At 40.3% G+C, this 256134-nt stretch overlaps 4 protein-coding genes and 3 long non-coding RNA genes across 10 annotated transcripts; 4 read left to right on the top strand and 3 right to left on the bottom strand.

Moving 5' to 3' along the window:
• Window positions 1-41689: 41689 nt before the first annotated feature.
• klf15 (Kruppel like factor 15) lies at window positions 41690-55882 on the bottom strand. Its single transcript, XM_086050716.1, has 3 exons — window positions 55537-55882; window positions 52887-54365; window positions 41690-41922 (listed from the first exon to the last, which is right to left on the bottom strand). Exons 2-3 carry the CDS (start codon window positions 54269-54271, stop codon window positions 41754-41756), a joined length of 1554 nt encoding a protein of 517 aa, XP_085906842.1. The 5' UTR covers window positions 54272-54365; window positions 55537-55882; the 3' UTR covers window positions 41690-41753.
• A 19714-nt stretch (window positions 55883-75596) lies between these two features.
• cpne9 (copine family member IX) lies at window positions 75597-184451 on the bottom strand. Of its 3 annotated transcripts, XM_086050673.1 has the most exons (20): window positions 184195-184451; window positions 181286-181326; window positions 165443-165489; window positions 157642-157745; window positions 150091-150130; window positions 143020-143096; window positions 112862-112925; window positions 110974-111077; window positions 109957-110061; window positions 103661-103702; window positions 101820-101895; window positions 101303-101356; window positions 99729-99790; window positions 98930-98976; window positions 97600-97781; window positions 91939-92066; window positions 91523-91625; window positions 89537-89594; window positions 83632-83705; window positions 75597-77937 (listed from the first exon to the last, which is right to left on the bottom strand). In XM_086050673.1, exons 1-20 carry the CDS (start codon window positions 184269-184271, stop codon window positions 77773-77775), a joined length of 1650 nt encoding a protein of 549 aa, XP_085906799.1. In that variant the 5' UTR covers window positions 184272-184451; the 3' UTR covers window positions 75597-77772. The 3 variants fall into 3 exon arrangements, with proteins under 3 accessions (XP_085906799.1, XP_085906811.1, XP_085906802.1); XM_086050685.1 differs by lacking the exons at window positions 150091-150130; window positions 157642-157745; window positions 165443-165489; window positions 181286-181326; window positions 184195-184451 and adding an exon at window positions 149607-149627; XM_086050676.1 differs by lacking the exons at window positions 150091-150130; window positions 157642-157745; window positions 165443-165489; window positions 181286-181326; window positions 184195-184451 and adding an exon at window positions 146733-146751.
• On the top strand, window positions 83656-84583 carry LOC147152682 (uncharacterized). The gene is made up of 3 exons (XR_015089449.1): window positions 83656-83814; window positions 83898-83979; window positions 84070-84583. It is a non-coding gene; the product is annotated as an uncharacterized LOC147152682 (long non-coding RNA).
• Window positions 88371-104566, top strand: LOC147152681 (uncharacterized). The gene is made up of 4 exons (XR_015089448.1): window positions 88371-88812; window positions 89161-89280; window positions 92690-92900; window positions 104457-104566. It is a non-coding gene; the product is annotated as an uncharacterized LOC147152681 (long non-coding RNA).
• Window positions 184452-201967: 17516 nt separating the features above from the next.
• Window positions 201968-209687, bottom strand: LOC147152679 (uncharacterized). Its single transcript, XR_015089435.1, has 3 exons — window positions 209649-209687; window positions 203804-203972; window positions 201968-202219 (listed from the first exon to the last, which is right to left on the bottom strand). It is a non-coding gene; the product is annotated as an uncharacterized LOC147152679 (long non-coding RNA).
• On the top strand, window positions 202705-250957 carry LOC147152677 (LHFPL tetraspan subfamily member 4 protein-like). Of its 2 annotated transcripts, none has more exons than XM_086050646.1 (5): window positions 202705-203042; window positions 203555-203982; window positions 241387-241623; window positions 244186-244202; window positions 245995-250957. In XM_086050646.1, the coding sequence occupies exons 1-5, from the start codon at window positions 203035-203037 to the stop codon at window positions 246046-246048; spliced, it is 744 nt and encodes a 247-aa protein (XP_085906772.1). In that variant the 5' UTR covers window positions 202705-203034; the 3' UTR covers window positions 246049-250957. The 2 variants fall into 2 exon arrangements, with proteins under 2 accessions (XP_085906772.1, XP_085906782.1); XM_086050656.1 differs by having other exon boundaries at window positions 203492-203982.
• On the top strand, window positions 218028-220841 carry LOC147152678 (uncharacterized). Its single transcript, XM_086043161.1, has 5 exons — window positions 218028-218063; window positions 218592-218728; window positions 219150-219237; window positions 220130-220522; window positions 220653-220841. Exons 1-5 carry the CDS (start codon window positions 218028-218030, stop codon window positions 220785-220787), a joined length of 789 nt encoding a protein of 262 aa, XP_085899287.1. The 3' UTR covers window positions 220788-220841.
• Window positions 250958-256134: the final 5177 nt, after the last annotated feature.

Raw genomic sequence — 256134 nt, 5'->3', positions numbered from 1 at the left:
AAATGCCCCTTGAGACATGATCGTCGACAGGGTGCGGGGTGCAAATAGGAGATAAGTGAATGATACACACTTATGTATGGGTGGGCATTTACTTAAATTTTTTTTTTATCTGTAGGGCTGGTTGGGGGGGAGTCCTCTCAGGTAGATGCCTGAGGCTACAGTAACCCCCCACCCCCCCCCCTTCCCTGCACATGCATACAGTCATGCCCCTGTCCAAATAAAATACAGTGGACCTTTGGAACTCAAACACGTACGTTTGTACGTATGTACGGTCAAACAACTCAGAAGCTTTGGCTTATTTTTTGTTTGTGTACCAGAGATGGGAAATCCAGGTCCAGAAAGTAAAAACCCTGAAACTTTTTGGTTTTAGGCACAGGTGATTCTAATCAACCAGCTGCTAAACGAGCTCAGTTGAGTAGAAGCACCTGTGGCTCAAGACAAACTCTGGCGTAACAGAGTTGTTACTTTCTGGACCTGAATTTCCCATCTCTGTTGTGTACCCATTCAGAATTGTATAAATTATGATATGACACAAAGGATTATGAAAACAACATCAACATACATTTCTTTAACTTATAATCAAAGGACAAAGGTTCACATAACAGTTTAATGGATTTTAGTGGCATATCACAGTGTCATTTGAAATTGGAACTTGAAATTGGAGCGGGACGGCGCAAAGCGAAGTACCAAAAATCCCAGAAAAATGGGACGGATTGACGGAATGGTCCATTAGACTGACGGAATGCCCACCTCTGGTAATTATACTAACTGACTGACTTCAGTAACTAAGTGCAGTCAGTAAGAGCGGCAACTAACTTTTGTCTCATTAACGTTTACTGTGTGAAATCTATTCATATGCTGCCTGTCCCATAGGTGTCATCTTCTGGGTTTAAAATGAAATGAAAATGTTGGTTACAGGGAGCGGTGCAGTTATATAACAAAGTGAGCAAGAGTCTTTGGTTCCTTGCACTGGGCCAGTGGCCTGCTGTGATTAAAGGGAAGCAGCCAGAATGCAGCAAAGCAAGGTTGTAAAACAGCATAGAGAGAGAAGTAAATGACAAGCACTTTACTGCTGCCACTTCAGCATGACAAAACAGCTCTCAATGTGGTTTTGTCTTGTTGAAATGTCACTACTACAAACTGTTTGTGAAATTGTGTTACTTTTTTTTCTTGCTGTCAGTCTGGTGTATAAGTCTTGGTGTGTTAAGAGCAGCTTTCTCATCTTTGATGTACTGTAAAGGTAAGCAAATCTCAATCTTTAAAATGTGTAGTTGGACATTCAAAGATTGAAAAAATACTTTGTAAAATGATCTCCAATCAAATAAACAGAGCTGGACATCGCCAAACCGCCACCGAGTTCCCGTCTGCATATTTAGCCGACCCGCGTGGTCCCAGTCGGTCCGAGTCAGCCAAACGGCGTCGAGAACGGACTTTACCGATACGGCGTCACATGCAGGTGCCGCACTTCTGGCACACAGTCGAGTATGGAAAAAAAAAATAAATAAAACAGTGCTGTGTATCTTGAGGTCCCACGGACGCAATGACATGTGCCCCATATTTTTTTATTTCATCAATCACCACGCTATGTGCGTGTCAGTTGTATTTGTTTGATTTTTTTTTTTTGGCGGTGTGTCTGCTTGTACGACACCTGCATGTGAAGTGAAGACTTTCTCGACGCCGATTGGCTGTCGGCGAAAAGGGACGGACTGGGAACACGCGGGTCGTTTAAATATACAGACGTGAACTCATGGCGGTTAGGCGACGCCCAGCTCGGCAAATAAATGTGGGTGGAATTAATATGCCCTTTTTACATTGCCTAGGGCTGCACCAATGATTCAATATCAATATGTATTGTGATTGACACGTGATCGATATCAATGGAAAATGCTTTCGATAAAATGTTTAAAAGAAAAGAAATTGAATACAAGCCCGATTGCGGCATGGGGCGTGATGTAGGCAGCGCGCATCCGCCTCCAATCACAAAGAAGAAGTTAAACCAATGAAGAAGACGCATATAAACCAAAAAAGCTAACTCAACGGGGCTTACGTGCGGCCCCGGCTGCCGTGCGCCATACTCGAGTGTGGAGTGAGCTAGCGGCATAACCTAGTTTAAATAAATGACCAGTCGACTCAATACAACTCTTACAATAAAATGATATTATGCAGGATAACCTGATTAAAAACCCCCGGATGGAGACGTGGTGTACAAGTAAAGCAGCCTAATGCTACATGTCTATTATAACGCTTTCCCTGCAGGGTTCAGCAACTACTCACAGTGAGCTCTAAAGGTACTTTGTGAATCAAATGCCAGTTTGTGTGCAACCTTGAATTTGAATTGCGAGAATGTTACAAAACAGCTTTTGTTAATGCTTTCTGCCAGCAGTCTCACATGTTGGAAAGCCATCAAAGTGAATTTGTGATAAGATGAAAGAGAGAAGACACACAGAGGGTTTTTATTGCTTGCATACCAAAATCACATTTCTGCTTCAGTTCAAGAAGCATCGACAGCCACAGCAGAACCCTTAGCTTGGAACGACCTTGCCAAGTTAAAACAGATTCACCACTCAAATCATACTGCTCTGAAGATTGCAAATGCGGACTGCACAAGCATTTTTACCTCCTAACATCTTACGCTTGTGTCATTGTTCAGCTTCGGAATCCACAGAGTGTGATAAGACACCGGGTCAGCAATAAATGAAATCATGGGTGAATAAGGCCAGTACCCATAAAGGCACTGGGGAGAAGGATCTTTCAATTGCAAAAAAAAAAAAAAAAAAAATAGACTAACCCCAGCTTTCAAATCATTTATGTAACTAATGCAGACTTATTTCAGTTAGAATGCGACCCTAGTCAGGATAATTGACAATTACCCTAAGTATTTTACTGGACTGCGGTCATAGATTTTTAGATAGATTTTTACAAATATCTGAATCAGTGCAAACTTTTGATGGGTATCTTTTTTTAGCCTTGGCCCATGCGACCACCTGCGAATCATTTCAAGTAACTAAACAGGCCGCTGAATTGAGTCATGCACTTTAATGGACTACTACTACGACTAATAATAATGTCACACCTCTTTGAAGAAAAGTTAGTTGAAATGTATAATTCGATATTGGAAGAAATGTTTGACAAAACCACATTTATTCTTTCTCACACATATGGGAGTTGACTCACAAAATAAATCTTCCATATATGCCGGTCGTTTCTCCTAACTTTGTGGTTATAGAGCGTGACGTTAGTCGGATGACTTTAGGAGATGAATGTTTCTTTTGGAAATGTCAGGAGTTGCTCCCACATCCTTATAAACGTGTGTGAAACTGCTGTACGGTAAAACACTTAGAAATAAACATTCACATGCCTGTACACAAGCGCAGAAAATAGCGCGACCGCTGAGTAAAACTGCAATACTAACCAGATAGTTTTGAACCACGAGTGCAGTTTCTGGAAAACACATTGTCTGAGTAGCCATGCATCCTCTTACATAATCATTGTGTGCATTCTAATAATGGGCTTGTAACCTCATGGTGAGTGTGTGTGTGTGCTTTACATTGACTTGAAACCCTTGGGAAAAAAAAATCGGTTTCTGCCAAGTAATCAGTCTTATCATCAGTCCGAGCTGTCAGCAGTGGATAATAAAACTTCAGCCCACAGTCTCTTGCATTCCACACAGCCCAACACGCAGATGAAAACATGCAAACATACAGTTTTTTCTGCCTTGCATGAACAACCACGTAAGCATGACTAGAAAAGCACACGCACACACAAACACAAATACAGTGCGTCTTTCATTCACTGCTGGATTTGGAGCATGTGGTAACGTTTAGTCTTGTCTTCAAGACAAAGCTCAGGATCAAGCTGTGTGTGTGTGTGTGTGTGTGTATTTGAGTGTGGTGTGTGTGTGTGTGACAGAGAGAGAGAGAGAGAGGGAGAGAGAAGGAGAGAGATAGAGAGAGCGAGAGAGAGAGCGAGAGAGAGAGAAAGAGAGAGAGAGAGAGAGAAAGAGAGAGAGAGAGAGAAAGAGAGAGAGAGAGAGAAAGAGAGAGAGAGAGAGAGAGAGAGATCCTACCTCTCCTCTCATGGGAGTATAACCCTTGAGTCTTCACAAAATCTTCATGCATGTCATTAAATTCCTGTGTGACACAGAAAAGCAGACGTCCCCAAAAGAAGTGCGGTTTTATAAGACATAAAAATCCCACTCAGTGCCGCAACATTTAAGCACACCACTAACATCTCAAATTTCTCATTATGGTTGTCCAGAAACATTGCTCTCAATCCTGTCAGCTCGCGTTGCAATATTTACAATATTTAGCACATTTGAGATGGCTGGAATGTCAGTCGTTTCCACCTTGGACTTTTCCAGGTTCATCCCTAAATCAGTACACTCAATTGAAAAAACGGAATTATGGCTTTGTTTGTGAATAGGCAGACTGTCAGTAACACTGCCCAACAAACCAACATCTTTTTTTGCAGAATGTATAGATTATAAAAAAAAATACACTAAAAGAAATGGTCTACACACCATTTTTGACACAGAACTTTATAAATGGCAATGTCTAGCATAACAAATACATACAGATAAATATAGTTTCTATATATTTGTAGTTTAGCATTATAGTCTTGTGCAATGTATGATTTATGTGTTGCGGTACACTGATTTTCTCCAAGTATGAATTATAACTTGGAGTAGTGCAGCAGTGCCTTTTTCGGAGTTGGAGATCAGATTTGTTTGACTGTTGGAGTGCAGGAAGAAATGATGAAACGACAACACAGCCAGTGTTGTAGGATGAAGCAATATTTTGTACTGTCAGGATCACTACACCAGCATAAAATATCTACCGTATATTGTAGCTCTCTGAGGAACACCAATTATGCAAATCAACAGTCTTCTCAATGTGCTGTCAACAATGTGCTGCATGCAAAATGTAAAACAGGTTTGATGAACTGTTTTCAGTCCCCTTTCATTGGGGGAACCAAATGGAACGATATACAGTAGTAGTGGTTAGGTATCCTGTTGTGTGTTGATTATCTAAAATGGAGTTGTCACCTGTGTTGACAATGGGAACGGAACATGAAAAACTAAAAAATATTTTTCAGAATGATCGTTACTGTACACTACAAAAAGCGTGACTATTATCTACACAAACACATAGAATTTTAGTTTCTTCAACTATGATTAATAACCACTCATTTAATTAAGTAAATTCAAACAAAACCATTGAATACAAAGTAATGAAATCAATAGCTGGTATTAGGATTAACTAATAATACACAAATGCTGAGTAAATCCAAATCAAGTTAACATGGGAAAACTAACTAAAATGTACGAGGTATCGGAAAGTAATTCAGATATACCAAATATTTGAGCCTTTTAGATTAAGATTTACTAATTAACTTAGTGGAATTAATTTATATGTACAAATTATTACTATGAAATTGATTTCTATTCACCAAATATCTGGATGATATTGATTTAGATTTACTAATTAATTAGGCGAAATTAATTTCTATTATCTAAATATCTGGAATATATTGATTTAGGTTTACACATTTATTAGAGGGAAATTAAAGCCACACCTTTGTTGCAGGTCCACTGATAGTGTAGTGGTACACACGCCTGAGTTGTGTGCGGGCAGCGTGGGATCGATTCCCGCTCAGTGACAGTGTCTATGTGTGCCCTGCGACTGGCTGGCGACCAGTTCGGGGTGTAGTCTGCCTTCGCCCATTGACGGCTGGGATAGGCTCCAGCAACTCCCCGCGACCCTGTATAGGATAAGCGGTTTGGAAGATGACATGACATGACATGACATGACCTTTGTTGCATAGCATCTTTGAGGAGGACGTGCTAACCAGTCGACCACAGTGCCGCCGGTGAATAAGTACATCCCTTAAATTAATTTTATCTTATTTTTTCACAACTCTTGGGGCATATTGTGCTAACCTGGGGCATTGTATTTCATGCCATATCTTGTGGAAATGTTTATTGGTACTACAATTAAATTCATTGAATTCTTGAAATGTCAACTTCAAATATACGTTGAAAGACCAACCCAAAAATGAATTAACAGAGTTAAATAAGAATATATTCAAATAATATCAATAAAAAAACAATACATGAAAAATAAATAACGTCTGTTTCCGCTTGCCTTGGAGGTGCATATGTCTAGCCGGTGGCGTTTAGCTCTTGCGACATCCACCCATCTCAGGGATCGAACCTGCACCGCCACCTCATCTCTGGTTTGGGAGTGCAGAGCGCTGACCACAGTGACCAGTCAACTAAAATTCAAGGCCTTCGGTTCAGCTCAGCACCATATTTGAAGGGACAGGAAGTGAGGTTTTATGTACAAAGGTGTTCTACCTTTTTCTGTTAAAAAAAAAAAAACAAGAACATTTTGGACCACGTTAGACTGATTGGGTGCGCTTAGCGTACACTAACACAAAATATATAACAACAACACACACAATATATAAACAAAAACTTTTTTTTCCCCTCCTCCTATACCCCTCGCGGTTGACTTGGGAGCGGTCCGCGGTCCACCAGTCGACTACGTTGACTGGTGGGGCACTCCTGTATTTGAATGTTTTTAAGATCGTGAAAAGACAAAATAAAAATCACGATTAAATTTGATTAATTGTCCGGCCTTAATCAGCGGTGAGTCGAAATCAACGCAATAGTTGCTTGTAAGGGTACTCATACCATGCAAACAAACATTCTCCAACTATTTACAAGTAAGGTGAAGCTAACATATCCTCTGCAACGACTAAAGTTTAGTCGGACTCGCCCATGGACGGCCATTTATAAAAAATAGAGCCGGACAGGCCTAAAGATGGGTACTATTCTCCCCCACACTTTTGATGAATGACAAACGCACAATTTTTAGTCAAATACCTAGCTCTGAAAATGATTATTTAAGAACCGTTGGCAAGCCATTGCTGCGGCTACCGATTCCAATCGTACCACGATAAACTGTACAGCAACTGTGGGTCTACTGTATTGAGCCATTTGAGATTTGAAAATGTGTTGTACCCTTTTTTATATTGTCATTTAGATTGCAGCAACCCAGCAGGATACTCTACACTTGGAGCGCCATTTTTTTTTTTTTTGACGTCATGGGCAATCACAACAAAATGCGGCCAATTCCATCAAAGAAAGAATACATTCGTTGGTAGAGAATGGTTTTGTTCCTATCATGGCGCTTTTTGGAGGCATATACATTTCACAGTGATGGCCATTGAACAAGGCGCAAGCCCAGGTTTCAACAATCACAATCTAAAAGTGAGACAGTTAAAATATTCTTCATGCCAAATGACTATGAATAAGGCCTGACAAAACTCAATGTTCTTTCAGCATGAATGGAGAGTATATTGTTTGCTTCAACGTTTCTTCCTTTTACGTGCTGTGAATTTTATTACTAATCCCAGCTCTTTTTGATCAATTGTTTTCCAAGGCCTCTAAGTATTTCTTTTTTTTTCCACAACTCATTGTGACTAACACAAAGGGCATTTGACTGAAAATCACAGTTGTTACGACAACTCTAATGCATTGTGTTGACGTGTGCATGCAAAAGCGATGGCAGTGAGCTTGCACACACTTGATCAACTAAAGGAGCACCTGTTTTCACCACAGAGTCAAGTGAAAATGTTTGCCGACTGCCAAACTGACTGGAACATAATATGTAACAAGTGTTAATCCCTAACATGACATACTTGTGGATTGTCAGTGTATTAAGTAACATGCGTAACTTTTATTTTGGAAAGCCAAACTACTGGTATGTAAATCTAATTTCTGATGAGGATCATCCATAAACCTAATACGGTCATATTTGTTGAGAATTTTCTCGTCTTTGTGCAATTATAGTGAAATTATATGCTCTTTAATGGCTTTAAATGGCTCTATAATGTCCTACTGTGTATTCTCAATGGCCACGGCTCTGGTGGGTGCTCTGAACTGTGTTTTGGGTGGAACAAGCAACAGTCAGGTCCCGTCCCTCTAGTCGAAGGCGGAGGGAGGCTACCCTCTTATCCACCGGGGTGAACGCCAACGTTCAGGCACCAAGCCAGGGAAATAAGTATACCCACATCCACTCCGCGTCTCTCACTGCGGGCAACTTCAGAGTGGAAGAAAGTCCAACCCTTCTTGAGAGGACTGGTACCAGAACCCAATTTGTGTCTGGAGGTGAGCCCGACTATTTCTTGTCGGAACTTCTCGACCTAGCGCACCAACAGAGGCTCCTTCCCTGCCAGAGAGGTGACATTCTACTTATCTAGAGACAGCTTCTGTAGCCGTGGATCGGACCGCCTTTGGCCACCGCGAAGCTAACACTGCACCTGACCCCCTTGGCCCCTCCCTGAATTGCAGCACACTCTTCACCTGCTCAAATCAGCCTGTTTTGAGGGGGTGCCCTGTTTCCTGACAATAAGTCCCCGCTCAGCCCGTCCCCTCTACTGCTGGGTGTGCCAGTGGCGAATGGATTTCATTACCATAATGACTAGGAGCAGAGCTACGGGATGGCCATTGGTGCACTGTTTCATTGTTATATTTTATGACTATTCAGAACCCTCTCAAAATTATATAGACACAAAAAGCAAATAAGGATGAATCTACCAAATTTTTCTTGTGGTTTTGGGGACTTTTGGTGAGTCTGAGACTTCCACCCAGCTGCAGAAAATGTCAACCGTCCGCAACCACATTGCAAGTGTATCGCACTTTCTCTAAGCCGCTACCCTCAGACAGCCAGTAAAAGCATCACTTGTATTGTCACTTGTGGAGGCAGCAATTCATTGCCAAGATGCCAAATTACCCTTTGTCATTTATTATTCTTTGTTGTTGTGAGTCTACAATAACACTGTCTGTAAAAATGGAGTACAACGTGTGGGAAAACTGTTTTGTTTTTTTTTTTTTTTTGTGCATTCAAACACAAACACAGAAATTTCATGCTGGCTTGTATTTTGGATAGTTGCGGCGTGTGTGTAATCCATCTTGCTGATTCAAAATATATTCAAACCTAATCTGTAAACGGAAGAGATCTCAATGTCCCTGCCAATACAATTTTGTAGAACAAAAAACTGAGATCATGTTTGTTCTTTGGTTTGTCATTTAGCTGAAACACTGGCATAATATCATAAAACTTTGTGGCTTTATGTATCTAGATTGGATACTTATCTTCAGTACATAAACTATAGAGATGTTGACACACATTATAAATGTAGATATGACAATGCAGTAAGATTATAAAAACCTTTGAGCTCTCAGCCTAATGACTGCTTGTGTTTGCTCATTTCATGACATTCAGCCATTTAATAAAATCACCCATTAATTTGAGAGAACAACTATTATCATCTTTACTCCAAGACACTTTTGAAACTAGTGAACTATGGGTAACTTTCCAAACTTGGCTCAGTGCTTGTTCTGATTTAAAGAATGCAGTGGTTGTTTCAACATTACAATGGCTTGGCAGGGCTCTGCTGTGGTCCCAGCCACCCCCAGACTTTCACCGCAGGATGCCTCCAGCAGCAAGCCATAGAAAGTGGAGGTGTTTAGGAGTACAGAGGATACAAAAGCCAACATTTCCCCTGTAAAAGACTTTTTTAAATGTAAGAACAATTAGACCACCCCAGCCAAGTTTGTGGTAAATCCCAGAGCTGGGCCCTTGACCGTTTTTTGCCAGTCCGAACTCCGTCCGCGACCTGGGTACCCTTCCGGCCTCGTCGCTCAGTCCTTAATTATGAAAATTATCGTTTGTCCTCATCCTTTTAAAGCGTTTCCGTCCTTACGTCCGCCCCCACTCACCCAAAAAAAAAAAAGCGTCTGTGCATGACGCGCCGCGGGAGAGATGTTACTGACAGAGATTTATTTAAAGATCCCAATATAAGTGTAACATATGATTTAGTTCTCAATTGCTATTTTCATTTTGTATATTAATTTGGTAATTACATATAGTATTTTGTATTTATTACTATGCTAACATGTTGCAATATTGTGTTGTGAGTGTATATTTATTTTTATCCTGCTTAAGTATTTGTTCCTTTTTGAGTTGGTTTGCTACGGCGCATTTCCAGAGCATAGAAGAAAAAAAGAGAGAGGTTAATTAGAGTGAGGTTTTCACCTTCAATAAAGACGCAACAAAACACTGTCCTGCCGTGACGGTTGTTTTGGTAGGGAAGACGCCAGAAGAAGTGCATGAACTCGACCTTGAATTGCAACCCGCCATACCACGGCCTCCGGAAAAGGTAGAACAACTTTTGGGGTACAAACAAGTAAGTACGCGCAGTTGGGTAACAAGTGGCATGTTTGAAGCGTTTGGGGTTTTGTTATTTGCCCATTTCAGGCTTTTTATGCTTCCGCGGGCGGCGTCTGCGAGCACGTCACTGTAACAGTGCTGCGCACAGTTTGCTTTTGTACTCGCGCACAACCCACATGCATTGTTTTGAAAATGTGTTACAGTTTCATTCCATGTCGGGGGGCGTCGCTACGGCTACTGGCGAGGACACCACAGGGCGGGATTTCCACTGCCTTTTATGGCCAATTCCGGTCTGCGTTTTAACTGTCGAGCAACGATCAACAAGACAGCGACAACAATGGATCTCGTGCCTGCTACAACAAAGGAACCTAGATGACTAGACGATGCATTTAATTGTATTGCAAAAACGATCTGGAAAGTGGCGGCGGATGTGGTACGTGCGTGTGTAGCTTTTTTACACACACATACGTGACATAAAGCCCATGCCGCTGCCAAACTAGTTTGCTTCGCAGCAAGCTGTGTGGTGGATCCTCTCCTCCACGGCAACAAATAAATTGCTGGGCCGACCCGGGGGAAACTGATGCGCACGGCGTCGTATACACAGCAACAATCTCTGACGTGTGTGCGGGCATTTGTTGCAGACCTGTTGCCAACATGTGTCACGCCACAATGTGTTGGTCACGTGATGCAAGGCGGCAGTTGTTGCCCGCGCCGACGCGGGACTGTAAAAGAAGCATAAAGAGCCTTTCGCCGAGTAGGGCGAAGTGAACTTTGGCCGTCTCGCGACCATACAAATATCGTCCCTCCGTCCTTAGTCATAAAAATTATCGTCCTCCGTCCCGTCCGTCCTCGTCCTTTTACAGTACTTCCGTCCATTCCGTCGGTCTTGCTTGCTTCCAGATCCTCACTTCCAAATCAGGCATGAGTGAGTGACCTCATGACGCTGGTGTGCGTACACTGCTGCATTCAAGTGCGCTATGGAAAACCAGCAACACTTCTACTCCCTCACAGTCACAACTTAGAAAGACAAGCTTCGGAAGTGAAACAGGGCACCATTTGGTTTCACGTGAATTGGTGCTTCGTAGTTTTGAGGCAAATCGGTCCATATCAACAAAAGTACCGTCTTTGGTACCCGTCCATAATGGGATGAGCACTAGCTCATTTGCATGAGACAGGACGGCCCCCTCAAAATGGGCACATTTTCTATAGGGCCTGTGCACGGCGCGTCATCGATGACATCACTACCGGGGTAGCCACCATGTTTGGAAGCAGTCTGGAGCGCACTACTGTTGCTGTTTGCAAAATGTGCTCACTGTGTTTCTCTCTTGATTTAGACGGCTGAAATATCTAAACATGGTGAACCGTTGCCGTGTTAGGGGGTGCAGCAATGACACCCACAATTGCAAAGGTAGAAAACTGTTTTTATAGGTTTCTTGCCTGGTGGAAGACCGTACAAAGCCTCGTTTCGGACATGTCAAAACGACGTTGGATCTTGATCTTTATTATTGTGATGACACCATGTCACAGATATGTTAAGACACCTGGAAACTGTTTTAAATGAATCTTTTTCATTCATTTTTACCCTGTGTAAGACTTTCCTAACATGCAGTTAGAAACATTAACATTGGTAAATGCAATAAAAAACAAATTATGGACCAAGAATATAATAGCTGAAGTAGGACGAACAAAAGATTGCATGTGGGTGCAGAAAATAAATAAATAAATGAGAAGGATTGCAGAATTGAAACAATAAGAGATGTTTGATTCTAGTCTGGAATATTTATTGAGTTTCCTTTGTCCTAGGATCTGGGACATTTTGCATGTGCCATATGCCATCACTACTCAAAGTATTTCCAGCACCTCCCACCCCCCAAAAAAGGATGAAAAATAGACAAACACAAAAACAATGCCAGTCTCCAGCAATCACCATGAATATTTTTTTTCTTCACTGGTTGCAGTCTCTGTAACACATAAAATGGTTCTGAACAGGTTATTAAGTCAATCCAAGTGAGTATGTCTGTATTTCATTCTGTATTGCCCTACTTTTGTTCCCTAGTTTTTCTGTTAATTCATTGTCTTACCTCCAAATGAACCGGTTTTACCAGATTTTTCCCCCTGCACTTTCACAAGCATACAAACACACGCACTTACGCACACGTCAGACAGAAGACAAAAGAAGAAAAAGTCTGGTTGACAAGAGCCTCAATCACCATCTTAACTCAAATTTAAACCAGATGTTTTATGTTATGATGGAGAAAGGACTGAGAAGGAGAAAATATTTGTTTGATTTTAAGCAATGCTGCCTAATTTCATATTCGTTCCGAATAAATGGAGTGTTGGTGATTTAAAGACAAATGGGTTTTGGTGTCTTTTTCTTTACTGCAGATCCATTCAGAGCACCATGGTCTGCCTTCCTAGTTTATGATATATGACCTCATGCAAGTCTTCTTTTAAGCCATGATGACATTTTTACATGACTGTGCTTCTTTACCTACAATAGATGTCCACGGTATGCAAAGGTCTTGAAGTTGCAAGAATGTGGGGTATGATTTGGGGCTGAGAGAAATTTTAAGAGGCACCACTGGGCTGAAGGAAACCACTGAAATCGCGGACAAGTAACTGTGTGGCGCTACAATGGGACCATGGTTAAAGCCACAGCACATTTCATTGGGAGCCGGTTTAGCTGGGGAATTTTGGAAATATCCAATTAGATTTTTAATTGGTCTAAGTGAGAGTGCATTTTTAGGAAATTTGTATGTTTGTGTGTATTGTTGGGTATGGCAAAATTTTCAAACTGTTTGTTTTCAGAGAGGAATGAAAAAGCCCTGTGGGACCTCAGTGGGATACAAAGAGAGGAAAAAAGACTGAGGGCATCTTCGTGCGGCGACAAGTCTTGTTTACTGTGATTAGGAATTAGGAAGAAATCTTCTTGCAATTACTTATAAACGTACTTTGTGTGTCCATCTCCTGCACAGACTCCACGGAGACTGTTATGCTTCCACCTAAACCTGTGATGAATTTAAAATGAGTGAGGGGATTTGCTTCAATTGGCCAGGAGTCAAGTAGGATGTGTTCACTCCCATAACGGTGCAAAGGCCCATATCTAACTGCCTAACCCTTCTATGAAAACACCAGATGAACGAAAGAAAACACCCATGAGCACATTTAGGCTTCACTTTGCGCTAGACTTGAGCTGGGCATAGAAATAGGGTCCTATGTCTGAAATTGCACATTTCTACTAACTGTTGCTAATATGTTTTTGGAATACAACAGATAATTGCTTAAAGATAAGATAAGATAAGATAAGAATGCCTTTATTGATCCCACAGTGGGGAAATTTTCATTGTTACAGTAGCAAAGATATAGGTCACACAGGGGCGGCGGCATAATGTGGCCATTAATGTATAACATTGACGGCAAACATTTAGAATCAAACCTATGTAGATATACGCAGTAACATGTGTATATACACATGTGTATACACACCAACCTACATCTACATAAAAAATATGAGGAACACTCATTTCGGCCTGTACATAGTACAGAGGAAAAAATACTCTAAGTGACAGTGCTGCAGTGCTGTAGTGAAATGTAAGGAACAGCATTGGATAAAAATAAAACTAGACTAACAGTAGTGGGGAATGTTGAGTATTGCACGGTATTACAGTAGTGGGGAATATTGGGTATTGCACGATATGAGCTCAGGTGCAGGACTGCACAATTGCACTAATGACCGCCAGTTTGTAGAGACTACACAATGTTCTTGTTAAAGAGTCTGACAGCAGCAGGCAAGAAGGAACGGCGGAATCTCTCCTTTGCACAGCGAGGGTGTAACAGTCTGTCACTGAAGGTGCTGTGGAGTGCTGTTAGGGTGCCCTGGAGGGGGTGGTCCGGGTTGCCCAGCATTGATGACAGCTTGGCCAACATCCTCCTGTCCCCCACCGAGTCCACAGAGTCCAGGGAGCAGCCCAGGACAGAGCCGGCCCTCTTGACCAGTTTGTCCAGCCGCTTCTTGTCCGAGACGCCGCCTGCCCAGGTGACCACTCCCTGGAAGATGACCGATGCAACCACCGAGTCATAAAAGTTCCTGAGGAGTGTCCCCTGAACCCCAAAAGACCTCAGTCTCCTGAGTAGGAAGAGTCTGCTCTGACTCTTCCTATAGAGGGCGTCTGTGTTGTCGCACCAGTCCAGTTTATTGTTCAGATGAACACCCAGGTACTTGTAAGTTGAGACTCTCTCAACATCTGTTCCCCGGATATTCACTGGTGCAGGTGAAGAGTGCTGGCGCCTACCGAAATCCACCACCATTTCTTTGGATTTCCCCGCATTGATCAGGAGGCGGTTCTGCTGGCACCAGTCCACAAAACCCTGAGTAAGTTCTCTGTACTCCCGATCATCTCCGCCTGTGATGAGGCCGACAATCGCAGAGTCGTCAGAGAACTTCTGCAGGTGACAGGTAGGGGTGTTGTAGTTGAAGTCCGAGGTGGAGAGGGTGAACAGGAAGGGAGCCAAGACAGTTCCCTGTGGGGCCCCCGTGCTGCAGAGGAGCACGTCAGACACACAGTCCTGTGTCCTCACATACTGTGGCCGGTTTGTGAGGTAGTCCTGGATCCATGTGGTGAGGTGGTGCGCCACCCCCGCCCGCTCCAGCTTGTCTCCCAGTAGGGTGGGCTGGATGGTGTTGAAAGCACTGGAGAAATCAAAGAACATGATCCTCACAGTGCTCCCCGCCTTCTCCAGGTGGGAGAGTGAAGTGTGGAGGAGGTAGATGATGGCATCATCCACACTGATGCCAGGCTGGTATGCGAACTGGAGTGGGTCCATTGAGGAGCTCACCAGGGGGCGCAGGTGGACAAGGACCAGTCTCTCCAGGGTCTTCATCAGGTGAGACGTCAGCGCCACTGGTCTGAAGCTGTTGAGCTCCTTCGGGTGGGGGGTCTTTGGCACCGGGACCAGGCAGGATGTTTTCCATAGCTGGGGGACCCTGCCCAGCTTCAGGCTCAGGTTGAACATGTGCTGGACAATTCCACACAGCTGGTCTGCGCAGGATTTGAGGAGCTGGGGGCTGATGCCATCTGGACCCGCTGCCTTCCTCCCCTTCATCTTCTTCAGCTGGTTCCTCACCTGAGATGTTGTGAAGGCCAAGGCTGGACAGGAAGGAGTGGTGGCAGGAAGGAGTGGTGGCTATCTGGTGTAAAGAGAGTGCAAAAAAGTTCTAGCTGTTGTCTAAGCTAGGGTGATCAAATGTCCTCTTCTGCCTGGACATGTCCACTTTTTTACACCCTGTCTGGGCGTCCGGGAGTTTTGTAAAGTCATGAACATTTTCGGCTTTAATTGGTTTTCATGCGGTCAATTAGTCTGCGTTTAATTTGACTGACGTTTTGCGCAACAAATGAGAGGCACAGTGTTTTTAATTGAATTTCATTTCTTATCAGAGGTAGAGTGCACCGCTACCAGCATCGGTGACATGCACACTGACTGGGGAGGGGGGTGGGAAGGCAAATAGCGGCAAGTAGAACGAGCACGTGGAGCAGGTGCGCTCAGCTACAAGCGTGAGTGCCATAGAAAACAGTTTGCTGCTGAATCGGGATGGAATGAAGCCCCAGTTGAATAAGAAAGCAATACCACATCCCGTTCATTGGTCTTTATTTCAACGCTGCGATTGCAGTCACTGGTCCGAGAGAAGCGTTACAATTACGGTTCTTCATTTTCATTTCCCGCTTACCACTGCTTCGTGCTGCTGTTTGTGGCTGACAACCAGTTCAGGGTGTACCCTGCCTACTGCCCGGAGATGGCTGAGATAGGCTCCAGCATACCTGTGGCCCTCGCGAGAATAAGCGCTTCGAATGGTAGATATATATACTGTATATATCATCATCATCATCATCATCATCAGCCATTGTCTATCCACTGCAGGATGAAGGCCTCTTCATAACACACTTCATAACAACTTTCTCTGGCTTTGGCTTTCTGCTGCCAGTTTACTCCAACAAATTTGATGATGTGTTTGATCCATCTTGCGTTAGGTCTTTGACATAAAACATAAATAAATAAATAAAATAAAATCATCATAATAACAATAATAATAATAGTAATAATAATAATAATAATAATGCTTCGTATTTGGGTTTTACTAATGGCAGAGCTGGGCACTTGACCCTTTTTTGCCGGTCCGGCCGTGACCCTCCACACTTGACCTGGGTACCCTTCTGGCCGCGGCCCCCCGCCCTTATTCATAAAAAGTATTACCCCCCGCCCCGTTCCGCGCCCCCCCAGAAAAGCGTCCGTGATTGACGCCGCCGCGGTAGATGGATGTGAACGGCAGAGGCTTTTTAAGGATCATTAGCTGGCTAATTTACTATTCAAACCCGCTGTGGACACGCTTCAAAATGCGGCACTAGTAATTTACTACTTACCCAACTGCGTGTGCTTACTTTCATTGTGAGCCCCGGGGTTGGTTTTGTCGTATTGTATAATTATTTGGGTCCAACAGACGGCCAGAAGTCGCAGTCAAAAAGTTACTTATTTATTTTGGATGCTTCCCCTTCTTGACCGTCTTCAAAATAAAAGCATACCAGCAAACCACTATAGACAGCAGGTTTGCTACGGCATATTTCCGCAAGCAGGGAAGACGCCAGATGAAGTGCATGAACTCCACCTTGATGTGCCAGCGTCATCCTTGAGTCAGTGCTGCGCGCAGCTTGAATATACTCGTGGACACAAGTTGTTTTGAAACAAGTCGGGGGGCGTCGCTTCAAAAAGACAGCGACAACAATGGATATCGTGCCTGCTACAACCATAAAGGGACCGAGATGACTAGACGATGCATTTAATTGTATTGCCAAACTAGTGTGCTTTGCAGCAGCAACGAGCTGCGTGCTGCATCCTCTCCTCCTCTCCATGTGGGAAACTGTATGTCATCGCAACATGTGACATATGGACCGATCAGAGCAGCAACAATTCCTGATGGGTGCGTGGCATGTGTTGCAGACCTGTCGCCAACAGCACAATGCGTCGATCACGTGAATCAATGCGGCAGTTGTCGCTCGCGCCGATGCGGGACTAGAAAGAAGCCTAAAAAGAAGCCTTTCACTGAGTAGGCTGAGATGGAATTTGGCCGCCTCGCGACCACGTCAAACGCATGAGGGCCGATTAGTGGGCAGGACTAAAATCCACTTCTGGCCATGCTTAGTCCAGCCATATTTTAAATTTGTCACCCCCCACCCCTTCGCCCCAAAAATGGGCATCCGGCGGGTCCGGCCCATGGACGGACTGCCCAGCTCTGACTATCCACCCATCCATTATCGATACCGCTTATCCTCACAAGGGTCGCGGGGCGTGCTGGAGCCTATCACAGCTGTCTTCGGGCAGTAGGCGGGGGACACCCTGAATTGGTTGCCAGCCAATCGCAGGGCACACAGAGACAAACATCCGCACTCACAATCACACCTAGGGGCAATTTAGAGAGTCCAATCAACTTACCATGCATGTTTTTGGAATGTGGGAGGAAACCGGAGTACCCGGAGAAAACCCACGCAGGCACGGGGAGAACATGCAAACTCCACACAGGGAGGCCGGAGCCGGGATCGAATCCACGGCCTCTGAACTGTGAGGCGGACGTGCTAACCAGTCGACCACCGTGCCGCCCCAGCTCTGACTAATGGGATGGAAATGAAGGCTGACCACACAGATACAGTATATTAATGAATGTTGTAAAATAATGTAATTGATTTTAATAACATCAAATACATACGTGAGGATTAAAAAAAAAGTTATGTACGAGTTAGTTATTTTGATTTAATATTAAAACAAAACACACATAAGTTACATTCATGCAAGAATACAAATGCAGATAGTGTTGTGAAAAAGTGAGGGAAAATGCTGCATCATTGAATTTCTTGGTGGTTATTGTATAGTATGATTATACTGTTATAAATGTAATGAGGTAGAATAAACAGAGTAAATGGATCTGATAATAGCAAGCTTTTTCTCATAAACGTAGCTGTATTTATTTTTTGCTAGCTGTACCTCCCCAGGCTTGGCCTGGGTCCTGGTCTGCTGCTGGCGGGATGACAATGTCATTGGCAGGGTGGAAATATTGTTGAGCGTGTCAGCATGACCCCACATGCATGCACGTACACACACGCGTGCACAAAACACACACACACATGGTTCATCATGCACACTTTCTTTCCCCCTCTTTCCCTATCACTCTCCGACACTTTAATTTGCATTTGCGAGGACGGCAGGCAGTGTTTGTTTCCCAACCCAGAGGTTGTGGGTTCGATCCCCGGCCATTGTGATCATGTCGAAGTATCCTTGAGCAAGATACTGAACCCCCAGTTCCTCTTGATGCTGCGTAAATGAGGTACACTGTGAAGCGCTTTGAGTACCAAAGGTAGAAAAGCGCTATACAAGTGACAGACCGTGTGTGTTTATGTATTCCGATTCATGTGTGTACTGTGGCCAACATGACAGCTCATCATCACCTAGATTGCACAACTATACTCCCAAAATACGCAAACAGAATGTACTATTTTGTGGTACAATCCAAGACTTTTTTGGGGTTATTTCTTCAACAACTACGCATGTACCCAATAAACACATGAGTAAAACGATTAAATAATTGCCTGATTTATTTGCTGACTGTTTCAAGCGTGTCAACAAAATTGTTCAGATTTACGCATTAAAATTAGAATTAGAATTAGAGTCCATACGGTTAAAGCTAAACATGAAACAAAAAATCAGGGAATGAGTGTTTGTTAGATATTTTTTTCTGTTGTAACAATGCGTCTGCTTCTGCCAATACAGTTTATACTGTTGGAATTCTTATTTACTCAGCAATGATGCCCACTTAGTAAGGAACATGTATTTGTGGGACGGGCAGCATAAAAGACTGTGCTTTGCGCCCGTATCAAATAATGCATATATTCAAAATGTTTTAGTATTCAAAAGCGGGTTTACTTAAAGACTTCTGCAGACCAACTTGTGTTTTATATCCCAGGGTCTGGTCCCAAAGCTTCTGTAGTTTTCACTACATCCACTGTTAGTCCATCTACCCAGTTCGCCTGTGTCTATATTTTCCCTTCTTGTAGTCATTATGTAAAGCTCATAATTGTTGGTAGCCAGGTAGTATATCCCAACACAATCATCTGGTGTGGTCCTCGAAAGGAGATGTGTGCCTGGATCACTCTGGAACAGTTTAGTGTGATTCCTCTGATTCTTTTTTGGCCCTCGCATTATACATTGGGATACAGTCATAATAGAAATATATAAAATAACTTGGTGTAACCATACAACTACTGAGCAGCACTAAGCATAAAAGATGGGCCACCTCTGCAGGTCAAGACTCAGCTGTCAACTTGCACTTCAAAGTGAAGGGGCGCTCTTTTGAGGACAAAAATGTACACATTCTTGACAGAGAAGACAGATGGTTTAAAAGAGGAATGAGAGAGGCCATCTACGGGAAGACGCCAAAGACCATGTCTAAACAGAGGAGTTGGCTACGGTACCACCTATCGCCCACATACAATGCCATCCTTTCATCCATCCCAAAGAGACTCAATGATATTGCCTCCAACAATCTACAAAAACACTGTCCCCAGCAACTGCACAGGTAGCTCCTCTACCCTTTTACAACTGAATGGAATAGTAATGAGGGAATATCCACCCAATGACTTGTTGACAGGCAGAGGCCTCTCTGCAAGCATCTTAACGTTTTGGTCGTTTTGTATACCGAAAGAATGAGATTATTCGTTTTTGGGGCGTACCTCTAATTTAGAGTGTAAATAGTAAAAAAAAAAAAAAATGTTAGTAAATAGTAATAGTTAATTAGGTTTCCCCACACCAACTTAAGCTGGTACAGTCCTAACCAAGCCTTGCTGCATGAACTGATGTACGAAACATCTTCTAAAGGCCTTGATAGACCAATCCGACGTTGGCCAACCGTGACCGACGATTACGCCCTGTGGCGTCGGGCCGACTGTCAGCACATCACGCTGGAAAAATACACCGCAACGACAGAGCATTACCTTACAGTACCTTCTGCGCATTCATAAGATGTAATAACAATTGGCGGCAGGAATCACTATTCACATGGTTAGAAAATTCCAACCGGAAAGATATTGGCTGGGGCGGATTATAAAAATGTAAACAATGCATTCAGCTATATTCTTCGCTCACGATGAACTCTCACGCAAAGTAAACCCTCACGTTCTTGACACAGTATCGTGAAATACTTAAGTTGTCAACCCTCGATCTGTACTTGTAAGATTAAAGCAGCAAAGGCCTGCTCACTGTTTATCCGCGTTCGTGCTCCGTGCGCTGATTCGCTAGCTAACAGCCAATCAGAGTGACCAAATGCCACGACTCACGACGCCGATTCAACATGCTGAAACGCCCGCAGACGCTTCCTGGCGAGGTCCGATGTTACAACGGTGTTCGCTACATCAATCAGACGGCGCAATCAGACACCCCGACGCTTGCCGACGTTGGATTGGTGTATCTAGGCCTTAAGGCAAACAGAGCGATCCAGTTGTGATCGATTCAATGCCCTGAGAATGAAATGACCTGGATGAATGAGAATATCCACAAGTACACAAGAACATCACATTACACAACAGCATTTTTTACTTCATTTTTTTATTTGAAGCACCCTATTTCAAAATCACAGTCATCAGCAGCTGAGGCAGACTTCTGACTTCTCTACTTTGGCTCATTTATTACACCATAAAATACTGAACTCATATTTGTCCTCGTCGTAAACACTTAGAGCAACTGCACAGTTGATTTGACCCACCATTATTATGGGAACATTAGGACACATAGGGTGAAGTTGTTCAGGAAAGTGAATATCAGTGACTGCAGTCACTGCAGTGTTAAAGTCAATGAATCAGGAGGGTAATCTAAGTAGCATGGTAAAGTTCACCAGATGAGAATTATAAGTGAAAACACACCTCGTCTCATACATGTATGTGCTGTCATCTGAGTATTTAATCCAGCATGCACAAACAAAGACAGAGAAAAGTAAACTTCCCAAAGTATTCTACGCATGAAAGAAGTGTGTGTTTTACGTGTATTTTCCACCACACAGGGTCTGGGTAAACACTGAGCCATCTCTCATGGAAACAAGCCCATCAGGTAATTGAAACAGAAAACCCACCCCTAAATTGATTCTTGTTAAAAAATCATCTTTGCTGCTTCCCTGTTCCTTCCAGACAAGGGATCATCACGTTCTGCTAACCAGGAGGTACATATTTTTTTCCGTAGCTACTTTTTTTTTTAACAACTTCTGAGTAAAAATCTAGAATAAAAACCATAATAAATCTTTGTCCAAATGAATTCATGCCAAAAAAAGCCCCACATGGCGTGATAAAGCCCACTTTGTAAACCATTTTTAAAGTTACAATCTAATGTCATCATTATCAGAAAAGTGGAAAAATATTTCTATGGGTTTCTGAGATGCGCCAAAGAATCAGAAATTCACCAACAGTAATATTAAACCATTCAAATTTTTTTTTTTTAAATTTCATTTCTCTATATATATCCAAAAGCAGTCACATTCACACCCAGGACAATTTTGACTCTTTAATTAACCTAACATGTTTTTGGAACGTGGGAGCAAAGCCCATACAAGCATGAGGGGAACAAGCAAACATCCCTCCGAAGGTCGAAAGCCCGGCTTTGAACCCAGGACCTTGGAAGGTTAAAGTGCCTTCCAGAAATGTGCCGATGATTTTGTTGATTGTCAAGTGCCAGAGTGCCATCATAAACCTTACACTGGTTGGTGGTATAACACATTTGTTCAGCAATGTACACTTAAGATGATTACAAAATGCATTTGTACAACAATCATACATCTCTTCTCTTGTATTTGCCATAATTTAAATAAATGCCTGGTATGTATCAGCTGAATAAATAATGTCAGTAAATATTTGTTTGTCGTCACACAGCAATCTATGTTTCTCCTTAAGACTAGAGACTTGTGTGGGATACAAGACAAATGTCAGAACTGGCAGCTGTTAATTGGTGTGACGAACATGCAAGCGAGACCAAAGCATATGACGGACTGTTACGGGCGAACTTAAACGATCTCCTGTTGTGTGAATGCGCGCGCACGTGCGTGTATGTATACACTTGCCTCTGCATACTCACTGTGTTTGTGCAGACATTTATTTCACAACTGTGTATGTGTCTGTGTACACACTTAGTTAAAATGCCCCCTGCTGCATACACGTGCGTTTGCGTGTGTCCGCGGGTGAATTTATATCACACGTGTATGCTACACAACAGCCGATACAGGGCTGGCAAACAGCTCGCTCCCCCACCCCTTGCTGTGAATTCCTTACATTCAAAGCACCCGTGGGCAACTCAGAGCGCTCTTCTCTTTGCAGAGTGTTATGATTCCCTTGCTCTCCTGTTTCTTGTTTTACGGCACCTCTTTCAAGAAACACATGTGCCTATTATTCACGGCTTCTTTTTCTCAATCGGAGTTGAAATGGGTCAAATATAGCTGCAGAGCTCCTATGCGGCTGTAAAATGTACCCAGCGTCAAAAAGGCGGCGAGGGCTGGCTGAATGTCATTTATTACCATTTATATAGCTCCCATGTGTAGGAATATCCACATGCATATGTAAGACATCCACTTAAAGAGCACACAGGATTGAGCAAATGCAATTACACAAGAGTGTGTTTACAGCTTCATGTTTTCACTGTTGTTGGTTTTTTTTTTTTTTTTGCTACCACTATAAAGTCCAGGTATACAAAATGTTGAAGAAAGGGACCTGCTCTGTTTGTCAAATTACCATAGACGAAACCTGGTAGTACAGTGGTAGGTTTTAGAAGAGAGATGAAAGGTTAACATGGTATCAAAACTACGGCCCGGGGGCCATTTGCAACCTGCCCCCCCCGGTTTTTAGCACTTTAGGTGCCCCCCCGCAGGACATACTAAAAATACCATTTGACATGGCCCGCAGTGCTATTTCAAAAAAGGTGTGAACCAGAGCTGGGCATCGCCTAACCGTCACAAAGTTCCCGTCTGCATATTTAGCCGACCCACGTCCCACGTCGGTCCAAGTCAGCCAAACGGCGTCGAGAACGGACTTAACTGCTACCACGTCATATGCCAGTGCTGCACACATAATACGCAGCCCAAAAAATACAAAATCAAAAATCAAACAGTGTTGTATACCTTGCAGTCCCACAAACGCAATATGTGCCCAATATTGTTTTTACTTCACCGATCACCACGCGATGTGTGTGTATGTCTCTGTTGTTTATTTAATTTGTCGGCGTGTCCGCTTGTACAGCGCCTGCGGGTGACGTGTAGATTATGTTCTCGACGCCGATTGGATGTCGCCGACGAGGGACGGACTGGGACCACGTGCGTCAGCTAAATATACAGATGGTAATTTTGTGACGGTTAGGCGATGCCCAGCTCTGGTGTAGGCAATAAAGTTACCTAGGAGTGCGGTTGTTGAAAACGTGATTGGATGTGAGTGATCGGATAATAAAGCGTATGAAAAGACTTAAACAGAACATCCGTGGCGCATAAAGACAATACATTTCCGAAAACAAAAATGTTTTCCTCCACCTTCAGCTTAGTGTCAAAGTCCAATTTGTGAACATATCACGTTAATGATCTTCAAGTATGGTCAACTTGTTACAGATTACCTTTTTGGGGGTTCTGAATGTGGAGATGGGAATCAGGTGCTGCTAAATGGAGATGGGAATCTAATCTAGTGCGATGCAGGGCTGCAGGCCACCCTAGAACAAAACAAAAAAACCCAAACAAATTGTTAACAGAGGATTACAAACAGAAAGCCTTGACGTATACGTTTTTCAAAAATAACAACATTATATAAACAATGTGTAATTGCTTGCTTGATTGCTTGGTTTAGCGTGCTTGGTAAATTAAAAAAAAAAAAAAAAATCCAACTGGCTCCTTCTATTTTTCTGTATGCGGGCCCCAGAGGAAAAGGTTTGGACTCTCCTGGTTACCAAATTCAGAGGGGAAATTGCGTCAGTAGCTTTAGCATAATCCATGTTGCACATAAACATTCACTCTGTTGAAAACACAGCATAAAGGGATTTACAACATATGTTAAGACACAGTTAACAAACTTGAGCAGTGAGAGGTTCATATGGTAGAGAGAATGTGAATTTAATGGCTCTGACACATTCCAAAGAAGGTTGGGGCAGTGGTTCGAAAGGCTTGGGAACATTGAGGAATGCTGCAAAAGCATCTGCTTGGGGTATTAAAATGTTGATGGCTCACAGGTGACAGTATCAAGTTTTGGTCCTATGCAGAGAGTTGAAAGGCTCTCACTTACTCCAATGCAAGAAGTCTGCAGTAGTGATCCCAATTTCTTTCTAGAGCGAGAAACATGACCACATACAGTACTGTGCAAAAGTCTATTTGAATAATATTGTAACTTATTGCATCAGACTGTGAGGCACCTTTTGTCATTCATGTGTGTGAGGTGTGGATCAAAACAAGTTGCCCTCCGTAGATGGTCATGGCAGCCTTATTTTTAAAAATGGTGAATGATTTTTACTCAAGATGTGCAAAAATCTGAGGACAAACAGTGGTCTTGTGCTGGTGTCATGAGATCGAACTGTGGAAATCAGGCTTGACTGTCTAATTGGTTGAAAGTATTGATAGTGTTGCTCTCCTGGAATGAGCTTCTGTGTGAGATGATTCTTTGCCTCACCCCGCCTTGCTGTCCATCCAGTTTCTAGTCTGCTTGCCCTTCGGGGATGAGCTGAAGCCTATTAGCTATCAGCTAAATTGTAAATACTCTAAGTGCAGTTCACACCTCCGCCAATGCAGAACAAACCGTCCTTCCATCCATCCATCCATCCATCCGTCCGTCCGTCCGTCCGTCCGTCCGTCCGTCCGTCCGTCCATCCATCCATCCATCCATCCATCCATCCATCCATCTATTTTCTCATCCGCTTGTCCTCATTAGGGTCAGAGGTGAGTCGGAGCTGATCCCAGCTGACTTTTGGGCAAGACCTGCACTGGTCATCAGTCAATCGCAGGGCACATGCTAAGACCAGTGCTTTTCAACTGTTGCCACCCTGGGACCAGCGATTTCCTGTTGTTGAAAAAAATCACACCCCGCTATGGTACATTTTTAAACGCTGTTTCAAATGACTTTGACATACCACCAAAAGCATATTGCTAGCTCTGCAATGTTTGTTTACAGAGTAGGTTGTGACTATAGCGAAAGTGAGTAACATTTCCTGATGCTTACCCAATATTGTTCTTGTGGGAATTAGGCACGCCTCTGTACTGTTCTGAAAAACAATACAAATAGGGTCCACCTGTCATTTTTTACTGGCTTCTCTCAACCCACCCAAAATGGGTCCCCGACCCACTTTTGTATCCCGACCCACCAACCAGTCACACTCACATTAACACCGAAGGACTTTTTGAACCTACTACAGTATAAGTTGCATGTTTGGGGAATATTTGTATGTACGTGCCCTGCGATTGACTCTTTCTCTCACCCAAGTCAACAGGGATCGTCTCCGACTCACCCATGATCCTAATTAAAAGTGCTATTGAAAATGTACGGCTGGATCTTGCTCTGCCTTGGCCATTCTAGCTTCATATTTTATAGTATTAATGTTTAGCTGTTCCACTTGTGTATTGCCGGTGACACCTGTAATTTCCACAAGAGCTGATACAAATATGTACAGTTGTCAGCATACGAACAGGCCTGTGCTTGTACAACATTCAAAGCAGTACAGTAAATCTTCAAAAATACTTCAAATTATACACACCCTCCCTTATACAAAGGCACATTGCTTAGAGGCATAATGTGAGTCTACTGTATGTATTTGAGGATACATTATAGTGATCATGATCTTCACCTGTGGAAAGTGACTCATTGTACAAACACAAAATGATGACAGCCCCATGTTGACAGGTGTCGCATTCGGCCGTGCACAAAATTGTAACTACTATTCTGTTTAGGATCTCAACTTTGATGTTCCTACATTTTGAAAATACACTCAGAATGGCATTAGCACACTTGTCCTGAAGAAGATGCATGTTATTTTATTTTATTTGAGTTTGAATGCATCGAGCTAATGTTGCCGATATTAGGTGCAATGAAAACAAGCGCAAAATAACTGCTTTATTCTAAACGTTACATATGAATACATTTTTCAGCATGACATTGGTGTCCAATAATGATACATGCCCCAAAAAAGATTTAGAAACATGCTTTTCAACGGACTACAATGGTTAGTGTGAAAGCTTCTCAGCATTCACAGAACAACACTTAAAACCATATTTATCAAGGCTATCTTTTTTTCACAGAGCAATTGTCATTCACATCCATCAGAAGGATTAGTGGAAAGCTCGAGGACATGGCGTGTGAATAAAGCCGTGACACTGAGGAATGATTGAGTGCAATAAAAAGTTGAACTTGTTTATACTGCTCTGATACACTAAACTCACATCTTGATCACTCATGACATGGAAATTATGGCTGGGAATTCAATCTTTAGAAAAATGTTTTTGTAATACATTGCATTGGTCAAGGCGGTGCAGACGTGGATAAATGGTGTGCATTTCATTTATTAAATATGAATTTATAATTTTTTTTATTAAATATGAATTTAATTTAAACTAAGTTATAATGTATTAAAAAAACGTTGTTATGCAGAGAGTGTATAACACATTTCCATCAAAAGTTTTGCAAGGCCAGAATTAAAATGCAAAGTGCACAAATCTGTCCAGTTAAGTTAACAGTTGAAACTTGGCAGAGGTCTGCACTCTACTGAGCGCTACTCCATTTTTTTCCCGTTTATTTAAGTGGACACAAATATCAGCACAGTAAAGTTTTTCTTCTTCCTTTCCGTGCTCCAGGTGACCACCAGGCTGTCTTATATTAGTTGCTGGTTGCAAGACACATATGCCTCACACACGTTACAGTAGGAGGCTACTGTGTCCCCGTGATCAGAACCGGAGACAAGCAGACATAAATCAGACCGAGGGAAAGACTGAGTTCATGGAGAAGACTTGAGTTCCACAAGCAGGGTCTTTGTCCGCTGTGGTGACGCCACCATCCTCAGGAAGGTACTCTTTGTTTCCACCTATTACAAAGAGCCCACTGGGAGTTACGTAACACACTCAAACTCCTTCCTGTTGTGGACTCTATCTTCACATGAACTGGCCTCTGACTTTGCAAATTAGCCTTCCCATTCATGCGTGTGTATGAGAGTGTAAATAGTGTGATGGTGGTGTTAGCAAGATTATATTGAATCATTTTTCATGAAGTACTTTCACAGTTTGTCTAAATAGAGGAGCTTTCGTCTCAGGAAACTGTTTAAATGTTTAACAGCTTTTATAATGGAATGCTTCATACTATGTCTCTTTAAACCCCACTTCAGCTCCACTGAGTGAATAGGCATACTTACATGTCTATCAGTTAGTCACTGTAGTACTTTGAGGGGCTGGATCAGTGACATTACTGTACAGTTGTATGTGTGCTATGCGACATTCATGCCTGTGAGTGTTCACGATAGAATTACATCCAGATGGAACTTAATGGCTGCGTCATTTTTATTTAGAGGGGACATAGTCAGGCTGTACTGACGTCCATGCAGGCAGCATTGGTTCAGTGCCCACTCAGTGATGATGTCAATTTGAGTGTTAGTACGTCTCTTTCAGTTCCCTGTGACTATTGACCAGTCCACAGAACACTGAGTCTAGAGCCCAAAGTCGACTGGGATATACTCCAGCTCACCGTGACCCTGAACATGATAGGAAATGGACGGATCTGCCGTGGTGCAACCCTTTTCTCTTTTACATGTCGGCCACTCCAAATCAATCCTCTTAACATAAAGAATCTATGATCAGATCATTTATTCTTCCATTTGGAGACAAAGCATAAAGGGCCTGATGGAGTATATGCAAAGTGATCATTTGATACGTTTGATATCTTTTCAACTTGTGTAAACCTTTTGGAAATGCTAGGAGCAAAAAGTATACGGGTTAACAGACAATTTTAATCACAGATGGCTTTATGTGTCCCTAAATATAATTTTGATGTTGGTTTAAAAAATGCCTATACTTTTTTTTCGAGCACATCAGGTTTTTGAGAATTTTTTGTATTTAAATTTGACAGATTAAAACTGTAATGTGGATTTTACCATGCGCATAATTCATAGCTATGATGCTTAAAAAAAAAACACCTGTTGCTGAAACTACTTAATTCATAAATATTACTGAATATATTTCTACATTACATATTACATTATTTTTATTGTATTATTATTATGAAAATTTGAGGTGATAGAGGAAGAACGAGGGCAGATTCAGAAAAAAACCCCATCTAGAAACGTTGACTTGCATCTCTGAAAAAAATCTACTAAAAATGTGTTGATCTGTGTTATCGCCACATTATAAGTAATATATTTTATTATTACAACATAGCATTTATTGAGCAATGCAGTTTTGGTGTTTCTGAATGATCAAAGGGTTTGGCTTGTCGCCATTCACAAGTCTGAGTCACGACATATCACATGACCAATTTCCTTTAAACTCTGCATTTCGTCTGGATCATTTCAGTGCCCTGTGACAATTTGTCATTTCCTCCCCGAGAGCAGTTCTCGAGGCGTCCTGTCCCGAGTTTTAAAAGCAATGTCATCCAGCATGGCCAATCAGGATGAGTTCAATCAAACAAAACATCTCCAAAATCATCTCAGCACTACTTTTTGTTTCTGTAACTCAGTAGTATGTTTGTTCATCTTCCACAAACGGTTCCAATTACATCACATCATACTTCATTATTGGTTTGAAGTTCTTCTCCCAAATTTTTCATGGTGAATACCGTCAGTGCTCTAAAGCGCAAATCTCTCTGTCAGTCAAGTCAGTGAACATGCAATGTAATGCCTGTCGCCTATCTATGAGATTTTAGTAAAAGATCTTAGCAGTCTTACTTAATCATGCACAACATACCCACCAACTGAGTGCACATACAAATGGCATATGGATCTGAATAGGGGAAACCGAGAAACACTATATAGAGAGTGACAGCTGTTTGTGCTCTTAACATTGTGTGTCAATGAAGTGAAAGAAGAAACAGACAGCGCACATACTGTAAGTTGTAAGTCAGAGCCGAGTTAGTTTGCAAAAGTCTATGTGCTGCTTCAACATCTGGGATCATATGATAGCTGTTATGTAACTGTTATGACACTCAGCAACTCAACTTCTTTGCGGCTTCCGGGAGGGACAAGAATGCGGCTAGATGTCAATGAAAGGAAACACGCAATATATGTTAGAAGTGTGTTGCAATGGTTGATTCAGGAAGGTTATATGGGTTTATTTGAAACTATTATGCATTTTTTTTGTCTCTTGACATTGATTCAGTGCTGATTAACAGGGATTTGCATGTACAGTCTATACAATCAAATACATACTCAATGAGAACCCCAAAAGAACCCAAAGTAAAGGGTTTTGTTCTCCCATTTAATATTAAGAATAAAAGAAGCCTTGCTTATTGGTGGTTGAGGGAATAGCTCCTGTTCCAGCTCCGCAGCGGCTGCAGGCCTCTGTTCTTATACTGCAACAGGTATCTCCTGCTCTTCCCCCCGCAATACCGCAGGGCCTGGTCTTGGCCGGTTCATGGTCATTTTCGGAGGGGCGCTCGTGGTAGTTTGTCCAAGTTGGTAGTCGTAAACGCTAACGGAAGTCTGTTTAAAAGGATAGTCGGACCGGCCTATAGGCGATTACTATTTATTCCGGCCAGACAAAATGGCGGCTAGACGGACGACAGAAGGATAAGCCAGCTGTATGAGCGGACAGGGTTGCTCCGGCATTTGAATAACCCACTTTGAACTGCGACGCATGGCGTCGTGACTCAAAGGACGTCATTTCCGCTTATTACTTTCAACTTTAAATAAAACCCCTGATATTCATGTCACTCACCACATGAATGAAGAGGCCGGTTTCCTCCTCGCTCCAAAAGTGTGCTTTTGTGCTGTGTCTCTGAGCTCAGAGTTCAGAGGTTGTGGGTTCGATCCCGGCTCCGGCCTCCCTGTGTCGGAGTTTGCATGTTCTCCCCGTGCCTGCGTGGGTTTTCTCCGGGTACTCCGGTTTCCTCCCACATTCCAAAAACTGAATGCATGGTAAGTTGATTGGACTGTCTAAATTGCCCCTAGGTGTGATTGTGAGTGTGGATGTTTGTCTCTGTGTGCGCTGCGATTGGCTGGCAACCAATTCAGGGTGTCCTCCGCCTACTGCCCGAAGACAGCTGGGATAGGCTCCAGCACGCCCCGCGACCCTTGTGAGGATAAGCGGTATCGATAATGGGTGGATGGATGGATTTCGATTTTAACGGTGAAATCCGACATACGCAGAAATTCGGGTTACATCACCAGTGTAGAAACGGAAGTTGTTCGTGAATTGAGGACTTCCTGTATTAACATATTATTGCAAATATTTTTTTGTCGTCGACTTCCCCCTTAAAGTGCTTTGAGCATCTAAGTTAGAAAAGCGCTATATCCAATAAATGCAAGCCCATTTACCATTTACCCTTACACACCCCCATGACCTGAATGAGGCATTGGGCAGAGAGGTAAGTCAGGATGAGATCATTTAAAGATTTGAAAACAAATGGCAGAATAAAATGTGAAAAGTGCACAAGACAGCCAGTGGAGGGAGGCCAGAATATTACAGAGTTGAGACAAGCAGCAGCATTTTCTTTCAACTGGAGGTGTTTCAAGTTAGCATTTTCTGAAGCTTTGTTACTGCATCCTCCAGCTGACTGATGCCTTCTGAGCAGTTCTTTAAAAGCAGAAGTAGCCCTAAATGCAAGCATGCAATTTGTATTGCTGGGTTTGTCATTCTCCCACTTACTTTGTACTGTATTCTCAATCTGCATATATAAGTTGTAGCTGTATATGCACATTAAAGTAAATATATATATATATATATATATATATATATATATATATATATATATATATATATATATATATATATATATATATATTTAGCCTGATTCTTGCAGCTCTTAGGGAGAAACTCGGCTCCAGATGTGTTGAATTAAATCCTCTTGTTGTATCCTTGACTGCACTTTACCATAAATCAACATGAACTATTTGAAGATCAGAGGCGCACACAACTTTCTTTTGCTGCTACATCTGTTTGAGTCCCACGCAGTGACTCAGCAAAACATGCATCACAGCAAACAAACAAACAAACAAACAAAAAAAACTTCTTTCCAACCATTTTTTAATGTTCTGAGGGAGGGGTTCGCTTTGTAGTTAGGGGGCAGAGCAAGGATGAAGGATGAGCAGAAATAGCAAGGGGGTATCATTTCCAGCAAATTTGCCATGTGGTACAAATCTTGCATTGACATTCCTCACATTTCCCAGTTTTATGTTCTTTATGCAACTTATGGGGAACAGTTTGTATGTGCAGCGGCTGACATAAGTATTTAACACATCACCATTTTCTCACTAAATATATTTCCAAATGTGCTATTGAGATGAAATTCTCGCCAAATGTTGAGGACAACCCAAGTAATACATACGTACATACAAATAAAGTGGAACTAATAAGTGTGGAATGACACATGGAAAACATTATGAATACATGGAAAAAGGGAGCTGCAAAAAGGCATGCAAAGCCAAAACAACACCTAAAATCTATCAATAATCAAACAACAATCCTTCCCCTTGTCAGTTCAAATGACTGGTTCCGTCCTAATTGATGGCCTACAAAAAGGTCTCATGATGTGTAGGAGCGAAGAGCTGTCTCATGACCATCGCCAACTAATTGTTGCAAAACATAAATATGGTATTGGTTACGGGTTCATATCTAAGCTTCTGAATGTGTTCCAGTGAGCACGTTTGGGGCCATAATATGTAAGTGAAAAGCCACTCATACCACCATAAATTTGCCTCTTTAGGTGCTCCTCGCAAGATTTCTGACAGTGGAGTGCAAAGAATAATCAGAAGGGTTGTCCAAGAGCCAATGACCACCTGTGGAGAGCTTCACAAAGACCTAGAATTAGCAGGTACTGTTGTCACAAGAAAAACTGAGAAACGCACTCCACCACCATGGCCTGTATGCATGCTCACCACACAAGACACCATTACTGGGAGAAAAAAAAAGCACGTCAAAGCCCGTTTAAAGTTTGCTATGTAACATTTGGACAAGCAGTTAAATACTGGGAGAATATAAAGTGGCCTAATGAGAGCAAAGCTGAACCTCAATTCAATTCACTGGATGAATGTTAACTTTAATTGACTCCACCCCACAGAATGTTGAATTGAATTACAGGATGTGGAAGTGAATTCAATGCAGTTCAAAGAATCTCATTCTCATTACCTATCAGTGAGAATGAGACGGAGTATTTCACTGGTGTGCTCCAAACAAAATGTCCAAAATGTTTGGGCAGCCATTTTTGAAGACCTATCATTGTTACAAGCAACTTAATTTTTGGTCTTGTTTTTTCAGTTTATTTGTATGTATGGATTACTTGGGTTGTTCCCAACATCTGGTGAAAATATTATGTCAATAGCACGTTTGGAAATATATTTAGTGAGGAAAACAGTGACGTGTAGAGTTAGCTGCTATATCTCCACTGGAGCATGACATTGGATGGGGAAAGTCAAATCGTATGGAACTGGAAATGAAAACATTGATTGTTCATTGTTATTCCAGTCTTCTCGATGACAGACAAGACATCAGATTTTACAAATCCAGGAAATTAAGATTATCATTCAATGCCTTGAAAAGTGTTTTCAAAGCATACGGTGATTGCGCTCCCAGAAATGTGCTCTATCATCCCATTTAAAAATAGTGTATTGTAGTAGAATAGTTTGAAGATTGCCTCCTGTTTGATTGAATGTTGTGAGAAAACATTGAAATTATACGGCCCACAAGATTCAAGATGTTCGTCATATGCACAATAAAAACACAACGGTAGCACTGAACAATGAAATTCTTTGCCAGTCTGCCTCCCTTATACAAAGTATGTAAAAGATAAAAAGAGCAATTTTAAATGATGACGGATCAATTCTAAAAGAAAAGGGGAGTAAGCATTGTACAGAATTGAAATAAAATGACAGTTGAAAGAAAGAACAGTGTACTCGACTTGAACAATAGTATAATGAAGTTAGTGAAAAAAGATTGTACAGTATATGATGTGAAAACATGCAGACATTTGACTATTCAAGTATTGCAGGTTGCATAGGTATTGCACAGTGTTAAGTAAGCAAGCAAGATTGACAGAATGCAAGTGTTGTGTTTTATTTTATCTTTTTTTTTTTTTTTATTCTGGCTTTGACACTCCTGTACTGTACAATTTGCCAGGTGAGACAAGTTTGGAAAGTGCGCGCTGTGGATTTGTGCTTTCTCTGATAGTGTTCTGCACAGTCTTTGTGGCATGGCTGTTATTTAGTGGTGTGAAGGCCTCTCCACAGATGTGTGATTCAGTTTTACTGGCACTCTGGAGATCCTTCCTGTCGTATGGTGCACATCCCATACCAGGCTGTGATGGAGTTGTGGAGCAGTGGGGGGGAGGGGGAATTCAAACATTTCTCAGCTGCCCCACAGTCTCCCAAATGATGTGTTGTACGTCCATGTGAGGTCTTCATTGATGTGGGTACCAAGGAGTTTGCAGGCTTTTACTCTCTCCATCTGAGTCCCACTGATGACAAGTAGTGCAAGCTACTATTTTCTGCCTTGGGAAGATAATCAACTCTTGAATCTATACAGCATTTAAAGAGCCACCTCATTTCTGTAGGCTTTCTCTTATAGGCCTATGACTATTGTGTCACAAGTGAACTTGATGAGATTGGTGTTATCAGCACATCCTCTTTTCTTTAGATATAAGGCAAAATGGTCATAACAGTACCCAACATTCACATAATGCATAACATACTAGCATAGTTACATGCATAAACATTTTTTTCCCCATCAGAATAAACATAACATGCATACATTGCATTTTCTTTTGTGCTAAGACCTAGATAGACCAATCCGACGCTGGCCAACTGTGACGGACGCTTTCCCCCCGGACCGGCTGTTGGCATGTCACGCTGGAAAAATACACCGCAATGGCACACAGCGACGCTGACGATTAAAGTACCTTCTGCGCATACGTAAGATGTAATACCCTTTCATACCATCGGCGGCAGTAGTCACTATTTCTCGTTGTTAGAAAAATCCAACCGGAAAGCTGTTGGCCGGGGGCGGATTATAAAAACGTAAACAATGCATTCCGCTATATTCTTCGCTCAACTCCCACGCGAAGTAAACCATCACATTCCTGACACGGTATCGTGAAATACTTACATTGTCAACCCTCGCTCTTGTACTTGTAAGAAGCTTAAGGCAGCGGAGGCGTGCTCGTTGTTTATCCGCATTTTTCACTTCACATTCGTGCTCCGAGCGCTGATTTGCTAGCTAACAGCCAATCTGAGTGACCAAATGTCACGAATCACGACGCTAATTCAACATGCTCAAATAGCCAAAGACGCTTCCTGATGGGTTACGATGCTGGTGGTCACTACACCAATCAGATGGCGCAATCAGACGCCACGACACTTCACGACCTCTGACGTGGGATTGATGTATCTAGGCCTTTTCCAACAAAACAACTTTTTTTTTTTTTTTAAATACATAAATCAACTAAAGGTTCAGTGTGTCTGGTAGTTTAAAAATGCGTGTGGATCTTCTGAGCATAGGTGATTAATCGCCTTGCTCCACACTGTCCTTTACAGGTGAGGTTGGTTCAGGTGTTGTTTTGTTGTTACCAGAGCTGGGCACTTGACAATTTTTTGCCGGTCCGTCCTCTGTCCTCCATGCCCTTCTGGCCTCGTCCCTTCGTTGTTGTCCATAAAAATGATCGCCCTCCAAATCGCACAAGAGCAGTTTCGGTGCTGCTATGTTCAGCTATGTTAAAAAGCCTCTGCCGTTAGCATCTCTCCCGCGGCGACGTCAATCACGGACGCTTTTTTGGTGGGGTGGGGGGGGCGGCAGGGGGGACGGGGCTGTGGCCGATAATGTTTATGAATATGGGTACACAGGTCAAGGGTGGAGGGTTGAGGCCAGACCGGGAAAAAAGGGTCAAGTGCCCAGCTCTGGTATTTTCCAACTAATACTTGGTTCTGATGCACATGTAAGCCTAAATAGTAAAAAAAAAAAGCACTGTGAAGCTGATCGTTTTTCCTTTGTTTCATACAGAGCTGCTGTCAGATTGATTTTATACCCCTCGCTCTTTTCTATTGTGTTGCAGATTGTTCCATAAATAAGGCATGAGACAATGCTGAATACACTTTGTCAAGATTTGTATAGACTTGTCCCCACAAATATAGGCAGGCTTCCCACAGTTAGAGGAAAATGACATGTGTACATTTTACACCACTGCACTGCTCAGTTAACGGCATATGGTCTGAATATATTTGGCACATATATAGTGCAATATTCAGAAGAGAATGAGCACTTGTTTTGTTCATTCTCCTTTTCTATAACATGATGTTTCTCTGTCTTAGCTAAAAACAAAATGAGCTGGACATCACAATTTTTTTTCCAAATCTTTTCACAAATGTAAAACCGACAATGTATCCATTGATCCATACCACCTAAATGCAATTCAGGACCGTTTCCTGGCTGGTTGAATATACAGGATAGTTGTTCATGGGAACAAAATAGCTTCAGTCCGCCATTAGCTTCACTTCTGGCACCAATTTCAAAGTTCCACAGGCAGCTCAAGAATTGCTGCCTGGTGTTTGTAGTCTAGTGAGCTGGTCATAAACGAGATCACCCATCCTTATTTGCTTACCTTCGACAAAATTACTAGGAAGTAACTGCTCAGCTCAAGTCACTCCAAACTTAAAGAAAAAATTCTTTCTTTACATTATCCACTGCTACTTACAGTTGTGAAGTGTAATTTAGTATTCAGAGAACACATTCAATTCGGTTTTTGAGAGAAAACCTATTGTATTGCCTTCAAACTGGGATATTGTTATTTTTTCAAATTGTCAATGCTTTATTCGTTGCAAAATTTGGAGAAACTCTCCCTGGCAATTCATTTGTCTTGAAGGTTAATGGGCAAACGTACGATCAGGACACAGAATCTGTAACAAAGAAGGAAAGTGAAGCAAAAGAGGAAGACCACTGGCTTTGTCCCAAATTGAGACACTGGCAAGTCTTTGTGCCTTTGCCAGCCATGATCTGCTTTTCCTTGTTTTGTTGTTGCAATAATGCTGTCATATGTGCAATAACAGCCTAGTTATATTTCTGTCTAATATAATTTCTTTCATGTAATGTGCAATAACTATTTACTGCTCTCACCCGTTTAGGTTTTTGTGCTTATGTACATAAATGTATACATTTCTGCATTAAACACATCTTATGTCTGTACCTGTATTTTATTGCATAAGCAGTAAATGATTTGTATAAATGCATCATGGAATAGAAACCTCAAATTTTATTCTATTGTATATTCTGTTGTGGCTGTATTAAGAAAATTCCAGCCAGAGTTTGACTCCTTATTGCTGAGTGAAAACTTAGGCACAAAATTAGAAACATTGCTATTGGTTGTGGCTCAAGTAGGGTAGACAATCGTTTTTACCCCGTCCAACTATTTGGGATCCATAAAAAGTTTCGGGATGGGATTTTAAGACTTTGCCCTGGCTCTTTTGCTTGTGCTTACATTAATGAGGTCAGTGGTGAAACCCAGCTGAATGTATTACCTTTTGCAGCAATTTGCATTATCGGAAGGCATTTTGACCTTCCTATTCAATGTTCTCTATTGGGATCCTCATTAGCTTCCACAAAGTAGTCGCTAGTCTAAAATTAATACAACAATAACATAAAAAGGTTAATACGCAATAACTCTATAGAATAAAATATAAAAATCCAAAACAAACCAAACAATAATCAACAGATATTCTAAGTAAAGTCAAGGAAAAATTACAAAAGGATAAAATTACAGGTACATAGAGTTTGTATTTTCTTTGGAGTGCCCTTGTTCTAGTACCAACATACTCAAATTAAAGCCAGCTACTCTATCACTTTAACACTTTTTAATAAGGCAAGAATGACTTCAGACGTCAGATTTTGTCCTACTACCAATTTTTTTTCGATCCTGTCTTTTTTGGATAACAGTTTTGTGATGTGTTTATGCTAACACAGTGTGTTAGTGTTACTAGTTCTTTTTTAAGTACTAGAAGAAAATAAAACAAAATTGGCTTTGTCTTACTTTTACTGTACATGTAATTTTATTGTGAATGCAATTTGGGTCGAGGAATCAAAATATAACATTTTTAGCATCAATAGATCTGTGCCAATGTTCTCTGCAGATCTAAACATGAAATCTTTACAAACCTTTATTAATAAAGCCGTTTTAGACATGAGTCACATGTTATAAATATGTATTTAAATCTACTGTACACTTTCTTTACACAAAATATGTCATAATCATAGAACATTTACTTTACTCCTTTGAAATGTAAATACAACATACATTCATGAGTTTACATTATAAAAACAACTGACAATCCATTTTCTTGTGCTGCACCTCAAACATTGAACGTTAGTTAATAATATGTCAGCAATTATTGTTGTGTTGGCTTAGTATCAAACTTATGATACAATTTCTTATGATACAACCCAGACCCCCCCCCCCCCCCCAAAAAAAAAGAATACATAACGTGATTAGAAGCAAAAGCTGCTGTTCCCTTACAATCCAAGGACAGAGGTGACTTTTGAGGCAAGGAAATGTCATATTTTCAAGTTTTCCAGTTGTCCATTAACCCAAGGATGTGATTTCAGGCCAGGCTGAACCAGGAATATAAATGGGTCCGTGTCATTGCTGATTACCAGACAATAAAGCAAACCGTTTAAAGATAAATAGATTCCGATTTATAGATAAACATGCATTAACTTCAGTAAGCCAGCAAGAATAAGCAAACATTTGTAGAGGGCTTTTTAAAATCATTGCCATAGTGACCCCAAATTCCCTCCCTTATGGGCTATAACGTTGGTGGACCAGCCAGGTCACTTTACATGTTCAGTTTTACAAACATTGTCTGCTCATTTAGCTGTATTTTAGAATATGATGTGGTAATGTAGCAAGGTCAATATATTATTTATGTTTTGTGGCGTATTACCACATTGTATATTATTTATGTTTTGTCGCTTTACATCTTTACCTTTTGTACATATTTTTGTCACTTTAATCGTTGTTTACCACTGTCCATTATTATTTACCACTGTGCTTTAATTACTATTTCATTAGTAGTCCATTAGTATTTACCACTGCCCCCAGTCCTCATAACTGGGGGCAGGTTGCTGAAGCCTCCCAAAAATTCTGTGTTTCTCCTATAAAGCAAAGGAACCATGTTGAATTTTAAAGCTATACATATGATCCCCCTGATGATTTTTTTTCAATTAACCTACAAATTTCCGTACATTATCAAATGCCTCAAATTAGCCGCAACAACAGGACTTTGTGTTGAATGGTCTTTTCTGTCATGGTCTGGAGTTATTTTGGATGATGTAATAGGATGCCAGACTCAACAAAAGCACCACAAAAAATATTAGAAATCATTTATTTCATTTGAAATATAAAATATTAAATCTGTCATGAAATCAAACTGTTATTATGTAGAAAGAATAATATAGATATTTGATTTCGCCAGAGAAGATCCAAGTTGTTTGGCACGCTGGAAGAATCTGTCCACTGGCAAGTTATTTTACGACTTCTTTCACACAGGATGAATTAAACGGACATGAAGTTTTACGAAATGGCTCACTTCTAACAATTACAAAGTGTTTCCTGAAACATAAAAATATAAACCAGCACCCACTTTTGATTTCATTTGCCATAAATGACAACAAGTCAGATAATAGACATTGAGACCAGATGAGGCAAAGAAGGCATTGCTGAGATCTGACTCTGACCACGATACAACAACACGGCAATTCTCAAAATATTCAGGGAGGGCAGACAACCAAAAATGTTTTGCATGCCCTTGCAAATTATACAGTGTCATGATTTTGGCGGAAAGCATTATCCTTTTACAATGTTCTTTTTTTATTCGTATTTTCCTGCCATTCAACAAAGAAACCCATCCAAAGCTCAAAGGAATGTCAATACATCGTGCACTCTTCCATTTATGGAAGAAGAAGCAGAAAAGAAGCAGTGTGTCGCCCCCGCAAAATCTTCACTGATTAGCAAAGAGCTGAACTGCAGCATCTTGGATCTGATGTATGAGGACACTATCAATTTGAAGTTGAACACAGCCACACCTTGGGCAATTGACTGATTAGATGTAATTGAATACCCAAAGAGTTCTTGTTAGTATATTGACCAATTATTTGTTTGAATACTGAAAGCCACTTGAAAGCTATGACTATTACATTGCCAAAAACAAAAACATGCTAGCTACCTCAGACAGTGTTTGGAAGATATCATTCAAAATCAATAGATTTCTTGCTTAGAAATGGACACAGGATTCCAGTCTCAGGATAATACGGCGGAGGGTTTGATTGGTATGCTGCCAAAAATAAGGGCCTATCCCAGCTAACTTTGGGCAAAAGGCAGACTTCACCTCAAACTGGTCGCTAGCCAGTCACAGGGAACACACAGACATCATCGCTGAGTGGGAACCGATCCCACGCTGCCCGTACACAAGTCAGGCGAGTGTACCTTTATACCATCAGCGACCCCTTGAGCAACGACATCATTCAAAATCACCCTAAAAAATCTGAAGACAAGTGGTACGCCTTGTCTACACGTAGCCGGGGGTTTTTAACAACTGTATATCCTCCCCCCGCCTGCGTTGGAACACACATTAAAAAAACGCATCCACACGAAACCGCGGATGTTCAAAGAGAAGCAGTGGTTGGTTGCAGACAAATAAGTAAGCAAAAAACGCCTCGAGAATGGCTATAACCAACGCAGCGCCTTGGGAATCCACGTTGACCCGCATGAAGACACAAGTCGCGCAAGTGGCGTCAGAGCATTTTTGTCGCAGTGACGACGTAAATCTCCGGGTCTGACTGTCCACAGCCGAACACGGATCTGGAGATAACCGCAAATCTCCACTGTGGCCGGAGTTTTGCGTTTTCAATGAAAAAACTCCGGAGACGTGTGGATGATAGGGCTACCGCAGGCTAATATCCGCAGCTTGCGAAAACACCGGCTACGTGTAGACAAGGCAGTAGAAAGTTGTGACTGAAACATTGCTGAAAACAAACACATTTCCACCCCTTGAGAGGCTGTCTGTACAACATCATTGAACATCGTTAGGGTTCTAGCTTTGACATTGACCTAGAATTCCAGTTTGAGGGTGATTGGTTGAGAGTTATGGCTGGTAGAGTGTCGAAATATAGCGTGTTTCTAAACACATGATACATGGTTGAAAATAATAGCTGAAAATGTGCAAAGACTGAGAACTATGAGGTGCTCAATTGTGGAGATATGGCAGGGAAACAGATTTTTACCATTTCAGTTTTCTTGATTATTTGGGGCATGCTAAAGCAGCAACATGCCTCGGATTTTACACTGATCGCTCGACCCCTTAATCTGCTTCAGTGGTCCACAGTGTTCGAGCGGAGATAAGGGCTTGACTTTTTTTAATGATTTTGAAGCCTCATTTTAGATACTTGGCCAATTTTTAAAATCATTTCAATTTGGCAGGGTTGTTAACAACACTGTGGTGTGTGGATTTAGAAGACATTTACTTTCACTTAACAGGGACTTTAAAGTTGACAAGTCAAACGTTCTGGCATGTGTAGGGTTGTAGCTTTGACATAGACCAGCATTTTCCAGCTTGAAGACAATCGGGTCCAAGTAATTGCTTGTAGTAGTAATGTTGCCTCCCTTGAACAATGCCTGGAAAAGATTAATCAAAACCAATTGCGTACTTGTTTTAACTTGAAAGTTAGATGCTCAGTTGTGAAGCACTAGTTAAACGGTTGACTAGGACCAAATCCATAGCAGTCCATTAACTTGGCAAGGGACTAATTAAACCAAGGCCACAATTATTCACATAGCACATCAATAAAATGTCCAGCATATGAAAAGATCATAACAAATGTGTTGCTTGATCATGTGTGGCAACAATTGGCTCCAAAAAGCATAAATGAATCACTTCTTCTTTTTTCTTTTTTTTTTAGTACCATGCAACTTTTGTATAAAGCTCTTTGGACATAAACAATATAAAAATACTCTGAATATCATCACGGTATTCAATTTTGATTAGTTCCAAAACTGAGTGAGACAAAATAAAGTTGTCCTGTACAAGAAGCTTATTCCACTTGTGAGGGTTGTGTGTCAAGTAACATTTGTGTCTACCTTATACAGTCATTTCATTGCCAACCATTAAATGATCACAGTACGTCACATGCGCATTTGAACACGCAAGTCCTGCGCAAACTCCTTTACCCCCCCACACCCCATGTCCTCCTCTGTCCTTCGTCACAAGCGCCCCCCCCTCGCTTAGTGTCAGTCTTTCAGAGCGGGGTCGAAGGGGTCAGTTTGCAGAGCGCCCTGTCCTGTTGCTTCGTGGAAAGCGGTGGACTTTGAGGTGTTTTGACAGGTGATCGCTGCGGGCAAACTTCTTCTCACATATGATGCACTGATATGGTTTTACTCCGGAGTGGGAGCGCCGGTGTCTGGACAGCTCATCGGATCGGGAGAACCTGCCAGAATAGTGATTAGGATATATTAGTGCATTACTCAACATTTTCCATAATATTTCACCAGCATCATTTGGTGCTCAATCATTATAGTCATAGTTAAACCACAAACAGGAGCTGTTGAGAATGACACACAAAAAACAGAACTGGGCATTTTCCTTCCCAGGGACGTAACGTTCCGTCCGTCCGTCCTGAACGGACACCTATTTTGTGGACGGACGCGCGGAGTATGATAAGTCTTTTAAAAAGGGTGGATTAAGGAAGGACAGAAGTGGGTTTTCGTCCGTCCCTTTTTTCGTCCCTAACAGGGTCAAGTACAGACCGAACGTGTTGTGTTGGGTTCTTTTAAAAAGCAAGACCACTGCATGTTCACTTCTACGGAGCCACCTTCATTAATTGTCTGCACAACGCTCTTCATGTGCTTCCCAGTAGTCACACTGCACATGCATATACTCCCCTCTAGTGGTTCAACACATGAAATACCATGGATAATGCCATTTCACTGACTGATCGAAACACGTCCAGCCTGTCTTGTGTGTGAAATCCGGGATAGCTTTTTTCTTTTGTTAACTAACTGAAACATATCCCTCTGCATTTGAAGTATGTCCTTGTGTGGGACATCTTTAGACAGTATAAATCTCTACCAGCGTATACATTTAAACGACCCGGCAGTGGAAATCTTTGTTTCCTCTTAAAATAGCCTTGCGTTATTTTGCATTAATTATTTTATAAAAACTGAAAACATCTTGCATTTAAACGCCAACGTTTTGCAATAAATAAATACATTTAACTAACTCAATGTGAAATGTCGACCTGCTTAATAAAAACCTATTAATCTGCTGGATGAATGGTAACAGATGGATGGACAGGTTAATCGTACCTTCTTTCACCTAGTGGAAGCATATTTCAGTATTCTTGGAGCATTCCGCCTGTCACTATGCATTTCTGTCAGTGATATATGAATAAAGATACACTGTTTGCAGTAACTGAAGAGTTTTCAGTTTTCTAAAAGCTTTTTGTCATAATTGTCATATACGTATTTGTGGGAACAATCATTATGATTTTATGATAGTACTCTATAAATATTACAAAAAAGAAATCAGCCATTTATGGCCACATCTTCAACCATTTTGATTTAAAAAAAAACAAAAAAACACTGCGCCCGAGGAAAACCAACCAACAAGAGACAGAAGACCTGACTTTTGAGGTGTCAACCATTAGTCGCACACTCACTCAATAACTTTTTGTGTTCTAGTAACGCACTCCATTATGAAAAAGGCGCTTTTCTGGGGTAACTAACAGGTCAGTGCAGACTGATTGTTTCTGTTTTTTTAATTGCTAACAACATTTTTATGTGAAATTGGATCCTTTCCTGCAGCACGCCTGATGACCTTTCACAGCACACTAATGTGGTTAAGAATCACTGAAGTATGCTTCAAGGTGCCGAATAACATAAAAGCATTTTTTTTTTTACAACAGCAATCTGAGCGTGATGATGATTCTACACATGTGAACTGCCCTGCATCCTTTCTGCGAAGCTGAGGAGATGGCCCAAATTTAGCTCCAACACATGAGCGCCACAAATCCTCATCTATTCCTGGCCCGCCTGGTCTCTGGTCTCCATGGGCTCGCCACAGCTTGGATCTCATGACAGGGGAGGTTTAAGTAGATGATAGAGTAGCATCCGCACATTTCAGCACACGACTTTTGTGTGCGTCCCTCTATGTATTAGTAAAGCTGTTAAGGTCAGCTTAACGTGTAACATGGGTTCCCCCGCTGATTCTCTATTTTTCTCCATGGGCGATAATTTGGAGTGGTGTGAAGTGGTCACTCGCAGTTATTTAAAGTTATTTCCACCTTAGACATGAATTACATAACCAATGTGTTCATCGTCTTAATGGCCCCGCAATAAAGAGTGGCTAGCTGGCAGAGTTCATAATGCGCAACTACTAAAAACGGAAATGCAAGATCAGAAAGTCAAACAATTTATTGCCGCAATGATTAAGGTCCTCTGGTATCATCTTACTTGTGATACATCCGAGCTGACGTTATAGTTGGTGGCCATACGGGTTCAGTTTACACTTTTAAAGCAAGTGCAGTAGTGTAATTCAGTGGAGTCGAAACACAGTTTGGATTTCGACCAAAATAGGCATGTAAAGTCGCATAAAACCTCAGCTGTCAAGATTTCAGTTTAGCAAGCTTCAAAGGATTAACTCTGGCTACGTTCGGCTTTTTACTGTGTGTTTAGTCAACAAGGGTTGTAAGAAAACAACGCGAGTAGAAGAATATATACCAGTAAACTGACGTCTGACTTATGCGTCACCAAACGTTTTGTCACTTTTCAAAGCTGAAGGCAGACTGTTTATTTATGTTTATATTTACTTTTATGTTTTACAGTGTTTTACTTCATTCTCGTATAAACATTACTAATCACTACTGGATGACTGCCTGTAGAAACGCTAACATTTCTGTTTGCAGCTGTGTAGCGCGCTTGTACGAACTGCACAAACAAAATGGTTAGTTTTCAGCATTGCTCGATTGCTAATTTATCGATCAAGGTTTCAGTGATCAATACTGATGATTGACAATGCAATTTTTATTGATGATGTCACCAGTAAAATTGCCAGGCAGGTTTCACTTTGCATCATTGGATTCAGGTTTTTGTAATAACACTTGGGTTCTCATAATTTAATTTCTATTTTCCAAAGAATCGATTGATATTCATGAGAGAGTTTTCAAGGCACAAAAACTGTTACTGTGATCATTTCAAAGGACTGACAGATGATAATTATTTGACTGTGTTATAAATGCTTTTATTGTCATGTTGTAAAGTTTTTATATGGTGTCACTTGTATTAGTGCCAGTGTTTATTTATCTTGGTGGTGTAATAATATACGGCAAAGGGACAAGTATTTTTCATGAATATTAATGATTGTATAATGTTTTCTGTGATTATGTGCCATAAGATGAGCATTACATTTTTTAAAATAAGTATTAATATGCACTGTACTGTTGTTGTGGTTAATACATACCAAACAATTTAACCAACTTGCTAGCAACCATAACCAATTGTATAAACCGCATAACAACTGAAAAGACATAATTAATTAACTAGAAAAGCTTTCAGAGCGGAACCTAATCAAAAGTCAGGTGATGACAATCTGATTTTGTGACTACCTTTGACATAAAATGACGCGGAAAACCCAGTGATCCTAATTCAGGGAACAAATGGAGAAACCACATGGGAGCTAAATGTCCACTGGATGTGCTTCAAGCTGGGTCATGCTTCAATCATAAGAACATACACCCCACACGACATGACATGCCTATACCAGTAGCTAGCATTATATTCTTAACACTATACAGTATGTGCCCTGCGACTGACTGGCAAGTGCAACCAGTCCGGTTTGCAGTTTGCTTTGCGCTGAAGTCAGATAGGCCCCAGCTCCTTATGACCCTGAACAGGCTAAGTAGCACAGAAAATGGTTGGATGGATATTCTTAACTCACAATTTTGTTTGGACAGATCATGTGGCCATCTGTGTCCAACCCCTTGCTTTTTAACGGCCCCATAACAACTCGTGTGAAGTTTTGCCACCTCTATACTGCATGTTCCAGGTGCAGCATACAAGGTCACATAGTTCAAATTTGAGGGTGCCTGGAGGGCACTTGAGTCCGTACGCCCTTGGACTGGCTTGGAGTGACTGCAGCCTTGCACATAGTATACATATAGTATCAGTTTGTGGGAAACACACATTTTCAGCTTTTGTGCTTTTAGGCATGGATAATAACCTAGAATGGTGGGACCATCTTTGTACACCCCCCCCCCCCACACACACACCCACACACCCCACACACACACACACACACGCCCTAAAAATTATAGTTAGGCAAATACTGGAAATAGGCCATCATGTACAGACGTTCTAACAGTCATCCTTCCATTTACTTCACCTGGCAAAATCGTAACACATTTCAGCACTGCATACTGAGGATACATTCAAAGATGGACCACATTGTTGGATGTACTCTGCTGATTAATTAATCACACAGGCCATCTAAGATGGAATTGTCTCTGTCCTGCCTGTAAGGCTGTAATGCTCCCGAAAAAGAGCATTTCACCACTGCAACTACTGCAGAATTCAGCCGCTCGGGTGCTGACGAGAACCAGAGGGCGGGAGCACATTACGCCAGTTTTGAAATTGCTGCATTGGCTCCCTGTGTGTTTCAGGATCGATTTTAAAGTACTTTTATTAGTTTATAAATGTGTTAATGGTCTTGGGCCATCTTATTTATCTGATTTGCTTTTATCATACCAGCCCTCGCGGATCCTGAGGTCCTCTGGCGCCGGCCTTTTATTTATTCCAAGGGTGAGGACCAAAATGCATGGCGAGGCTGCATTCAGCCATTTTGGTCCTCACCTTTGGAATAGCCTGCCAGAGGATGTCAGGTCTGCAGAGACTGTTGATATTTTTAAGAGGAAGCTCAAGACACACCTTTTTAGTTTGGCTTTCAACAACTTTTAAATAATTTATCTTTTCTTTTGATTGAAGATAATTCTATGTTTTGCTTTGAATGTTTTAAAGCACTTTGAGTTGCATTTTTATGTATGAAAAGTGCTATATAAATAAAATGTGATTGATTGATTGATTGATTGAAGGTACGGATGCAGGATGGTTGAAGCCGGCAAGTGGCCAGCTTCTGACATCGTATCAAAGGTGGAAGAGATGTCACCATCCATGTGGTTTACATAACAAAGCGCTGTAGAGCAAGTTATCGTTAGGGGCTGTATTTTTAAAAATACTATACATAATGTTGCTATTGTGACGTAACTGGGTGCATGTACATGCATTTTCCAGTGTACGGCACAGTAGCATGTCAGTCTCTGCAACTTAATAGCCACTGTTGGATCCCAATCATTTGCAGTACATAAATAAATGGCCGTGTAATTACAAAACAAGTGTGGGAGCCACCACTGTGTCAAAATAACTGAATACGTGGCTCATATTGGGTGAATGAACACTGCTATGATTGATCAGATCACATCATGTACATCCGCAGGTGCCTGCTGCTCCTTGCAGCTCCTCTCCTCAGCGCAATGAATACATATTGAAGTCTATCAACTGCATCATGTGATCCCTTTATTGATGTGATTGAGTGTGAGTATATTTTTGCGCGGGATACGACTGTGCCAGATCCTAGGGAAACGTTGATCTCTATAGGATTAAGTACAAGCACTTAAGGTGGTTTTACAAGTTATATTTTGAATAGAAGAGAATAGCAGCACCCAAAATGGATTTTCATGTATGCGAAATATCACAACATGTAATTGCATTAATTGTAATTAAAATGAATTTGACGGCAGCCATTTGTCAACAGCAACCATGCCTTGTTTGGATGGTGATCACGGAGCGGAATAAAAAAAAATGACGTGTTGCCCCCCAGCCGCTTCTTCAAAGGTTTGCATTTTCTCTTGTAGTGCAAAACCGAAAGACAACTACAACTCTATCTGCTACGCAATGTGAAATCTGGTGAATAACAATAATTCAAATTTGAAACTGTATTTTTAACCATCTGAAATGTTATCAAGTCTTATCTGTAATATTATTTCGTCTAGAACAATGACACTTGGATGAGTGTTCAAATGAGCTTCTCTGATTGAGTTATGATTGTTTTATTATTATTGTGGATTTTACAAATAATTCTATTGAGAGAAAGTCTTGAAGAGAACAGTCAAGTATCTAATTCGGCAAGGACCAGGGGACATTAAATGACTTATTACATACATTAATGAAATGCTCCAACAAGGCAACAAAGACTGAAGCTCTGAGCTGAACCTGTTCACATTCAAATGCGCACTCAAACTGAAAACCAAACTTTAATTGCACTGGACACTTTACAATATTGCTTTGATTTAATTAAGGGCTGGATGTCCTCCAACTTCCTACTAGCTACACTGACCAGAAGAAGGACTGATACTTGCTCAAAAAACTTGAACTTACATTGTCACTCCTCTTGAAAACTGAAAAGGAGTAACCTATTTCCCATCTCAAATTCAGCAAATATTTTGACAGTCAGGTGTACTGTTATTCGATATAATCAATTTTTAACATCCAATCAAGACCAGTCATTTCTCCTGATTATTGTAACTCACCAGTCGCCAGTTTTAACTCGAGTTGCTTGTCGACATGCCAAAAAATTGCATGTCACAATTCTTCTAAAATGGAAAATTGACTGATCATACCCATGCCTGGTTATTAGCCTGCAATCGTACGACACCTCTTGAGAATTTGTCTTTCATCAAGGTTTACAGGTCACAATAACACTCTCACGTGGATCACCGTCATGTCAACAAAGTTGTTCTCGTTCTCCAGTTTGCATTGATCTAAAGGTGTCACAATCTAAAGATAAATCAGACGGTGTGACCGCCTGGCAACAGTGCTGTTCTTTTGCAGTGACAAAGAATGCATCAGCTGACAAGCCCGCTGATCGGGTGACGGCTTGTCAAGTGCATATGCGGACTTGCATGTTATGACAGTAAACTGTTTAGGTTCGAGCAGAGCCATCAAACGCCAACCTCAGAGAGTTGGGATGCAGGTCAGAGCTGAGCACACTTGCAGTTATGTATACTCTGCATGTGTTCAGTGTTTACATGGGACTGGCCCTCGGCTACCACATCTTTGCCAGATTATAACGTACGTAAAGGAAGCACAGGGATACAATGAGTAGAACTATTTGGCAAGGAGAAAATGTGACTCTCCACAAGCTATATGTAGGAGCCCGGCCAATGAAATACGACTCTTCCCTACTCCTCACACATGGCTCTATTCTGAAGTTACTCTTACGAGGACGCCCCAGTTCACCTCTAACTCCTGGCAGGGGGTGAGGAGCAGGAAGGGAGAACTATATATTATGTTGTCTTGCTGATGTCATATCAAGGCTCTAAAAGTGTAGTTGTTGGCAGGACAAGCACATTCAATTTAATGAGAATACTACTAAACCTGGAAAGTTAGTAAAGCTCTTACAGCATGAATGAAGTTGAGCTGATCCTAAATTAAAATACGGTGGAACGGAATTTGGACTATCTACTAACATTACAGTGAAAATTGGACCAAAGCTTATAATGGTTCTTTTGTGGTTTTCATATTTGAAGTTAACTTGTATCTAGATTTTTCAGTGTTTTTTTTTCTATGAAAGTCATCAATGTTGCTCTGCAAAGCCTTTGATGTTGAACGATTTCGGTCTTAATAGTTACAGTGGTTATTTTTCCAGTTGTACGACAGTTGAGAACATAGCAGTTTTACTTAAACATTGCCTGTAAAGTTAAAGCTTTTCTGATTGCTCGACTGTTGTTTATGATTGCTTCTATCACCGTTTTCCCCTGGAAATATGACAGTGACACTTGAACAAGTTGGACCGGTGTCTCGGAACTATTTGTTTCCGACCTTAGACGTCCCACCGTAAAATCGAGAAATAATACAATTATGCAATGACCGCCTGCTTGATATAGAGGATGTCCATGTACTGTACACCCAAATATTGTTCCTATGTGCATGTACCACTCATGTGAATGTTTCCAAATGGAAACGTTTACATTGCATTTATGTGTTCAGGCCCCGTGAGTCCTCGTAAGACCTCATATATTTATTTGCTCCTACCCCGTGTTACATAACGTCTTTCAGAGAAGGCAACTACCACAGTCAACATAGTCATTGGGAAGAAAGCTGAAACTTCTTGATAGTCTGAACTCTGCTTAAATGGGCCAAATTTATTGTATGACACTGCCTGCACTTAAGCAACAAGCGTGTTAAGAGGAGGTGCATACTGATGACCTTTTTTGCTATTTTATTTGTATACCTTGTGCATCCTGGCGCACTGGAGCATTTATGTGTATGTCATGAGCTAAAAACTTTGAACTTGATTCAGTAATAATCGTGCGTCTGTGTGTGTGGAAAGTGTTCACAGACAGTGAGCAAACAATTGCAGTAACTAGCAGGGGCAAAGTCTGCATTCAGTTAACTTCAAAAGAAACTCTAATCTAATCTGAAATTTTACCATGGTACAAAAACACACAGATAGTGGCGACACTGAGCCAGCAGTTGCTCTGCGCAAGCCAACGACGTGCTTTTCCCCACTTTCCACAACATTGAGTCTCCTGAATCGACATAGGTTCCAATGTGAAGCCTTTCTGATGCTTGTCAAGCAATCACATGATTCTTAGTCTTCTAATCTTTCTTATTAAGTGCCATATAAATTGTATTATAAATATGTTATCTGGTGTGAAAACTGTGCCAAACCATATCAAGAGTGACTCACTGTGGTGACGCTTGACAGGGCAAGCCAAAGTAATAACAACAACCAAATTATGATTATTATTATTATGATGATGACTATTGTGTGGCATTGCAGTGATTTTGAAATAGTGATGGACAAAACAACTCAGATAATGGATGGATGAATCACCACAACACCCGGAGTGCTTTGTTATTCTTAAGATGTACAGTGCTTAATTTATTTTTATACATGTAAAACAGAGGGATAGGTCACAAAGTGAGATTTATGAAGAGTCACATCTGAGACACAAATCACATTGTCAATACAGTACTCAACTTCATCATTCTTCTCGTATATAGGAGCGTATATTGGTTTCAAAGTCTTAGGCCCTATTTTCATTGACAGGCGCCCGTGCGCTCTGCGCAACTTAATTTTCATGCCGGGGCAATTCTACTTTAGTGGGTTTGGTAGTCTAGGTGTTTGGTGCACAGAGCTGCCTCGCCCCCGACGCACCTGACAATATGGTCACAGACAGTAGAAAAAAGGGTGCATTTTCGTTCAAGGCAAGTCTAGTTTAGTGTGTTTGGGAATTTGGTAGCCTGCGCTGCGCATCGCTAGGCATTCTTGTGGACCGAATGTGTTTTCTTTTACACTCCCCTGGCACAACTGCTAATTTCATGAGAAAAAGTAGACAGCATTTTAGACTACATAAACCACATCCAGCTTGTGGCACAGGTGGTATTACTCGATTTTAGTTAATTGGGTCTAGGCGCACGTAGACAGATTTGGCGTTCCGCAGAAGTGTGCGTTGTGCGTGGGTGTTATCATAAATTAATCATGAATAGGACAATAGCGAGGGACAATCCCTCTGAATCATTGTAGAAATCAATTCCTTGAATGAATTATTATCACTATCATCATAAAAATATTTTAAGGGTCACATACGGACGCATGGACGTGGGTGCAATTGCCCACGTCACATGCGTTGCTAACTCTATCAACCGCCACGGGAGATAAACACACTTTATGCGCGCCCAGCTCGTCAGTCATCAATTTTGCTCCTTCGCCCATTTCGCTTTGATAGGATTAAGTTAACGGTTGGTAGCGTTGCGTCGGCGACAGCCAATCGGCATCGAGAACGTGCTTACTTTGTCACACGTAGCATACAGCCAGATACAGTTGAAAAATATCTCACACATGCACACAGCATGGTGAAATAAAAACAAATTGGGACAATGTCATTGCGGTCTGTGTGATCGAAAGGTACAACACAGCCAGCTTCCTTTACCGGTCGGAACGACCTAAAAAGGAGCGTGCTTGGTGAATGAGAACTGAGATTTACCAGCCAACACAACCGCAGGTAACCAGATTGACTAGCTATGTTCAAACGTTTTTTTCTGTCAGAGGATGAGGAACCCCTCCTCCGCTTCACTCGAAACAACCCCGGTGTAGTCACCCTCGAGACACGCGGCACATTTTTTCCATCAGTCATCTGTCCACTAGCGAAACGGGAAACAGTTAGTGGACGACTGACTGATCTTCTGTTGGTACAGACTGCCCACCATTGGGGTTAGTGACGGTTCGGGTGACTGAAAAACCAATTCCTTCGGCGCTTAGTCCATCAGTGTTTCAAAGTTTCCATCAGGTTACACTGTATCGAATTGTTGAGCTATAACGTGTTTTATAAACAGTTTTTTACCATTTCATTTTTTAGGGCATGGCTAAAATAGCGCCTAGTGATGCAAGTGGCCATTTGGCATTAGTCCTCCTGGTGCAATTGCAAGTTACTTAGTTACTACTGCTATTCCCATTTCTACCACTATACTGTGCCGTTAGCTAGCTAGTTATGCGTACATGGTGAAAATGCATCTTCCCTGAATGGCAGAATTTACAGGCTAGCTTGGTGTTGTAATAGACAATCCCAAGCAAAGTCGCACCGCAGACTTGCCCGCCGCCCGTACGTTGGCCGAGAGTAGTCCCAGAAGTCTGTTAGCTCGCAAGTTGGTGGCTAGTGGCATGGTGAAATGAACATGGTTTCATACATTCAGCGGACATGCTAACAGCATTTGAGAGCACAAACAACGAAGGTCATGAATTTTAACCATTTTGAAATCCAATTTTATACTTTGCAATTTTTTAGCATTCGCATTTGACAGGTCTTCCCAGCGGTGTTGTAGATTTAGAAGACATTTTTTTCCCACTTAAAACGTATTTTAAGATTGCTGCATATAGATAACCTTTCCTGTACCGCTCACAAACATTTTGTGATGGCCACAGTTTGACCCTGGGGTGAAGGATTTAAAATGTATTTCCTATGGGAAAATACTTATTTTAGGTATGTGATGCTTGAATTGGAGGTAGTTGTAGTATTTAGACATGCAGTAAATGAGCATAGCTAATAAAGATGTTTTTTTAAATACAGCAGATGGACAAATCAATAGACAGAGTGTCCAAGGTGACCATTATATGCCATACTATACTCATTTTCTTCCGTTCTATATCCAAGCGATCCTTGTTCATGTTGTATTATTAAACCAATGTTTTTGTAATGTACTGTAAGCGCCAGTTTGCGATTATGTCTCTAACTCTATTCTTGGACCAATCATTAGCCCTGCAGAGTACCTTGAAGGCCAGAAATGAACATATTGTGCCTGTATTTGTACCCCATGTAAATAATAATGTGATTTTCCTTACCTCCATCCACAACCTTGCCACGTGCACGCAAAGGGCTTTTCTCCAGTGTGCCTCCTCAGATGCGCTTTAAGGTGGCTGCTTTTGGTGTACATCTTATTACAGCCCGGAAAAGAGCACTTGTGCATTTTAATAAGGTCTGCCACCGCACTCTTCTGGTACCTCTGACCTCCAGCGAGAACTCCTGTGGTTGATCCGCTACCTTCTCCAAGCCCGGTGGGTTTGGCAGCAATGGGCACTGGGGCGATCCGTACAAATTTGGAGGAATTTTTGTTTGCAAATGCAATGTTAGCCGGCGAGAGCAGCTGAGGCACTAAGGCAAAAGTTTGGCCCTGGATGTTGACCAGGAGCTGGGCGATCTTGATATCCGATGGTTGAGATTTCGGCGACTGAGTTTCTTGCATTTGAGTGTCTGAGACGGTGCAGGGGTGAGGCTCTTGTTTGATCTGGATGGGCTGGATTTGTAAGATAACCGGCACACTGGAAGCAGCACTGGTGTTTTCTCCTGAGGCTGACGGTGATCCGCAGTCTTCCTGTTTGATGCCATCAACTTCACTGTAAGTGGAACTCAAACTTATACAGCTCCCATCGACTGTTGATGTATTTAGTGTCTGTTTGTTCTCTCTGTGGGAGGACAATGGAGAATGGGCCACAGGTACAGTCTGATCTGAGTTCTGCAAGAACTCTCTGGCTATCGTCTTTGCCCTTTCGGTCTCAGAGAACTCTGGCGTCGGCGACATTGCCTCATCGCTTCCCTCGTCTTCCTTCTCCATCGCTACCACCATGTTCTCTTCCAAGAACTCCTCAATTTCTTCCAGAGTGGGCTGGAAGAGGAGCGCCGCAGGATCCTGTAGCTCATCCAGGAAAACAGGGAACTCACAACAGTCCTCTTTGGCTTGGTGCTGGAGGAGACCCAGCCGCTGGTCCCTCTTGGACTCCCAAGCGAGGCCCATGGGTAAAAGTGGGGTGGTGGAAGATGAAGAAGGTGGTGAAGAGAGCAAGCTGCTGTTGCCGACGTTGGAGCTTGTTGAGGTGGTCAATCCCTGTGTGAGAAGGAAGTCCAGTAGGCTGTCTTGACTCTCACCCCCAGAAGAGCTCCTGCTTTCACAGCTGGAGCCAGAGCTTACGTGGGCGTGGGATTTGGGTGACGAGGATTCTGGGCTGGAGCAGAGTGAAGATCGAGGGCTTGAGGAGATGCTGAGGTCATCCTCGGACAGCCCCGGTGAAGAGGACACCCCTTGGTAGGGGTGGTAGACGCAGGCGTCGCTCACCATGATGCCACGGGACACCCCCTCGCTGGCATCGTAACAGAGGCTACTGTGGTCACACGCCGATATGCTAGTGCAGTACAGGAAGGTCTCCTCACCAAGCGGTAAGTGATCCACCATTCCTGTGAGGATGAATGGCAGCTGGACTCTGCTCTGCACTCAAGATCAAGTTTGGAGACGTGGCTAAATATTAATGAAAACGTATTTCATCCTCCTGTGGAAGACAAAACAATTGGGATCATCAGTTAGAGCAAGGGCATCCTGTTTGGAAACGCATCTTTGTAAGAAAATACATGTTGCCATCTACTGCAAAGTTGAATCATAGTTGCTTTAAATCTTAGATCTTTTGACACAAATTTCTTCCAACAGATTGAATCTAGCATCACTCTTCAACTTTGAGGTTAATGTTCTACAAGGGTCCTGCAAGCTTCACAGAAATGTGGAAGCCAACGGACCGAGAGACTGAACATGACTGTTTGGCCTCTCTGCGCAATGTCTGTATGAAAGAAGTTCAGTGTGCGTATGTATATCGCAGCTGGTGTGGCGTACACTGACCAAGTGGAATCAGAAGTTCCCATTTCCCAGCTGCTATAAGTGAGGGAGCCATATGGCTTGAGGGGGAAAAAAAACAGTGGCTACAGAAGAGATAGCATCAAGTTAATATATCTTTGGCAGCAATCATAAGACCAGTGCAAATAAGCATGATTTTCATTGTGCCTTAACATTCCATTGTCCTTTAAATAGAACCATGACGGTTTTATGGTAGCTAATTTAAAGCAATAAAAAGTTGCAAATATAGGGCAAGTTGAAATAAGGAGGGATGTGCGCCATCTAGTGTTTGGCGAGCAAATCTTGATTTCCAAAGAAAATAATTGCGTGCTCTCAAAGTGCGGGTTTTACGTGTTCAACATTATTATCACGTACAGAATATTATGAATAATAACCACATTTGCCTCACGTGACTGTACACTTCATTAAAGAAGCCCTTATTTAGTTAATAAAAGATGGCAGACTTTCACTTTTTTTTGTTAATAAGAGAAAATTATACTAATGCTTGATCAAGATAGTTCAAGTAAAAAAGACAAAGGACAAATAGTTGATGTACGCATGGGCTGAGCAGAGAGTGGAGTAATTTGCCCTATAGTAACCTCTGCCTTCCCGAAGCTGTACACAAACTGCAGATACGCATGACACACAACGAAAACTGTGAAGACGCGTACGCCTTTGACATTTTACCACAGTGTAGTTAAAGACCCTGCTTGCATTTGTCAAGCTGTGTTTTGTGTACGTGTATTCTTGCAAGTTGCGTGGCACACGCTGCGCCAAATCAGTATCTAATGTACACGATGCATTGCGTGTGTGTAGTTGCGTGTGCATTGTCTCACCCATGCGTGTGAAGAAATAGGTTTTATATTTCTTGAATTCAACGCGCTCCCCTCTTCCAATCTTCCAAGTGTTAGTCCGTGCGTAATGGTGAGATCAATCCGCGGGTGGGTGCATGGCGTATTTCTCTCTCTCTCTCTCTCTCTCTCTCTCTCTCTCTCTCTCTCTCTCTCTCTCTCTCTCTCTCTCTTGCACACACACGCACATACACACACACATACACACACACACGCGCAGGCACGCAAATGTACACGCATGCACACAAATGCTCACACGGCCCCCCTCGCTTTCTCATTGGGCTGTGCAGTTTAGTCACATGATGTCTTCTGGCAGTGTTGTGGGTTCGGCTTGTGAGGGCTCGCCTGCTCCGTGGGCCGTCATTGGTTGTTTGCTTGTAAAAGGAGGCCGGCGTGAGGGGATGGCGTCAATGGAGAGAGTGACAGAGGCTGCTTCATGTGCAGAACACAAACATGAACCCGACTCTTTCTTTTGTTGTTCTGTTCCCATTTGTATTAAAGATAAACAATAACTGTTCCTGTATATGGACTTGACCTCAATTCCTGGACAGATTCAGATGAGATTAACAAGAGGAATTTAAAGTATTTGGCTGAAATACATCTTTTAAGAGATGGATTTGGTAAAGGAGGACTGAAAATGACACTGTAATATTGTACTTACATTCAAGTGACAAGAACTAGTAATGTATTTTGGAATTAGGCTACTGTAACTTGCCCAAAACTAGTTGACATAGAAAATGAGTCCTTTCACAGTCTTTGTTCTGTAACCGGAGAAGCATGAGCTGGTTCACAGCTGTCCATGATACACAGTACATAATTATCCTAACATTTTAGCATGGTTAATTGCCAATGTAAGTGAGAAGTCAAACTTTAAAAATGACAATGTAGCAAACCTTAACTTTGATTAGTACCACTATGCAGAAATCCAAATAGAATTATACAATACTGCAAAAACACTATGCATCAATTTATTATGCATCCATCCATTTTCTGAACCAGTGTTTTTCAAACACTGTGAGATACTGTCAGGTGTGCCGTGGGAAATTATCTAATTTGTGTGCCTGTGCGGTGTAGCGCCTGGCAGCGTAATCATGTAGTTACATTGTAGTACTCTTCCATAGCAGTAGGTAGCAGCAGCAGCAGTTAGCTAATTGTCTTTGTTTGGAGACAAGCGAATTAGTCACGCATGTTTATCCAAACAGGCCCATGTTTCACACTCAGTAAGTATCGGATAAGCGGTATAGATAATGGATGGATGGATGAAACATTACAAAACACGTTTTTCTTTGTGTTTATTTAATTCCTATTCAATAGTATAAGGTCATTCTTCAATGTTAAAAAATGCTTATATAAACAATATAACACTTATATTGTTAAAACAAGCTTTTTTTTCACAATTTCAGCTGGTGGTGTGCGCCGGGATTTTTTCAATGAAAGAAATGTGCCTTGACCCAAGAAATGTTTGAAAAACACTGTTCTATACAACTTGTCCTTATGCCAAAATCCCACAGCTATGGACAATGAGACTTCACTGAACCTGCATGTTTTTGGAATATGGGAGGAAAACCGGAGTAACCACACAAGTAAAGCAGGAGAACTTACAAAAAAACATCCAGAAAAGCCCACATCGAGATTAGATGCGAGAAACTCTTGACCCAGATGTAAACATGCTAACCCATTACTCCATTTTGCTTCTCCATTTTGAGTATTATGAGAAACATCACATTTATGTCCCAGCCCTGCTAATTGTACAAACGTTAATTTCGTCCTGAAGAGTTGCTTGGCTCAGTGTGAACATGTGCAACAAAATCCATAGAGTTGGACACAATTCAATGGCATGCACGGCATCTAAATCTAGATAATTTGAGGTTTTAGAGTGCTCTTCATATACAGTAAGAAACCATAGACTAATGTAATTCCAATAGCGACACCAACATGCTACAATCATCTCACAAATTGAAAATGATGTGAAGATGATGAACATTTTCTATTTACCGGTAGTCATATTGAGACCGAATTGGTCTCTGCCTTGCTTTTCTTTTTTCTCATTTTAAATATACAGTACAGTATAACTATAGATCTTCCTCTGTCCTTAAAAGGTTCTTCTACATGAACAAAAGAATTCACAGTTACAGTTTTGCCAGAAGAGTGGAAGCTGTTGCAGCTGTTGGTAGCAGCAAACTGCCCAAAAAACAACAACAACGTACAGTATATACCTGGCATTAGCAGTGGTATACAGCCGAAGCCCTAAGGTCATCCCATGGTGAACAAGTAGCACAAGAGCGAGTTACCCATTCACCAGGTGAGTGAGTTTGTTTACATGTTGCCTAACGACACCAGTAATAGAATTTTTGCTTCGACTGCAAATAAGCAACCCTCGTCAAAACACCTGAGGTAACTTCACTGGCTTCTAAATTAGTTTGATTTGCTGCCACAATTTACACTATATGAGACCTTTTTCACTGAGCTTGGATTAAAGATGGTCTTTCAGACTGCTTGCAGACTGCTTGCAGTCTGCAAGACATCACAAGTGTTTTTTTTTGGTTTTCTGTGTGCACCAAGTGGAGTCACATGTATGCTCACACTGGCACACTGAGAAGTTCTGTTTGATGAGCAGATGCTGCGGTTTGCAAATATGTCAACCACGACTGTAACCGTGTCCCCTGAAATTATGTTATACTGAGACCCAGGGAAGTGACATCCTAATAATTTGTTGCTGTACTTAAAGGGGGAAGTCAACCCAAACATATTTTTTTCAAGAATATGTTCTATGCAAGCTCACTAGTTGAAACAAGGCATTCTGATAAATATTGCGTTTGTTGCATAAGAGCTAATCCATCAGTTTTTAGCCATCTCTCAGGGCGGCCATTTTGTCGCTTCTGTGGACTGAAAATGACACCACAGTTGCTCAGGGCTCAGGTAACGACCAATCGCGACTGACCTATTTTCTGAAGCTGTACCGTGATTGGTCGTTACCTGAGCCCTGAGCAACTGTGATGTCATTTTCAGCCGACAGAAGTGACAAAATGGCTGCCCCCAGAGATGGCTAAAAACGGGTGGATTTTGTTGCTTAACTCATATTCCACAAACACAATACTAATCAGAATGCTGTGTTTCAACGAGTGGGCCTGCATAAACATATTCTCAAAAAAGAAATGATTGGAGTGACTTTAAGTAATGAGTGTGAGTATTTTGGCACCTCTGGTCACTGTTAGAAACACTGCATTTCGAATTATTCATAGGCGAATGGAGTGCGAATGAATGCGTTCAACAGTTGAACGTTTGCCATCAGCAAATAAAATATGAACAAGTGTTGTTTCCGTCTCAAGATAGACTCCCTCGGCTTTCCCTTCCCTTTACTTTAAGCTAGTTTTGTATCATTCTTTGGAGGGTTGCTCAGTGGCTCCTTTAAACACTGCCATGACTGCACTGCAGTTGATGTAATTGGTAAAACTTGTCCTCTTAATTAAAAAGCGCCAACATGTCTAAGGCAACTCTGCCAATGACAACATTTGAGTTTCAAATGAGTGTTTGTAATTGCTGTTGCAAATCAGACGCTCACGGCTCATTTCTTCTCATACAGATGCTGTACAAAGAGTCTTTTGCCCAAAAACGTCTCCCAAAAAAGCGGGTATTCATTAGACCTGAAGTCAACACTTGGTGATCACTTTGTAAGGTTATGTTGTTCACACTGTTATTAAGACCTGTCAATTGTTTAGAGGCTAACAAAACATTGTATACTTATTCAGATTTATCTATTGGTAATGTTGTTTTTGTGCATCTTTGCAATATTTCCAGTTGTTTAGCAGTGAAGGTTTTCCAGGTCCGTTCACAGCAAAACAATGAAATTGTGGGCAGCTGTTCGCAAATGTGACCATTGCTAACCTCTTCACCACTGCATATTTTCCATATATTCACCGCCCCCAGCAGCTGCATCTTGAACACGAAAAACAGGACACTTTGCATTATGTTGCAAGTGTCTTTTTTTTTCCACATATAATGGCATTCAGCATCCAAGTCAAATAGAACAGCAAACACTTGAGCCTCCACAGATAAGCTGTTGCAATTTGAGGTGGATCTGAATGTAAAACGCGATGAAGTCTGTATTTTTGAAACTTGTCGGACTAAAGTGCTTACATTTTAAAAGTCTGGTTTAGTTCTGCCGTGAAGTGTAGTGTAGTGAACCTCTGCTATTCGCGGGGGATAAGGACAATTGTAATTGCCTATAGATGCCTCAAGCTGGTGGAAAGGATCACGTTTGTCTAAAAGAATCTCCTCATTTCACTTCAAATGTTTGTCTGAGCGATGCCACCACATTTTTAAGTTGTAAGAAGACAATTTTCAACCTAGTTCGCACGTCTGAATCTTACTCTATGAATATATGCTGTCCAATTTGATGCTGTTCATAATTTAGTCCTTCTCGGAGAGTGTTTTCTTTACAGATTACAGATGCTTACAGATTCATAAAGGGAAAGTCACCTCAAAAATATTCTTTGTAAGGATATGTTCTATGCAGCACCACTAGTCGAAACACTTGTTGTTGTCCTTTCTGCTTGTCCCCTCAGGGACTCAGCGAATCAAGTGCACGCACGATTCGCATCATTGATTTGGCAAAGCATTTTACGCCGGATGCCCTTCCTGACGCCACCCTATTAGCAGGGCACACACACAGACGCCATCACTGAGCAGGAATCAATCACACGCTGCCCGCACACAACTCTGCCGCGTGTACCACTACACTATCAGTGACACCATATTAGTCGAAACACTGCATTCCAATTAATATTATGTTTGTGGAATATGAGTTAAGCAGTAAAATCCACCCATTTTGTACATTTCGGTGGGCGGCTATTTGCTCTCGACTGAAAATGACATCACAGTTGGCTCAGGGCTCTGCTAACGACCAATCATGGCTCAGTTTCAGAAAACAGGTGAGCTGAGCAACTGTGATGTCATTTTCAGCTGACAGAAAGTGACAAAATGGCCACCTCCTGAGATTGCTAAAAACGGGTGGATGTTGCATCTTAACGCACATTCCACAAACGCAATATTAATCAGAATGCCCTGTTTAGACTAGTGAAGGTGCATAGAACATATTATTGCATATAATGTTTGGGGGTTGACTTCCACTTTACTACAGCTCCTTTTGTTTTTAATGAACTGTCCAGTGAGTGCATATTACTTGCTCACTCTGTAGTGCCAAGAGGTAAACAGAGGTTCTTGTTCCAGCCCAACAATCGAATTGGTACCAGATGGTGGGTTCACACTTGCAAATACCGAAAAATCGACATATTACGTAAGACCCACATGGACTTAATGAATCAAAGTGATTTATCCCCTATGGCGGTGCTTGCAACCTGCCAAAAGTTAAATGGGGAAAATGTGGGCATCTTTGGTGCATTTTTGTCAAGGCTAATTTGATCATGAACACAAAATAATTCTGACAGAGGAATACTGTGATTCGGGACATTGGTAATGGAAGTATTTGTCCAACTTCTGACCACAAAAATGAAAAGATTTTACAGTAAACAGTTTTATTTTAGCCCTGTTTGGCCTCTTTTATTTAGTCTCTAATACTCTCAAATACAGCGTGTTCCTGAATCATACCATACTAAACCTGTCATGCAAAGACTCCCTCTGACCTGCTGCCAGTACTGTCAGTGCCAGGCATTGCCCAGATAAAAAAAAAGAACAAAAAAAAACTTGTGCACCAACTTACCCAACAAGCTGCATCAGGTGATGTCCATCCCCTAAACCAACTGGTGTTGTCTTGTGGGTCAAAATTGACCCTTTACCATGTTTAGCTGTAGAAAAAGCTGTCTTTGGGCATTAGGCAGGGGACACCCTGAATTGGTTGCCAGCCAATCGCACACAGAGACAAACACCCGCACACCTAGGGGCAATTTAGAGAGTCCAATCAACTTACCATGCATGTTTTTGGAATGTGAGAGGAAACCGGAGTACCTGGAGAAAACCCACGCAGGCACGGGGAGAACATGCAAACTCCACACAGGGAGGCCGGAGCTGGGATCGAACCCACAACCTCTGAACTGTGAGGCTGACGTGCTAACCAGTCGACCACCGCCGCCGTTCGCTTTAGACCCGTGAATTATAAAAGCATATAAAAAAGTTCAAAGGGCACAAACTCAAATACACAACTACACACTCATACAAACCCATGCACACACATACACATAAACTCACACACGCACACAAAAACAAAAAAAACACACAAAGAAACTGGATTGATGTACGAATTGAACTTGCATTTGACCAGCACTTTTGATCTGCAGCTAACCCATTGATTAACACAAGCTCCAAAACAAAGCAAAAAAAACAAAAAACAATCTCAAACATAGTAAAAACAAATTCAGTAAAGAGGGTATAAAGATACCCTGAATCACAGGACCCCTATTTGGCTTCTTGCTGGGGCAATGAGTAGACATTTCATTGTCCAAAAGTTCCGGAATGAGATCTTTTCAGGAGCTCAGGAGGAGCAAGAGGACGAAGATGTATCCGAAGAGCAAGATGGGAAGGAATGAAACGCAGAAGATGATGCATCTTCAGATGAAGAAGAGGAAACCCCTCAAGCTGACGGACATTTTTGCCAAAGAACAGCAAGATTGCGTGGTCCTCATCAATTTCAGACAGCAACAGAGTAAGACCAAATGCACCAAACATCATAAGGATGACTTCAGTGCCAACAAGATATTCAGCTGCTAATGTCCAGGAAATTTCACCAACCTTTCTCCTGTTCATCGCACCAAACATCAAAAAGGTCAGAGGCCTCTGAAGCCATTTCGGAAGATATTCAGGGATCTGAATCTTGTCTTGATCCACCTGAGGCTGCAGTTGGGTCAATCAAAAGAGAAAAGGTGCAAGTTCTGACCGTGGAAGTAAGACTCCAAGACAGCAGCAATGCACCGTACATGCGAGAAATACATCTGCAAAGCCCATTTTCACATTCGCACTTGCTGTCCTACATGTGCTAAATAGAGTTGATGCTGAAAATTATTCAGAAAGTCAAGCAACATTTTGTTGTTTTGTTAAGAGAGAAGTATTTTTATGATTCACTTCATAAAAACATTTGAAAAGAATAAACTGCCGACAAAAGGTTCCAGATTGTTGACTTTTTTCCCTTTCAATACAATTACTTCAGAAGAAATTACTTCACATTTTATATAATAGGAATAATATATATTTGCTGTGTAAAAGAAAAGTGTTATGACAGTTGGTTTGTGTTTAGAAAAAAGCGTAGTAATGGTCATTGAGGATTGTTTGTTTGTGTCACAAATACATGATAAAAATTAATTAAATTGTGTTGAATTGATAAATAACAGGTTGTTTCATCATGCAAAATAGATTTGGGATTTAAAATTCAATTAAGTTGCTTTATTTTGGGGCTTTGGTAGGGTGGGATCTTTTTTGACCCATAGGACAAGTGGAGCAAACAGAATGTTAAGATCGCACAAGGGTTAAAATCCTGCCCCTGGTTCTCCCACCACGCTGCAATTCTCCATGCATGGTCGTAAATTTGATCTCCTTAATGCGTGGAGGGCCGATTGTAAGGGACTGTAAAACCACAACAACTCATAGTACTTTCCAATTGCAAATCCCCACCTAAGGCAAAATTGCCACAAAAGGACTGAGTGAAGCTCAATCCCGTTCACACCGGAGTGGACCATTTTACCACTAATATGTTCAACAGTGGCCTGACTGACTACCATCTTGTGTATGTGGATCGGACCCTCAGACCCCACGACACAACATCTCTTTATGCACTATGCACAAAGAGTATCCCCAGTACTACCAACCTGGAGATGGATGTGTTGACCCAACACTGCTTGATGAAAACACATTCCGGTGGCTGCTGTAACAGCACCTGAATGAAATATTGTGACCTGGTTAACTATTGTAATGTTTGGGCTTTACTTTAAAAGGTATTGTACTATTACCCCCTGCGTGACATGCTGTATGTTGTTCACCTGGCATAAAAAAGACGTTTTTTTGTTTTGTTTTTTTTAATAGTATTGATCAATAGCCTACAGTATATCTGCGACACAAGATAATAAGAACTAGCACAGCACAGCGATAAGCAAAGGAATACATTTGGACAATAATTAACTCCGACAAACATTGGCAGGGCCCACTGCCATAGTCGTAAACAGCCACATTGTATCCTTACGATAGTTTCAGAATTTAATGGATGAAAACACAAAGAGTAGGGGCACTCCCGACAGGGAATGTGGTTGAATCCAATCAGTCTAATCAATCTTTCAAACTGTTGACAAAATGAAATAAAATCATCAAAATTAAAGGATCTATTATACAAGTTTTTAACCCTAATTTGAGTTGCTCGGTATTATTCCTTGCTATATAAATATTTGTTATTAGTTTCTTCTCTTCTCAGGTGCAAGCAAATATTGTAATGTCAATCAATAAATGCAGGCTTATTTCGAACATGCTGGACTAAAAGTAAGAAAATGTACCAAAATATGCAGAACAATTGAAAACAAAAGCAGATCGTCTTAATAATATCACTCTTATCGCAAATGTTTTAATGCTACGACTGTGAAGGTGCAGCATACGTCAGACTCGGTTTGCACATGAGCTGAGGTGGGAATGATTCAGCGTTTTCGACAAACAAGCAAACTTTGTTGTACAAGTGTTGTTGTGACCCTGAGTTGGCAGCAGAAGTCAAAATATGAGCGGGTCAGCCGCAGTCCATGAAGTATCCAGAAGAGAACGGTGGATTTATTGCTCTGGACTTTGCGGGGAAAAATATGTGAAACACGGCATGCCACACAAAACCACCATGTGTGAGATCCAAGCTGTCAAGAGCAGCAGGCACCTACACAGGGCACACCTACAGTACAACATTGTGTAAAGTGAGTGCTCTATGGCTATTACTGCAATACTGAAGAAACCACATCATTTTTCCATGAATATACTGTACATGGCCTCATATAGAAGCAGAGTAGCCAAAAATAATACTCAAGTAACAGTACTGTTACTTTAGATTTAAAAGCTAGTCCTCCAAATAATTTCTTGAGTAAGAATTATTAAGTGAAAAAGGTGAGTGACTTTGTATGTGGAAATGATGTGTTATTATTAGTTTTAATCAAGACATGAACGTCAGATTGACACAAACTAAAATAAAATACAATGCCGTGTTGCACATACCAACAATGGTTTACAATAATAATTGAAAAAATAATACAATTTATTAATTAATGATGTAACAGAAAGCAACTGCAAAAACAGGTCGTATAATTATTAATAATATGAAATACAATTGAAAAACTGATTGCGACTTTTTTTTTTCCCATTCATGGTCATATAAATGATATTGATGATGGAGTAAGGTAAAGTGTAAAAACAGGTTGGGTACACGCTGCAGTTTGTATCTTTATTTTTTATTTTATTGCTTTTCTTCTGCGTATTTAAGCAGAAGGTGATTTTTATAAAGCTTTTTAAATTGCACCAAGTTTCTGGCGGCTTTGATTTCAGACAAGACAATTCCAAAAATTTACACCACATGTTGTAACACAGATACTTTTAAGAGTGGTTCGGGAATAAGTTTTTTTTTTTAATTCATTTTTTCCCTCAGTTTGTAGATTCCTTCTCTTCTGCTGAACATTTTTGGGATATTTACTGGAAGCAAATGTGTATGTATTTTGAACATCAACTGATTTGTTTTAGATTCAACAAGGTCCTTAAATTTTAGAATATTTAGATTTAGAAAAAGAGGATTTGTATGATCCCAATAACCTGCGGAGCTAATAATTTGTATTGCTTTTTTTTTAATTGCATACAACACTACCGCACAGGGATCTGTACTGACCCCACTGGACATACTGTTTTGTATGCGTCAAGTAGGACTCTAACCAGCTAAACGCTGTTCCTCTGATCCCATATTTTTATATATTTTTTGCAAGAGTATGTTATGATCCATTGTGTCAAAGGCCTTCTTTCAGTCAATAAATGTTCCAACAGAGTTTTTTTTTTTTTTTTATCAATACTGTTTGTAAGTTCCTCTATGACTTCTAATAATGCAAGAGCTGGTGATCTATTTTTTTCGAAATCCATATTGACTTTCATTTAGTATGTTATGTTTATCAATAAAAATATCTAATCTTTTGGTAAAAGGTTTTTCCAATATTTTAGATAGTTGAGATAGGATTGATATCGGTCTATAATTTTCAAATAAGTTTCTAGCACCATTTTTGTCGATGGGTATGACTTTTGCCATTTTCATTTGGTCTGGAAACTTGCCCGTTGCAAATGATAAATTAAAAATATGGGATATAGGTTTAGCAATTTCTTTCTTTCTCTCTTTCTTTCTTTCTTTCTTTTTTTCTTTCTTTCTTTCTTTCTTTCTTTCTTTCTTTCTTTCTTTCTTTCTTTCTTTCTTTCTTTCTTTCTTTCTTTCTTTCTTGATAACTTGTTTGACAATGGTTATGTCCAGCACATCGCTGTCAATTGTTTTTTTATTGGTGAATGTGTTCACAGTTTTGATTATTTCCCCTTGATTGGTTGGATCGAGATACATGGAGTTTATGTTTTTTGGAATACCACATTCTCGTTCTGCGACTGATGATGCAATTGTTGAGGCTAATTGTGGACCAATATTTAGAAAGTAGTCATTAAATTCATTCATAATATCATTAATACTTTCTATGCTTTGGCCATTAATTAAGAAATTTTCTGGAATAGCTACGGTTGTAGGTCCTCTTTGCAGGACGGCATTTATGGTATTCCATAAGCCTTTCGTGTTTTTCTTTATTCCTTAATAATAATCCACTATAACATTGTTTTTTACTACATTTTAAGATTTTGGTCGGTTTATTTTTGTATTTTTACTATTTAATCTCTGCCTCTTTCGTTTTATTCTTCAAGAAATATGCATACAACAAAAGTTTCTACACAAGTGTTGGCTGTTTGGCCTTGGAGGAGATCATTCACTTTTTAAATAATGGTCCTTGACATTCATCCTCCAAATTCTAAATAAAAGAGCTCAGCCACAGACAAAAAACACCCTTGCCCTCCTTGTGCCTTTCAGATCTCAGATAATTTAGGCTTTTAGTTGCATACATTCGCACATCTCATGCTATTTGATGGATTAACGTCTGTATGCCAAAATATGCAAGCACCTCACTCTCAAGAGTCCATATAATTTTTAACATTTGATTTTTAACAGTAGGACTACAGAGCAGTCATTCTGACTGTTTTGAAACTTTGATGTGTTATTACTCTGCATATATAGATAAAAGATGCTCCTGGCCTCTTGACTTTTACTAATTCTGTATATATTTCATTACCATGGTGCTATTTTATGGTATTAAACAATATAAAAATAGTTACGAGAGGACAATTATAGGCACTCCACCAATTGTTTCTCATTCATTTATATGACATCATTTGTATTAAATTATACTCACAGCATTATTTTAATGAACAAAATACATTTATTAGACACTCTAGCAGCGATTAATAATAATTTTAGTCAATGACGTTATTGCCAGAGTACAACAAAGCGCAATCCGTCAAAATGACTGCTTTCGTATAGTTCTAATAGTTTGAAAATCCTGGTACTCTTAATGTTAAAATGAACAGATGGGCGTGATCATTTGTAGAACAAATTAAAAAAATCGTTGAAATGTGTTTGTAAAAAGGGTTAAATCTTTTATTTCAATTATGAAAAAAATAATTCCTTCTCATTTTGTAATTTCATCATTCAGAATTTGTTCACTTAAAATTAATTAACCATTTAACAATAGATAAGAAATTGTTAGTGTTTGTGTAAAATTGTTTATTTTCTGGTTTGATTTTAACTTTACAATTTACAATAAATCATTTTTCCATGAGCCAAATGAATGAAAAATAAAATTTGAATGAAGAAGTAATTAATCAATTTTAGGAAAATAACAACAATGATTCAAAATTTATGTTGAATATTGAATATGAACCGAAGAAAACACCGCTCTCACCAAGGATCTGCTGATGCTCAGCAGGGGCTCTGTGGAAAGTATACTGTACTGACATTAAAGTTGGGCATCGAGAATCGAGTAGAACTAGGACTAATATTATAATTTTTCGCGGATTTGTCCCAATTTTAAAATGCCGATGCTAAATTTCGGTGCCTAGTTCTTCGTGCAGAAAGACAAAGTGCAGCTTAGTCCTGCACACAGCAGCAGCTAAGACACAGACATTTGGACCACTTTCTTATATCATAAGTTCCATTTCCAGTTGTCGGGTCTTCATGACTTTTTTCCTCTTTATTTTGCTATTGATTTACAACCAAATTAAGTAAGCACAACACTCTATGAAAAAAAGTTCGTTTGTTTGTACATAGACCAGGATTGTACATCGGATGTCAAAGACAGAGTTGCAAATACTACGAACAAACTCTCACGCAAGAATGGCACTACGCCAGGGCTAAGGGTGCGAGAGCCCCATCCAAAATCCGTGTAGCTCCAGTTAAGCACTGTCAGCATTTGATAAAAGATATACTTTACTGTATTTGATTTATTCCTCAGCCCCCCTATGTATCAAGCAAGCCCCCCTTTAGCACCGGGAGCGGAAAAATTCCTGGAGCCGTGCCTGCTCTCGTATTGACGCAACAGCAGATGGGCCAAGGCCACAACTGAATCAACCACCTTTAGCCCTACTTAACACACTGAACCTAGTTTACTAATGGATAGACCTTGCACTATCATTAGTAGAAAACTGACATGGAAAATATCATGACTCTTAGCATCGATAACAAACAAGTAACCTGCTGTTAATTGATGTAAGCCTCCACGGGCTGTGTTTTGAGCACCATTCTGTTTCTTATTTTCCCAGCCTGGTACTTACTGTGGGCATGTACTGTATGTTGTCATGAGGTTAACAGTAAAAAGAAATGTGTTCCTTGGTCCAAAAGAGCAGTTAAGTCAAAGTGAAGCAACGGTTTTGAAAGTGAATACTGTATAATGAAATGCGGGTGCAGGTTTGTTTCAAGATTAAAGAGTAAGCGGATGACAGGTTAATGACCCCTGACTTCACAACACGATGACGCACATTTTTTATGTAACAAAGTTCAGTTTTTAAAACCTGACTCGCTTTGATTTGAATGGCAGTTTTTGGGGGTTTTGTTATTGTTTTCATTCTAACTGCTTGTGTTTTATTCATCAACATAAAATGAACTAACTCATTTAAATCTTTCCTACATCTTTAGGTTTATTTGCGTAGTCCCTTTTCCATTTGTTTAACCTATTAAAGCACGACAAGGCCAAGGTTCAACAAGTACCTTTCAAAGCTTGTCAACTAATTCTGTCTCTAGCAAATCATGTGGGTAGCGTGCAAATATTTGCCTTGTTCACTTTAGTATACTTGTTTAGTCATCATTAAAATTGCAACGTTTTTTTTATAAAATAATATGTCACGCTTGAAACGTGAAATTAGCTCGCGCAGTGGATCCGGAAGTTATACTGATCGTCCCCCCCAGTCACATGCATGAGGCTCATCGACAGGTTTTTGTATTCACTTTTTAATAAATCCAATACTAGTAATTCAATCAGAGCAACATGCTCATGAGCAAATGTGGTGCAAAGTTGGAAACACGCTCCTTTAAAGCAGTTCCAGACAGACTTCTTTGAAATCTTTTCACTTGCCCGAGGTGGCATGGCTCAGTGGTAGCTTCGTCACCAAGACGAAAGGTTGTGGGTTCGATCCCCAGCCATTGTGATTGTGTCGAGGTATCCTTGAGCAAGATACTGAAGATGCTGTTTCTTCTCCTTAGTTTGTTTCGCGGATTCTTCTTCATTAGTTTAACTGCTTCGTGTTTGTAGACGGATGCACCTACATCCCACACTAAGCCGCAATTGGGTTTGTTTTCAATTTTTTTTCTATCGAACGTTTTATCGAAGGCATTTTCTATTGCTATATAGATCACGTGTCAATTGCGATACATATTGATATTGAATTATCGGTCCAGCACTAAAATACAATATAACATAACAAACACAACTGAAATATGCCACGTTTTCTGAATAATAAAAACAATGGGAGAAGCACAACACATTTCACCAGCTGGCTTCATGTTCACGCCACAAGAATTGGGTATTCTACAGTACAGTTGCTACACACTAAACATTAAGAACTGTTTGGAATAATTAATGAACAGCCAGCTTCACTGTTCCCGATAATAATACATTTGATTAAATGTGACATACGAAAATTCAAGGAGATATATGATATTGCCCTCTTCCAAATACAAATTAGTTATTGGTTAGCTTACTGTGTTTAAATAATTGTACCTCCACTGTTTATGTTCAAACTTACTTGCTTAAAGAAAACACTAATATTTTGCTAAACCTTACCATATCAATGCCATTTTGTATTGTATGTTAGCATTAAGCTAACAGGCCCTTTTTATTTCAGGGCAGTTATTTGGGTTTTTGAATACACAATAAATAATTTTCTTTGTTTTATGTAATCGGGCTGTGCATGTGACGTGGGTAGCTGGAGACCGCCTTGCAGCTGCACGACCGTGCGTCTGTATGTGACCCCCCCACCAATAGTGACAGGTTGCATAAAATGAGTTGATTTATTCAATCATTCAGAGGGATTGTCCCAAGCTGGTGTTATATTTATGAATGAAATCCGGTGACATCCACCACACAGTGCCGAATTTATCTGCCTCCGCCTCGATGAAATACAAGAAAACAAGCGTGTTGCACCACCCGCGCTGTATAATACACCCCTTTTTAGCTAGTTTAAAATGTTATCTATACTTTTAGTCAGCAAATTGCGAGATGCGGGCATGCCTCACTAGTCCAGTGAGGCATAGCGTGGCTACCAAATTCACAAACATGCTGAACTAAAACAATGCACCGGCACAAAAATGACGATGCGACTGTTTTTACACCGAGTGTAGACTACTTTCTGTGACCAAATTGTCGGATGAGCCCAGAGAGGCGAAACACGGCCCCAGAAACGCTAGACTAGGCTTGTAGTGGCACAAAAATGAAATTACGGCTGTTTTTACGCCAAGCACAGGGGTGCCAGTCTCCAAAATAGGGCCCAAACTGTTCAACTGTGGCAGGATGAAGAATGAACTGATTTAATCCATTCTCTTCCTTTGTGCTGTCCGAAAGTAGTTTGATACAATAAACATGCCATTTGGATGATTCATCATTAAAATTGCCTTCTCTTTTCCACAAAGGGACACATTGAGCACACACTCAGTAGGCAGGAGACATATTGCCAAAGCACTTTTGAATTGGGTTGCATCCTCCCCCTGTGATTATCATTTTTTTGAGTGGATTTGAGGGCATTGATGTATATAAGGAAAGTAAGCAACAATCCCATCTAAGTATGCTGTTAAGATGATTGTTTTGACACTGTTGGCAGAACGTAGCAAAACCATCTGGAGGGTAAGTGTATTGGAAAAAAAATACTAACTGTATATAGAGTGCTTACCAAATTATATTAGTACAATTGTGATAAAGACATCATCCAGCATCAGGAAATGCTTCAATGCAGACGCTTTCAGTTTCAGCAAGCTCCCAATGTTTTCATCACTCTTGTACAACATTCAACCACTAAAACCAGATTTTCTGTTCAGAAATGCAAGTATATAGCTATATATATATATATATATATATATATATATATATATATATACTGTATTTTATATAAATATATATTATATCATCTTAATCAGAAATTTCTAGAGTAATGTGCTTTGCTGTACGCTGCATGTGGCAATTCAGGGATAACAATAAGAATGATATTTTAGCATTAAAAATAAAATTTGGGTTCAACCATGACAGAAACCTAGTTGCTCTGACACAAGCGATCTATCACAAAATGTGTCTTTATGAAGATAATAACAATCGGTTTTGAGCAGTACCAATTTAATCTAATAATAATTAATATATAATAGTTTGAGATTGTGGTTGTTTTTGGTGAACTAGAGTAGAACTGTGTCTAATATTTGGATTTTGGCAGGTAACCAGAGCACGTTCCTGACAGAAGAAGCAGCTTGTATTGTAAAATATCAAACGTCTCCTTCATAGAGGTATTCATTCATGACTCACAGGAGAGTCTTTTACACAGTGTGTGTTTGCGGTGTCCTTGGCCCTATAACTCTGTCCACAGTGCCTCTCCGCTTTGACAGCATAACAACAACAAAAAGCTGTTTTATGAAGCAACTCGTGAGGTCAGTGGAAAAACAGAGAGGCCTCATTTTTGTTCTTGCTAATGCTACTGGTGCTTTTCATCGCATGGTTTCGAACATGACGCCAACTCCATTATTTACGCGGTATTAATGAGCAGCATTGAAAATCTATTACTTAAAATCAAACAAAGTCAGTCTTCCGTGGCTTGAACAAATTACTTTAGGAACACTAAGACCTATATTTAAAGCACTTTGCTTGTAAATGCTCGCACACAATGTTTCAGCTGTCTGTCCATGTGCAGTTAAGTTGGTGAAATTTGTTTGCTGCAAACTTCAAGTCAGCCTCTTTTTTCTTCCTCTCCCCAAGCTTGCAAGCTTCATTTATATTTGCCCACACTTTCCCTGAGCCCAGCCTCTGACCCATTACCCAAAGTTCCACAGAACCTGTTTTGTTTCAGTCCCTTTTAAATAACACACGTTTTTGCCAGATGTTGCTCCTCACACCGCTTTCCAAGTGGCTATTAATACAGAGTTATGTTCAGAAAATATGAGTTGTCATGACAGCAGGATTTGCTTGTTGATGTGCTGAGCTGTTGCAGAGTGAGTGAGTGAGTGATTGAGGTGGTAAATAAAAAATGAAGTCACTTTCGGTAAGTACTTAAGAGGCTATCATCAGGCTGAGTGCGTTACAGTGGGCGCCTTCACTTTTTGACTCCTCCTGTCTTTGCCTCACTGCCGCACCATCTCCCTTGAGTAGCATGTTTACGTCCAGCAGCCTCCTTAGAACATTTTGTTTAATAGTCCTGAACTGTGTGCCCGTCGTCCAGATTCACCATGCACATTAGTCATCACTTTTCCACTTGGCTGTTGTGTGAACTGCACTGATATACGGTATTATGATACATACATGTCATGTACATCATAAACTATCGATTCAGCGAGACCCCGTGCAGACTGCTACTGAGGCCTATAGGCCGGTCAGCCCTTGATTTTAAACGGGCTTCCGTCAGCGATTCGTACTGCAAAATAGAGCGCCCCCCCCGCTGGTCGGTATTTGATCAGAAAGAGTGACTCGCAGTGACTCTCCACGCCATGGAAGCCGGTTCACATCCTGGTCCCTCACTCAAATCTGTCCCCCAAGCAACATCAATTCAACAACTACTCACTATAGGCCATCGAAGCCTCGCCGCGAAAAATAGACTAAAGACGGACTACAGACGAAAGATGGATGAAATACATTGGCTTCCGTCTATGCTTTGTCCGGCTATCTAATTTGAATTTTTTTTCATCAACCGTCAGCAAAACGGGCGTCCATCATAGGCGGAAAGACGGACTGGTCCGTCACATGGACGGAATGCCCAGCTCTAGACTATTAAATTTTATTTAGTCACGTGGTTCCTGATTGCTAATGGAAATTCAAAATTAGAGCAAGAATTAGTCCAACCATTTGAAATAACAGAAAAGAATAGCATTTTGGTGGTAAAATATTCGTGGACTGTGCTGTGACATGTTTTTTGCTTTTTCGTTTTGTTTTTGAACAATTCAACAAATAACACACATCTTACATAAGATGCCTAGAGTGGTGTTTTAAACGGTAACCAACAAACTAGGCGCAATACATCACACCCGTCACAATGAGTGAGTCAGATAAGCATTTCGGTCACCAGAGAGATTTCTTGCTGTCATTGTCGAAGGCTTTTTATTTATAAGACGAGAGACAATGCTGGAGTGAACCCTCGGAGAATAATTACTCAAGCCTGCAGTCTTGCCTTGACTTCTCTCATAATTAGCACACTTTCCAGAACTTGGCATCTGTTTCCTATGAGAGAACTCAGATAAATCTGCTGTGCATCAGGAGCGAGAGAGCAGTTAGCGAGTGGCTGGCCAACGTTCATGCAGGAATTAGAATTTCCCCTCAGAAGACACGCAGAGTGAATACTCACATGTCAAAATCTACAGGGTGCAAACAACGATAGCAGAAACACAGATAGGCTGTTCACACTGAACACCAAAAAAACATTCAGCAATTGTTTTTTAAGCATCTTGACAGTGCTGTGGCACAACATTTTTAAGACTCTCGCCAATATGCTCCTCATTATCTTCAACATGCAATGCGTTGTACTGTATAGGGTACAGCGGGTCAGAATTTAGCAGTGTAAGCAACTTTAGATAAAATAGAGTAGATACATAGATAGTTAGATGGCAGAGACCAGAGTCTGACTGGCCCTTGATATTTTTTTTTTCCAGTTTATCATGGAAAATGTATATTGGAGGTCTAACAGCATATTTTGGGGGGTTTACAATCCCCTAACCCCATTCATTTCCATGATGTTTAAGTTATAATATCACCATTCACCACTAGATGGCAGTCATTGATTGGTTGCACTTGCAATGGGTCTTATACGGACGGCCCTATTTCTTAATGTGAGTTGGCCTAAAAATTTTTTTGGCAGATTTGGAATGACATGCAGGGCAAACATAGTACCTCAATAATATAAAAAAATATTGAGCTGATATTTGTGGAAAAAAGTGAGACACAAAATGTGTTCTGGCACTGAATTAATGTTGTTTTGCTGTTTTGTTGTTCCAATATTGTGCCTTGAATGGTAATTTTTATGCATGAGAGCCAGTTGCACTGGATAAGGAAAGGCAAGGCAGCTTTATTTATATTTTGCGCATTTCATACATAGTGTGATACACATACTTACAAAACATTTAAAGGCTTCCAGCAGCATTTGAACAGTCTATCTCTGTTAACCCTTGTCTTGTTTTGAATTCAGATTGACGCTATAATTGACTTGAAAATGGGGTCCTTTTTGACCCTAACACAAGACGAAGGTTAAAGCTGAAGTCAACCCAAACATATTTTTTTCAAGAATATGTTCCCAGCAGGCCCACTAGTTGCAACATGGCATTCTGGTTAATTTTGTGTTGGTGGAATATAAATTAAGCAGCAAAATGCACTCATTTTTAGCCATCTCTAGGGGCGGCCATTTTGTCTTCTGTCGACTGAAAATGACATCACAACTGCTCACAACGACCAATCAAAGCTGACCTGTTCTCTGAATCTGAGCCATGATTGGTCGTTGTGAGCAGTTGTGATGTAATTTCCAGTCGACAGAAGACAAAATGGCCGCCCCCGGAGATGGCTAAAAACAAGTGGATAAACACTTATTCCACAAACGCAATATTTATCAGAATGCCCTGTTTCAACTAATGGGCTTGCATAGAACATATTCTTGTTTGCGTTGACTTCCCCTTCAAGCTCTTCAAATATACAGTAGCTAAAGCTATAACAAATGCCTTTGGTCTTTTTCTTTTATAACAATTTTTTTACACTAATCGAGCTGTTAACTATTGCACTTGTCTGCATCTTCGATTCCCTAAAATGAGGACAAACATCTGATGTTGCACTTTCCTAAAAGAAATAATTCAATGATTTTTGATGTTTCCTTTTAAATGTCATTAATTCTGTTCTTGGTCCTGAAAGATATATTTAGTATCTAATATAGTTTGTTTTGCATTTTGTTTTCTCCTTGCATGCAAAGTGAACCGAAATGTGACCTGAAAACAAAGGTGTGAAATTTTTGGTGTACCGTTGCACGCTCGACGTTTGTACATTCAAATGGCCCCCGAGAGAAACCATAACTACGGAGTAACCACTTGTTTTGAAAACAAGTTTGCTGGTCCCAGCATAAAACCACGAAAGTCATAATTCAGTGCACAGCCCATCTTCAGCATTCATTTGATCAAAAACGTTGACATTTACCACTTTGTGTTTGACCAGCTTAGCAGTTCAAACGTTTATTACACCAAAATACAATATAGACACAGCATTTCACAGAATAAAAAAATTTGCTCTATTGCTACCAAGCGCGTAGTATGAAACCAGTTTTTATTTTATTTTTCAAAGTCACATGATGAATTAAAACCTTATTTTCTGTACAGTAATTCCGAAGGCTGTATATGGACATTTCTATACATGCATAAGCCAATGATGAGATGATCGAGTGTCTTGCTGAGTTTTTAATATATTACAGTATACTGTATGACAAATTATCCGAATAACAGATTTGCTTGGTCTCTGAAAGACAATGCACACAATACGTGATCGACGAGTAAAATCAAATTATTTAGACACACCAAAATCCACAACATTAAAACCCTTTCCGATTGCAACGTGCCAAATTCAGTGCCAGTAGCACTTTAACAGATTCTGACAGTTGAGGAGAAAAATTCAAAGTGTTATATTCAAAAAGAGACCCAGACTATGCTGATACTCCAAAGGGTTCAAGTACAGCTTCAAATTGACTTTGGGTGCACTTTTTTAAGCGTTCAGGTAAAAATGCCAGGTGGAATTGCAAAGGGTTTTAAGTACACTTCCACTGTTTCTAATATTGGGCCCAGCTGGGGTATTGTAACCACTAACCAAAATATTAGCATTCTCTCAGTGCAGTTCTACACTATTGCACCACAATAATAAACATATAGAAAACCGAGCATCATGATAATTGTGTTTTTATTTTATTTTTTTAACAGCCGTTGTACGGGAGCTCTGTAAACGTGTACCTAAAGCTGTGGCCGCTCAGCGTATATAACTAATCTATTGCGTAGCAGTGATCAGACTAATTCGAGCATTTAAACATTTATTCCCCAACATGCAAGGGACTCGAGGACAACATTATTTTTTATATTATCAGAATACAAGGTCAGAAAATTTATCCATATACTTGCACAAATGTTTACAGCAACCTGTTAAGCCACCATCTTCACGCTGAAAAATACATATGAAAAAAATACACTTGGTGGATGAATTAGACGGTATTATTAAGTCATTTCATCATGATTACTATCATACCTATTGTGTATGATGATCATCGTGGTTTTCATGCATAATACAGATAGTTGTCAGTACAAACGATAGTCACTAGAGGGCGACCTTTATTCACAGTTCAGTTTCTAACACCCAGTCAAGTAATGACAGGGGATAAACAGTAGGGGGCGCAGGGAGCATGCATAGGGCAATCCTACACTCGCAGTCAAATCTATTGCTTTTCAAAGAATGTGCATTTGTCCATCAGGGAGTGTCTCCTCCACAATAATGCATACAGTGCCCACCAGAAAGAGAAAGCTGTGTCTTTTGTGAACCTCATTGTCATCTCTTATTTACATCACCCGACATCCCCCATCTACATTTCGGCCATCAAGTTAAAGTCTCTGGATCTTCCTTTTGTCCTTCGCACTTGGCTCCACGCTTCCTTCCTCGCTCTCTTGCACCTGCCTCACTTTTCATTTCTTCACTCCCTCCTCCTCCGCCGCTTCCTCCTCTCTGCAGGGCAGCCAGCGAGGGAGACTGGCATTTCTCTAACAGCGGGAGGGCAAATCTGCACCCAGCATCACTTCACGCAGTGAAAAGATGGGTGGGTGTGGCAAAATGAATTGCGTGTGTGTGTGTGTGTGTGTGTGTTAAAGTCTTTATTGGTAAGAAAGAAGATACAACTGGCTCTTCGTACATGTCAGGCAACAATTTACTAATTCTATTTGAGTCATTAAAGTGGATATTAATAAAAGCGAGTATTCAATATTGTAAAATTAGAATTTACAATCTCTACCCGCCCACAAAAAAAAATCAAGAGATTAAAGAAATGAATCAATTGAGGACCAAACACAGGCAAATGAATATATTGCAACATTATCTTATAGAAAAACCAGAGAAATATGCCCTCTAGTGGACGTAAGCAGAACTAAGTGCTTTTGCCAAGACCATCACCGCAATATCATCGCTTTTATTTTGTCTAGAATCTGATTTATGATGAGGAATCAATACAATGCAAAGTTGTTGTTGATTTTACCTTTGAAGTACACATTTGCAAGCGAAGCGAGGACTTGGTGTGCTCTGTGCTTTGCTGCGATGTAACTTGACTGGTGAGAAGAGATGATGCTTTTGTTGACTTCTGAGAGCCAATGAATTCACTGTTAGATGTGGAGATGAGTCAAAAAGGAGCACAGAATTTGGGGTGGAGGGAGGTGGAGACGAGCAAGATCACTTGGCGCGGTTACGGAAGCGGCGAGGAAGAGATGCCTGGTCGCGGTTCAATTCCTCGACTCTTCATGAAGGACAACAGTTGGTCGGGGATCTCGGCGAGGACGTCCTTAGCCAGCCGCGCCATACTGAGGACTTGGTTTCCAGATCTGTCCACGTAGTCTCGGAATGGCACAAACTGGCGTGGCAGATAACAAAAACATGTTCACCAAGTTCAATTACTCGTTTGGACTAATTATGATGAAACAGTGCTGCTGCATCTGCTTGTCTCTTTGACTAATAGGCCAAATTAAGTGAAAAGAGACGCCAATTCAAGGACATCTCACCTGTGCGTGACATTTCTCCCCAATCTTTAAAGTTTATACAACAAAAATGTAAATATAACATGGAAAAAAGTATATCATTTATCCAAAGCTTATGAATTCTTCATGTACGTTCCCACTGACCTCTGGAGCCTTTTTTATGAAGTCATTGAACTACAGAGCTGGGCATTTTACAAAAAAACGCCTACAGCCGAGGGTTTATCCACCATTTTGTCCGGCCAGACCAAATAGTACTCGTCTATAAGCCGGTCCGACTATCATTTTAAAGAGCTAACCATTTCTGACTACCATCTTTGAGAAAAGCAAAAGAAAAACAAACAAACAACAAAAAAACACCAACAAGGGTTTAAAAGTGCATTCATCCACTTGGATTGTACCTTTGGCTAAAATGCACCGCAAGATTCCAGTTAAGGTAAGACAATTTTAGGATAAAAATTAAAACTTTAATCGCTGGGCGATATTTGAAACGAAAGACTCACAGCCTCACCGCGGCCGGACTAAATGAGTCTCCTTTTAGCACCTTCCAGAGAAAACACACGTTTTTCAAATCACCGTAACTCATGAACCATTTAAGCTAGCAGCGTAATTCAAATGAATTGGAAAATTAGAGAAGTGTAGCTTTCTGTCGATAGCACATACATTATGGTAGCTGACTTTTTTTTTTATGTGGGGAAGCCGTGACGAAGTGACGAAGATGACATGTTTTTCATATCACCGTAACAAATGAACTGTTTGTAGTAACAATGTAATTCCAACGGATTCTGAAAGCAGGCAGACCGGTCCGTCACATAGGCGGAATGCCCAGCTCTGTTGAACCCGATATACTATATTATTTATTAATTATTGATTTTTACTCCTCTGCTCTGAGCCAAAAATAGAACAGCATGGTTGATGGTGGGTAAACGGGGAATCAGTCCCAGGCAAGAATTCTACTACCAATACCTGATTTACAGAGTACAGTGGTGCTTAAAAATCTCATGAAAAACGTAAAGCTGGTTAATTTATGGCTCATTCTTGCCTTTTATGGTTGCACATACTAAATTGCGATTAAGTGACAAACAGTCTATTAAATGAACATGGGAATTCATTACGTTAGTATTGATGAAATTAAGATCTATCCAGAACCTAACAACTGTAAAAAACGATTTTGGAGAGTGGTACATATAACCGATGAAAATCATGTAAGATGTACCTTATTGTTTTAGGCAGTAAAGGAATTATAAAATAATGGGTAACTTATACCTACACTATCAGTAACAAGAGTTAACTAGAAAAAATGAGTGAAATGTACCTACACTACACCTACAAAAAAAAAAATCTTGAATCTACTCTACGAATGTACACTGTAAAATAAAATAAGAAATAAAATTAAATTAAAAAAAAAAAAACAGAATGTACCCCATATTTATTGCAGCCACATTAATTGAGTCAAGGGTACACCTTCATTAAAAAGCTATAAAATACTTACATAGATTGAGTAATGTTTACCTCACTTCTGGTTACATTTACTGCAATATGGACATGCGTTATCATGCAACCTATCAGCGCCACATGGCTCAGGTGGTAGATTGGTCGACTCCCAACCCAAACGTTGTGGGTTGAATCATAAGCCCTTGTGACCATGTGGTTGTGTCCTTAAGCAAGATACTGATACTCCCCCAGTTTCTACTGATGCTGAATGAGAAGTCTGTTAAACAGCTTTCAATGGTGAGTATAAGTCCATTCACCAATTTACCCATATTGTTTAATGTTGAATGATAATTATTACTTGATAGTCATATTAGTGCTCAAAATCACAAGTATGTTTTCCTCAATTTTAATGAGTAATTTAGTTACGGAATGTAATGAAGATGAGGTAAACTACTCAATGTATGTAAGCATTTCATAACTTCTGAATTATGGTACTAGTTTTAAAGGTGTGTTGAGTACTTTGTCGGTAGAAAAGTGCTATACAAGTAAAAGCCCATTTTCCGGTTGATATTCAAAGAACATCTCCAGTTCAAATTGAAGCTGTTTGATAGATCTAGCACAGTCTTTTGTTCATTATGAAAGTGCAAGTAAGAGAAAGTGAAGTGGATGGAACAATGCTGGTGAATTAAGACTCGATGTATGCTGGAACATGGAACGTATGGGTACAACTAAAGCGGTTCCATACTGTATGTAAACACTCACCAACAGATGGTCATGTGTTTTGAAAGTGGATTTAAGGTTACCGGTATATATCCAGTGTAACCAGGTTGGACTGGCTCACTAAAAAGGCACAAGGCAACATCTACTTTCTATCAACCTATTTTCCGACCAAACCTACAATGTTTTCTTGTTCCTGTAAACAAAATACTCCCCGCTGGTGCCATGTAGGAAAACACTGACCACATGACTGTTCTTCTAATGAGAACTATGTGACTTATGGTGCGTGGGAAAGTCCGCGTTGCTGCCATGCAAAATAAACAACAATTTGGAACAAGAACAAGTAGGCTGCAGTGAAAGTGGAATGATCGATTGGTTGGATTGTAGTTGTAAAACATACAGCGAGCATACAGCAGCGTGGAAGGGCGCTAATGCTGAAACATGACGGCAATATCAATACAGCCTGAGAGGAGAAATCAGGCAGTTAATAAGCTGGCATTTAATCAATGTACAGACCCGGTAATTTTATAACCAGAGTTGGGCATTTTAGGCCGCTCCGTCTCTAATTTTAAACGGCCAAACGTCGGCGAGTCCGACTAAACTTTCACTCGGCTGCTTGCTTGCTTTAACAGCCTGGTCCTTCACTCCCCTGTTTTTTTTGAAGCTGAGTCATGGTTGGTCGTTATCTGAGCCCTGAGCAACTTCGATGTCATTTTCAGTCGACAGACGTGACAAAATGGCCGCCCCCTGAGATGGCTAAAAAGGGGCGGATTTTGCTGCTTAACTCATATTCCACAAACAATATTGACCAGAATGCCGTGTTTCAACAACTGGGCCTGCTGGGAACATATTCTTGAAAAAAATATGTTTGGGTTGATTTCCCTTTTGAGTAGATTTTTCATGTATCTGTATCTTGAGCATATTTTTTTCTGATTACTTTTTACTTTTACTTCCTGTCGTCCCCATCAATGGCCTTATTTAAGAGATTTGTTTACACATAATATTAAACAGAATGCCGTGTTTCGACTAGTGGGCCTGCATAGAACATATTCTTGAAAAAATATGTTTGGGTTGAATTTTGCTTTGATGGACTTGTATCAGCAGAGTTTGAGTTTGTTACTGATTACTGATTTTGTTTTATTATTAAAGGGCCCTGACATGAAATTCTCTTTTTATTGAGGTTTTTGATCATAAATATGCATTCCCCCAGCCTGACTAAGTCCCCTTGTATCCCTTGTATTCCCTTTGTATCAACATAGCTCAAACAGCACTATCAAATTGCCTGTTTAAGCAGCTTGCTTTTATACGACAATAACCCCATCGTTTTCGGTTTTATACGTCAATAACTCCGCTCTCATCGACAAACCATGTAGATACAGCAGGACAATATGCTAGCCAGAAAAACTCATAGGAACTGCTCTGTACCAGAGTGTACAAACAAGGACAACAATAACCTTTTCTTCTCCCTACATCTGAGCCACAGTAAGGCTTTTTGTTGGAGTTTATTTATGCATCAAATATGCCCAAACAACTCTGAAAACGTGTGTTACTTTGTGGCAAAAACTTTACTGATGAATTTCAGCAATTTGTGACAATACAGATGTGGATTAGCAAGACATCTATCACTTACCCCGTGATCAATACCAACTCTCTCTAGAACATTAAGTAACCCTGTCCAAGTAAGTCTATTTTTGGAGTAATTTCCTTGTGCGATATGATCCAGTATGTGATATATTGTATATTGTGACCTTCGTGAAGTCGTTAGCTTCGCAGCTAACAGCCTGGTTGATGTAACATCGATGCTAGCTCAAAGCATGTGAGTAAGTAAAACGTGTTGCGCAATTCTTTACACTTATGAACGAATGCTATTTGTAATTCAGCATTATCAATGTCACTTTCCCATCCTTGAAATGAGAGAAATTAGTTGCTTCTTTGCAAATACAAGTACTGACATGAACGACTCAGCGTGTAAGCAAGCGCGTGGAACAGACCAGCCTTGGCCATGACCAACTCATTTTGTAAAAAGAAGAATGTGGAATCAGGCAAGCCTTGGCCGCACCCGCCAAAATCCGCTTTTTTTTTAGCAAGGCTAACAGGAGACCTCACTATTGGAGCCTGTAATTCTACAACAAGGTGGAATTTTGTGACAAAGTGTTTTGATACAGTAATAAGGGTCATGTCAGGGTCCCTTTAAAAAAAACACGGTTTGTGATTTTTTTCCCCCCATTTCAAGAAATGTTATCTTTTAGATTACATTTGCATTGGGCTGTAATGAAATTAGCAGAGCTGGGCATTTTACTCAAATTTTGCAGTCCGTTTATCGCCTTATGTCTGTAGCTGGGGTACCCTTCCGCCGTCCGTCTATCCGCCTTTTTGTCCGGTCCCCCGGGCCCACTGAGCGATTTTTTAAACAAAAGACTCACCGTGGCATGGAAGCCTCACCACGGCCGTACCAAGTTCGTCTCCTTTCAAGACCCAGAAGCTGTCAAAAAGCCTCGGCCGTGGCCGACGGGAACGGAATCCTCATCTCGCCTTGAAAACTCACCACGAAAATAGATGATAGACTAGTACATTGACGGGAAAAAATGGGCTTCCGACTATGCTTTGTCCATGTATTTTTTTTAAGTTTCCCGTCTTTCATTTATCGCCTACAAAATGGGCGTCCGTCATGGGCGGACAGACCGACCGGTCCGTCACATAAGGGGGAATGCCCAGCTTTGGAAATTAGTGTATTTGATTGTCATACAAGGTAGCGGAGCACTAGTCAACTGCATTGGCTCATAACAGTTACGGATATTTTGATTCTTCACATACGATGCCAAGTAATAAAATTGTAGTGAACATTATGTCCACAGCAAATCAGCATATAATTGTCATCAGCCATTAGGCTACTATTATGGCCTAAATTTTTAAATCACAGACAACTTTTTGAAATAAGGGAACCTATATCCGTACCCAGCGCAAGTCTAGCGCAAAGCACAGTCTAATTGTGTGCATGGGTGGAGCTCTCTTTCTTTTGGTATTTTCCTAGACTGCCGCATGTGAAAGGGGGCTTTTGCGCCACTGTATAGAGGGAACACAGCCGGCTTATTTGCCAACTAATTAAAGCTGCGCCCCTCATTTCCTATAATTTCAGGGCAGAGAGAGGCACGTGGTCTACATCGAGATCGACAAGCGCAAAGTACATTTAAAAGGAACTGCAAGAAGCTCACTTCTTGCGGATGATATAAGGTTAGCTGCTGTGGAGTGGGCACTTGGAGACCGCCTTCCACTTCCTTCTGGCGTGTATGAAAGGTTCATCGAATGCAGATGAGTGACGTAAAAGTGGAAGAAGGTAACCTATTTAGAGGCTAATTGAAGCCTTCTTTCACTATTCACTTCTGTGTTACTGTTAAAATCTTCAATGAAAGGGTGATGATTACCTGTACAATGTCTCTCTCAGCGAGGCGCCCTCTGGAGGATACTCTCACCTCATCTCCATCCAGCTCTTCCATTGCTAAAAGCAGCAGAGAGCGAGTGAAAGAAGAACTCAATAACAGAGCCACTGAGAGGGAAAATGAAAATGACAATTGTAATTACTGGAATGGAACGGCATGGGGAGAAAGGTGTTGAGCGCTGCATGACAAGAACATTTTATGCAACAAAAATGTCATAGCTTCAGCAAAGATGGTACAAATTTAAATCACAGGTCAGAAAATTGAGGAGCCCGGTCGTTTGAATGTGAAGCCGCGGGAGAGCTTCAGATTGCTTCGGAAGACATTCTGCTAACAGTAAGTGAGCACTTGTTGGGGAAATGTCTTTAGAAGTCCTCAACTGCAGCACCACTAAAGTCACACATTTAATGCATGATGTATTTATAGCCAAGCCCCATCTGGACATGAAACACTGCAATGGAAAGGCGTCAAAGGTCATCGAGTATATGCTCATTGGTCACAACATTAGGTATGCCCCAAAAAGCCACGTATTGCCCCTCTCTTTTTTCATCTTTTGTGTTACCAGTAAAAGGTCAATATAATATAAGTGTGTTCAGAAGTTTTACTGGTTGCACCCCATTTTCGTGTCCAACGTAAGTCAAGCACAAAGTGCAGTTTTACTGTGCAGATGGGTGGGTTTTTTTTTTTTTTGGTAGTTGGGCGCAGGTAGAAAGGTGCGTTTGCGCTGTTGCGGGATTAAACACCGTTGACTAACGTTTTGGCCAATGAAAGCAGTTCCACTCATTCGCTTTAAATTCAGTGCATGAGAGGCGTTCACACAGTCTGTGTCGCAGTCAGATTGCGGGAGCAGAAATAGACTCACTGAAGTTGAGGGCTGAACGATTTATTATTTTGAGATCGAAATCGCGATCTCAAAAAAACGTAATTTCGACATTGTCAAAGCTGCGTTATTTTTAAAGGGCTATTTACCACGTTAACCAATCAGCAGCATGCTACTGTGGGCAGGTCACACTAACCAGAGCTGAACTGGTTAAAAAAAAAAGTGTTGCGTACTCCTGGAAGTCATTTCTTTCACGGCTGCTTGAATGCTCAGCGCTAAGATAACTTGCGCCGCGGCAGTATGGACTAAGTCCATCCACAGCAGCAACAAGGAGCTGTGTAGTAGAAGTAAAAAGCAGTCAAACAAATAATTACTTGAGTAAAAGTAAGAAAGTACTTGGTGAAAAAACTACTCAAGTACTGAGTAACTGTAGCAACATTTATTTTTATTTTGTTAAAAATCCATTCAATCAGACAAAAATACAAAATAATCATCTTCAGGCAAATTAAAGTCCATCCAATCAATAAAATGAATTACATTTAATTAAAGAATAGCTTAAAATAATCTTAAGGTAAATTGAAGTACTTTAATAAAAAATAAAATAATAATAGTATGAATAAAATAAATAAAGCACAAGTAGCACACAATTTCAGCCCCTGTACTTTTCTTTTTTAACAGGCTCCGCAGGCAGAACAACAAAGTAGCCCATGAACTCTTATAAACTGTGTGTGTGTGCGCCTGCGTGCGTGTGTGTGTGCGTGCGTGTGGGGGTGTGTGTCTGTGTGTGTGTGTTTCAGTCTGTGTGTGTATGTGACAAAACATGCAAAAAAAAAAAAAAAATCCTAAAGAATCTCCTCTTCTGTGTCTGCATAGTCGGCATTGATGCGTGACATTTTCTATCCGTTTCATCCGAAAACAACTCTTTCCCACAGCTGAAGTTGAATATGATCACGTGCCGAGACTGCAGGGCTATACGGCCATACGGCTACGTTTGATTGGTGAAACACAGTCACGCGTCTGTGACAAAATAAGAGAGCGAGAGCGAGAGAGAGAGAGAGAGAGACCTAAGTACGCGGAGGGGATTAAAGTAACGGGTTCAATGTAGCCTAATGTAGCGGAGTAAGAGTACAGTTTCTTCTTCACAAATCTACTCAAATAAAAGTAAAACGTATAGTAATTTAAAACACTCCTAGAAGTACAACATTTCCCAAAACTAACACAAGTAAATGTAACGGAGTAAACAGAACTCGTTACTACCCACCTTTGCAAATAAACTACCCCACTAACAAGTAGCGTTTTCACCATGGAGGCCAATGAGGGGTCGCTAAGCGTGCTAAACGCTAAAGTGAAATGCAAAGTAGGGAAAGGTCCAAAATAACTGCTTGGGCGTTCAGTCGACTTCACAGAAATCTGTCTAGAACCACGTTAGGGCAGAGAGCCAGCAGCTATGAACATACATTTTGTTTCATAATCAATATACATCTACACATGAAGTAAGATGACGGCTATATTAGCAATTTAGCACACGTTCTAACACTGGAACACGCAAACGACTGACGTCAGCCGTGATGAAGAGCTAGATGTCAAACGTATATTAAATATTTATATCAACAATGTTAATTGTAATATTTTGCACCACAGAGTACTGAGTTTTGAGATATACACAATAATAGGTCTCCCAATTACTAATTGCTAAGGGGAAATCTTTTTTATTTATTAAACACATTTTTAAGCTTTAAGATGGCATAATATTGTCATTTTGACATTTTTCCTTGAAACAAAGTTTAATAATGACACAGTTGTTAAATGTGTGTCTTGCGTGCTAAACTAGTTACAAATAGGTGTGTTATACTTTCTGTGTTCAAGTTTAAATGTATGCTGAAGGAAAACATTGATGAAATAAATTATTAATTTAATAATTATAAATAAATAAATTATTAATTTAGGTGACTAAAATTGCTCTATATTTTCGCCGACTAAAATTGGACTAAAAATAGAATACAATCAGATGACTAATTTATGACTAAAACTAAAATTAGTTGAAAGACAAACTAAATCAAATCAAAATATCTTGTCAAAATTAACACTGGTCAGAATGCAGGACAGGACAGGACAAGTTGGCGAGGCGAGGGTACTAAATCCATGTCAAACCCAATTTGGGTAAAAAAGAAAAAAAATAAGAACGCTTGAGAGAGGACCGCAGATGGAGGGATCCCCCTTCCAGAATAACCAGGCTGCATTCATCACACCGTATGGTGCTGTTTACTGTTTACTTTGCAAGCTGTACAGTATGCACACCTACCTTTTCTACTTGTGGCTCTAAAATTGTAGATTAGGGGCCACTATATTACTACTCTTAGTAAGAAAAGTCTGGAGCCCTGAACTTAATGTTGGCAGGACAGTGTGCTTGTCTGTGGCTTAACAATAAAGGTACTCATGTCCATCTATTGCCTTGTTCTTGTCACAGTACACGCTGCTGATTGTAGAAACTGCTGCTCATCACACTGTATTCAGCCAAACAAACACTTCACAGTTGAACCATGACAGAGTGCTAGAGGCAACATTTCTCATACAATTGGAACTCAGTTTACTATAAAAGGGACTTTGAAGTATATGAGTATTGAAATAATGCATGTCGAGACACACACACTCGCACATGCACGCACACACACAGGTAGGACGTGACCTTGAATCATGACCGATTGCATTGACTGTTAACCCTTAGATTGGATTTCTGAATTAAAAGAAAATAAAAGACAATCCAACCCAGGATGAGGTTTAAATTGTCACACATCACTGAGCCACAGCATCAGCTAAAGGTTCACAGCTATTGGCAAGCCCGGGTTTGACATTCAACTATAGCACCTCAAGGCTGCCGGCTGGAATAAATTAAGCATGGGTCAATCATATCAACTGATGGCACACTTGATTACTAATAAATGTATCAGCATTGCCTTATATATAAAAACAAAAACAGAAAAAACTAGGTAAAGCCTGGAAAAGAATGTCTGGAGAAAGCAAACTCACCAGAAAAAAATGATCACTATCCTCCATTTTCTCTCTGACAGAGATTGCCAATTACATTTTAGGAACCATAACTAATCGCTACAGGTCAGTCCAGTTTTGGATTCTTTTCGCCTTATTGGGAATTTTGCATGGATCAAGGGTGTGAAATATTATCGTTTCCATTCCGTCCATCCATTCATTATACCCAGGCACACTTCCAGGATTTTTCTTCTCTCCCCGGGCTAAAGGGGTGCTTGACTGATACATTGGAGGGGCTGAGGAAATAATTTATAAATATATTTTAGAATATCAAATAATGAGGGGCTTAACTGGAGCTTAAAGGGATCAGACAGCTGGTACGGTCTATTTTTCAATAACAAGCTCAATTTATGTATTTTTTTTATCAGGAAAATGACATTAGCTTGCATTCTAACTTTTATTAATTTGTTTTGGAGAAATCAGTACAAAATTAACGTGTTCAAAAACGCCTACCCTTAATGAGCAATTTGACCACACCCCCTGCCCTCCCTCCATGCCTTGTGTGACGTCATGATGGGGAGTGATTACATTTTGCCATTCAAGGTCGTTGTAAATAACATCGCTAATACTGTCAAAATAACGAGGCTCAATCGGCCCCAATACGTGTGGACATCTCTACTTAGGCCCACTTCAACCTCTGAAAACATGACAAAACGATTAGCCTTTCCATGTCTGACCAAAAAGAGCAAGAAATGAGCAGCTTACATGCATCTGTCACATATGTCGTTTCATGTTATAAGTCACCAAGATACTCAAACACATTGCGTTCCGAGAAGCTTTTCGTAAGCTGAATTGCTCACAGGTTGTTATAGATTACATTTAATGTGTTAGCTTGACTTACTTTTTCTCTGAGGTCCACCCCTACGCGGTACTCCCTTCACCGCCTATCTAAAAATGAGGTGCGTTAAATGGCCATACTCGGCTGAAGGGACGGCCTCGATGGAAGTCCGGTGCTATTAATTTTTTTAAGTCCAACTTTGACATTTTGACAAGCCAACCTCCGGGGCTTGTATTTATCAGAAATTCACGCACACAAGCCGGACGGCGACGCCGTTGTATCTCTGGCTGGACAGAATTAAATAAAGCGTTCGCCACAACGAGACCTCCTTTGTAGCAAACACGGTGCTCCTGGCTGGCTGACCGGCCGTGGCACTTTTTAGCGATCACACGCCGCACCGGTGATGCCGAGGGGAATCTCTGGCAGAACACCGGCGACTGGCTGACCAGTGACGGCGTGGAGCTAAATCCTACCTGAGTGCATGAGCGGGAAGCTCGTCCGAGACATGAACCCTCAAGTTTGGACGGTAAGAAGATCTCCTTCTGCTAACTGATTGTTAGCAATCGAAAGCTAATTCTGCCTCGACTAGCCGCGGGAGCTAGCGGGAGCCAACAGCGATGGCTGCTGGCTGCCTATGGGAAAATAACAAAGCGTTTGCATCGCTAAATGTCCAAAAAGTCCTATGTTTGCCTTGTGTTTTTCCCTCATAGGAACTCACATGATGTTTCTGTCACTGATCTGAGGCCCTTTTGCGTTTTTGTTTCATGTTAATAAAAACAAAATATTGTGCCGCCCGCTTTTATATTTTCACAGCTTGAAATGGACGAGAGTACAAATGTGCAAATGAATTTTTGTGGCAATTAATCACTTTCAGATACTAGGTGACAACAGAACGTGACAAACCAAAAAAGGAACAACATGGATCAAGCCTCCCTGCGATGACGTTGACAGCCTGAGGTGGAGAACAAAAAAACCTCCAAAAAAACCAGCAAAAGTGGGTGTGCCAATTTGCGGCTTTAGTCATCACAAAAAAGCCTAGCATTTAGACTAGTGGAGCCGCATAGAACATAATGTAATTTATCAATATATTATTATAATTTATTTAACATTTTCGGGTTGACTTCCCCCTTTAAGCTATATTAAGTTATTTTTTAAATAGTACTAGAAGTAGTACAAGTAGTTGGCTCCATTTTAAATGATTATTATTTTTTTCCCAATCGTATCTTATTCTTCAAAAATGTAATACTCACCATCAAACTCAGCGGGCCCGACACCTACGATGATTATAGACAGCGGGAGTGATGCTGCCTGCACAGGAAACAGCACAAAAGAAAAAAGACATGAACATTCATAGCATTGACAGCAGAGAGATAAATTGTGACATAGGAATCACACTTGCAGGGCAAAATGCAAAAGCAAAATGTATTTTATTTCACTACAAAACGGTAGAGCAATTAACCTGTCACTACACGATTCAGAAATGCAGGGTAAGGTCAACTGAAGGACAGGACATTTATGGTGCCTGTAGCCCAAGCAAAAAATGGACACCACACGTCTCACTATGATGCAGTAGAAACAACGATAAATAAAGCTGAAAGCTGAGATGAGCGGCTCCTCACACCTTTGGCTTGGCAAATCCTCAAAATTATCATCAAACTTTGACAAGGTGCTCTATGCATATTAGAGGGAGTAGGCCTAAAAGATGGCAAAGTTGGCATCGCCCAACTGTCTCGGTAGGAAGGATGGGCATTCCGTCCCGGGGACAAATGGTGCCACCCATTTTGAGGACGGAGGACGAGAAGCTTTTTAAAGAGGACGGACTAAGCAAGGTACGGGAGTGGGTTTTCGTCCATCCGTGTAATCGTCTCCAACCAGGTCAAATACCGACTGACGTATTGTGTTGGGTTCTTTTAAAAAGAAAGACCAATGTTCTCTTCTGCAATGCCACGGAAAACCATATTAGCTGCTGCACAACATTTTTCATGTACGTTCCTTGCAGTAACGTTGAACTCACAGTCATAGTCTGCTCTCTAGTGGTTCAACATGTAATAACTCCCATTTCACTGACGAGGAAAAAGGTGGACAACTTTTTTGATTTGTTAACTAACTTTTAACATTTAGTACATACCTTATCTCTTTGCATGCCAAGTATATCTTTGTCTGAGACATCTCTAGAGCATAAAAATCTCTTCAAATCGTCATACATGCTCATGCAGCGATGCCGTACACTTAAAGCTACGACCTGGAAGTTGAAGTCTTTTGTTCTCCTCCTAAAATAACATTGCATTATTTTGCAATAATTATTTTATTGTGAAATAACAAAATAAAAATATACTCCCAGCCGGTAAGTGGATGTGAATAGGAAATTAGGCATCTAATGAGATTGAAATAATATTTATGAATCATGAAACCTCTGCCTTTAATCATCTCTCCCATGGCATGCATGATGGATGCTTTTTATCATTTATTTATTTATTTTTTGCGGCGGTGGGGAGGGACTGGCAAAATGTAAGGTCGGAAGCATTTTAAAAGGACGAGTACGGATGGGTTCCCAGGTCGTGGACGGTGGACAGACTGTCAAAATAGGGTCAAGTGCCCATCTCTGCTAGGTAGGAAATCTGTTCTCGATTGGTGTTCTTTTGGGTGAATTCTTTGGCAGTGGAAGAGTTGGTCAAAATACAATCCCTGGAAATCGATCAAAATGGCATACTTGCTGATTTGTGCTAATGTTCCAGGGGTGCTACTGAGGGAGTTATTGGGAACTATGTTCAGGACAGCTAAAACACATTCACCAGGATACATGGTCTTGCAAAAATTGATGAGTTTTCAGGCATATTATGGTCCCCTCAAAAACACAGTTACTAATAATAATTACAAGTTACAATTCATTATGATAATGCAAGTATTATATGCTAGTGTATTATTAGACTTATAATCATGACTATAACTATAAGTCCTACAATAATTCATGCTAATGCAAAGCTTGTTCTAGTCACCCCAGATATGTCTTTTACCTACAAAATTATTACTTTTTGTGTACTCAATTCTCATGAGCACAGGATGTTGGGGTCTTTGACTATATGTAAAGCAATTATTGTTACGGGATTGCCAAGTAAAAGATTCCGTATGGGATTGGTATGGGTTGAATGGTTGGTCATGATAAATCAGCTGGAATTTAATGAAAGCCAAAGGAATGTGTTGGAAATGTGCCTGCGCAAACATGTGTGTTTACTCACATTGACCACGGCCTCTTTGGTTTGGACCATGTCTGATATGACTCCATCTGTGATCATCAACAGGACAAAGTACTGCGAGCCATCTGTTATCTCTGATGCACAGCTGGCACGCACACACACACACAAACACACACACGCACCCCCCCACGCACACGCACACACACGAACACATTTGTTTGGCTAAAAGTAGAATACAAAGGAACATTGCACACAAGTCTACAATAATTTGACTGTCTTTGATAGAATGACAACATATGACCTAGGGTTTATGACAGAATCAACAAGCATTCGTCATCTGGATTTTTAATTTGGCCATCTAAATTTAATTGAGCTTAAATGATCAACAAATGCAATTGCAATTGTATTAAAAAATGAATATAAAAGTATAAAAATGCCATTTATTCCCAAACACTCACTTTGCGACTTTGTTTATAACAGGTGCAAAGTTGGTGGGTCCATACAGCTGCACAGTTCTTAAACTCTGGAAGTAGGCTTCCATGACCCCGTCAATGCCCACACAGTTTGGATTCTCACAGTCGCCACCCTGCAAAACAAATATAATAATACAATAACTAATATAATAAAACAAAAACAAAATGCATTATGAATGCATGTATCAGCCAGAATTGATCTCTTGTCTTTTTTTGCTCGAAATTCATCATTCTTTCTGATTTTAAACGGGCTTGCATTGGCGATTCTGACTAAACTTCTGACTCCCCTCGCTGATATTTGAACAGAAAGAGAGAAAGAGTGAGTTACTAAGCCATGGAAGCTTGTTCACAGCCTGGTCCATCACTCCAATCCGTCTCCCAGGCAACTACACCTCACTATTGTTCTTCACCGCGCTTGCCGCAGCCATCGAAGCCCTGCCGCGATAAATAGAGTGATGATGGACTACATACAAATGACGGATTAAATAAAGGGGCTCCCGACTATGCTTGGTCCATCTATTTTAAAATTGTTCCCGACATTCGTCACCAAAAGGGGCGTCCGTCAGTGACGGACAGACGGACCGGTCCGTCACATAGACGGATGCTCAGATCTAGTATGCAGTAAGATAAATATTAGCTTTACCTTTGTGTGTTGACTCATTGTTTAGGTTCAAGTATAACTTGTTAGCATTGGACGTACTTAGCCGATTCTGACTTTGGGTCGGATCTGCACCAGTTCTACGTCTGCTAGGCGCAGTTCGAGGCAGCCCACGGGGCTGGCCCGGACAAGACGGCCGACACGGTGGGGTCTTGGCAGGCACTGCAGCTGAGGAGATCTGCGGGAAGTGCGCAGCACACGTCCAGAGTCGCCACCGTGACCCGCGCGCGCCCGGTGGGGAGATTGACAGAAACACGCCCAGCCTGTCTTGCGTGTAATCCGGGATAAGGTATGTGTGGGGTGTACGAAAAACGTGGGTAGCAATTTGCAGAGCTGGGCACCTTACCCTACTTTGCCCGTCTGTCCACGTCCTTCTAAAGTGCTTCCGTCCTTTCATTCCGTCGATCCGCCCCAACCCCCCCCCCCCCCACCAAAAAACAAAAAACTCCGTACACTCATAAACCTTGTTTAAAGATCATTAGCTGGCTAATTTCCAATTGACATTCACTTACCGGTTGGGAGTATCGTGAGTGGATTGAATTGTTTACAACTGTTTAACCAAGATAGCATTTAACTGCAACACATTGCCATCGTTATGTGATGAAGATGATGATGATGATGATGATGATGATGATGCATCAGGAGAATTCTTAACATTGAGTAATAGCGCAATACTATTGCATTTTATTGAAAAACATTTGAGTTTTAACCAGGGCTGTCAAATGATTAAAAATTTTAATCGAGTTAATCACATCTAGATAATCTCCAAAATATGCCATATTTTTCTGTAAATTGTTGTTACAATGGAAAGATAAAACACACAAGATGGATATATACAGTCAACATACTGTCCATATGTAATGTATTTTTTATTACAATAACAAATCCTCATGAGATGAAAATTAACATTTTTAAATTAAAATTATTAACATTTTTTCTGTAGTAGTCAGTATTCTTTTTCACTACATCAACAAAAACGCAAAAGGGCCTCAGAACAGTGACAGAAATATTTCAAATGTGTGCAAACAAAATGTGCGTGTGTATGTGTGTGTATAATGTACACATTTATATGTGGCCATCATAATATTCTTAGAGTTTATGTTTTCTGAGTGGTCCCTCAAGTGCACACAAATGTGATTGGCTCATATGTTGTTTTGTGCTATGCTGTAGGTGGTATCAGCACGTCGTGTGTTCCCTCTTTAAAGTGACTTTATTAATACAAAACAAGACAGCCCTCTTCTCTACTCATCCTCAGTCACTTAGGCAAACCAATTTATTCACATTTCTGAAATTTAAAGCTGCCCTCTTGTTTCGAAATGCTTCTTTTTACTTCCGCTGGCGGCACGCGTCCGCTCTGCTGCTCACTGTGAACTTCTGAGTGGCATTATGCATCGACGGTCATTCTGCGCATGCGTTATATGTGCAATGTGACTACTGGGAAGCACATGAAAAGCATTGTGCAGGCAATTCATGAAGGCGGCTCCATAGAAGACAACATGCACTGGTTTTGCTTTTTAAAAGAATCCAACACAACACGTTCAGTCTGTACTTGACCCTGTTAGGGGCGAAGAAAGGGACGGACGAAAACCCACTTCTGTCCTTGCTTAATCCGTCCTTTTTAAACAACTTCTCATCCTCCCTCCATCCGGACAGAAAAAGAGGGGATGGGTAATGAAATTTTGTAATTGATCAAAATCTTTGTCGCATTTAAAGCATGCGTAGAATGACCGCCCATGCATAATCCCACTTTGTGCAGTGCAGTGAGCAGCAGAGCGGACGCGTGCGTGTGTAAAGTAGTAAAGCAGGTAGGCCCTCTGGGTGGGGTATTCATATTCTTAAAAAATATAGATGTAACAATAAATAAACAGGCAGGTATTCATTTGCACTCGAAGGCATTTCGAAAGAAGAGAGCATCTTTAAATCTCAGAAATGTGAATAAATTGGTTTGCCTCCGCAACTGAGGATGAGTAGAAACAGGGCTGTTTTGTTTTGTGTGAATAAAGTCAGTTAATCTAACACACAACATGCTGATAACGGTTCTGATTCTCACTCACTCTCATAGTAGAACAGAGCATAACATATGAGTAAATCACATTCGTGTGCACTTCAGGGACCACTCGAAAAACATAAAATCTAAGAATATTACAAGGGGCACATATAAAATGTGTACATTACACACTCACACACATGCGCACACACCCACCCGCACACACGCTTTGTTTGCACACATTTTGAAATATTTCTGTCACTGATCTGAGGCCCTTTTTCGTTTTTGTTTTGTAGTGAATAAGAATACTGTCTACTACAGAAAGAATGTTAATATTTAAATTTTAATTTAAAAAAAGGAATTTTCATCTCATGAGGATTTATTGTTATAATAAAAAATACATTACATATGAACAGTATGTTGAATGTATACAGCCCTCTTAGGTCTTTTATGTTTCCATTCCAACAACAATTTACAGAAAAATATGGCATATTCTGGAGATAGTTCGAATTGCAATTCATCCATCCATCCATTATCTGTACCGCTTCTCCTCACAAGGGTCGCGGGGCGTGCTGGAGCCTATCCCAGCTGTCTTTGGGCAGTAGGCGGGGGACACCCTGAACTGGTTGCCAGCCAATCGCAGGGCACACCGAGACAAACATCCGCACTCACAATCACACCTAGGGGCAATTTAGAGTGTCCAATCAACTTACCATGCATGTTTTTGGAATGTGGGAGGAAACCGGAGTACCCGGAGGAAACCCACGCAGGCACGGGGAGAACATGCAAACTCCACACAGGGAGGCCGGAGCCGGGATCGAACCCACGACCTCTGAACTGTGAGGCGGACGTGCTAACCAGTCGACCACCGTGCCGCCCCGAATTGCAATTAATTACGATTAATTATTTTTTTAAATGTAATTAACTCGATTAAAATTTTTAATCGTTTGACAGCCCTAATATATATACCTTGTCCAGTGTATATACATACATATGTTTGTGTATATATATATAGTTTGTTCTCAAACTGATGGCTGCTAGTGGAAGTTGGTCAAAGTTGGTAGATGGAAACACTAAAGCCCGTTTAAAATGATAGGCGGACCGGCATATAGGCGATTACTATTTGGTGCCGCGGGACAAAAAGGCGGATTAACAGATGGTGGCAGCGTACCCCGGCTGCAGAGGGAAGGAGATACTGTACATTTTTGGTAAAATGCCCAGCTCTGTTTATACATTGTCAGTGGTGCTTCTCTATATGTTGGTATTCATGCCTGTTCATTATTATTTATTATTGTTCTTGATAGTAATTTATGAATCTTTTTTATCTGTTTTTGTTAAAAAAATATATAAATCAAGTATTACTTATCAATCAGACGAATGTATATGAAGAAAATGTAGGACTTGGGGTGGACAATTTTTTGGGAGGGAGGTGAGGTTTACCTGTTAACTGAATAAAAAAATAAACGGAAAAGGATATATATATATATATACATTTTTATTTGTATCAACAATTTCATGGCTAGGTTTGTACAAGCACTGCACACAACTGAAGCAGGGGATTACAAGTGAATTATCCAAATTATCCTGAAACTGTTACCTTATAGTGCATGGCACGAAGGCAGTAGAAGTGTGGATTTGAGTAAGATTTTCAAGAGAGAATACGACGACTTCAGCAAATCACAATTCGGGAGACATCGGCTCAATGAGCATCCAAAGCACAAGTGTAAAACACAAGGCCAAGGGGACCAGTTTCAGTCTGCCACATAATTCCATGTGGCTCACTAAATCAAAAGAGTATGTCTACTTTATTCTTGATGAATGAATTTGTTCTTTTCCGTTTTCCAGAAAATCTGTTTCTAAAGTTGCAATTTTTCTCCACTTAAAGCGGAAGTCAACCCAAGAATATATTTTTTTTCAAGAATATGTTCTCAGCAGGCCCACTGGTTGAAACACAGCATTCTGATTAATTTTGTGTTTGTGGAATATAAATTAAGTAGCAAAATGCACTTGTTTTTAGCCATCTCCGGGGGTGGCCATCTTGTCTTCTGTCGACTGAAAATGACATCACAACTGCTTACAATGACCAATCACAGCTGACCTGTTCTCTGAATCTGAGCCATGATTGGTCGTTGTGAGCAGTTGTGATGTCATTTTCAGTCGACAGCAGACAAAATGGCCGCCCCCGGAGATGGCTAAAACGAGTGGATAAACACTTATTCCACAAACGCAATATTTATCAGAATGCCCTGTTTCAACAAGTGGGCTTGCATAAAATCTATTCTTGAAAAAAATATGTTTGTGTTGACTTCCGCTTTAACTGGTTTTGCAAGCATTTATTTGAATTAAATCCCTTCTCAACATAAATTCAAATTAAATTTGTTGTTAAAAAAGCAAAACAATCAACAATGTTGAAAAAGAAAAACAATCAAAAGTGGGGACAATTGTGTTCGTATATATGTAAGAAACAATGACATGATTAAGGTTTTGTATGCTGTCACGATGGCTCTTTGCAATGTGGCCAAAAATAAGTTTGACATACCTGATTTTTCTAAAAAAATAACTCCATGTGTGATGGGCAACCGGCAACCTGGAATAGACGGCGTTCAAGCTAAGAGGTTCTTTCTACATATTGAACCTTAGCTAGTCTTGCTTCCTGCTCTGTATTATTTCCTGTTTTGTCAAGTATTGTTTACCTGTCCACACCACCTCAAGGGGCTATTCATTTATGCATATATGTGAATCATATACTGTCGGTAAATTGTATTTTGGTGACAAAGTAAGGGCTGTCGGGAGAGCTGAGCGGAAGGACGCAAGTTGCAAGGCAAAGCGATGCTGGGAGGCTCTTGCTGGCATGCAGATGAGCACAACTTCCTAGCCAGCTGTTGTCGCAGCAACAACTCCTGATCCCAACCACATCCTGCTATGGGTGCGCTGTGTGTGTTTGTGTATATGTGTGTGCTTGTCCTCCACAGGTGATATGAAACATTGCTGTGTTTCTTACCAGTGGGAATGCGTGGGAGATTTTGCCATCAGGGGGCAGCTTAGCGCCAAAGCCATAAGCAGGAAAGAGCTTGTCACTGTCATAGTCTTGGATAATCTCACCCACTGCTTTCAGGGCCATGGCATACGCATTCATCTGGTAGGGGCTCATATAGTGGAGTGAGGTGGGCTGGGATGGATTACCTTGCAGGGAGGCAAACAAAAAAAAATAAAGAGAAGGAGAAATGTGCCACCTGCCGTCTTTCTCCAACCGAACAAACGGACGGTTAATGTGATATGATGCTTCTTATGTCTTATTGGGTAATTAATGGAGGTAGAGTATACCAGAACCAGAAACACACAGCCCAAACACACACAGTAGGAGGAATCACAACAGCCCTTACTGCAAAAACATTTATGCATAATAACCAGATGGTATAAAATATTAAAATTGAAAGCATCAGAGGTGGGCATTCCATCAGAGTGACGGACCTGTCTGTCAGCCCGTCACCGACGGATAACCATTATGCTGGCGACACTTTTTAAAAATGACGATCTGAGCACTGACGGAAATGGATTTTCGTCCGTCAAAGTGATTGTCATTAACCGCGTTGGTCACTGATGGACCATTTTTTTTTTTTTTGTAAAGCTTCTTTGTTCTATTACACTGTCATCAAATTGCACAGGGCACAAGACAGCGCAGGGTTGACAGTGGCACAGTGCAAGCGTGCACACATTTGCCGCTGGTTGGGAAGTAGCCCGGTGCCTTCACATCCAAACGAGCGGGAAAGTGGGATGCAGCTTGGCAATATCTCTTTGTCATCATTTCAATGAAAAAAGACCTAGTTTTGCTCAGAATAAGGAGGAGCAGCAAAGGAGGGTATTGGTTCATCCAACTATCATGTCACAGTAGGATCTGGGGGAGTTTAGGCTCGCCCATGAGCTACAGCTCCATAAATGCTGCTTTGAGATGTACTTCAAGCTGAGCAGAGAGCTTTTTTTTTTCTCTACCACATCATGCTACGTCGCCAGTCTTGTGTCCGAAAGCGTGGAACACCGGCACGTCGCAGTGATTAGTAATTCCTCCATGTTCACCATAGTTCTATTTTGACTGTAAACCCCTTACAAAATTTCCTGCTATTTTCACTCACAAATCACGCCACCAGAATCTCTCTAATGGGATGCACCAAGATGTCGTCACATCGCGCTCACACAAATTCAACATTTTCCGATTTCGGGGGCCCACCTCAGCCTCCGCTGCATGGCACTGCGCACTTTCACCGCAGCAGCACACATACATTGAATGAGTTGATTGTAGTAGGTGCAATGTGAAATGGCCTTAAGAATCTTACCATTTGATGCTGTAAAGTCTATGGCAACAGTGAAGTTGAGCTGCGTCCTGGTGCACAAGAAATTCACCCCAAAAGTCAATAAATAACAACTACAACAAAAATCAAGTGAATGTGCATGCAATAGAGTGAAAATTCATGTGAAAATTCAAGAAGGACGATAATAATGACAGTATATTTTAGCATCATAAATATTATTTGGTGAAAGAGCCTCTACCAACTGGGCCATTAACTCATTCACTGCCATTGACGAATTTACTTGTCTTTTCACAGTCCAGCCATTCAGTTCCAGGAACTTATTTATATTTACGATGAAAATGTCTGGCAGTGAATGAGCTAACCATTACAGGTAGCAGTGTTGTTATTTAAGACAGCTTGTGGCCTTACATTGAATTGTGTTCTAATAAAATTGCTCAGTATTGTATACCAAGGCAAATCAAGACAACAGAATGCGATGTTATCAGGTTTTAATTCCTATTTAGTATGCTTTGACAATATTCATGCTCCCACATTCTGGTTGGACGAAAACAAATAAAATACTCAATTATAAGTGAATGAACTGAATATATAAAGGTGTTTACATATGAGATTTAGCAGTGCACAATTCCTCAGGTGCAATTTTGTCAAAGTCAATATGAATTCATTCCGATGCTTACAAAGCCTTTGTAGTGCCAAAGCACACGCATACGACCCCCCCCCCCCCCCCCTCACACACACACACACACAGACTCACATGCATACGTGTGCACAAAACTGGGTGGCATTGACACAGTGAGAGCAGGCTAATCATTATTCCACTCACCCTCCTCGGATGAAATCCACAAAGGTGTACTCAGACTCCACTTTGAAGGACAGCAGAGTTACCTTGTTTTTACACACACACATGTACACAAAACACATACACATGTATAAAAAGAGTGGTAAACAACAAAGTGAAATGGAAACGGAGCCACATACATGACACACTCATATAGGTTGCCAGAAGGCATAGCAGACATTGGGAAAGAAAGCCACGAAAGATAATTGGTGTGGGTAACATAACATAAAATGTCAATGGAAAAAAAAACATTTTAATTTATTATACTCATTATAATGCTTTAACCCATTAAAGTCTGAAGCCTCTCGTGAGACATCTCTCGAAAACCTACGGTTGTCTTTGGAGTCCACCTTGAAAACCTGACATATTCGCCACCTACAAAATAATTAATATCTCAGTCCTTGTAGCAGATAGAAACATAATTCAAAAAAGAATTTGAGATCTTAAATGTGGCTTTTACACAGGCCCAAGTTGATTAATATTTACTGTTTCAATCGAAGATGCAAGTGAAGCATTATTTTAATTAAAAAAAAAATTAGTGGTAATTACCATGCTGTATTCTCTTACAAAGACGTTTAAATCGTCACTGTCTACGAACATATATATTAACCATGGTTTAACCATAACCATGGTTTCACGGCTTTAAAGTCCCCAAGCATGCCGTCTATATCACTGCCGTGACTTATATCAGAGCTCCCGCGATCGACTGTGCGGCCATTACTCCTCGAAAAAATTCCGATTATGCACAGACAACACCATCACATGTATATTCTGATGCATTTCATTGGCTGAGAGACCAAGAATTGGATTAAAAAAAAGAAAATGACGTGTACGCTCTCCAGCTTTAAAGGGAGAAACACACAACAGCGCTCCCGTCTTTAGTGGTACAAAGGCGGTTATGCGCTCCCATCCTTAATGGGTTAAGTAGAAATTGAATTTACACTCTGGTGAGGATCAGCGGATTGGATAATGGATGGATGGATGGATGGATGGATGGATGGATGGATGGAAATGTTTTTTGTTACACCCAGGGGCGGGGTGGCCATCAGGCATTTCGGGAAAGTATGTGAAATTTCCTGAACAGCCGTGTATTTCTGGGCCTGTCCTGGCCATTTCGGCAGCCAGCAGCCGTCCGACCCCGGTAACGATTAAGTTTCAGAGCGTGACGGCCGCACATCACGAATACCCCCACCCCTCCTGTGGATGATTCATTTTCACCGCCTTTAGCGAATATTCTTGGGTCAAATTTTGGTCCCAGTACATCCCTGGTTGCACCCCTCACAGAGAACCAGAACACAAATGCAGGAGCAAGGAGAGATTCAGAGTGAAACAGGTGTGCAAACAGTGCTGTACCACGGCGGAGGTGATGAGGGTGCCTTGCTGAAAGGGACCTCAACAGTAGTCATCAAGCATCCAGCATTTCTACCACAACTAGTTGCCATTATTCTATTTTTGACAACAGCGGAACTGGAACCCGTGGCTTCAAAGCCCAAGTCCTCACAGCTGAGCTGCTGCCACCCCATAAACAAGCAAGTTGCAGAGTAGCTTGAAAGACTCACAGTTCCTGAATTGACATACTTCTTCTTTTTGCCCTTCTTCTTGGGATTTAAAACCTGTCCGGATGAGGAAAAAGGGGTGCATGAGGTTACTGTAGACAATTATCAAAATGCTTTAAAATGAAATGAATGCAACAATCATCATTGTGACTGTCTACAAATTGAAATTGAAATGACAGTATATCAATACAGCTGATGGAGAGGAGCCATTTTTGGCATTCATAGCAAACACTATCCATCATCAGCTACAGTATCCACAAATGATTCAACCAAATGAACATTCTGCACGTTCAATTTTTCCCCGTAAATAAATCCTGCAATTTAAGCTATTTGAGGGTGGACAAAAAAAGTAAGTGAATATTTACAATTAGTTTTTTTTTTGCTTGCTTTTGCTTGCTTACCAGCATTTACCGATTGTGTTGCAGCATGTTACTTCTGCAATAAAATTTCATATGCCTTGCGCTGGAAATGAAATTGTGTTATTACAATAACATTTGAATGACATTCTTTTGGGTTTCACCTCATAGACGTTGAACTGGTTCTGCCCCCGAGACAGCTCTCTGTAGCTGGTGGTGAACTCGCCAATGAAGTCATGGCTGCAGACACACACCCACACGTGGGCGAGCATGAATCCAAATGTCATCATCTGAGACAAAGTGTCAAGCCTATTCACATCTCCTTTTGTGGGTCTGCCTGATTACCCCACATTAGGGCTGCTCGATTAGGAAACAAATATTAATCACAATTATTTTGGTAATAATTGAAATCATGATTATTCAAACGATCATTTATTTTTTGGTGCAAAACAAGAAAATGTTTAAATGCATTCTTTGAAAGACTACGATTATGTAAGTTTCTTTTGGACCAACCAAAATTTATAAAATTAGTTAAAAATTGTTCCTTTTTTTAATTGCGAATGTATGAATTCAAGTACGATTTCTTTGTGTAAACAAATATTTGTAATTGTAATTGAATTTCGATTAATTGCACAGCCCTACCCCACATTGCTGCATTGTCACTGTGTGAGTTTTATGTTCCATTCATAAATATACACAAATACAAGTAAGATAAGTTGGGATGAAAAAAATTGTTATATAGGAATATTCAAATGGTTAAGTGTTTGTGTTAAAGTATAGAAGCTGATATGGGTTGGGGCTGGGTACACTTCCCCAAGTAGTCACTGTATGTGTTGTGTAAATAAACACATCACCTTAAATTAATGCTTCCTTTTCTCTCTCAGAGGGGGCTGTAATTAGCTGCACTTTATCTAATACCAACAAATTTCATTACCACAATAAACACCACCCGCCCAGCAGACACGGCATCTGTAAAGTGGAGTTTAAAGAGAGAGTGCGGCTGTGTGCACTATAAAGCATTTTGGAACAAACACTGTTAAACATTTTAACAGCGATGCAAAAAGAAGAAGGCAATCGAAGGGAAAATCAAGTAGCCTCCGATCAAAACCATATTCTCTACACTTTGCATATAGGAAAGGTGGGAAAACAGCAAAGTCTAGATGCTAATGAATGGCCTATATGCTGTCAGTCAAGAATTGTGTCTGAATAGAAAATTAATGATTATGTTGACCTTTTGAAAAACACTAAATAAACAAAGCTGGCTGAAGGACAAATTTCCAGCAGTGACGATTCAAAATGTCTTTAATCTATGACACAAATGATTCTCATTCAGGACCAGGAAGCAGTGACACACATGCAGTCACAGCAGTAAATTATTGTACATTATTTGAAACATTAAACAACTATCACAATTTAAAACTGTTATAGGCCAGAGAGGTTTTATGTCGGAGATATGTGATAATGTAAATTTATCACATTGTGCAACGAAAAAAAAAAAAAAACAGAGGTGGGCATTCCGTCAGACAGATGAACTGGTCCATCACTGATAGACGCCCGTTTTGCTGATAATTGACTGGAACACCTTTTAAAATTAGACGGACTGACAAATGACGGAAGTGTGGTTTTATCCGTCAATGTAATTTTCACTAACCGCGTCCGTTAGTGAAGGACTGCTCCGTCGGTCTGTCAGTGACCGACCGTTAATCGGCATTGGTGGACGCCCGTTTTTGTGATGTTTTTTTTTGGCGACGGACAGATGGACCAACAGACCTCTGACGGACTAACTGATGGATTTAAATGACGGACTGACTGATGGACTGACAATAACAATTCAGTTCTTCACTGACGAATGAGGGACGGGTACCCCGGCCGCTGACGGATGACGAATGACGGACGAGCAAAATTGAGTAAAATGCCCACCTCTGGAAGAAAGACTTATCAGGAACATATCTTTAAAAATATGTCACATAACTGTAAGGTTCACACTGGGGTAACATGTCTTTACCTTCCATCTCGATCCCAGTCATAGACGTCTATTTTTACAGTCCTGAAATATAGAACATATTATTTATGAGGGCGACAGTGCAATTCAATGATTTAACAGTGTGTTCCACTGCTAGCAGAAATAAGGTTAAATATGAATTGCAACACTGCTGAATTTTAAAAATGCAGCACCTGCTGGCTCTGCACAGCAAACTGAGTGCTTCATTGAAACCTACTACAATACTACTGACAGTGTGGAAAAAATGGCTGTAAGAATCCATTCATAGTTCAACACAGTTGTTATTTTATTTTATTTTCAAACTATTTTATCTTCATATATCTTAGACGTTGAGTCGCCCTTCGAAGAACCTGGTGGACCCAAGTGCAGGAAGATAAAAGGCAGCCTGGCAGGATGGCTATGATTTATAGCAAACTTACGAAAATGGAATGCACTGCACGCACCACCAATAGACAGAAGAAAAACCAAGTGGGACAGAACAGGTTACCACTGGTGATCTTAAAAAGTCTGCCACAGACTACAGGATGGAAAAATAGATGGACCTTATCAAGAACCAGGGTGAGGAAATACATTGGGCCCTATTTTGTGAGGCAGGGGCCCATGCGCGCTGAGTAAAAACAGGCACACCTTCATTTTGGTGCCGGGGCAAGTCTAGTCAACAACATCGTACCGTACTGTAGTTCATCAACAGAAAATGTACAAGTACTTGTGCAACTCAATTCAACTCATTTGTTTCCTAAAATGTGTAAACCATTCAAGTTGAAAAAAAAACATGAATGATGTGCCTCTCTGTCATCAGGAGGATTCCCGCCATTGATGTCCTCAACACCTATGCATTTGGCATTACAACACACCAAAGTTGAAAGACCAAGATTAGAGAATGGTTACGTAAGTATATGTCCATTATAAATTCAGCTTTTCTTACTTCCCAAGCTATAGCAATGCTACTCTATTTGACTAATTGACTTGGTTGGCTTGGCATTTTTGTCTCCTTTTGCGAAAAACCTCTATTTGGCGGTTTTCAGATAAAGGACTGCCACAAAGAATGGACAAATTGAACACATGACATGAATTGCTGTCATTTCATGTCACAAAGGTCATTACAGTTCATACAAATTACTAAAACTAAAAAAAAAATAAAATAAAATAAAACACTCCACCAAAACTAGACAACAAACCTTTGTCGAAAAAAAGAGGACTAAAATGGTAAAGTGTATAACTACATAAAAATATTTAGAACACAAAAACTAGCAGCTGAAACAAACTGAAATTTTGATAAGGTAAACATTAAATGAAAATAAAAAAATGTGAATTATCCTGTACTACTATAACCCTTGGTTCACACACAATTGAACTGAACTGTCCACCAGCCATACGTTGCTCTAAACTGGTCCATACTCTACTCCAAATTGAGTCATTGTACTACCAGAATTTGTTTTTAATCACTAACACAAGTCTTGTGTTGCCCTACATGTTTCAGTTTTAAGGTTCGCTGCACCCCACACTTCACAAGAACTGTGCGTTCTCCAAATAATGTCGCCTATTAACTTTATATATTTACTGTAATCCACAGGAACATTTTTATGATTACCAGAGTGGTTCTGGTTGCCTTGCTTGGAGATTGAAAACTGTTGAGCGCAACTCTCCTCAAGAGGGCAATATAGCTAAACACACTTTTCAAGACTCAACTCATTACAGCCCGTGTGAAATTATGTCAATGTCAATAGTGATGTGCCTGAAGATGAATACACATTTTGTGAAACTTTCACTTCTTGTTATTACTGCGTTTTTGGGGAAGGGCAGTAGCCTTAGCATTATATTTATCCATCCATCCATCCATTATCTCCCGCTTATCCGAAGTCGGGTCGCGGAGGCAGCAGCTTCAGCAGGGAAGCCCAGACTTCCCTCTCCCCAGCAACATCCTCCAGCTCTTCCGGAAGGATCCCAAGGCGTTCCCAGGCAAGCCGGGAGACATAGTCTCTCCAGCGTGTTCTGGGTCGTCCTCGGGGTCTCCTGCCGGTGGGACATGCCCGGAACACCTCACCAGGGAGGCGTCCAGGAGGCATCCTAATCAGATGCCCGAGCCACCTCAACTGGCTCCTCTCGACGCGGAGGAGCAGCGGCTCGACTCTGAGTCCCTCCCGGATGGCCGAACTTCTCACCCTATCTCTAAGGGAGAGCCCAGACACCCTGCGAAGGAAACCCATTTCGGCCGCTTGTATCCGAGATCTTGTTCTTTCGGTCATGACGGTCATTATATTTAAATAAATAAATAAATAGATAAATAAATAATATAGTGCAATAACCCAATTATTTATATTGTTTTGACCCAATTTGTTGTGTTCATTTAACCCTAGAATTTGGTTCAAAACTGAATAACCCAATTATTATTATTGGCCCAAGTCCGGGTTGGTCCTTTTTTAACACAGCAATTGGGTCACATTTAACCCCAAAACTGTTCTTTTTGACCCAATTGTTTTTAGAGTGTAAAACTGCATTGTGTATTGTGTGTGCTTAACTAAAATATATTAACCTCTACGCCTCAAAAACAAACTAAAAACCCTTTTTCTGTATCAGCCTTCTAATAACTGACTTAATATGTTTTTCGTCGGTTTAAACCTTTAAAGTGGCGGTTGAGAGCACTGCAGGCGGTAAACTCCAGTCTGTGTTCATTAATTAAATAAATATTACCCCATTATCGCGACATCATCTTAATAGAAGGTCAGTCGCAAACGGACGCACAGTCGTGGGTGAAATTAAGGCGGTCTTCAATTGCTCACGACTACATCATCCACAAGGGGAGATATTGGACTATACCTGGACCCCACGACGGACCCCAGCAAGCCTATTTCTGTTTCGGCAATGTCAAGTACAACGTGGTGTGCTTCGATTGCCCTGATTTTAATGCAAATGAGGGTTGCCGCGACGTCGCACAACAACATCGCACAACAGCGCAAACGCACTGTTATGCACGATTCTTCCTATGCAAAGTCAAGCACAATAGCAAAAGAAAGAAAACTCCACCGTTGCAACAGTTAGACTGCGTTTTGTGCTAGACTTCCATTGGTAATGAAAATAGGGCACACAGAATCAACAGAATTGAAGAGTCAAAACTACAAAGGGCTCTATCAAATGGTCGGTGTGCTTTGAGGAGCAAAGAGAAAGTGACTGCAAAAGTGACTACGCTATGCAGTCTCCATTTTAATGAACACGCTTCAGTGTCATTGATTCTCTAATTCTTGTGATATATTGGGGTTCTGTCACGATCTAATGACTACCACTCTCTTGTAAGAGGCAGCCGAATGGTACGGCTCTCAGTCATGATGGTGTTTTGAGTTCGGCTGTCAACTTTTTGATACATTCTCTAGCCCAATATATATCCTCTGGTGATATTTAGCTGCCTTGTTGATGTATTGTTTTCATTTTGGGTTATAAATGTTCCAATGCACTCCCTGCAGAAATATAGTCCAAAAATGCCACTGAAGCTCTAAATTTGACAGAGGAAGCTTTTCAAGGTACATATGTTGAAATATTCTTGTACACTGTGATGGCACTTGGGTGAAACACATGAGTACCACCTCAATTGCAAAATGAAAGTATATAATGAAATTCATGGTACTTATACAGTTGGGTTTCACGTTAATGACAGTGTCCCTGTGGTGTTTGACTCTCTCTCCTGTGTGGGGCAGTGGAGAGCTCTGTCCTATGTTGCCTAGCAACAAGTGGTTAGGCAACTTCATGAAAAAAAAAATTGGAGTTATTTTTTGTTGTGGCTGCTAGCTACATGACATTTTATTTCTGCTGTTAAGTTTTATATTGAATCGCGTAGACCATTTGTTGTCCATTTGATTTAGTTGCACATTTTTGACTGTAACATGAGGTATCGCTGAAGTGGAACATATAAGAATAAATAACTGAACACAAAAGTAAATGAAAAACCACAAAAACAAAAAACTAAACAACAGCAAGTCGAAAAACACAAAAATAAAACAACTGAAATTCAAATTACAAAAACAAAAACAACCACAACTCAACAGCAAATTAGAAAACACAAAAACAAACAACTAAACAAAAAAATAAAAAGTAATCGCAGCAGCAAATCCAAAACAACACATGAACAAATGACTAACCACAACGACCTGACATAAGTGGTTGGTACGTGGGGGCGGGGGGGCAGAGGGAATCTGACTCAAGGCTGATTGGACGCGAGGGACAAAAAAAAAAAAACTAATTACAGCAGCAAATTACAAAACACCCCCAAAATCTAATCACAAGAGCAATTCAAAATACAAAAAAGAAAAAACTAATTGCAACAGCATAATCAAAAATCACACACACAGAAAAAAAACAAACAAACAAACACAAGAGTAAAGCAAAAATCAAAAAACAAAACAAAAAGCTAATCGCAGCAGAAAATCCAAAAGAACACATGAACAAATGACTAACCACAATTACATTTTTCTGTCGGATTGGTGGTTGGTATTTGGGTGAAGGGCAGGGCGGGGGGAATCTGACTCATAGCGGACTAGACAGGAGGGGCATTATCTTTCTTTCTTTCTTTCTTTCTTTCTTTCTTCCTTCCTTCCTTTCTTTCTTTCTCTCTTTCTTTCTTTCTTTCTTTCTTTCTTTCTTTCTTTCTTTCTTTCTTTCTTTCTTTCCAGATTTGTCAAGAACCACATAACAAAAACATTACAAACAATCTCGGTATATACACCTATCAATTTTATGAAGGACACATTTAAAAGAGGTTGGGCTGCACAGATGGCGTAACTATCCTTCAGTGGACAAAAGTTGGCCTGATGTTCGATATTCACTTAACATTCTGCTCTTAAACGTCGGTACTCTGCCTCACAGCTACTGTACATTCATTACTATGTCACATGTGTCGTATGTGTAGGACAATTTCAGAAACTGTCAAATGGTCATGGGTGCATTTGTTGTCACTACAGATGTACTGTATATAAAAATAGTGGCGCTAGAATAGGGTGCCCATATTTGGATTTCCAAAAAAGAGGACACTCGGCCCGACCTCAAGCTACTGAAATGATACTCATACATTATAACTCTATTATATATAAAGTAAGGCTGCACGATATTGGAAAAAACAAGCAATATGGGTGTCCAATCAGCCATTCTCCCATGTACAAACCAGTTCCAGTCCAAACATGTCATTGTCGTTAGTCATTTGTTTATGTGTTTTTTTTTTCATTTGCTGTTGAAATTAGCTTTTTTTTTTTGTTTGTTTGGTTATTTGAATTTGTGACTGTTGATTTTTGGGTTTGTTATTTTTGTGTGTGTTTTTTGATTTGCTGTTGCGTTTAGTTTTTTTTCCCTTTGCTATTTTTTACCATTTTGGTGTTTTATAATTTGCTGTTGTTATTAGTTTTTCATTTTTGTGAATTTTCATTTGCTATTGTGATTAGTTTTTGATTGTTTTCGTGTTTTTTGATTTGCTCTTGTGATTAGTTCTTTGTTTTCGTGTTTTTTAATTTGCTGTTGTTTTTAAGGTTATGTTTTCATGTTGTTTTTTCTCCCATTTGCTGTTTAGTTTTTTATTCTTGTGTTTTGCACTTGGGGCCACTGTAGTAACATGATGACAAGGCTTACTCAGCTCACCCATTAACATTTAATTTCATTCCCACATGGAAAGGAGTTGTGTCTCCTGAGGATAGCAAATATGCCGGTAATAGCCCCCAGTAATTCTGCTATTCACTGCTTTTGAGTTATACTGGCTCGGGAAACAAAGGGCAGCATGATAAATGCACCCGGTCTACTATATTACATGTTGAAAGATTTGCATCATAAGAGATTTTGTTGTTTTATTTTACTGGTGCAGAGAAAAATCTCAAATGCCATGCAGCTCAATCCAATGTTCACACTTTTAGGTGTGTAATACTATGATCATATTCCAACAAGGACAAGTGCACACAGGAGCCGTGAAAGGCGTTAAGTACATGCAAAGTGCACCTGGCTGCAAGTGGCTGTCACATCTGCTCGGCACAGTCGGAATGTCAATGTAATGCAGCGTGTGGTGTGAAACCGAAGCAATCTCAATAACACCAGCGCTGGTCCCCGGGACAAAATGACCGACTGCTGGCATTATTCTGACCGCCACGGCAACAGGTGATGTCATCTACTTCCAAAGTCCGCCTCCAATGTATTCAGGGTTCCTACATCAGTTTATATAGTGGAATGATGCGCGCATAAAATACTCTACATGCATGATCAAAACATCCGCCATTCTACTGTGCAATTTATTTGCATTCACGTATGTGTGATTCTGGCAGATGTTTTCTGACCTGTCATAGTCGCCATTGCAGAGAGCTCTAACAGGGATGGTGAAGGGCTGCCACACCGGGTTCAGCGTGTTCTTGATCACCTCTGTTTTATGGCAGATGGTGAATCTGCGAGAAGAGTGGAAAACACTTTGAGAAACAAACAGATGACACGAAACAGAGTTCATTTACTTTCTTGATGATACTCGCACAGCATTTACTTTCTGTGTAGTGTCTACGTCAGTTTGTCTAGGGGACATGAGCAGATGTTTTGCTCGGACAAAGATATTTGAGCTAAGTCTCAATGGATTATTTGAATCAGAATGATAAACAACTGAAACCAGATAGAAGTAATGTGAATATTGTTCATCCACACATAGTTGTTTCATCACCAGAGTGCTCATAGAATTTTCCTAGGCTTTCTTCTGAGAATTTATATTTTACATACGACTGTTTATTGAGATGGCACTGTTTGGTTAGACACAAAAGGCAAACTTTTGAAGCACTTCAACTCCAGAGTTTTAGCTTCTGTAAATGAAAATTTAATCGCTGTGCCTGCTTCCAAAATGTGGTTGTGATAAAGTGTGTGGCTCTCCAACAAAATTCCTGAGAAAATAGACTTGCACCAGTTGCAGAACAACAACAACTGCGGACTACCAAGCAATGGTTTTTTTGGCACTACAGTTGAGGGTCACTCATTATACTGATAAAACGATCTACTTTTAATTATTTATGAGGTGAACAAAACCAAAGAAAAAAAACCAAATACCTTCAATTCTACCTTGTTAGCTTACTGGATGTACAAAGATATTGCATAGTTTTAATGGTATTTGTACACAAATCTTGTGTGAAATTGTTCAAATGCAAAGCTAACAAAATTTCACAAACCTTTACAAATCCCGGACCGAATTAGAAATTGAGTTCATATACACTGTTTAAAAATAAGGAACACTTACACTCACACATCCCAAGAAATAGCATAATAATTAATCATTTCTTTTTCACAAACTAATAGTAGCCCACGAGGCTTCTCAGACTCACGTTCCATCTTCATTGCTGCGATAGAAAACCAGGAAGGGGTCTGACTTGCCAAAAAAGTCTTTCTTATCCAGCTTGTTGGCACACAACTGCATAGTAGCAATATCCTGTGAGAGAAGATACATAAGGCTACATACAAATATCTCTAATCATTTTAAGATGCAAATTGATTTCAAAGGCAGCAACCTGCTGTGTTACGTAATTTATTTTCAGCGACTACAGCTACACAGAAACAGCAATTTCTAACTCAACACCACATCGGAATGCAAAGCAATTGTCAGAGTTAAACTTGTATAATGGAGATGCAAAATCCCATGTCGGCAACCAGTCGAGCCTCATCTTCATAATGAATGCGTATAGCACTCTGAATTCCATTCAGTGTTTCATTTAAAGTGTACATTTTATCAGTGAAAGAAACACATTTTATCACGGATCATCTGTAATATGGTCAGGGAGGAATGGGTAATAGTCTCATACATATTTATGGGTGGTTACACCCATTAATGAGACACTGTTTTTTTAAGGCTGTTGTTTTCAGATGCTTGCTAAGGCTCAGTAGAAGGATCGTTGGAGAGATTGTCCTTGATGAAACCTCATATTCATCACATCCGGTGGTAAGGCATCATTAGAAACCTATCAGTGTGCACATACTACGTGGAATACACCTACAATATTTCTGTTGGCTATTTGGGTCTCTTTGTCTCTGTCTGTGTGTTACATGCACTGACAGGATATTCAGGACCAGCTTGCTTACGCTGCAGTCAAATCGATCAGGTTCTGTTCCAAGCTTCGCAGAAAATTTGTAGTTGAAAAATGCGATTAACCGCTATCAATTATGGAAGATGTTGCAAATTAATTCGTTTAAAAAATGTAATCGCTTGACACCACTAATGTGCATATATATATTGGGGCTTGGAAAAAATATCATATTGTGAAGTATCATGATACTTTCATTACCTTACGTTATATTATGTTTTGCACGTTCCATAACATACTTTTGGAGCAGTTACTGGAACAGTTTATTCCCTTTTCAGTGGAGACACTTGAATAAATGTCAAATAGCACTTAGGTTAAAACTCTGGAAACACATGCCTCCATTTTTTCTAATTCATATTTCTATAATATTTAAGTATCGCAATACGTATCCGATTGCCACCCAAGTATCGGGATCCGGGATTCAAACCCCTTGAAATTTTTCACTTTCTGTCTCATTGCCGCCATTTGCCATTATATATATATATATATATATATATATATATATATATATATATGATAGTGTAGTGGTACACACGCCTGAGTTGTGTGCGGGCAGCGTGGGATCGATTCCCGCTCAGTGACAGTGTCTATGTGTGCCCTGCGACTGGCTGGCGACCAGTTCGGGGTGTAGTCTGCCTTCGCCCATTGACGGCTGGGATAGGCTCCAGCAACTCCCCGCGACCCTGTATAGGATAAGCGGTTTGGAAGATGACATGACATATATATATATATATATATATATATATATATATATATATATATATATATATATATATATATATATATATATATATATATATATATATATATATATATATATGTATATGCCACCACTAAGGAAGAGGTGAAGAGTGGAAGAGTTTATATGTATCAGTTGTTTCCTACTGTGCATGTAATGTATTAATGAACGACATTTATATTACCATCGTAGCCGGAAAAAAATATATTACTTGAGCCCTGAATAAGTGATTCACATGAGGAACTCTAGCTCATTTGTCACATTTCATGCTCACTTATAAAAAGTTGGGACCATCATTAAAACTTTTCTGCAGTTGTGTGTGTACATTCTATTGTTGGGGCACAGCTTAAGTGTGTGCATACGGGTGTGTGAGTGCACGTGTGCTTGGATACTGACCCTGCAGTTGCTGAGCTCCTCAGCAGTTAAGATAATGACCCCACACTTCTTTCCTGGAATTCCACTGCAAAAAAATATGATTGATGCATGAAATAAGTCATATAGTTCCATGGAGAAATGTGGTGCTTTGTTCATAAATACTACTACTTCCTAGAGTCTAGGACCTACTGTAGATGCTACACCATAAAAAGGTTTTGTTCTCCATTTCACCCTTAGGTGATATTGTACTTACTGAATATAGGCAAACATATTTCCCACTTGGTTAATGAAATCTTTTTGTCCACACCAATGGCAAAATGTCTGTCGCCATAAACTTGCAAGGCTATCTTAATCAACCAATATCCAAACGAAAGTAATTCTTCGAAAAGGGGACAAAACAAAAATGGTAAATCAATGGAACATGTGAAGAAAATGTGGACTGATCACAGAATGTGGAGGGTCAATAAATGGCATATACGTTTTAATATTACCAAAACATTAATCCAGCATTTCCCAACCTTTAATGAGCCATTATGAATGGCATGAGTACTGACATCAACCATCAATCATTGATCAATTTACTCAAGATTGAACTTTTTGGCCTTTTTTATTGAACACAAAGCTGATATAGAAAGGCACACAATATTCTATGGTTTCAATGGCAACAGGTGGATACGCAGGTTTATTGGACCATTATCATCTAATAGTAGAGTGTTCAATTATTCTGCCTGTCACCATATGCCGCTGGCAAAAATAGATTAGCAAAGATTGTATCTGAAATTAATAAATGCCAATTTTTGAACAAATTAAGCCAAATTGGGTAATTTGATTATATGCCTGGTCGGGAATTACTGCATCAGTCCTTGTTTTAAATGAATTTCAGGTCAAACCTTACAGTATACGAATCCCCAGTTTGAAATCTCCATTTAGATGTGAACATCTTATAGAGGTCAAGCAACAAACGATTTATCGAACTGTCGCAAGGGAGGGAGAAAAGTCAGAGTGGGAATGGGAGAGTTGATGGGTAAATTAGTGACAGACGGTGCACATAAAGAACTCAGCTTGTTTGCAGTTTGATCGATCATTTTCTAAATGACGGGACATACAGTTGAAACATTAAATGAGGGAGAAGCAGTGTGACAGGCAGATGAGAAAAGCTAATACTTTTTGTCATTTTATCCAAAAGCCAAACTTATCCTAATTCAAGATTTGTCACAGTATTACACCGTACACAATGCATACAGTGTTGTAGTTACTGGGTTTATTCTTTCACCCAGTGTCTATACACATACATCTTTGTGACAATTAATGGAAGTACATGTTCTAGCCTCATATCAGATACAGTATGTGACTTGAGTCACAATAATTTCAATACAGCACTGTGGCAATCCATCTGCTCTGCAATGTGCCATTGCAATATCAATGAGACGGCAATTTCATAAACATATAAATTCAATTTTAGGAGGCAACATGCGTGTAATGAGGACTGAGCTCAAAGTCTAAGCATTTAGACCTTGGAAAAATGGAACAACATAACTGCATACTGTGATGTTCAAAGAAGGGAGCTGGACAGTGGAATTGAACCAGAAGGTCATCCTATCAGCCACCCACCCAATTTCCAAGGACTCAAGCTTTGGAACATTTTCAGCACTGACATGATACTTTCCAAGCCTCAGATATAAGTGATTAAAAATATACCTCCTGGTTATGTAGTATGTTATTGACTGTTAATGTAGCCTAATGTGCAGTTCTGGAGTGCTAAAATACCCTTTATCGACTTGTTCGGCACTACATTAACCGCTTAAAATTTGGTACGCTGCAACAGAATACACAGTATTCAGACCATCAGATTTGGAATATATTCAAAAATACATATACCGTTGACTCTAATACCGATGTAATTCAACTGATGGAGCAATTTATACAATGAGCAAACAATTACTCGATCAATAACTCCAAGAAATGAAGCACATGGTGGCATCAGACAGACCAGAGTAACTCATGAGTCTTTCTGCGTAGCAATGCTAACAAGTACCTTGGTGAACTGTAGCAGATTGATTGGAAGGACAATTCTCTCTGTTTCCGAAGTTTACCTCAAGGTCTTCTACGACTTAGACATGATCAGAAAACCTCGAAAGAAGCATACCAAGAATATCGCCACCCTTAGAGCGTGGCCACACACCAAATGACTCCTCCTCAACCTACTTTGAAAGGTCTCAGCTGAGTATGTCGAAGGTTTGCGGCCAGCTAGCCTGGAACTCATTTCTTGTATCTGTATCTTGTATCTGCTCTTTCTAAGACGAAAAAGAACAATCGTTTTAATTGTGCCTCGAGGGGAAATTCGGTTTCTCAGAAGGTTGCAGGTCATTACCCAAGGTTCATGAACCATAGGTGAGTGTTGGAATATAAATTGACTTCTAAATTGAGAGTTCCTTTTGTATTCCCTGCACATCAAACCTGTCCTGGGAAAAATGCTGTATGATGTAAGTAAAGTGTTTAAAAGTAAAGTGTTTGAAATTATTCTGGAAGTAATCATGCTAATAATATTCTTAATTAATAAATATGTATTTCAGGACAGTGCCAGTAGCTCTGTTTAGCTTGTTGTGTCAGTATCTGCTATCTGCAAAAAAGTTCTACAACTGAATTTGCACTTGATTCTGTAAAAAAAATAAAATAAATAAATGTCGCATAATTAAGAGAGCTGGAGTCCGTTTCACAAATCAGTTTGAGTGAAAACTCAGAGTCTGCTAACCCTGAAATGAGGGAAACTGACTTTTAAGTAAGTAAAATACAACTGCACATAAATGTTAAAAACCTAAAATATATTGCACATTGCCCTATCAGTGTTCCAACTCTTCTTGAAATTGTTTCCTGGGACTTCTCTACAATGTTTTCCGCTGCTACATTATGAGTTAAGTTATCACAACATACGCTATAAATTTCACCCCAAGAGTTGGAGAAATGATATTTTCTACAATTGTACCTTAGAGTTTGTACATTTAACCAGCTTGCTTCGGTGTTTTTTACTGTCCCTCTTTCTCTCATGTACTTTCTTCACAGTTTCTCATATGGAAACAATGGGCAACAGAACTGTCCAACTGGAATGTGCAGTTTGATTGGTTGGTAGCGTCACATGGCTACGAGCAGATATGAAGAAGAAAAGTGCGACAGCTCAATGTTGCTGGAAGGCAGCTGAAAACAGACACATTTGTCTGTTTAACTTGTTTGCAAGGCACAGAGAAGCAGAGGAAGGAAAATCACATTTCCAGGACAACTGAAGATTTCCCAGCTTGTTTTACTTTAGCCGGGTTTACATGAAGCCATGTATTCCGATTGGAAAGGATCACAGGGGTGGTCCTGTAAACAGTTCAATTGGAATGGCCAGGCTGCGTCCGGTCTGCGCATACTCTGTCTTGACGTAAATGCATAGTGACGTCTTCGTACACGCACTTTAAAATGGCAGTGTCTTAGCAGAGCTCGTCTGCGATGTGAGAACGAATTGTAGTATTGCTAGTATTGGAGAAAGTATTGCTAACTTGTTTTTATCAAGATGCTGCTTTAATAAACGTTTTAAAACAATCACAAATACTGTGCTAAATAGATGAATGAACTCCATCTTGATAGATCACGTGATGTTTACATCGTTCTCACATGGCTGTAACACGGCTGATCTGATTGACGGGGCAAGTAAACGGCAAATCGGAATAGATCACGTCACATGTGAACAGGTGACCAGAGAACTTCATTGGCAATGGCAAAAAAGTCTCCATGTAAACCCGGCTTTTGTTTCCCTCACCTTTCATGTGTTTTCCTTGACTGGAAAATTGGTCATTGGTCATCATTCTCATTTTGAATTGTAAATTAATTGTAATGGATGAGGGAGAATGGAAAAAGCTGCTAGTGGTCTTTCAATTGCTTTATTGAAAATATGGAAACAAAATCAACAAAACCAAGTCGGGGGGGTCCCTTCAAAAAATACAGCGACAACAATGGATATCGTGCCTGCTACAACCATAAAGGGACCGAGATGACTAGACGATGCATTTAATTTTAGTGCGAAAACAATCTGGAAGGTGGTGGCTAAGGGGGAGCATGGGTGAGTATTTCTTTTTACACATACGCCGCTGCCAAACTAGTTTGCTTTGCAGCAGCAATGAGCTGCGTGGTGCATCCTCTCCCCCGTGTGGGAAACTGTATGTCATCGCAACATGTGACATAATGGACTTATCAGAGCAGCAACAATTCCTGATGTGTGCGTGGCATGTGTTGCAGACCTGTCGCCAACAGCACAATGCGTCGGTCATGTGAATCAATGCGGCAGTTGTCGCGCTTGCGGTTGCGGGAGTAGAAAGAAGCCTAAAAAGAAGCCTTTCACCGAGTAGGCTGAGATGAAATTTGGGGACCACGTCACACGCATGATTAGTGGGCCGGACTAAAATCCACTTCCGGCCATGTCCAGCCCTTTTTAAAAATTTGTTAGCCCCCAACCCCTGTCCCAAAACCATTTATATAATGTACACATATGAACAAATGAACAAATCTTTGTACCAACAAATATTGCTTTGGATTAGCACCTCATGTAAATAAGCATTTACAATGCACTGGGGGAGGAGAAACTGCACATTACACTACATAGCGATGTACACAAAAACAGTTAACTGTTATTTTTTTTTAAAGAGGTATAAAACAAAATCAATAATTATCAGTATTGGCTGACGTGAAATACTTAGATTGTGACAGTTTTTCAGACATATCGCCCAACCCGACTAAGCACATTATGTTTAAAACAAAGTTTAGTCTTTATATTGGCCAGTTTATTTCATTCTTTCATAGTTAGGTTGACTTCTTATTAAAGGTTAAGTGTTATGTTAAAATAAAATAACCTAAATTAATTTTTCTCTGAGTTATTACTTACAATAGTTAAAAAAAGAAAAAAAAACAATTTAATTTAAAAAATCAATATATATCGATATCGAACAATATCGTCAGCCTCTTAAAATAATGGCATGAGTCATATTTTGAAAACGTCTTTTTTTTTTTGCCTTATACATGGCCACCTTTGGTAAAATCATCCTTAGTTAAACAGATTATTCAAATTTACGCCTGAAATGAAATTATCAATACATATAAAAAATAGCAAAAAATGACTTAAGCGATTATTTGAAGAGGGTGACGCTATGAAACACTCGATATAGTTTTCATTCATATTGCCCAGCCCTAACTGCATTAAATGTAAGTAACTGTCGACCATAAATTGTCTTTGTTATTCCAGTATTCTGCAGCCGATTGTCACTGGCTGGACCAAACCTAAGTTTTAGGAAACAGGGGCCAAGGCTCTGCTCGCAGACAAAGCCACTGTCCATTGACCATAAATGTTTTATAAGAGCTTCAGCTGTTCGATTTCATGATGAAGCAGCTTGCATGATAACAATCTTGTCAGACTTTCCAGGTATATTTTCTTTTTATTTGATGACCAAAAAGGAATAGGAGAGCTGACAGAAGATGAAAATGATTTCAAGTTCACTGTGGGTTGAGCCTGAGGGTAAAGAAAGAATACAAATTGGAATTTGAACATTACGATAGCAGTAGTAGCCCTTCATAAATCCACATAAATCTACGAGCTTACGGCTTTAACGCTGAAACTTCATTTACAATGTGCAGGACCCCACAGCAAGCACTGTTGAAGAATTTTTGCGCTGATCCATTTGCAAAACTGCCAGGTGGGCTTTTTATGTACAGTACTATATGTCCTGATTGTAAATGAAGAATTTCATTCAAAGCTGTGTCTCCTCACTGACTGATGCATAATAATAACAGGCTGTTCTATTGCATTTTTTCTACTTGTCTATGTATTGCATTGCGTCTATTTTCTTTTACAAGATAAACCGTTCATCATGTCAGTCAGATTTATTGTTATACAACACAATATAACTGTATAGACACCCACCCAACTGATGTAGAGTACATTGAAAGCAGTTTTGAAATGGTGCACAACTGCAACAATTCCATCTTACGCGTACACAAAAAATGAACTTCCAGATGTTTTTAAACTCTTCCAATTTCAGAGAGTTTGCATATTCTGCCTGTATTGCATGAGATTTATGCACATTCTTTCTTCTCACATCGCCAAATTAGTCTTGTGCAAAATAACCAGAGAGCAGTGTTGAGTAAAAGGACAAGTATGTTAACAGAAAAAAACTTTGGTAGAAGTTGGTCACCTTACATGACTGGAAAGAAAGTCTTAGAGTGGCAGTCTGACATTTACTGTACTAAAGTATGAAAAGCATTTTTGGTTTTATAATATAAAATGTACTTAAGTAATAATGTACTGTAATTACTTCAGTGGTGTAAAGTTAAAGGTCTGTGTGTTACCTAAGGTAAAGGGGAAGCCCACCCAAGCATTTTCTTTACAATAAAATGTTGTATGCACCTCCACTAGTTTGAAAACGGCATTTTGATTAATACTGCATTTGTGGAATTCTGAGTTAAGCAGGAAAATCCATCCGTTTTTAGCCATCTCATGGGGTGGCCATTTTGTCAGTTGCTGTCAACTGAAAATGACGTTGCAGTTGATCAAGGCTCAGGTAACATCAAATCATCGCTCAACTTCAGAAAACAGGTGAGTCGTGATTGGTCGTTACCTGAGCCCTGCGAGACGTCTTTTGTCTGCAGTGCTTCGTTTGTGTCTTTCATTGACAACTATCTTGACTTGATCTTGTGTATCTTTAGTAAATTTGTTTTTGTTTATCACTAGCAGAGAGTTGGGATTCGTTAGTTGAGGTACAGTATTGTCCTGTGACCTTTGTCCCAGGAATATGGATACTCGTCTTGTGTACCCGAAAGCTTGGGGTAGTAACATGTAAGTTAATTATTATCATTTGAATGGGAAAAGTTGCTTCGATTTACAAATGTTTTGAATTGCAAATGAGGTCACGGAACAAAATTAAGTTCTCAACTTGAGGTATCACTGTAGTTGTATAATCTGTATAATAAACAACAACAAAAACATTACATTACGAGACTGCGAAAAACATGCGTATGAGGTTGATTGAAGTTTGCGCATAGGTGAGAATGTCGGAATGGTTGCATGACGATGATGTTCCCTACGATTGACATTGTTGGTTCAGAAACTCTGTATTAAAAAAATGGCTGATTCTGCTTTTTTTTGTCAAATCAGATTCAGGAAACTGCCTTCGTACAATATGACTAGTGGTGCAACGGATCATCTTTGATCTGTGATCTCATTGGATCAAACATCAATATTCCGAATTGCAAAAATCTCAACCAGCGTATACATGTCAACGACCCGGAAGTATAAGTCTTTGTTTCCTCTTAAAATAACATTGAGTTATTTTGTGATAATTATTTTATAAAAACTGAAAACGTCATGAGTTAAAACGCAAATGTTTTGCAATGAAACGCAATATTATTGCGTTATTTCTCAATCTCAAATATTCTCCTGATGTCCCCTGGCTTGCTCCAGTCGGCGTCATCATCATCATCATCATCATCATCATCATCATCATCATCATCATCATCATCATCATCATCATCATCATCATCGTCATCACATCACGATGGTCTTGTGTTGCAGCTAAATGCTATCTTGGTCAAACAGTTGTAAGCAATTCAATCCACTCATGATACTCCCAACTGTTAAGTGGATGTGCATAGGAAATTAGCCAGATAATGACCTTTACATAATGTTCATGAGTGCGTAAAGTTTTTTTTTTTGGGGTGGCGGTGGGCGGATCGATGGAATGTAAGGACGGAAGTGCTGTAAAAGGACGAGGACGGATGGGTCGCAGGGTGATTATTTTTATGAATAAGGACGGAGGGACGAGGACGAAAAGATACCCAGGTCGCGGACGGAGGACGGACCGGCAAAAAAAAGTGCCCAGCGCTGGTGATTAGCCCGCATTCACTGTAATAGCAGCAGAGGAAGTTGAAAACCCTCATGGACAATATAAGTTGCACGCATGGGAGGATTTTGGCAACTTGGTCCTCAAATTAATGATACAGGATTTTTTTTCTGCTTTTTGCCCCAACCAAACAGACATGTCAAGGGCGCTGCAAACGTACTAAACGAACACGCCGCCTCTGTAAATGTTAACTTCAAAATAAAGCTTAACAAATAACACATTGAGCCACTGATTGCAGTAGCCTTAGTCAACTTTTATTTTGAAGTTGGCCCACGTGGTGACGTAATGGCTAACTTCACTTCTGTTTTTCGACGTTTCGTCTTGCCTTATCACAGTTTTAACGCTTGCCACCAACATCAACACAACGGCATTCCGAAATCATATTCAGTCGCTAATTTAGGACGCAAACAAACAACTATGGTTAATTACGCCGTCATTGTGTGATAGGGCACAAATCTCCGGCGTTAGCGGCTAGCAGCTAGTGCCTTAAAATGCACTTTCAGGTCTTTGTCATTTTGAAAAAAAAAAAAACTCAAGATAAATCTTTGCATTCATTTATTTTATAAAACACATTTGCTCATTAAAGAAAACATTCAGGTCAAAATGTCTGGCAGGATACTTTGTTATTTTATACACTGTACCACAAATAACATATGAACAAGAATGTATCCTGCCTTATATTGCGTTAAGTTGCATTCTTAAATCGTAAACGGCCATATTAGACATTAGGAGTTGATTTTCTTTTTATGGGCAAAAGCGTTTTATAAAATAAGACAAGGTTCAATGTATCTTTTTTTTCCTTTATTTGCTGATCCTAAAAATGAGCCGATCCGTGACTCAAAATCTCTGACCGTTCCGAACCGTGACTTATGTGATCTGTTGCACCACTAAATTTGACCCCCAAAAATATTTGCACTGAGATCCAAAATTGTTCCTTGAAGAAAGGGAGCACAATAGCCAAACCACATGTTAACTTAATGTTGAAGGTTGAAAATAAGCCGTCTGAATGGAGGAGCTCTTAAGGACTGGTTACAGGATTGTACTGAGGCAACGTCAAGATGCTGCAGAACAAGGCATGAAACCTCTAAAACTACTTTTGGCACAGCGTTGATGCACAAGTGAGTCACCCGGTCTTGCCCTGAGCAAAAACACAGCAGTGGATCCGTATGGGCTTATGTGAGGGTGTGTGAACTGGACTGCATTACATTTGAAAGAAAATGTAAAAAAAAATAAAGTTTGTAAACACCTCAGGGGATTATTCAATTACATTTTAAATATATGAAGATCACATGACCACAAGTACTTATTTGGTTGAGAGTAGCTGAATGTGCATCCATAATGTGCTTCTATATCTGTAAACAATTTGCAAGTATTTGTTTATGGTCTTTAGGTATTTCATACCAATGATTGAAAAACATTATTTTCACTGACACGGCAAAATTACTTGCAATGGTGATTTATATTGAGCTGACAAAGATACTCGTTCCCTCAAAATCTTTCATGTTGGTGCTTGTCAAGGAGTGCCTAGGGGTTTAATTTAAAAATGTTTCCACTATTTCAGCTTTGGTGTCATGTTCCCTTTAAAAAGCAGTATTTATTCAAAGAATGATGGATGGATGGATGATATTGCCCGTGAATACAATTGTTTTTTTTCTGTTTAAGTGTTGTAGCGGTGACTGTTTTAAGAAATTCAAATATGACCTTGATTTGGTCTGGGTAAGTTATTACTTTTCTTAGTCCAAACCTCATGAGTTCAGAAATATTGGACTTTTTCCTGCAAGGAGATGAAAGGCGAGATAATTGATATGAGAGAATTGCCTCACAGCAATTACTACGTGTCCAATAAGATTGCTCTATAATCCATGTGCTGCTCATAACCTCTCTGGGATATAGTTGCTTTGTATCTGTGATATTACAATACTGTAAGCGCCCCATTTACTACTACCAAGTTTATATGTATGTGTCTAATATATACAGAGCTGCCAACCTATTCACTTCCAGAACAAGTTATCTGAATTTCCGTATTTTCAAAATTCATTCAAGAACATAACCGTGGGACAGTTATCATAGAGTGTGTGTGCGTGTATGTGTGTATATATATATATATATATATATATATATATATATATATATATATATATATAACATTTTGTAATTGATCATGTCAAAATATTTGACCCATTTAACGCATGCGCAGAATGACCGCCGATGCATAATCCCACTCAGAAGTACACAGTGAGCAGCAGAGCGGACGCGTGTCACCTGCGGGAGTATGAGAAGCATTTCGAAAGAAGGGGGCAGCTTTAAATCTCAGAAAAGTGAATAAATTGGTTTGCCTCAGCGACTGAGGATGAGTAGAGAAGAGGGCTGTCTTGTTTTGTATTAATAAAGTCACTTTAAAGAGGGAACACACGACGTGCTGATACCACAGTATAGCACAGCATAACATAATGAGCCAATGACATTCGTGTGCACTTCGAGGGACCACTCGGAAACTATAAACTCTAAGAATATTACAAGGGCCACATAAATGTGTACTTTCTTTCCATTCCAACAACAATTTACAGAAAAATATGGCATATTTTGGATATAGTTCGAATTGTGATTAATTATGGGGAGTGCTGGAGCCTATCCCAGTTGTCTTCGGGCAGTAGGCGGGGGACACCCTGAATCGGTTGCCAGTCAATCACAGGGCACACAGAGAACCTGCCATGCATGTTTTTGGAATGTGGGAGGAAACCGGAGTACCCGGAGAAAACCCACGCAGGCACGGGAAGAACATGCGAACTCCACACAGGGAGGCCGGAGCCGGGATCGAACCCACGACCTCTGAACTATGAGGCTGACGTGCTAACCCCCCCTATATAATATATATATATATATATATATATATATATATATATATATATATATATATATATATATCAAAGATGGCTCTAAGGACAAGTCAAGTCTGTGAACCACAGGCCCGAGAAAGAGAAAGGGAGAGAGTGTTTCAAGGCACTCTGTAGGTAATGCCATTTAAAGGCATAATACACTTCACACTACAGTGTGTTGGTGTGGGGGTGTGGGTGTGTGTGTGGGGTGTGTGTGTGTGTGTGTGTGTGTGCGTATGTGAGAGAAAGATTGTGAGACTTTGGTCTTAATCATTATACATTATCCAAACCACTTATCCTCACGACACTTCATAAAACCTGTTTATTTCTTCTCTATCTCCATCCATCCATTATCTGTACCGCTTCTCCTCACAAGGGTCGCGGGGCGTGCTGGAGCCTATCCCAGCTGTCTTTGGGCAGTAGGCGGGGGACACCCTGAACTGGTTGCCAGCCAATCGCAGGGCACACAGAGACAAACATCCGCACTCACAATCACACCTAGGGCCAATTTTAGAGTATCCAACCAACTTACCATGCATGTTTTTGGAATGTGGGAGGAAACCGGAGTGCCCGGAGAAAACCCACGCAGGCACGGGGAGAACATGCAAACTCCACACAGGGAGGCCGGAGCCGGGATCGAACCCACGACCTCTGAACTGTGAGGCGGACGTGCTAACCAGTCGACCACCGTGCCGCCCCTTCTCTATCTCATTATATTATTTATGTTGATATTTTACAATACTGTTCAGTGTTATTTATCTTCATTAAAAACATGTAATAAAAATGGTGGTGCTTTTTTGTGGGTGGCTGGAAAGGATTAATGTTTAATTATTAGGAATAATAATAATAATAATATAATAAATAATTTCCATGAAGGGGGAACAAATTAAACTTATAAAATTAAGTCAAGGCACCACTGCACTACAGCCCTATATTTCTTTGGGATTAATAAAAAAAAAAATTGTCATTATTCACGATTTTTTTCAAAGAACTACAAATTCTGAGTGATGATGAGAATCTTCTTTGTCTTCATGGACCAGTACACACACAATATGACAGTTTTCAGAGGAAGTGTCTTAGATGGTTTTGTTGCACTTATTTTTAAGCCTTTGTGAGAGAGAACTTCAAACTTGAACTTGATGTTGCCTTACCGACTCCAAGTTCTGCTTCATAGTAGGGATCCCAGATGGAGGTTCAGTTATTGGCTGAGTTATTATGTTGACCTGACATTGGTACACACGAAACCATGGCAGTATAACAGCAAACAATTGCTCAGTTGGCCGCCCACAGAACGCACAGTCATACCTTGGAAGGAATCTAAATTTGCCTGATCAGGATAATTTGTCTTGATGATTCTGAACCTTTCGGGGGAAATGCAAACACTTGTAGGTTTACATTTATAACTTTGCATCACAATTGAATACAGTTGCACCTTGCAGCCATTTCACATTAATCAGTAACAGCTCCCATGCTCGGCATTGAACTAATTCCAATGATTTTCCTCCTAATCATTCAGACCCTAAGCATGAAAAATAGGTCATAAATCCAAATCAACATAAATAGAACCAAACAAATATCCGCCTTGTTCTGAGTGCAGAAAATATTGTGCATTCAACGGGTCATTTAGTTTGAAAATGAAAATATAAAAATAAAATATGCACAATAATTTGTAATAATAATAACATATTATTTAAATGACTTCTTGTGCAGAATGCTACTAAATTCAGAATAGAAAGGAAAAAAAGAACCATTCACCTATATCACTGGGAGTTCTGCATTGCTTATTAACCTCAACGAAAATATTTTTTTGAGCCATAAAGAACACCTCACCTCAAGTTTGACATGAAAATAAACAATGGTGTGTCTAGTGTGTCTAAACAGTAATTATCTATCTATCTATCTATCTATCTATCTATCTATCTATCTATCTATCTATCTATCTATCTATCTATCTATCTATCTATCTATCTATCTATCTATCTATCTATCTATCTATCTATCTATCTATCTATCTATCTATCTATCTATCTATCTATCTATCTATCTATCTATCCATATGCATTTTGTTTTCCCCCACTTTTTCCAAATGATAACTTACATCATGTTTGACAGAGACTAAACATCAAAGTTAAAGGCAACAAGTTATCTAAAGAATGAATCCCTAGTCCCTAATTGGAACTGTTCCAATCTACATCCAAATTACAACAAGTAATGACATTGCCATTAGGAATCTTTGCAAAGTAATTTTGAATGCTATCACCCACCCAACTAATGAATCCATGAAAGATACTTGAGGAGTCAGGCCACCTGGGGAGACCTGTACTTCTGTTTAAATTCTTACAGCGCGCAGAGCCCATTTGTGTTTGTATCCTCTGGTCACTAAGCAAACTGCTGTAACATTCAATTAAGGTTATGTCTCTGTTTGCCTCTTTCTCCTCGACAACACTTGAACCATTCACTATGTGTTTGTTTGTTATTACAATAGAAGCTCATCATGTCTTAAAGTGCACCCAAACTGTTTTTTTTAGTAGGGCTTAATCATACATGGCTGTCAAAGAATTCTACAATTCACAGGTATTTTCGCTTTCTTTTCTTTTCTTTTATTACCACTCCAGTAGTGTTTTATTCCTTGTTTAATTTGGTCTGACATAAATTGGTGTACAGGAATGTTTAATCTGTGCAGTTTGATGCAAATTTAAAATGAACAATTTCTTTACTTTTAGACAAACAATATGCAGGTTTTTAAGGAATATCATATATTTAAGTAGTGTCAAGTATTATATCATGTTTTACATTGTTGTGTTTCTATATATATTACTTATATTGTTGTCTTTATTACACTTTTTGGATCCCAAACTGTCCCTGAATCTGCATAAACATTACTTCCTTAGAGCAATGATAGTTCATCATTAATCTTTTTTTCTTTGTGTTCTTTCTATCATTTATTAGCAAGCACTACTTTCTGACCAATGCTTCTTCTGATCAAGAACTGTGGATGAGGTAAAAAGTTGCATCTTCTATCTGCTGGCTCTGTTCCAGCACCTTCATCACCTGCATCTGCTCTCCAGTGGATTGCGTCTAACCTCGAGCTACCTGGGGCCTGCAGTATGTCTAATGAGGATGCATCTTGTTGCTAAAGTCTCACCAAGGTTACCTCTACCTCCATTACACAAATCTTTAATTTTTGTATGATATATCTCACTAAATATATTCTCTTCTTATATCACCCTTTTTTTTTTTTTTACCCCTGTGATGTTTTTACCCCATGTTATCAACCCAGAGTGTACCAAGCCTCACATTGAACCATTGTCTTAACCCAATGACATTTTAGCAAATTATTTTGTACTAAAATTAGCAACCGTGGGCAAACACCACACCGCACAATGCAAACAATTAAGTCCTATAATTGAATTTCCCCTTGTCAAATTCTTTTTTTTTTTTTCTGCATTGCTTCCCCATTTTAACGTTGAAGATTGTCAAACAAATGTAAAAATCAGACCAAGATATGCAAGTAACAATAAAATGCAGTTTTAAATGGTGGTTTTATTTATTAAGGGTAAAAAAAAAAACTATTCAAAACTACTTGGCCCTGTGTGAAACAAGTGCTTGTCCTCATTGTAAAACATGAATTAATTGTGGGGAATCCCATTTTTGGGAAAACTGAGTTTATTTTCACTGACCACACACAACATGGATTACGAAAATATATGTTTAGCCATCTTGCAGATGCAGAAACATATGGTAACACATAACATAAAAGCTATTGCATAACATTGCTCATATTCTTTTTCCTGCTCATGCCACGCATGTTCCACTATAGGGTTGACCATCACTTGTGTCAAACGTGTCTTAAAAAACTTTTTTTCAGGATTTACCATGCGTACCTAATCGCTCAGCTAGCAAATCGCTCTTGGCCTTAGCACCAGATGATTGTGACAGACAAAAGGTAACAGCGAACCATGCAGACCTTATGAGTCAGATTCAGGCTAAGGTGATGTTTCGCCTAGGGAAGCCAGGAGGCGAAACATCACCTTAGCCTGAATCTGACTCATAAGGTCTGCATGGTTCGCTGTTACCTTTTGTCTGTCACAATCATCTGGTGCTAAGGCCAAGAGCGATTTGCTAGCTGAGCGATTAGGTACGCATGGTAAATCCTGAAAAAAAGTTTTTTAAAGACACGTTTGACACAAGTGATGGTCAACCCTATAGTGGAACATGCGTGGCATGAGCAGGAAAAAGAATATGAGCAATGTTATGCAATAGCTTTTATGTTATGTGTTACCATATGTTTCTGCATCTGCAAGATGGCTAAACATATATTTTCGTAATCCATGTTGTGTGTGGTCAGTGAAAATAAACTCAGTTTTCCCAAAAATGGGATTCCCCACAATTAATTCATGTTTTACAATGAGGACAAGCACTTGTTTCACACAGGGCCAAGTAGTTTTGAATAGTTTTTTTTTTTACCTTAATAAATAAAACCACCATTTAAAACTGCATTTTATTGTTACTTGCATTATCTTGGTCTGATTTTTACATTTGTTTGACAATCTTCAACGTTAAAATGGGGAAGCAATGCAGAAAAAAAAAAAAAGAATTTGACAAGAGGTCTAATGCTTTTCCATGGCACCATATGGCATAAATGCATCTCCCTGAAATGCACAATGAAAGAGAAGGTATGAAGGGCCATTAGCTCTATCCTCAGCAGCCCAGTAACTGTTAACTTTAAATAAGTGAAAACATGATTTTGTAGCAACAACCATTAAAATAAGTCTTTGGAGAATCGTTTGCATTTAAAATGGTCTAAAACGTATCAACTTATTAGTTATTTATAATGTTGCTTTGGTAAGTTTTGTGAGAGTGTTTTTATTGTGCCTTTTGAGTATAATAACTGAAAACAGTTACAGTGCTTGTTTGGTTCTCATTTGTTTTTATATTGAATAAGAAACTCTGCCCACCTTATTAGAGGCCTTATTAGGGGTTACTGTATTCAACCATCTGTTATTTTGGCATGAGCTTGACAAAAAAGTCAAATGATGTTGAAAGAAAATCTTCATTGGTTCTCTCATGTATAATACATTTTATTCCAAATCCCTTGTTGGTCCAACAAGTGGTGTGGCTGACAGATTAAGAGTGTCACAGAACAACACTGTCACATGATTTGCCAAGACTCTTGGAGCTGGCAAGAAGGAATCACTAATTTCCACATTCAAGCGTGCCAACTGCTGACAGATCTGTGCTTTGCAAGCTAACAACTAATCCTTGCCAGTTGGAAAATACACAAATGCATCAGTTATTCTGATTCTTCTGCTATGAAATAAACGTTCTTTTTTCTTTGCACAAAAGTGGGATTGAGAAACAGTTGGGGTCATTGTTTTCAATTAATCAGCAATACGACTGCACAGAGCATGCAGCAACAGTTTGGCATAGACCATTTCATTATTTTTTGAATATAGGTCTGCCACAGGTGTAAGATTAAATGTCACCCATTTGAAATTTGGGCTAAACTGGTTTAACAGGCTCCTCAGAAGCTGCAAGTGTTGCGTCTTGTGGCGCGTCTTAGCCGAGCAGGCCAGATGAGACCTCAACGACTGCACCAGATGGCAGGTGATGCTTCGCGAGGACATTGACCACAGGGGAGGAAGGTGCGTGTGTGAATGTGTGCGTGTGTGGAAGCAGGTAGGAGGATGGTAATGGCGGGGGAATAGATGGCTGAGTTTGATTGTTCGGAATGGAAGAAAATGGGAAACATTGTCAGGATTTCGGTCTGTTTTTCATTGGCTAACTGGATAATAGATTTCCACTCCATTTGTAAACCACTAAATCATCTGAATTATCATTAATTAGTGTGATTAAACAACATTTTCTCTCCCTTGCTTCAAAGATCTTCCTACAGATAAATTACTTTCAACCGACTGAGGAAAATCTAAATGGGCAACATGCATTTTTTATCAGATGAATAAAAAACAAAGGTTTTATGTTGATTTTAATTATGTAGATGAGAGAAACTGTACAAGTAATATATTTTCCAATTAAAATATATTGACCTAACGAAATTGTTGACAAACAATAAAAAGTAAAACCCTATGAAAGCGTCTATAATATAGTAGTCACTTGTTTATCGCAGGTATTACGTTCCAGAGCCCCCTGCCACAGATGAAAATCCGCAAAGTAGCGACCATTTACTATTAATCAGAGCTGGGCACTTGACCATTTTTTGCCGGTCCGTCCCCCGTCTGCGACATGGCTACCCTTCCGGCCTCGTCCCCTTATTCATAAAAATGATCATAGTCCGACCCCGTCCGTCCTCATCCTTTCAAAGCGGTTCTGTCCTTACGCCCGCCCCCACCCAAAAAAAAAAAAAAAAAAAGCATCGGTGCATGACGCGCTGCGGGGGCGACGCAAACGGCAGAGGTTTATTTAAAGCTCATTAGCTGTCTAATTTATTATTAAAACCCACTGTGAATACGCTTCAAACACGCTTCAAACGCGCCACTAGTACTTACTTAACTGCGCGTACCTTACTTCCATTGGGAGCCCATTGCACACGTTCGGTCTGCACAGAGGCGAGTGTTGGCTTGATTGCGATGTGGAAACCTTTTTGGTGGGGGTTTGCCAGTCATCATATTCTACCAAGCAAAGCGCTCCCTCTCCAATGTGTGTAAATGAAGCGTAGTAAGTAAATTTCCCGCGGTCAAACCCCAGCACTCCTTCTTCGTCACATTCTTCTTCTCCTTCCTTTTCTTCTCCCCTCCGTGCAGACCGAACGTGTGCAGTGCACCGCGCTCCCGCCAGGGTTTCCAATGCAAGCGTAACATATGATTCAGTTGCCAATTGATATTTTCATTTTTTGTATATTCATTTGGGGATTGCATATATTATTTTGTATTTATTATTTTTCTAACAAGCTGCAATATTGTGTTGTGAGTATACTGTATATTTGTTTTTATCCTGCTTAAGTATTTGTTGCTTTTTGAGTTGGTTTTCTGGGACGCATTTACGGAGACGAAGAAGAAAAAGAGAGAGAGGTGAATTAGAGCGAGGTCGTTCAACTTCAATAAAGACGCAACGAAACAATGTCCTGCCGTGTCGGTTGTTTTAGTAGGGAAGACGCCAGAAGAAGTGCATGAACCCGACCTTGAATTGTAACCCGCCATACCACAAAAGGTAGGACAACATTTGAGGGTTACAAACAAGTAAGCACGCGCAGTTGGGTAACTAGTGGTGCGTTTGAAGCGCTCGGAGGCAATTCTTGTCGTTTGCCCATTTCAGGTTTTTTTATCCTCCCGCCGGCGGCATCCACGAGCACGTCACTGCTGCAGTGCTGCGCGCAGTTTGCCTTTATATTCACGCGCAACCCACATGCATTGTTTTGAAAATGTGTTGCAGTTTCATTCCAAGTCGGGGGGGGGCGTCGCCACGGCTACTGACAAGGACACAGCAGAGCTGGATTTCCTCTGCTTTTATGGCTAATTCCAGTCTCCGTTTTTACTGCCGAGCAACGATCAACAAGACAGCGACAACAATGGATCCCGTGCCTGCGACAACAAAAGGACCTAGATGACTAAACGATGCATTTAATTGTATTGCGAAAATGATCTGGAAGGAGGCGGCGAAGGTGGTACGTGCATGTGTACTTTCTTTACACACACATACGTGACACACCCACGCCGCTGCCGCACTAGTTTGCTTCGCAGCAGCAGCAAGCTATGTGGTGGATCCTTTCCTCCGTGACAGCAAATATATTGCCGGGCCTAGCTGGGGGAAACCGTATGTCATCGTAACATGTGACATAATGGACCGATCACGAGAGAGAATGCGCGCGGCGTCGAAAACGCAGCAACAATGTCTCATGCGTGTGCGGCATGTGTTGCATAAAAGAAGCCTTCAATGAGTAGGTTGAGATGAACTTTGGCTGCCTCGCATGAGGGCCCATTAGTGGAAAATCCACCTCTCCCCTTGCTGAGTCCATCCCTTTTTTAAAACGTGTCATCCCCCGTCCTCCGCCCCAAAAATGGGCATCCGTCCGGGACGGAGGGACGGACCATTCCGCCCCCAGGACGGACTACACACTTCTGCTATTTATATTTTTTTAAGCTTAATGCACAATACCAAGACAAAATATACATGTGAGATACAGCTATATTTTTTGTCCATTTTGGTTCACCATCGCCACATTCTATTGTGTAATATCTGTGAATATGAATGTGTGTGGCTTTTAAAGGCTGGGCCTGACTGGTTGATTGACGTGGGATTTAGCGAAAGAGAGTATAGAGTTGGCTGGCTATTTGTGTGTTGAGTGATTGTGTATGAATGTGCTTGTTATGTGTTATTTTTTTACGATTTGTTCACTGAAGTGATTGAAAGTGCACCGCGAGTTGTGTCCGTCCTTTGGAGGGAATACAATTAATTCTAACCAGAGGTGGGTAATCCAGGGCCATAAAGTAAAAACCATGCCACAGTTTGGCTTTAGCCACAGGTGCTTCTAATCAACTGAGCTCGTTTACCTGCCGGTTGAGTAGAAGCACCTGTGGCTAAAGCCAAACTGTGGTAGGGCTTTTACTTTTTAGACCTGGATTACCCACATCTGCTAATGACGCACGCTTTACAACTGGCTGGAACGTAATGCTAACATGAACATCTGCAGTAATGTTAGTCTGTGTAGAAAAGGGATCATCACACAAAGAAAACATGAAATAGTGAAAAATCCAGACATGAAATTAGATATGTATCATTTAAAAATGTGTGTGATACAGTGAGAAAAAAGGTGAAACAAAACATGGTGAAGGATGACTGTACTGCAACATTTAAGAGAATGTGTAAAGGTATTACATTTCAACTCTATACGTCATAGATTCCTACAAAATACACATCAGATAAAGACAATATGATCTACAGTATATTTCATTTGATATCTATGCATATAGTAATGCATGTTTTATAAAACATTGTCTAAAAATATTTACAGAATGGCCGGAAGCTAAAGAAGCCAAGCGGAAGAATGTATGCATCTAACCAACGTTGCAAAAGCACTAGAAATTTGCATTTGGGTTAGAAGGCCCCAAAAAAATGACCAATGAAGGCCGGTCAATAACTAATGTGATGGCTACAGGGATGGATGACAAGAAGGAGAAAATGACTAAATATTTCAACTTTTAAATGGCTTCATTGGTAAGGCTCATTCAATTTGAACTTCACCTTGGCTCTCAATGTTAGCTTAAGGAACCTTCACCACCCTCTCAGAGATAATGAGAGCTGCTCATTTTCCAATCAAGTGACAATTATAATCTTCAAATGTGAAAAAAAAATGTACGGCAATCTTGAGAGTTGTGTGATAGCTTTATAATTGAGAAAAAGGTGGATCAAACATATAAGAAAAGTACTCAGCACTTGTTGGCAATAGTTAAAACGAGTTCTTAACTACAGTGCAAATGTTTTACCATCAAAGCTTTGAGTGACCAAAGGAATGCAAAAGAGGGTGAGATTAGATGCCTTCTTGGGGGACTTTTTTGGTCTGTGTTGGAAAATCTCCAAACTAAAATGCATTACTGTACTTTAATATTATGGATGTTGTAAAATTACCTTCCAAATGACATTGGAAGGCTTATAACTTTCTTATGAAACCTTTTTTGTAAAGGCCCACTTCAAATAACATGAGCTCACTCAACTCAAGCCAAGCGCTTTAAAAAACACATTTTACACCTGTCGGTAACGTATAACTATATTTTGATAACTTAATCAATAAATAATGAGTGCTGTGCTTTCTAGGGCTAGCCGAATAATCAATGTCATCGATATATATTTTTTCTTTAGGTCATATATTTCCCCTCCAAAAAACAAAGAAAAATATCTAATTGGTAATAAAAGGTGTGCCTCGTTGTATCATCAATTTGCTTGTGCAGTTGCCTCGTTTCTTTTAATTGGTCGGTTTATTGTTATTGCTGCCGTGTGTTGCTAGTCAACTTAACTAGCATGACCAAAACATTCCAACTTTTGAAATGGAGACACGCAGGAGCAAATGCTGCTCTGTGTACGACAGTTAAGGGAAAATGTACTACTAAGGAACAAACAACTTGAGTTTAATCATTTTTTGTTTTGTTCAAGAAAAAAACTCTGGGGACAACAATCACTGAGTCGATCAGGCTTGGAAGTTGTGGTGTCTGCGTGTACATTGGAAAAACTGTCATTTACAGTATCGACACGCTGATACTGATCTACTTCAATGGTGGCTGCAGCGCCTATGATAAACTACAGCTGTATAGTTTATCCAAATGAATTACACACTTTATCAAGGAACTAGTACAGTACACGTGTTTAATTTGTCATCACGTCTTACCCAACGACTTCTGCCGATGTGACTTCACAATAAGACAGTCCCAGAGTTGACCAAACATTACAGTATCTTGAAATAAACTTAAACTTGAAATACAGCTCTATCCCCATTAGTATAGTGTTGACATTGTAGCATGCAATAAGGCATGTCTAATGCCTCGTGTTGTTGTTAGACTTATTTTCCTTGACGAAAACATGTGTATCAAAACGAGGCAACCGACCTGTATTTTGAATGCTACATGATTCTGTTTATATTTTCAGAGACAATGGTTAATTTTGTTTGCCAGCAGCACCTTTTATTCATGTTTTGTTCAGTAACAGTTGTTAAATATTAATCCCAAAGGGAACAGCTTTGCTAATTTATTGATGTTAAATTGTCAGACATTTAACATTTTTATTGAAATGTATTAAAACTTGTAGGGCCATTTCAAGTTTTCTCAATGTCATTTGCTTTTTTTATGTTAATGAAAGACAAAATAATCTATAGAATACATTTTTCTATTGCAATAAATGTTATATTTTGAGAACGATTTGATTTGATTTTAATTCCATATTATCCAGCCCGGGATAGGCTCCAGCACATATGCGATAAGTGGTTTGGATAATGGATGGATGTTTCACCCAGCCCTACTTTAGTCTTTTTTTTTTTCTGTATTACCGCATGTACTCAGAAGATGAAATACAATGGCTCCTGCATTTGAAGCAACTCTATAACATGCTCACACACAAAAAAATATATATTTTTGGTCGGTCAACGCAGTGAAAATATGGCGCTTCTCCATGGCTGAGAAAGTTTTACTGCCCAGCGCTTCTGGCATTTGTGCATTGGGTCACAGATTTGAAGTCATCCCACCAGCTGCCCACAATTACACACTCTGCCCTCCACCAACACACTTCATGAACAGACTGACCAGCAGCTCATGTGCAGAGCCGTGACTGTTATCGTCGCATGACACAGTTGGTTCGCCATCACTCACTCGCCAGAGGAAGGGAACTTTTAAAAATGCTATTCATCCAGCCTGCTTGCTCTTGAACACACGTGAGCTCCAAATTTTGACCAAATCAAATAGCTCACACAATTTCCATGCTAAAAGGAGTGGAGTGGCCGACTTCCCGGTGAGTGTGTTCTCACCTAAATAAGCGGAAGTCAAGCCAAAGATACATTCTTTAAGAATTTGTTCTATGCAGGCCCACTAGGTGAAACAAGGCATTCTGATTAATATTGTGTTTGTGGTATATGAGTTAATCCACCTGTTTTTAGCCATCCCTGGGGGCGGCCATTTTGTCACTTCTGTCAACTAAAAATGACATCAGGGCTCAGATAATGACCAATCATAGCTCAACTTCAGAAAACATGATTTTGCTGCTCAACTCATATTTCATAATCATATTGCCTTGTTTCAACTAGTGGGACTACATAGAACATATTCTTGAAAAAACATGCTTGGGTTGATTTCCTCTTTAAGTAAAGTTATGAGTTATTTTGTAATTACTGTAATTCATTTGAAGAAAATACTTGGCCCAACAACTTTCCCTCCCATTGCATTTTGAAGTGGGGGGAAATATACATGCATTTGTGATTTTTAAAACTGGATTATAATGCTTGATTTACCAAAGATAATGCTCCGGCTTTCTTTCATTAGAATTAATGAACACCAGTTGTAGTTAAAATTGAATACATTGATGGCATAACTGATCCCTGTACTGTATACTGATCAATGGTTGCTTCCTTGCATATACTTTAAGACTTCTTGACCCAGAGTTATGGTTACATGAGTTTTTCGTGGTCCACCGATGAAAAGACAACCTTTCCTGGTAAACCGGCTGTTACAGTGATATAGCCCAGGGGGTCTTTGCGATGTTTCTCCCAGTGGGAGATGGCGCGTAGGGGGCATACAGCCCTTTATTATACATTCCAGATAGTCCATCCAAGTTTTGGGGCTCCTACATCTATCTTGAAATTGGATTATGAGACAAAAATGTATCAGTGGATTGCAGGGACAAAGGCAATTTTCTAAAGTTAAATTGGGATCGGGCCACGAGAATAGGAGTGCAATTTTTCAAGGGGACAATACGAGAGCCATCGAAGACAAAACATTAATTTGAAACATCGCCATGCAATGTTCTCAAACTGCATCCAACAATCTATATAAAATTGTCACTTTATCGCTTCATGTTGATGTTGACTGTTGTTCGTTAAACTGACAGGATTGTTCATCTTTGATCTATTCTTTTGATCTATATTTCTACCTCAGGGCGCAGCCAGAGAAATGGGTCATACTTCAGTAACCTCCAAAGAAGGTTATTTATTTCTAATAAGACAAAGACAGGTCTCGTGTACGTGCCGCAACTGGCTTCTGGGCAAGAAAAAAAAAAGGCCACTGCTGTCTAATCCCAATCCACACAAGGCTGTTTTGGCAGACAGTGGGATTATTAATAGATCGACCTCATTTTTCCACCCTTACAAACGGGCAATTTCTGATTCTTTGGCTTTCTTTTTCCTGATCTTTTTTAATGTCAGCCTTTCATATACTCAGCACTGTGAAATCCTCATGTTGAAAAACCTAAACTGTGTGTGTCTGTGTGAGCAGTCTCATAAGCACTTTCAGTTTAAAAATAACCTCTGGTATCTGATGCTCCCACAGCACAGTATGCGTATGCACACTGTACAGTATATCCCACAAACCCCCACATTTATCTTTTCAAAAGGGAGTGCATTTGGAATCATTATCATACATTTGCCGCCTCAGCTGATACCCCATATTTTGGTCACCATAGCAACACACAGGTAAGTGGAAAGAAGTGCTTAGTTTGCCACGCAGCATGGAGTCCGTTTCTAAAAGTGGTGACCCTTTAAAAGCAAACACCCACTGACACGAGGAGGCAACCAGAGCCATACATAATTTGGAAGTGCAGGTCTGAAAACGCAGGAAAACAAATCCAATACATCTTGTACATTGTGGAGTTTTATACGTTTTTGTTGTGTGTAGGCACCTGAAGGGCATTCTTGTAAATCGCAGCACATATAGCGAGGAGGATTCCGCTCAAATCGGCCTCCTTCTGTTCTTCCCTCCTCTGCCTCTCATCCTCCTCTTCTATCAATTGCTTGTATCTCAGCATCGATATCCTCCCCCTCTCTTTGCTCTACTGGGTTGTCAACTTTCACACGCCTTCCTTTACGTGCCTCTCTTCATGCCTACCTTGTTTCTTCCCCCGGGCTTTACTGCGTCTGGTCTACGAGAGACTCCTGACAGCTGTCTATCCCCTGCAGGTCGCCATCAGAGACACAGAGCGTATGGAAAGAATAGTAATTGTGATCGTTTGGCCTCCAAAAAGCAGAAGGAAACAAAGTCTGTTGCTTCAGGCTGCTCCGTTTGCATCCTTTCATTTCTTATCCCCAATGCTCAGATTGTGGTGGAGGTGGAAATTTAATATCAGCGCCATCAAAATGAGGTGTGTTGTGAAATCAGCATCGGGGGGAACTATGGCACATGATGTGGACCCTGAATAAAAGGTGCGGATCCTGGAGTGATTGCGGGAATATATCAGTCAGGCTTTGTTGGACTTAATTTGTTTGGCAGTTAGTAAATTGATTGGAATGCACATTACTGCCTCCTATGGAACTGGAGTAGAGCAGAATTAACTGTAAAACTCAACTAAAGCTACACTAGTCACAGCAGTGTTAAACATGCTGCTATGCCCCTAAAACAAACAAACAAACAAACAAACAAACAAAAAAACATGACAAATGGCAGATTCAAATTTGTAATGACTATTTCTATTAGTTTCTCAAAACATTTGCAACAATTTGCAGGGACTGTTAATATTTTAAAAATCAGAGAAAAACATCATTTGCATAATAATTTGGAATTGGATTTGGAGAGCGCAAAAGAGAAACTAGTCTGGGTAGTCGGCGTAATAATTACAGGCTGTGTCATTGTGAGTGGCACTGCATCAAACAATTACATTTAATCCTAAACATGCTTCCACGGATGTACAATGTATTAGTGAATTAGTGTCAACAAGCATGCATGTCATCTGGTTGCCTGCACAATGAGGACAGTCTTTAAAGTCTATAAGCCATGACAGTAGCAGGCTGTGACAGCAACAGGTGTTTATCATGGCTTCAGTCTGCCAAGGAAAGTGTGGCCCGAGAGAGCGATTTAAGCAGAAAAGTGAAGATGACATGATTCGAGCCAAATGCAAGTGCCCACTTTTAGCAATGAGGTTCCCGCTAGCAACAGCGGTGTCATGAAATATGAGTCGAACTACATCAAATATGTTTTCATTTGGAGCAAAAGAGGAGAGGAATAACCCAGTGCCAGTTGATAGCAAAACAAAACAAAAAAAGCATGAACTCATCACATCTCAAAAGGCATCTACACTCAAAGACACAGCGATTTTAAGAAAATGTGATAAAAGTCCGCCATTCAGTCCCACGGTAAAAGAGCAAAGAGCAAAACAAAAAGATTTGTTTCAATTTTATTTTCCTCTATTCTGCGATTGGCTGGCAACCAATCCAGGGTGTCCCCCGCCTACTGCCCGAAGACAGCTGGGATAGGCTCCAGCACGCCCACGACTCTTGTAAGGATAAGCGGTATAGATAATGGATGGATGGATGTTCCTATATTTACTGTAAGGGCAGTGTTAGTGTTCAAACTGTGATATCGTTGCTAAAAACTTTTATTTTAATCCAGTCAGGAATTTATATTTACTTCTCATGTATAGTACAGTGCAGTACTGTATATATATTATGTTAATATACATTTATTTTAAAAGTATAGTTCAGTTGAATTCAACTTTTCAGTACAGACCAAGTCAACCCAAACATATTCTTTTCAAGAATATGTTCCCAGCAGGCCCACTAGTTGAAAAACAGCATTCTGATTAATTTTGCGTTTGTGGATTATAAATTAAGAAGCAAAATGCACTCATTTGTAGCCATCACTGGGGGCGGCCATTTTGTCTTCTGTCGACTGAAAATGACATCACAACTGCTCACAACGACCAATCACGGCTCAGATTCAGAAAACATGTCAGCCGTGATTGGTCATTGTGAGTAGTTGTGATGTCATTTTCAATTGACAGAAGACAAAATGGCCGCCCCCAGAGATGGCTAAAAACGAGTGGATTAACACTTATTCCACAAATGCAATATTTATCAGAATGCCCTGTTTCAACTAGTGGGCTTGCATTGAACATATTCTTGAAAACAAAATGTTTGCGTTGACTTCCCCTTTAATGTTTAAATGGGAAGACACCCCAATTTTTTTCTTGACAATAATATGTTCTATGCAATTCCACTAGTCTAAACATGGCATTATGATTAATATTGTGCTAGCGTAATATGAGTTTAGCAGCAACCCCCGGAATCCCCCCGATTTTAGCCATCTCAGGAGACGGCCATTTTGTCACTTCTGTCGACTGAAAATGACATCACACACCCTCAGGGCTCAGATAACGACCACTTATAGCTCAGCTTCAGAAAACAGTTCAGCTGTGATGTCATTTTCAGTCGACAGAAGTGAGTAACTGTCGACCATAAATTTTCTTTGTTATTCCAGTATTCTGCAGCCAAGTGTCACTGGCTTGGACCCAAACCTAGGTTTTAGGAAACAGGGGTGTGCTCGCAGACAAAGCCACTGTCCATTGACCATAAATGATTCATAAGAGCTCAGCTGTTCGATTTCATGATGAAGCAGCTTGCATAATAACAATCTTGTCGGTGTATTTTCTTTTTATTCGATAACCAAAAAGGAATAGGAGAGCTGACAGAGGATGGAAATGATTTCAAGGACACTGAGGGTAGAGCATGAGGGTAAAGAAAGAATACAAAGTGGAATTTGAACATTACGATAAGAGTAGTAGCCCTTCATAAACCCGCATAAATCAACAAGCTTGCAGCTTTTTTTTAAGATAGAACTTCATATGCAGGGCCCCCGCAGCAAGCAATATGGAAGAATTTTTGCACTGATCTGTTTGCAAAACTGCCAGGTGGGCTTTTTATGTACAGTACAGTGGTACCTCTACTTACGAACGTCTCTTCATACGAAATTTTCAAGTTACGGAACTCCTCGACAGGAAAATATTGCCTCTTGTTACGAAAGAAATTTCAGGATACGAAAGGTAAAAATACAGTATGGGCTGCTACTCGCAGCTCCAGAGTTTCCTGAACGCAACGTACTCATAGCTGCTCTGCCATTGGCTATTACCTAGCATCTTCCTGGAACCCCATTGGCTAAGAGGGACCTCTACCGTATGTGTCTATGTGTGTAGATAGACAGGTAGATAGATATATATGTGATAGATATGTCTATGCAGCATCCTCGTCATTCGCCTCTCGGGCCATGAGGTGTCCCGATAGTTTGACGTGAATTAGAAACGAGGAAAAGAAAAAAAGGAGAACATCGTTTTTTTTTGTCCATACAAACAAAGCAAGAGATAATAGGAAAGTATGAAAAGGGGATGCGTTTGGTTGATCTCGCCAAAGAATATGACCATAATGTATCGACAGTCGCCACGTTATTAAATCAGTTCTTTACAAAACGCCAGGCAAAAACCACTTCTGAGAGAGAACATGAACCAAAGAAGGCAAAAAGCAATTTAAAGGTAAACGACCATCATTTTTAGTCTTTACACTATTCTTTGTTTTTTGCATTATGCACAAGTCTCATGTACTGTGCAATAATCTAATTGTAACATGTATTTTTTACATGTTTTGTTGCATTTTTATACTTTATAAAACATTCATGTCTGATTATTGGGGAGTTTGGATTAGGGCATTTAGATGGAAAACGCGTCTCTACTTACAAAAGTTTCTACTTAAGAAATTTCTTCCAAAACCAATTAATTTCGTAAGTAGAGGTACCACTGTACTATGTGTCCTGATTGTAAATGAAGACTTTCATTTAAAGCTGTGTCTCCTCACTGACTGTTGGATAATAATAATAACAGGCTGTTCCATTGCATTATTTCTACTTGTCTATGCATTGCATAGCGTCTATTTTCTTTTACAAGATAAAAACGTTCATCATGTCAGTCAGATTTATTGTCATACAACACGATATAACTGTATAGACACCCACCCAACTGATGTAGAGTAAATTGAAAGCAATTTTGAAATGGTGCACAACTGCAGCAATTCCATCTTACGCATACACAAACATTGAACTTCCAGATTTGTTTAAACTCTTCCAATTTCAGAGAGTTTGCATATTCTGCTTGTTTTTTCCTCCCACATCCCCAAATTAGTCTTGTGCGAAATACCAGAGCGCAATGTTGAGTAAAAGGGCAAGTATGTTAACAGAAAAAAACTTTAGTAGAAGTTAGTCACCTTATATTACTGGAAAGAAAGTCTTAGAGTAGTCTGACATTTACTGTACTAAAGAATTAAAAGCGTTTTTTTTTTTTAAATAGCAAATGTACTTTTAAGTGTATTTGTGTGTTTGAAGTGTAACTTCAAATGTATTTGAAGTAAAAGTATTCAAAAAAGCGAGTGGTTGTAATTACTTCAGTGGTGTATAGTTTAAGATATGTGTGTTGGCTAAGGTAAAGCGGAAGTCAACCTAAGCATTTTCTTTACAATAATATGTTGTATGCACCTCCACTAGTCTGAAAATGGAATTTTGATTAATATTGCATTTGTAGAATATGAATTGAGCAGGAAAATTCACCTGTATTTATCCATCTCATGGGGCAGCCATTTTGTCACTTGCTGTTAACTGAAAATGACATCACAACTGCTCAGAGCTCAGGTAACGACCAATCACGGCTCACCTGTTTTCTGTAGCTGAGCTAAACTCATATTCTATAAACGCAATATTAATCAGAATGCCATGATTAGACTAGTGGGACTGAATAGAACATATTATTGTAAAGACATATTTGGAGTTGACTTCGCCTTAAAGTGCTCTTTGTTTTTAAACATATTTTGTGCAATAAATTGTAATTATTTAAGTAATACTTTTTCAAATGATTATTTTGCTATAGTTAAGCACACTGTTAAATTGTGCATGATGTTACAGTACCTTACAAGAGTAAACAAACTTTTTAGGAATAAAACACCTGCCACATTTTTTTATGAACGCTTGAGCCTAGTTCACTACTGTATTTAAATGTTGGTCTTGATGATGGTGGTACTTGGAGAGCTGAGAACCTTGTGGAATGGGTGTTACATGAAGTCAAAAGTTTGAGAACCACTGTTATTTTATAGACCTTACACCACTGAGTTAGTGTTAGTTGAAAGTAAAGGACAGTGCAAGCTAAACTAAACTAAATTAAACACTTCAATCAAGCACACAGCACAGGATTCTACATTTGACAAGGAAACAGCTCATAAATATTTCATGAGGAATGCTTTTACCACATGTGTTGGACCCAAAGGATATGAAGAACAAAGTAAAACGGACTGTACACACCAATTTTGTTAGTACTTCTAATGGATGTCTACCTTGAAAGGACCCATGCCCTGAATTTCAAATGACGATTGAGGGAACAGAGTATTCATTGTGTTCCTTTTCTCATGGTCTATGGATAAGATAACAAGCAAGGCTTGATACAAACTAAGTATGAGCAGAGTCACATACTTTGTTTTTTGTAATCATATGTCATCCATTATGCCATCCAATTTGTCAAAATGTCTCAGAATTGAGTTGAAGTAAAATCAGAGGCTTGTGTTTGCATTGTACTAGGTTCTGCAAAGTAATCTATTTCCGAGCAGGTAATAGTGGGGGTGGGGTTGCAACTATCCCAACATCATTAATTATTCTCACATGAGACCTTTACTGTATTCATTTGCACCGTGCACATTGGTGAACAAAGACGCTTAGCGTGATCTTGCCTCTGACATTGTGATGTAATAGATGAAACCAGTTGAAGCGATACGCACTTCATCAATGAGGTGGGTATTACATCTTAGATTTCATCAGGGGCTGGCCATCAATATTCATGAGCATACATTTCATTATCATTGAACACAATAGCAGAAATTGGGAATTCATTTGTCATGAGTAATTATATTAGTATAAACAAATTATGTTGCACAACTTACGAGAGCGTTTTCTCCAGTCGCCCTCCAGTGGAGCCAATGATTTCTCCAAGGGTGCAAAATGTCTGGCCCAAAAAATCCTGGCAAAAGAAGAGATGAAAGTGGATGACTTGCATAGCCGACGAAATACATAATGGTGGAGCTGCAGTCAAAATCAGTCAATCAGATTGTTAAAAAAAAAAAAAAAAACATTTTTCATGGATGAATCTTTTGAAGGGTCGAACTGTTGCCATAATAAAAAAACTGTACAAGCAATATTTCAAAGCACATCCATTCATCTTCTATACGCTTACCCTCTCAAAATCTGAGGATGTGCAAGAGCCTATCCTAGCTGATTTTGGTTGACTAATTGTCAGCTAATTGGAGAGCACATATAGACAAACCACCATTCGCCTCTATGGACAAACAACCATTGACCTCTATGGACAATTTAGAGATTTCTCTTTGAGAAAACCAAACATGCATGCTCCATACAAGAACATCTAGGCCCAGATTCAAACCCTAATCTCAAATCCCTGAGGCAGATGTTCTAACCACTCCTCCATCGTGCCATATTTTAAGGAACATTTTCATTCTACTTTGATTAGAATGCTGTCATACACTTGTACAAAAAAGTTACCAACAGTTATTCAATACACGAGCTGTACGATATTCATCAAACTGAACGGGACTCAAGAAGAAGCAAAAGTGCTGGTGGTGAGGAACATCGACGAGTTGGGCGAGTACTGATACGAACAGAACCAAGGTAACATGACTCTATATATTCAACATGTTCAACATCACGGACACACAGACTACATCAAGGAACAACAAAGATATGAACATGCAACAGAGAACTCTCTACCATAAACAGATGGAGCTGGAAACTCTTGAATACATGGGCACAACACAACGGATCTTAATACAGAAATAGATTCTGATAACAACTTTCTCTCTTCCATCGTTAACAACTGTAATTATTTTCCACAAGAACAGTATGAAAATAGTATGGAATCAGTGGGTAAACTTTCAATAATACATTTTAATAGTAGAAGCATGTATAAAAATTTAATCTCTATCAAAGAACATTTAAAGCAATTCACTCAGCCATTTAGTATCATTGCATTTACAGAAACTTGGTTAAATGCTGATAAAGGTCTTGATTTTGGTCTCAATGATTATGAATTATACTATATGAATAGAGAAAAAAAATGGGGGGTGGGATTGCTTTATACACTCACAAATCAATCAAATGTATGGTCTTAACAGATATGACATGTGCAATAGATGGAACAATGGAATGTTTGACTGTAGAAATTCATAATGAAAAGAAGAAAAATATAATTATAAGTTGTGTATATAGATCACCTGGATCACAGCAAAAAGCTGTATTATAAAAAAATATTATATGAAAATAAAAATAATAACAAAAAAAATTGGGATATAATGAACAACTTAATTAAACAGGGATCTGCTAAAGCTGTATAATACACACTGCCCTGCTGAAGAACGCAGTACAAAGAAGAAAATAAATAAAAGTCTGTGGCTTACCAAAGGAATCATAAATGCTTGTAAAAAGAAAAACAATCTCTATAAATGTTTCATTAAGTTCAAAACCAAAGAAGCAGAACAAAGATATAAGATTTATAAAAATAAATTAACAGACATAATAAGAACTAGCATAAAGCTGTATTATATAAAAAAATTAAATGAAAATAAAAATAATGCAAAAAAAAACTTGGGATATACTGAACAACTTAATCAAACAGGGATCTGCTAAAGCAACTTGTCCTGATTATTTCATTGATAAGAATGGTGTAAATCACAATATGGATAACATGGTAAGTGTAAAGTAAACTGTTTTAATAATTTTTTTGTAAATGTTGGCCCGGAGTTGGCTGGTGAGATTCCAGACCAGGACATTAACCAATGTAATCAAACAATTAAAAGGAACCCTTACTCAATTTTTCTTTCAGCCATAGATGAGCAGGAAGTGACAAACATTGTTCTCAAATGTAAAAATAAAATATTCACTGACTGCCATGATATTGATATGATAATTGTTTAAAAAGTCATATATAACATTGCAACAACTCTGACCTATTTCTGTAATTTGTCATTCTTACTTCACTTTTTAAATCCCGACTGGAAAGGTTTCTTGGCAAACTATTAAACATAATTAATCATGGTCAATATGAATTTAGAACTAAAACAACCACCTCAATGGCAATAACTGAAGCAATAGAAGTTGAAGGATCTGAATCCATAAGAATGGCTATATATTAGCCAACAGGTTAACCAAAACCAAATTGGGAAATACACATCGCATAATCAGTTCAAAGTCAGCGTGCCCTGATCTGAGCACGGGACCAGCTGGTGAAGATCAGCCCCATAGGCAGGGCTAGCCAGGGAGAAGACCAACCCACATTAGGTTTAGATTTTGAAGACAGTATAAATGTGAGGGCTGCATGTTAGACCGCGCCCCTTTTCTGCCCTCGCCCATCTCGGGTGAGAGCATTCGCGACGATGGAAAAGCTGCCCAGATCTGATCATTGTATGATTCCTGAACTTCAGAGATGGTAAAGAAAACTGACGAGAAAATTCAATCGATTTGTGTGAGTCTTTATTTATATTGGATACCTTCTTGAAAGATAAAACGAACACGCATTGAGTAAGTAGCTGTTTTGTAAATTGCTAATTGGGCTTATGGACTCGAGACCTACAAAACTCCAACAAAGTGATCACTAATGCACTGTACCAAAAAAAGCATACTATTGGATTTTTTATCGACTCGAAAAAAGATTTTGATACAATCAATCACCCAATTCAACTCAACAAACTTAATTTATATGGTATTAGGGGGGTTGCCGGGGAGTGGTTAAGAAGCTATTTAACAGGCAGGGTACAATATGTTAAAATGGGACCTTACTCATCAAAAAATCTCAGTATTTCTTGTGGTGTCCCCCAGGGGTCCATTTTGGGCCCAAAACTTTTCAATGTCTATATCAATGATACATTTGACTCAATCACCAAAATGTATACTCTTTGCAGATGATACCAATTTATATTTTTAGCAGTAATGATTGTAATGAACTTGTAAACACGGTAAATTAGGAATTTAATAAATTGAAGTGGTTGGATAATAATAAATTAACATTAAATTTGAGTAAGACATTACTTCGTAATTACCAATGATGTTTGGTAATTCTACAACCATTTCAAGACTACAGATTATGATTGAAGGTGTTCATATTGAGTATGTAGATGAGAATAATTTTTTAGGGGTTCTAATAGACAGTAAATTATCATGGAAAGCCCACATCAGACACTGAAAAACAAAAATCTCAAAGAGTCTGTCAATTAAAAATAGAGTTCAACCATTTCCTGATGAAAATACACTCCGTACTTTATACTACTCCTTGGTACTACCACATTTTACGGATTGTATTGAAGTGTGGAGAAACAGTTACCAATGTACAATCAATCTTTATTTTGCCTACAATCGTTACTTTACAGAAACGAGCTGTGTGGATCATTCACAAGGTTGGATTTCTAGAACACACTCACTCATCTTTTCATTCAGTCAACACTATTAAAAATACATTATCTTGTAAAATATTATACATTCATAATTTTATTCAAAGCTTTCTACAAACAACTACCAAGTAACATACAACATTTTTTCATAATTTGTGAGAAAACGCATAATTTGAGAGGATATGGAGATTTCACATTACCTAGAGGCCGATCTACTCGGAAGAGCTTTGTGTATCTGTATGTGGTGTGAAACTTTGGAATAGCCTGGATATCCAACACAAACAATGCCAACATATTCACAGATTTAAACTGTTATATAAACATTTGCTCTGGTCACAATCTAGTAAGAGCGGGTCTTAATGCCATGCAATGTTTATCTGCAATATGCAATTATACAATATGGAATCAATTCTCTGTCTTGAAATGTTGATGTGTGCTTGTTGTTCCTTACCAAGTTGGTATGTATTGTCTATTACCCTTCTGGTATTGTTGTTCTTACCTTGCTGGTATGTGCTTTCGTTATGTAGTCTCTTACTATTGCTGGTATGAGCTTTTCTTTATGTTATTTCCAGAGCTGGGCAATTGGCCCTTTTTTTGCCGGTCCGGCTGCGACCCTCCACCCTTGACCTGGGTACCCTTCCGGCCGCGACCCCCCACCCTTATTCATAAAAATTATCACCCCAAATTCCTGATGTGTGCGTGGCATGTGTTGCCGACCTGTCGCCAACAGCACAATGCGTCGGTCACGTGAATCAATGCGGAAGTTGTCGCCCGCGCCGACGGAAAGTAGAAAGAAGCCTAAAAAGAAGCCTTTCACCGAGTAGGCTGAGATTAAATTTGTCCGCCTCGCGACTGGCCATGTTTAGTCCAGCCATTTTTTAAAATTTATCAGCCCCCACCCTCCGCCCCCAAAATGGGCACCCGGCCGGCCCAGAGGGACCGAGCCCAGAGCCGAGGTCTGGTTGTTTCTTACCATTATTGGTATGTGCTTGTTTTACCATTGCTGGCTTGTTTTCGCCATAATGGAGGCGCTATTAGGCGCAAATCAGGTTTGGCCAAATCGCGACACGTGAGCCACATGCAGCTCTTTTCCCGGTTTCATGCGGCTCTTACAGACCTTTTCACTGTGAACTTCAAGCACGATGTTGTCAAGCTGATTCATTGTGCATGTGGTGAGGGGTGGCACCACAGAATGGAGCGTTGCTGCGTGTACTTGGACTTCTGCCACAACGACAAATACCCTCTTATTTAAACATATAACATTAGCCAGCTAACAAGCTTTAAATAACATTTATGAGTGCACGGACAATTTTTAATTTTTTTTATGGGAGGGGTGGGGGTTTGGGGGTCGAATTGACGGAATGTAAGGACAGATGCGCTTTTAAAGGACGAGGACGGGAGGGGTCGGAGGATGTTTTTTAATTTTTTTTTATGAATAAGGACAAAGGGACAAGGACGCAAGAGTACCAAGGTCGCGGACGGAGGACGGACCAGCAAAAAAGGGTAAGGTGTCTATCTCTGCACGTATGTATGTATATATGTACTGTATGTAGCCTATGTATGTTTGTGTGTATTTCAGATTGCACTTCTTGATGGATAATGTATCTTAGGACAAGGGTGTCAAACATATTTTTGTCATGAGCCAAATGGTGGTCATGTTTTCCCTCATTAGGACTGTGGACCCACATACAACAAATGCGCGATCGCCTCATATTATTACATGTACACAACAAATTGACGGATAACTATTTTGAAATCAGAAGCCAGTAAAAAAATGTGTGTTGAATTAGTCTTCAATATATTTTAAAAGGGGAATTTCTAACAAAAAATGCTTGCAATATGTCAACACAGGAAGTCCGCATTTTACGAACGAGTTCCGTTCCTACACTGGTGATGTAACCTGAATTTCGGCATATGTCGGATTTCACCGTTAAAGTCGAAATTTACGTCAAAATACTTTGTATAAAAACGGAAAATACATTAAAATAAACGTAGTCACTATGGTGCTGGGGACAAAATGGCGGGAGAGGCACGGGTGTCGTAAAGTTGAAATGTCATAGGTCGCGTCATAATACGAGGACTGCCAGTATTATTGAAAGTGCAGCAAATTTGTAATTTTGTATTTAGCAAGAAACAAGAAGTCAATGTACATCATTTTCCTCTGTGGTCCACATAAGATGATGTGGCGGGCCTCCCATGCCCTGACTTTGGCATCAGTGGCTTAGTTAATGGTGAAGGGGTAGGGTTTAAAGAGGAAGTCAATACAAACATATTTTTTTCAAGAATATGTCCTATGCAGGCCCACTAGTTGATAACAACCAATCATGGCTCAGCTTCAGAAAACAGGTGATCTGTCATTGGTCGTTACCTGAGCCCTGAGCAACTCTGATGCCATTTTCAGTCGACAGAAGTGACAAAATGGCCGCCCCCCGAGATGGCAAAAAATAGGTGGATTAAATCTTATTCCACAAACGCAATATTAATCAAAATGCCTTGTTTCAACTAGTGGGAATGCATAGAACATATTCTTGAAAAAAAATGTTTGGGTTGACTTCCACTTTAAACAACATTGAACTTCTTCCTATTGCTTTTCAGACCGGCAGTACATGTTTCCAGTATGAGGTAATTGTAAGGAACATTTTCTGCATGTTCAAACTAAAAGGTTTTAATCAGTCATTCAAAGGCAGAAGGTGGTCTAATGACCAGTCATTCACAGGGCATTTGTGAAGAGCACACTGGGTTGGAATGGATCCCACGCCAGCTGCATGACAATTAACTACTGTTCTGTATGTAAACTGTTACAATACTAATAGCTCAGCAGGGTAGCAAACAGAACCAATTTCTATACTTTGGTGTAGAGTTGGTCATGATCTTTGCCAGTCCTCTCAGAGAGTGAAATTTCTATAAACAGGACTTGCAGAACTTGTATGGATTAGTTTTATCACTGTTTTATCACTGCATGACAATATTGCAAGTTGACTACCTACAAGAAAAAAAATGTCTAGAAAAACAACAAAGACATAATTTGCGTTGTGTCGTTTATGTGTAGGGACAAGTCTAAATGTGTTTAGCACCTGTAAACATCCTGACACAATCTGGTGTAGTCTCAAACAACAACAGCTGCTGGTACATTTGAAGACCAGCTGCAGAGAGACAACACGAGGAAGAACACTATGAAGGGGAAAACTCTGTGCCTTGGAGCTGTTCGTCCTTGATGAGATGAGATGAAAGAATGAGAGAAATAGCAATGAAGTGGACGATTCTAGAACACAAACCATGGATGAGTGAAGGAGGATGAGCGCACAAATGTACCGGTACTTTAATCACAAACCACTCACCTTCTGCGCTCCAGGATGAACGATAGTTTTGTGAATAAAAAAATAAGAGGAACATTTGTCAATAGAAGGGCAAACGCTACACTGAGTTCCGAATGACACTTTATGCACACTGAGTCACAACATGGCTGTTGTTCACTCTAACACTGTAAATGAGTTTACACTGCAAATGAGAGCTATCAGCTCTGAGTCAAAACTGTTGACATTGAGATACTGTACTTACGTGTTTGGAAATGTTACAGCTTCTGGAGTCCACATTGTACCTGGCAGAAACAAAGATATGAGAAGATATGAGAAGAAATGTGTCAAAGCCAAGATTTGTAAGGATCAATTGTAGCTCAATAGCAATGATATGTTGTTTACTAGTAATGTGGCCAGTGTTATTTATTGTCATCATTTTGATTCAACCCAACTCGGATCATTGAGGAAAATAATATATTCCTCTTATAACATTTTATTGAAGCTTTTTGGCCAATTTAATTTAGGGGGCTTTTAATTAACACACCACTGTGAAAACACTGCAACCTGGCATTGATCTTCTCTTTAATCATCACAATTACTGTCTAAGAGTTGTTGATTTTTTTGCAGTATTTTTGAAGACCAATATGTTGCAATAGAGGTGACTTTTGAATGGAACAATAAAAAGAGCTGCAGACATATATAAGGGAAGTTGTTTTTTTGAATTAATAGCATCTTCTTGGGTACTGATAAATATGACATGTTGGATACAAACTTCTGAAATAACTTTTTTCAAATGATTCTATATAATCATTTCATCATAGTTGCGCCCGCTAGTTTGTTTCCACAAATGTTATTGGTCATGCTCTAAAAGCGCTAAAAAGACCTTTGAACTCTACTACGGTAGTTTTTTTTCTTTTAAATTATTGTCAAAAGGCTTTGCGATATGACTGAAAAGTATGTCATGATATAAGTGCTTGATGTTGGTCGATATTGATATATATTGATTTTTTTTCTTTTTTTAACTATTGAAAATACTGACCTGGAGAAAAATAAATTCAGGTTATTTTATTTTACAAAATAAACCTTTAAAAGCTCAACGTAACTATTAAAGAGTGAAATAAACTGATCAATATAGAGATTAAATAAACTCTTGATATGTCTGAAAAGCTGTCAAAATCCAAGCAATATTGATAACCACTGATTTTGTTTTAAACCTACGGAAAAAAAAAAGTTAACTGTTTTTTGTTTACATCGTTATGAAGTGTAATGTGGACTCATTATTGCCATAGTCCATAGTTTAACTTAAGTGCGATGCTAAGGTTTGGATATGGCTAATTGGCACTACATGTCAAAGACAGGGAACTCCTTTACTTGTACACCACGTCTCCATCCGGGGGTGTTTAATCGGGTTATCATAAATAGTATCATTTTATTGAGAAGTGAGTCGACTGGTCATTTATTTGAACGAAGTTACGCTGCTCGCTCGCTCGGCGCGAGTATGGCGCACGGCTGCCGGGCCTGCTCGCATGCTACGTTGGGTTAGCTGGTTCTTCTTCTTTGGTTTAGCGGCTTCTTCTTTGTTGGTGTAACTTCTTCGTGTTTGGAGGTAGATGTGGGCTGCCTAAATCACGCACCATGCAGCGAACAGGTTTGTTTTCTAATTTGTTTCTATGTAACGTTTTATCTAAGGCATTTTCTTGATATCTACAACATGTGAATCGCAATACATTTTGATATTGAATTATCGGTCCAGCCATATATATATACAGTATATATATATATATATATATATATATACAGTATATATATATATATATATATATATATATATATATATATATATATATATATATATATATATATATATATATATATATATATATATATATATATATATATATATATATATATATATATATTGCACACAGCAATCAGTTTAGCGGTCCAGTTATCCAAGCCTGTGTCCTCGAAAAGTCTCACTCGATCGTCCGTCATGGCTTGTGTGGTTTGATCAGCACGCAGTTCAATTTGTCCAAGGAAGTCCGAGGTAAGTTCTCCGTCACTGTACACTGACATGTAAACGGCCAGTTTTATCAGATGGATGTGGATGTGAGCGGCAAATCTTGCAACACACTTCAGTGCGTTCATCATTAGCTTCAAGCCACAGCATGACTTGAAGCCACTTTTCGGAAAAATAACCCTTTTGTTTGGCTCAGGCTCATTTGGCTGTTTCTTTTTTGGTGGTGAAATACCAAAGAAGCTGCTTAATGGCTGTTGTTGTTGTTTTTTTTTTTCATCTTTCACAGTTGGCTCATTCATTGTGTTTCAGCAGATGAGATGGTGGATTGATGGCAGTGTGTACAGGTACGCAAATGTCCGTCGTGAAGGACATAACGTTACGCATAAGTGATTTCGGTTGCGTACACACATATACAGTGGCTGAAATAAGTATTTAACACGTCAGCATTTTTATCACTAAATACATTAACATATTTCCAAAGGTGCTATTGATATGAAATTTTCACCAGATATTGGAAACAACTCATTTAATCCATCCAAGAAAGCAGAGCAAATATGCTGAGAAATTAAAGGCCAAGAGTGAAGTAATTTCAGAAAAAGCCACATGAAATTTAAGTTGAATAATTAAAGTAATTAATTAGTAATTAAACAGTAAAAAAAATAAAGCATGAAAAAAATCATTTCTATTTATTATATTTAACAAAAGTAACTGTTTTTCCGAAGTGAGAGCCTTGCGAGCTCGAAACCGGAATTGTGACATCATTAGATGAACAACAGCCGCGCTCAATGTGCAAAGTGTACAAAGCTACTCAGAAACAGACTCAGAAAGCGATATCCAGGACTCAGAAAGCGATATCCAGGTGTCCAGGTGTTGGAAGAGGAAGAGGAGGTTGTTGGCATGATGCATGTTGGTCCATCCATGTACAAGCCAAATGCTCAGGATGATGAAAATGTTGTGCCCGAACGACCGGACATGGAGTTGAGACGAGACCCAATGACATTGAAAGAATGGTAAACTAAATTGGATACGATTATTAGCCTAGCATTATTGTTTGAAATTCGATTGTGCCGTGCTGTAAATAATGCACGATGAGATTAACTGTTTGTTGTTTCATATATTCTGCAAGCACTGAGAGCCACGTCATAGTGGGTTGGTGTCCCACATTGTCAAATGAGCTTTATTTCTTGTCACATTGTGATAGTACTAATAGGCAGTTTTCCAAGAGGAGGTGTCATGTTCATTCATCCAGTCATGCCAGTTTATGGCGTAGAGTGTTGGCTCCAGTGCACACAAGAATAATTATCAATAGAGTGTCCTCCTTTGCGATCACAGTAAGAGTCTGTTCTTCAAAAGAAACTTTAAACTTAATTTGGAAAAATCTTGTCTGAAAATATCTATTTAATAATTAAAAAAGAAGACTGACAGCATTACAAAGTGTCAACTGAACTGAGTCTTTTTGCATTTAGTGAGTCACTCAGGCTTGGGCATTCCTGAGGATCTTTGTCATTCTTGGTGGCAAGGAGGCAGCTGTTGTGATCAAGCTCTTTTTTTTTTTTTGCATTGCAGCTACTTTTTAAACATATTTCAAAATCCCAAGTACCCCCTGAAATGCCTTCAAGAACCCCCAGGGGTACTAGTATTTGCATTTGAGAACCACTGACTTAAACAACTGTTGGCCTGAATATGAAAAATGCATCGCCTCACAGCGCCGAGGCATTTCGCCCAAAAAAACGTGATAACAACGGCAAAGAGCAGCAAACATGACAGTAAACAATGCAGTACAATGGGTGACTCCCTGACGACTCGTCACTTGCCGAAGATTACCTGAGATTGCAGAACACTTACATTTTTTATCGTTAAGAGTGTTGCTATGGGTCTAATTACGAATCTGGGTGTCTCGCCTCATAAAAACTAACGAAAGTACGCTTAAAATTCATTCTATCCCAATGACATATTTATATGTCATTTCACAGAGGGTCTGAAAAAGTCTGGTACTGAATGATTTAAAATAGTTTTAGCCATTAGTAATACTCAAATGATGGTTGGCCAAGTTTACTTCACACATAGTCTTTAAGTTGTAATAATGTGAAAAGAGACAGGAAAAAAGTATTGACTACGCCATCGATCCATTATCGATACCGCTTATCCTCACAAGGGTCGCGGGGCCTGCTGGAGCCTATCCCAGCTGTCTTCGGGCAGTAGGCGGAGGACCCTGAATTGGTTGCCAGCCAATCGCATGGCACACAGAGACAAACAAACATCCACACTCACAATCACACCTAGGGGCAATTTAGAGAGTCCAATCAACTTACCGTGCATGTTTTTTGAATGTGGGAGGAAACCGGAGTACCCGGAGAAAACCCACGCTTTTTGAAGTTCTCCACAGATTGTCCTTGGCTCTTGGACAACTCGTGTGATTATTCTTTGCACTCCTTTGTCAGAAATCTAGTGAGCAGTATCTGAAGAGGCAAATTTATGGTGGTATGAGTGGCTTTTCACTTACATATTATGGCCCCAACCGTGCTCAATGGAACATTCAGATGCTTAGATATGCTCCTGTAACCAATGCCATCTTTATGTTTCGCAGCAATTAGCTTGCGATGGTCATGAGACAACTCTTTGCTCTTACCCACCATGAGATGAGCCTTGACTCGCACCTCCGTCATGAGACCTTTTTGTAGGCCATCAATTAGGACTGAAACATCTGATATTCATTTGCACTGACAGGGGGCTGGATTGCTGTTTGATTATTGATAAATGTGGTGTTCTTGGCTTTCCATGCCTTTTTGCACTTCCCTTTCTTCATGCGTTTGTTATTTTTTTCCCTGTGTCATTTCACATGCAACTTAGTTTCTAAGTTTATTTGTTCTGCTTTCTTTGCATGTATGGATTACGTGGGCTGTTTCCAATATCTGATGACAATTTTGTGTCAATAGCACCTTTGGAAATATATTTAGTGATAAAAATGGTGACATGTTAAATACTGATTTCAACTGATGTATATATACACACACACACATTTTTAAGATTGTGAGCACTTGACAATGAGGGCCACTGGCCACCCTAACTCCTAAAAAATATGTACACCGTTTTGCTTTATTACCTAGCTTTTATTTTTATAACTATACAGTACATATTAAAATTAACAGTATAGCTTTACATATCTTTACCTACACTGATGAATTAGTTCAGTGTGTTAAAAAAGATTAGACTACCGAGCAATTCCAACTGAAACTGGGAACCGGAATTAAAATACGAATGATCCCGTGGGAATCAATTCTCAATTGATTTGTCAATTAATTGTTTAAAAGCCTGTGGACATTGTGTTTAATGCTTTTTAAGGCCTTAATTTTCATAAAATTCATTTAATGACTTTTAATGACCCACAGAAACCCTGCAAATGTACACCAATGCAAGTGTGTGATTTAAAAAAGAATAGCAACAAAAAAAACCCACAATGGTAGGCGTCACTGTTTGTTTTTTAGGGGAAGGGGCAGGGGAGGTGAACACAAAAAAAAACCAATAGCAACATCTCACTGGTGAGCTATTTTGAGATGCTCGTGTGGTGCTCAGGGACTATCTGTTGGGGCCCCTGATCTGGGAGGATTACCTCTGCAAGTGTATTTGCTTGTTTAGAACTGAACAACTCTTCAGTCTGCACATATACTGTATTTCAATGTGACATTTAAAATGTATCTCTACAGACAGTGGCAACATCGCATGTGTTTTGAGGGCTAACATCATGCTCAGTTTTTGATATCACTCCTCCCATTGTGCTTAAATAGTCAGCTACTCAAAACTACATTTTTCACAGTGTTGTTACTTGCTTGTGGATTTAATGAGTTCCAAGGCAGTACGTCATTGCTTGTGTATTTTACTGTCAGAAAAATAAACCTTGCACAATCTTACTGCGAAATCTAAATGGAATAAAATGAGAGATAAAAATCCTTACTCTTCAATCGAATAGAGACAGCTTTTCGGGAAAAGTTGTGAGTTGTGGCCAATCATGTTTAGTTGTTTTTATGTGACTACACAAGGCAGTTCAAATGATATACAGGTGGTCCTCAATTTACAAACGAGTTCCGTTCCTACACTGGTGATGTAACCTGAAAGTTAAAATGCTTGTGATTTAAAAAAAAAAAAATATATATATATATATATATATATATATATATATATATATATATATATATATATATATATATATATATATATTAAAATAAAAAGCATACGATGCTGTACGTAGCATTACTGCCTGAGAGGAGGATGGAGAAGAAGGAGAGGAGGGCGAAAAAAGGTAAAGATACACCCGCCGCGCAAACAGACACGTTCAAGACACTCTGCGCATGTACAACCGCAAGGAATGATGGTTTTTGTAGTACAGGAAGTGCTTGTATGCGGAAGTGTGTTGTTCGGCGCGAAACCCATCGCAAATACACAAGCAGAGGTAAACAAGCTAAGAGACGCAGCACAAAAGCACACCTTTGGAGCGCGGAGGAAACCGGCTGCTTCATTTATGTGGTGAGTGACATGAATATCAACTGTTTTATTGACAGTTAAAAGTAACAAGCGGAAATGACGTCCATTTGAGTCACGACGCCGTGCGTTGCCGTCACAGTGGGTTATTCAAATGCCAGAGCAACTCTGTCCACTCAATCATGTCAACGGGTTGTTCAGAATATTTCAGGATTTTGACCTTAAACCGAATATTGACTGCATGTAAACGTAGTCACTATGGTGCTGGGGACAAAATGGCGGGAGAGGCACAGGTGTCTTAAAGTCAAAACGTCACAGGTCGCGTACGTCGTTATTAGCCTATAAATATACTGTTTATCTTTACACTTGTAAAATTGTTAAAAATACAGTGGAAAAAAAGAGCATTATTTCACCGGACAATGAAAATGAATATTTGCAAGGAGAGGTCACCAATGATGACATCACATCATAACCGCGCGAAAAAATGAGCCGATCGAACTGTGGTTGAATACTGTCACCATAAATATCCACCTTATGCTTCATGTTTCAAGTGGGATTAAATTGAGAAGTCAAATATAAAGTCAATACTGTTAGTCAAACCAAATTTGCAGATTCGATCTTCTGGCTGCCAGCACTTTCCTTTCGCCCACACAGAGCACATTTTGGGCTCGGATGACATCAATGTCGGATATATGCAACCTGGTGCTGTTCAGACTGCGGTCGAATTGCAAAAAAATCTAGGACCACATACGAAAGTGGCCGAAAACTTAGACTTAATAAGAAGACATGATACATGTGTTTGAGACATATAACATACACTTCAATCGGACACTTATAATTTAATTTCCCAAGCCACGCAGGACCGCAACATGAGGCTCTGGAGCCATGGGTTGCCAACCCCTGTGCTAGGCTGTGAGAGTACAAAGATGAGAATGTATGCAACCTTTTTTGAGGTACAATTTTCTCACTTCACTATCTTCAAATGAGTCAAAGCAATTGTCACAATAATTACCCAGCTCATACCCTGCAGATAAAGCTAAAGTGGAATGTGAGTGACCTTTGATGGCTATTGATTAAGGATAAAAAGGTTAGTGAAATTAAATGGGTATACAAAAAATAATCAAATTTAATCAGGGAGCCCACCAAATGACTCACTTTTTTAAACCAAATAATGATCAAATTGAATTTAGCATTAACTAGCCAGGCCATTGCTATACCTTACTGAATAAATGTTTCTTTTCACGAAATTGAGTTGTCATGCAACAGAGTCACTTCAGATTTGTTTGGAGAATGTGAATAAAACATCAGGTTACTTACACGTCAAACCTTAGATTTTGTTTTTCTTCAAAGAAGAAATCCAGGACAAACTTTCTGACAAAATCCGGATTCCGGGTGTTATCGATCACTTCTGTCCGGCCAGACTACAACAATGGAAAAATCAATACATATGATTAAACTTTCTCAAAAAAGAAAGAAAAACAGAAAATCATAAAGTCACATTCATATTATGGCAACATGCGTTACAGTTATAACACACAAATATCCATAAAAAAATGTTCTCAAAAAGTGGCAGGGCTTTGAGCTAAATGTTGTGTCCCATGAGAAATCAGAGGGCTATTTAGAGCAAGACTAGAGCCTCTCTATCCCGCACAAGTCCAGGTCCCAACCTTCTCTCCCTGACAATCACACCAGCACTAATTCCCCCAGTGGACTACCAGGCTCGCCTCCGTGGTCTGGCCCGAAAGCACCATGTAATGAGGTATTGATTTCGGCACTGCCTCGCCATAGCTACAATACCTTGACTCATGTCTTTAGTGCCCTGGACACATAGACGATGCTATCAACTGTGTCCTCACCCTATTCATTACCAAGGACTCACGGAAGTGAACTGGACCTTAGAACGCACCCGCCGTATCAACTCTGCAGCAAATCGCTATTGTTGGTTTCAAATTTCAATCGGTAGTGATTATGTTGATAGCTGCATTGCGGGTGACACAATTTAGGTCATTTTTTTTATAACAAAAATAAATTAGGTTTCATGTTGACAATATTGCTATAAGAATCAAATGTAACACAACATTACTTTTTTGCCATAATGATTTGCACTCGTGAGAGGGAAATATTCTCATTACATTTTACATTGAGATGATGAGAGAATCCACAGGATTTTACTGCCTTAGAGTTAGGAATGCGTTGCCCATTTAGGCTCTAGTTTATGAGACTAAATATAGTCTGATAAAGGGGAACAATACATACTTATTCAATGGGGAAAAAAACTTTTTAGAATGGAAAGATGGAATTGAAGCTTGGCCTTTTGAATTCTAATTCGAAAATGTGCAGACACTACACAGTATAGTATATTCATACAACACAACGATGTCACGTTGCTCGAATGGCTCAGTGGCTTTTCTTCCAATCGAACTCTGACACTTTGACCTTTCGGCAGACCAATATTGTTCCTGTCAATTTTGTGTTTCCTCTTTGTGCAATGTCAACTGTCATCATGGCACTGAGAAAAATCTCTTCAACTCCATACATACTAGGGGTGTAACAGTATACGTGGGTATATTCATACGTTTCGGTACGGCATGTTCGGTTCGGTCACTTGCGTACCGTTTCTGATCAGTTATTATTTTTAGCGCTAGCTTACGCGAGAGTTGGCGAGTTTTCACACGGACGCTATTGAGTGTTGCGTGCGTAGGACAGTGGGGGCACAGAAGAGGAGCCAGTATGCCAGAAGATATGATAAATCATAAATGCATGGATAAATGGCATTATTATGGCATACGCAAACAAGCCACAGCTCGAAGGTTCCCCCGTACACTGCGGTCTCCTGTTTGAGAACATTTTGGCTTTCCTCTTAAAATCTCTGATGGGGAAAGGTACGTGGATAAGTCCCAAAGTTGTGTGCCGAACTTGCTGCATGGAGATCGGCGGCTATGTTGCAGGTAGCACGTCTAACAAAACGCAATTAAAACGGCATCATCTGACTGTGAATGTTTCTTCCACGAGGAAGAAAGCAGTCTTTTTAGCCAAAAACTTCAAACTTCAGAGCGGAAGTCAACCCAAATATATTTTTTTCAAGAATATGTTCCCAGCAGGCCCACTAGTTGAAACACGGCATTTTGATTAATTTTGCGTTTGTGGAATACAAGTTAAGCAGCAAAATGCACTCGTTCTTAGCCAAAAGTGTTGCTTTTTCAATCTCCACTTTGTCTCTCGATTGCAAATGCAATTTCAAAAGATGTCAAACAAATTTGGCATTTGGCAAGGCGGCATACTTAATGGCGGTATATCTCATATACTCATTTGTTGCCTCAAATGGAAACCGAAAGTCACACAGCAGGAAGTGAAGTATGCCGCTGACCACACAGATGCAATTAAAAATGAATAAATACATACATAAATACTGTATACATCCACAATTGACCGGCAATCACTGAGTTAAGTAAAGTTTCCCAGGGTGGCAACGTTGTCTCATCACTGCAACTTTTGATACCTTGGGAGTTGGGTGTTTTCAACAGTTGGACTGACTATCTCAAGGCTTTTCGAGGGTGATATACTTGGCTTCTTCTGGGACGGGCTCAATAAATTTCAGCGACATTAAATGTGATGGAAGCAGCAAAAAGAACTCAGAGGTCTACAGAAAAAAATCTGATGTTTTCATCAAATCAGACCTTGAAGCCCTACCGTCTGACAACGTCATCAAGTGTCCAGATTTCATCCACATATCAGCTCTGGGTACTGACCTGTCGGCATGGGTTGCTATGGTAACAAGGTAGGCTTCGGTCCTTGCACGGGCAATGCCATATACAAACATGAAGTATGAGCAGTAAAAAAATAGAACAAGACAATGACTGTAAAAAGATGACGAGGTCATAACTTGTTCAAACAGTTTCTTATTGTAACTTTTGCTGAACATACATCTTGTGTCAGCTCCTTGCGCTCACACAGTGCCTCTGCATGACTCTGAGCACCGTCTAACCCTCATAAAAATGTGCAAATCAATTCTCTAACTCTCTTTACGCTTTACTATACATTGTTGAAAATGACACATACAGTTGGGAGAAATAAAAGGATGTGAACCCTTTGGATTTACCCGGATTTCGGCATAAATTGTTCATAGACTGTGACCTGATTTACATTTTTAAGTCACAACAATAGACGAACACTGTGTTCTTAAGATAATACCACTCGCAAAATGATATCTATTCATGTTTTTATTGGACACACTTGTTATTGTATATTCACTGTATATAAGTGGAAAATACGTGAACCCTGAGGCTCATGACTTCTCCAAGAACTAATCGGAGTTAGCCAACTTAGAGTCCAATCAATGTGATGAGATTGGAGGTGTTGGTTAAAGCTATCCTGCCCTATAAAAAAACACACCAGTTTTCAGTGCTTTGCATTCAAGAAGCAGAGTGCCGATGGGAAGCATGCCTCACATCAAAAGATCTCTCAGAATACCTACAATTAAGAATTATTAACTAGCATTAAATTGGAAAAGGTCAAAAAAGTATCTAAAAAAACAAATCTTGATGTTCATCAGTTCACGGTAAAACAGAATGAGAGATTATTGGAGAAAGGTGGCACTGGGGCTGCACGATATTGGAAAAACATGCGATATGGATGTTGATTGATATTACTGCGATATTTAACATGTAACTAAAGAAATGTCATTTTTATTATCCAATGAAAGAAGTCCAATATTTTCATGCCGCAAAATAGGATGGCTCAGTGCGTTCTTAGCTAACTAATTGTAATTTCTCGAGATGATGTTCAACTATTGGTTTGCATTAGACTGGTCAAATTCAGATGAAAGCATAGAATTTCATCAGAAAATGATTGCATGTCTTTGTGATATGCATATTGCCAGAGCTGGCCACTTAACCCTTTTTTGCCAGTCCGGCCGCGACCCTCCACCCTTGACCTGGGTACCCTGCCGGCCGCGACCCTCCGGCCATATTTTTAAACATTGTCGCCCCCCGCCCCGTTCAATGTGTTGTAGACCTGTCGCCAACAGCACAATGCGTCGGTCATGTGAATCAATGCGGCAGGAGTAGAAAGAAGCCTAAAACGAAGCCTTTCACTGAGTAGGCTGAGGCGAAATTTGGCCGCCTCTCGACCACGTCGAGCACATGAGGGCCAATTAGTAGGCTGGACTAAAAACCACTTCCCGCCATGTTTAGTCCATCCATTTTTAAAAATTTGTCACCCTCCACCCCTCCGCCCCAAAAATGGGCATCCGGAGGGTCCGACCGACAGGCCATTATTGTAATATCGCTATTTTTTTCATATGCTGTGCAGTCCTAGTTGGCACCGTTGCTATTGTCCCTGTAAACTGTAAATTGTAAACTGGTGACTGCAAGAGCACAGCGCAGCATGCTCAATGAAGTAAAGAAAAATCCTAGAGTATCTACAGACAACGTCTCTGCGGATCAATCGATGATAGGTAAAATATAAAACAAGAGTGGATGTCCTTAGAGGACACTATGAAGGAAGGCAAAGGGAAAAATGCGACAGGTTTCAACTTTACAAAAGTGCACCCGGATGTTTCCCAATGCCATGAGCAGAGGTGGGTAGAGTAGCCAAAAATTGTACTCAAGTAAAAGTACTGTTACTTCAGAATTATATGACTCAAGTAGAAGTAAAAAGTAATCATCCAAATAATTACTTGAGTAAAAGTAAAAAAGTACTTGGTGAAAAAACTACTCAAGTACTGAGTAACTGTAGCAACGTCTCATTTATTTTATTTTATTTTTTTAAAGACAACCATTCAATCAGACGAAAATACAAAATCATTTTCAGGCAAATTAAAGTCCATCCAATCAATAAAATGAATTACATTTAATTAAAGAATAACTTCAAATAAGGTAAAGGTAAATTCAAGTGCTTTAATTCATTCATTCATTCGTTATCCCTACCGCTTCTCCTTACAAGGGTCGCGGGCATACTGGAGCCTAACCTAGCTGTCTTCGGGCAGTAGGCGGACACCCTAAATCGGTTGCCAGCCAATCGCAGGGCACACAGAGACAAACATCCGCACTCACAATCACACCTAGGGGCAATTTAGAGAGTCCATTCAACTTACCATGCATGTTTTTGGAATGTGGGAGGAAACCGGAGTACCCGGAGGAAACCCACACAGGCACGGGGAGAACATGCAAACTCCACACAGGGAGGCCGGAGCTGGGATCGAACCCACAAGCTCTGAACTGTGAGGCGGACTAGCTAACCAGTCGACCACCGTGCCGCCCAAGTACTTTAATAAACAATAAAAAATAAAAAATAAATTGTATAAATTAAGCACAAGTAGCACAAAATTTCAGCCCCTGTACTTTTTTTTTTAACAGGCGCCGCAGGCAAAACAACAACAACAAAGTAGCCTATGAACCTGTCACTTTTCCGGGATGGAGGACCCAAATTCAGGGAGGCAGGAGAAGCAGGGGGTACTGAAGAAAATATTTATTAACAAAAACGAGCACATACAAGTTTTGAAAAGTCCAAAATCAAAGTAGCAAAGAAACACTAGAGAACTAAAACACAACTCCAGGAGAAACAAAACAACATGACAGAGACAATGATCCGACGAGGACTGAACGAAAACTAGGAACTTAAATGCAAGCAAAATAAAATAAATGCGCCTTTCTGAGAGAGAGAGAGAGAGAGAGAGAGAGAGAGAGAGAGATAGACGCATATGTACGCGGGGGGGATTTAAGTAACAGGTTCAATGTAACCTAATGTAGCGGAGTAAGAGTACAGTTTCTTCACAAATCTACAAAAAGTAAAAAGTATTGTGATTTAAAACTACTCCTAGAAGTACAAAATTTCCCCAAACATGACAAGAGTAAAAAGTAAACATGACACGAGAAACAACTTGATATAATTTATATTTGAGGGGGCAAGCAAGACATTAAGACCGTAAGAAGAGAAGCGGAGGTGAGAGGCATGAAATAATAAAAATATATGAAATCGAATATATTTTGGGGGATTTAGTTTGGGGGTGGGCATAACATTTATTTGAGGGGGCCAGGCCCCCTCATGCCCCTGCCTTGACACCCTGCTTAAGACCATCTATTGGGCAACTGAAGCTTAACAGAAGATGGGTGATAACAAACCAAAGAACTGAATGGCTTTCAAAAGAAGAAAATACACCTTTTGGAGTGGCCCAGTCAGAGTCTTGACCTCACTGCAATTGAGATGCAGTGGCATGGCCTCAAAAGAGCAATTCACACCAAACATCCCAAGAATATTGCTGAACTTAAACAGCTTTGAAAAGAGGAAAGGTCCAAATTCCTCTTGACCATTGCGCAGTTCTGCAACTACAGGAAATGTTTGGTTGAGGTCATTGCTGCCAAAAGGAGGCTCAAAAGCTATAAAATCCAAGGGTTCACTTTTTCCACGGTACACTGTGACATTAATGTTGTGTTCAGTAAAAAATATACAAACACACAATTGTTGAGAAAACTGTCAGATCACATTTTTATGACTTATTTACAAAGAAATCCAGGTCAGCCCAAAAGATTCATAGACTTTTTCTAGCAACTGTGTATACGTAGCTCTAGCTCCACGTATGTTATTTTGCGTGGAGTGACAGCAAGTTGGCTGTTTTTTACTTATGTTTTTAGTTCTCACCATGCAGTTTGGGGTTTGTGACATCCACGCAAGTACTGTAGATGTAACCGGCTGTAAAACGGGTGGTGCTTTCCTTTCTTCCGCGTCAATGTCATTAAAGGTGCTAGTAGCTAAAGTTGTTCTTCCTTAATCTCTCCACGGCGTGCACGTGAGCACACAGCTCGACCAGAGCGTCCGCACTTCTCCCCATGAGATTTGGGATCCATATTGCTCAAATCGGATTTCATATGATTTTTGCTCTTCAGATTTCATAAAGTTAAGACATTTTGAACAAGGCCATTGTCTGCCGTTTTAACCCTTTCATGCATGAATTATGATTAGATGATGATGAAGATTTATAAGATAAAGATTTTTTTAGATTAATTAATAATTATTATTAATTATTAATATAGGCGAAAGCAACTTTTAAATAGCTGTCCACTTTAGTGACCACTGTGCTTGAAAGGACACAACACAACCGACTGACTGATCCTAAACCATGCAGGAAGATAATGAACCAAAACACAAAACCAAACCAACAATATCGCTCTCATCATTGGCAAGAGGTGGAAGGTATTCAACCGGCCAATTCAATCTACAGGCGTAAACTCTCGAGCACCTGATAAATGGAGGACTAGAAAGGAGTAACCCGCTTAAACAAACAATAACCAAAAGAGGCTGCAGTGAAAGCCTCACAAATGAAACACACAAATGTTTGGTCGATGTCAATGCTTGATGCAGTTATTGCAAGAAAAATCCTGCTTTCCCTAATTGCTTGAATCAAACAAGCAAGATTATGCTAAGTAATAAATCAATATATAAATAAGCAAACATGTAAGGGGTACTGTATTTCTGAGACCAACCATTCATATGGCAAATTTTCCAAGGTACATAAATCTTGACTGTTGAATTTTGAATTCGTGATTGGAAAAATTGGTCATAAAATGTCATCTAGTTTGCATCCACGTCACAAAAAAGTGGCAGTTATGAGTGAGCTGTTGAATGTATCCACCGTATCCGGGATTACTTTGAAGTATGCACCAATGCTCTTACTTTTCATCTTTCAACTCTGGGGGGAAAACGGTAACATGGAAATGTGACGAAACAGGTGAAGGAAGAGGCAATGCATGAAAGTTTGCATGCTCCAGCCACAAGCAGTAACAACCAGGAGCAATATTGCAAGATGCCAGGGCGAGGTGCACATTTAATGAGACAAACGATTAATCTCCCTTGCGTGTCTTCTTGTCCTCAGCCATGACTGGGTGTTCTCGTTTTCAACATTGTGTTTTTCTCTCTTTTTTCTCTAATTCAATCTTCACTTTCTTATAGCTTGTGCAGTATGTTTCAGGCTGTGGGGCCATTGAGGAGATTGACGTTTTTTAATTTGTGTCTCAGCACTTTCTCAAGTCACTCACACCCATGGTCGAAATAGGTGTGTCGGTGTGTCCAAAAAAAAAGACATTGGATGCTGGCATGTAATAAAAAGAAATGTTTTTCTTACCTCCCTCCACTCTTTGGTTCCTATAGCCTGCAAATACAGAACCACCACTGAAAAGAAAAGAGTTGGACAAGAATTAACTTTGACACAACCTCTGCCAAGTGTACAGACCTCTGCCAAGGCTTAAACCTGTCTCATTAGCAAAATCAATGAGTTAACAGGAAGGCTTTCTGACCCAATTGTGGAAGAATGTTTGTGGTTGAAATCCCTCTCATAACCACATTTTACCGCATAGTAATTTTCAAATTGGGTTACATGGTGTGTGAATTATTTTTTGGACAACTGAATCAACAGCCCATTTACTGGCTGCTGCCAAGTAGTTAGGACACAATAGAAAATCAATTAAGAGAGAACAACAACAAAAAATGACATTTGAGGGCAGAATATTTTAGAACATTTACCAAGCAATTTACAAAGCATGTCATTAGATGTACTCAGTCAACACTGATTGTTATTATTTACCGGGAGCCATTGTGTTCTTGATTGTGGGTTTTTAATCCCACAGATTCTTATTTACTTTTTAAAGCAATAAAAAACAGATACCCCTGACTTTGAATTTACCATCAGTAATATACTCTACATGTACACCTACCCTGTGTATTGAACATACAAAGTTTACAGTATGTTTTTTTCCTTAAAACGAGAGCTTTTGTTACTGAGCTACACAACTGCATGAATAAGAAATGATTCAGCAGCAACCAAATGATGAACCCACAAATTCCTCACTTCACTCAACACTGTCATGATGAGATTAAACACAAAACACAAATGTGCTTGCTTGCCTAAGCATACAAACAACCACCGCTAGAGGCTCTAATTGGATGTTTTCATAATCGGTCGAATGTTGCTTTATGTGTTTCGATGGGAACAATCAGCCACTGCATGTTTCTCTCAAATCCATTAGCTGGAATGAACTTCAGACAGTTTTGAACCAGTACATGATTAAAACCACATTTTCTCTCCTAATGAGCAATTAACTGAGGGGAGATAACGGAGAAAGAGCAGAAGGCAGGAAGCCTTTGGAGTAATGCATCTTTGGCAGAAAATCCTTTCATTGTTCGATTGTTCGCCATATTTTTTTCAATGGGTTTTGTTAATCTAACTATCATAAATGAACGATTGTGGACAAGAGAATGATATTGGAGGCAAAGAACATACCCAGGAGAGGAGAGAAGTGGCACCCTGATTCTGTCTCTTCTGCAACATGTAAAGGAATGATGTCCAGGCATCCAAAAGCATTTTGTCTGCAATCAAAGTCAGGGGACCTTGGTACCTCCCCAAGGTTGCAGAGTAACAGCACCGAAGCACGGTGGCGACATCACACTAATCCAATGGAGTGTCAGCCAAAGGACCTGACTGATTACCTCTTTTATGGAAAGTGACTGAGAGAGGAAAGTGCCCATCTGGTTAGCCTCAGAGCAGCCAAATCACAAGACTATTCATTGCCTGCACTCAAAGGCCTACTTCTAAATACAACTCTTGACAATGGACTATAGGACAGGGCCCAGGCGACTTAGAAAAAGACTGAAGCTGGATGCAAGCACAAATCACATTAAGGTCTGGTGTATATGCAGCACAACAGAGTCCAGAAGTGACACAGTAGAGGATCTCAGGAGGAACCCCCTTGGGCTGGGAATTTCTTCTTTGTAGCCTGTTTGAATTAGCACTATAAGAGCTGCTTGCAAAAAGGTGTATGAACAAGATTTTTTTTTTCTTTTTTATGCGGCTACAATTTGCCCCAGGTATGTATTATGGTCTTTCCTTGAGATACAAGTGCCTAAACTTGCACGTTTTGTTAGATGTGAGCTGTCGCTTAACCAATTTCTTTGTCTTGAGCAAAATTGGAGTGCACTTCAGACCCCCACCAATAGATGGCAGCAGCACACTTCACAATATGCAGCCACCATCAATTCACACAGAAGAACAACAATTAAAAAAAATCTGAATTTGGCATCACACCGTGCAGTGTGAACGTTAAATATCTCCACTTTCTGTTCATTACTCTCCTTTTCTTTTTTCTCTTTCTTTTTTAGCTAAATGAGTCTTAAATGATGCCCCTAACTGACATGTTTCAAATTCATTCAGTTCAACTAAATTCATTGAGTTTTACATAAATTCTAGACTGTCGGCATCACGAATTGATTTTTCTCTCCTGTGAACTCAACGCCTTGAGACACACGTTTCCACCAGATGTCGCTCCCTTGTTGCTCTCTCACTCAACTCCTCCGTCCTGTTTCCTACAATGCGGCATCGGTGTACGAGTTATTATTAATTATTAATAATAATTATAATTATTATATTATAATTATAATTATAATTATAATTATAATATTATTATTATTATTATTATTATTATTATTATTATCCACTGATGACAACCATAGGTGATTCAGCTCAACTCCTACTTAATAGTGTGAATTCAAGCATTAAGTTGACTCTAAAACCTGTTTCATCTTTATGTAAACAGCCAGGAGCTTCACATGCATTGCAGACTAATTGACAAGCTGTTATTATAAGCCTAGGAATTTCTGCTGTTAGATGGGCCAGGGCTGTAGCTAACTAATTGTTCCTACCAGCAGTGATGAAAATTGATTTTTTTTTTTTTTTTTCCAAAAACCTTCTTATATCCATGATTCTTTCAGTTCTTTTCCTCCCCAGTCTGCTATTAAGACGAGGGAGAATGTTCAGTAGACTGGACGCTAATGGTTCACGGGCAAGCATGTTAGTATGGAAAACATGGAATGGATTATCAGTAATGAGAACGTTCAAGCCGAATGGATTTTAATTGGGACAATGAACCAATGCAAGTGCTCTCTGTACCTGACAGTATGAAGTGAAGGAAATCAATTGATGATCAATATATTCTAGCGCATTCCTCACATTATTTTCCTCATGCTGCTTTTAGTCGGCAGGCTCGGCACTCTTTGCAACCCAAATACGAGCGGAGATGCGCACCACTGCAAGCATGGACGCAGTGAAAACATGGACTCGCTTTCTACAAAAAACGACGTTTTCTATATGATTAAGTGGAATGGATTGGATAATGACACACGACAAGCATTTTCTACCTTACACGAGGAAATAAGGGAATCCTACAGATTCATAATTATATTTACATGAAGAACGCTAGATTAGGTGAATATTTATATAATTTCATTTTCTGGATAGTTTATATTACATTTTTTAAAGCTGTTTTGTAAGTGCAACCAAATTTTGGCGACTTAGAACATTGTAGGGAGGCTTCAGCCCCCCTAAAATAGGCCTAATGATGCCATTGCAGTTGACTACTGTTGATGACAGTTTTTCTTGTAGTGAAACGTGATAATAAGTGATTTTGGCATGTTTTTATTGTAGGAGAAGATAGAGCAAATTAAATGCATCATTATTCTTTTCAGGAGGAAATGTAATTTGAATGGGGAAATTTATCCCACGGCACAACTGTGTTTCTATTTACTTCAGTTCCTGTGGGAAAAATAATTTGCTCAGACAAATTGTGAGGCAACGGGAAGATTGGGTTTGACTTTGGAGATTTTCCTTGTATTCATCAAAATAGTATGTAATAGTAAAATACAGAATTTTCATTGCAAATTATAGCATTTGAGTGCACCTTATCTGCTGTATGTTCATCCTTGTGGACGATCATGTGTCATTTATGAAACTGGAAAATGCAACCCAATTCCTAACTATTGTAATTTGTAACATTAAAGTTTTAGCAAAATTCCGGACCATATTCATGCAAATGGGTTGGTCGCACAGACATCCATGATAAATCAAACGAAAAAATATTGAATGACAAATAGGATTTGGAGTTGAATGCCTTATGCCAATTCATGAATCACATTAGAGTAATTACAGCAACTTACAATATATCCTAGTCATATTTCATCACCTCTGAGATACTATAAATAAACCTGGTCTCATCTGCACAATCTCTATGGAAGGAAAACTAATGCGCATTAAATATATACAGTAGTTAATATGAATCAAATTATAAAGCACTGAGATATTCAAAAAAATGGGACAGCAAACAAAAACATGGTTTGTGTTTATACAAACTGACCTCATACCTACAATACGAATGTGGTCATCGAGCACCGATTGAGCCTGGACCTGTTCAATTTGATGTGAAAATCGGCTGCTTCTGCTCATACGTAAATCTCCTGCACCGGTGCTGACGAGAAGCAATTGCTCCTGGAAATTTTAATGGATGTTTGCATGAGAAGTGAGGTGTTTCAACAGTTCACATGAAGAACACTTGCCCAGTAAGACAGCTAATTGCACCTTCAGTATTTTATCAACGTTTTATCACATTTGTGGATCACAACTGATCTGGAAATCGAGCTTTTTTTGAGTGTTAGCAATGTTACTTTTAGAAATGGAATACATCTTTATTTATATATCGAATTATGATTTACATGATTAAAAGTAAAACATTTAAAATCATTTACAAGCAAAGAGCAAAGAACATTTAATTACAACAGAGAAAAATGACAGATTGCTAAATTATCTAAATGCTTTCAAAATAAAAGGCTAAAAGTGCTTTTAAAGAGCTTAATCACAAGCACAGGAGAAAAAAAACCCCATAGTTTTTAATCTGAATTTATAAACATTCACACTTGGGGCGGACTTCGCTTCAGTTGGCAGATTATTCCATCTGTGTGTAGCATCGTCACCATGTTTGGTTTGGACTCTGAGTTCCACTAATTGACTATGTATGTATTCAGCACCAAAACCATTCAGTGATTTATAGACCAGTAGTACAACTTTAAAGTCTGTTCTATAGCTGAGCGGGAGCCAAAAATAAAATTGGAGTAATATGCTCCGATTGCTTTGTTCTGGTCACATTCCGAGCTGCAGTGTTCTGAATGAGTTAAAGCTCTTTGATGCTCTTTTGGGAGTTCAATCAGAAGTAGTGGAGGAAAAAAGTATGGATGAGCTTTTCCTGGCCTGCCTGAAATATGAAACCCTTCACTCTGCATATGTCCTTCAGGTGTTAGAAGGCTGTTTTATTATTGATTTGACATGACTGCTGAAATTCAGATCTGAATCTATCAGCACACCAAGGTTTTGGACTTGTTTCTTTTTTTTTTAAAGACAGTGACTCTAGGTATTTAACTAACAGCAATGGTCTTGTCTTTACTGCCAGAAAAAAAAATACCTAAGTTTTGTTGTCGTAAGGCTAAAGGACATTTTGGTTCATCCAGTTATTAATTTGTTCTCTACAGTGACACAACACCTACAGTAACTGTAGTCATCGGGGAGACACTGTAATTGTGTATAATCTTTAAAGCTATGATAGTCAACATGACAATGTTTTGCGGAATTTAACCCACAAGAACTGAGCCTTGAGGAACCCCATGTGTCATACCTATTTGATCGGATTAAAAAGATCAGATTCAGAAAGTAGAGCTAAAGCAAATAACAGAACACAATGTGCTTCACATAAATGAATACAGTATACTCCAACATATTTCTACTTTTATTTAATATATTTACAGTATATATTTATTCTTTAGAAAAAAACTTGAGTTTCATTTCACTGGCATACTATATGTTAAAATATTCCCGCAAATATGGGCCTTTGATTGCAAATTAGTTCTGTCAATTTGCCCACACAAACCTTTGATCTGTCAAACAAATGATTATTAAAATCTGTTAGCAATTTAGCAAAGTTAATTTTTTGACAAAAACATCCACAGGTGAGTGAAATCATGAAAAGTCAAAAGTCAAAAAAATATTTCTCATTTTTCACTGATCAACGGATAAGAAGCTTACTTTTCAAATGGGGTGCACTCATTTGTGTTGAGCACTATTTCGTTGAGTAGACTATCTCATCAGGTTTGAAAAGAATATCTCACATAGAATTCTCTGAAGAAAAAAACAGACATTTGCTTTTCTTTTAACTCTAATCTCGTGATCGAGCTACTGCGGTTCAAACAGAGAAGACTTCACAAGCTTGGGGAAACACACAAAGCCTTGTGAGACTCCTCAAGGGCAGCGACAAAGTAGTTGAGGTCACGCATGCCTGGAATATGTTAAAACCTCAACAAGATGGCACTGAATGTGACAATGTTATACAGGTCAACACTGGTGGCTTCCTACCAGCAAGGACTCTCATTAAAAAAAAAGTGGGCATCTTCTTTAAAACACTGACTGACTGACTGCATAAATTGCAACAAGCCTTCATGAATAGAAAATGGCTTCATATGTCCTTGCGAAAACAAGCCGAAATGCATTTGTGGCTTATTTGAATACCAATACTACTCGCTATGGCTCTTCTTATTCATGTTATTCTGATGTATTATTTATTATACATATACAAGTGAGACTAAAGCATAATAACATACCATAAAGAGTCAGCTGTCTCTTGAGGCATTCGAATGAAGATAAATGAGCAGCCAGATGACATTTTCTCATTTTTTTTCCCAAAGATACCAATATCATTTTTATGAATTTACTGAAAACAGAAACTTAACCATTTATTTCCCATTTTGCATGTAATTAGCATATATTTTTCTGCTTCACTACATTCAACAGCTGCAGGTCAACTGTGTCTACTGCAAAAAATTCCTAAAGGCGGTCATGTAACAGTGGTCGCCAACCTTGTTCCTGCCACGGACCGGTTCATACAAGTCTGTACCGTGCGCTGCCCAACCCTGTAAATATTCACCGTCAGCGGCGGGAGGGGCTTGGTGGTCCTGTGTTGGTGTCCATTATCGTTACGCGACTGAGATGCTAGCTAGTCCATTTAATAATAGCGTTACGTGACGGAGACTTGGCTTCCGTTGTGGCTGGGGGGGGGGGACATTCGCCAAAGCGCTGGTTGGGGACCCCTGCCAGCCATATAAGACTACTATAAATGTGAAAGTGAAACTGAACCTGTTGTTGGACACTAACAAAATGAATATTAACTAATTATGTATTATGTTACTTGACTAATCCTTAAATGATAACTGTTTTGAATTCGTTTGACGAACTATTGTACTTTCTTCTTTACAAAGGACAGCAAAGAACCAAGTAGCCTCGAGTCAGTCCCAGTGGCATAACCCTTACACATACAGCATGTCTGCATAATTTATCTGAACGTATAGAAAGAATTTTAATAATGCATGATGTGAAGAGTCTTTGATATCATCTCTAAGAGCATTTCATACGGCTGAGAACCATTTCAAAATCAACAAAAATAGCACAGATCTCCCCCAAAATAACACAATATCTACGATTGACTTACTGAAATTCAGTCTTATTTTATTTGTATTTTATTTAACCTTTATCTATCCAGGTAAGCCGAGGTGACAAATTGCCACAAGAGTGTGTCTGAAATTGACTCCGCTATCAATGTAATTCAAAAGGTTTATGCTACATTTTAGCAGAAAATAAACAAAATAATTTAATTTATTTATTTACAAACACTGAACACAGGAAACTAACAAAGAATGGTAAAAACTAGATGGTCCTAGACAATAACAATTTATGCCTAAAATGGCAGGTACGGTATATGAATAGAAGAGAATAAAATGAGTGTAAAAGTCGCTTCCGTCTGCAGCATGGGTACCCATCTGTCGTCCATCATTCGCCTTTTTTCCGGGGGGGAAAAATAGTACCCTCCTATAGGCCGGTACGCCTCTGATTTTAAACGGGCCTCTGATTTTAAACCAAATCATATGTTACACTTGCATTGGGAGCCCCGGCGGGAACGCTGTGCGGTCTGCATGGAGGGGAGGAGAAAAGGAAGGAGAAGAAGAATGAGGTCGAAGAAGGAGTGCTGGCATTTGACCATGGGAAATTTGAAACATGAACAACTTCATTTCGACAATGCAATCAAGTGGCCGACACTCCCCTCCGTGCAGACCGAACGTGTGCAGTGCACACCCGTTCGCTCCTGCCGGGGCTCCCAATGGAAGTAAGTACGCGCAGTTGGGTAACTACTAGTGGCGCGTTTGAAGCACATTTGAAGCGTGTTTGAAGCGTGTCCACAGCGGACTCGAGTAGTAAATTAGCTAGCTAATAAGCTTTAAGTAAACCTTTGCCGTTAGCATCTCTGCCGCAGCGCATCATCGCGACATGCGCGGACGCTTTTTTTTTTGTTTGTTTTGTATTTTTCTTTTTTTGTTGGGTGGGTGGGGGCGGACTTAAGGACGGAACCTCTTTAAAAGGACGGAGTTGTTAGGTGTGATAATTTTTATGAATAAGGACGGAGGGACAAGGCCGGAATGGTACCCAGGTCGCAGACGCAGGACGGACCGGCACAATAGGGGCAAATGGCCAGCTCTGCATTTTTGGCCCCTGGTTACATTTCAAGCACATACTGCTACAAACACACAAAACTTGAATATGATCCAACTACACTATAGCAATGACCTGTGTTCTGCACACAGACAAATCTCTGGGTCAGGTTCTGCCAAAGGGACACAACAAAGCCATTTTATTTGCTTGCAATATCCATTTCAAAGGAAACTAACAATAATATCCGTTCAAACGAGACTACAGATGGATGATAATTTTAAAGGACACAAGAACAGAAATAGCTGTGGAAAAATGTATTGGCTATGTTGCGCAACTAGAAAGGGTACATTTATAAAATGTATCAGCCCTGAAATTGAAGGGGTGATTGCTTCCTCCAGCATCTTGTGCTTCCATTTAGTGATGTATGTCTTACTGTCGAAAGCCATCCAAGAAAAAAAGGAAAAAACAACATCACTCTTCACTGGCAACTTTCCTTGATCTTGACTGCTGGTGGAGGAATGAAAATTGATCACACAGTTACGCCTCCATGTGTGGGCAAACACATGCAAGCATCAAGTAATTTGGTGGCGGAGAAGCACGAACTCTAATTTAATTTACACGATGACCAGGCAATGCAGTACAACACTTCCAAGGACAAAGTCTAAGTCATCAACAAATTAGATAAGGAGAGAGGTACTTCAGAGATTTCCTTTACCATCTTGTATTTTATTCTGCAAAACAACATTGCTCAAAAAGACTTAAAAAATGGATAGCAACTGTCCATTCACCAACGCACTCAGATTCAAGCAGCCACTTATTCTGAAAAGAAACATCTTTAATGTGCTCTTGTGCCACATAGTGTTATTCAGCTCAGAGAATTGTACTCATCATTGAACAAATTGTGTCACTCATTTGACCTGGGAAAACTTTACCTCAACTCAGTCTTGTCCAGGATTTGCATGCAATTCTGCACAGTTGCCATTAGGTGGTGCAGTCAGTACAACCTTGAGGCGTTGGAATTTGCTACCTGGCAACAACCAATAGGAGGTGTTGCTGATTCTGTTGCCAGGCTCAAGAATCCGTAGTGACTACCGGTACTAGACAGGCAGCCATTGCACTATTCTGCACAGCATTACAAAGGCATCGAACGAAGTTCACAACTTTTTGGGAAAGACTTTGGGAGAGATGATACCATCTCTTGATTTCAACCCTACAGACTACAAAGTCAGTAGATTACAAAACATCTTGAATAGTGGATGAACTCAAGCACTCCATTCAAATGACTGCAATGTCGTCCGCATACTCCTTCCTAGACTCCCTCAGTATCAAAGTAGCTACCTAACATAACCTCACCTAAAATGGATGGATGGGTGGTATTTTGGCTGAGTGACAGCATTCACCTAAATGTGCCACAATCATTTGAGCGATCAAATCAAAGGAGTCTACCACATTTCTAGCTTGATGGGTGTCCCACGTCGAAGGCAACTGGACAAAGAGTTATGAGTCCCGTGTTTGCCAGTTCGGATAAAACTGCTGCTCTTCACTGTCACTTTCATGACATCTAAACCATCTGGCCCACACTATTCTGTGCCCACCACAATAGTATCCGGCTTGAGACTTGGAAAGATGTCTTTGTGAAATTGTAGCATGTATTCTCGCGAGTCCATCTGCCTCTCAATGCTAGCATCTGACTGCCTTGGGAGAGGCAAAATAGTGATTCAATCCTGCACTGAAATGAGAGTGGCTTTCTGTGGCCGGATTGTAGGTATCATAAAGTATCATCTCATATGGAGTGCCATCAAAGTGCGGAAGCCTTTGAATCTTCGCTCTGATGTTCTAGCCCCTTTGTGTGTGTGTCGTGCATGCCTGCGTGTGTGCGCGTGTGTGCCAGCCCCCCTCCCAGGGTACTGTACAGAGGCATCGTGAGGTACAGTCGAGTGTGTTGTTATCGCTTCCCCCTGTTTAGTAAGTGTCACGTCATTCAAACATTTGAGAATTGTATGTTTAGTTTACAGAACACTTCCCAGGCTTTTGGTGTCGCATTCTGCATCTTACACTGATATGGAGGCGGATGATCAATTACACAAGCAGAAGGTCTGGTAATTGAGTTGAGGTCTGGACCATTGAGTTTGTGTAAAAGGAATAAACCTTGCCAAAGTGGTTGAGAATGAGTGACAGAATAAAAAGGTGTCTTGAGAAAAGTCAGTTTTAACTTTAGTAGGTCTCGGAAATGAACATTGAAATTCCCAGCGCCAGGGGATATCTTTTCATGGCAAGCAAGTAAAGTACAGAAGTTCTGATTATTAAATTCAGAAAATGAGTGTAATGGAAGTGCTATTTGTTGATTGATGCAGACAAAAAGGGAATATATGGAATTGTTAATGAAAAGAGCACATCTGCTTAAAAAGGTCATTAGAAAATGAGACTAATTAACAATCTCAAAGACCCAAGCAGAGCAGAGACAATGCAATTCACAAATAAGTGTGTAAAACGAACTGAATTATGTAAGATTCAAAATTAATACCCCAAATTATATTTAATTACTCTAAATGTCTATAGCTTGATTTATTTCCATTCCTATGTACTTTTTATTTCTAAAAAGCCACTGTGGTGTGGAAATATTAAGGACATACATTATATGGATCTTGCAAAACACAATGCTAGATTAAATGTGGAAATTATGAAAACTTGACGGCCATCCACCATGGCACTCTTTTGTTGTTAATACATAAAAAGTGTAATTATGACTTTATTATGCCGTCCCCTCCAGGTATTTTATTTCATTATTACAAGTTATTTTTTATATTAATGAGTTGGGTCACAGGATTTTTTTTTTTTTGGTCACCTTGCTTCTAAATTAATTCCCTGTTTACAACAGCACACATATAATTCCACTGAACTGTACAAATTAAAAGTGTGTCAATTTATTGTATGTGCCATATATATTGTGCACCTTTAATGTACACATTAAAAAAAAACTTGATAAAGTGTTCATAATGTATTTTTTGTCCCGATGGATTTTTATGTTGTCAGGGTTATGAGTCAGATGATGAAGCGGCAATTTTAGATTTACTATCTCACTGACCCATTTACTAATTGACGCTGATTAGTTCTGAATGAGCAGAAAAATGTAACCCTATATTTAGCATTTTACACAATCAGCGGTCTACGGGGATTACTTATATCCCTGATTATAAGTGCGTGATTTAATTAAACCATTTACATCACGTCAATCTTCTCTCTCCTGTATGGCGCCCACTCTGTTAATTACGTCTATCCTGTCACCTAAATTGCGGTCCTATTAGTGCCATGGCATTTAGTCTTATGCATAATTTCTGCCAAATAACCTCCAGATGAGCCCGATGCAGTGTGAGACCATGAATGTAAATAGAGTGCTTGACTATGGGAATAAAAGACAAATGGAATTATGTGGACGCTATCATCCAATAAGGATCTGCTGGTTATGCATTCTGTCATTAGAAAAAACAATGCCCAATTGTATGTTTTTCTGGACGACAATCAAAGTTAGCTTGCTTGTGTTGACTAGTATAAACAAAAAAAAGCATGACTCAGTTCAAAGGTGATATTACGTCCTGTTATGAGGTGCCAGAGCAACCCTGGTCTTTTATTAGACACAAGTTTCGCCACAGCTTTTGCATTTAATGAGTCTATCATCATTGGTGCAAATCTGACAGAGTGCAGCAATGATTAATCAATACGGCCACCCATATTGGGGCCCCGCTGTTATTGCATTTGCATAAAACCAGTGAACATTTTGTGATTTAGAAGCAATTTTTCATACAAGCCTGCTTTGATTGCAGTGGATCCCCGCTGAAAAAAGCTCGCTTTTTAAAAAGGAAAGGGGCAGTTCTACTGTTTCTGTAAAATGAGGAGAGTCATCTAGTCCTTATGTTTGAAAATGAAGTAGGGTTCATGCTTACATTTTTTTTTCCACCTCAAATGTTTCGTGTTGGGTCTTTCATGTGGGATTTTTTTCCATAAAAGGAAACGAGTGGAAAGCTCTTAGCATGAGGTTTTATTTAAAATTCAGGATGGGGGCACCAGAATTCACGACCAGCTTCTCCAGCTGTCCAATAATCGTGTCAACTGATTTCACCGGGATCTTTTGTGGGATTGAAGATGTAACTTCTCGTCGTCACCCTTTGAGTTCTCTTCCAAAGTCTTGGTTTAGTAGACTTGCTCCTTCAACCGAACCAAACAAATGTAATTTTCCCCTTTGTTGTAGTTTGTTTGGCCATATGTGGACACATCATCCAATCTAATTTTAAGATGGACCAGTTCAACCGCTATGAGATCATCTAAAAGTAGGTGTCATAGCCTGGTATATTATCCAGGTAGTTATTAACCTTTTTAGTGTTATTAACCACTTGAAGGGACCACTCAGTCTTCCATCATCAAGTGTCGAATCATCGTAGCTGTTTCTTGAGCCTTGTACAAGCAGGGAGTAAAGAGTCAGACAACCATGCTCCATGTGAAATGTATACACTTTATATGAAGCCAAAAGCTCTATCCCGCCAGGGACAATAACATTGCTGTTTAACATAGTTCTACCAGTGTTTTGGCCATAAAGGCCAACATTTAATGTGTTGAAATCCAAATTTGGTCAAGTTAGAGTTAAAAGTGCCAAATGCAGCAATGACGAGCTCCCATGTAATTTTCTTTGAAAGGCTCTTTGTACTTTTTTAGAAAGAGCAAATGTGCCAACTTTGGTTTCCGACTAAAACACTATTCTGGGCTCCCTCAATAGCCTTGTCACTTTGATTATATTCAGAGACCATTTTTATTTACTCAGCTACAGTATATTGGCCACTGAGTCAATCAAACAAAACTGTGCTTTAATAGTCCCACTGATTCTTCATATTGTCTCCCATCACGTTTAAAATACCACAAATGTGGTCTTATTTTTACTTTATAATTTGTTCAGTGGGAGCATTAACAAAAGTGAGACATGCACCAGGTTTCTTTTAACTTGACATCTCCCATTCATCCTACAATATGAAGTATAACAAACATGTTTGTCAGTGTCTTCTAGAAGTTAACCTTATCATTATTTAACTGTCTGATTAAATAAGGCAAACACAAAGTTGTTGGGGGTGAGATTGTAAATGTGAAGCACGACACAAAAATGGCTTTAGGACTTCACAATGACTTCAAGACTAGATTGCTGACCCTGACAAATACCTCTTGTTTTGGCTAGTGTGAACACTCTGCACTTTCAAAATTGCAATTCCCCTGGTACTCATAAAATATTTGCAGCTTCTGGACAAAAGATAAACAAACCAGAGAGCATGCGTGATATCAGTGGAGACAGTAGGTGCCATTCCCAGTACATTTATTCATCCCCTACCTAATCCTTTACCGTAACCCCAAACCTTTAAAACAATGATATCTCAAGAGGAAAATAGGAATATCAGCAAACTGTGAGAAAACAGCAGTACAGTGGATACCGCAGAAGCAACTTTGGCCCAAAACCTTCAGTTCTAAAAACATGAAGATGAGTTTCACCTTTTAACGTGACAGTGAGTCCAGACCACACCTAAATAAACAAAAGAATGGCTTCACAGAAAAAGACTGAATAAAGATGACCTAGCTAGAGACCAGCGACATGAAGATGGCTACGCACACTAGCGAATGCCTTGGAAATCTGACACATGGAGCACTTTTACAAGGAAGAGTTGGCAAATAGTCAAGAAGCTCCACACTGATGAACTGACCCTAAAAGATTGTATGCTGTCATTATAGCAAAAGGTGCTTCAACGAGGTACTGTATTAACTTTCGGATATACATTTCCTTATATTTTCCCCCCTTTACACATCCATGCATTTTCTAAACAGCCTGTCCTCGTTACGGTAATTGATGAGCTAGAGCCTATCCCAGCTAGCTTACTTTGGACGAGATACCCTGGCCTGGACTGGTCACTAGTCAATCACAGGGCACATCTCGAAAAACAAGCATTCACGGTCACATTCTCACCTCAAGAGAATTAAGGGTTTTCAATGACCTTAACATCAATGTTTTGGGAGGCGGAGTACCCCAAGAATATTGACACAAACCCAGGATGAACATGGAAACTCACTCTACTGTGTGGAGTTTGCTGGGAATTTAATTCAGAAACTGTGGAGCCAGATGTATAAACTCTATCCCACCATGCTGCCCAAACGTTTTGTTTCTTTTCCAACGCAACTGTAAAGATTAAAGGAGATACTACACTAGGATACAATGAGTGGTGGGATCCTAAAATTAAAACAATTGTGCAAAAAAAATATTACTAACTAATACTATGGATTATGTAACTTTGGCTGGCACATATTCTTGTTGTAAGGAGAACAGTAAATTGCATCATTGCCATGGCAACCATGGATAACCTACTTTAGGGATCTATAATATTGGTGGACCAGCAGAGACACCCTCTAATGTCGCTTCAGTGTTTGGCGACAGTGCTACATGTTCAGTTGCATGCTTCCCTTGTACCATCTTTGCTAAACGTCACGCCTTGAGAACTACTGCATCATGTTTTAAACATATCTATCTGCTCTGCATTGCTCTTTTACCCTCAAATTGTTTCCTGGGCTAATGAGGTCACGTAAAATAACTGCCCACAGGTCTTAACAAGACTTGCCACGATGACCTTTGGTGCACTGAATATTTATTCTTTCACACACGTACACAGTGGCTGTCTGTAATGACCTAAGTTTCGTTTAGTGAACTTGATATTAAAGTCTTTTTTCAGAGAAGAAATGTAATTGCAATCCAAAATTTATGCACATCTAGTCTGAAAGTTTTTTTTGTTGTTGTTGTTGTTGAATATTTAATGTTCTATTTCAGGCTTCATGTGTGCTACTTTCTCACAATGAATGGCCTGATTGAGTTATGTCGCAGTGATGCAGAAACAATAATTACAGGTATCTTCCGATTCTTGGTCTTCCGATGCTCTAGTGCATACACATCCACACACAAATGACTTTTTAGGAGTACTACGGTATGTCAGCATGTCACTTCACAAAAACATGTCATCATTTTTGCGTACTAAGTACAGTCTATGCAACATATCCCATGTAATCATTTCTGAGATAAAACAGCCAAAAGACTAAAGGTGCATTAAAACATTTGTAACATATTATGATGGGCTTACTGCATAACATCTATACTGTGGCCAAAATACCAAAAAGTGTTTGCGCTCCCTTGTGTCTTAATTAGCAGAAGCGGGGCCACAGGTTGTTATGGAATCTTGATCAGGATATCCAGGGAACGTGCACTTTCACACCAAGGCTTTTTACTTGTCACAATATTATCCAAGAATGACATTCATATGCCCCTTGGAATTTTTTTTTTTTTTTTTTACCTATCACTTTCATTTGTCTCCACATTACCAGGGTCTTGACCTTCCTTCAACATTGACTATAATGCAGATGTAAGATGTTTTTGTCCCCTGCATCAGCAATATGGTGAACCATCATTAGCGTTGACCTTTTTGGCTTTTTCACTAGTTTCAGAATAAAACTACATTTATTATGTTCTTTACGGCCTTTTAGGCTTGGATGTGATGCAATGTTGCTGTCTTATTTTTGCCAGGTGTGAAATAAATCATTCATACATACCAGGATCAGACTTGGAGAATGTATCCACATCCAGAAGACTCCTGTGGAAAAAAAGATGCAGTGAAAACAAATCTCTTCCACTATCACAATCTGTATTAAAGAAATTATACTTGCATCAAGAAACTTATCCTAGAACCCAAGAACCCAACTTATTTTGTAGAATGTCCGATCCAACTTGGTTACATGCTACGATGACATCAGAGCAGCACACATCATGCTATACTTTTTGGGACTCTCCCATTTGACAACGTCTCGTGGTTGGACTATTGGAAAAATAAACAATCACCGGTCGATCTACCTTCCTACCCTTTATGATGGTCACGAGTTGTGGGTCGTGTCAAAAAGAAAGGGATCCCAGATACAAGCAGCCGAAATGAGTTTCCTCCACAGGGTGTCCGGCCTCTCCCGTATATAATGTGAGAAGCTCAATCATCCAGGAAGGGCTTTGAGTAGAGCCGCGGTTCCTCCACATTGAAGTCGATTATTTTTCTTGTTTTAACTGGGGTTAACTATGACTTGAAAATGTCAAAGTACAACTTTGTTACCGATGTTAAGACTGAGGGCTCTATTTTTGTGCCCAGTGCAAATCTAGTGCGAGGCATGGTCTAAATTTGCGCGGAGGCGTGATAGACTGGGTTTTGGTATTTTCGCAGACGCACGCAGCTTGGGACAGTTAAAAACGAGCGTTTTGTATCATTGTGGGCGTAAACACGGCCGATTTGATTTGTCACCAATCGAAGTGGCTTCTCTCATTCCCTCTAAAATTGGTGCGTGAGAGGCACACGTCTTGACAAGGAGGAAGAAACTGATTTGCTAGAGTCCATGCAGGAGGTTGAAGTACGAAAAGCAATTTGGCGAGGGCGATTACAGATCTACGCTGTGAAGTGTGCACTTGGAGACCTTCCATCCCAATGACTTGTGTCTGTGTACATACGTAACTGTGCTGCGGACAGAAGGGTGATTTTAAAAATATAATAAATATAATGGCGGCACGGTGGTCGACTGGTTAGCACGTCCGCCTCACAGTTCAGAGGTCGTGGGTTCGATCCCGGCTCCGGCCTCACAGTGTGGAGTTTGCATGTTCCCCCCGTGCCTGCGTGGGTTTTCTCTGGGTACTCCAGTTTCCTCCCACATTCCAAAAACATGCACGGTAAGTTGATTGGACAGTCTAAATTATCCCTAGGTATGGATGTGTGTCAATGGTTGTTTGTCTCTGTGTGCCCTGCGATTGGCTGGCAACCAATTCAGGGTGTCCCCCGCCTACTGCCCGAAGACGCCCCGCAACCCTTGTGAGGATAAGCGGTATCGATAATGGATGGATAATAAATATAATAATAATAATGAATTGATTTCTACATTGATTCAGACATTATAATGCAAGACATTGTCTCACTTATGAATGAAATACAATTGCAGAATCTGCCTGCCTGCACCCCAATCAAATTCACCAAAATGGCATTAGACTATACGCCAATAGTTAGGTGCGGTTCCAGCAGGCATGAAGTTTGATGACTTTCAGCCACCAAATTGTCAGGTGTCATGTCAAAGGAAACATCCTCAGCACGCCCACCATGGTGCAGAGCAGTCCGTCAAATTCCCAAACAAGCAAAAAGAGACTTGCATCAGCCCAAAAATCAGGATGCAACAGTTTTTAAAATTGAGCTTTTTTTTTCTGTTCATCTTGGAGTGGTTTAAGCCACTGTTGTATAATAGCAGACAGTTTTGCAGGATTTTGCTGGCAACCAGTCCAGGGACTATCCCCATCACCAGCACCAGCACCAGCTCACCTGTGACCCTAATCAGGACAAGCACTATAGAAAATGGGCAAGTTTTACCCAGGAACTAATTATTACTTCTGTTTCTACTATTTTCTTTGAGGATTTCATTTTTTAAAAATATGAGCGAATATCTGAGGTGGACTGGAATGGGTTTTTATAATCCTTAGCTGTTCCACCGTAGCCTACATAGAAATTCTGTTCATTTTGCTTTTAACTTCGAGGCTACATATAAGACATATTTGAAGCAATATCTAGTTTGGCTGTGGCAAATGTTTGTGTTTCTTGGCATTAAGCGAAAATTCAAAGCCGTTTTCCACTGAAATGTGTCACTATCTCAAGCGGGGCTGATCAGAGGAGGGACTACACAGGAGAACCAGCCATTCATTATTCAGGAGTGGACTGAAGAGACGGTATGCAGTTTGGCTGATGGGCGCACCATGGCTGGTTTTACTGGCTGGTTTTACTGCTCAATTTAGTCAGCCAATAAGGTGACCCGCCGCTAAATCAGAAGAGCTCCGATGACACCAAATGGGAGGCTAATAGAAAATCCATTGTGGGTATTCCTTTTTTTTTTTTTTTTTTTTTTAAAGATTATGCTCATGATAAGATGTTATCTGGCAGTGTGCCTCCCTTTCTGTGCCAAAATGCATCTTAAAATACAAAAAAAAAAGTGTGGAAAGATTCCATCAGTGCATCAGGAAAGACTGTGAATATCAACGCTAATCTTCAGAATCATGGCTGGATGAGCAATAGACTTTATAGAATATCTTTAATCGTGCCAGTGCAGCCACCTGCTACTCAGATCAACCATTTCCCTAAGACCAGGGAAATCAAAAGGGCACTGATTTGAGGGGGGGGGGGGGGGGATAAGAATAATTATACACACTTAGGGGTCTGCCTTGTCAGTCCTAATGTGAGACTGATCATGTAATGAACAATGGATAGATAGATAGATAGATAGATAGATAGATAGATAGATAGATAGATAGATAGATAGATAGATAGATAGATAGATAGATAGATAGATAGATAGATAGATAGATAGATAGAGAAGCGTAAACTTTAGTAGATAGTGGATAAATCTTACACTTAACAACACGGGCACGTGGATGCGGAAGAGTTTGACCTTACCGGCACGAGACGGTAACTTCTATTTTAGTTGCGGGGACTCTCGTGTTGAGTGGGTCGAATTCCCCGATGGTTGCCATGATGCGGACACTGGAGGAGAAGCGGCGCTAAACAGCATCCGAATAGAAAGACATAAATCTGACCATCCAACTCGCCAGTGACTACCGCCGTAAGTCCATTGTGGAGAATATTTTTCGTCCTCTCCTGAGAGCCTGTGGAGGAACCGAGAAGGTGCGGGGCTGATAGAGAGAGAGAGAGAGAGAGCGAGAGAGAGAGAGCGAGAGAGAGAGAGAGAGAGAGAGAGAGAGAGAGAGAGAGAGAGAGAGAGAGAGAGAGAGAGAGAGAGAGAGAGAGAGAGAGAGAGAGAGAAGGGGTTGACCGACTTAAAGTTTACAGTACAATGTTTATTTATTCGCGGTCTTTCGTGTATGTGAGAATGACTCGTCAGCATGGACTTGACTTTACACTGTTCTATAATATTGGTCTATCATGAGATTATTTTATCAGTTTTTTATGTTGTCAAGAAAAATAGATGAATCAAAAACAAACCAAATTACATTACGCAGCCTTTGCACAAACATCAACAGTACACTTTTTTAAAGAGAGTTGTAATTTGTCAAATTAAGAAAGCTATTTACATTTAAATACTAATCTCATTTTATTACTACTCTAATTATAGTAAGGATTGCAAAGTAAGCCTTGTATACTTGTGTATAGAAAACAAAACACTTTAGTAAAAGCAGTAATGATTTAACTATTTAGAAGTAAAAGTGTCATCAGTGTTATCTTCCACACCGCTTATTCTGTACAGGGTCGCGGGAGGCACTGGAGCCTGTCCTAGCTGACAATCGGCGAAAGGCAGACTACACCCTGAACTGGTCGCCAGCTAGTCGCAGGGAACACACAGACGTTGTCACTGAGCGGGAACCGATCCCCACTGCCCGCACACAACTCAGGCGTGTGGACCACTACACCATTATCGACATTATAAGTAAAAGTAAAAACTAAAATAACGTAAAAAAGCACAGACTGAAATGAAAAGTCCCGGATATAAATAAAAGTAAAAAAAAAACATTATTAATTATTATATACAATACCGGGGTTGATTAATAACTTCTATACGAGGGTGGGCCCATACTCAGAGTGGCCCTCGATTCTTTTTGGACAATAAAAATGTTGCTACAACAGAACAGAATTAAGTTGTAATAACAGTGTTCATCACTAGAGGGCAAACATTGCTCAAGAGCTCCTCCAACCCCCAGACCCCAAAAAGAGAGTGTGGGCCCTGGCCAGATTTAATATTTAATTAAAAAAAGTTACCTGAAAAATAAATACTTAATTACAGATACCTGTAAAAATGTACTTAACAATAGTAACAAAATATTTGTATTCCATTACCACTGGTTATATTTGTCCAGTTACAAGAGGTACACTGGGTAACTAAATACTATTGGGGTTCCAACACTACCTGTTGGGGAATCCCATAAAATTTCCAAAGTCAGTTGTACAACCAGAGATGGGCATTCCGTCCCAGGGACGGCAGAATGACGGACCGGTCCATCAGTCCGTCACGGACGTACGCCTGTTTTGCTGACGATTGACGAATGATGCGACACTTTTTAAAAATGACTTACTAAGCACTGACGGGAGTGGATTTTTGTTCTTCAGAGTAATCGTCACTAACGGCATCCATCAGTCAGTGACTTTTGCTGATTTATAATGGATTTATGCCATTTCACTGACTGACAGAAACACACCCAGCCTGTCTTTTATGTGTAATGAGATAATGTATGTATTGGGGGTAGGAAAAAAGTGGATAGCAATTTTGTTTTGTTAACTAACCTTATCCCTTTGCATGCGAAGTATGTCCTTGTGTGTTATATCTTTAGACCGTAAAAATCTTTGCCAGAGCCATTTACACTTAAACGACTCGGAGGTGGAAGTCTTTCGTTTCTTCCTAAAATAACCTTGTGTTATTTTGCAATAAAAACAATAAAAACTGAAAACTCATTACGGGATATAAGGACGGAAGCACTTTAAAAGGATGAGGACGGACGAGGTCGGAGGACGATTAATTTTATGCAGAGCTGGGCATCGTCCCTCCGCCCCCAAGTTTCCATCCTGCATATTTAATCGACCCACACGGTCCCGGCCCGTCCAGTTGTGGGCGACAACCAAACAGCGTCGAGAACGTAATTTGCACGAGCAGACACGACGCCAAACAAAGAAAAAAATCAAGCAAAAACAACTGACACACACACACACACACAGCATGATCAGTGAAATAAAAAGATTATGGGGCACATGTCATTACGTCTGTGGGACCGCTAGCTACACAACACTCTTTTATTTTCAATTTTTTCCTTACTTGCCCGCGTATAAGTGCGGCACCTGCGTGTGACGGGGTATTGGTTAAGTCTTTCCTCGACGTGGGTCGGTTAAATATGTATGACGGATACTCGGGGTCAGAGTGACGAAGCCCAGCTCTGTTTTTATCAATAAGGACAGAGAGACGAGGACGGAAGGGTACCCAGAACGCGGACGGAGGACGGACCGGCAAAAAGGGTAATGTTCCCATCTTTGTGTACAACTACATAATCAATGAGTACTGTGTTGTTGTTGTTTTTTGTGTCACCCATAAGCCCAATTTTCCAAAATAAATGATCTGTGATCATTGATCCTGTCTGGCAGGCTTAGCCCCTGCTCCCCATTTTACCAACTAGTTCAATTCAATATAATTCAATTTGGTGGATCCAGAAAGGGTATCAACCAAAGTACGTCATTTGTTACAAATGACATTTTGGCAACTTCTTGTCGGTGTACACCTTCATTGGTACGAAAAATAAAACTTGGCACTAGTCATATAGCACCACAAGAGTTGAACATGCAAAATACAAAAAGTGTTTTTCCTCAAAAAAAAATGTTTCTTGTTGTAATAAAGAGCCACATGTCACACAAATTATTGTATCCTTAATTTATTGTTGTGTAAACTGTATTATGTTCCTCTCTGCTAATGGCACCACTGTTTTGTCAAATGAAATTAAAGATAAAAATCAACAAGTGGTGCAATCTTTTTTTTATCCAACATGCAAGCTGATAATATGGTATTTAGGTATTTAAAAACTATAACCAGTTTTACCTAACGATTTATTAAAGAGGTTGAAGTGTGGTCAACAGAGAGCAGGAGGTCCAACAACATTTCTGTGATATTTTAAAATGTTAAACACATCTGCTTCCAAATTTAATGGGCTCTTCCATGGCCCATGTTCCACCACTCTAGCTTGCAGCTTTTGAGTAATCGCACTGAAAGAGGAGCACTCAGGAAACATGCACTGTACCTCAAACAAACCCAGCATAAAGACAAATACATTTTTAATCGGCCCAGAATCAAATGGCTTCATCTCTGGGAGCAAAGCAAACAAGAGTCTTTCGTTTTTTATTGAATTGTTATAGCTTCTCAAGTCAACTTCAGTTTACTTTACCATACACAGTTAACTACAACATGATGCTCAGTGATTCATTATGAGAATTAAATGGGTGAATGTTTTTTGGTCAGAAAAAATCACCCAAAAATCACTTACAACGTGTACATAACATCCTACTACAATAGAAAAAGAAGTGCATTTAATTTTAGGAGGAACATAACCATATAACAATAAGGAATGCTCCAATGCTTCCCCAACAGTTACAGTCACAGTGATAAATAAATAAATTGAAGAATTTCAAAAAATGTTGTTGATTCAGTATTGTATTGTGAAAATTATTTTATCTGATCAAAACAATTAAAAAAAAATATATCTTTATGGGGGGATGTTCTGGGCCCCCATTACTAGAGGGGGGCATTCCGTCAGAATGACGGACCAGTCAGTCAGTCCGTCACTGATGGGCGCCCGTTTTGCTGACGATTGACGAATGACGGGGCACTTTTTTAAAATGCCTAACCAGGCACTGACGGAAGTGAATTTTCGTCCTTCAGAGTAATCGTCACTACTGTAACAGAAGCCATCCGTCACTGACTTTTTCTGACGTTTTTTGGGGGGTGTGGATGGGGGTAGGAGGATCGACTGATGGACCGACCGACTTCTGACAGACTAAATGACGGACTAACCAACTGACGATTACAATCCGGTTCAGCTTGAAAAATGATGGACTAACGAATTATGGATGGGTACCCAGTCTGCTGACGGATGACAAATGATAGACCAGACCAAAATTTAGTCAAATGACAACCTCTGCCCATTTCAAATCTACTGTGGAATATTGGTACCCAGAGATGTTGTGGCATATGCGAGGTCTACAAGGGTGTGGCTCAACTTCCCGCAGCCCATAACATCCATCCATCCATCCATCCATCCATCCATCCATTATCCGAACCGCTTTTCCTCACAAGGGTCGCGGGAGTGCTGGAGCCTATCCCAGCTGTCATCGGGCATCAGGCAGGGTGCACCCTGAACTGGTTGCCAGCCAATCGCAGGGCACACAGAGACAAACAGCCATTTTATGACATGTTATACTTATTTACAGAGATGGGCATTCCGTCCCAGGGACAGAAGGGTCTGGACGTCCGGGACGGACGGACATTCATTTTGGGGATGAAGGACGGAGGATGAGAAGTTTTTTTAAGAAGGACGGACTAGGCAAGGACGGAAGTCTGTCCCTGTAATCGTCCCTAACCGGGTCAAATATTGACTGGCGTGTTGTGTTGGGTTCTTTTAAAAGGAAAGACCACAGCTCTCTTTTGGGATCCCACAGAGCCGTCTTTACTAAGTGCCTGCACAACACTGTAGTCCTCTTTTTCTTTTTCATGTGCATTCCCTTTCTTTTTCATGTGCGTAACATTGTACTCCCAAGCATAGTCTCCCCTCTAGTGATTTAACACATGTAATACCATGGATTGCACCACAGTTTGCACATTTTACAGACGAGCAAAAACCTGGATATCAATTTTTAACAGCAAAATATTTAACATTAAAAATACCATAGCTTATCCCTTTGCATGCAAAGTATGTCCTTGTCTGGGACATCTCTAAAGCATAAAAATCTCTCCAAACGGTCATTAATGCTCATGCCAGCACCGCCGTACACTTAAAGCTACGACCAGGAAGTGGAAGTCTTTCGTTCTCCTCCTAAAATAACAATGCGTTATTTTGCAAATAAACCATTAATTTATTGCGTTATAACGCAAAGGTTTTGCAATAAAACACAATAATATTGCGCTATTTTGACGCAATCCTGAATATTCTCGTGATGTCTCCTGGTGGGCTCCGTTGTCTGGCGACCGACAGTGGTTGTCGGCATGTAAATGCTATCTTGGCTGAGACTTAAAACAGTTGTAAACAATTCGATCCACTCACGATACTCCCAGGTGGTAAGTGGATGTGAATAGGAAATTAGCTAGCTAATGAGCTTCAAATAATGTTTGTATGAATTATGAAACATATTCCGCTAGCATCTCTACCACGGTGTCATGCACGGAGGCATTTTTTTTTTTGGTGGGACGGACTGACGAAAGGAAGGAAGCGCTTTAAAAAACACGGGGACGGACGGGGTCAGAGGATGATTATTTTATGAATAAGGATGGAGTGATGATGATGGAAGGGTGCCATATCATGAAATACACTGTGAGATACTTTTAATGTGGCTGTACAAGCACTGAACACCACCCAAGCCAATGCACTATCATTCTTATATAAACAATGTTGCTGTTTTTTTTTTTTCAAGAATAAATTGTAAATAATTGTAAATTGTAAGGCGGCACGGTGGTCGACTGGTTAGCACGTCCGCCTCACAGTTCAGAGGTCGCGGGTTCGATCCCGGCTCCGGCCTCCCTGTGTGGAGTTTGCATGTTCTCCCCGTGCCTGCGTGGGTTTTCTCCGGGCACTCCGGTTTCCTCCCACATTCCAAAAACATGCATGGTAAGTTGATTGGATACTCTAAATTGGCCCTAGGTGTGATTGTGAGTGCGGATGTTTGTCTCTGTGTGCCCTGCGATTGGCTGGCAACCAGTTCAGGGTGTCCCCCGCCTACTGCCCAAAGACAGCTGGGATAGGCTCCAGCACGCCCCGCGACCCTTGTGAGGAGAAGCGGTACAGATAATGGATGGATGGATGGATGTAAATTGTAAACTTGGATGTGTAGTTTGCAGAGCTGGGCTCTTGACCCTTTTTTGCCGGTCCGCGACCTCGGTACCCTTCCGTCCTCGTCCCTCCGTCCTTTTTTCATAAAAATGATCATCCTCCGACCCCATCCGTCCTTGTTCTTTTAAAGAGCTTCCGTCCTTACCTTCCATATGTCCGCATCACCGCCACCCCCCCCCCCACCAAAAAACATTCGCACAATATTTCAAGCTAATTAGCTGGCTAATTTACTATGCACATCCACTTATCGGCTGGGAGTATTGTGAGTGGATTGAACTGTTTACAACTGTTTAACTAAGAAAGCTTTTTAGCTGCCAGCAACCACCGCCATGATGTGATGATGATGATGATGATGATGATGATGGTGACGCAGAGCAGAGCAAGCCAGGGGACATCACGAGAATATTTAAAATTGTGAAATAACACAATACTATTGGATCTTCTTGCACGTTTTCACTTTTTATTGCGTTATTTCTCAATAAAAATAATTATTGCAAAGTAAGGCAATGTTATTTCAGGAGTAGAACGAACGTCTTCCACTTCCGGGTAATAGCTTTCAGTGTTTTTTTTTCCCTCGTCAGCGAAATGGGCGTCCACTAGAGGACAGCCTATTCCTGTGAGAACAATACTGCTGGGAGGGAACACACATGGAAAAGTGCACTCCAGTGTTGTGCAGGCTTAGCAAGGCAGTCTTGCTTTTTAAAAGAACCGAACACAACACGTCAGACGGGACTTGACTCGATTACCAGGACGGATGAAAACCTACCTGCGTCCTTGCTTAGTCTGTCCTTTTTGAAAGAGTTCTCATCCTCCATCCGACGGTCCACAAAATGGGACGGAATGCCCAGTTCTGGTAGTGTGGCCCATAATGTCATGTGTATACTATTGAATTCTATATGACAGGCAAAACAGGAGTCCATGGGGGATCAAAAGAAAGTGTCCCCCTAGGAACCCCCAGAAGTTCAATGAAGTTGTGACAAAATGGCAAGAAGCAGGAATCACATTAAAAAGATTGCCTGCTTTTTTTTAAAAAAAACATCCAGAACTTTTACTTGACTCTTTGGTTCATTTATTCAGAAGTGATTACATTTCTGCGTGAATTGTCTTTTCAGTGGCGCACTTCATCAAACTACTCGTACATTGCATGATCATTTAGCTTATAACGGAAGCGACAACTTGTCAACTTGCACCTCATATGTGAGTGAACTTCTTTTCAAATTTAAGCTTTGAAATAATTAACACAAGGCCATCATGAATACTGAAGCTGATGGATCGTGCACATTTTTGAATTATTATGAGTGTGAATAGACATCTCCATGTTTTGGTTCACTGCTTATAGGTCGTCAGAGGACATTTCTGCAGCCTTTTTGGATTTGTAAAGCTATTGTGCGGAAATTGAAGAAAGAAATAGAGAATGGTAGATGAAGAGAATATGTACTTGAGGAAAAGATACAACTCTAGTAATTTTACTCTTTAAATTGCTGGTAATCTATATTATGAGATCAGATGATAAAGTGGACAGCAAAGCTCAGAGTGGGAGAGTGGGGTTGTGAACTGACAGCTAATTCATTGTCCGAGGAGTAGAAATCCTGTTTGGTTTCCAGAGAAGACATCAGATACTGAAACCAGGTGGTTGTTTGAGCTTCTCGATCCTATTAGACATTGAACACAATTTGATCCCACAAATAGCTGCCTGCAGCCTTTGGAATAATTACTTCTTTGATCGATAGAGACTGAAATGCAGTAGAATCTTGAAAGATAAAGGCCCCGAAAGTCAAATTAAACTTTTAGTGGGGAAAATAGGTCTCAAAAGTCATACAATAATTTCGAAGTCGAACCACGGTGTCGCGTGACGTTCTCACCACAGCTTAGCACAGCCAACTTTAAAGATTAAAGTGGGAGGGGTGGCGTGATGTTAACGCAAGCCAAAAGTTGCTTGTTACCTCGAATAAATGACTGGAGTGCACAGAATGACAGAGAATTCAAAGAGATACTTCACAAATGTACAACGTTTGTAGCAGTATAAAGTTAATATTTTTTGTCCAAAATTAATTTGATAATTTCATTCACATACATTTAAAAACAATTTAAAAAATGATATACACACACAGCTTAGAGAACTGGAATACATTACATCTATAGCGTTCATCTTGAAAGAATGAAGCCATATCGTTTCCAGCCAATACTATGAAATAATTCTACCGAGTGAGATTCCACTTTTGATGGGACAAAATACGTCGCTAATGTTTGCACCGCGAACTATCAGCTAGTTATTTAATCACCAGCTTGCTAGCTGCTAATTAAATATTTGTTAGTAAAATGTTTTGGTGATTGAATGGTTTACAGTACGCTGTAAAGGGTAAAGTCCAACTTTTACCGTTGCGTGGCAGTTAGTGGGCACAGCTCTCATCATGCCCTCGTATTTAAGGTTAAAGGGAACTTGTGGAACATTGACTTTTCAATTGGGTGCGTTGAAGTTTATGTGAGACAAAACAATCCTTCTTAAAGCCATGCCGCCTTGAAGATTTGAGGCTGGAAGACAGGACAGTTACTTGTCTGTATAAATTGTGAACCTTGAGGTTGGAAAAAGTTTAATATTAAAACAATGTGAAATTAATAAATAATTGCAATGAATACAATAATGAATACACAGTATTCGTATGGTAGGTAAATAATACAATTCCAATTACAGTGCAATGGATTGCCAGACCACACATCAAACATGTAACTAATTACATAACCAAGTAAGCAATTCTGTGTTACCTGCCTATACGAAAATGTGTTTGTGAGAGAGACTTTTGTGAATATCCCGGTATTTTATGTATGTTATTCTGTGGTAAAGGATATTACTAAGGTGTCATTTTGGCAACTAGGTGCTGAAGATCTGCCTCAGTCGAGTGGGGAAGTAAAGCAATTTTGGAATGGGTGCTTGCTTTTTTCTTCACACTGTTACATAGTAGTAGTCCTCACCTCATCATAACCCCCTTGCTCTGCCCCTGGTTGTCATGGCATTGAAAGGCATCTTGGCAGTGGCCTGACAGCACAAGGCAGTTGGGTGACCATGGGCTCATTTTCATGAAACAGAACAGCCTCAACACCTAGAGCAATCATCCACTTTTCAATGTGCTGTCAAAAAATAAAATTGTGTCTTGAAAAATAGATATATGTCAGAACAGTTTATTTTTAAAAATCCATAACATGAAAACATATTTGCAGTTGCACAGCTTGCTCAATTACATTAATATTGCAAATGATCACCGAGTTCTTGGATTGCGGGTCACTGAGGCATTCCATCCAATCAAAATTTATCAACCCCAATGATTTGAAGGTCACCTTCCTAATAATGAGTGAAAAGACTTAGATAATTTATTCTAGTGGTATGAGCAGAATGGATGCGCCACGAAAATGAAATTTAAAAGATTAATCCCTTCAGCTTCCTATAGCCAGTTTTAATTAAATGCTGCGCTCTAGTGGTGAAAATACAATATTGCAAGAGGATTCGGCCTATCTATAGGTGACCCCAAGTCAGAAGAAAAACCAAAAGTCCATATTTTAACTACTGCAGTATATCCAAATAAAATATGTTAGTTATAAGAAATGGCATGGTATTTTATATCAAAGTGCATGCCGTGGCATGTAGGTACACAAGTCTTGATTTGAAATCCCACCATTGTATCTTGACTGGAACAGCACGGTGACAAAGTGCTTAGCATGTTTTACTCCCTGTTCTGGGATTCTGTGATTAAAATATCGATTGTAAATGTGTGTGCAAATTATATCTGTGTGGCGACTAGTCCAGGGTGCACCCTGCCTCTCACTCAAAGTAATCTCGGATAGGCTTCAGCTCACCTGCGATTGTAATGTGGACACACAAACGCAAAAATGGATAGTGGATGGATATCCACTCTGGATTGTTGCTTTTCACTTTTTGGCATCTTTTACATTTTTTTTTAATCCAACGGTGAGAATACTGATTGATGACTGTACAGCACAGCGTAAAAGTTTCAAACCATCAGCAGCTTTACTTTTTGTTTGTGTCATTCAACAAAGGTCTATGCAATTTTTTTTAGAAGGGTCACTCAAGGAAGAGCTTGTTACATTCTGGTGAGGATCTTGCTTAAATTGTGGAAATGTATAAACTCACCATTTTATATCACAGTGGCATAAATGGAACCGTCCACCTCAGAATTTGTTTTGTCAGTTTTGTGACAGTACACACCTGCAAATGACGGAGGTTTGCATTTTATTGAGTGGCATTTTTATACCGTATAGGACACCATGACAACAAATTTAGCGGTAGCCCAAGACATTTTAATTGCTATTTTTGCTCATGCTATCTTCTCTGATGATACCGGGTTTTTGTACATCTATGAACTGAATTCAGACCTCGGCTTTCCTTTGACACCATAATGCAAAATCGGGGTTATTCTATATCACATATCATATATTCTATACCACAAATAGATCAAATAATCCATCCTCCTTTTTTTGCAACCTCAAAGTCTAACTGTGTAGTCCGGCGGTGTTGTCGTATGCATACAGTACATGATGAAGTGTCAAATGATTCCTCCTCCTTAATTTATCTTTTTACTTGTACTTTATGTCAAAACGACTCAAACAATTTCCGGAAATCATTGTGGAGGGCTGTGGAATGAATCAAGAAATAAAAAGACTGAGGTGCAGATAGCAGACGTGTTTCTACCATTCATTATTATGACATTACTGCCATCTGCAGTAAGCTATTAGTGTTCATCTGGAACATGTCTATGGACTATACTTTGTAGTACAGTGGATATAGAAAGCCTGCACACCCCTGTTCAAATGGAAATGTTATGTGATTTGAAAAAAATGAAACCAAAGTAAATCATTTAAAAAGGTAATTCACCCTTAATGTGACCCACAACATTTACAAATAAATTGCTATTATTATTACTGTTTTTATTTATTTTTTCCAAAAAGGGAAGTAAAATATGCGTAAAAGTGTGCACACCCTCTGGGTAACTGGGAAGGTGCCTGTGTTCAGAATTAACCAATCAAATCTTATCAAATGTGAGTGAGTACCCAACTGTTACCATTTAATGTTCCTCTGAATAAAGGCAGATAAAGTCCCGCTGTTCTACTAAGCTTTTCTTGACAATTTTGAGGATAAGTGGTTCCGATAATGGATGAATGGATCTTACAGCACAAGCCATGGTTTGCAGAGCGCTTCCACTGCAACAGAGGGATCCCCTTATTCAAAGGTATCAATAATGAGAAGTGGACAAAATCATTTCTAAGGCATTAAATATACAAGGGAACAACACTGATATGATTGAGTTTGACGCCCCTCCAAAATTTATGAAAAGACAAGAAGCAAAGTGGTCATAAAGTCTACCAAAAGGCCTTCAGCAACATTGGAGGAGCAGCAGGAATTTTTGACAGGAACTAAACAGTATACTGGCCGTTGAGTTCACGTGACAACAATTTGCCGCCTTCTACAGCTGGGCTACAGGGTAGAGTGGCAAGATGGAAGTCTTATCTTACAAAGAAAAAAAAACACTTGAAATTTCCAAACATGGAGAAAATGTGTTATGTTATCTGATGAAACCGAGTTTGAAAACAACATTGCTCATTTAGCAAACGAACACCATACTTACAGTCAAATGTTCGAAATAGCAGTCAGTGTTACTATAAAACCTTCAGGCTTCTGCTTAATTCTGAACACAGCCACATTCCCCGTTATAAGTGGGCACATTTGTGCAAACATTATCTCACGTATACATTTTTACTTCCTCTCTAAAAGATATTAAAAAAAAAAAAAAAAACATTTATCTTGGACTTCCTTTTTATATCACAAAAAAACTGTCATTTCAACAGAGGGCTGTAGACTATTTATATCCACTTATGTCCAAGTGCTTTTAACTGTTCCACACTACGTAAATATCATTTAATTTCTTTCTCTATTCTCTACTGCATTGTACATGAAGTCAGATTCAAAAATGTGCATTATGGTATGAAATGCAATACAGTAGGGAGTGCAATTCAATAGCAATACGGAATATAATATAAACTACAAAGGGTGGAAGTGATTGAGGCAAACACCTCTCTCTATATGTATGAGGTTCGCATTATACTGTCCTCTGATCTCTTGCCACAGCCTGACACTTTCAGCACTCCCTCTCTCTTTCTCTCCCTCTCCCTTCCCCGCTCTTTCTTTCTTTCTTTCTTTCTTTCTTTCTTTCTTTCTTTCTCTCTCTCTCGCTCTCCATCTCTCACATAGACACACGGGCGCACACACAAAACACAAAAATCCCAACGTCTCTTCCTCCATCATCCTCTGTGAAAACACCTGAGTCCTCAGGAGGCATAAACAGCTTGAACAGTCTATTTTCTCTCTCATGACAGCAGCTACATTGCACCTTTCGCTCTGCCAGTTTTAGCACATGCATTAACACGCTACACTTGTGCACATAAAATACTTGTGCACACAGCAAATTACTACATGCGTACCAAAGTAAACACACACACACTCACCCCTGCACACCCCCACACACGCACACACGCACTCACCCCTGCACCCCCCCCCCCCCCCCCCCCCGCCACACACACACACATATACAGCCTGTCAAATCCCCTAATGCAGCCAGGGTATAACATTAGGCCTCAGGATGAATAAACAGAATGAAGAAACAGTCTGAGTGTTGTGGGACACAAGGTCAGATGTGCATATTTGTTTCAACACAATCCAGATGTGCCGTCCAGTACAACCTAAAGATGCAACACGATGCATGAAGACATAAGCAGCATGTGAAAATCATGCAGAAGATTTCTTTTTTTTTCTGTTTTGGGGAGACCACTACTAGACCTGTTCCCAAAATCAAAGAAAAGACCCCATCAGCTTTAACCTACACGCACATGCACACGCACACACACACACGCACACCCCCCCCCACACACACACACACGTCTTGGCCTAGTTTTTCATGAATGTGGTGGCTGGATGGCAGATGCGTCTGTCCCAAAAGCATTACATGGCTTTTAATGACAGCGAATGGAGGCTTGAATAGTTAAGGCAACATCTGGGCTTGAAGAAAACAAGACTACATTGATCACACAGGAAGAGAGCAACAATTGTCCTCTTTGAAGATCAGGTCACATTGTTGTTATGTTATCCCAGCTTAAGTGTGTATTTAAAAAAAAAAAGGGAAAAAAAATACAAGGATGCTGCTATAACATAATCCATTCTGGTAAAATTTTGGAGGCTGTATGTGGGAATTTTTTGTTAATTACTCTGGGTATGATTCTATCATTTCCTAAAAAAAAATAAAAAATAAAAAATAATTACTCCTCCTGGCAGCAAAAAAAAGAGTAGCATTTTGTAGCATGATCATATTTTGAAGATTGTTTTGTTTTGACTTCTATAAAATGTTTGACTTCAAGAGAGGCTGCAGCGTTATCATTTGTAATATAAGTATACTTTTATTATTTGTGGTTTGATGAAGATGAATGTACAGTTGGTTCGTAATCAGTAAAGCCTCAGCTTGACACTCCAATCTCACTTCCTAGTGTCTGCAACTAACTTTGTCAATGAAATGAAACTCCATACTTGGTTTTGTTCACTTTGCTAAATATTAAAGCGATGGTACAAAAATGACAAGAACAAGAACAAGGCGCATAAAATAACGAAATTGGAAAAGAGAGAAAGATAGGTCAAAAATCTGTGTGGCTCTACTCCGTGTTGCCTGACCGCATTACTTCCCTTTACCACACAGGTTTTTCCGCCTAACCTGAAATCAAATAGTTACGCAAGTAAATAATAAAACCAGAAACCACAATGCAATTGTCAATATCATGAAAATTCTATGAAACGTTACATCCTATGAATATTCAAACAGTTTTAAATGTGATCAATATAAACTATTGACTAATATTACAGTATTTACTGTACACAAGAACTATCAACATTTAAACTTGTGAATAATATAGAAATTCTCATTTTATCAGGATGAACATAAATCAGCTTTTCTCCAAATAATAATTAACATAAATCCAATTTAGGCTTCTACAATGAATATGAGCGAGCCGGTACTAAAGAGAAAAAGGAAGCAAGAGAGGGAGGCATAGAGGCAGAGAGACTGAGAGTTCAACAGTTCAGCTTGTATTTACAGGTATACAATAAACATATGTAGCGTTTTGTAGCCACTTGTTGCCATTCATACGACAGAATAAGTCATGGCTCCCTGTAATTGTAATAATTTTGTGTTTGACTAAACAGCCCCAGTCTGGGCTTCCCTGCTTAGGATAAGCAGAAGAGAATGAATGAATGAATTAATTAATTAATAAACAGCCCCAGATTTGTTTTGGGTAATACTTTTTGACTATATTATGAGGAGATTTTATTTCAATATTCATACCTGTGGTATTTTGGTTTGGTGATGTGCTTTGAGATTTTTCTGATGAAAAATGTCTGGGCTCCGTAAAAGTTGGGGAACACTTTCATACGCAACTTAAAAGGTAACAATATTTTCAAATCACTACATATTTAGGTGAGCAAAATATTGGAACAGGTATTCACTTTAACATATAGTATTTAAAGTGGGGGGAGGCCAATCCAAGGTTATGAGAGCTTATGGTAGAACTAGCATCCCAGAGAGCCTGACATGGTGGTACCCAGAGCTGGGCATTTTAGTACAAATTGAGCGAATGAAGTAAGACGCCGAAACATGTCAAGTACCGGTAATTAAATGACCTAAATCACTATTGATTGTTATAGTGTTATGAATCAATCAAAATATAGAACCCAAACAAAACAGTCGAGGCTTATAACTCAACTGTAAACGAAGCAACTGGATTTTCTCCATTCTTCCTTCTCTTTGGTCGTGAACCAACCTTGCCTGTCGATCTGATGTTCCCAAAGAGGGGAGAAGAAAAGAGCCAGTTACATCTGGGTTATGCTGACAAATGGAGAGAAGTTATGCAAGAAGATTAATGTATTGCGATGCAGAATATGAAGAAGAATGCAAGAAGAGGGCAGAAAACCTACAATCAGCGTGTATGGAGTTCAACACTACAACTAGGTGACCAAGTCCTGGTGAGAAATCTCACGCCCAGAGGTGATCCTGAAAAACTGAAGACAGGATTCATGATGTCAAGGGAAGAAAAGGCCCAGATAGTCCGGTGTATGTGGTAGAGACGCTGCAAGGGAATGGAAGAAGGCGAATGTTACACTGCAATCTGCTGTTGCTCTGTCCTTATCTGGGTGAAGAGCCGGTAGTGGGTGGACACAACTGGAAAGAGAAAAGCGGTGGACACAAAGAGAGACGGTTTTCAAGAAGTCAAGCTTCAGGCCACCTACTCACCAAACAGACAGCTACAGTAATGATGAGCGCGAGATGTGGACAGCAGTCAGGTATGGCCATCCACCCCTCAATGCAAAACAGAAGATTTCTGCCCGCGGAGGAAGACGCTTCGTAAGAGACCAGAACCAGAGCCCACAAGAACGTCCTGAGCAGGAGCTAGTGGATGCGGGTGGATATGGTGGAGAGGAGGAAGCTGAGATTCCAGTTGAACCCGAGCGTGAGTGGAGTGATGTTAAAACATGGAGGGATAGGCCAAAGAGGATCAGGCAGCCCAGGCGTGCCTACACTATGAAAAACTTGGCCAGCCTACCTTTCAGCAGTTAACGATCTGCCTTGCGAGTGTGAACAGCCCCCCAAGAGCCAGCCGCGACTCTTCTGCCAGACAATCATTTATGTATCCTTTTCAATAGAAGTAGAGACTAAAGAAAGGAGTTTAAAAGGTAGTTCCATCTTTATTTAGTATAAATTCAAGTTCATGGTGATGTTGCATTGACACAGATGCTGCAGTAAAATAGATACAGGTACTCTGAGTATTTACTCCAGTAATAAGCAGAGTGTGCAGTGAAAAAAAAAAAAAAGAAGAGCTGGTGAGTGAATGATTTTTTGATGTTAAATGTCATGTCATGTCATGTCATCTTCCAAACCGCTTATCCTATACAGGGTCGCGGGGAGTTGCTGGAGCCTATCCCAGCCGTCAACGGGCGAAGGCAGACTACACCCCGAACTGGTCGCCAGCCAGTCGCAGGGCACACACAGACACCATCACTGAGCGGGAATTGATCCCACGCTGCCCGCACACAACTCGGGCGTGTGTACCACTACACTATCAGCGGACTGATGTTAAATGCTACATGTAAACTCCAACTGAACTGGAAAAGTAAAGTTGCCGAACGAAGAACGGAGATGTGTCTTTCTTTTCGAGGGCACAACAGTGACAAAATGTAGACAAAATTTTGGACTGGCGAAAAGGTGGTCCACTTTGCAGTGCAATTGGTCTAATGTGATTTTGGCGTCATTAATCGAGGTGCAGGCGGACAAATTCGGAGGTTGTGTGGTCGACCTCACGGTATTTCATTTCTAATGTGAAACCATTGTGGGACAATCCTTCTGCATCATTTTAGAAATCAATACGTTCGTTCAATACATTGAACGAATTATAATCATTGTCATCTCAAAAATATTTTAATAGCACGCCCGTCACTATAGGGGCCGAAGGGGGAGTTCACACATGGATGCACGATCGGGTCTCCAATTGAATGTCATCCAAAAGGGGAGATATTGCAGTTTACGTGCCAATGTCATGCACAAACCCGAGTGAGTGAAATTTCTGTTTCTGCAATATCAAACATGGCATACTCAGTATTGTGCTCCGTACTGCTCTGATTTTAATGCAAATGAGGGATGCGGGGAGGATTGGCTGGGAAAACATTGTGTTCCATCCCACAATGGGACACAAATGCCTCGTTGCACCCAATTCTACTGGCACAAAGTCTAGCGAAACACCAAAAGAAAGAAAACCTCACCAATGCGCAGAGTCAAACTACACTTTGCGCTAGACTTGCTCCCGGAAAAAAATAGGGCCCTTGGTCCTTGGTTTCAGCGACTTCAGGGGCCCTATTTTTGTGGCCTGGCAAGCCACACCCACTAAGAAAGTGTGACTGGAGACCAAGCCCGTCACTGTGTAGGGTTCTCGGTTCAAAACTAACCGTCCAATCAAATTCCTTTACTTGCTCTGATGTATACTTTGTGAGCAACATCACGCTTCGGGAGCAGAAGTCCATCCTAACATTCAAAATGGCACGTGGGAGGGACAACAGTTTGTTTCATTCGGCATAAAACTCAATTTTAATTGACCAGCAACACATGGAGTCATTAAAACCCCAGCAGCTGACAGCACTGGAAGCATTTATTCAAAAGAAGACATACTGTTTTGCTTTCTTCCCAAAGTCACGTAGGGCAGTCGAGGCACACACAGTGCTTTACATTGCGGAAGCAAAAATTGACTCGCTGTATGAGGTTGGCGCTTGCAACGTGTGTACAGGTAAACTGCAAGATCTCCCCTTGCAGATGTTTTAGTCGGTCATGAATGTGGCGTGGGCAGTTGGGGACTGCCTTGCATCCCAGATCATTCGTCCGGATGTGTGCTTTTTATTTTTTTTTATTTTAGCGGGTTAGCACTTCTATCTCACAGTTCTGAGATTGGGGCTTCGGTTTTCTGTGTAGAGTTTGTGCTTGTGTGGATTTTCTAAAGGTAAACAGACTTTCTCCCGCATTCCTAAAGTATGCATGTTAGGTTTATTAAAGGCTGTAAATTGCTGCTAAAGAGGTTTACACCAGGCAATGTCACCAATATTGGACAACTGTTAGCCTGTGAAGCCCTTTGAGACTCTTTTGTGATTAAGGGCTATACAGATAAACTTGACTTGACTTACAAATGTGAATGTGAGTGTGGATGGTTGTTTGTCTAGTGTGCCCTGCAATTCGATGGCAACCAGTCCAGGGTCACATCTCGCCCAATGTCACCTTGGCACAAGCTCCTGTTGATCCACGACCCTGATGATGATAAGGAATACAGAAGAGTGTTGGATTGAAAAACAAATAACATTAATAATCTAATAATCTTTTAAATTGATTTGCAATTCCCATTTAAAAATGAAAAGAATCAATGATACAATTTTCATGCACCAAAACATATGAAGTGTTTGAATCCTTGAATTCCGAGATTAGGTTCATTAACCACACTATTTCACTGATATGCGCCATTGTCTTCAGGAACATTATAGGAAGCACAAAAGAGCAAACATGGTAGGCACTTGACTCGCATTTTGGAAAGTCAAGCCCTTCCACTCACGATGGGGGTGACAACCTGCAATTTTAATTCAAAATGAAACCAGCGGTGGCGTGCTTTGACGCAAACGCCAAACGCCCCCCCACCCCCACCCTCCTCCCGGCACCTCCACCCGCCATGGCCGCGCACGTGAACGCGCCCCCTCGCTGTCATCAGTACAAACATCAGTGTCTTCCCGGAGTGCGCGCAGAGGAGGGAGAGCAGGAGGAAGACGGAGGAGAGAGTGCAAGAGAGAAATAGAGAGACAGAAAAAGAGAGAGGGGCTAGACGTGGTGGATAAAGGCTGTCCGACGAGAAACATGATGATGATGGAGTCGAGGCGGTGGAGAATTGTGGATTTACAAGAAAGGACTGCTCAAATTTGACAGAGGGGGCTTTTTCGAGATTACACCTCTTCTCGGTCTCCTGCATCCTATCCCCTTTCTCCTCCTCTTCCTTTTATTTTCACTCCATCGACTTCATTTGCACATCTTACGTGGCCATCTAGGCGAGACGGAGAGAGGGAGTACCCCACGGATGCATGGCAAGGTAAAAAAAAAAACCCCAAAACAAAACAAAAAACGGACGAAATAAGACCGTCTATCCATCCATCCATGCATCCATCCATCCCTCTTGGACGCTCGTAATGAACACCATGAAAACATCTAGTTGGCTGATGGAGCACGGAAAGCCGCTTTAAATGAAAACATAGAGCCGAAGACTGTGAAATAAAGAAAATAGCCCCGTTTGATGGATTTTTGTTTTAAATCATTCATGGTGTAGCCCCAAGGAAAACGAGCAATGTTGAATCACTTGTCGTGGTGAATTATTCATTAGTAGGCTACTATAGGTAGGCTATGATTTTTGTATTTTTTTTTCCGCGTAGCATTTTCCCTTTCACACAAGGCCAATCTTAGATAGATAGCCACATCCAACTTGGCCATTAAGCGGATGGTGAAAAGCGTCTTTTTGTGTGTTTTTTATTTCATTTTGGGAAGGTGTGCAGAGGACGGGGGCGTAGAGAAAGAGGGAGAATTCTTTCTTTATTTCTTTTTTTAAAGAAGAGGAACAAACATGTTGCCTTCCCAAGAAGCCTCCAAGATCTATCACGGCAATTACAACTACAACTACAACCCGAGAGCCGTCGGGGTGCTGTGGGCCATCTTCACCATCTGCTTCGCCATCGTCAACGTGGTGGTCTTCATCCAGCCCTACTGGATCGGCGACAGCGTCAACACGCAGCAGGCCGGCTACTTCGGCCTCTTCCACTACTGCGTGGGCACCGGGCCGTCGCCCAGCCGGGAGCTCACCTGCGTGGGCAGCTTCTCCGACTTCAGCTCCATCCCATCAGGAGCATTCAAGGCGGCCTCGGTGTTTGTGCTGCTCTCCATGGTGCTCATCATCGGCTGCATCGCCTGCATGGCACTGTTCTTCTTCTGCAACACCTCCACCGTGTACAAGACCTGCGCCTGGATGCAGCTGCTGTGCGGTAAGCGCGCGAACGCACGCAAGCACGCACACGGGGAAGACCATCTTTTGTTAGTTGCATCTATTCGTTTTGTGTACATATGTGTTAGTGTCTGTGTGTGTGTGTGTGGGGGGGGGGGGGGGGGGGGGCGTCGCGCACACGTGGAATCTGTGCAGCTGTCTGGCTCGCTTTGATCAGTTTAAATTTAATTATGAAATACGCCTCATTATGTGAATAATGCATCTCGCTTGTTTTTGTGGGTTGAGCCCTCCAGTATCCACAGTCCCAAGTCATGATAGTCACTCTAGGGGAAAGAGAGAGAGAGAGAGAGAGTAAGAGAGAGAGAGAGAGAGAGAGAGAGAGAGAGGTGGCGGGGCGGGGTGTGTGCGTTGGGCGGCGTTCGGTGCAAAAGTGTATTTTGTTTAGGAATCCCCAACCAAAAAAGGAGTGCGGGATTTAGGGATTCCTTTACAGTACTCCAATCCATTTCACATTTGTCATAATTTCAAAGCTATTATAGTCAAGTACGTTTTTTTAATGTTAAAAATCCAAATATGTCAGTTTTGAACAATTATTAAAGGTGTTAAGGGGTTATCTTTAGGGTTGCTGCTTATTTTCTTTAGAATTACTGGAAAAAACGCATGCCTTTTAAAGTGAATTTCTTGTTTTAAGTGAGTTCTTAGTGAATATGCAGTGCCCTCCATAATTATTGGCAGCCCTGGTCAAGATGTGTTCAAAGCCTTCATATAACGTCAACTTTTATTGCAGAAACTCACACTGAAATTTATAGAAAATGGCTCACAGACACAGAATCAAGATCCTTCCATCTCGGCCCCCAGACCTCAACCCCATTGAAATCCTGCGGAGTAAGCTAAAGAAGAGAGTGTAGAGAGGATCCAGATCGCTGGATGACTTAGAGAAACCGTAAAAAGAAGAACGGTCGAAGATCCCTCCGTCATTGTCCCATCTTGTGAAACATTGTAGGAGAAGATTAGATGCTGTTTTTTTGGCAAAGGGGGGACAAAGGTTGGATTTTACTCTTGTGTTAAAATGTGGTCCTATATTATGTACTAAAAAAACTGCATTTATTAGAAGCTTTAGAGCACATCTTAACCAGGGATGCCAATAATTATGTCGAGTAGTGTAATTTTTTGTGGTATAGTGGAACACTACAGGCGCTAGTCGTGGTCCAAGTTCTAGTAGAAACACTGTACTGTATAAGGTATGCGTGGAAACTTGCTTCACTTAGTACAAGGCTTCTCGTAGTTGTTAATTAGGGCTGTTTGAATTTCTGATCTCTGATTGCAAAAAAATTGAGACAGTGTGGGAATACAGTACATTGGTGGGATTATTCACAGCACCAAATGAAGCAGACACGGAGCTCCCCTGTAGCCATTGATATTCCAGTGTGTAAAGAATGCTGCACAGTGTTATACTGTTGAAATGCAAATGACTTGTCCATAATGCGGTATGATGTAGAGTAAAACTGAGTTTTTGATTCATCCTCCCGCAACTGAGGTTTGATTATTATTTTTTCTACGATGAGTACTGCTATTTTGAGGGATGATTCCAGGTCGATGGGATTACTGTTCTGAGGGCAGGTTACAATTTCTCTCCTTGTTGGCGTGTTTGGATTATAGTTTGGAGAGTGGAGTGAGTATAAAGTGTAAATGTCTCCACGGACACAGGACTATCTGTGGAACGGGAGGGAAGGTAATGCATGACATTTATAAATGACTGAATGGCAAAGCTGTTATCATAATGTGAGATCTCATTTACATTTATGAAGGTGGCTATTGTAGATTAAGATTTATTGTCTTTACTACTATGGTCTAAAATTTTAAATCATCAATAACGTTTTGAAAATACAACTTCAAGCATGGCTGTTCCAGCATGGAATAGATTACTCATATAAAACCAACCAAGACCATAATAAATAATTTCCAGACTTTTTCAGACCATTTACAGCAGGGGTGTCAAAGTCAAATGGACGGAGGGCCAAATAAAACATTTTGCGACAAGCCGAGGGCCGGACTGATAGAATGTTCTTTGAAATGTTTTAAAATGTCCAGATTGGATCGGGTCCTTCGCGCCTGCTGATGATGTCACACTTTATATTTCTGTAATCTATTTCTTTGCCTCTATGTTTGTCACCCCCCTGGCTGTTCTGTATTTATGTTCCAAGTTACTAAATAAAAAATAAAATAAAGTACATTACTGCTACTTTTGCGAGGCAGCTCATACGTCACTTCCACTTATGACCCCAGAAGAAGCCGCTGCCCGTCTTGTGAAACAAGATCAGTGGAACGTTTGCGTTTCTCCTGCCAAGATGGAAACAATTTTCTGGTTGACTCGGGCTGCAAGATTGTATGAACTGTACATAATGTGAAGTAAAACGGAGAGGCTCATATGATTGGTATGATGTCTCCAGCTGACTGTATTTTAGAGTGGCAAGGTGTGGATGTGAGTGCTCCTGTCAGAGAACACAGGCCCGTATTTCACTTGACATGTCTGTTTACTGTGGTCTGCAACAACACAAAGAATAACCTAGCAACATCATCCAATGCATATCCATTAGTTAACAATATGCCTAAACATTACAATTCACTGTATTAAGCAATTAAACAGCCAAACAATACTGTTCATACAATACACATTCACACGTTTCATCACTAGAATAGTAAGCATACTAGCCGTAATAACTAACTTGTGTTCATCAACGTGACATCACTCACGAGAACATATCTAGGCTATTATGTACAGCAGTTACCTGACACGAACCTAAATTATTAAACTCACCTTTTAACATTTACACACAACAAACGTCGTGAAACACGGGAAATCTGCAACTACTGAGTTTGCTGGTAAACACAAACTACTGGCTAGCTGTGTCGAAGGAGGAAAATTAAAAGAAACCGCGTCTCTCGCTATCAACACTGAGCGCTTGAGGAGCGTTCAACGCCTGCTCACAGTGTGGGCCACCTGAAAACTACATCGAAACTCAATGAATTTATTATCAAATGCCAACAATTACTAATATTAAAACAACGTGGGATTTCTAACATGAAGTATTTCTTAATAAAGCGTGTTTTACTCCGAATAACCTTTCACCAAAATCCGATTCTGAAAGCCATGAAAAGTGACGTGAAGTCTTCAGTCAGCACGTAGACGACCGAAGGACGATCCTCGCAAAAGTTGCGTTAATGTTCATTATAACAACAGCCAAGGGGTGGCAAACATAGATGCAAATAAATATGACAGAAATAGTGTAACGGAATTGGGTTATCTGTGTTGTGGTCGAATGTGTGTCTTGCCAAGTTGTGTTGTTTCCGAGCATCATGAATGCATCGAGCGGCTCGCTGGATGGGAGGGCATGCGAGCGAGAGTAGCCGAGGACGAACAGAAGAGCCGTTGCTCTTTTTTGACTGAACGGTTGTCGTACTGCATTGGCGTCGGCTGCGGCCCACAGTAGCCGGTTGGACTAATAAAAACGTGATAATTAAACTACGCCTGTGTTCTTGGAAGACGCTACAATATATTTTAAAGCGTGACGTCATCGGCAGGCGCGAAGGACCCGATCACATCTGCTACTCACACCGGCTTGCTGCGGGCCGGATCTAATAATAAATCAATATAATCGCAGGGACCTTCTCGTGGGCCGGATGTGGCCCGCGGGCCTTGACTTTGACATTCGTGATTTACGGTATGTGACCTATGACATGTACAACTGAAATGAAAAATTAATTATTTTTGAGAGGGTAAGTGAAAAAATTAACAAATAAGATAATGTGGTTGCACAAATGTGCACACCCGCTTACAAATAGGGATGTGGTTGTCCTCAGAATTAAAAAAAAAACTGGATGGATGGAATGGATACGTGTCCAGGATCTTGCTCAACACATTCATGGTGGAGGCGGGAGCAAACCTAAAGTAAAAACAGTGTTCAGAATAGTGGTAAATTAATCGATTTTTGTGTCATGGTGCTTTTTTTATATGATTTGAATTAAGACGCCACCAATCTCAGTATGCAGAGTGGTGTCGGTGGTAATCACTCTAATTGGCTGTTAGCCAGTAAATGCAAATCAGTTCAAAGAAAAAGGCAGTATCTAGTAAATTCGGCTTAGCAAATGGATATGGTCCTGCATGTGTTGCAGATAAGTTGTGCGTTGGTCCTGGGTATGTGTGAATTTTGATTTATGGAACCATGAGTGAGCGTGGCGTTGAAAAAAAGGACTTCCTAGTTACGGAGAAAACGAGAAGCAAAATTGTGTGCTGCTGTCACAGACATATATGAATGGACTATCAACAGGTCCTTTGCGGGTGAAGTCAAATAGCAGCCATCTTTGTCGTCACTGTAACTAATAGCTTCAGTTATGTTTCTTTGAAAACACTGTTCTAAGTGTGTGTTTCATGTTAAGATACCTGTAAGGAGTAATGAGAGCCTCTCAAAGAAATACATTTCACATTTTGCATTGACCATTACCGTATCAGTATCGTGAATTGTGCCCACCAGAGATTAGGCTTACATTTTGCAGTGAATTTCTTTCCTCGTGGGCATTGCTTTAATTTCATTTTTGATGGTTCTGACAACATGATGCAGTCAAATCTTTGAGTAGCACTAAGCAATAAACCTGAGAAGAGAACATTGCGTTCTAACTGATGAAATGTGCATGGACGTCACCCGGATCAGCAAGGTCTGTGCCAGCTGTTGGGGAACCAGGACACACTGGTGAGAAATGTGCTACTGGAACAGGAACGGGGTATTCATGGAGCGGGATGGAAAACAAGGTAATGATGGAGTGCTACTACTGTAGTTACCCCAGTGAGAGAGGATACATGCAGAGGACGTGGGAGGCATGGATTCTTCTGAACCCCACATCCAAAATGAACAAGAAGCAACTTCGGGCTCAGTGTTCGCACATCAGCAATAGGAAGTTGCTATCACAGCTGGAAATGGATGTGGTATAATTTGAATGCCTTGCTGAATGCAGAACTCGCCATGCGTTTACATAAGTAAAAGGCCGGCGCCAGAGGACCTCAGGATCCGCGAGGGCTGGTATGATAAAAGCAAATCAGATAAATAAGATGGCCCAAGACCATTAAGACATTTATAAACCAATGCAGCGATTTTAAAACTGATGTAATGTGCTCCCGCCCTCTTGTTCTCGTCGGCACCCGAGCGGCTGAGTTCTGCAGTAGTTGTAAGGAGGAAGTACTCTTTTTGGGGAGGCCAGAAAGCAGGGCGTTACAATAATCTAAACGAGATGATATAAAAGCATGCATCAGCACCTCCGTGGTAGCCTGAGAGAGAAACGGGCAGACTCTGGCAATATTCTTGAGATGATAAAAAACGATCTTGGTTACAGTTTTAATGTGAGGAATAAAACTTAGCTCAGAGTCAAAAATGACGCCCAGGTTCTTTACACAAAACGTCATACATAGATGGAAATACACAACGGTGCAATGACTAAACACAGTATACAGTACACTATACTAAGTCACTTGTTGGTGTACTCACTTGGGTTCAGAGACGAACACGAACACAGCAGCACTGAACACATCCTACAATGGCGTCAGACTAATGCCTTTTTTTTTTAAAACGATTCCCGCATTTGTGCTGTCCAACACACATGCTCAGTTGCAAAGGCAACTCGTTTTCAAAAGATGACAATGTGTGAAGCACTTACCAAAACAGTGTGATAAATGAAGAAGTCCATATGTCAAAAATGTTGTTGACTTGACCACGATGATGCATGTGTAGACATATGAACAGTATGTCGGTGGCTGTCATGGTCGGCAATCATACTTCGTTAAAGTGATCATCTGGCACCTGTGTATGGGCCTGTAAAGTTGATTTTTGACCCAACATAAAACATTACTGGCATATAACCCAATATATAGTTAATTTGAACCAACAATTGGGTTACTTTATAAGAAATAACCCAGAATTTTGACCCAACACAAACAATCCAAAAATTTGGTTAATGAATGAGTGTTCTATTTGCTTTTGTGCGTCCACATCCTTATCCAAAATCTTCTTGTACCACTACTCTACAAAGTTTTGCTGAAAACTGTTTTCATTTTTTTAAAAATGCATAATTCTGCCAACTGAAACTCTCCTGTTTGCTTTTATACCTTAAAGAAATTGCTGTGGAAAAAGTTTGCAAATTTTTTTTAAAGGAACTGGTGGTGGCCAAAACTGTTGCTCAGCACTGCAGTGTTAAGCCAGTTGGTCTGTTGAAAGTTTGGCAATATAGATTTGTTCGACCAAAACCAGAGCTGGGGATTGGCCCTGCGTCCCCTGTTTCTGTCCTGCATATTCAATCGACCCACGTGGTCCCGGCCCGTCCTTCGCCTGCGACAGCCAATCGGCGTCGATTACGTAATCTTTACGTCACACGCAGGTGCCGAACGAGCAGATGCCGCCAAACAAAGAAAAAATATCAAACAAAAACAACTGACACAGACACACATGCACAGCGTTGTCATCGTTGAAATAAAAAGAATATGGGACACATGTCATTGCGGCTGTGGGACCGCAAGGTAGACCACACCTTTTTTAAAAATTATTTCCTTACTTGTCAGGAGTGCGGCACCTGCATGTTACGCCATATGGGTAAAGTCCGTTCTCGACGCCGGTCGGCTGACTCCGACCGACTGGGACCACGTGGGTCGATTGAATATACAGGACGGAAACCGGGGACGGAGGGCCGATGCCCAGCTCTGACTAAGACCTTAATGGGCTTGAATCATGCTGCAATATATTTTCTTAAAACTGTTAAAAGCTAATAATTTATTTATTTTGGGGGATAGGAATAACATCACCCACTTTCCTACACATCTAATATCAATTACACATGTGCAGGCACACACAAACACTTCGAACAAGCGAGCTGACACTTCATTTCTACCAAGACAGCTCATCCCCCGTGCCACAGCCCGTGTCCTGCTTAGTTCTGTTTAATATTGCAACAGACAAGGTCAGACGTAAAGAGGAGATGGATGGATGATCTGATGGATGAGAGGAGGGGGTGCAATGACTAATGGGCTACGGGCCTTCCTATAGTAAGAATAAGAATAAGAATAAGAATAAGAATGCCTTTATTGATCCCACAGTGGGGAAATTTTCATTGTTACAGTAGCAAAGATATAGGCCACACAGGGGCGGCGGCATAATGTGGCCATTAATGTATAACATTGACGGCAAACATTTAGAATCAAACCTATGTAGATATACGCAGTAACATGTGTATATACACATGTGTATACACACCAACCTACATCTACATAAAAAATATGAGGAACACTCATTTCGGCCTGTACATAGTACAGAGGAAAAAATACTCTAAGTGACAGTGCTGCAGTGCTGTAGTGAAATGTAAGGAACAGCATTGGATAAAAATAAAACTAGACTAACAGTAGTGGGGAATGTTGAGTATTGCACGGTATTACAGTAGTGGGGAATATTGGGTATTGCACGATATGAGCTCAGGTGCAGGACTGCACAATTGCACTAATGTCCGCCAGTTTGTAGAGACTACACAATGTTCTTGTTAAAGAGTCTGACAGCAGCAGGCAAGAAGGAACGGCGGAATCTCTCCTTTGCACAGCGAGGGTGTAACAGTCTGTCACTGAAGGTGCTGTGGAGTGCTGTTAGGGTGCCCTGGAGGGGGTGGTCCGGGTTGCCCAGCATTGATGACAGCTTGGCCAACATCCTCCTGTCCCCCACCGAGTCCACAGAGTCCAGGGAGCAGCCCAGGACAGAGCCGGCCCTCTTGACCAGTTTGTCCAGCCGCTTCTTGTCCCGGGCCGAGACGCCGCCTGCCCAGGTGACCACTCCCTGGAAGATGACCGATGCAACCACCGAGTCATAAAAGTTCCTGAGGAGTGTCCCCTGAACCCCAAAAGACCTCAGTCTCCTGAGTAGGAAGAGTCTGCTCTGACTCTTCCTATAGAGGGCGTCTGTGTTGTCGCACCAGTCCAGTTTATTGTTCAGATGAACACCCAGGTACTTGTAAGTTGAGACTCTCTCAACATCTGTTCCCCGGATATTCACTGGTGCAGGTGAAGAGTGCTGGCGCCTACCGAAATCCACCACCATTTCTTTGGATTTCCCCGCATTGATCAGGAGGCGGTTCTGCTGGCACCAGTCCACAAAACCCTGAGTAAGTTCTCTGTACTCCCGATCATCTCCACCTGTGATGAGGCCGACAATCGCAGAGTCGTCAGAGAACTTCTGCAGGTGACAGGTAGGGGTGTTGTAGTTGAAGTCCGAGGTGTAGAGGGTGAACAGGAAGGGAGCCAAGACAGTTCCCTGTGGGGCCCCCGTGCTGCAGAGGAGCACGTCAGACACACAGTCCTGTGTCCTCACATACTGTGGCCGGTTTGTGAGGTAGTCCTGGATCCATGTGGTGAGGTGGTGCGCCACCCCCGCCCGCTCCAGCTTGTCTCCCAGTAGGGTGGGCTGGATGGTGTTGAAAGCACTGGAGAAATCAAAGAACATGATCCTCACAGTGCTCCCCGCCTTCTCCAGGTGGGAGAGTGAAGTGTGGAGGAGGTAGATGATGGCATCATCCACACTGATGCCAGGCTGGTATGCGAACTGGAGTGGGTCCATTGAGGAGCTCACCAGGGGGCGCAGGTGGACAAGGACCAGTCTCTCCAGGGTCTTCATCAGGTGAGACGTCAGCGCCACTGGTCTGAAGCTGTTGAGCTCCTTCGGGTGGGGGGTCTTTGGCACCGGGACCAGGCAGGATGTTTTCCATAGCTGGGGGACTCTGCCCAGCTTCAGGCTCAGGTTGAACATGTGCTGGACAATTCCACACAGCTGGTCTGCGCAGGATTTGAGGAGCTGGGGGCTGATGACATCTGGACCTGCTGCCTTCCTCGCCTTCATCTTCTTCAGCTGGTTCCTCACCTGAGATATTGTGAAGGCCAAGGCTGGACAGGAAGGAGTGGTGGCTATCTGGTGTAGCTGGGAGCTGGAGACTGTGGAGAAAAGAGGGGAGGGGGTGACACGCCCAGCAGGAGGAGTAGGTGGAGACTGCAACAGGAGAGACTGAGTGGAGGCAGGCATCTGATCGAACCTATTGAAAAAGAGATTTAGCTCATTTGCCCACTGCAGGTCCCCCCCAGTCCGGGTCTTGGGTTGTCCGTGGCCTGAGATGGTCTTCAGGCCCCTCCAGACTCCCCTGGCGTTATTCTGCAGCAGCTGCTCCTCCATCCTCTTCCTGTAGGACCTTTTCCCCTCTCTGATGCTCCTCCTCAGCTGGCGCTGCACAGTCCTCCGCTCCTCTATGTTGCCTGACACAAAAGCCCTCCTCTTCTCCTTCAGGAGAGCTTTTATGTCTGGTGTGATCCAGGGTTTGTTGTTGGAGAAACACCTTACTGTCCTGGTGGGTATGGTGTTCTCCATGCAGAAATTTATATAGTCTGTAACAGTGTCCGTTAGACTACTAATGTCTTCCCCGTGAGCATCGCTGAAAACTTCCCACACAGTTGTGCTGAAGCAGTCCTTTAAGGCCTTTAACTCATTTCTTCTGGAAGACCCAAGAAATCGAGTAGGAAATGAAGAAAGGCAACAGTAATTCTAGAGTGGAAAGGGGAAGACGTGACAAAACCGTGTGCCACTTTAGCAGAAAAAAAAAACTTGGAGAAGAAATTCCCTAAATAAACCAGTCAATCTCAAAGAGATCTTGCTAGTCCCACAAAAGTGTGTTTTTTTTTTTTTTGCAAACCAAAAACAACATGAACTCAAACTAACTAAATTCAAGAGTATTTTGCCTGAATGGATGAAAATTCATGTCAAGGCGCAAGCAGCAAATATCCTCACAGACCTCGAGGTCTTTTGGGAAATCTTGCCCTGCAGTTGTTCTTTTCGTTTGAGGAAGCATGCAGCGGCTAGTCTAGACTCTTAAATTTAACATGTGTCCATTATTTATGTTCCTGTGTAAATTCGGAATACTTCGAGAAGATGTGTAGTCACCAATCAGACTTTGTTACTCCGATCTAACCCAATCTGTACGGTATTATACAGCTGTACCCCTACTTCATTTCTTTATAATAACAAATGTAACTATGGACTGGAAGGGTAAAGGGATCAACCTGCCGGGATGACCCATTTTTCAAAAACAAGCTCAATGTATGTATTTTTTTAGTCAGAAAAATGATATCAGCTTGCATTTTCAATTTTATCAATTTGATTTGGAGCAATCAATCCAAAACTAATGACTTTAAAACCGCCCACAAGAAATTGAGGAATATGGCCACGCCTCCCTCTTTTTCCCCCATGTCTTGGTGGGAGTCACGACGGGGACGGATCTCAATTTGTCCATTCAAAGTCATTGTAATTACATCGATAATCATGTCAAAATAATGGGACCAACCGGCCCCAAAATGTACGTGGACATCTCTACCTAGGCCCACTTCAACCTCATCACAAAACGATTAGCCTTTCCATGGCTGTCCTAAAAGAGAATGAGGAAATAAGCATCTTACGTGCAGTTTCTGTCATGCCTGGTCTATTTTCTTTAAATAAGTCACCGATACGCAAAGACAATGTGTTCCGAGAGGGTTTTTCGTAAGGTTAATTTTAGAGCTGGTCATTCCGTCTACGTGACGGACCGGTCCGGCTAGCCGTTTTGCTTATGGTTGACAAATGACGCAAAAAATGTTAAAATTAAGCATAGACGGAATCCCCTTTATTTAGTCCGCCATTCGTCTACAGTCCATCAGTAGTCTATTTTTCACAGCGAGGCTACGATGGCCGCGCCGAGCGTGGGGAAAAAAATATTGAGTTGTTGTTGCCTGGGGGACAGATTTGAGTGAGGGACCAGCCTGTGAACAGGCTTCCAAAGCGCAGTGAATCACTATTTCTGTTCAAATATCATCCAGTGCAATGTAGGATACTCAACAGCACGCAGCCACATGTATGGACGGTAAGAAGCTGATTTTGTTCTGCTAACCTCATCTATTTAGCGGTCGGAATCTAATTGTAGTACTGTTACTTTTAACACCACCGCAGCAGCTACTGTTAGTCGTGTGGGGGACGCATCCATACCTGATCTAAATCTTTTATCCATTTAATTGTTTTTCTACATAAAATATGTGTTTGTATAGGGATATTAACAGAGCTGGGCATTTTACAAAAACTTGAGTGTCCGTCATAAGCAGCGAGGGAACCCTTCCGTCGTCCATCATCTGTCATTTTTCCCGGGGGGGAGAAATAGTACCCGCCTACAGGCCGGTCGGCCTCTACTTTTAAACGGCCGTCCGTCGGTGAGTCTGACTAAACTGAGATATAGAATGTCCATATATTACCCATACCCATAGCACTATATCATATACGACATTATATCATATATCATTTGTATTACTTCATTCCCTCACCCAGTAAAAAAACACGTAAATAATCAGATTGATTAATCGGATCAATAATCAGTATTGATAATGAAGTCAGAATCATAAAATTCCTATCAATTCCCACAACCAATTATGACTGCTTTTGTATAACATTTCCTTGTCTAGTTGGCCTGTGGCCTCTATCGCAATGCAAAAAAATCTAAACAAGCCAAAAGAATTTGGTTCAATTTTTCCAGTTTGTTCAGTGGTGAGCAGGACACTGTTTCTCCGAGTGCATTAACCTTTTTTGAATTTGGTCAGTTCAGCATAGGCATCTGTTGGCCCACATTCAGATTAGAGATGCCAAGACACACTGTCACTTTGCTCGGCCAAGAAGCCTGCGACCCAGTGATTTGGCCTTGCTTCTATTTTTCATCATCAATTTCAGCTTAACCTTTACTTGAACTCCCCTAAATTCACTGCAGTAATTATTCAATTTTAAAGAATCGTACCCCCACAAATCTGACATGAAGCTGCATCGAAAACGTATGGGCGTTCGGAGCTTTACCGGTCATTTGAGCTGCCATAAAGCTAAATTGATAATGGCATTTTCATCGGGTGAATAATTCTCTTTTGCCCTCCGAAGTGGAGTTGCATGCACAACACCACCATGATCCACACCCTAACTGCTCCGGAATCTACGCGCTTGGTCTATTTGGCCTAAATTGAGGCCGCTGTCAGTTCAAATTGGCCATCAATGTAGTCGCAGTGGCATAGTTGGTCAGTGGGCTGTGCCAGGGGACAAGCTGCTACAGCCAGCAGGCCAGAGTGGAGGATTAAATGATCATCTTCAAGGTGGTGAACAGCATTAGGCCGTGAGCCAAGCCTATTAGACAACGTACCTCTGCCACACATCATGCATGTCCACTGGAAGGACAACATTTGCAACTTTCATATACAGTACATGAACCTAATCTAAATATGAAATATATGTCATTTCATTAATCCTTTTGAATGTGTAAATTCACTTTAGCAAGAGAGAGAGAGACAGAGAGAGAGCGACAGTGAGAGAAAACCAAGTTGCAAAGTAGTGTATGTGCACGTCTTGGCTTCCTGCAATGCAGAAATGGACATCCGCACATTCCGCCAGGGTTTTGATTAATTTTAGAAACATGGCCGTCTTGATATGCACCAGCAGAGTCATCATATTTTCACAGATTTTATGGAGCTAGGCAATACTGCTGATAATGGTTGCATCATCATCAGCGCCATCAATGCAGCACTATTCAGGTTTAAGTGTGTGGAATTTTACTGTTTTACTTAATTGATATCGCCACAAAAAGCCACAATCTAGTGCAGTAATTGAAGCCCTTATAAGAGAAGCGGTGCAGCTCAACCTATGCTGTTTGATGCATGCCAACCCGAGAGCCCCAAACATTTCAACAAGCAATCAGGGGACACGAGGGCAAGATCAAACAGGACAAAACAACAATACAAGAGAAAAGGAAATGTGCTGATTTTCTCTTGCTCTTCCTGTCTTTCAGCATGCTGACTGATGTTGCACAGGAACCTGAGTCCCACTCTCTTCTGCCCAATCTACTCTATTTATTATATGTATCACTTTATAAAGAAGTTGGCTGTCTCTGCTGTGTGCATATAAGGTTGGAATATATTTGTTCTAAATTAGCAGGATTTTATTAAAACGAATGTGAGTGTGTGTGTATACTAGGGGTCGGACTTCATTGCATCAATTACGATTAATTAATTACAAATAAATCATTGCATTAAAAATAATGACACATTTTAATCACAGTTTTTTTCCAAACACTGCAGAGCATTTGTGCATAACTTTCCGGTACACCCATTCCATGGACGGACATGTCAGAGCTCGTGTAATGGCTTACCAAAATAGATGTATCAACAGTGTTGCTATTACTGATGGGTGGCAAATTTCGTAAAAAAATAAATCAAACAAACTACCTGATGAAAGCCTTTTGAAAATGTGGGTTTGCGCCAATTGTGCAAAATGGAGTTTGCATCCCATCGAAGCACTTCATAGATCCCGTTCCATAGGTACCCTCAGTTAGTGGGGGCAAAGTGTCGGCACATTTCATGCGTGTGGATATCACGGAAAACTAAATAACAAGGATGCCTGCACATTGTGCTGAAGAATTCTGAACACAGCGCCATACAATACCAACAGGAAATAACCTTTTGCTAAGATTACATTTTTGATTTTTTTTTTAAATATTCTGTATTAATAGCACATGCCATAATTTTACCCAAAAAGTAAACCTTGTGAAAATCGGTTGAGAAATGAGCATGTTAAGTTTGTTTTTGAATTGTGGTTGAAAATAATTTTTAAAAACACCAAAAAAAAAGACAACAATTATGGTAGTGGTAACTTAAAAATTCCTTAGTTTCACAACCTTTGGAGGTAACTACTGCAATCAAAGGCTTTTTGTAACTTTCAGTGAGACTCACCTCTTTCTCCAGATGGCATATTTTGCTACTTCCACAGACATCCAATAGGATTTAGATCAAGACTCACACACTACTTTTATGCACTCTAGCATCCTTGCATAATTTCTACCTGCCCCTACGCCTGTCTGCATGTACGCTACAGCCATACCCGTTGCTGTTACCTGCCTATTCTTGCAACGAGATTGAAGCTGTCAAACCACATCGTCACTCCTCATTGTGTTCTGACCGATACCCGGGGCGAAATGAGCATACTACATCTGAACCACATCACCTATCCAGTAGGTATATAGAAATTAATTATAGAATTCTCTTGCTGTCCCTCCTTTCGTCGTGTCGCACATTCATTGATGAACTTGTGAAATAATTCCAGGTTTCTTTCAAGGCATTCAATGACGAGAGTAACGGTAAGCTATTATTTCCTTTCATTTCTTAGCCTATGTTTGTGTTTATATTGCTTAACAAGGCTGTGTTTCTATTTGGACAATGCAAAGGCATTATTGTATTCAATTACAGTGCAACTAGTGTATCATCTTCTAATGATTACCACTTTTGAAAATGAAAAACAATTATACAATTGTTGTATGACTGTAGAGTTGGGCAGATTTTTGTCGTGATGTCTCGAGCATTACAAAATACTAAACATGCTGCTGCCTGCCAAAAAAACAAATACAACAAAATCATGTTGAACAAATGCTTTTAGGTTCAGATATGAAATTCAAAATTACAGTACTTTCCTTAGCTTGATTGTTGAGCTGTCCGGAAGCTACTTGTTACAAATATTGTTGGATTGTTTGTTACTGTTTCAGACTGTCAAATCAGACCTGTATTCCAAGCCAGGTGGGGACCGGACCTTTAAAGAGTATGAGAAAACATACTGCCTTTTTGATGGCACAAGAAGAAAGGTGGTGAATGTACTTGTAGCAGACGTGGTGGAGAGTCATGGGTGAGTGAATCTGTACTATGAATGCATTGTTTTTAATAGTTTGAATGAAAGGGTTATCCCTCCTTGTCATGAAATGTTACACAGTTGAAATACTTATTTGTTTGAAATGTGGCGTCTCATTCACAGGAATTCTTCAAGTAAAACAATGTTATCCAATACTGTTTAAAGTTTTTTATGGACTGTTGTGGAAATTATTTGTTTGGATTTAACGAGAAAATAATTGCAATGTGTGCTAAACCAGCAACAACAGCAGAAGAACAACATCATACCGTACTGTGGTTCATCAACAGAAAATGTAAAAGTACTTGTGCAACTCAATTCAAGTATTACATTTGTATTCATATACACATTTGTTTACTAAAATGTGTAAACCATTCAAGTTGAAAAAAACCCATGAATGATGTGCCTCTCTGTCATCAAGAGGAGTCCCGCCATTGATGTCCTCAACACTTATGCATTTGGCATTACAACACACCAAAATTGAAAGACTCAGATTAGAGACTGGTTATGTAAGTATATGTCCATCATAAATTCAGCTTTTCTTACATCCCAAGCTATAGCAATGCTAGTCTATTTGACTAATTGACTTGGTTGGCTAGGCATCATTGTCTCCTTTTCCGAAAAAAACTCTATTTGGTGGCAAAAAAAACGAATGGACAAATTGAACACATGACATGACTGTTGTCATTTCACGTCACAAAGGTCATTACAGTCCATGCAAATTGCTAAAAAAAAAAAAAAAAAAACTCCACCAAAGCTAGACAACAAAGCTTTGTCAGAAAAAAAAGTGTAAAATTGTAAAGTGTATAACTACAAAAAAGAATATTATTACAGCATTTTTGTATTTGTTTTGTTGGGGGTTTTTTTTTGCCACCGCCATGCTAATAAATGTTCATTCGAGCCAGAAGAGTGTAAAACTGTAGAACCCTTCAAATTGGGGTGAATTTAGGTTTTAAGTTGTGTACAAACCTTGGAGTTGAATTAAAAAGCCCACCAGACTGGTATCAGATGTTGCCCCAAAAAACATAATTGTTATAAGAAATGCACTAAAACGCACCGTTTTTACAAAAGAAAACTAGCAGCTGAAACAAACTGAAATTTTGATAAGGTAAACATTAAATGAAAATAAAAAAATGTGAATTATCCTGTACTACTATAACCCTTGGTTCACACACAATTGAACTAAACTGTCCACCAGCCATACGTTGCTCTAAACTGGCCCATACTTTACTCCAAATTGAGTCATTGTACTACCAGAATTTTTATTTAATCACTAACACAAGTCTTGTGTTGCCCTACATGTTTCAGTTTTAAGGTTTGCTGCACCCCATAATTCACAAGAACTGTGTGTTCTCCAAATAATGTCGCATATTAACTTTATATATTTACTGTAATCCACAGGAACATTTTTATGATTACCGGAGTGGTTCTGGTTACCTTGCTTGGAGATTGAAAACTGTTCAGCGCAACTCTCCTCAAGAGGTCAATATAGCTAAACTCACTTTTCAAGATGGACCCACGACTCATCGCAGCCAGTGTGAAAGTGTGAGGCAGTTGTCTGGTGATGACTGCAAGGAAGCAATGTCACTGATGAAGCACTCAACAGAAACAACCCTGGTCAAAGCCAAAATGAAGACAACATTTGAGCACAGACAGAAAGTTGTACAAGAGCCAGCCACCGCTTCCACAGGTCTTGACCTTTTTCCAAGGTTCCTGGAAACACCAGGCTTGATAAGAATGAAAGTAAACTTGGTGTATTTGTTCTTGTTTGCTGTAGAGCTTTTTTTGGGCCATTGAATGTTTCTCAGATTGAACAGAACTTCACAATGTTTTTTGGTGAGGAAATGTCTGGTAAATTCCTTGCAAAATGGCCAACATTCTTCAAACTAAGGGTCATTGCAGATTGTAAAATTCTTCAACAAAGTCCAACTATCTTCTGACTTGTCGAACCTCAACAATATACTTTGATGATCACGTCAATGCATTTTGTATTGAGGGCACAGATGTGTTAATTTGGATTTATGTTGATGATCTGGCTTCTATACAGACCTTACAATAGGCAACACAACTACAAAACAGTGATGACCAAATGTACATCATCCCCTACTGTAATTGTTGCTGAAATTATGTCAACGTCATTAGTGATGTGCTTGAATATAAATACAAATTTTGTGAAACTTTCACTTCTTGTAACATTTTTGGGGAAAGGGCAGTATCCTTAGCATTATAAATAAATAAATAAGTAAATAAATAAATAAATAAAATAGTGGAATAACCCAATTATTTGGATTGTTTTGACCCAATTTGTTGTGTTCATTTAACCCTAGAATTTGGGTCAAAATGGAATAACCCAATTTGTTTTGTTCATTTATCCCTAAAAGATGGATCAAAACTGAATAACCCGATTTTTTGGTTCAACTTGACCCAAGTCTGGGTCGGTCCTTTTTAACACAGCAATTGGGTCAAATTTAACCCCAAAATAGTTATTTTTAACCCAACTGTTTTTAGAGTGAGCAATATTTACCTCATTAGCCACATTCTCTCAGAAGGAATAAAAAGTCCACACAAATCTTCTCAACAGAAACATGACTTGTCTTCTAGGCCAAACTCCTGCCTTGTCTTCTTGGTACAGTGCCTCTTATGGCCATCATGTGCATCAACTACCTGTGTCTCTAAAAAATGGCGTATACATGTAGAATAAAAAACAAGTTCCCTCTCTTCACTATGGTTTTAAACCCCCAAAAAATGACCAGAAAAGTATAACCTATTTTACATTTTAACATGAAATAATGTCTTTATTTATCGTCCTTTCAAACCAAATTAAAACTATGAAATAAATGAAGGCAATAAATGGGAGTTGTCTTTAGCGGCAGCTACATTGGTCATTATTATCTTTGATAAGAATGCAATATTTGTAATTGTGTGTGAACATGTTTATTCATGATCAAAGATAAAAAAAAAAAATCCATACTGCACTAATTTCCACGAAACTGAATGGTCAATTGAGTTTTGTTGAACCAGGATTTTCTCCATTACTCTTTTGACTTTTTGAAAAGCTTTTGACTTATTTAGCAGTTGGCAAACAGTATGTAATATTTATTAACGCCATATGCAGCACTTCAGTGGCAAACAATCAACAGGTCCAATTGAGTATATATGACCATGCTCTGCTGTTGTATTTTTTTATGTTTACAAATATTTGATCCCAGTTCACTTTTTCTAGCTGTTGAAGAAGGATGGAGGTGTTCACCCCTTCCTGCCATTATTATTCAGCTGTGTACTGATTTCCATTCTAGTTTAGTAGTACACAGCAAAAAAAATGGAGTGTTAAAATATTGGTGTCAAATGTTTTAGAGGTTTCAGAGTTGATTTCAATCTCCAAAGTGTATTTTTAGCACTGTCTGGTTTAAATGGAAGTCAGTGTTGGAGTATTTGACAGAGTTGATTTATTTAGTGTTAGAGTAGAGTTAATCAAAGTAAGCTTTGTCCACTTGATTAAAAGTGCTCTAACTTCTGACTTCTGGGAGTTCAAAGTGTTACAGTTAAATGTACCTGTTCTTTTTTATTAATAATATTATGTTCATGTTTAATTGTTACACAGCCAAAGACATATTAAGTTCACTCTTAGATCATAGTTGTAGTTTTATTTTAGCAATGGGGCACTGTGACTGAAAGTGTCAGTGTCTCAGATGAGTTCCTGCCACACAACAGCAATGAGGAAAGAAGTCTCTCCATGTACATGTCCCTGTCATGTAATGGTTTCACACTTAGGGTGAAGTGAGTATCATCAAGTCACCTAAAGCTAATTTGGGTAATGGTTGTTCTTGCAATTTAAAAAATAAAATGATAAAGAAATTTAATCAATTGGAGTATGGAGCTGTATAAACCCGGAATCGACTCTGTGGGAGTCATTTTAACACTCAACTTTTTGCTGTGTAGAGTAAATAATCACATCATCATATTTACTCTCTCCAGAGTTATTTAGCCTGTGGTGTTAAATTGTATTAACACTGTGCCGTATTAGCCAGTGCAAAATATGTACTCAGTATTGAGTTAATTTTAACACTGTGGGAAGAGTTACTTTAACACTAATTCTGATAAGGACTAAATACAATCAGACACAGTGTTAACATTAACTCTGTAAGTGTTGAATTAACACTGTGAAATTTGCTGTGTAGTTAGTGATGGAGCATATTTACATTTATACTGTGTTTTAACCCATTAAGGACAAGAGCGCATAACCACGTTTCTACCACTAAAGCCGGGAGCGCTATTGAGTGTTTCTCCCTTTAAAGCCGGGAGAGCGTATCCGTCATTTTATTTTTTTAATCTAATTCTTGGTCTCTTAGCCAAAGAAATGCATCAGAATATACATGTGATGGTGTTGTGAGTTGTCGCAGGATATCCTGAATTTTTTCGAGGAGTAATGGAGGCACAGTCAATTGCGGGAGCTCTGGTATAAGACACGGCAGTGATATAGACGACACGCTCATGGACTTTAAAGCTGTGGAACCATCCAAACGTGATGTATGGTTAAGATATGTTAATAGACAATGACGATTTCAACGTCTTTGTAAGAGAACACAGCATGGCAATTACCACTCAATTCTTTAAAATTAAAAATAGTGCTTCACTTGCATCTTTGGTTGAAAGAGTAAAGATTGATAAACTCGGGCCTGTGTGAAAGTCACATGTCTAAGCTCTCAAATCTTTGGGGAATTATGTTTCTTTCTGCTACAGGGGCTGAGATATTATTTTGTAGGCGGCGGAAATATCAGGTTTTCAAGGGTGACTCCAAAGACGACCGTAGGTTTTAGAGAGATGTCTCACGAGGGGCTTCAGGCTTTCATGGGTTAAATTAACCCAATACTGTGTCCATGTCCACTTCTTACATTGCATAACGTTTTGGAAAAATGTATATCTTTATACATTGATTAAGTCGGCTCACATTTGAATGACCCCTCCATGAGCTGTCACCTTACTGTGGTAGAGGGGTTTGCTTGTCCCAATAATCCTTCCCATGGGCTCACTACCTGTGGGAGGGGGCCAAAGGGGTTTGGTGCCTTGTGATCTGAGCGATTTCAAAAAGCACGGACATTGGCAGTCCAATCCCTGGCTATAGAAACTAGCTCTTGGGACCTGGAATGTCACCTCTGTGGTAGGGAAGAAACCCGAGCTGGTGTGCAAATCAGAGAATTTCTGACTAGATATAGTCGGGCTCACCTCCACACAAAGCCTGGGCTCTGGTACCAGTCCTCTCAAGAGGGGTTGAACACTCTTCCACTCTGAAGTTGTCCAAGGTGAGAGGCACTGAGCAGGTGTTTCTCCCCGGCTTAGTGTCTGTACATTGGGGTTCATCCCGGTAGATGAGAGCATAGCCTCCCTCTGCCTTCGTGGGCAGTGACAGTGAGACCTAGAAGGGTGCAATTGGGAAGAACTACTAACCCAATCTGAACCAGAGTGCTGTTCTGTTACTGGACTTTTGTCCTCGGCACAGATTGTCCATTATGAACACCATGTTCAAATATGAGGGTGTCCATATGTGCACTTTGCACCAGGACACCCTCGGCCACAGTTGGATGATCGACTTTGTAATCATGTCATCGGATTTGTGGGCACATGTTTTGGACACTTGGGTGAGGAGAGGGGCGGAGCTGTCAACTGATCACAACCTGGTGGTGTGTTGGCTCCGATGGTGGGGGAAGATGCCGGTCCAACCTGGCAGACTCAAATGAATTGTGAGTCTTTTCTGGGAACATCTGGCAGAATACCCTATCAGAAAGAATTTCAACTTCCACCTCCAGCAGAACTTTGTCCAAGTCCCGAGGGAGGCAGGAGACATTGAGTATGAGTGGAGCATGTTTCGTGCCTCCGGTGTTGAGACAGCTGATCAGAGCTGTGGCCGTAAGGTAGTCGGCGCTTGTCGTGGCGGCAATCCCCGAACCTGCTGGCCGATACGGGCGGTAAAGGATGCTGTCAAGCTGAAGAAGGAGTCCGATCGGGCCTTTTTGGCCTGTGGAACTCTGGAGGCAGCTGACAGATACCGTCTGGCCAAGCGGAATGCAGCTTTGGCGGTCGCTGAGGCAAAAACTCAGGTGTGGGAGGAGTTTGGTGAGGCCATGGAAAATGACTTCCGGACGGCTTCGAGGAAATTCTGGTCCACCATGCGGCGTTTCACGGGAGGGAAGCAGTGCACCATAAACACTGTACAGCGGAGATGGGGTGCTGCTGATCTCGACTCGGGACATTGTGAGTTGGTGGGGGGGAATACTCTGGGACAGTGCCTCTGGATTGGTAGACCAGGGTGGTGGTCCCCCTTTTTAATAAGGGGTGTTCCAATTACAGAGAAATCACACTCCTCGGGCTTCCTAGTAAGGTCTATTCAGAGGTGCTGAAGAGTCCGTCGGGAGGTCGAATCTCGGATTCATGTCATGTCATCTTCCAAACCGCTTATCCTATATAGGGTCGCGGGGAGTTGCTGGAGCCTATCCCAGCCGTCAATGGGCGAAGGCAGACTACACCCCGAACTGGTCGCCAGCCAGTCGCAGGGCACACATAGACACTGTCACTGAGCGGGAATCGATCCCACGCTGCCCGCACACAACTCAGGCGTGTGTACCACTACACTATCAGCGGACAATCTCGGATTCAGGAGGAGCAATGTGGTTTTTGTCCTGGCCATGGAACAGTGGTACAGCTCTACACCCTCAGCAGGGTCCTCGAGGGTGCATGGGAGTTCACCCAACCAGTCTACATGTATTATGTGGACTTGGAGAAGGCGTTCGACCATGTAACTCAGGGACTTCTGTGGGGGGTTCTTCTGGAGTACGGGGTACCAAGCCCCTTAATACAGGCTGTTCCATCCCTCTAGCACCGATGTTAAAGTTTGGTCCGCATTTCCGGCTGTAATTTGGATTGTTTTCTAGTGAGGTTTGGACTCCGCCAAGGCTGCACTTTGTCACCGATTCACGCCGAGGCGTTGATGGCGTCCGATTTGGTGGCCTCAGTATTGCATCTCTGCTTTTTGCATATGGCCTCTTCAACCCATGATCTACAACTCTCACTGGATCGGTTCGCAGCCGAGTGTGAAGCGGTTGGGATGAAAATCAGCACCTCCAAATCTGAGTGCATGGTCTTCAGTCGGAAAAGGGTAGAGTGCCCTCTCCAGGTCATGGATGAGATCCTGCCCCAAGTGGAGGAGTTCATGTATCTTGGGGTCTTGTTCGCGAGTGAGGGTAGAATGGATCGTGAAATTGACAGGCGGATCGGTGCAGCATCTGCTGTGATGCGGACTCGGCTGCTTTTTTTTTTTTTTTTACAGTTCTTGAACTTTACCAAGACAGCAATATTGTTAGCATTAGCATAGTGTGTCGGCCACTTGATTGCGATGTTGAAAAATGCTGTCGTCTCTACTACCAAGCGCAGCCCTTCTCCTCTCTGCTGAGATGAGCAGCTGCAGCATTCAGGTTTCAAATTTCCCGCAGTCAAACGCGAGTGAATGAAGTGAAGCAGAATGCTTCATCCACGTTCGGTGTGAACGTAGCGATAGGGTAAGAAGCTTGCTCATCCGGGAGGGACTCAGCGTTGAACCACTGCTCCTCCACGTTGAGAGGAGCCAGATGATGTGGTCCGAGTATCTGATTAGAATGCCTCCTGGACGCCTCCCTGGTGAGGTGTTCTGGGAATGTCCCAACGGCAGGAGGCCCCGAGGATGCCTCAGGACACACTGACCTGGGAAACGCCTTGGATTACTTCGGAAGAGTTGGAAGACGTGGCTGGGGAGAGGGAAATCTGGGCTTCCCTGCAGAAGCTGCTACACCTCCTCAACCCGACCCCGGATAAGCGGCAGAGGATGGATGGATGGATGGATGGATGGATGGATGGATGGATGGATGGATGGATCCACATTTGAATGAAATCAAGTAAAGATGATGTAGGTCGGCTGCATGACTGTAGTGTGTTAGGCTAATGGAATATTATGGAAGGTTGTTTTAACCTATGACTGTTTACCTTGAAGAAATGAAAGACTTGAATGCATCAGGAAAGAGCCCATTAAAATGTGTGACTTTAGGTACTCTGGGTTGCCATCTCTTTTTGCATTGACCTTGGTGGTAGTATGTCCTTGTGGATTACTTGTCAGAAATTTCAGTGAGATCTTTGAATCACTTGACACAGCAAAAATTATTCCTTTTTCAACACCTGGACTAGTTACATATTACAGTTGTACATTTAATTTCATGTTTCCTTCACATACTGTACATATAAAGGTAGACACAAACTGCGATATCTATTTACTCATTTTTTTTGTTTATGTTTTATAGTGACAAGAAGACTACTCACCTTTGGCCCAAGCATAAATGGTAGACTTCTGTTAGGGAAAAAACTATTTAAATCAGAGCATGTTTACATGAATATTCATATCCATATGTCCCATTATTAGCTAACACACACAGCCACTAGATCCGCCGTGCCCTGTAGTTTGTGCCCTACTCCATTTCCTTTCATGGAATTAAATTTACATGGTTGCCATTTTAATTAGAAGTAAACCAAATTAAATGAAATATACAATTACATACATTACATTTAGATTATTGCACTTTTATATAACACTGGCAATCATTCAGTTTGGTGTCTCATTTGATCCCAAGCCAGAAATAATAAATTCGGTCTAGTCCTTATTTTCTAATTTTGATTTGGGGATTTCAGTGTTTCATTTTTTTGCAACATCTATGACAAGCTATGGTAAGTGAATTCCAAATTGAAATGAAATGGTGTGCTATTCATAAATGGTTTATTCATTCAAGAGTTTCATGGTCACTCAATTTCCAGACAATCCAGTCTTAATGAAGAAATTATTGTTGAACGTGCCACAAATGGTGCACAAAATATAAACTATATTTCCCAAAAGCTAACTGCTGATTGCTAAACATTGGTTTGGGCTATATTACTTTCAGGTTGCTTACATACATTTTTCTATTATCTATTGTTTTGCACTGTATTATTTTATAATGGTGATATTATATACAAAAATTATAGAGCACCAACCACTACAGCAGTTTTTATTTGATTGATTTAGATTTTATTTGATTTTAATTTGATTTCTAGAAAAGCACTGCCTGATCTGCTTCATGATGCCACATCAACCAGGGTGGTACATCACATCAATAAATAATCATCATCATATTACATCTTTTTATTATTGTTTTGCTGTTACAAGTGATGTAGGGCTTCCTGTTTTAAATTTGGGCTCTGTTGTTTGGACACTGTTTTGTATGTATGGACTAGAAATGTTTTTATGCAGATATTTACAGTATTTTTTAAAATCATTTTTGAGTGCTAGACTATGCAGCAGTCCCACAATTTTTTTCCGCAGTTGGAGCAGAACTCTGTTGTCAACCAAAAAAGCCCTAGACCAGGGGTGGCCAACCACTCAAAGGCAAAGAGCCACAATTTTGAGTGTATTACTGCAAAGAGCCACAGCATACACATAAACATACAAACACTGCTTCTTCGCGTCCCCTCACACCCTAACTCTCCTTTACATGTTTTGACGAACTCCCATTTATTTTATGCCTTTGTAGCCCGCGAAATGTTCTAAGCTAGTTGATAGGAGTGCTTCATAATTTTTTAGGAACAATGACTGTATGTCTACTTTTCTGCCTGACCTTTAAGTGAACAACCTGTGTTTGAGAAGTTCATTCCCCTTTTGAAGTTCCTGGTTGATGTTTGAATGGAGGGAATTAAAGGGCCACTGAAGATTTGAATCCTGGAAAGGTTCTAATGAAGCCCAGGCAGAATGGCTTGCCATTATGTATTTGGTAGGCCAACACCACTCAACTTTTGTTCCCTCCAAGTCAATTTCAATTGTTTCAAAATGTGTTATGCACACACTACTCTACTAAACTACTGGCACTGAATTATGGAAGTTTGAATACATAAAAGGAGGCCGACCCATGGACGACCCGCACCCTTCTATGTATTCAAACTTCCATAATTCAGTGCCATTAGCACTTAAAAAGATTCTGACAGTTGAGGAGAAAAAAATCAAAGTGTTATCTTCAAAAAGAGACCAAAACTATGCCAATTCTCCAAATAGTTCAAGTACAGCATCGAATTTACTTTGGTGCACCTTCCGTTCAGGTAAAACTGCGAGGTGGAATTGCAAAGGGCTACGGTAAGCCAATTTTGGAATAAAAATAAAAACTTGAATCGCTGGGAAATTGCAGTCTTTTGTTTCAAATATTTATTTATATGGGGTCATGACCCCATATAAATACGTAAAGAGAAGGTAAAGAACATAATTTTCTTGTCACACGCAGGCGCCGCACAAGCAAACACACTGCCAATAAAAAAATTTAAAAAATCTAATAAAAACAACAGACACATACATGCACAGCGTACGGTGATCGGTGAAATAAAAACAAAATGGGGCACATGTCATTGCATCCGTGGGACAGAAAGGCTTACAACACTTTTTTATTGTTTGAATGTACAAGGATCTCCCACATTGGAAATGATTAGTTACATACTTTGTAGAACAATTTCATACACTTTTAAATAATTTTGGACCTTCATCTGTCTTGCATCTGTATTTTATGAAAAATACCATGCCACGTGATAGATCTTGTCCTCAATGACTTAGACAGAGATGCATACAGTAGCCTGCTATACTGTATGTGTGTGCGCGCACGGGGGTGTGTGTATGTGTGGGGGGGGTATGTGCGTGTGTGTCTTGAACAGCCCTTGCTCATATACCGTATATAGACAAATATGCCCACAGTTCAACACCTTCTGCAGTGGTTGAGTTAAATATAGAAGTATAAAGAGAGAGAGAGAGAGAGAGAGAGAGAGAGAGAGAGATATTCCTGGGGGGTAACCCCCCCCCATCCCTTCCCTTTCTCTCTATCTCCGAGATTTCTGGACAGCTTTTCCCAACCAAACGTACATGTTTTAATAATCAGGCGCTTATTAAATAATTCTAAATTCACCGGGGTGGTTCTAAAAATAGCCTGACATATGAATAATGGATTCTATTGACCCTTCTCTGCATTGTCTGTCAACGTGTGTGTGCATGCGTGTGTGTGCGCGTGTGATAGATACTTTAGCATGCTGTAGCAGGAAAAAAATCTGCATGGTAATGTGCTATAAGAAGCACGGCAACAGATATAAATATCTTCCCTTAACCTCTTCCATAAAATGGGTGTATTTCATTCATTTATTTTTGTGGGAGGAATACATTTGAAGTACTCATTAACACTGTTTCCCATAAAATTAGTTAACGGGCTGCAATTATTGAGCAACGCTATTTAATTATGATTATGTTTATGGTACATGCGCTTATAGTAAAGAGCACAGCATCACAGTTGTCGGCAATTGACAAACAGTGGCAACCTCCTGTATTGTTCAACCAGCCAGTACATTGCTCGTGTTGTTTTAGCATTGATGATAAACACTTGTCTCTCAGTTGTTTTTGTTTATCCATAAATGCTACGTCAACCTGTTATAACAGAAAAATGGAATGATGAAATAAAAACACACTAACACACACTTGTCTCTGCACAAGTGAACAGTGCAAGCAGTACAATGAACTCTAATGTACGGTTTTATTTGTAAGCTTCTAAGGTCTCAAAATGAAATCTTGGTGTCACTCACAAATATTGGGTTTAGTGCAATCCGCTACCAGTCAAACATGTCGAAACACTGATATGCCTGTCTTTTTAATTCAATTTGATTTTAATGTGTCTAAGCGGTGTGGAAGATGAAACATTTATTTTAAAACGTTTTTTAACCTGTATTTAAAAGCATTAACAATTGAGGCTGAGTTCACTTCTGTTGGCCATTTGTGTGCAGCTGTAGCATAACAGCTAAATGCTGCTTCACCATGTTTATTTTGAACTCTGGGCTCTACTAATTGACCTGAATCTGTAGGCGTCAGAGCTCTACTTGGCTCATACGCCGTTAGCATTTCTTTAACCCATGAAAGCCCGAAGCCCCTCATGAGACATCTCTCTAAAACCTACAGTCGTCTTTGGAGTCACCCTTGAAAACCTGATATTTTCGCCACCTACAAAACAATATCTCAGCCCCTGTTACAGAAAGAAACATAATTCCCCCAAAATTTGAGAGCTTAGACATGTGACTTTCACACAGGCCCGAGTTTATTAATCTTTACTGTTTCAACCGAAGATGCAAGTGAAGCACTATTTTAATTTTTTTTTAAATCGAGTGGTAATTACCATGCCGTGTTCTCTTACAAAGACGTTGAAATCGTCATTGTCTACCAACATATATCTTAACCATACATCACGTTTGGATGGTTTCACGGCTTTATAGACCGCAAGTGTGTCGTCTATATCACTGCTGTGACTTATATCAGAGCTTCCGTGATCAACTGTGTACTCCTCGAAAAAAATGTCACATGTGTATTCTGATGCATTTCATTGGCTAAGAGACAGAGAATTGGATTAAAAAAAGAAAATGACGTAAACGCTCTCCCAGCTTTAAAGGGAGAAACACGCAACAGCGCTCACGGCTTTAATGGTAGAAACGCGGTTATGCGCTCCCGTCCTTAATGGGTTAATGAAATCAGGACCTAAACCCTTCAGTGATTTATAGACCAGTAGCACAATATAAGTAGGAGTAGTGTTTGTCCATCAGACAATGTTTATTTCAAGACATGTACATACTACTGTAATGGCTGGCCTTGTCTTTTTAGCCATCATTTTTATATTTAATTTTTTACCATATGAAGAGAAGCCCTGGAGCTACAGACGCTAATACTGTGGCTACCTTCCAACTATGTAGCTATACAATGCCAGTACTACATCCACATTTAAAGAAAAAAAAAGCACCAAAGTAGCTCATAATGGTTTTGCGCAAACGCCATTCACTCTTAAAAGATGCATGTTTACATTTGTCAATTTGTAAGGCGAGCCCTGCAGCAACAGGGCCCTAATACTGTAGCTATACCATTCGACAATGACGCTATAAAATGTCACGACCACATACACTTGATTAAAAATAAATAAACAAATAAATATCAAACTAGCCAGCGGTGGCCTTGTGCAAGCGCCGCACATTTGCAATCTGGATGCGGAGGGGTGAACATATCTTTGTTTGGAGGGATGACGGTAATTCCTTTGAGTGAAAAATCATTGCTTCTGTGCAACACTGGAAATAATGTAACACACAAATCAAACACACACAGTGCCTGCCTGGTGACCTGTAGTTTTCCTTGTCCTCTCCTTTCTTAAATCACTGACGGTGTAGTGCTATGATATTATATTTACATACAGTAGCTGAAGCTGCCATCTGCTCTGGAAACCTTTCCAAACTGTACCATGGTAAGATGAACTGAACCTTACTAGATGGCGGATACATGACTTTGCAATGAAGTAGAGGCAAGTCCTTCATGCGGCGAATCGGCCAGTGAACCCTGGAGGCAGTAAGATTGTGTAAAGTGCCACCCTCAGCATAGCGCATGAACACGCACAAACGCACGCCTGCACGTACACACACATGCACAAACACACACACGCAGGCGACAGGCTTGATCCCAACTCCAATAAAAGCCGTGTGTATCAGTGAGGAGGCCATCCATTAGATGGATGGAGGACAGCAGGCCAAGGTCTAGACACAGTAGCACAGAGAGGGCAGAATCCAGACAGCTTTATTACATTACTGCCTGGACATGGTGATGTCTTTATGTTCACATATTTACAGCTTTACACTCGGATGCTCCAATCGAGTCGAATGGCATCACCTGGCTCGCGTGTGTGTTTGCGTGGCCGTGCTGAGGTCGTCAACTAATTTTTTTTTTTTTTGCTTTGACATACAACAATAAACCCTGATTGAAGAATATATGTTGTACATACTCACTGTGTCTCAGAAATTTTAAGAGCACATTAAGCGCTAAGAGATGCCGTCACGACCCAAAATGCCTAATGCGGGAGAGGAGGGTGGCGGCACTAAAGAGAGAGCCAGAAAAGAGCCAGAGCTCGAAGGTCCCCACATACACTGCGGTCTCCCGTTTGGGAACATTCTTGCTTTCCTGTTAAAATCGCAGATGGATAAGTCCCAAAGTTGTGTGCCGACATTGCTACATGAGATCGGCGGCTATGTTGCAGGTAGCGCGTCTAACATGCTCATCCGACAACATCATCCGACTGTGAATGTTTCTTAGAGGAGGTAGCAAGCGGTCTTTTTAGCCAAAAACGTCAAACTTAAATAGCGAGATTTATCATATTGTAGCGTCTTCCAGGAACACGCCGTCAGACGTAGTTTAATATCACGTTTTTATTAATCCAAGTACAACTGCTCGCGCTCTTCTTCATTCTCCGCTGCTCCTCTCGCTTCGCCGTACGATGCATTCATGAACCTCGGAAACATCACAAGTCAGCGACACACAAACACAGATAACCCAATTCGTTACAATATGCTGTTGAACTTTCAAAGATTTCAATGCCTAATAGGTGTATACAATTTCATAAAGGCTTTTTAAAGTTACTGTATTTTTTTCATTATAAAAATAGTTGCTGCTGAGTGTTTAAAGATTTCAGTGTCTTAATAATTTACAAAATTAAGAGCCTTTATTGTTAGTGTATTTTTTATACTGGTGTAATTTCACCAATATCACCATGTTTTCCGTCTTGAATGGTTCGCTTTTGTTTATTTTTTCTGTAAAATGATCTGTCATCGGTTCAATGGTAATTTTATGCAGCAAATGTGCTTGTCGTATCAGTTATCGGTATCGGTGAGTAGGCAAGAGTTGAATACTCTAGACTACTGTGATATCGAACAACCCTAATAGTTTGGATGCTTAAGTATGACTTCATTACAACCACTACAATACTGTTGCACACAAACGCTGAGCTTTGCACCTCTGGAATGGATCAAATCTTGTTGGGTTAGGAATTGTCTAATGGCCTTTTAACAATATACAACGACTTCTCAAACAACATCCTTGTGTTGTGCCTCCACGGATTAAAAACAAGGATGCGTGGTTGTTCCAAAGTTATTCATTCTGTGATTGATGGGTATTTTGAACGAATTACATCCACATCTCAGAAGACCAAGTCAGAATGCTCATGAGGAACGTTGTAGAAACTCTGAGAAGCTCCCCTTAAAAAATAATGTGGGCGCACACACTTAAATTTAGTATGCTGGAAATATTTTTAGATCTCTTATGTAATCACTTTGGGCTGCTTAACCAGAATTAGAATGCCATGTGGAAAAGAAAGTCTGTCAAAATTGTTACATAATAGCTCTAGAAATATCTCTTTTGTGCCATAAATAGATTGGTGTGCAGCATATTTAACTAGTTGGATCACAACTCTGCCTTAGTAATGTTTTTTTTTTTTTCTTTTTTCAAATGCTCTGATTAGTGGGCTAGTCTTTGAAGCCCTGTTCCAAACAGCTGACAGCTTGCGTAAAGATTGGAGGCGATGAAGATGAAAAAGACACGACAGTGTATTTCAGCAGAGGGCGTACAGCTCGCCCCGCTTTCCTTACCACTTGCTGTTCGATCCTCTCGCTTGACAACTTTGATGTCTCTGGGCTCTGAGTTCAGAAAGCAGCGTCTTGAGAGATTGGAAGGGGTTGAAGCGGGGAAACCCCCAACCCACTTCAAAGGGCTTTTCTCTCATTTTATTTTTAGCTCGCTGGTGCCCATTTTTAAACACTTGAGTTGGAAATAGAGGACAAGGATGCCACTTCACTGTTCTTTCTCATTTGTTTAAGTAGGCGTATGAAATATACAAGCACATCCAGCTGCTAGGGTTTGGTGTCATGCTCAGCGGCACTTCGGCAGTCCATTTACATTAGTCCATATGTTTGAATGTCAACTATTCAATCCCCATTTTACTTTTTGACTGATAAGCACAGTGCTTTACATTAGTACTTGGTATGCTACGTTAGGGTTTGTTTTATTTTAATGTGAATGGATTTAAGACTAATTTGTTACCTATGAACCTGCTGCTTATTTCCTATTGTGTGGTATTTATTTATTTATTTATTGTATGATGCTGTGTTAAGGGAAGTGTCCCAGTGTAGGATCTATTCTATATTTGTTTTCGTTACATTTTTGGGGGTTTCAATTTGAATTCTGAGCTAGAGAGGCAGTAAGTCCAGTGTGACTCGCCTCTGGCCCAAAGTCAGCAAGGATAGGCACTAGCTCACTCGTGACCCTAATGAGGACAAAACTATAGAAAAGAAATGGGGTTAGAAACTTGTGTCATGAATATGCCTTCATTTGGACCACATCTCCAGGGCTGTTGCTTCCAGCTGAAGCATGGAAATTGATGCCAGTTACAAATTGTGAAACGTACAAAGGTTTTGAACAGGACAATTCAATAGACTCAAATCTAACTTTAATGTCTCGAATTGAGGCTCACCTGAAAACGTGAGCTCGGGGACACTTCACCACCTCCCCTTTTTCCTAAGGAGATAAAAGGTCTGGCCTTTTGTTTCACTGACTTTCTCTGGAAAAAAAAAAAAAAAACACTCGCTCCCGTACTCTCTCACATGTTCATTTTTTGATCTTTTGGCTGCATTTGTGACTGCGCTCCCACGAACCCGGAAATCACCCGCGGTCGACCTGCAAAAGCTGAGGATCTGGGTTCTCCGAACCTCCGTCACCACACACGTGGCAGATGAGCCGAACTCCGACTCTGGGCAGAAAACGCTGAAGCAACACGTCGCTTTTGCCCCCTTTCGGAGCCCGACACCGCGCAGTGGCCAGGCCACATAAGAACCCAACCAAGCTTTTGGTCCCGCTCCCACCAGCCTCCTTTTTCTTTTTCCCTTTTTTTTTTCCATCCGCAAATGCAAATGCTCCTCATGTGAGACTCCGCTGATCAATCGTAAGTGACCACTCTGCAACTTGCCAGGGCTTTTTCAGTGGGTGTATACAAAATTGGTAGTGAACGCTAGCAAACCTTGCCCATTTCTCGCTCATCTATCAGAAGTCCTATTTTTCCCTTACCTCCCAATTATTCTTGATGTTTGTTTTCCTTCTTTTCTTCATGTATTTAGGCTTGCCATATTGCAGTATTTTCTACTTTTTCACTAGTTGTAGTCAATAAACACTGTCCATAAACAAAAGTCCAGCATGAATTGCGTGTGTTTGGGTCAAGGTATTAACCTCTATTTTGTTCAAAGAGCTCACAACTTATTTTATTGTAGCGCCTTCACATTTGAAGACTGATTTAATGAGATTTTCATCAAATTTGCCTCTAAATAACCTAAAAATTTGATGTGGTGCCCCTAGAGGCGAGCAGGTGTAATGCGGGCATTGCTCCCGGTGGCTGTTAACTATTTACACTCTTACGAGTGACCCCTATTTTCGCTACACTTGGTATCCTTACAGTATAAAGATTCTCCTTATGAGACCACCCAAACATTTTGTTAGTGAGTTTGTTTTTTTGTTAAAGACACCAAACAGATGGCTCAGGGCTACAAAAATGTGTATCTGTTAACTGATCATAATTGTAGATCATGTGAAATAGCAACAAAGTAAATCATGTCATCGGCCACATAGCAAAATTGCCTATTGCATTTTTCAATATTCAAAAACAGAATTTTTAGAACACACGCTGGTGTTTTTTTAAACTGATATTACAAAACAAACATTTCAACCAGATCGGTGAACAAGTTAATGAAAGGAAAAATATACCAATGTGTAAAAAAATACCAACGTGTGTTGTAAAAATTGTGTTTTTTCTTGTTTTCCAAAAATATTGAAAATCACGTTGGCAATTATGCTACATGGCCGACGATATACAAATAAGAACATAATCTTGTAATGCATGGGAACACCTGTGAGTGTTTGTTAAGCTATGAACAGGCGTGTGTATTTAGAAGCAGATGCACGAAGCTGGTTGTTTTGCAACAGAAACAGGAGGCAAACAGAGAAGCGGTTGGTAAATGAGCTGCCCTGAGGGTGAATACACGCGGTCCCTCCAGATTCTTCTACTACATGCTCGCGCTCTCCAAAAACTCCAAGGAACTCCGGAGCATTTTCATATAGCACACGTTCATCAAAAACCCATAAAACATGTTACCTGATGCTCATTACTCTGTAAATGATTTTTCTCATTGCCCATCTTCTATCTTGCACGGAGGTCATAAAGAGAAGCTAATAATGTGCTGATTTCCCAGGATGATGGCTCGAGTTGGTCCTCTTTTCTCTCATTACTTACTGTAATACCGTCATTATATCCCTTCTCATTACATTCCCTCATTACGCCTGCAATGGTTTTGAGTGGGGACCAGTCACACTTTGAGTTTATCCTTACACGAGATGTGCTCTGACTAATCACGTATTCTGCCTCATCTGTTGTCACGAGTGCCCGCCCACCATTGACTTGTGATGGATGGTGTAGGTGAAGCAGGGGTCTTCATAGGGAATTGTTAATGTTACACGACTCCACCGCGTACCTAATGGACTTCATTTTTTTTTTTACACTTGCATCCAAAAGTTTCAAGCCTACAAAGGCCCAAAAATACAGTGACACCTCTAAAGTCGAACACTTCCAAAGTCTTCCGGATCAAAACTTGATGAAAAACACATTTCGGGGTTCTTTTAGATACAACTTCATTTCAGTGAGTATCAAAGGATGAACATACTGTAAGGTTTTCTTATCCCCCTTTCAGTGTTTGGACCATTGTGTGACTTTGTTTTTTGTTATTGTACTGCAACAAACAGAAATGTATGCCCTGCAGCTCATTTTATTTGCAATTTGGGTGACCACAAGTGTTGACGCAAAGCATGTGGGACAGGCTGAATGCGTTATTAAGGGGAGGAAACAGCAGATGGAATTGCTTGTGAGCAAACTGAATGACCTGCACATGTATCAACTTGACACTGAGCAAAATAAAGTCCACCACCAAGGAGCATCTAAATTATTGCAAAACACGCATACAAAGATTCTTAAATATTAATGTGCATCAAATGCTCCCAAATATACTGAAACAGGCAGCTGCAGGTATAATATACTCAACTAATTTCAAATTCTTCCTCTGCTACACTCTGTTTAAAAAAATGCATTTTTTTAAATGAATTATTTTGTTGTTGTTGTTGTTGTTGTTGAATGTTGAGCTCCCCATAAAGTTGGACAGTAAAGTGAAATTTACTTCTTAGCTATTCAGGTAAATAAAAACAGAGGGTTTAGTTAGCTCTTGGATTAAACAGTTCCGTAAATCAATACAATACAATACACTACAATTTTATTTATATAGCGCATTTCATAACAGCTAGAGCTGTAACAAAGCACTTTACAAACAATACAATAAATAGAACAAAAACAATAAAAGGCTGTGATACATGTATTAATAAATATAGACATAAATAATATATAAATATAAATAAAATATAAATAATGAAGCCAATAAATTGACATAAAACCCTATATACAATTGACACCGGAAAAGAGCCGATAATTTCATGTCTGATCAAAAGCCAGAGAAAAGAAATGTGTCTTCAACCGGGTTTTAAAAATGGACAGATGCCTAACAACCAATGGGAGGTCATTCCAAAGGGAAGGACCAGCAGTCAAAAAGGCTCGATCCCCTCTGAGGCGCCACTTGGTCCTCGGCACCTCTATCAGCGCCTGGTCCGCAGACCTGAGGCTGCGGGAAGGTACGTAGGAGTGGAGGAGCTCAGAGAGGTACGCCGGGACCAGGTCACTTAATGATTTATAGACAAATAGGAGAATCTTAAATCGAACCTTGAAATGCACTGGGAGCCAGTTAAGGGAGGCCAGAATTGGTGTTATATCCTCCATAATCCGAGCTCCAGTTAGTAGGCGGGCAGCAGAATTTTGGACCAACTGGAGACGTTTGAGGGAGGACTGGCTGGCTCCAAAATAAAGTGCATTACAGTAATCTAGCCGAGATGCAAGCCATGAATGACTGTTTCTAAGTGCTGATGGGAAAGGAGGGGCTTTACCTTAGCCAGCTGTCTAAGGTGAAAGAAGCTCGACTTTACAACAGCGCTGATTTGCTTGTCCAATTTAAGATCACTGTCCATGTTAAAACCCAAATTTGAGACTGTTGACTTTAGATATGAAGCCAGGGGGCCCAGGTCAACAAGGTGGGATGGAGACGAGCCGCTGGGACCGAACACCATAACTTCTGTTTTCTTTTCGTTGAAATTTAGGAAATTTAGTGACATCCAATCTTTGATGTCCTGTAGGCAGGACAAACGTGGTCTTAAGGAGGAAGTCTCTTTTTTGCTTTGCCGGATATAGATTTGACAGTCGTCCGCATAGTCCTCCGTATAGAGGCCACAACCCATATACATGCATTTCTTACAGTCCTTCATAGCCTAGTGGTTGTTTGATATCTAAAATCCAACTCGCTTCAATCTTAAGGGAATAAATGCAATAAGGACATTGATTGTACAGGTGTGGTGTTATTCCTGCGGGGCAACTATGCCTGACGCGCCTCATCCAGCGCCTCGGGGCCAGCTGCAGGGTCATCAGCCGGGGACCACAGCTCATTGGAGTTTCGCTCGCTTTAAACCCCGGAACGCCTCCTGGGGAGAGGAAAATACAAAGCAAAAAATGCACAGTAACACTCACACAACATGAATGGTGTCCTAGATGGTCCACCAATATTATACATACAGTATCTTATAGTGACTTGGGGTTACTTTGGTGATAGCAGACACATAACTCAATCAAAATGATAATTCAGGGTGTTTATTAAAAGTGCAATTTTTCTTTCTCCCATCCGCTTTTGAATCAAAACTATGTTCCTCCATAGTGCCACCATGGTCCAACAGGCATCCTGTAATCACAATTCATGTCAGCAGGTGTTGCTGTTCCTGCCGCTCAGCCTAAATGACATAGTCTGTCTTTAAAATATTCCCCAAGTAAATTCTGTGGACATTCAAGCTACTTGACTTTGAGTGGCATGTAATAATCACTAGCTCGGTCCAATCTGACCCTCTCTTTTATGAGTCGCGCTGGTGATGTTAGCTGTGAAAAAGACGTGTCGTGGCCTGAATGAAGATGGAGTGTGACGGCTGCCATGTATGTTCACCATCTCCCACTGGAGCCCACTGCTTTACTTACAAAGCCTGAGGCAGGCGCGGGCTGAATGCTATTTAAACAGAGCTGGTGAGCGTGGGACGTGGTCCAATCAGCTCCCCCGGTGATGTTCACTTTGATGAATGAGCAGAAGGTGCAAAGTATGGATTACCATTTCAGTTGTGCTCTTTGAATTGCATGTATGGATTTGGCTGCGTGCGGGACTCTATTTGCGTTTGTATTTGTGTGGACGACCTCGTTTGTGGTTGAGGATGCAAGTGCAAGAAGCTTTCTTTGAATGTTTGTTTGATTCTATTTGACTGATTGTGCTCAGTGAGAGAAATATTCAGGCCCACCCATTAGCCACGTTCTGGCTCCGCCCCTGGTTTGAGTACTTTGGTCCATACAGCCCACTGTGGGGCATCACCAAAGTTACAGCAAGCACTTAGAAAAGAGAGCTGACGGGGTTATTGTTATATCTGTTTGCCCTCCATAATCACACTCTATTGCAAAAACATTGCACCTCAGCAGCATTCAGGCTTACGAAGACAGAAATGTTGTGAGCATTAGAAGCAGAGTGTTCTTGCAGCTCAGTGAGCAGTGGTGAGTGAGGTGTCACTCTAAAGCACTGCAGCTAAGACGTAAAAGGGTACCAAGGCCAAGTTAACCTGAATAAGTCAGTTATGTTTTTATGTTTTTTCCTGTGAGTACATCCACTCATCCATATTCTACACCGCTTATCCTGCTCAGAGTCACGCCAGCTGCACAATTTTCAGATTTGGGAACCACTACAAAAACAATGGCCCTTTCCTGGCATAACATTTTGTTTTACTTTTTCAAAAACAGTTTGAGATATCCCACTTCAAATCTGAGTAGCTGAAATCATTGCGGTGTATCATCTCTGCCCAGAGGTGGCTAAGTTCTCACAATATTTACTGAAAAAAATTAAAAAACACTTTATTCAAAAAAAAAATAGAAGTACTGATTCAAGTCAAAGTACAAACGTACACATGACATTTTATTGTCTATATACACTACAATCTCCTTTAGGGTATAGTTGCCCTCTTTCATGAACTGAGTGCTTCGTGCTTCATGAACTTAGTATGAAGGAAAAAAAAAATCATGTTACATTTCACCTTATAGCGCTAGCGAGCCAGGATTCAATTGTTTATGCGATCAGAACAACATGTTCCCATAGCTTTGATATGATACAAATTGAAAAAATACTATTTCACTTTTCACATCATTGCATCACAGAATCCGTAGTTTGTGTTTATAGGCCGGAACAATACATGACACATTTGCCCTGAATCATTACTGTAGCCAACAAAATCCCGTTCACGGAGGTTAAAAAAGGTAACAAAACAATTTTGATAAACACAGATACCGTTTTTAAAAATGTAGGAAGTACAAGTATCATGATAAAGCTGAACTAAACTATCTACTTCAGTATAGTAACAAACTACAAACACTTCCCACCGCTGAGTGTGCCTGATACGGATTCATTTATCTTCCAGTTAAATTTCAAAACTGTGAGTGTTTGTAACTGTCAGTTCCTACCTGTGTTACCTCTTCGAACGTCCTTTCCTGCTCTAATTCCGTCTCCTCCTTCTCCTCGTCCTCATGCAGGAGTATGCCTGGTCCTGGGCTGCATGATTTTTCCTGATGGGTGGGATGCCGAGGTCATCCGCGACATGTGCGGCGAGCATACGGGAAAGTACTCCCTGGGCGACTGCTCTGTACGCTGGGCCTACATGTTGGCCATCATGGGCATCCTCAACGCCCTGGTCCTCTCCTTAATGGCCTTCGTCCTGGGCAACCGGCAAAATGATTTCTACCTGGACGACCTGCAGACTGACAACAAAGGTTAAGACACGCGTTCCCTTGCATTAACACAAACATGGAGTTATGTGTAGTTTTTTTTTTTTTTGACCACTTCCACTATTCATAAAAGGACAAAGGCAGTTGCTTCGATTTACATTTAGGAAGGATCGAAATATTTCCATGAAACTTGTGAAGGCGTGGCGCATGTCCTGGAGAAGAGTGTTAAAATCTACGGCAATGGGGTGTCTGTAACGCGGACAACCCATTAACGTAAAAAATAAAAATGAAAAAAATGCACATAAGTGATTTTCACAGGACAGCGACGATATGTTTGACCTACCAGTGGATGAAGTAGAGAAGCGTCTATAGTCTCAGTGGCCAAAATGCACACATGTACATAGCATCAGTGGGCAATCAAGGCATAAAAAAAATCCATGCTTTCCACTCCCCAGTTTGTAGAAAGTGCTATTTAAAACAATATTGATTGAATAAAGTCCCTTCTGTCTCTTAATTGTAATTTGAATCGTTGGTTATTATATCACAGACAGGTTATTTTTTTAGGTTATGATTTACCTGACATATTTCGGCGTAAACTTTTGCCTACTTCGGAGTGTCACATGATTCTGTCTGACTCGTCCTTATCAGCTGATGTTCACCGGCAGTAGCGGCAGAGGGCGTGACCCGCCTGTCAGTTTTCACAGGTGGGTCACGCCTTCGTTGAACATCAGCTGATGAAGACGAGTCACACACCATCATGTGACACTCTGAAGAAGGCGAAAGTTTCCACCGAAACACGTCAGGTAAATCATAACCTAAAAATAACCTGTCCGAGATACAAGAACTAACAGTTCAAATTTAAAGCAATATTTATTGAAATGTATTTAAAGGCCTGCCTGTGGATGAAATAGTGAAGCGTGTAGGCACAGTGGCCAAAAAGCGTACAAGTACATAGCGCACACTGCGTCAGTGAATGTTGATATCTGACCCTGCTAAACAAGCCAGCTGTGGCAGTGTGAAACTGTGTGATAGAGGAGAATAAAATAGGACGGTGTATCTTCTCTAAAAAGGGCTAAAGCATTGAGAGTAAAGTAAAGACACCATTGCATCGATCAAGTTTGGTTTTGTTGTGGGGACGCTGGCTGTTTCATGTTTCTCTGATGTACTTACTACGCCGCTCACAGCCAGGGGGGGAATATTTTCATGTTTCCAGAAGACTGATGTGGTATGCTGTGATGTGATGAACAAAAAGATTGAAATGATATACAGTGGAACCTTTGAGGCCCAAGACACAAAGTGTTTTGTCGGGATGTTGGCTGTGATTTGCTACCAAACAGTGACAAACAGCCACCATCATGAAACTTCCACATTCTTACATGCATGCGCCTCACACATCTCCGAAACATATATTGCCAAACAACTGTAAAAAACAAGTTAATCCACTTCCAAGTCCAGTGTTTTTTACAACCTTACAGGTACAGCGTATCTCAAATAACTATGAAGTTATTTGAAATAAGAATATGTGAGTAACTACATGTCCCAGGCAAACAAAAATGAATCTGGTTGAAAAATCTAATGTATTGAAATTCTCCAAACACATTCAAACGCATAATGATTTTAATCATTCAAATAAAAACAAATGAGATGCAGATGGAAGATATCCAGGATGGTAAAGGATTTCCTGTGGTTTTTCAAATTTAAAAGAGTGACAAGGATTCACTCCATTTTCCATTTTAGTTTCAGTGCATCATTCAAAAGCTGGAGAATCTCCCTTGGTGCAACTCTGACAGGTTACACAAAGTTGCATCAGGATGCTGGAATCCTTCTTGTTAAGCCACGTGAAAGCAGACTACTGGAGGAAAGGAATGAAAGAAGGAATCAGAGGCGCAAGAGAGCAGAAGACGTCGTCGCATTGGACACCAACAGAAAGAGGGTTAATCAGCTGCAGGAGAAACAAATGGAGTGACGCCATGACATAATAGTGGCAGGAATTGAGTGGCAGTGTAAGACATAGCAATAGATAGGGATCAAGATGGACTAAAGCAGAAAGGAGGCAGAGGCTGAGACTTCGAGATAAAGAGGGAGAATTATGACATAAGATGTCTCACTTCTCCGATGGATCTCTGATGGTTTCCATGGTAACTGGAGATATTCCAGCATGTGGGCGTGTCTTTCTGTTTTCATCTGATTAACCCCACTGACTGTTTTTTTTTTTTTTTTTTTTTTTTTTCCCGTACACACCGAATGGATCTATTGCTTCATCATCTGTGCAAACTTCCTTTTCCTTTCCTCCACTTTTTACATTCATAGAAATTGAAATTGCCCTCTGGCTTAGCAGCAGTCAATAATGAGGAAAATGTAACTAGAGTCATACTAATAGAAAAAAAACTGCACTGAAAGGGAAGTATTTGAAGAGGAAGTCAAATAGAAATACATATAAGCCGACACATGCAGCCAATGAATGTCTTCATTCAGCCGTAAACAATGACGTAGATGCTTAACTCAGACTTACATAAGCATATTAATGTTTTGCACAAATATGCACTTTCTTCCCCTTTTTTTTATTGCCTACATGCCAACACTGCTGTCCTGTTTGTGTCTTTTCAGATTTTGCTGTGTCCAGGGTAAGTAAGGAATTTTGCTTCGTCAGTTGCATGTGCATTTTACACGCACACACCCATACACTCACAAAATGTATCACAGTGTAAGTATGGGGGGGCAATCAAACAAAATTATGTTATGTCAAACGAGGATGTAAATGTGAACACACCCCTGTAAAAATGAGACCATGATGAATCATTTCTAATAATATAAACAGGTTGTTTAACAGGTATGTGTTTACTTTCCATAACCACCACTTGTGAAAAATTAAATGTTACACTCAATTCACATTGGTCAAATTCAAACCCATGTAGAGAGCTCAAGATGCAAGCGAAACATATATGGACACAAAATTATTTTCATCAAAACTTAATAAAATACATGAATTTAAAAAACAAAGCTTATTCATGTTTTCACCCTAATAAGTGGCCATTGATTTTAGAACAAAATAATATTAAAAGAAAACTTTTCTCGTAAGAACAGGTGTTCCTGTGATATTGCAATTTGTCATTCCCACTCTGTGCATAAAATGCCAAAGACTGTGTGTGTGTGTGTGTGTGGGGGGGGGGGTGCAAGTGTGTGTGTGTGTTTCTGGGGGGAACTTACTGAAGGGTGTTTAATACAGGTATTTCCCTGGCTCCAAAATAATGAATCGTCTGAATGCCAAAGAGTTTAATTTCATGGCAAATTAAGCAGATAAAAGGACTCGAGCAAGTTGTGAATTTGTCTTTGGTAGCTATTCACGGGAATGCTCAGTAGGCGGTCCCATGAGGAGCCAATGCAGGGACACAACACAACAAATGTTGAATAGAATTTCTGAGAGTCGCCAAATCCACCATCTGGTATATTCTTTTAAAAGGATGCAATGCATGAGCCAGCTCAAGTTACATTTACACTATGCCTCTGCAGCTGCGGCAGCCGCTACAGGCCACCGTGGACAAAACGAGATTCTTGTAACACAACAAGGGGAGACGTGACAGGCCGTGATTGCTGTGGATGCCCTGCGAGAACTTTAAATTGTCAAAACATTTTCCCCGCGGGAGAGACATTTATTTGACACTGATTCTAGAACCAGGTGGGCAGGCAAGGGGAGCTTCATTTGACTCTGCTAGTGCCACAAACATGCTCCAAAGCTTCCCAGCGTTCATTTTTCATCTGTGAGCGACCTTACCATAACATGATGGGCCGGGAGGGAACGTACTTACACCCATTGTAAGCCGCAGGCTGAAATGTCGTGCGCCTTTTGGGGACACGGGGCTGCCCATAGGTGCTGGGAACACAGTCTAGATGTAGCCCAAGGAATAGCAAACATTCAGGAAGATAACAGACTGAAATCATCATCTTATGGTCAGTGACACCGACCTGGCAGAGCTAGGATTTTTTTCCTTGGGGTGGCCATGAGGCGGCCAAGGATATCTCAGGGGTTCCGCACAAAAAACAATATTATTTTTTTACAAAACCCCCAAATTATTCCGTAAACGCTGATAAGAATTCATTATATGTTGCCTAATGGGGACAGGGGAAATGTGGAAAAAAATCCATGAAAAAAAAATCAGTCTTTGGCGGTGGGGGGTCGGGGGGAATGAAGTATATATGGCAGTGCCCTGCATGCCTCTAGCTCCGCCAGTGATGAAGCCTGGAAGTAAAATGGGCCTATTAAACCATACAGTGCACTAGATTTGTTACTTTGAATTCAATCATTAGGTGCCTGCCTTCTAAAATGTAATTACAGTACTGAATATGACAAAAGATTTTTTGAAGAGTTCATTCATTTGTTGACTGTCTGGTGTTGTGTGTGTGTTGTTTTGATTTTAGATTGAGGTTCGGGATAGAAGAGAGCCAAGGTACGGGGTGCAACGTCTTCACTGAGGACAACGATCGCACTGGGCATCTTCTCTTCTTCTACTATTCCTCTCTGTTTCTCTCTTCCTCCTCTCCTCTGTTTCTCTTCTTCTTTCCAACGATCAGGATATCACCCAATGTCAATACAGACACCAAGTGTACAGGATTATGAAAGATAAAACTACAAAAAAAAAAAAAAAAAATCAACAACAAAGTCATTGGGATAAACTATATTTTGGAAAAAAAGAAAAACATACATGTCTGTACAGTGGATTGAACACTTGACTTTCTCAACAAATATATTTAAAGTCTTGATTTATGTGAGAAACTCTTAATATGTGGAACCATCTTGTCGGTCTATGATTTATTTGAGAGCATCTTTTTGCAACTTCATCACTATGTGTTTTTGTATGCATCTTCATAAGTGACGAATGAGAGTCCCTGTACAGCAGTTGGATTTAAACTGGCAATGTGGCCGCACAGGATCAAACGTCATGAGCAGCTGGCTCTTTATCGAAAGTCGTAGACATTAAAAGGAGTGCCCTATAGCAGCTTTACTAACATCTCTGGAAGATTCTCTGCTGCACGTACCAAACGGCGTAAATAACATTGATTAATTGAGATTTTAAGTTCCACGAGACGTCCTTTGTATGGCGCCCGCGTGTTTTTAAAAAACCTCAATTCTTATTAAACTAGACTTTGCCATTAAGAGTGGAGTATAATTGGGATTTATAATTCCACAACACTTTGATCTGTTTATGTTTACATCTCCGATCAGTGGGAGGCTAAAAGCGCTCACTGGAAAAGCAACTGTGCCTGCAGTCGTCCCAGGTAACATTGATCAATGCCAGAAGCTGCTAGAGTCAGCACAGCATAAACGTACTGCACCATTGTTAATAAAGGCAGTACCAAATTGTAGATTTTAGGGTACTACTTTCGTGAATACATGCCCTTATTAAGGTTTTGATAAATGCTTTATAAAATGGTTATTGATTAGGTAGTAGAGAGTTACTTAACTGTTGTAAGTCATCAGTTCAAAGTGAGGACACCTTTGTACTACTTTGCCTCGTTGCTTGTTGTAAATGGTAAGAATGTCCAGACTTTATAAAACACTTGACAATAAAGTTCCAATTTTGCCAGTTCTAACTGGAAGCGTTAGTCAAGATTAAGGACTAACTATGAAAGGTAGCAGCACTTTAATATTGCCAGCGAGCAGCGAGCCCACACTTATTGCGGAAAGTAATTTGTAACAGTTAATTTATGTTTTACAAATACTGTGTAACTCCTTAATTGCACATTTACAAATCAGTCCTATTGTAAACATTAACTCCAGCTACATGAGAGGCAAAATATTTGAAAATACTGTACCATATTAGTAATAACAAATGTATTACCTATTCATAAAGCCTTCCTAACTGTCCCTATATTGTCAAGGGCTTCTGGTTCTAGAATCACAGAGGTACACTCATATATGGTAGCATTTGCTAATTTAGGTTTACCTACTGTAGTTTGAAAAGTGACTTAATTTTGTTTTACTCACTGAAATTCCTCCACACAACTAAGGGATTTGTGTGTAGCCAGTCATTCTCCCCCTCCCCCACCTCACTGTACAGAAGGTCATTTTTCACTCATGAGAGAGGAATTTTATTTTTAAAGTCATGTGCTGTGATTGCAGGCCATTTTGACGACAATGCATTTTATTTGAAATTGGAAAAAAAAAAAAAAAACTTCTTCACTGTAAATGTGACATTTGACCGTATTTTGCTATTTTGTAGCAAGATGCATCCAGTCATTCATGATTTCGGTTGTTGAAGATGGATTCATATGATTTAATTTCATTTCATTGGATCACTGGTGGGATTTCTGCATGCCAATGGATGGACACTCGCACTGTATCATGTAATTAGAGATTTTTTATTTTATTTTTATTTTTTAAGTTTCCCACTAAATCGTAGATAGTTTTTCTCAAGAAATCTGACCAATTTGTGTTGAATCATCAAGTTGTTTTCAACTATTTATATTTTCTTATTCGGGCATACATGTCCAACACTCACAAAAGTGCTGTCACACGACACCAGAACAGGAGTAAGAATCTGATCTCAGTGTCTTTGAGCGATTTTGTTATCAAGGTTCATGCCTTATGCATGGAGTCAAATCCTGGATTTGCACCTTTATCAGGATCTACAGTAGAGAAAGAAAGAAGACATAACATCCTCGGTCAAGTTATTCCTAGAATTCCAAACAAATGACACTAAAGATACAAGCTTTGTACTACATACGTTGCTGCATTGCTGCTCGGATAAACATGTAGCTCCTGTTTTTGCTGCACCAGCAACGTGTGAATGCCATTAAACATTTCAAACATGTAACTTGCAGGTCGTATTGTGAAAATGGCTTAGTTGTTAGGAACCACGGCGACAGTGGGCCGTTGTCAACTACAGTGGACCCTTGGAGCTTGGACGATTGAACAAAAAATTGAATGGAAATTGGGCTGAAATCCCATGTTGGAAAGAGTTTCAAAGTACAAAAAAACACATACATAACTTGAAGGAAACAATACAAAGCATCTGGCTCTTGCTCTCCTCGATCTCTCAGTTTCTTTCTTGCTTTGTTTATTCATTATGGTGTTTGTGTATATTTATCCTTCCACAAAGAGGCAAAAAGGGCCACGGCGAGAACAACAAAACCGAAAACAAATTACTGTTCGAGGTTAAGAGTAAGTTAACCTAATAAAAAGTGACGACCTCTCGGATGAAGCTCAGTCTTCATGATTTAATTATGCTACTGGTAACTATTCATTTCCATGAAGTCCTTTGGCAAAAATTTATTTTGAAACAATCAACAAATGTTGAAAAGCCTCTTGGAAGCAATCGTGTTCAAGTTTTGATGGGCCACTGTACTTCAAATGGCAAACATATACTTTAATCCTGATTCTGGACATTATTTGAGATTTGTAGCATACATCTGATTGTGGCCAAGTACACAACTTTAGGTCATTTCTAGCCTGTGACTGACATCTGCGGGTTTGTCTGACAAGGCACCTTTACATCGTACCAGCGGTATATGTTTACTGTAAACGGATCAAGACGCCAATTTCAACCACGAGTCCCACTCAAGCCTACTCTGCAGGAACAGCCTGTATGCATCCTCTGAGCTTGCTTTATACAGTCCAGGTACAGTTATGAGCAGATAGCTAGATGTACTCCTAGATGTGTGGTTATTTTTGGATGCTTGCTAGCTAACTCTCAGGAAGCTGTTTACACAGCACTGTATCACTCATAATGGAAACAAGTGTGTCTTGCAGACACACTGATGTGCTCGCATCCCTTGTTGGTTCCTTTTGACACGTTTGCTTTGACTACTCTGGGTTTACAAGCTAGGCCAAGCAGGCAATATGAAAATAGCCCTTATGCTGAATCTAATAATGCTGTCACACTCACAGTTTTCGCCTCATTAACCATCGCAGTGCCAAGCCTTGATTTGAAACCACCGATGAACTGTGTGCAAATCATTGTTATGATATGTAAAGGCAGGCTGACGTTATAGAAAATGTGTGTGTGTGTGTGGTTTTTTTTCTTCACGCTTCTCAGCGAACTAGTCCACATGCTGACACCTAAGCGTGGACATCTATACTTGGCATAACGAAGGTGGTAATGTGTCTTGATAGGGAACACATCAGGATTTTCTTACCCTCTTCTCATTTGGGAATACATTTAAGGGTCCAGGACGTCTTTCACAAAACAAACAAACAAAAAAATCTTCGAAGGGAGTCAACGAAAACTCAAAAGAGGCTTACGTGGTCCTTTTTGGACTTCTAAGTGTCATCGGCCGCACGTTGGCCGGTCCGGGCTCCAGGTTTTCCGATCCTGAGGAGTCGACGCCAAACTGAAATAAACCTTAACAAGGAACCGACGCTATCTTAACCCTGATGAGCACATCTTTCTACCACGCCAGGTGCCTCTAAGAACTCTCGATCCAGATGTGGTGCAGAACCAGCAAAACAAGTAGTGACACTGTAGGGGTTTTTTTCTACTTAAGAGACTACGACACTCCGACTGAGCGCTCAAGCGACGCGAGATGGATCTGATTGCAAACGTGGGGTCAATTCAGTTTGGAGTCGAGCAAATGAACTGAATAACCAAGATGTCCCACCTGATCATTTACTTTGATTGGGGGCGGGGAAATGTTTCTCTACTATGAATAAACAACTTCTTAAATTCAAAGACAGAGAGAAGAATCTTGGGGGGGGGGGGGTAATTTTCTGATTTCCCCCCCAAATATTTGCTGACCATGTAAATGTCATTGAACTGTTTTGTCATGCAATATCATGTATAAAGACATCTTGTTGGGAGGGGGCAGGTGGGCTATGTGAACGATGACTACCGTCCAGTGATTATGTTCTTCTTGTTGACTTTTGTGTTCATTCTTGAAATGTTGCCAAAATATGTGTTACATGAGGAGAAGAGGAAATAATTTGTTTTGCTTTTTCTAAAATTTTGTTGGTTTGTTTTGTGTTACAAAAAGATTCTATGAGCATATTTGTCAGAAAGTTTGTTTGATTAATGTGTTGCTCTATCCTTAAGGTTTCCGTTTGCTGTATTTTCGTATGATGGTTGATGTTCTGTCACAGCAAGATCATTTTCTCAATTAATTTTTACTCACTAATCAACGACGATTTCCTGTTGGACTCAACGCTCCTACAAAAAATAATAATAGAGAAAGAAGTCAAGTTATGAATTAATTTTATTTTATAGTCGAGAGTCCGAAATGAGTTTTGTTGCTTTTCATGGTTTATGCTGACATGATTCCAATGTTGATTTTGAAGTTATATTGTCAAATTAATTCCTATATGTGAATAGTACTACAACTCACTATGACAATTTCTGTTACTCAAACACATTTTGAGAGGGTCGAATAAAAATATTTTACATTCAAACCAACAGCCTGTTTTATGTAATGCGGCGATGCAGCTCTTTTACTGACCATTTTGTTCAATCACATCAGAAAGTGCATGATTTACATTAGTATAATCTAAGGAAATGAATAAAGACATTAACCAATTAAAAGCAATAACGAAATACAATTAAAGAACATGATATTAATATTACTAGAAGTACTGTATTAAGAATTAAGTTAAGGTTTTTATTATTTAGTGAAAGTAAAAAATAATGTACCACAATGATTTTTTTAAAGTTAATACGCATTTGAAATGAGTGCCTTATTAAGTTTAAAGTAACTTCAATATGTTGTCCCTCTCGTCTAACTATGCCTAATGTTGTTAATCACGTGAAATCCAAGAGTAAATGCATTAATGGCAAAATAAATAAATGAATAAATAAGGGCAGCATGGTGATCGACTGGTTAGCACGTCCGCCTCACAGTGCAGAGGTCGTGGGTTCGATCCCGGCTCCGGCCTCACAGTGTGGAGTTTGCATGTTCTTCTCCAGGTTTTCTCCAGGTACCCCGGTTTCCTCCCACATTCCAAAAACATGCATGGTAAGTTGATTGGACACTCTAAATTGCCCCTAGGTGTGATTGTGAGTGCGGATGTTTGTCTCTGTGTGCCCTGCGATTGGCTGGCAACCAATTCAGGGTGCACCCCGCCTACTGCCCGATGACTGCTGGGATAGGATCCAGCACCCTCGCGACTCTCGTGAGGATAAGCGATGTAGATGATGGATAGATGGATGGATATATAAATAAATAAAATAAAAAAAAAGAGGGAGCGAGAGTTCCACCCAAATACAGAAAGTAATAAGACCAGAAATAAACATCAAATGACAAACTGATTTGATGATGTGACAAACCTCTAAGCTACTCAACAAGTGAAATGGAGCAACAATGCTGAATTAAAAATTGCCAAATCTGGATCAAATCAGGATTAAAAATATCCTCGGATCTTATAATCATATTGTCAATACTACCAATATTATAATGTTATATTGTAAAAACAATATTATTATTTTTCTAAAGTCAAACAGTTTTTAACGTAACTCTCTCAAGTGCACCTAAGAGGCTAGTAAGTGTGCGTCATGAACAAGATTAAGTTCATTACAGGTTTATATCCATCTTCATGCAGCAAGTTGAGGTTCATTCAAACAAGAGACTGTTGATGTCATTAACATCCGCAGTAGAGCATCCAGTTCTGTGGGTGAGTCACACAACCCAAAATATCTCAACGCGTACACACGCACACGCACACACACTGAGAGCGTGGCATTGGCTGAGAGCGCCAGCCACTGTGTGAATCCTGGGAATATTGTCCAGTTAAACGTCTGTTAACCATCAGTGGCTCTTTACTCTTCTGACTCCAGCAACCACCACACTTTGTTACACATCAGCAACATTAAATTGTATCTTCACTTCAGCCATGTGAGTGTGTGTACAGTATGTGCGCCACCTAAACTCCACTTTTGTACCTAATATTTAACTTTGATAAAATCCTACAAGGTTTCATTGATATTAAAAGTTTGAGCTCTAACAATCCAGCTGTAGTAGTGGTAATGATAATGAAACATGATCTTGGGCAATAAAATGCATCACCTAGAAGGATGTCAACCTAAACATATTTTTTTCAAGAATATGTAATATGCTAGTTAAAACACGCATTCTGATTCAGCCCTGAGCAGTTGTGATGTCATTTGCAGTCGACAGAAGTGATAAAATGGCCGTCCCCTGAGATGGCTAAAAAGGGGTGGATTTTGCTGCTTAACTCATATTCCACAATCGCAATATTAATCAGAATGCTGTGTTTCAACTAGTGGGCCTGCTGGGAACGTATTCTTGAAAAAAAATGTGTTTGGGTTAATTTCCACTTTAAGCAAGCATAATAAATACATCCAGGGTCCACCCCGCTTCTTTTTTAGCTTCAGCTCACTCGCCAGCTTAATGAGGACAAGTGCTATGGAAAAATGAATGGACATTTTCACCATTAAGAAAAGGAAGCCAAAGTATTAAATGTAGCATCATTGCGAAAACTATGCAATTAGCTTGTTTAATTTCAGTAAAGGCCTCAAAAAAAAAAAGACTTGACTTGTTATGAAGACACCTGAGAATTTTGGAGAAGCATGTTTGATGCAGTGTTAGTTAGTTAGTTAGTTAGTTAGTAGTCCCACGACCTTAGGTTCGTAGGGGCGTAGCAGATGAGATGCAGTACACCAAGTCCCTTCACCTCTGTTGGTCTTTGGCGGCGTTTAGGGATTGGTATAACGGCATGTTTGTCCATGTCTCGATGTTATCCCTTCAATTCATTGTGTGGTGACCTCGTCCTTGCTTTCCTTCCGCAGATCATTGAAGGATGGTCTGTGCAATGTGCTGAGCTTGTAACATGGCCAAACCACTAAAGTTTGCACTCTTTGAGTTTTGAAAAAGGCATTATCTCATTTACGGTGAATTTGTTGGTAATTTGTGCTGTGTTTGGGACTCTCAGTGAACGACAAGAGCATTTCATCTCAAAAGCCTCAGTCTTCCTTTCTGAGGTTGCAGACAGTGTCCAACTTTCACGTTCATAGAGGACAGTGGAGAAGACTACTGAATATAGGAAGTAGACATATGTACTTGTTAAAATGTTGCTCTTGTTAATTCCTGGTTAATTATGCCTGTAGTGCTCTGGCCCCTCTTGTACTGATCTCTTTGTCACATTGCCATCAGCTGTAATGGTCACACAGAGATACATGAAATGTTCAACTTCCTCAAGTAATTCTCCTCCGATTGAGACTCCTTGGCTTGACGTGTCAGATGAACTCTATAGTACAGTGTTATGCCTCCTCAAACAAACATTTGTGGCAATCTAAATTGCACAAGATCGGAGAAAGCGATGATGCTGAAGTTAAAGGGCCCCTTACTTTGTACGATTTGGAATTTTACACTTTTTTTTTTTTAAAGTTAAGTGTATGAACTTTGGAGTCAAACCAGTGGATTGTTTTTAACCGGGTAACTTCTTAAAATAATCTATGTTATTCCTTGCATCCCGTCACGGTGTCTGTGTGGTCCTACTGGCCCATTTGACAATATTACATTCCACAAGTCGTGGGCTTAAATTTGTTTAAAGTTCATGTGGACCACAGTCAGCCTCACTCACTTGGACCCACCACACTGTGTGACCACTGTAGGATGCTTGTCATCATATTTAACTCTGCGGAAATGTTCCATGCACTTTAACCGAATGAAATAATGTATGTTGGTGAGGACGGTCACTGATGTTGTAACAGTCCACTCGCTTGACTTCCACAAAGGCAACGTGGTTTGAACTGCCACGCGGTGACTGTGTGAATTATGAGTTTTGTGTCTCTTTATGTGTGCCTTGTGAGTGAATGGAAGCCAGTTCAGGATGAAGCCTCCCTTTCGCATCATGTCAGATGGAATAGGCTCCGGCTTCCTGTGACCCTGAACAGAATAACCACCAAAGGCAATGAATGGACGGATGTCGGGAAGTTTTTAAGGGTGAAGTACTACTTGTCATGCTCACTGAACAGAACACATGAGCGGTAATGTTCACTCATCTTCCATGGCGCTGCATTCCCTTCCTGACGACACACAGAAGTGGGCCAACATTTTTCTTGCTGTGTGGCAACAACAAAGATGTTACCCTTGGTGACGAAACGCAACACTTTGTGGAAGGAGGCGGTGGCGGTTTCCAGGTGGGGCTGCTCGGCTGCCGCAACCTTCCTGATTTGTGTCCAGTTTGTTTTTATTTTCATGTATTACACTAATTATAATCCCTCAAGAGGTAAACCAACTCACAGTTTGCCGTATATATTTGGTGTTGCACACCACATTGTGAACCAGATCACACACATTGAGGCATGTGAGAACAGATTCAGGGTGAAAGAGCAGCACAAACAGTCCTGCACCACTTGAGCTTCAGATGGGGACGACGCCTTGCTAAGGGGCACCTCAACAGTAGGCAGCAAGCAGATTATCATTTCTCCGACAAGTAGCTGCTGTTTTTTTTTTGTTTTTTTTCTTTATCTTCATAGCCTAAGAGCACTATTTTCATGCCCAGTACAAGTCTAAGTAAAAGTGCAGTCCATGCATGGGTGAAGTTTTCTTTCTTTTTTCGTAGATGGGCAAATGTAGAATATATATATATATATATATATATATATATATATATATATATAAAGATATATATAAATCTTTATATTTTGTAGTTTTGCGCAATATTAGCTGGGCTCCAGTTTTCCCAAAGGTAACATTTAGTGATGCATGAGTACATAGCCAAAGTCTAAACACACCGCCGAGAGATGTTCTTGGAGGACACCAGGAAATAAATGTTAGGAGATGGGAGGTTTTTTTTCTCTGTCTCTCCCTTTCTCTCAGTCTTTCTTCGAAGTGATGGGAGACTATAAATGCTAGCCAGTGTCTACCGAGCCATCACAAGGAATTTACTGGAGTTGACTCAACAGTCGCATGAGATTAAAGAGGGTGAACTTCGGAAAAGTCACACTCACTTTTCCAGGCAAGTAGATGATGGAAAAAGTGGTCAGGGAAGGACATATTCATTATTTTGTCATTTGGTGACATTTTTGTTCATCAAAATGTTACTGCCAATGAGTAATGCTCCTAGATGCTCTTTAGTTTCTGTGTTTGTTTCTGGTTTGTGCTTCATTCTTCTTTTGAACAACGGATGCACAGAAGCTTCCATATCCAACATAAAAGGTAAGCTTTGTTTTTTTGTTGTTTTATTTCTTGTAGCATTAGCACTTAACAATGTACTACTTTTTTGTCTTTCTGGCCATGATTAAATGAATCAACACTTGGCTTGGGACTTTGACATTTGGTCATTACTGACCAAGTACAAAGAAGCATTTATGAGAAATAAACTTCTATGTAAATAACATTGCAATTTTCTATGAAAGGGGGGAGACTTAAGTAAATGACATTATGACATTACATCATAACATTATGAAGGGGAAAAAAGTTAATTTAACTCAAATACAATTGTACCTTTATAATACGAGGGGTGAAGTGAGTAATTTGGACAATGTTTTGATTTTAAGTGACTTCAATTGTATGTGGAATGAATGTGGGAACAGAAAACTACAGGCTAGTTGCAGGATGCAGGACATACGTGTTTTATCAATCAAAGTACACTACGTAGATTACCAAGGT

Source organism: Filicampus tigris, chromosome 1 (assembly GCF_054856515.1).
Source record: "Filicampus tigris isolate MCC_2025a chromosome 1, RoL_Ftig_1.0, whole genome shotgun sequence".
NCBI lineage: Eukaryota > Metazoa > Chordata > Actinopteri > Syngnathiformes > Syngnathidae > Filicampus > Filicampus tigris.
Note: the sequence above shows the minus strand (reverse complement) of the source record. Positions and strands in the feature narration are given on the sequence as shown.

What these genes read in the sequence shown, in the direction of transcription:
- klf15 (XM_086050716.1), bottom strand. Translation starts at nt 54,271, where the DNA reads ATGGTGGATCACTTACCGCTTGGTGAGGAGACCTTCCTGTACTGCACT. An exon ending in TGGCAAGGTTGTGGATGGAG is followed by an intron (nt 41,923 to 52,886) that starts GTAAGGAAAATC and finishes CTATTCTGGCAG; the next exon opens with GTTCTCCCGATCCGATGAGC.
- cpne9 (XM_086050673.1), bottom strand. Translation starts at nt 184,271, where the DNA reads ATGGCAACCATCGGGGAATTCGACCCACTCAACACGAGAGTCCCCGCA. An exon ending in GTGGATTTCATCCGAGGAGG is followed by an intron (nt 98,977 to 99,728) that starts GTGAGTGGAATA and finishes CTTGTGCACCAG; the next exon opens with GACGCAGCTCAACTTCACTG. An exon ending in TCTCCCACGCATTCCCACTG is followed by an intron (nt 92,067 to 97,599) that starts GTAAGAAACACA and finishes TTTGTTTTGCAG; the next exon opens with GGTGGCGACTGTGAGAATCC.
- LOC147152677 (XM_086050646.1), top strand. An exon ending in CTGGATGCAGCTGCTGTGCG is followed by an intron (nt 203,983 to 241,386) that starts GTAAGCGCGCGA and finishes GTCCTCATGCAG; the next exon opens with GAGTATGCCTGGTCCTGGGC.
- LOC147152678 (XM_086043161.1), top strand. Translation starts at nt 218,028, where the DNA reads ATGAGCATACTACATCTGAACCACATCACCTATCCA. An exon ending in GACGTGGTGGAGAGTCATGG is followed by an intron (nt 218,729 to 219,149) that starts GTGAGTGAATCT and finishes TCTGTCATCAAG; the next exon opens with AGGAGTCCCGCCATTGATGT. An exon ending in TCAGATTAGAGACTGGTTAT is followed by an intron (nt 219,238 to 220,129) that starts GTAAGTATATGT and finishes TGTAATCCACAG; the next exon opens with GAACATTTTTATGATTACCG.